Genomic DNA, 287,144 nt, shown 5'->3' on the forward strand with positions numbered 1-287,144 from the left:
TCCCCAAAGGTTTGATGAAGAATGCTACATCGCCAATGATTTAACTGCGGAAATCAACGAACCAGCAAACATCAACGAAGCCTATTCTGGAGAACATGGACATGACTGGAGAAAAGCAACCGACTCCGAATTTCATTCACTTATCGAGAACGATACTTGGGAACTTGTCCCATTACCAGATAATAGGAATATTGTTGGAAGCCGATGGGTTTTCAAGGTGAAGAGAGACGAAAATGGAGAAATACAGAGATATAAAGCTCGCCTAGTTGCACAAGGCTATTCACAAGCTGAAGGTGTCGACTACCATGAAGTATTTTCACCCGTCAAACGAAATACAACTGTTCGATCGTTGTTAGCTTTAGCGAATGCAAAAGACTGGGAAGTTCACCAAATGAACGTCAAAACAGCGTTTTTACAAGGAACTTTGAATGAAGAAATTTATATGCGACAACCTGAAGGTTATATTAGTAAGAAGCATCCTGACTATGTCTGCAAATTGAGAAAAAGCATCTATGGTTTAAAACAGTCAGCCAGATGTTGGAACAACGCCATCGACTCATACCTGAAATCAAAAGGATACAATCAAATGAGCTGTGATCCATGTCTGTACGTGAAATCTATTAAACAGCAAGATGGAAATGTGAATTTCGTGATACTATCTATTCATGTTGATGATATTCTCCTATTTTCCAATTCTACGAAAATGCTGAAGGTAGAGAAGAAAGCCATTGCATCAAAGTTCAAAGTTGAAGATTTAAATGAAGTCAAACATGTCCTTGGTATGCTGATCAAACGAGACAGAAAAAGGGGAAAATTGACAATTAGTCAATCAAAATATTTGGAAGGAATCTTGAAACGATTCAACATGGAACATTGCAAACCTGTTTCAACACCGTTAGAACCTGGAAAACATTTTCAGAATCTGCCCGAAGAAGAGACCGCAACAAATATTCATGAATATCAAATACTTGTCGGATGTTTGACATACGTGACAACGGCAACTCGACCTGACTTGGCATCTGCTGTAGGTATTCTTTCAAAATTTATGTCAAAGCCAGGAAAGGAGCATTGGCAGGGAGCAAAAAGAGTGTTGAGATACCTAAAAGGCACAATCAATTATGGTCTTGTTTTTCAAAGCAAAGATTCAACATGCGAAGTGGTTGGATATTCAGATGCTGATTGGGCAAGTGATGTAAATACAAGAAGATCTACATCAGGATACGTGTTCCAGATAAACGAGTGCACCGTCAGCTGAAGCAGCAAGCGACAATCTTGTGTTGCAAGATCTTCGACTGAAGCTGAGTATGTTGCACTAAGTTATGCAACACAAGAAATCATATGGTTACGACGTTTACTAGCGAATATTGGAATAAATCAAGATCAACCATCTATACTGAACGAAGATAACCAAGGGGCAATTGAACTTTCGAGGAATCCACGATTTCACAATCGCACTAAACATATTGACGTTGCGTATCATTTTGTTAGAGAAAAGGTCAACGATAATTCCATTGAATGTTTTATGCAGTGCGGTGTTTGAAATTAAATGAAGATATGATCTTCGCACTTTGCTGGACAATTTAAGCAATCGTCTCAGGAACCTGAAAAAATCAGGTGACTCAACGGGATTCGAACCCATGACCTCTGCGGTGCCGGTGTAGTGCTCTGACCAACTGAGCTATGAAGTCACACAGTGGTGAGCAGGTCAATATTGTTGGGCTCACGTTTTCTCGTGAAAGGAATGTCGTATGAATGTTTTATGCAGTGCGGTGTTTGAAATTAAATGAAGATATGATCTTCGCACTTTGCTGGACAATTTAAGCAATCGTCTCAGGAACCTGAAAAAATCAGGTGACTCAACGGGATTCGAACCCATGACCTCTGCGGTTCCTGAGACGATTGCTTAAATTGTCCAGCAAAGTGCGAAGATCATATCTTCATTTAATGATAATTCCATTATTGTTCAATACTGTAGTACAGATCAGATGTTAGCGGATGTTATGACGAAAAGTTTACCAAAGCAAACATTCCAAAACTTTCGAGACATGTTAGGTGTCAAAGAAATTTTAGTTTAAGAATTCGTAATTCTTAAAGAACATTTATAGTGCACATTAAGTGGGAGTGTTAGCAATATGAAGTATTATTGATTATGTAATGTTACACTATAATATTATTGCATGAAGTATTAATCTTATCTTAGCACATGTTATGTTATACGGGAAGCCATGAACTATTTTTTCTATTAATTACATTTCTATTCTATGTATTCCTGATTTCTGATTATAATGAATCACTCAAATATCAACATTCTGAACAAGTGGTATGTTTTGCTGCCGTAAAATGGCATATACAACCACAAATACAACCATCCGACTGGTGCAGCTTAACCCTCTAGGGGCCACGGTTGCTCCTGAGCAACATTGAATATATTACCCTGTCTTTGTTCTTACATACAAAATTTTCCCATTCCAAGCCAATGTTGCTGCTGAACAACATCCAAAACTTGTCACCAGCCCTAAAAAATGGTGCTCGGCTAAATACTACGGATTCTATATGTCGTCAAAATGGCTGCATCAACAAGTCAGTGTGAGAGTGTGTGTAAGGTAAGAAAATTTCATCTAGTTCTCTTTTATGTGTAAATTTTATGGGAATTTTATACATAGCAAAGAATGATAAATATCTAAAAATTATTGAGACATATTGAAACTCAGGATGTACTGTAACATACTTGTAGAAACGATCGTGACATAAATGTGCCAGACTGGAAAGTATGTCTTGCGCAACCTAGATCTAGCTTGCGCAATTTCGGGAGAAATGCGCGTCCTGACGCGCAGATTTTAAAAAATTTCTTGTTCGCTGCGCATTTGTGAAATTTGCCGCGCAGCGCGAGAAATTATTGCGCAATATCAGCACATGTGCGCTGCAGCGCTGTTGTTTCCGTTGAAAAATATTGTTGCCTGTTGAATGTCAATCTTACAAGCTGTTTTGACAGGCAAGTTCCGTTAATTGGTTGGTAAGCCAATAAGCGTTTGATGACTAGAAATATGATATCTGAGCAGATTAACTACACATTCTTTGCTTTCGTTTTTCGAGCTTTCTCTTTTTAAGTGACTTCAAGGCAAACCATATCGATTCTTCGGTGTATTCTACGGTGATACGTGATATTTAATTAAACCAACTTGGGGTGTTCAAATTTGTAAGGTGAGTACACGTAATGGTTTAGTAAAATCAAAAGTACTGATACAAAATTACAAATGATAAAAATTCTGAAAGCATTAACGCTTCTAACACTAAACGCCCGGGAAACAAGTTATTATTTAACAGTTATGTTTTTTGTGTAACCTAAAAGTAGTGGTACGAAAGGATTTCTTGTATTACAAACTACAAAGCATGTTTTAATACATTTAAGGCAAATAAAATTCACAATCCTTACATAAAACATATTGATAAATGGAGCAATTTATAATTAAAACCGGTTTGCTAACGAACTAACAGGGCTTAGCTCGCTATTGTTTGGTGATAAAGCGAGATTTTTTGACAAACTTTTTTATCTAATTGTTTATTTATTTTTACTAGATGGCTGAGATTCAAGCAGTTAAATCAGGTAAATTCACGCGTTACAATAGCCGAAAATTTTCCTAACAACAATATACACAATATATATCAGCCATTGGTTGATTGCAGGAGCTGATTCGGTGATTCCTCGACAATATTCACTTCTCACTAAGAGTACCAAACCAACATTTGTGTGTTGCTAAAAACTAGTGCTGCTTGCCTTTGATACCAAAAAAAAACGTTCATTACATTATCTTAACTTATGTTTTCATTGTTGTTGCCTAATTACTAGTTTGCGTTTCATGCAAGAAGGAATGTGGAAGCCATTTTTGCAAAGTTTGCAAAAAAACGTGCCACGCAATTCCGCCTTGCTCAACATCAGCAGGTGATGATGAAGGTTTTGGTGCCCAGGTCTTGTGTAGTGGCTGTGCAAAAAACTGAGACAGCAGCAGTGGCTAAAAATAAGCAGCAAACACTGTCTAAGGAAGGTAACAGAGCAATTATCTAGTGTTAGAATGTTAGTCGTGTGTAAGAGTGATCGTGTTTGCGTCACAAAGAAAAGTGGCATGACATTGTCAGTGGGTTTTATAAAACAATAGTAAACAACCAAGATTGGCTATCGACACATTTGTAACCATAAAATTGTGTGTTATAGAGTTTCAGTTTGCCAACATGTTTAAAAGACATAGCAAGCAGCAGAAAACAGGACCAGAAGCAAAGCGAGCAAAGAGTGGACACGAGAAAACCCCAATGGGCTTTTGCTTACTTTGTTTTAGGCAAGGCAAACGCAAATTTTGGCTTGCTAGAGGAACAAGTCCTCTCTAGCAAACCATTTAAAACTCACAGCGACAAGGGCGAAAAGACCTTAGCAAATGACGCTATTAGAGAAGATTCCCTCTTGCTAAATCTGCGCTACAGGCGTACAAAATGCTTAAATCGGCTAGGTAAATGAAAATCAAGTTCCCAATTCCCAAATTGAGAACTGCACTTACATTGTGTATGTTTTCTATGTTAATTGTATTTTCAGTACAAGCCAAGTGCAACAAAAGTGTGGTGGCGACGGAATGGGAGAACGGATAGAAATTATGGAAGTCGATGAAAGGTAGCTAAATTGCTCATTCCCTGCGTGAACCATAAAATAACCGAATATCACAAACTGCATACATGTTATATAATACATTTCTTTTACATATACAGTGATAGCTTTTTAAAATTATGAATATTAAATTGTTTCAGAGAGCTTGGTAAGGATACGGCTGGACATGCAACTGACGAACTTTCGTGCAAAATCGTTTCTGGTGTCAGTGAATCTGAAAGTTGGGAGGAAACCGATGAAAAGATGAGAGGTTTGTTAGTGAAATACGGCATTTTTCTTGCATTATAGTATCAGATTTTACGACATTTTGTCACGATATTTTGTGAAATTTATGCCATAGTGGTTGAAAGTGTTGACTTTTTAGTTCAAGGCTTCCAATAATTCACTTGTTCGGATAAGTAATTTCTACATTACAAATTTCTTAAGTCGTTTAATATTAACGATGAAATCATTAAGTATTTCAACGTCTTCTGTTGAATTTCTTAGTACATATACTTTTCACACAGTTTGCAAAAAAATTTTAATGTTGGCTTTTTAACACTTTCATTGTTACAGCATAGAGATTGTGAGAGTTAATGCAGTAAGTAAGACGAGTAAGGCTGCCTCTATTTCAAACACCAGCCGTCTTAGCTATCAAAGCTCGCTTGGAAGTTTTCTTCCTTCAATTTTATCAAGTGAGCAAGGCGACCTGCCATTTGATGTGGACGAACTTGCGGAAAAAATTGCTACTAAGGTGGCACAAAAGTTGAGTGGTAACCCTAAATCAGCCCAATCAACAAGTTCAACAACTACATACAATCCCACATCGAGTACCGCACTTCGATCTTCCAATTTGATTGAGCTTGTGGATGAAGTGGAAGATTTTGAAATACTAAAAGAAGAGAACAGCTGGGTGCTGCAGTGTCGAACGTGTGTCGAATTTTTAAACTCTTCCCGTGTTTCCTTTTCGTCATCTTTTAATCGACCTACTGGCAAAGCAGACGGATCTTTGGCATCTGGTTTACATATGTCAGATGCCTTGTATGAACAGCTAATTGCAGGCAAGTGTGAAAAATGGTACAGCCAAAAGCAAGCGTGTCATCGACATCTTCTTTCTTTGACCCACAAAACGCTGATGACCACATGAAGATGGTAAAGCAAGGGAGGTCAAGGGAAGTACTTGTTGCAAAGAATCAACTCCGTGCAGCTCTTGTCTTGTGTTGTGAAAACAAAGTCAGCTGCAGTTCATTATGAAGCACGAATTGCTGAGCTTCAAGCTGCTGGTGCGGATGTTGGTGATTTTTGTCATTCTCGAAAATTGTTTCCAGACATGATCAAAGCAGCATGTGCTTACATCGACATGAGAGCAGCCAATTTTCTTTCTACCCCTCTTCCAAACACAGGAATGCCCCCACATTTTTATGTTACAGCTGATAAATCTACCAATCATCGCATCACTAATCAGGTTACTATCGTTTGTCCAGTTGTAAATGGTAGTCGCCAAGGCATTGTCCTTGACGCAAGGGAGTTTACAGTAACTCTGATGCAACTGGTGGTACAGGTGATGCTCTAGCTGCATCCATTTTTAAAGATCTTGACGTGCATGTTGGTATTAAGGATAATCGGCTACTGCAAGTGCAAGGGCGAGTGATGGATGGACAATACGTCAACAAGCCGTTCATTGCAGGCATGAACGAGCCTGTATTTGAACTTTTGCATGATGATCTGTCCTGCAAAGAAAGATTCTGGTGGCCTGTCCAATGGGACCCTGCCCATTGGTTAGATAAAGTATTTAGTCAGCTCAAGGACTCGCCTTTCGTTGATCGTTTGCTGAGAAGGATTGCACTTTATCATCAACTTTTTAGTCGTGGTAAAATGCACAGCGTAGCGCGTCATACTGCTAAGGACTTGAATCTTCCGTTTCGAGTAACCAACGCATTTGCACATCAGCGGTTTTTGAGCTCCAGCTATCTATCTTTAAAGAATCTTGCAGATAGTTTGGAAGTGTACATCGAGACTTTCAAGGACCACGACAATAGAGAAGAGATGGGTTACAAGTTATGTGGTCAAGACTTTGTCCATGATTTGCTTGGTGTACTCGATTTGTTGTGGCCCTTGGTCGTCCTGATGCTGCAAGCGCAGGCTGAGTGGTATCCTGGTTGGAAGTTGTGCTCTCATGTTCCTTTGGTAAAACGACAGATGCAACGTTACATCGAGGAAGTATCTAAAATTGATCCTGATGACTTTGTTTGCCCAAGATTAAGCCAGCGAGTTCATGAAATTCGAGATTACCGCTTTGGGCAAAGTGAGTTGGAAACTGGTTGGTTTGTCGTTAGAGAAGGCGACGGTAAAGTGCCAGTGGATTGGGTAGCAAGAGAAATGCAGGACAGTGTTCATGATCTAGAGAAGCTGGCTGCGGATGTCATTAGTCAGATTGATGTTCGCTACACCAATAGCTTTTCCGACCTCAACAGAATGCTATCAAAGTGTTTTGACTTTGGACGACTTTTCGTGGTTTATGCGGTTTTCGTTCGGAAGAAAAAAGTCCAGTAAACAACAGGGAGTTTTCTGAACTTGGAGCTAATGAGTTTAGACGATGTGTAAACTTTTCCTCACAGATGCCACATGTTTCTGAAAAGAATTTTGAGCTTTGTAGCGAGCTATCATCCACAGTGTTTTGGCGTCTAAAGAAAACACTCATTGCCGTTGTTTGGGGTGATATGCTACACACTCACTTCCCTAATTTTTTCAAGAAGATCTCTCTCGATGACGAAGGAATTTTTTCCTTGCAGGATGTGGTTTTCGAGGAAGGAGTCTTTGTGACTAGGTTCCAAGAAGGTACACCAAGGCAGTTCACCCTTTCTGAGGTCTTCGAAGTGACGCTCAACAATGGTAAAATGATTGACGTTCTTTTTAAAGAAGAGGCCGTTATTGAATCTTTATATAACGATTCCTCATTTTATTCAGCTGTCGGCCAAGAGTTTTGTCTCGTCTTTGACATATTTTATGCGAAATGCGGAACTGAGGCTGTTGCCGAATCTTTTTACCGGGTGGTGGATAAGCAAGAAATGGATGGTGGGCAAAGCATAAAAGTGCTAATGAATCGTGCTAAAGTTGATTGGAGTTTACCATCTGTACTTCAATGCGACGCAGCACTGAACGAAATGGCAAAACTTTACATCAATGGGGACAAGGAACGTGGTTTGTCCAGACATATGATTCCTGTTTTAGAGACCGACGAGCATGGCAAAAACACGAAGGAGAGATGTCCAAGGTTTTGCAACGCATCATAACATCACGCCCTAAGCTACCTTTCCTCTTGTAACCTTAGTCAAGCGTCAACCAGTATGCTTCGTGCAGTTATAATCAAAAAGTTTTCAATCCAAATCTGGCAGCAGATCGTAATTGTTTATCAATTGAAAAAGCTCCCTTGCTTACCATCTGCCTGCTGATTATAAACAATTATTAACTGAAAACCTTTTCTGTCCACAATCTGGCTGCTGATTATAAACAAAGATTAACTGAAAAATCTTTTTTGTCCACCACCTGGCTGCTGATTATAAACAAAGATTGACTGAAAACCTTTTTGTCCACCACCTGGCTACAGATTATGAACAAAGATTAACTGAAAAACCTTTTTTGTCCACCACCTGGCTACTGATTATAAACAATAATTAACTGAAAAACCTTTTTCGTCTAACACCTGGCTGCTGATGATAAACAATTATTAACTGAAAAACCTTTTTTGTCCACCATCTGCCTGCTGATTATAAACAATTAATTGAAAACCTTTTTGTCCACCATCTGGCTGCAGATTATAAATATTTATCAACTGAAAACCTCCCTTGCTTACCATCTACCTGCTGATTATAAACAATTATTAACTGAAAACCTTTTTGTCCACCATCTGGCTGCAGATTATAAATATTTATCAACTGAAAACCTCCCTGCTTACCATCTGCCTGCTGATTATAAACAATTAATAACTGAAAACCTTTTTGTCCACCATCTGCCTGCTGATTATAAACAATTATTAACTGAAAACCTTCTACTCCACAATCTGGCTGCTGATTATAAACAATTATTAACTGAAAACCTTTTTGTCCACCATCTGCCTGCTGATTATAAACAATTATTAACTGAAAACCTTCTACTCTACCATCTGGCTGCTGATTATAAGCAATTAGTAACTGAAAACCTTTTTGTCCACCATCTGCCTGCTGATTATAAACAGTTATTAACTGAAAACCTTCTACTCCACAATCTGGCTGCTGATTATAAACAATTATTAACTGAAAACCTTTTTGTCCACCATCTGCCTGCTGATAATAAACAATTATTAACTGAAAACCTTCTACTCCACAATCTGGCTGCTGATTATAAACAATTATTAACTGAAAACCTTTTTGTCCACCATCTGCCTGCTGATTATAAACAATTATTAACTGAAAAACCTTCTACTCCACAATCTGGCTGCTGATTATACAAAAGATGGTTCCTGATTGATTTGTTTTTTTTTGTCGACGTATTTGACGACGTCAGTAAATCAAATTTATTTGGTGCCTACCTTTTATCGTATCATACGCTGTGATGAAACGATGAAACAGATGAATGATAAACATACGTGGTACGTTGGTCGTTCGACTCGTTACATAATACCTAAGGTAAAGTGGCATTTTTTTGTGATTACACATGACACATCCTCACGTTGTAAAAGGAGAGTTGCAAGCTCCAACTTAAGGTAAGCTAAAACTATACACATGTATCATCTTTTATGTTATGTTTCATAATTATTTGCAATTGCAAACTATCAAAAATGGAGTGTGATACGGAAAAAATAAAACTGGCATCTCGCGAATATTTTATGGCTTCGCAGCGCAAAGTCGAAAATCCGCCGCGCAAAATTTCTAAAAAAAATTGATCTAGCTTGCGCAGTTTGCATACTTTCCAGTCTGGATGGTGATACAGAAAATTCAGTTTTTGAGGAAGATGGAAATATAGATTGCGAACTTCTTGTAGACCTCGTGCGAAGTTTTCCTATTCTTTGGAACACTAAACTTAAAGGATACAAAGAAACTAACAAAAAAAATCCGCATGGAATGTAGTTGCATCGCAATTAGGAGTCGAAGGTTAGTTTGGGAAAATAATTTCCCTTGTCTGACGATGTATATGTAGTTAACATCTCTCAATTTCACTAGTTGTATATTTATCTTAAGCTTGTAATATAATTGGCGTTTTTAGTGAGTATTTGTCGTGCAAAGTGGAAAAACATTCGAGATACCTACAGAAAGTGTCTTAAAAGGAGGGATCTTGCTACACGGTCAGGTGCAGGGTCTAAACGTTTACCAGAGTGCAGGTTCTTTAAAGAACTGGAATTTTTGAGTGATTCAGTATCCAACAAAACTACTATAAGTAATTTCACCTTACAAAATATTGATGATGGTAACTCAGCTGTTATGGCAACTGGAAATTCTGTATCTAGTGATACATCTGGAGAAGTGCCATCAGAAGTATCTTATTCATCACATAGAGAATCTCCCACCTCATGTAAAGAAAAACCCTCAGTACCAGTTAAAAAGAAATTTCGTGTCAAAGAGCGTGAAGACATAAGTACAGCACTAGACTTACAGTTGTTAAACCATTTAAAGCGACAGGGAGAAACTGGTGGAAATACACCACAATCTGATAATGAATTTTTTTGCAGAAGTCTTGTACGTACTCTTGATCGCCTAGATAACAAAGCAAATCAGATGGCCAAAGCAAAAATCCAACAGCTATTGTTTGATGTGGAGTTTGCAAACAATTAATATATCAACAATAACTAAAGGACTACTCATAGCAATATTAAGAAACTGTCAAAAACAATTATTTTCTGATAAGTTTATTGTTTGTAATTCTTGTTTTTTGATCTTAACTTTATGTTGTTCATTAAAGTTTTAATAAGTACATTAAATGACAGTATCATCAATTCATTATTTGTTGAGCATTATAGTTTGACATTTTCTTGCTATTACTGCAGAAGCTCTTCAATAGTAATCGGTTGTTGATCAAAACTGTTAGATACGCTGTCCACTACATTCCATTGCCATGGTACCTCTCCTTGAGGTGAGTTAAAATATTCCTTAAAGCTATGTCGAACATTTTTGGCATCTCTTGAGTATGTGTTTGTGCAGCAATTACGTATATTTATTGAGTTGTTGTCAGATGCAACTTCTGCCCTCCATTGACCATTTGACTGACCATTGCTATCAGTGTAGCCATGAGGACAATATCGTGTTGCTCTTCCCTTGTTTGTATCCTCCATCAAGTAATTATGCAAAACTACTATAGCTTGTGTAATTGCAATTACCAACTCTGTTTTTGCAATAATAGGTCTTCGCAGTATGCGAAATCGTGATGCAGCAATACCGAATGTATTTTCAATGACCCGCCTAGCTCTCGAAAGTCGATAGTTAAAAATCCTTTCTGATCGTGAATTACCACCACCAGCGTAAGGCTTCATAAGATTTGGCTTCAATGGGAATGCCTCATCGCCAACCAGAACATATGGTAAAACTTTATCACTTCCCTTGAGAATTGTATTTTCTGGAAAAGACAATGAATGTTGATTTATTCCATAACCAATCATACTGTTTTCAAATATTCCCCCGTCACTAATACGACCACTATTGCCAATATAAACGAGTGTAAACTGATACTTGGCATCACATACAGCAAGCAACACAATACTATGTGTTTTTTTGTAATTAAAATATTCTGATCCACATCTGGCAGGGGCTTGCATTACAATATGTTTTCCATCGAGTGCTCCCAGACAATTTGGGAAGTTCCACATTAGTTCAAACTCCCGAGAGATTTCTTTCCATCTCTTAACTGAATTTGGTGCCGTTATATAACCCTTTGAGCTGAGGACTTGCCATAAGACTTGGCACGTTTCCATCACTATTCTGCCAATTGCTGTGGGACTTATTCGATAACTCATGGCAATAGTTTGTTGAGCATCACCCGTTACTAAATACCGCAATGTGGCACTAAGTCTTTCACTTGGTTCAATGGCCTCCCGTCTTTTAGATGATTTTGTTATATGAGGTGCAATTAATGTTAAAAGTTCCTCATACTTTTGAGGAGTCATCCTAAAGTAGGTAAAGAAATATTCGTGATCTGCCAATAACAGATCCTTGACTAAGAGGTGAAATTCGCCTTTTTGTTTACGTTTGGCAAACGTTTTTCTAACCCAAAAACGTTTTTTATACTTATGGCGACGTAAATGCCTCCGACGTCTTTGTCTTACCGCAACAAAAATAAAAAATCCCTTTCTGTGGCATTCGAAAACCAAATGCTCGCCATGTTGTTTTAAAGGGGAACTCCACCCAAAAATAATGTTGGTCTTAAAAGTTCCATTTTTATGCAAAGGTTACTATATTTTTGAAATTTTTACATCAGCTATTTTATTTTTGACAAAATCGCGTCTTCAAGTGCGCTATTTGAGCTGTTTTGAGGCTTAGCAGCGTGGGCACAGAAAGCGTCAGCGGAAATTATTTTGACGTCATATCGTCAAACCGATTTGGAGTTGAGTTTACAACAAAGTAAAATAGTAACGCACAGCCTAGCACAAAAACAAAACAATCGCTTATAATGGCTTTTTTGGAAGAACCTCGGCCTAATTCACCAATCGATAGTGAAATGGAAGACAATCCAACAAACAATATTCGGCCATATCAGTTTGAGCCCGAATGGCCGGCTGATGAACACGAAGAAGCTCACCAGTTTGAGGATAACGAAGAACAGGAATTTTTGTATATTGACGATGAATCTCGGCGCGACAATCTTGAATGGTGGGTAGTAAAATGTTATATTATTCTAGACCATTGTTTCTATCTCAAAAGTACGTTTTCAGTTTTTGAAGTTGACCACGTCCACACACACATAATACTTTAGATTTTAAAGTTTTTATTGTAAGATACAATTTTTATTGAAGTTTTGACATTTACTTTTCAAGATCCTTTCTTTTAACATATTCAGGTGTCAATGTGGTAACTGCCAAATAATGGATAATAACGAGGAATGTTTATGCTGCAAAGAGATTTCCAATATTTGTGACAAAAATTTAGAGGCAGTAGAAAGGAATGAGACCACCGAAGTCCCTTTGTGCATTACACAACATCCTGGTTTTGAGCCTGTTCGTCTTAACAGGTGGGTTTTACAAACAGCTTGGTACCAGTACAAGCAGCAATATGAGGTAGCATATGATGGGCCCGAGGACAAACTGTACCGCCATGTTGCATATAGACAGTTGGCTAGATGGTGCTGGGGTGTCTTGGGTAGAGAAGTGAGAGTCATCTTGCCATCATATGCAGTTACTCACATTAGAGAAACATTTCCTCTACCTGGCCTTGCAGAGGAATTTCAATTTGAAGGCTTTCACTATGTTGATGAATGAAGTATTTTATTATGATATAGGTATATACCCATTACAATTACTTTGTATGTCAATATTAAAGTGGCATAGCCAGCTCATTTATAGGTCATGCTATGCACATTTATTATTATTAATTTATTACAAAAAAAAACCAGATTTACAAAGAAATGATTATAAATGTGGCTTGGCTATTACACTGGTTATAATATAACTATAATTAGTTACATGAATAGTTTGTGTAATGCAGTGGTGAAACTAGCTATAGCAAAAGGTTTTGCTATGTTAATATTTAAGAATGAACATTTTTTAAGTAGTACAAAAGTTGTCTTCACTGATTCAACATCATATTATATGGGTATGGCAAAACCTATTGCCATAGCTAACATCACCACTGACATTTTATGCAAATCTAGACTGATGTTCCTTTACAAGTACTTCTTTCCTGGGTGGACATGATTTAGAAATGTTCTTTGGAAGATTCTCGCCATGATGTACAAGTTCAATCTCCTCAGTTTTGCATGCATTCACAACCTCCGCAAATAGTTTATCAATGTACTGGTACTCTTTCTTTTCTTTCATTGCTTTTACAACCCATTGCTTCTGTGTTTTAGCAAAAAACATTTTGTAACGGTCTTGCCCTTTGTTTGTCCAATGACTGCTTTATCACGTTTATTATTGTTGTTGTGATCTAATGCTGCTAACTGAGTGCGGGCTACCATCCCAGGAAATGAAAAATGCTCTCGCTTTGGGCAGGTCTTTTAGAAGCCTCTTGTCACATATCACCTTCTCTGCAGCGATATATGCTTGTGAAGTAGGAGATAACCACTTCTTCTGCTTTGTTTCTTTTTCTGTTAATTTTTGGTGGCAACATTGATGAAAATATGTGTTCCCCTTCCAGAAATGCTTGTTGGAAATGTGATTAAGGACAGACTTCCATTTTTCCACCAATTCTTCTGCATTCTTGTTACAACTTGCAGAGCACCACCAAAGATGATTAGAAATGGACTTAATCCAATGGGTCAAGTCATCATTTCCCTTAATGTTAGCCTTCTTTGTTAGTTTTTTTTGTGACAGATTTAGACAAATGCCACACATCATATTGGTGATCAATATGAGGGTGTTTGTTTTTTAACCTCTGCATCCACAGTATTCAGCATCGACAGTGTAGTTTGGACTTCCATGGCATGTAAACTCCTCACAACAAATGAACACTGTGTTGATGCATCTTTGGTTTGTGGCTTGCAATAATTAGTTGGCAATGCTTCAGAACTGTCAGACGCACCCAAATCACAACTGTTATTTGCTTCTGGCTCAACCACTGAGAAAACATTTGTACTTGTGGAGGAACATTGTTCTAAAATATTTGAAAGCTGAAAATAGAAAAAATAGAAATATTTAGAATATGCTTTAGGCTATAACTTTTTCTTGATTAAAATTTAACAAGAAATGCTTTTACTAACTTCCTCCTTGTCTTGGTCAGCCTGACGTTTCTCTGTACGATGCTCGCTAGACAGACGCTTTTTACTGGGTTGAGGGCCAAATGAAAAGATCGATGGTACTGCATCCCGCTTCAGTCGCCTTTTTAAAGGTTGCCATGGTGTAAGTTTCTGTCTTAGGTCCGATTCAAAACAATCGAGAGCAAAGTGCTCGCTGCAAACGTAACAGTGTTGGAGGAGGTAGATTTTCTCTCCGTATTCTAGCAATCCATTATTATACAATTATGTACAATAATTAGGAAACTATAAGTTCATACTTTGCGTCAAGGAAACTACAACTTAATTCTATGCACGAAAGGCTATTTTTACAATGGTTTTATGTAGGATTATTTTCTAACCGTAATGAGTTACACAACCATGTTTATTATTATTCAATGTTTATTAAGGGCAATAGATTGGTTTCACATCAGTGGAAACTGTTGTTAAGGTTGAATTCGGAGGACAAGCAAACAGCATTACGCACAGTTTCCACACAAAGAAACCTTCGTATTTTTTAAAAAATAATATTAATCGACATTCAAGTTCTATATGTAGTGCGGAAACTGTGCGTAATGGCCTTTATGGATGTGAAACCGTTCTATTAAAACAGAATACAAATAACCAGCTCAATACTTGCATGTAATCTATAAAAGTTGCTTGTGTATATACCTACGAATAAAAAATTCTGACGTTTCGAAAAGAAACATTTTGTGATTAGGAGAAGCATTTTGACGCAAGTTTATTATGACTGTGCAATGACTTTACATAAAGCTTTGAGGAGCAATTGACGATATGACGTCATACAAGCCGCTGACATATTTCTGCTCCCACGCACCGGATGCCCTAGCTGCAGCATTTCAACTCATTTTTTGTGAAAATATTGAATCAAACAAACAAAAAAATTGCCGCATATTTATTTTCACGGGACAGACAAAGTTTTAAGACCAACATTATTTTTGTGTGGAGTTCCCCTTTAAAGCAGTTGACAATGAAATTTCGCTAAGCAGTGGAGATTGAAATTTTCGCGCGGGAATTTAATTTGCTACGAAATTAATTCGCCAGCGACGAGCGAAATGGTGAGTGGAAAACAGGCTTGATAATGGTTTTGTCGCAGCATTTCGTTGAAAGTGAATGGTGCATGTTGGAATTTCGGGCTGCGTACAGGCGCGTTTTAAAAAGTCGCGTCAATTTCCTGATTATCGTACTTTTCGACGAAGTAAATGTCGACAATCTGGACGATGAACTCAAGTTGTACTTAAAGACGAACACGTACCTGAGTGTCAACAGTGAATGGTTCTGGGAGAAACTGACCTACGCTCTACCTCAAAGGAAATCAACAACAATGCAGGAAAATCACGTGAACGTCAACCTGAGCATGGACGATGACCAGGTGTAGTTTGGATTACGCGAGATTCACACGGGATAGCGTTTCACCCAGTACCTGGGAGTTCGTCACGTGAACTATAATAGGTCAATGCTTTTGAGTTTGCCCGCTTCTTGTGCAGTAATTTTTGCACTTGTGCGAATGGAATGTCAAATAAAGTTCTTGGGTCGACATTCATGACGAATATCACGTCATAAATAATTCATTCATTATAAAACGAAAAATGCAAACGCGTACACACAAATGCGTTAAATCAAAGGTACGTTTGTCAGCTGATGACTCCTTTAGTTCGTCCAACTTCAATGAATGCTTCGATGCATCTCTCGATCTCTTCGGTGCTGTGAGAGGCCGAGATTTGTACTCTTATACGGGATTTACCTGGGTTGAGAACATGAGTGTAGTTAGAACATTGATAAATATAAAAAAGCATCTTATAGGTTGAAATAAACTTGGATATTTGTACGAAAAAAAGGAAAAATAGAATAAACGAAATTATTCGTTTCTTTAAACGATGGCTGTCGGTTGTCAAAAAGCTAAGACAACAAAGGTTAGTTAGCGCTAACAATGGGCTAAAATACACCTCGGGTTGAAATACTTTGTTTAGGAAAATCAAGAGATGTGGCAAAAATAACCCTCGTTCAAATTATCGAAAAAGGTCATAAGGCCGCCAAAACCTTTTCGATTGAAAAATTCGACTGATTGATCAGAGTGAAGCAACTTATCCCGGTAAAATTCCACATCTCGTAATATCCTGTAGGATCTTGGATACGGCTAAATTTTAGATTTCTCACTTCACAGGATCCTTTACACGATCCTGTTAAAATCCTAAGCCGGATGCCATACCGAGATGCTACAAATAGCGAGTTTGAATTTTGATACTAAGCGATAACCTGAGCAAGCAGAACCCAAACTAGATTAAGGTCGAATTTCAAACCCAGGCTGCGCAACCTCAACCCTAGTTGAAGCTTGCTTTCGAATAAGCAGTTATTGGTTAATGAAGGCAACCAATCAAAACCAACTAAAGCAGCGTTTGTTTTAAAGGTAAAATTTAAAATAAGAACAACTTATTCCTTCGATCGGTATTGCAACCATAGTCGAGGTTCGCAAATCACTCTTAGCTTGGGATCGCGTTTTCATCTTGAATATAATGCACCGACTCAACCGTACATACTCCCCCCTTCCCCCCTCCAGTGGCCTACAAAGTGGAAGGGAGGTTCAAAGATTCATATATGAATATTTTCATCCGTAGAAAACAATTGATACGGCAGAAGATGAATATATGAATATGTGCCCCCCTCCCTCCACATTTATGGAGCTTTCTACGCCGCTGCATATCCCAAATTATAAACTAGGACATATACTATCTATAACACTAACCTACGGGTACCACCGGGTATGTAAATCCGATCACGTAGATATCTCTTTCTAAAAAAAAGTTGAACACTTTTGAGTTTCAACTGCACCCAACATTCACCCATAAAGTGCACGAATCATCGTCAGAGGTCATAAATAATAGAGAGTTTTGGTTGAGGTTTGCCGTTTTGAAAAGATTTGAATTTAGCGTGAAGTTTTGCATTTGTATTTCACTATTCGCATTGTCCTGATCCAAATTTCACGTTTTGTTAAAAGTTTGTCGATAAAAAAAGACGTATTCGTGTTTTATACACACATAAAAATACAACATTGAGCCATAAACGTCACTTGAAAGTAGTTATATTGAAAGTAGTTATATTGAAAGTAGTAAAAAACTTGTCGTACATCACAAAGTACCGCAAGAAGGGCCTCTTGCCGTTTAACCGCAAATTACAACGTAACCCGCAAAGCCATGATCACGTGACTTTTGCAGTTTGCCATTAACGCCGAACTAAAACTCTCTAATATCAAAAATACCCACTTAGCATTTCATCAGCAAATTCAACGGCCAAACGTTCGTCGCCCAACATAACGGGACATAATGGATGATCTTCACCCTAAATACATGAAATGAGACCAACCACAGTTAGTGCACAGGAAGTTGACTTCTAAAATAAGAAAATATAACGCGTGCGCTGATTGGTCTTTTTATAGCGGAGTTTGCATTAACCTGTGCAAACAGATCTGAGCTCAATCAATTAAATCAATCTACGAGAATTTGCAAATCAATCATGAATACATGTTAGAGAAAAATTAAAACGTTTATTTTAAATTTATCTGTTTCGCATTATTGTTATTTTCGAAAAGAAATAAAAGATGCTTTTCGTATTCGCACTAGCATGTTGCAAATTATGTTAAAGTTGTGTTGGGTTTAATTGTACATTCGGGTACGTTGGGGACGATAAAGAACAATATAGAAAACATGAGTGGAACGGAAGTAGAGAGAGCAGAGAACGGAAGTGAGAGAAGTGAGACATGCGATACAAGAGAGACGAACGAGACAAGCGAGGGAAGCGAGATACTTTAAGAAGTAATAATAAAATTTGTTTATGAAACCAAGTTGTGATAGTGATTATTCTTCGTGTTCCGAACACATTTGGGACGGAGGTCAATTTTCGGAATAAGCATATGCAAACTTCGGAGACGTTTGTGAGAACTCTTGAGCAGGTGAAAATGAGTTAACATCACTGAAATCACAGTTTTATTTTTTAACCGAAGAGTTGTGAGCATGCAAATAGCTAAGTAAGTTAGCATATAAGACGTCAATCAAGTTTGTTACGTATATTTAGCGACATCAGGGGCAGATCTTCTCAAAAGAACTCAACCCGGCTTCACAATACCGGAGCAGACTCAGATGAGATTATACACCCCTAATTGAGTTTGAAAAAATTGAATATATTGTTCATGAAAATGTTATTGTATTAAGACATTTTCGAATGATGAACAACTCCCTGAATGAAATCCTGCATCTGCCCTTTAATAACAAATCGAATCAATGTATGTCAAGATGCCTTAATCCTAATCCGATGTATTTACGGATTCTTTCTCATCTAAGATAAATAAATCACACTTACGGCAATCGTAAAGCCTGCTTCGGTCATACCATTTCGAAATAATCGAGTATTTTCGGCAACTTTCGACGTCAAATATGTACCATCCATCAGAAGATCAAATACCTAAAATTTCAACCAAGAGGAACTCGAAATCTTGTCGACTCATTACTCATATAACACATTTGTTTCTTACTTTACTCGCGGCGCCGACGACCGGTGGTGGCAGGGTATTGGAAAAAAGATACGGACGGGACTTCTGACGTAGTAAGGAAACCAGTTGCTTGGAGCCTGTCGTGTATCCACCTGGTTGTTGAAGGAGATTATATTCACTCAACCGTAGTTTGCGAAATAGTTTCACGATAAAAGCAAATAGCATGATAAAGCAAGCGACATTTTTGCAACAGGGACAAATACCACCCACCCCACCCCCTCTCACAATGTTGCCCCCCGCAACGTTCCCGTCGCAAATAATCACGCTTGCCTAATCTCGTCCATATTTCTACCGGCAGCACCGCCGAGTGCTTTGCCAAGTGTAGAATTGATGATGTCGACACGGCCAGTCAAACTAAAGAACTCCTCCGTGCCTCTTAGGGAGAAAAAAAGTGTCAAAACATGACAAAACAGTTCGTATCGTGAGAACGATTTGAAAATGAAACGAGATGGCGATTTATCGCCGAAGGTTTAAATCGAAATCAATGTTCTGTCATGCAGATTGAGTGCACTGTGTACCTTCCAGTTTCACCAAAGAATCCCGTGGCATGACATTCGTCAATAAAGATCAAGGCGCCGTACTTATCAGCCAAGAAAGCTATCTCTCTACGGAGAATGAAGAACACAAAAAACGAACATGACATTAATTACACGATTCAGGGCTACACTCAACGGCTACATTTAATCCAATATGATTAACGCCTGAATACTAAAAGCTCGCTCACACTCTTCGAGTGCCGACAAAAATCTTGCCCCTCCCCCCGTGATCATTGATAAACTTATGTCACGATCGATTGAAAGATTTTTGCTAAAATATTTTAAATCAAACAATCGGTGGAGTGAAAACAACGTCTTCGAATAGTTACGATGTGATTTTCAAGCACCACTCAAGAGTCATAATTCAAACCTTAAAGGTGCCACATTTCCATCCATGCTAAAAACACCATCTGTTATGACGAGTTTAACTCGCGCTTCCTCGTTTTCCTTCAACACTCTTTCCAAATCTATGAAAAATCTCGTACTGAATAACGAACGTTTGGCACAGGTACACAGGATTTCCTCTATTTAGCGCCCGGTCTCATTTTGGATCTCCCTTCTTATAATCCCCAACTTAATGGGTGGCAAAACAAGAATAAACCTCCCTCTCTGTTTACCCCACAGTAAATTAAAAAACAAAATTAAGCTTTATTCATTAATCTAAGAGTTTAAATTAAATGAAGATATGATCTTCTTCATAATCTAAGAGTTTCTTCGTTTGAAACTTACGAATGAAAAAAACAAATGCTTTTTGTCAAGAATTACAGACAGAACTATAGTCGCGCGAATAGTCTTTCTTTTCTTTCTTTTTTGGAAAAACATGCACTTACCGGATAGACTATTTCAATAACTAGAAATTAGTATTGAAGCAAATGTTGCGTGAATTATAGTGTGCCCTAGCACTTTTGGGTGAAAATTTATGAAAGATATAAAAAAAAACCCAGCAGGAAGCTAAATAAAGGAAATATGGTTCATTACAATTGCATATTTTGTCTTTATACCATTCATATCCTTGTGTTTGTAACGCAGTTTTTTCGCCTTGCACAACCTCACACCATCGATTATGGAAGCATGGTTCAGCTCATCGCTGAACACCGCGTCGACTGGCTCTAATATCGACTCAAATAATCCAGCGTTCGCATCAAAACAACTTGGATACAATATCGCATCTTCTCTTCCGTGGAATTCTGCGATCTTTCTTTCAAGTTCTTTGTGAATATCCTGGTAATTAATGACTGTGCGTTGGTATAAAAAGCTGCATTGGCAGAAATCTTGCTGAGAGGGGGCTTACAGCTTCGCGAATTTTCGAAAATTTTCTTAGTTTTAATTGTGCAAAAAACTTTTTTTTCATGCCATTTGATGTTTGAAAATTCCTAGGCAAACCTCCAAAATTCCTTGAATTTTATAAAAATTCCACAAATTATCTCAATGACTTGTTTTTAAAGATTGTGTCATTGAAAATTGGGATCGAATGGGGATAGGCTAGGATATACAAGACATCAGGTAACACATAAAAACAAAGTAGATTAAAGAGAATCAGGTTTATGCAAGAATAGCATTTAACATTTTTTATGAATTTCAGTCAGAATATTCAGTTGTTTTCATGTTTGTGATATAAATTAAAATTACAAATAAATCACTGATTTTACAAAAAAAGGGGGGGTGGGCAGCTGCCCCATCATCTCATCAAGATTTCCCCCACTGGTAATAAGAATGAAAGGAGCTAGACCAGGTACATATTATTTCTCAGCATACCTGTGTGCCACATATAAATCTTACAGAACTCAGGCCTGCCCCATATCTATCTAAGGCTTCTTTCCCAGCCTGGATTACTTCAGGATGTGACTACATGTGATGAAATGGACAAATAACAATATAGCAAAGTAAGCTCCGTGTAATAAATGAAGTTTGTTGTTGATTGTGGCTCACTTAGATATTACTTACAGACAAGCCCAAATAGTTATTGGCACAAAAGTTTAAGATATTGTTTGGAGAACCCTTCACGTTTATCTCAGATCCTTGCTTAGACAAGATTATCCTCTCCTCCTTCCACGTGCCGGCATCTCTAATCTCTTCAAGACGATCTTCCAATAACTTAGTAAACTGGCTTGAAGCACCATTGAATGAACCTTTCCTTGTTTTTAAGAGCAAAAATGAAGCTTGGTGACCAACTGATAAAAGGCTTTGCCTTCTTAAACAAGCTAAGGTCAAAAGAAAAAAAAATCAATTTAATTACCATTTGCCTAAGAGCAAAATCCAGTGCTTAAAATTGTTCCATTGGTCAAATTATTATAAAAATCGCTTTCCATACAGAATACATTCCATGACTGACTAAGATTGTCTTCCAAACAATTACTTAAGTTAAAACAGTAATTTTTGGTTAAATCTAGTAATGGCCATGTCAAGTACGGTTATGGCAAATGGCATTTTGAACTACAGCTGTTGCTGTAGTTCTTTCATGTTCTTTCATGTTTCAACAACTTTCATGTTGCTTGAATTATTAGTTTGTGCATGACATTAACGTTGGTTGCAACACTGGTATAGTTCACTGGCACATAAGTAGAAATTATACTTAGCTACTTTATGTTTCCATTATCGGAAATTGGAAATATACGGACATTTATCTTTCATTAAATAACTTTCAAATAACTTTCCTCTCGACGACACTCAGTGCCTAAATTACACGACATTGACGACAACATTAACTCACTCGTGTACCAGTTGAGTAAAAATATATAATGAAATATTTATATTATCCTTGCTATTGTTGTAATTGCTTTTTCTTTGCCAACACGTGTCATTCCTGTAAATGTTATTCATTAAATGTAGCAAAGTTCAAAGAATTCGATTGAGGAAAAACACACGATGAAAACTGAAGAATTTTAGTAATTAAAGAACGATGCTAGTAAAAACTTTTATGACGGGATAAAGTACTAGTATGTAGGAAGTACAAATGTACAAATCAAACTTACCCATGTTTTGTTTAAGGTTCTTCGGAAAAGTAACATCAACACTGAAGATCGTTTGGTTAGACGGGGGACGGTAACACGTGGCCTATCTTTAGCCTCCACGATGACGACGCCACTGCTGAACAGGGGGGAGAGTAACAATATCACAGAATCAGAAAAATTGTCTTCGATGAATTGACCAATATCGATGCAAAAGTTTCTATTCAATCACTTCAGTTAGTTCAATCCATTCCCGGATTGTTCTTTCGAAAAGGTCGTTCATCTCGGACAGATGCGTCGCACCGCAGGTAAATGTTCGTTTTCGCAATGGAGTTTTTGATATCTGGTACGGGGAATCGAAGAGATGTTGGCTACAACGTTTGTCACTTTAAATTGTGTTCGTAGGGGGAGCTCATGATTATGGTGCACCACAAGCGAGGCATATGTTAGAGGAAGAAAATGACCGAATGGTCGACGACTTATCAAATAAAGTTCAGGCTTTGAAATCGGTAAGTCAATTTTATGGTAGACAACACAGTGTATGTAGTAAAATATATGAATACAGTATTACCACAGCCAAAACCAGAGAATATACGTAATATTAATCCTAACACGGTTTTTTATATGCACATGAAAAACATGTGGCTTGGATGAGATTTGAACTCGCACCTTTGGAATACTAGTCTGCAGCTCTACCTGTTGAGCTACCAATGTGTAGATGTACACAGGTAGTGTACCCTGTGGGCTTGGTAGCTCAAAAGGTAGAGCTGCAGACTAGTATCCCAAAAGTGCGAGTTCAAATCTTGTCCAAGTCACATGTTTTTCATGTGCATATAAAAACCGTGTTAGGATTAATATTATGTATATTCTCTGATAATGGCTTTGGAATAAAACCAGAGAAAAGTCACAACAAATTTACTAAACTAAATTTTACCAACAAATTGTTTTACAACAGGCTGTGATGATTATTGGTGTAGCTTAATCCTGTCGATTGTTGCTAGCCCCTCTGGAATTCGATTGATATACAATATTCCATCAATCATTTTTCTGTTTGCATATATAAATTTCTGCATGCAAGCAAATGAGAAACATATTTTCTTCATAATACAGTTGACAATCGACATTGGAAATGAAGTCAGAGCACAAAATCAAATGCTAAGGGGGATGGTAAGTTGAGAAATATTGTCTTAAAATGAAACGAAATGATGTGCAGCACTGTGGCCCAACTTGTGAATGTTATAATTTGTTTTCCACATGTGCATGGGAGCAGTTTTGAATCCAGTTGTTCAAATTAGTGTTGTTTGGATGGTTCTTAGAGCTTGCGAGAAGAAAATTTTGCCTTTGTGTAGCATGTTGGTTCAAATGCTTGTGAAATGGAATCTCTCTTCCCCAGAATATGTACTTGAAAAAGGCTTAACTTCCTATATCTTAGCAAGAAAAACCTTTGAACTATATCTATATCTGGAACATGACCTTTATTGAAACAACCATCCTAATGTTTTGATTCTGATACTTAAATATGCTGTTTTTCATTATGCAGTTAAAAGTTTAGGAGGGACAATGATAACCCTTTTCAGTGAAAAGTAGACTTCCATTATGTCGAAATGACTGTTGGTTAACAGACTAACCAACTTTTATTTGAAATGGTGTATATGGTTAAAGAGGTTTTTCCCCTAGAGGGGTAATTTACTTAGAGAAGTGTCTGCCTTAATAAGGTGTCCACATTCAAGAGGTGTCTACATTAGAGAGGTGTCTACATTAGAGAGGTGTCTACATTAGAGAAGTGTCAACATCTACATTAGAGAAGTGTCTAAATTAGAGAGGTGTCTACATTAGAGAGTTGTCTACATTAGAGAGTTGTCTACATTAGAGAGGTGTCTACATTAGAGAGGTGTCTACAAGAGAGTTGTCTACATCACAAGTTGTCTACATTAGAGGTGTGTACATTAGAGAGGTATCTACATTAGAGAGGCGTCTTCATTAGAGAGGTGTCTACATTAGAGAGGTGTCTACATTAGAGAGGTGTCTACATTAGAGAGGTGTCTACATTAGATACATCTACATTAGAGAAGTGTCTAAATTAGAGAGGTGTCTACATTAGAGAGTTGTCTACATTAGAGAGTTGTCTACATTAGAGAGGTGTCTACATTAGAGAGGTGTCTACAATAGAGAGTTGTCTACATCACAAGTTGTCTACATTAGAGGTGTGTACATTAGAGAGGTATCTACATTAGAGAGGCGTCTTCATTAGAGAGGTGTCTACATTAGAGAGGTGTCTACATTAGAGAGGTGTCTACATTAGATACATCTACATTAGAGAAGTGTCTAAATTAGAGAGGTGTCTACATTAGAGAGTTGTCTACATTAGCGAGGTGTCTACATTAGAGAAGTGTCTACATTAGAGAGGTGTCCACATTTTGAGAGGTGTCTACATTAGAGAGGTGTCTACATCACAGAGTTGTCTACATTAGAGAGTTGTCTACATTAGAGAAGTGTCTACATTAGAGAGGTGTCTACATTAGAGCGGTGTCTACATCACAAGTTGTCTACATTAGAGGTGTGTACATTAGAGAGGTATCTACATTAGAGAGGTGTCTACATTAGAGAGGTGTCTACATCACAGACTTGTCTACATTAGAGAAGTGTCCACATTAGAGAAGTGTTCACATTAGAGAGTTGTCTACATTGGAGAGGTGTCCACATCACAGAGTTGTCCACATTAGAGAGGTGTCCACATCACAGAGTTGTCTACATTAGAGAGGTGTCGCCATTAGAGAGGTGTCTACATTAGAGAGATGTCACACTAGAAAAGTTTCTGTAAAAAGAATTCAATGATTTCATATGATTAAGTCCTGCATTAGTCAGGGTTTGTCAACACATACTGTCAAATTGAAATAAATCACTGATTTAGATACGAATATCAAAAACATATCAAGCTACATTTGCAGGAAAAACTCACCAAAATTGCACAAACAAGTGTGTGCGAGTCACACGTATGTGACATCACGCCAAGTTACCGCAGATCTGGTTTCTGTCTGCGCCTTACTAAGACAAGAGACATACAAAGTTTCATGGGACGAACACGTTTCAGTAGACTACCAAATTAAATCATGATATGTTAGCATAAAATAACAACAATAAAACGCGTGCGTTGATTGGCTAAAGCTGACTTTGCATTAGCCTGTGCAAGCCGATTTGAGCTTGATTAAATCAATGGAGGAGAATTTGCAAAAGGTTTCCTCGACTTGCGTAAAACTGGTGCAAACACACTATTGACATTAAACCACTTTTGAAAAGTTGTTTTCCATTTCGTTTGGTGATTGTGGCAGAACTGCTACACCGCCTCTGAAAGGTTTAAACAGAAGTAGCATGTTTGTCTATTTCTTTAGGATGATGATTTCGACAAAACTGGATCGTTCCTGAGCGCTACGATGGGCAGACTGACAGCACTGACTAACAAAGGACATCAATGGATCATGTGTTATTTGTTACTGTTTTGTGTCTTTGTTTTTTTTGTCGTGTACTATTTAAAGAGAGGTTAGAGCAAACTTTTGTAGATATTATTTACGAATGTAAATACTCAACGAATGTGATTAGTTGAAATTGCTTAGTATTAAAGGCGTCAGTCGACCCTTAAGGACACAGTACGAGTACTATGATAGGGGAAATTTATTAAATGAATTGAAACGTCATTTTGAGATTTATTGTATACGTCACGTCGAATCATAAGTACGTCATTAGTGTCGGAATTCGTACATAACAAGAGTAACGAAATTCTAGCACTCTTCGAGAACTGCCAAGGGCATATTTTGGAAACTTAAAGGCGAGTAAAAGCTTAAAAGCTTTAATTGCATGTCAAACAACAAATTAAAACAAAAAATGGTGTCTTTTCATGTGACTGGAAAGGCCCATGTTTGTAGGCAATTTCCGTTTAAAATTCCAAAACTGAGATTATTCCCATCCAATTCTCAAAACAAAATCAGAATTCGATGACTTTCAAGCAAACCTTGTAAATTCAAGAACTTTCAACTTTCAAGGCCTTGAAGTATTTGTTTTAAATTCTAGGACATTAAAGTTTTCTAGGAATGCTGTAGAAGAGAATATTGTTTGTCGTTTCGATCAAATTTATAACGTATCTGACATTGAAAGGTCTAATTCATGTGAAAGCAAATTGATTCGCAGTGCGGTCAACATATCATACTGCCACAGATATAAGATGTGTAGACTCATAATGCGTTTAAGACTCGGGTCAGCGGTCACCATACATCATGGAAAACCGCTTTACAAGCAAAGCGCTACAAAACGTGCTGTTTTCGTGACTGTTCCTTGATAGTCACCAAACCTTCGGTGCTTTGCTTTTCCTTTCTCATTGTCCGTACATCTCCAGGGTTGAACTTAGCTAAGTCATCGGTATATGTTCTGCAGTTAAAAATATATGTGTAGTTTGTATAACTTGTGTATGATCATTACTGATATCCTAGAGATACTATGCTCTTCTTTCGCTATGACAAATAAGATAAATGATAGCGCAGACAATTCTATACGTATGTGATGAGTAGACCATATGTACACAAGAGTAGAAGAGATAATGCAAATGTTACTATAATAGCTGACGGCTTATACGCAGGTATATAAAACATTTTATCTGTTACTTTTCGCTGCCTCAGTCGCTCAATATGGTTGAAAACGCGGGCGATGCTCGTCATCCGGCTCTTTATTCGTCAAATCTCTTAAAAAGCGAGCAAGAACATTGTGAAATAATGTTTCAGACAAAAAATCCATAATAATTATACCATTCTAAAGAATCGCTCGTGTTCTTTTCTCCTTAATTCGCTCATTCGGCCGATTTCGTCCACTCTTTTTTGAAGTAAAGCTAGTGAAGAAGATTAAAGGCAAGAAATAAATCGAAAATAAGTTGAAATTACTGTAAACATTCGCTGGCGAAAACTTCGTAATAATTTACGAAAGGTTTTAACGTTAACCAAGCTATGGAGCGCAAGAGCTTAAAAGTACATATTTATGCTTACCCGAGTTCTGGTCAATCCAATGCAAAGAGTCCATATGTACGTTGAGAATTTTCGCAATTTGAACAACCTTAACAAGCACAACGAAAAATTAGCATGACCACAAAATACAAAAACACGAAGATCGCAAGTATGGTGATCGAGACAGGTGCAGGGAGGTGCGCCATAACAAAAAGGATTTGACGATCACACGGTACGGCAACAAGTAGACATGGAAATTCAATCTGAACTATGCACTCCCTTTCCCTCATACAAAACCATCGCAGATCCATCCACGGTAGATTGTACATACAGGATTGTCATCTTGATGGCTTGCATTTGTGGAGTTAAGGTAATCAATTATGTCTCTCAAATCTTGAACCATTCCTTTTAATTGACCATCGCATTTCTCTGCCATCGAGTATCTACACCGCATAAGGATAAAAGTTGCAAGAAGACACTCGACGTTTAGCAACATACAAATGCACAACAAAACACAAAAGGAGTGAAGCTTCAAAATTGGATAGCAAGCCGACAACACTATAGCTACAAAAGTTTATAAGAACGCAAGAAAACATAAACATCACTTCATAAAAAGACGCTTAACGGAAATATATAGGCAGCTATGGGCGCAAAACCGGGGGGACATGCCCCCAAATTTTTCAAATTTAAATGACCTCATATTAAGAGCACTACTATTACACCATGAGATATCCAGTTCACCCACCCCCATTAACTTTGTAAAAATAGATTTGCGCCGTCGTAGTAAGCCAATTTCGTACATCAGATAGACAACGAAAAAGACGTGTATCTGAAGTCGACAAAGATCAAAATTCCAAATTTCAAACACATAACTCATAATCATGCACGACCGGCCGTTAAACAAGAACTCACATCTTTTCGCGCTCTCTGTCGGGTTCCTGGAAGTTATCTGGACCGTGTTGTTTCACAGATTCTTCGAGAGGTTTCAATAACTCTTCTAGCTCGATTTGTTGAGAAACCAAAAAATCAAGCTCCTGATCTAATCTGTGACGGAATGAAAAACATAAAATGCGACAAATCACGTTGTAGAAAACTGACAAATATTGTACAGCATACAAGCTTTGCCGCTGCGACAACATCGCCGCTATAAATTCGCCTTATACACGGGAACCTGTATCAAGCGGTTAGCCTTGGGGATTTCCCATGTGACAGCTGAATGCAGGGTTGACTGTTGAATACAGGTCTAAAGGTTCCTATATCACGAGGTTCCTATTGTTTTTAATAAAACATCTCCAAAAACTGCACTGGACTTTCTTTTTCACATTAATGTGTGCATGCCTAGTTTCGGAGATATTGAATTTTTTGTGATGTGGAAATTAGAGAATTTATGTTGCTTTTTTTCCTAATTGACACATTCGATATTTGCAGTTAATTTAGCAAAAATAAACAATGTTGTTTTAAACGAGGTACATAGGTGACCAGTTTACATAACAATAAAAGAATTCTGAGAAAACCAAAGCTGGTTTGCAACAACCAAAGAAAACCAAAGCAACAACGAAATAGAACATGATTTTAAGATATGTAAATTAGGAAACGAAGGAACATAATTCCCTAATTTGATTATCAGGAAAAACTTCGATATCTCCAAAACTAGGCATGCAAACATAATGTGAAAAAGAAAGTCCAATACAGTTTTGGGCGATCTTTCATTTAAGACAACAACCAATTTCGCAACATGGGCACTTAAAAGAAAATAACCTTACGGTTTACATGTAATATTTAGTATATAACAAACTAATATTTAATAGGTAGTAATAAAGTAAATGGTTTGAAGCCGGGAGTATCGTTACATGTTTGTAAATGTAGATCGTCCAGGTTGGTATAGTCCTGAGAAGGACTTTTTTTGTTGTTGTTGACTGACGTTTCGACAACCTTAGCGGTAATCATCTTCAGAGTCAAATGAGGAGTAAACGTCAGGTTAGCCGTATTTGTTATCTGGTTCGTACGTCATTGTATTGTGTGTACAGGAAATGTGTATTGTCATTCTGAATTAGTGTGAAATGAAATATTTTTATTTCATTTAGTTGTGATGTGTGATTTAGGTGTGATGTTTTTAGTTGTAATGTGTGGGTGTCAATTGTGTATTGTCATTGTGAATTAGTGTGAAGTGTAATGTTTTTAGTTGATCGTTTGTTTGTATTGTGAATAAGTCGTTTGTAAGGTGCCGGTAATTGCTGTGATCTGTTCAGGGGGGTTTGTTCCAAGTTGGTATACCAACTTTCTAATGTAAGCCGTTGTCTATTGTCAGTACTGTAAGTAATGCATTTTGCCAAGTCCCAGTCAATGTTGTGCTTTGTGATTAGGTGATGTTCGGCAATGTGATTAGTTTTGTCTTGTTTCTTAGTAGCTCGTTTGTGTTCAGTAAGTCTTATGTTTAAGTTCCTGCCTGTTTCCCCGATATAGGAGGTGTGGCAGCCGGAGCAGTTTATTTTGTAAACTGCACCTTGTCGTTCGTTGGGTTGTTCTTTGTCCTTTATGTTCGTTAGTACTTGTCGTAACGTTGTGATTGGTTTATGTGCGACACGTATGTTGTATGGTCGTAAGATACGCGAGATAGTCTCGGACGTACCTTTGATGTAGGGTATCGTTGCTGTTGTCACTGAGTTGTTCGTTTCGTTGGGTTCGTTGGGTTTGTAAGTGTTGCGTTTGATAAAGTCAGAGTTATAGTTGTTTTTGTCAAAAACACGTTTGAGATAGTTGTTTTCGTTGTGTAGACCGTCCGGTGAATCACAAATGATTTGTGCACGTCTTGTTAATGTTCTGATTGTGGTGGCTTTGTGTGATGTAGGGCTTTAAGATGATTGGTCTAGTAGCCGGTCAGTATGTGTTGGCTTGCATAAACTGTTGTTCGTAGTTTTTGATTGTCATGTTTTACCAAACAGTCGAGAAAAGGAAGAGTTCCGTTTTCTTCGACATCTTTGGTAAATTGTATGTGGCTGTTCTGTTTGTTGATGTGAGTGTGAAAGTCATCAATCTCGTCTGCATGTTGTGCTGTGATTGTGTCATCTACGTAGCGAAACCAAAAAGTTAGTGCATGTTTGTAAGACGTGAGCGCCCCTTGCTCTATAGATTGCATTACAATTTCAGCAACTACAACAGAAACAGGTGAGGCCATTACTCTTCCATTTAATTGTTTGTAGTGTGTACCTTTTGTACTGGAAGTAAGTCGAGGTGAGGCAGAGCTCCAGTAGCTCCATAATGTCCCTCATAGGTAGTAATGTTCCTCAACATGCAAGATAAATGCAATATAAAGACTTCGAAAAGTTCCCAAATAAATATTTAATGTCGTATTATGTGCTGTACGTAGTAAATTTATCCGACCGTTTAGTACAGTTTCAAAACAATCAAAAACGAAGTTCGGTACGTTGAAGAAGTCGACCGCGTCCGCCCAATAATGGCGACCGTATTATATTTATATCATGATATTTTCGGGACGGTGTCTCGTGACCACTTTAACGCAGGGTGACCGCTTAATACGGTACCGCTTATAGTAGGTTCGACTGTATCATAAACTTTAGGATAGTACTATATTTTTATCATAGCTTCAATCATAAAGTTTCAAAAGTGTCATTGCTACAATTTCATGACAGGATACCTTTTTTGTTCGAGTTTAGCTTTTTCAACTTCATGATGGAGTAGTGTGATCTACAAAAGACGATGTCAAAGTTTTTTCCACGTGCAACTCGGAAGGAATAACAAAAACACTATTGCCTAACTTATAACTACTAAAGTTCACTGTTCCTACGGCACGAAACAATCTGTGAAATGATCTAAGATCAACAGAAAGAATAATACGGAAACATTTCAAACCTTTTCGCCATTTTCCATTAGTTCTCTGTCTGCCACGTTTATTTGGGCTGCTTGTTCTAAAAATCCCCTTTCCATATCTTCCAGTTCAATGTTCCACTAATTAAAAAGTGAACAATAGTTAATGAACCCATTGTATTGGTGATGCATCGAAGGAATAGTTCCAGACTTCCAGCATCTCAATGTTATCCCATACCCTCTCCCCCAATTGCAGCCCACTCCCCCATTGCAACTCCCTCCCACCTTCCCAAATTGCACCCCCCTCCCATCATTGCAACCCCCTCCTCCCCATTGCAAATGGTTTGAGCCCGGGAGTATCGTTACATGTTTGTAAATGTAGATCGTCCAGATTGGTATAGTCCTGAGAAGGACTGTTTTTGTTGTTGTTGATTGACGTTTCGACAACCTGTTGTTGATTGACGTAGTCATCTTCAGAGTCAAATGAGGAGTAAACGTCAGCTTAGCCGTATTTGTTATCTGGTTCTTACGTCATTGTATTGTGTGTACAGGAAATGTGTACAGGAAATGTGTATTGTCATTGTGAATTAGTGTGAAGTGAAATATTTTTACTTTTAGTTGTGATGTTTTTTGTTTTAATGTGTGGGTGTCAATTGTGTATTGTCATTGTGAATTAGTGTGAAGTGTAATGTTTTTTAGTTGATCGTTTGTTTGTATTGTGAATAAGTCGTTTGTAAGGTGCCGGTAATTGCTGTGATCTGTTCAGGGGGGTTTGTTCCAAGTTGGTATACCAACTTTCTAATGTGAGCCGTTGTCTATAGTCAGTACTGTAAGTAATGCATTTTGCCGAGTCCCAGTCAATGTTGTGTTTTGTGATTCGGTGATGTTCGGCAATGTGATTAGTTTTGTCTTGTTTCTTAGTAGCTCGTTTGTGTTCAGTAAGTCTTATGTTTAAGTTCCTGCCAGTTTCCCCGATATAGAAGGCGTGGCAATTGGAGCAGTTTATTATGTAAACTGCACCTTGTCTTTCCCCCCAACTGCAACCTTCCTCACCCATTGCAACTCCTTCCCCCCATTGCAAGCCTCCTCCTACCATTGCACCTTCCTCACATTCATAACAGAACATGTCTAACTTACTTTATTCACTAAATCCTCCAATTGTTTGTACGTAAATTTTTCAGAACTAAAAAATTCAAAAAAAGTTAAGTTCACGGACTTAATTGACAAAAGATGCAAAAAACACACCGTTTTTGCCATTCTTTTAATCATCCACACACTTCACTAAGACGTTCTAGGGTATTGTGGTGAATTTAAAAAGTGCGCGGAGTTTGCATAGTCTGCAGTTATCTCATAAACTCAGACGTTTTTCACAGGCACGCGTAATCTGCTTTGACAATTCTTCGAAACAGATCAGATATTTCATCCGTTTTCTCAATTGTTTTTCATCAGGAATGGGACCACAATGGTTTTGTTGAGGTAATGGAAGGGGGGTAGGGTGGGTGGTGAAATAATTTAAGGTGGCTACTTATTGCAGTAGTATGCCAGACATTTTTCGTTAAATTCTGTTAATTTTATAATATGATTGGAAGATTGTTGAAGGCGTGAGTGCTTTAATAAACATAAATCACAAGTGCTTTTCTTAATTGTTTCATACATTAGTATTTTCTAGGAAAATCAGCAACCCTCCGGTGCAACCTCCCCCTCCTGCTACATCCATTCCTTATTTTTCATACATTAATTACCTTGTATTGGCTGTTAGAGATCCAGATGTTGCTAAAAGTGAAGTAAAATAATCATAAATTAAGTAAGAATAAAACAAAAATCATCCATAGATAAAGTATTCCAATAAAATTTCCCAAATACGCGGTAAAATGCAGAGACTGAGGTCGCGGAACAACGACAGCAAAATTTTGCTCTGATTGAAGACTCGAGAGGTTTCAGGGGGGTAGGGTAGCTAACCATGTCAATGTAACGCACCTGACGTAATGGAGGACGTACTTGCCACAGACGTGGTCGCCTGAAAGCCAAACGAGGTGGACGCAGTTGTAGATCCAGATAATTTGAAGCCTTAATGAAAAAACAAGATAATTCTTAGAAAAGAACAAGACTATATCATACAACACGTTAACATTGCTAACAAAAGAACAAGATTATATCATACAACAAGTTAACATTGCTGACTAAAGAATAAGATTATATCACACAACACGTTAACATTGCTGACTAAAGAATAAGATTATATCATAGAGCACGTTAACATTGCTGACTAAAGAACAAGATTATATCATAGAACACGTTAACATTGCTAACTAAAGAACAAGATTATATCATAGAACACGTTACCATTGCCAACAAAAGAACAAGATTATATCATACAACACGTTAACATTACTAACTAAAGAAAAAGATTATATCATACAACACGTTAACATTGCTAACTAAAGAACAAGATTATATCATAGAACACGTTACCATTGCCAACAAAACAACAAGATTATATCATAGAACACGTTAACATTGCTAACTAAAGAACAAGATTATATCATAGAACACGATACCATTGCCAACAAAAGAACAAGGTTATATCATACAACACGTTAACATTGCTAACAAAAGAACAAGGTTATATCATACAACACGTTAACATTGCCAACTAAAGAACAAGATTATATCATACAACACGTTAACATTGCTAACAAAAGAACAAGGTTATATCATACAACACGTTAACATTGCTAACTAAAGAACAAGAATATATCATACAACACGTTAAAATTGACAACAAAAAAGAGCAAAATAATATGGCACAATACAAAAACATCAACAAATTGGTTTGAATGTGTTCACCTGATGTAGTTGCTGTCGTGTGAGGCAGGCTAAAGCCCAGAGATGGTTTAGTAGTCGTAGTTGCTATGACAGACGATCTTTGCCCTGACTGAGTTCCAGTCACACCGTCGCCAAACGTTCCAGTACCAATGGTGCGAGGCTGCGACAACGTTGAAGGTGAACTTGTGGAAGTGGTCGTCTTCAATTGTCCAGCGATCTGTCCGGAAAGGTTGAAACCGGTTGAACTTTGACCAAGAGGAAGATTTATGGAAGTACTTGACTTGCTAACCGTGGACGGTACACCATTTCCTGCACCAAATGAAAATCCCGAGGTTGTTTGCGATGTTGATGAAGTTACTGCATTTGAAGCCAACTGAAGGGTAGGGGCAGTGCTTTTTGCTTGCACAAAGCTTGATGCACCACCAAGTTTGAATCCCGGTGCGAGAGACGTTGCTAAGGTGGTATTGGATGTAGAACCTCCAAATGTGAAATTAGTCTGGCCAGGGGTAGGAGCGGTTGAAGATGTTGCTGACCCAAATGACAGCCCTTGTTTGCCTGTTCCAACATAGCTTTCACTCGCACCAAACTTCAGTCCAGAATTGGTTGACTGAGTAGACGAAAAAGACAGCGCAGATGATGTACTTGTCTGTAATCCCAACCAGCCAGGTTTGGATGCTTGCCCTGAAGAACCAAATAAAGGTGTGGATGATGTGGTTGTCTGTGAGGCTAACCCACCAGGTTGGGTTGGTTGCCCAGAAGAACCAAACAATGGTGTGGATGATGTACTTGTCTGTAAACCGAACCCGCCAGGCTGGATTGGTTGTACAGAAGAACCAAACAATGGTGTAGCTGACGCACTTGTCTGTAATCCTGGTCCGCTAGGTTTGGCTGCTTGAATTGAAGAGCCAAAACTGAATGAAGCATAACTAGCTGTTGTACTTGCTCCAAATAAGCTATTATTTGATGTCAATGTAGAAGCTGCAGTTTTTGGAGCCATAAAACCACTGAACAAGGCAGAAGATGAGCCACTACCTGCATTTTGATTATTTGCTGGTGCGCTGCCAAACATCCCAGTTACGGCAACAGGTTTAGCCAGGTTACCTGCACTTGTACCAAATGTAGGAGGATTGGAAGTTTGGGTTCCAAATAGAGGAGCTGAAGTGCTCGGTGTTGAGAATGATAAAGTAGGTCTGATGGTGGATGCGCCAAAATTAAAACCCTGACTTACTGGGTTGCCCAAAGAAAATGCAGTTGAAGTTGTAGCTGTAAAGGTAATCATTAAGAAAATATTGTAGCTCATATTTTAAAACAAGACTGATTTCTGTTTAAGGTTGCTTTCACATTAAATATTTTAGATAAAAGTAATGCAGATTTTTGGTTTAATTTCATCAATAAAATATTTTTAGCATTGACTCTGTTATTCTTAAGATGCTTTTGCAATCAGCCGAGTTTTGTGTATCCTAAAAAAGATAATATCGTTCCCATCACTAACATGAAGAAATTTTTGTTTCATATACAAGAAAAAATGTGTGCTCACGCAAAATCCTCAGGTGTTTAAGCTGGGAGCCTCTTGGTGTTCAAAGAAAAAAAAGTAAAGCAAAACTTATGTTCAACTTGCTTAACAATGTGGGTTCCAAATCACTTACTAGTTTATTTAGTTTTAAAAGCAAGTCTACTGATTATCAACTTCTTGGTGTTAAAATAGCCCTAAGCTTACCCCAGCCACAAGCAAATAGAATGAAAAAAAGTATTGCATTTAATGATCCACTAATCTGGAACTCATTACCTATAGAACTCAAAGAATCCTGCTCTCTAATGTCTTTTTAAAACAGAGTCACTGCTCACTTTCCAAAATAATTTCGTGATATTTAATTGTAAATACTAACTTTGTAGTCTATAGAATGTAATTTAATGTTTTAGGAACTGTACTTTGTTAATTTAGTATTCTTGTTAAATTCGTTTCTGTAAAATTTGTGCACGCCCCATATCGAAAACAACTCACATGTTGACAATGGTTAGCGTGTTGAAATAAAATTATTCATTTATTCATTGTAACAATAAATTATAAATTGTCTGCTTGTGTCGTGAGGAAGGAAAGGCAGTCTGGCACAACTAAAAACAGAAAGTTTGATATACCGGGTTTCTTGCATGCTTGAAACACATAAAACTTGTCAATTCGTTTCCGGACAAGTGTGAACCAGACATCACACATGATATTGATACATTAAAAACCTTTGAAATTCAATCGCTTCTATGACAGTTAATGCACATATTCGTCATTTCTTATTTCTTATTCAAAATATATTCTTACCTGAAGAAGAACGATTACCAGACCCAACCGGGAGACCACCGAAGGACAAATTATCATTACCAAAACTCATCTTTTTTCACGGTTTTCGACATAAAACAAAATCGAAACTGAAAAAGTTTAACAACATACCTTTGAATAAAGCGCTAGACTATGAGAGCATTTTTAATGTCAACCGCTGGTCAGAGTGAAAAGTGGCAATATTCGTTTCTGCTGCTTCTGCCGGGTAAAGAGTTACTGGTTCGCAGACCAATTCCGATATTCTGATGGTCATAGGTGTGTGTTACAAGAAATTACGATATTTTTTTCTCAATTATTCCACCGGTTTTACGACATCGTAAAGGACGTTGTCGGTAATAACCCAAACGTACAAGCCAGCCAAACAGTACGGGTGGGGATGTGGGGTGAATGTTCAAAGTAATAATTACAAACTGGCTTCTTTTGAAAGTAACTTGGCAATAAAAATCAACGTTCTATCGACAGCCCCGTGTCCAAATTCTAAGACGGCTTTTTTATTACCACTTTCAGGTCAGGTGATCGCTCTCGACTAATGAGATGCATGAAAAAAGAAACACATGAACAATTGCAAAAAGAAAATACAATTTAAAGAAATTAAATAATACAATCATATTTCAATTGCGCCGAATGTCCTCGTAGCGATAAATAACATACAACAAATCTTGAATGATTGAATCAATGAAATCAGCGGCAAAACTAGTTTGAAATAATCTCATGAAACATTTTAAATAAAATCTATGCGAAGTTATTCCTTTCGTTACACATTTCTATGTAGTAGTTTTTATCGTCTGAGCGTCTGTAGAATTTTCACTCAAATTCCACACGACGAGACCAGACGAAATTGCAGCTTCTGAAATCTAAAACCAGAAAAAACAAACAATGGTCTACTCGTCACTTTTAAACATAGACGCAGGAACAAATCTTAATTGGAGGAGGAACACGTATATCAATACGTTCCTCGACTTTGCTACATATATCACTATAAACTACAACGGTAAAAAGCAGCGTGTTCTGGAATGTACGTCACGTTGTGTGAACTAGACCCAGTTACAGCACCTCACGGTCAAACACGAAAAAAGCCAACTTTGAGGCCCAAAAAAGTCACGGAAGATGAAATTTTCGTTTTATATAACACATATTGCAAATTTTCTTAAAATGGTCAATTCTATCTAAATAGACTAATTCCCTGAGGGTGATATAAGCACTTTAAGAGTTCCTGTATTCTTTGCGATGAGTAAATAGAATAGGTGGGGAAAAGGTTACAGCGAGAATGTATTAGATTTTGGCAATGTTAACATGCACTTTAGGGGGGTTAAGCCCCCATTACAAAATTTAGGGGGATAAACCCCCTCCCCGCTTCCAACGCCTATATGCTTTTAAAGATAATATTCGCATACACCGAAATGATTCAATAAGCGCTTGGGGCGTTTATTCTTGCGGCTAAATAGGGACGTTAATAGATAGGAAGCGTTTAATAGAGAGAAGCGGTTTATATCATTTCAGTCACTCTAATGTTCGCCAAAAAACAACAAACTAAGACTGAATGTATGGTTTTTGAGCTCAATTGTTAATCTACTTTAATAACCAGAGACGCAGCGTTTATTAGAGAGGTATCTAATACAAACTCATGCTTTAAAGTTGTCGTGAATTAGATGCGAGGCGTTTACTTGATTATTTGCTGTGTTTCAAAGTGAATGCCTGGAACCCAGAGTATCGTTAGATATTTGTAGATGTAGATCGTCCAGGTTTGTAGAGTCCTAAAAAGGACTGTCGGTGTAGACTGATGTTTCGACAATATTGGCGGTAGTCATCTTCAGAGTCAAGTGAAGAGAAAACGTCACGTTCGCAAGAAGTCAACATCAACACCAAAAACAGTCCTTCTCAGGACTCTACCATCTTGACAATCTATATCTACAAACGTCTTACTGTATTTCAATAACGAGCCATTCTTACGACAGCATTACAAGATCACATGATTACCTGTCTTAAGTAGTCTAAGCAATCCTGTCTTGCAGACAGCAATAAAGCTGCCTGACCCTTGATAACACGAATGTTCCACGCATAATTCTCAACGGCCTAAAGAAAATAACCACTAACTTTTTTTAATTCACGGGCGACAAGTTGAATATAAATCAGCGTTTAATAAGTCCAAAGTTATTCGTTAAGTTATTCGAAAGTACCGGGGGTGGATTTAGAGAAGAGATTCGTACGCATGCTAGCCTTTGTAAAAGGGGGTGCAAGAGGGGTGACAAAACTTTCGTACAAAAGCCTTATAGGATGAATACCATACAAAGCCATTGTAAAAAAAGGTTATTCACCCATTCACAATAAAAAGAATAACAGAATTTAACAAATAAGACCCATATGCTACGGCAATAAGCCTCCCCCTCCGAAATCTAACCCAAACGAGAGCATCCCCCCCCCCCACACAAAACCATTGTGGATCCATCCCTGCTGATACAACAGCCAAAAATATGGTTGACAAGATTTCGCCTGAATAAAGGACGCGTGTCCATCCACACCTTTGCCAATCGTTTCTCCTTCACTCCTTCTTTGAGACAGAAATTTTGAAACTCCTCCTGCATAATGGAGTTGAAAGTCATCAATATACTGTCTTGTAACATACAATGTAGCAAAATTCAAACTTGGTAAATACCAAATTGTAACAGTTTTAGAATATAAAGAAAAACAATAAAAATTATGTTGAGATTAGGTCACATGTCGCGTGCAGCCATTATCCTAACATGACGTTAAAGGAAGTTTTACAGATCTTCAGTTCTACTGCGTGATTATCAATGTAAATAATATAAACGACAACTTTTTTGAAAATAGACATGTTTCGACATCTCATGATGCCATCTTCAGTATGAATGAAATAATAGGTGATACAGGGTTTATAAAAAGGAATATGATACATAAATTAGAACAATAAAAAGGAAATAAGATAATATAATGAGGAGCGTCCGAGCGTATTATAAACTAAATATTGTATTGAATTTAAAAACTTGAACATTGAGGTCAGGGTTAGTTTTGTTAATGTGGAGTGCTTCTTTGATTTTAAGGGTGAATGAGGTGTCGGCAGTGTCGATGATTTTGAAACAAGAGGGTGAATAGTTGGTTTTGCATGAGTGAGATTTAAGAAGGTGTCGGTAGATGTGAGAGTTTTTGTCTGTTGTGGTATGTTCCCTGATTCTGTTGGATAAATGGCGCGAAGTTTCGCCAATGTATCGGGAATTACATCCCGCGCAATTGAATTCATATACCACCATAGATTTAATTGAATCAGGGATTGGGTCTTTGAATGAGAAAATGTTTTTGATTTTGAATGATGTGAAAATTAGTCGAATGTCAATATCTGTACAGAAGCGTTTCATAATGTTTGTAAGTCTGCGTTGTGTGTGTCGTGAGTAATGTCCGATGTATGGTAGTTTGAAGTATAGAAAATTCCAAAATAACAACTCTATACTTCAAACTACCATACATCGGACATACACACAACAAACATATGAAACGCTTCTGATATTGACATTCGACAATTTCATCATTCAAAATCAAAACATTTTCATTTAGATAAATCTATGGTGTATAATTCAATGCGCGGATAATTCCCGATACATGTTCATTTATCCACCAGAATCAGGGAACATACCACAACAGACAAAACTCCATCTACCGACACCTTCTTAAATCTCACTCATGCAAAACCAACTATTCACCCTCTTGTTTCAAAATCATCGACACTGCCGACCCAAAATCAAAGAAGCACCACATTAACAAACTAACCCTGACCTCAATGTTCAAGTTTTAAATTCAATACAATATTTAGTTTATAATACGCTCGGACGCTCTCATTATATTATCTTATTTCCTTTTATTGTTCTAATTTATGTATCATATTACTTTTATATAAACCCTGTATCACCTATTATTTCATTCATACTGAAGATGGCATCATGAGATGTCGAAACATGTCTATTTTCAAAAAAGTTGTCGTTTATATTAAATGTGTATTGGCAATAGTGCTTTTACGAAACAATGTAAATAACCTATTAAACTCGCAGATTATTGTCCAGATACCGAGAATTGTCTGCAAGTATTTCGTTAGTACAATCGAGAGAGCAATGCACTGATAATTCAATAATAATTTGATAGTCGAGTTCACAGCATGCAGCGCTACAGCAGTAGACGAGACTTCCTCTATGCCAGCTCGCTCACAAGGAAGCCCCAATTGCGCTGCAGTGACGTCAAATCGACGTCATAGCCCAAAGGATGATCAAATTCAAATTACACTTCAAGCGAATAAACTTCATTTAGTTGCTTTGATCTAGATACACCATGTGATAGGGTATTTTTGACTATTCTTACATGCCATTCCATGCCAGCTCGTTCGCAATGTGCTATCTACAAAACAAAAAAACAAGCAAAAATAGCACAAAACTTTAATTTAAAAATGCTACCGTGCCGCACTTTTTCGTATACTGAATCGGATTTTTCGACGAGATTCCTCGATTCCTGTGTCACCTTGAAGACAACGAGAAAAACAATTAGCTCGCTCTCGTGAATGATCGTCAAGACAAATGGAAACTACTGACCCGCTTCAGGGCAGATATCGCTTTCTTCAAGATTTCGGGCATCTCTCCGTTGCATTCAAAGTAAGGGTACTATAAGATTAAAATCAGGTAAATAACGACCGCAAATCAACAGCTGTAATGCCGTCCAAAGCCAATCTGGAAGACTGTATGCACATCAATAGGTGACTTGCCTTGTTTACGTTTTGCTGACGGGCAGATTGATCCCAATGGAGGTGAAGCATTGTTGCTATAGTGTTGTCTAAAACCACTAGACCAAATCTGCCTGCCCGCTAAACGTAAACAAGGCAAGTCATCTATACAAACAAGAGATTGCTTTCATGTAAATATACACAGCCACCGCTCGAACCAATGCATCACAATATATGAGAAATCACTGAAATATACACGAACATCATACTCGCAACTAGCAATAGGTCAAATACACACGACCTATCCAAAACAACGATATGCAGCTCAAATATACAAGAGCACCTCTAAGAACGTCACATCAACAATAAGTATGAGAAATTACTTGAATATACTCGACCACCACTCGCCCAACCACACCATCAAAAAAGAAAGAAATTCACGACCTTCGTACATCTTATATGTTTATATGTCCTTACCATATAATAATCAAATATACTTTATCCCAGAGGTAAATCGTCATTCTATTGGATCAGAACTATTTGATTCACTTTTTTTGAGAGTAAATTTCTATTTTGCCACTCTGCTTAACGTCACATCGAGATTTGTTGTGTATATGGGTGGACAAAAATGACCCCCCCACCCCTCATTACAGAAATTGCATTGTAAAGGTTATTCACAATGACTTATGAACTTCTTTAACAGAATTGTGTTATTTTGTTTCTTTTTGGAGAAATGTAACTTTTCTTCAATATGCACATCGTCGTAATGACATCACATTGCATCACTACCATAAGGAAAAACTAGTTTTGTCCAAAGTTAGCAATACAATATCTAACTTATGCATCTTTACAAATATTCATCAATAAATGTATCATGTATACACCAATGTATTCAACAAAAGTGTATTTGTTCATAAAACGTTGCAACGTCGTGGAAAATTGACGATGTTAAAATGTCATAACGCTCTGTGACGTCATTTGCATTTCTTGCAGAAGCATGCACGGCCTAATCATTCCTGCTATTTGTAAAAATTTAATTTTCCTTTCGTTGCTTCCTTTAAAGGAATAGTTGACCATCGTCAACATAAAATTCTGATTCTTCAACAGTAAACTTTTTTTGTTTCTATTCATTTCTCCAAATTCGACAGGCTACGAACCATTAACGATAATTTTCTGATATGGCTTACATTTTTTTGTCCGCACGTTGTATATACTAAAAAAGCCACTCACCTAACCAATATATCGAGGTAAATTCTCAATTTTCATACACTTTTACATACAGCTATGGACACAATAAAACGAAGCGACTGTATGCAGCCTTATAACTGATATAAATTGTTAAATCATCAAACCTTTTCATCCATCGATAAACTCAGATTGAAAGTTTGCGAACTCGCTTCCATTCGAGATGCCAGTTGCCGTAAACATTGTTTGATGTTCGATCGAGCGGGTACACCACATGTTTCCTGGAAATTAGTTAACGCGGATCGTAATAAAGATCGTAGAACACATCGTAGAGTAAACGTTTTAATAATTATTTCCATTTACTGAAACTCAGCGATGGATCCACGATGGTATCGAGAGAAGGGGAGGGAGTGTGCTCTAGTGTTGAGGAGATTTCGGTGGCTAATTTTCGCAGTGGCATGGCTAACGTTTTTGTTCAATTCAGCTACATTTCGTTGTGATCGGGAGATTTTTGGAAAGCTGCTCTGTTAAATATCCTGATGACAAATTGCTTTTGCTTGATTGTTTGGTATGTTAATAGCTACTTTGTGGGGAAATTTCAACTTCTCCTGCACCCAACACCGCTCCCCCCGTTAAAACCGTTCCTGCTGAGACATACAGAGGCGTAACTAGAACGTTAATTGGGGGGTGCATATCCATATATTCCCATAAATTGAATTTCAAAAGAAATCAGTAGGGCACATCTGAATATATGAATATAAATCCCCCAATTAACGTTCTAGTTACGCCTCTGGAGACATAGTATAGGGAATATACAGTAGGTCCACGTCGTGTGAAACTGGCTGCTGTATATTTAATTAGATTACTGGCTGCCATTAGCTATATCATCATTCCCATTGGTCAAAAAAAGCAATTAACTGGCTGCTACTATGATAATCACAAGCGTAATAGATTAAGCGTGTCACGAAAAAATTCCATGGAGTCGATCTACTGTATATTTACTATACTGTGGTATGAGTTTGTGACGAGTTAAACAACAGTACACGCAAGTAACGACTCTTGAAATTAGATCTTGAAATTCAGCACATGCAGCTTACTAAAACCTCACGCTTTTACGTACGTGTAAAAAACGCAGGTTATGATTCATAATACGCGAAATTGATCCTAACCATTATGCCGGCCATAGCCTGGTTCTGTAAGATTAAGGCTGGGGTTAGGATTAGAAATCGATTTCGCGTATTTCTAGGGAAACGGAATGGGCACGGAATGGATTGTGCATTGTGTGTACTTGCGTTTACTTGCGTTCAATGGCATATACGTGCGTGCAAGTACACGTGTCCAAAACGCTACAGTGTAAAACAAGCCTCGCCTTTCACCTTCAATCTGCCTAGGGCATTTTGAACATTTTCGCGAAGATCTGTGGCATCAAGAATCGGTTGTATTGCAGTCTAAATGAAAGCAACAACTACCATAGTCAGAAATACATCGCACAGGATACAACACAAGTTTAATGCTCACTAGAATTTACAAAGACACACAACGTTGTGTTGCATCGATTGAAGATGCAATTCAGACCGCAAAGATGGAGTGATGATTTCGAAAAAAATAATCTTACCTTAAATGTTTCATCGACACCTGCAACTCCAACTGTCCGAAGTCTCGCGTACTTATATGAAGGAAGCATGGAATACATCATTACACAAAGACGCAATGGTATAGTAAAATATCCAAGCTAATGAAATCGTGAACAATTCGTGAGGTATAAATCAAGCTCTCCAACCTACCTCCCTTCCTTTTTTCGAACGTTTCAAAGAAGACCTTTTTATCTTCTAGAAAATAAACTCGCTATGTAAATCCAAACGCCATCAATAAAAACACCTCCAGCAATCATCAAATCGACAATCATTGTGAACTGATGTTAGTTACCGCAGCTTCATCTATTCCTGTTAAGGTCACGTGTATGAACAACTAACTGCCTTCACCTTGCCTCACGTCACTTACCGCAGCTTCATCTTTTCATGTTAAGGTCACGTGTATGAACAACTAACTGACGTCAATTACTTAAGTTGCATTTCGTTCAGTTGGTCACGTGTATAAAACTAATTGACTTCACTTATCGCAGTTTTGTTTTTATCAGTTTTGGTCACGTGTATGAACAACATACCGACGTCACCTTGCCCACGTCACTTACCCCAGTTTCATCTTTCCCCGTGATGGTCACGTGTATGAACAAGGTGACACAATGCATGGGTTCACCAAGACCGTTCAGCAATCGGATATGACGGTAGCCTTGGGAATGAAATTAAATAAAAATTTGAAATAAAAATCTCGATTCTTTGAGATATTCACATCATTGTAAATCCTACAATCGTATTGACATTCACGAGACTATCTATTGCTGCATTCAAGACAAAGATATTTACTTTGCCTCATAATGTCAACAGATAAGGAACTCACCCTGTCTCATGCAGACAACAGGTATTGAATATTGGCCAATGAAGGCGTCCCCAATGAAGTCATCATCCAGAACGACAAATCTCACAAGTGCTAACTCGGGAATGTTGATATGAAACTCGAATGACTCGTCGAATACAGGATTGAAACCTAAAAACACCACAAAATTACAAATGCAGCATTTCATACAGTAATAAACACAAAATTATATAAAGGTGTCCTACCCCAAAAATAACGGAACTCACTTAAATGAATTATGTATTCGCTAAAGTTATTATGCAAAATAATGTAACTAGCTTTCGAAGCTGTTCAATGAACTTAACAGTACGGCGCTTCTGGGGTTTATTAGGGTTTGTAAAGTATTAGCTTAAGGAAAACAAGTTAAAACTTTAAAGTTCTGTCATACACTGATTTTCATTTCAAAATTATTACGCAAATGCTTTGTAAAGGCAAAGCGACATTATTTGAGTTAGAACAGCCACAAAATAAAACGTAACCATATTCTCCATAAATTGCAACGAACATAGACAAGCGTACGACTAAATCTAACCTGGCGGAATAAATAGCTTTTGCCTATCAACTATCCTATGCAGATTTAATTTTAATGCATACATAATTAGTACACAAGTCTCACAAATTGTTACTATTAGGTGTGATTTGAGGGATTTGGTGCAGGATTTTAGTCTTTCAAAATTATTGGTGTTGGTGGTGGGGGTTCGAGCCCCTCCTCCCCTAGTGTCCGTCACTGATTTGTGGTTTTCAAGTGGGGGAATACACAGGAGTTGATTGAAGTAGATGATAGTTTTCCTGAAAAGGAAACGAATTCACAAAGGAAACGAAAGGATGAAATACGGGTGGATGAACGCATAACAAATAGATATTGACTGAAGTATGTAAAATAATGTACAAATGTGAAAAGAATGTGAGCCAGTGAAGAGAAGGCAAAATAAAATAGCGATCAATTCCAAAGAATACTTTACATGAATACACTACACTAATACAGTAAATTTATTTAATGATAAAAATGGTACAACTTTTATAACTACAGCATACAAATATAAAAATGTTAACTAAAATCAATGTTTAAAATATCCATGATAATTTTCAAATTACTAGCTTGAAAAAGAAAAAGAAAGAAAAAAAAGGGACAGTCAGGTGTAAAGACAACTTTCCCAATAACCTAGGTCAATATTTAAAGTGTGTTCGCGAGTTGAGGCAGATCTACTTCCTCGTATCGCAGTAATTGCTGACCTAATCAGTGCGAAAGACAGTTTACAACGCATCCACGCTAGCGTGATGCCATATTGCAGCTTTCTCTTTTGTGCCAGCAGATCAGCTAGCCGTTTATAAGCAATTGCCGTCTCTTTCCCCATACCACCTGATGTTGATACACTACACTAATGAATATTCTACAGCGCTATTGATAAGTCAAAGAGTGTATGTTCGTATATGAATGTTCAATGTACTTTATTCAACCACGGAACTATTTCACAAATATTTAACAAAGAAAATTGAAAGTGACCTTCCAATGGACCGCGCACGCTAAGTATATACAGAAAAAAGGAAATGGAGTAAAAAACATAACTCAAAATGATTTCTAAAATTTACTAAAAACCTAGTTATATCACATAAAATACGTACTATTCGTTTCTGCATTATTTGCAAAACGCTTTAAAGATTTATAGCTTTTTCAATCGGACGATTGAGTATTCCGAGCCACTGCATCTTTATACGAAAAAGACTATTTCATCCGAGTTAAAACCAAACAATAAAATGTCGCATGTATTTGAATAAAATAGTAAAACAATTGGCTGCTTACTAACCGTTACTAGGGATAGTCTTGGTTCTTTCGTGCGCGGTGTCTCCTGGGATACCATAAACAGATACGGATACGAAAGGATCGACAACCTGGAATGGTTACAAAATAAATTCGTTCAGGCACAAGGGAATGAGCTTGTACATCATGCATTAACGGCAACGAGACACAAATACTGGTATTACCTCAGCTTTCGTGCCTGACATTTTAGGTTTAGGAAACTGCTGACCACTGATCACCTACAAGGAATGAATAAATGCATTTTTATAGCTGCAAAAAGCAGGTACCACGAATGACCGATGATTTTTTTTTGAGGGTGGGGGGAGAGGGGATAATATTCATGCATCCATGTTCTTCATTAAATCCTACACACCAGAATTTAACAATGGGTTCGAAAGTAACAGAGAACTATCACTCTTCCATTTTTCAGCTACACATGCAATACATTCGTATTTTCGTACTTACATTTCCTTCCATATGACGTCACTAAGCACATTTAAATATAGCCAAAGTTAACTTGTAAATATATGTAGTCTGATGATGAATTTGTGTTAGATTCAAAAGATTAGCATATGAAAATTGTCTGGTTTGTTTTCTCAAATATTGAGTTCGACACGGATCTTTTTTTTTGGATTAAGCTTAATACAATACTTCATTATTTTCTATCGAAATCAACAGCGAAGACTACAATTTACCTTGTTATTCGACTTTATTCTAAAGACATTGTTAAACCATAATTAAAGCTGTTATTTTGAGTTTGCAAAATGAGTTCTTTGGAAGCATGTTTTTTCATTGTATTTTACGGATTAGAAAATACGAATATGAGTCCTCTCCTTCAAATTATCAATCGATCGCGGTCTTTGAAAAATGAACGAAAAGAAAAACACGTCTAAACTAGGTCGTGTCCGTTTACCTTTATTCTCAATATCTGTGGAGTTATCCCGGCAATAGCGTCTTGTGACGTCGGGTTAAAATACGCTATTTCTACGAAATATTCACGACTTAGAATTCATTCTGGGAACAAAGTTCATCGTATTTAAATCAACCTCACTTTCTCTCATCACCGATGGCTTTAAAATGTAACCACAACGACCGTTGTTGTTGAACATCGCCGTGTTGAGGTCCATTGCAGAGCCGCCTGTCTGATAGTTTAAGGCCACTGTAAACAACATAAGAAACACTCCAAATCAATGACCTAGAACCCAATCTACTAGATACCTCACTCCGCCAAAATTGTATTGTTACGAGTGAGGCGAGCCGCCATCTTGAAAGGTGGCAAAACTGATGACATGATATACAGTCGAAGAAGCGATAGTCCAGTTTGGTTTTAACATGTTTGAAAGGATTGTTTTTTAAACTTTCTGTTAACTTATTTTCGACAGTCTCGCTTTTTTCCACCTTAAAAGATGGCGTCCTCGCCTCATCTTAACACGGTGTAATTATTGGGAGACTTGGTTCTAAACCATCGCTTCGTACCCATCTGACATCCGTAGCTCCACATCTCCACTGGATTGTAGTTACTGGAGTCGAAACGGTCTCCTGACGGATGAACGCGAGAAACAAACATCTTGTTATGCTTTACAAAATCTTCGGGAAACGACGTAATCAGCTTCCTCGCCGTAATTTCATTGACGGAGCTCACTTCCCAGTATCTCTCTAACAACAAAAACGAAATAAATTCGTCCGCCTCCCGATGAAACATTCAGAGATCATAGGGAATAGACAATGGGTCGAATTGAATTCCTCGTTATCTCCCTTTGGTACGACACGATACAAGAGGGGATAAAACGGAGAGACGATTGGTCAAACTAAGGGACTGAGCACATGAAGCATTTTCAAGCCCTGCTAAGTGAACTGAAATTTCAGCCATGCCTGCAGTACACGAATCAAATACTATGCGCTTTAAAATAAAAACTTCCAAACTCGGTGCTAAATTCCATTGAAATACATTCGAACGATTATTCGCTCAAACAAAGCCGTCGAACTATACACCAATGCGATATCTTGAATATGCATTTAGCTAGCAGCAAAACAATATTAAATACTCATGATGCGATTTTTTAAGAGATTTGATAAAAAAGCAATATTGTTTACTGTAAAACAATGTAATAAAAGAAATATCTTTACTGCGCATGTTATCCATTTTACGTCACTTCCGCTGCCGAGTCACCAACTTTTAGGCGCGAAAAGTGCACGAAGATAAATTTTCGTTCGTTTAAATATAGTGCAAATGTTAAAAATCGATTTAACTAAGTAATGATTTAAAAGATTTCAATAAGACTTTAACATACTTCTTTTTCCTCATTTACACTTCTGTTAACACAAATATGCGCTCAGCATGAACGTTCGCCTCTGTCGCGTGATCATGGCTTTGCAATTTACGTTGCGGTTTGTGGTTCAGGTTTTAACGCCAAGAGGTACTTCTTGCGGTAGGTAATGAATTGCAAGATTTTTAGCACTTTTAATAAAACCACGTAAGTTTATGGTTCATTGTAATTATTTTATGTAAGTATACATCATGAATATTTCTAATTATCGACAAACCTTAACACCACATCAAATTTAGCTCATGACAAGGCGAATTGCAAAATACAAATGCAAAACGCCAAACTAAATTTAATTTTTTCAAAACGGCAAACCTCGAAGGCAAGCTGGTAGTTGAGGTTTGCCGTTTGCCGTAGACGCCAACTAAAGCTCTCTATTTAAGATCTCAGGCTCCTAGGTTGAAATACGCCAAGTAATTGCAAAAATTTTTAGCTGACTTAACACGGCCAAATCGAACCCCGGGGATGAAAGTGCTTGATGCAATCAACCTCCACATGTCTTTCTATGTCTCGCGTCGTATTTACCAGTCACCATAGCGAAAGAGAACGCGTACCCTACCTCCCTAATAATCACCCGGCAACCAGAAGTGATTCAAGAAAAGATGGCTGAAAGCATGTTTCATTGAACACCACTGCCTCTCCTGGTTGAACTTACGATTTTCTGCGGAGTTCTCGAAACTTTCAAACGTGAAAGACTTGCTGAACGAGACAAGATCTGAGAGCTGTCTTGCTAGCTTGATCGTCTTTTTCGGACCTTCCTTAAAAAATCACACAAATGCTTTAGCTAGGACAATATAAACAGCACAAAGATTGTAACAGCGCTTCATGCTGCATGCTTTGTACATTTTAGAGTACTCAACGAAATACTCTAACGTACTCGTAGGGAGGAGATTGTGGATGCTAACGTCATTGAAAGTTGCAAGTGCAGACTGAAATACTTTGTTAACGACTTATACTACTATTAAAAGACAAGATTTGCACTATGCCTTTTTTTACCACAATCAATTGCTGAAGTATGTTCTTCGTAAATAATTTGATTTCACCTATATTGTGCTGTATCCAACGCGATTTAAAACAAGTTTTCTGTTATTTCACAAGTTCAAGTCAGTTATTTAAAGGCCCGTTCACACTATCCGATTATGTCGGATCCTAAAAAACGGATCGTGTCAACACATATAAGTAAGTCTTCGACAGTTGCAGCCGTCAGTCTGAAAATCGGATGGAAATAGAACTTGCTCTACTTTGATCTGACAAGATCAAAGGAAAGCCGACTAGCCCCAGACCTCTCAGTCTCCATACTTTCCAAATTTCATACTTTGTCGCGAAATATTAGATTTGAAAAAGACGCGGAAACAAGAACAAAAATACGCAAAATATATCGATAAATGTACTGGATAACACACATGGCTGCTCACACGACTATAAATATCCAAACGAATATAAAGATCAACAAAATTATTGAACAAGTAACCACTGAATAAGTAACCACATTACTGAACAAGTAACCACTGAATAAGTAACCACATTACTGAACAAGTAACCACATTACTGAACAAGTAACCACATTACTGAACAAGTAACCACATTACTGAACAAGTAACCACATTACTGAACAAGTAACCACATTATTGAACAAGTAACCACATAACTGAACAAGTAACCACATTACTGAACAAGTAACCACATTATTGAACAAGTAACCACATTACTGAACAAGTAACCACATTATTGAACAAGTAACCACATTACTGAACAAGTAACCACATTACTGAACAAGTAACCACTGAACAAGTAACCACATTACTGAACAAGTAACCACATTATTGAACAAGTAACCACTGAACAAGTAACCACATTACTGAACAAGTAACCACAAGTCGGAACCGAAACAATCGGATCGTGTGAACGGGCCTTAATAAATACAATTCAACATACTCATCCTTTTCATACGAACATCCTAATACAATAATATCCATCATATACCACATAAATCTCAATCCATCCACATAAAATTATGACGAAAAGAGGCGAGAAAAACTTCGGTTTTTTAAAACAATCTGCTCCTTACTTTTACAAGTAGAGACTTTAAGGATTTCTTTTTAGCAAAGTTCTTCATATTCTGATTGCAATTCACAGTGGTGCTTCCACTTTCAAAATCTTCCTCCTCTTCATCAGCAGTCACATCACCTTCTTCGGTGCCATCTGAAAGTTTCTTGCTCTGAAATTTCCACACATCGCTTTAGTGTAAAACAAACCAGCGCAACAACTGCGAAACACACTTGGCCAAACCTTAATCAGTATTTTTCCTTTTAGTTCTTCCGGAGAAGGCAGCAATCTTTTGTTCTTTTCAGGAGGAAGAACATGCAGTTTACCTAAAAATCACGATGCATCATTTAGGCAATGTTTTCATTACAACGGAAAGTAGTATGATGCATCATTTAGGCCATGTTTTCATTACACCGGAAAGTAATCAACCGGGATGAAAATCGAAATTTTTTGAATGTTTTCATGGGACCGTCACGAAATCACGAAAAATCCTCATCCACGTAACGCCTCTTGAGCAGGCTAGTTTTACACTTATCTGCCATTTTTCAGCCAAAAAATGGCCTTCACGCAGTGATTTGTAAGCGATGCATATTGGTTGACACACATTCTTCAATCTCACGAAAAAGGAGAACGGACCAGGGTGTTAAAATTATAGAATCAGCTAACATTTTTTTACCTTTAAGGATGCCCTTAAGATAGTCAGCCATCTTACTTTGTTGTTTAATACAGCAGTGGTTTTTTAACGACATTATCAAAGGATATCTAAGCAAAGATGAAGACCACAGAAAATGAACGATCAGTGTTGACGTTGTTCGAAACTTTATTTAAGTTACTCACTCCGACGCTTTAAAAGCACAGTCGTTGATGGCTTGTACAACATCTTTGAAATATATTCTACTGGTCAGCGTTTTGCCGTGGCTGATCACGGGCTCATCATCGGGACCATCCCAACAGTCCACTAAATATTAATTTAAAGTTTTAACTGCGGACACAAGTTAGAACAATGCTTAAATGATCAAGCGATTAAGTATTAATTATTAATTACTTAAATATCAATTAAAGAAGAAAAAATACTGCATGCACTGATTTTCATCTCAAAACTATAACGCAAAAGCTTTGTAAATTAATAGCAACTTTAACTGAGTTACAAAAGCGACAAAACCTCATTCATAGTTTCCATAATTTGCAACGAACATGAAAAAAATTGCGTTATCTCATGCAGATTTCATACATTGCACACATATTTTTTGTGCGGGACACTGTATTTAGTTCTATAGCTTCCCTTTTCCAATTTTTGTATTGGTCATGCGCAGATGTAGAAAACCGTAATAAATTTCATCGCTGCAGGGGGGAGGGGTGCAGGCCTACATTACTTGACAGATCAAAAATAAAAGGGCGCGCAACCAACATCACTATAATTGAATTTATGCAATAATTTTCAAGTGAACAAAATTAGTAATAACTCTAGTTTACTGAGAATGCTACACCAAGGTCACATCCATTTCTTTAAAGAAAGAGTATCACGGTAATGCTTTGCGCGCTTGTATTTACTTCTTGTATGGAGTCTCCGCGATATCTAATGTGTAGTTTATAGAAGTTGTATTTCCGCTGACCAAATGTAAAATGACGTCTTTCTTTAACTTAACTCTTGTTTCTTCTTCGATTCCTGGCCAACCGTACTTTGATGTTAATGGGCCAGACTTAGTACAATATTTAGGCACATTGCTGCAGTAACAACCTAATATATGCCGCCATTTTTCTTTTGGGGGCGAAAATTTCTACTAGTGTCTGGCGCTTGCTGAGCGCGCTAAGCATTACAGTGAGACTCATTCTTTAAAAAAGTGCACTGGAAACGAAAATTCACTATGTTTTTAGTGATAAATAAGATCAGTAAAAAGCCTTAACTACTTACATTCAATACAGCGACAGCAGAGCTCGCATAACGCTTTTGTATAGCCTGTCACGCTCGAACGACCAGCCAACTGATCCTCTAATAAATATCTGAAAAGAAAACAACAGACAAAATTTGGTCTGACGAGCTTAGGCTCTCCCATCTCCCACCTGCTTTATATAGTTGCAAAGTTTAAAACAGGGGGGTGTTTAAAATCATGTGTCAGGATTTGGTAAAATATTGCACATATGGTCACAATATGCATTATGTACAACATTGAACTGACCATAATTGGAAGGCTACTTCCCGCCAATATAAGAAGCCAGCAATTTAACATCAGTGTGACAAGACTTGGTAATTTATCTTACCGAATCCGCTTTGGTGAGCTTGGACAGTCCCACACCAGCATTCTGCACAGATCAACGAATTTTTGATGATAAATTATTCATGTATGGTTTTATGTATTGTCACATATTTGTTTGTGACAGTAAGCTAAAATGTGTGACTTAATGATGCTTAAAAATGCGTGACCGTTAAAATTGGCCTCGTGCAAGTACAGGCAGGTTTATCTACTAAAGATAGCCCTCCAGATATATTTTTAGCTCAATGGTATGAACTGACTAGAGCTATACCTCATAAACAGTCTCTTATCTGAACTTACGTGTTGTGAGAGGAAGCGATGAAATAATGCGACAACGGTTGATTCATGTCTTGCGTCACATTTGCACAGTCGGAGTCGAAGAGTTCGTTCGTTGACTTCAGCAAATATTTGGTGAATCCTGCAACGAAAAAATAAAAAAGGTAAAAGTATACTACTCCGGATACATAATTTACTTAACTTTACAACAACTTCTTAAAAAGCTAATAAAACTTTTACTATAAAAGATTAAGTGATCTTTAAGCCTATAAATCTGCAACAGCTCGAGGCCCTAGCAATTTTACCAAGGACAATGATGCATTCCCCCCCTTGAAAAATCTGCACCCCTCCTGTCAAACGAGAATCGATCCGCGCTCGGGGCTGCGTGCTATAGCGGAAAATCCATCTTGTTGTGTTGTAACACATGTCGTAATCTATCGAGCGCTAAAATGTCTTGTTGTTTCTATAGTGACTATATTTTGTGCATGATATTTTAAGGAGTAGGCGCAAACTGTTAGATTTCCTTGTTGTATAGCAAAGTTGAATAAATAAATAAATAATAAAATAAATAAATACTATCTGTAAAAAATGAAAAAACTATGGTTCCCATTTAGAAAATTGGTTCATGTCGAGAAATGTTTGCCTTGATCTCGGAAGAGCGCCGTAACCTTCGCACTAGCCTGCGTGCAGTCTCTACGGGGGAGAGAAAATTAGGGCAGAATGTAGAATATTAGTAAACTTAACACTAAATTAGACTGCTTATACTTAGCTTTATATCACTACATCTCATGTAATCTACGATTAAAAGCTTCAAAGGCCGTCACTGACCATCGATTCCCATGTATTTTTTCTTCCTTCCCTCAACAGTTGGTTCGCAATGATTAATAATCTCGATACAATGGTCTTTACCCACACGACTTAACTAAAATTGAATGAAGATGCCTCGTGAAACATGGCAAGTCTCCATTGTATGAAACTTGACAAGGGGAGTCGACAGTGCCTTGAAATAATGTCTAACTTGCACTTTATTTCCCATTTGAGAAAGTCAAGTTCTTAACAATAAACAAGATTGAAATGAAACCAGCTGAGTTTGAAACGATACAAGCAATATTTAAACAATTCTGTAATTAAATATAATATAAAACAAATTCGGGAGAAGCAAGACATCTTGAGATTGCAAAATATGAATAAAACAAGACGAGAAGTGAACTATAAATTTTCGACTTTATTTCAAAGTCATCCTCATTCTGTCTGAGGATGAGTTTGAAATAAAGTCGAAAATTTACAGTGAACTTCTCGTCTTGTTTTGATTCATATTTTGCAATCTCAAGATCTCTTGCTTCTTCGGGATTTGCTTTATATTATATTTCTTTAAATTGTCGACTGGTCATGGTTTCTGTAATTAAAGGTTTGTGGAAAGTTATTTCATATTGTCTTTTATTATCAACGTTCAACGTGCCATTTCACAAATAAAATCGACTGAACTGAAATTACAACATTAAATACCGAAGTATGACAGGCAAATTGTGATGGTGTGTTGTTCCACATCGCGAAACGTTCATCTTACCATTGACCTGGCATGTAGATATTGTTTCCGTTCTAGTATGAAATTAAACTTAGTAAATTCCTCGGTGTCTCGATCGACGTAATTCGAAAAAATAACTTTCGAATGCCTTACATTAAAGTTGCCCCGTTGCCCTAAAGTTTGTCCGGCGTCCCTGATTGTAAGACTGTGAAAAGTCAAGTTTATGCACAACCACAAAAATACTCAGCAAACAGATACGTCAACTTCACTCTACTATTCATGAGACTCACCCCCTGTTCGGATTCCAGAAATATAAGCAGGTCAGCGGGAGTCAAGTAATCTTTATTGCTGGCATATCTACGGAGAGGTAAGAAATTATTTAACGAACTTAATTACAGGGATCTATCCACGATATTTTGCTGAAGGGGGACTCGACTTGGATTATATTTCTTTGGCTACTTGTAGTAGTAGCATTTCAGACATTTTCTTTAAAATCCCCACTAATTATATTTTCATATAAAGCTCGGACCCTATGTTCATTGAATGCAACATATCTACAGCTCCCAACTCTCAATACCTGGCCATTAAGAAATACACTTCTGGCCTCGTGGTGAGATCTTTGTACAGCTGAAGAAATTCTTCTTTATTTAAACTATTTTTCATTGATCTTGAATTATCAGCAACAACTTCCTGGAAAAATGAAAAAGAGCGATGGTAGGACAGAAAATATGGTCGTGTTCAAATAGCAAGAACGGCACTTCTATGTGTACACAACTTACATCAATAGGATAGGCTCATATTTGTTGCCAACCCCCCCCTTTCTCTCTCAAGCCGTACCTCCACAGAAATGTCAATAATACAAACACCTAAGGACACCATCAATGTAGATAGTCATTAACCTTAAACTTCTGTTTGACAACACGAGCTGGTGCTGTGACGTTGACTTGTTGCAGCAACGAGAGAACCTCGTTCTCGTTAAGAAAACCTTTATTCTTCGTGTCCGCAAGTATGAAAATTTCCTTCAACCAATTGCGGTAGGATTAAGGAAAACACGCAAAATGAACAAATATAGATGGTGCGCATTCAAAACATTCAGTAAAGCCGATGGGAAGGATTGAGAAAACTCAAAGTGGACTTCCTCCGAGTTCAGTTCTTTACAGAGAAATGTTTTCAGCCGATTGATTTCGGACTGATTTCTTTTGATAACGATGATACTTTCAAAGAGATAAGCAAGGCAGAGCTTAATTTATAAATATTCAATTCACCCACCCAACGTTCTAGTTTCGGTCCTGACAATGAACTTCTAAAATGAAGAAAGATGTTGTAAAATTTATCAAAGGGGCTTAAACAAAAGGATGTAATTTACAGGGCTGAAGTTGCTGCTCGTTTCAATACCTCAAAATCATTAACGTGCACACGACATTGATGATCCTATATTATTTAAGAAACGATCCATTGCCGGTACACGTAATTACACTTTTCTACAGTGCAATTACAGCTTCTCGACAATGCAATTACACATTTTTACAGTGCAATTACGGATAAACTGCACAGCAATCAACCAATCACAGTTGAGAAATATCTCGAAGAATAATATTAGTATAGGTAATAGCATTGTTTCGAGTGCAATTTGCGAAAAACATGTATGAGTGCATTGGTCAACTACCAGCAGATAATTCTCGATATCTGCAGTTATGACGCTATACCTACAGATAATAGTTTCTACAAACGTGGACGCCATTAAAAGCCTTTGAGCAAAAAAGAAGTCGAAAACACTGAAAAAGCGACGAAGCTTGTTTTCAACATATTTAAAGCATATTTAAACGAGAACAACTTGAACCGTTTTGTTTCAGCGAGAAATTAGCGAAGGTTTGAAAATGTTTTACATTTATCAGTTTTAATATTTAGTTGAGGCGAATAATAAAACAATTATTGAATTCGTTTTTCGCATGATATCAAGAATTGTTCAGACTTCGGTCAATGTTATCCGTCTCAGCTTCGCTTCGGCAGATAACAATGACATCGGTCTGAAAAATTCTTGATATCATGCTCAACCTCATCCAATAATTGCTTAATAATATACATGAAAAAATTTCTCAATTCTGTTGATTTTTAACTTCAGTGTAAGTACATTTCAGCCGGCAAGTTATTCATATCGACCGGCTGGTATTTTTCAATTCCGTCACTGGTGTGCATGTTTTTCCAAAATTGCACTCGAAACCATGATATTACCTATACAAATTGCACTGTATTTTATTTTTTTTGCACTCTAATCAGATTTGAGAAACTTTTTTCAGTATACTATTAAACAAGCAATCAGACGCACGCTCAAAGGGAGTTTTTTGAACATTCCACTGAGACGTTAGACCAATTATTGAATATTCGCTTTAAAATTTCGTCGACAACTGCACTACTACCATTTGCGTTCCAGCGTTGAGTGCGAGAAATTTTCACGATGTATCCGTGTCTGAAACGCTACATTTCCTTGTCGTTTACTGCATATTTTAGGCGTGGAATTTGTACCTTTTAAAAAAAATATGTCAACGTTCGACAAGTCGTTTAAAGAGGTTTCCTTGAAGAAACAACATCTTTGCATGTTTTCGTAACACCTTTATTTTTTACTTATACATTTTTTGATAACAATGTCCATTCGTATAAAAATTTGTATGGAGTTTGATTAGTTATTATAAAAGAAACACAATGAAACGCGTGCGGTGATTGGTCTAGAGCTGTGTTTGAATTAGCCTGTGCAAAACACATCCAAGCTCAACCAATCAAATCAATAATAACAATCAATCAGACAAAGAGAATTTGCAAATCGATCATGAATACATTTAGAGGTAAAATTAAAACGATTACTTTAAATTTGTCTGTTTCGCATTATTGTTATTTTATAAAAGAAATAAAAGATGTTTTTCGCGTTTGCACTCGTGTTTGTACTCGGAGACGTTTGTGAGAACTCTCGGGCAGGTGCAACCCTCAACCTTCGGTCTCAGGCTTGCACTGATTTCTTCTCGAGTTCTCCCAAACGTCTCCTCGGTTTGCATAAGCCTGTGCAAACACAGTAAGCATCTTTTAGTTCTTAATTGCAACTATAATGAAGATTAATCGTGAAGGTCAAAGATAATCGATGAAATGTTTCTTCGCGTAGCCGACAGAATCACGCAGTTTGGGGTAAGATATTTCTTTTCGGTCTGTTCAATGTGAAATGGAGAGATTTTAGGAGATTCTGACTAGAATGGTATATTTCGATTTGTCAGATTCAAAGAAATCAAGTCGACGTTTACGGGTTGCTTCTGCATGACTGCATTATTGTGAAGAAAAGACGAAGATTTTCTTATCTTTTCTGTTGACGTTACTGATGAACTTCTGAGTTGCTTCCACATTGTTATCGTGAATTCGTACACACATTCTAAAAATCCCATCAGAAATCAGTACTGCTGTTAAACAGCGCATAGCATCTTGTAGGTCGCATTCGTCCTTCATGGTTAGTTGTTACAAAGGTATTTTCATCGTCTTTGTGTTGTAGTCGCGCGTTTTGGGTGTCAACTCCGTCGATAAATTCACCAACTGTCTCAGCGACCATTTGTTTAAATTGATATAAATTTAAACAAGTCAAACTATTTTTTTGGATTCAAATGAACCTGATATCGAGAACAGTTTTCTCCATAATGAATTTTTATATGGTTGGTCATTGTTATCAAAAAAATGTATAAGTAAAAAATAAACGTGTTGCACAAACATGTAAAGATGTTGCTCGTTAACATATTTTCTTTAAAAGATACGAATTCCACACCTAAAACATTCAGTAAACGACAAGGAAACGTAACGTTTCAGACACGGAACATCGTTGAAAATTTCTCGCACTCAACAATTGAACGCAAATGGTACTAAACAGGGAAATAACTAAAAGGATATCGATCCCTCATATGCTGCCCACTATTGAAAGAGTTTTTGCCTGAAAAAAAAAACAAAGAAAGAAATTTTACTTTACAAAAAGTTTTTTGGGGATACATAATGTTAAGCTGTTGACAAAAAAATAAGGGGGGGGAGGGTCAAAATCATAAAACTCCATTCCGCGAGGTAAAAGTGATGTGTACACGCTGTAACTCACTTTTCAAATCCGACTCAAGAAGACAACGCAGACCAGTAATCCAGATGTTGGCGTCATCAGGATTGCTCGCAATCAGATCTAACTCGACAAAATCGTCGCCATATATAATTGTAAAGGCACAATCTTCCGATATATCGTCACGCTCGATAGCACGAAACACGACAGTGTTTTTTCCCGATCTTACTTCTTTTATCATCGACAATGGAACTGTAAGAAAAGGTCGTAATAAGACAATTGGCGAGTGTTGAAACAAAGGATTTGAATTTTCGGCAGCGGTAATCTCATTAAATTAAGATAATATGACGTATTGCCAAATTACAAAAGAAAAATTAAAGCGTTGCACACGAGTTAAAGGGATAAATGCCGATGAGTAATTAACGGTCACTTTAGTCTTGGGACAATTGTTCACAGCGGTTATAGAAATAAGCAAAATAGTGAAATATTTAAATTGCGTCAGATTGATAATTATCTCACCAAGCAATCGGCTAAACACTGACTTCCACATTATAACTAGAGCGTTGTCCTGCCATTCTGATTCTCTTCTAGGAAGCACTTTTCATTTGTGATTATTGAATTTATGTCGAGAGTTATCAAACGAAGTCCAATAGCTGGGAATGGTTTAAATGATAACTCCTTCTCTTGCACATTTCTCCTGGCACTTATGTCCGAGTACATATATTGTTGACTATTACAAAGGCGCAGTGAAAAGAAACAGTTGTCCAGGCAAATTGTTTCAATTTTATAATTGATATTTTGTATTATGTCTTATTATATTATCTCATTCCCCGGATTTGTAGCTTTCTGAAAGCAACTTTCATGGAAAAGAAACGCGCCTCGGCTCGGTTCGAATGTCGCGTCAAATGACATTTTCACGTCGAATATTATAATCGATATATTTGTTTTGACAAGTTCGTATAAGCTTATCATATCGCGAACATCCCTAATAATATGACCTGTTTTTAATAGCTGTTTAATTGTCTAGTTTACATTTGGCCGGGTATATTTGACTTTACTTGTAGAACAGAAAGCGAACATTGCGAATGATATAATTAAAATTTCATACAAACAAAAGCTTTTGAACTTTCAAAGGAACTTAAATAGATCAAAAACTGTATACGGCTCATGGCATAACTGGCAATCATTGAGCTAATTTATCTTTGGCATTAACATTTCACGATGTTCTTGAACGATTAACATTGATAACAAATCGACCGGCATTTGAAGAGCAAAAATGTAAAATATAAAAGAAAATTTGATACATAACAGCGTCGCATACTTTTTGAAACGGCGCATACCAAAAGTTCGAATAAAAGTTGCAACCGTTTTGACTATTCGGTCGACAATTCGGGTAGTAATGAATATCGAGGGTTCAATGTCACCCTTATCATAATAAAATCAACTCATGATAAAAAAGCTCGATTCCGCCAATGAAAATTGGAAAGAAATTGCAGTACATTGTCATCGAAGGAGGCGTTAAATTTAACCACATCATCGATTCCGGTGCGCATTAATGAAAAGAACGTCTCCGAAATTTTTTCGTTAACTCAAAAACATCTGAAACATCTGCAACGTATGGCGATGGCATAAATATTTCATTCGTTCGCCGTTAATAGTAGATAAACACGATGTTGATATTGAACAAGGATACATCAACACACTTCAAACCTACGAACATATGGAAGTTCACAAGCAATCTTCTGGCCATAAATCATAAACTATTTGTTTTGATCCGTACACAGAGACATACATGGAATGAAATTCCCTACTTTTTGCCTTCTCCGGTTTCTTGGTGGAAGGACTCCATCGCAGGCAAGAGAAATCATGTTCCAAGTAAAAAAATCGTAGATACTGTCTCGATGTCGAGCGAACTTTATGTAACTCGGTACCACTTTGCATGCACAATAAACAGTCGGAAGCTGTAAGGATATACAAAAATACATTTGTTTCAAAAACACACCGACACAAACGTATACAATTGGCGAAACCGTTAGCCTGAAGCAAGGCAGCTACGTTACCTTACCATTTGCCACCTTCTTCTCGCTAGGAATCGAGCTGAACGACACAGACTTCGATACAGTTCGAACAGATTTTCTCTTCATAATGCTCGACCGTCTTTGCTGAACAAGTTTTCCAGCAGAATTCTCACCAAACACATCCTCACAATCTTCGAGTGCGTTGTTGGGGGAATTATTCTCCGCGCTCTCTTCCCTCCTCTCCTGCTCTTCCATAACGGTTATGTCCAACAGCAACGTAAAAGATGTGATGTTTAAAAATACAACGTGTTAGAGATGTGTCTGCCAAGTGTTGATAACTGTATGTAAAAGATTACACGGAAATAAACGGCGTGTTTCCACTTTTATGAAACGCAATCACACACGATCACACACCGTAGAAATAAATCATTACTTCTGGAGACATTTCCATGTTCTAGACATACCAATATCGTAGGAAACTAAGGAAAGCGACAACTGTTTTTTACATCGTCATTGTCATCTACTAAACCTATTGTTATCCACTGTCATCCACGATAATCCATCGTTCTTTTTTCACTCCTGAATCCAAATAACTGCGTATATTCAATGGAAGAAATATTTTTTCTTAAGAAAAGAATAGTTTTGACTTTTACCGACAAAAATTGGCATCGTAGTAGCTGGTTGCACAGAGGGTAAATATATCGTCAAAAACTTTACTATAAGTAAAATCGTGGTAGTGAAGGTACTTAGTGTACTTTGTTATACTATTAATATTGCCGAAGTCAGTGCATGACACGCTGTCAACGAAGGTGTGAGTTAAATGTTTTTGTGTTTTACGGAATACTTTGTTGTGATTTTTATGATTTCAAGCTCAAAAATCGGGATTGATAGTAATACTAACAGTACAGACGACGTGTAAGATCGTATTAAATGTAATGCAACCTTGAATTTGAGTAGGTAAATTCTGATTAGGTAAATTTATAAATCAAAAAGTTCAAAACAACAAAGTACCTGGGTACGAGGCTGGTTAAATAAGATATCAATTCCTCTTGCTAGGACCTATAGAAATTGAGGCGCCCACGGAGGATATTCAAGGATATGCTTTATGTTATGCACATGATGGTGCAGTCGCTGACTATGTAAAAGCTATGAAATAAACATATTTTGTGAGTCTATTTTGATCACTGATCAGTCGTTACGATATATAGAAACGAGCGTAATGGACATTGATGGCATTTCGTTTTCTTATTTTTCTTGTAATGGATGTATGGATTAAACACATCAAGTCGACGTAATTGACTGTCTCACTCAAGTTCGAAATCACAGCAATAAACGAAAAACATTTTTCCTGATTATTTTTCTCGAAATTTTATTCGTTCATCTTAACTAAACTCTCTATTTTGGATACCCCCGGAGGTGCATGTTCTTGTTGACAAGAGAAAAGGGGTCTTAGGGGTGTATGGCCTATTGCAGTTTGTCAGTTTCGGAAGTTCACAATATCAACCCGTGACCCTCATAGACAGACAACATCCACAATTATTTCGACCAGAGTTTATGAGCACTGTACGCATTAACCAGTTCTTTTACCAATTTGGGGCAATGATGGGGTTCGCCGCGCTTTCGTAATTCTATGGTTGCCACAAGCCACCCGAAAAAAAGCCACTCGTGCCTCGAAAAAAACCCAGCTAGTGGCCATAATAACATTGATAAAATATTATTTTTTATTTTTTATTTAGCGGTTCAAAGCGATATTTTTTATTTCAAGCAATTTGATTGGCTGCCCTTTTTACGATATCTGCCCGTGGGCAGAAGCGATATTTTTTCGCAATGTAATTGTTTACGAAGTAAAATGTAAATTTGAAAAATAAAATTGATATAAAAGCGTTTTAAATTGGTGAACGAGTAGGCAAGAGTGAATTTTACTGTCTAGACGAAGCGAAGTTTGAAGAAAACAATCCAATTTTAGGCTCAACATTTTTTTCGCGATGTATTTGTTTTCGAGGCGCCAAATTGGACTTTATTCTAAACTTACAATACTACATAACATACTAAAATTATACATGGCAAACTTTATATACTTCGAGACAAATCTAAAAAATATATGCGAAACTTGCTGTAGGACATTCTAAACTTTTCATATACGTTCGAAACTTCTTGTATCGTATCGTCAAAATTTATAGCCTATTCCGAAGTTTCATGAAGCGTTCCAATTTTTATATACTGTATGGCGAACTTTTTACTTTTTACTTTTTACTTTGCGATCCCCACTCTGGATTTCATATGAATTTAAATATATTAGTGCCCAGGTCCCAGGTTTTTAGAGAAGTGTATTATTTTGATTTTGACGCCGCCATATTGACAACATGTTTGCATTCGACATCGTGCTATCTCGACTTTAAACTTAATAATTCAATCAAAATAAACTCTCACTACATGGCTGAAAATACTGGAAACTTTCGGGCTGCTTTATCAAATCTTGCTCAGGAGGCGCGTAATCTTCTGGATAATTTCGATCATAGAAACACTTTGACAATTGAACGTCGTCTGATAGAATCAAATTCTCAGGCAACTTTGACTCAGGAAGATGGGGGAAATATTGGAGGAAACTCTTTGTCCGTAACTTCTCTACCCCTAAATCGACCAAGTCTTCCGTCCAACAGACTGAGTCAATCCGTTTCAAACTGCCCAAATTCAAACACAAATAATATTGCAATAACACGTGGGCAAAGAAGCAGTGCAGATGTACCCGCTGCTCTTCGACGGTCATTTTCAACACTTTCATCAACTACTTCATCAAAGAAAATCAAAAGACCGCCATCAAAAAAGATAAAGAAACATTGTATTGTTCACAAAGATCTTGTCCTACTTCCATCTTCCACATCTCAATTAGTACCAACTCATTAAACAAGATGTCAGCTTGAAAATAGAGGATTTGTAGTACATGGATGCCCAATTGACAAGTCTTGGGAAGAGTTTGAACTCAAAAACAAAATATATGGATGGTTTCCTATGTTAGAAGAAAATAATATTGATATTGACTTTGTCAAATCTTGTTATGGTCAAATTGTCACTCCAAAACTGGCAGGAGGTGTTCAATTCACTTCTGCTCGAGTTTTAAGCCTTTCCGGACAAGAAAGTATTTATATAAGACCAAAAGAGGATCTTCCCGATGATGATGAAGGTACATTTACTCCAGGAACAGAAACATTTTCTGAAACATTTTGCATATGCCAAGCTCTTTAGATTCCAGTCAAGAGCAAGTTTTCAATAACAATGAGCCTTGCTCTTCATCTATAACAAGTAATGATGGGAGTGAAGCTACATTACAAGAAATGTTTCCAAACAAGGATGATGATGTGTTAAATCATGCTTTAGAAGTAAGTGGGACTGTAAATAGAGCAGCTTTGGCACTTTCTGCAAACAGCAATGAGCAATTGTTATCAATTGGTGATGATACTGATGATGAAGTTCGTATTCAAGGTGTCTCTTCTTTGTCTGAAGAGGCATGTCTGCATGCATAAAGAATTTCATTGATCAGGTGATACACTACTATATACCCAATACGTGTCGCACATAAACCAATCACAATGTTACGACAAGTACTAACGAATATAAAGGACAAAGAACAACCCAACAAACGACAAGGTGCAGTTTACAAAATAAACTGCTCCGTCTGCCACGCCTCCTATATCGCCTCCTATAAACATAAGACTTACTGAACACAAACGAGCTACTAAGGAACAAGACAAAACTAATCACGTTGCCGAACATCACCGAATCAGAAAGCGCAACATTGACTGGGACTTGGCAAAATGCATTACTTACAGTACTGACTGTAGACAACGGCTTACATTAGAAAGTTCGTATACCAACTTGGAACAAACCCCCCTGAACAGATCACAGCAATTACCGGCACCTTATAAATGACTTATTCACAATACAAACAAACGATCAACGAAAAACATTACACTTCACACTAATTTGCAATGACAATACACAATTGACACCCACACATTACACTAAAAACATCACACCTAAATCACACTTCACAACTACAAAACATTTCACTTCACACTAAATCACAATGACAGTACACATTTCCTGTACACAAAATACAATAACTTAAGAACCAGATAACAAATATGGCTAACCTGACGTTTACTTCTCATTTGACTCTGAAGATGACTACCGCTAAGGTTGTCGAAACGTCAGTCAACAACAACAAAAACAGTCCTTCTCAGGACTACAGCAGCCTGGATGATCTACATTTACAAACATGTAACGATACTCCCGGGTTCAAACCATTTACTTTATGATGCAATTGGATTTGAAACATAAAATGTGACCATAAGCACAAAGAATCATTGGTGTGTGACACATACATAGTTTATGAATTTTTGTCCTTTATTGCTAATAATCTGCAGCAATTTATTCTTAATGCAGATCATCCATTTCTTGAAAAATTTCTGATTTTTACTACTGCTTCCACCAGACTGCCAAATTTTGGATTCGGTAAGATAAAAGTAAAACTCAATAATGCCACTTCGTTTTTTACGTCTACTTGCCTATTTAGTGTTACTCTTCCAAACGAGCTTATAGGTCAAAAGTCTTTCAATGCATCATTAAAAGCTGTTCTTGAGTCATCTAAGCAGTCTTTTACTTCTCCGTAGGAATGTATAAGTAGACATTCATAGACTGCATAAGAATAACTGTTCTTACAACAAATATAGTTTGATGAAATGTTACGTTTTCGTTTTAAGTATTGTTAGTGTTTAATTGTTAAAGTTTTGGAACATTTTTTAAATGTTATCTTTCGTTAAATTTTTATAGTTCAGTTAAGATATTGGCAATAAAAATAACAACTCTTGGATTTACGTAGTCATTATTTTTAAAAAGCAGACACGAAATTATAAACTTTGCAAAAATAGCCTTGCCATGAAGATGGTCGCTGCTTTAGAAGAATCATATCATTTTACCCTTGTTGTTACGTCATATCTGTTGATGGAAGTACAAATTCAAGATGGCAAAAGCATTTTAGTTGTTGCTTAATATTTTTTTTATTTCAATATATTTACTCGGAAATTGAAAAAGAGTTTGCAATATTTCAAATGTTTTCCCTAACATAGATGGCAAACTTAATTTTTGTTGCCAATTCTTACTGTATTAGTCGACATTGTTTGACGAATTGTTGAAATTTGTCTGGCATATCTACGTATATTATTACATGAATATTACAGAGCAATCTTACACATAGTTACTGTGTGCCTTGATATATACTTCAATTGCATGGACATGCATGATCATCAGGGGCGGATTATCTGGGAGTAGCAGGGGGTGCGCACCTTCCCCAAAAAATTCACCAGCAACCTCCTAAGAAAAATTCAAAATGGGATTACGTAATGTAGATGCTTAATACAACAGTATTAGAGGCTATGAAATTGTACAGTAAGACCTAGTAAAGGTTGAACTTTTCATTTCAAAAGCAATTATATATTTTATACCACCACCATTTTCAATTGAGTATTACCATGTGCGTTTTCATGAAAACATTGAAGTTGAAATAAATCACTAAATGCGCGCTCATTGAAAAAATCATACAAATGTTTTTTTTAAAAAGGTAAGCCTAAAAATCTTCTGTAAGCCTAAAAATCTGCAATAGCCCAAAGCTCTAGCAACTTTAGCTACGATGACTATGCACACCCTCACATTCTCAAGTCTGACGTGAGCGTTACAACGATACCCACAAACGAGCTGCCAAAATCTTATCCAAAACAGAATCGAACAGAGCACACACACCCCCCTTACAAAATCATCCATGTGGGACGCTGAATTTTACCCCTGTTTTTACCCAATTCATTTCTTGTTTATGAAAAAAGTGCATTCCACCTTCCCATGCTTGGCTGGATGACTCAGTAACTTTACCATACTATTTTTGTGGTAAATATATTAGGGAGGGAAGTTAAAATGGAATAAGAATAGAAAGTTCTACAATAAAAGACTACTTCAACCATTATTTGCATAAAATTAGAGTCGACAATACACATAAATGATGGCATTTACATACAGCAAATCGTTTTACGTGGGTTTCCTTGATAGTGTAAAAGATACAACAGCAGTTTCATTACATTCGAGTACTAAATGCAAAAATCTAGTTCCGTGTTGAGATCGTGACCATGTACTCTTTCGGACGGGATGTCATTTGTACGACTGGGTCGTCTAATTTTGGTGCTATCGTATTTTCAGCTAGCTCAATACGATAGCGAGAGAGGAGATGGGCAAGCATCATTACCACCTCAAACTTTCCAAGATCTCGGCCAGGACATGCGCGTCGACCAAGGCCAAAGGGCATGAAGGATGGGATCCCAGACCACCCGACAAATTTACCATTTTCGTCCAGAAAACGTCCCGGTTTGAAAACGCTCGGATTTTTCCATGTATTTGGATTGTGGTTAACGCTGTGCTGGTTCAAGAAGACCAACATATTTTTTGGTATGCTGTACCCCATTACGGATGTTTCGCGCATTGTACGATGCAAGCCAATAAGTGGGCTCAGTGGTGTTGATCGCATCACCTCGCAAACGAAAGCGTGTAGGTAATCGAACTTTTTAACTTCCTCAAACGTTAACACCTTCCCCTTCTCGTAGCTTGTGTCCAATTCTTCTTGAATCTTTGTTTGTATGTCTTCCATAAGAATCAAATGAAGCAAACACCAATTCAAAGCGGAAACACTAGTATCCACTCCTCCGACAATCACGTCCATCATTAAGAACACGATGTCGTCGCTTGTGCCAACTTGTTTCTTACCTTCTTTCTCCTCTTTGAAGTAAGCCGCCAGCATGCCATCGGTGATGTCTCGGAGGTTGTCGCTTTTGAACGTTTTTTTGTGATGTTCCAATAATCCCACAAACAGTTCTTCGCGAGTTTTAAGCACATTATCGAGATTTCTTTTGAATTGACTTGGCAGGAAGCGAAGCAACGGGATAAGCTGAAAAATGCTTCCTTGACGTCCCAAAAAACTAATGCTGTTAATAAAGTTAATTATTGTTTGCACTTTAGGATCGTCATACGCCAACCGTTCAGAAGAAATCCACTCCCACATGTGCTTTATGATTTCAGATCGAATGATGGTCATGATGTTAAGCTTCTGCCCCACACATTTATCCAATCTGGAGCAAAGCAACGAAACCGTCTCGTTTAAACGCTTCTCGAGTTTTTCCGTTTCTTCGCCGAACAGATGGAGCGCCGATTTGAAAACTTTCGAGCGAAAAACGAAAAGTTGCCCGTAATCCGCCGTGACAATATCTTTTTCTTCAAACAAGATATTCATAGGGTAAAATTCCTTTACTGGTCGACCAGCGAAGTCGGTTTTTCTTGTTACCAAGGCTTCCCGAGCGGCTTCAGCGCTGTTTAGAAAAAGACAATAACCGAAGGGAAATTTTACCGTCATGACGTCCCGATACTTCAGACACATCTCCAACATGGTATATGGAGGATTATTGCCCAGCTGATGCAGGTTTCCAATGAGTGGCAACGGAAATGGACCTGGTGGCAATTTTCTGGTTTCGAGCCATGTTTTTGTGATGAAAGCGATGACGTAAAACACAGCCAACGCCAACGATACTTCCAAGAACATTCTAAAGACAAATTTGAATTTGTGTATTTTGTGCGTCAATTCACCGTTAATGAGGGAGATCATGTCCATATATTCTGCCATGTCAGGCATATTTCTTGATCAAAAGAAATTTGCCAGGTACGTCAGAATAAATGAATTTTGTCCTCTCTCAGTCAATGAACGTTTGTTGACGCAAATGAACAAAAGTTTCTTATTTCATGGAGCATCGTGTATTCTGTTCTTTGAAAATAAACAAATAGGCGGCCAATGGTGTATGAGCACAAATTGAACTATATCTACGGCTAAGTCACTAAGCCCAACGATTTAGTGATTTTGCAGATCGTTGCAAATGTTGTCCGTCAAATAAGAATCAGATATAAGTTGTACATACCTTATTGTTAAATGTGATTTACAATGCTTAAGAATGAAATTTACACAATACTTGACAATGCAATGGGAAGAAGCAGTACTTTAGTGATGTCAATCGTAACAAAGATTGCGATAAACTCAGGTTTATATTGGTTTAATGTGCTTCTCCTCAGTTGACCAGTCAGTACTCTGTACTCAGTGCCGGCTGGCACCAGGCATTCAGTGCCTGACAGTGCTAGGAAAAGGTCCAAACATTCATCGGATATTTGAACTTTGCAAAAAGGTTAGGAACTATAGCATGAAGACGAAAGACCTGCATGGGAATGCGTATTTTGTTAAAGCCGCTTGTTCATGTGAAAAAGTATTTTTCACAACACTTTATTTGCTAATATTGTGTATTTTGTAATGAAGTGCTTCGAAACTAACCACTTTGAAGTGGGATGAGTTTGCGCAATAAAGTTGCTATCTTATTTCCAACCACTGAATATTTTATTTTCTGGGTGGTGCAGTGGGAGATGCCACTATCCAAATATCTGATTTCACCCCCAAAATAGATTATTCACAGTCCATGAAACATTTTAACCCCCCGGAAATTTCAGCAAAACAAATCAGAAGTACTGTTGAACTAAGTATTTTGGGCATTGCTTCTACTGTACATACTACTTTCGGTCGCTGCACTGCTCGAGCGCCTTAAAAATATAGACACTTATTGTATCTTAAGGCACTTTCAAGCTCAACCCACAAAAATGTTTCTAGAACTACCCTTGTAAAAAATAAGAAAATCCGTTCACGTTTCGAGCTGAAGTTGTTGTTCTGTAAACTTGGAAAGCTTCCATTTATAAAAACTACTCCTTTGCTAACTTAAGTTGATTTGCTGGGTGGCTGTCCGCCATGTTTATGACAGTTCAATGTTAGATCGTGGGCATGTCTTGGGCTGGAAATTAAACACGACACCATGCACTTGTGTTCTAAAACAGCACTACTATAGCTGTAAGTACATTATGAGAGTTGAACAATTTCCAAGAGCTCAAATAACTCACGATTATTATCATTGTTGTTATTATAGTTTCGTAGGGCATTTAGTTTCGACTTGTTACTTTTAGCAACGGTTAATTTCAAATATCTCAACGTGTTTACAGTTGTGTAAGGTCACAGAATATATACTATACAGAAGGGTGAAGGCCATTGAGTTCTATAATAACTCAATATAAAACTCAATTATAGAACTCAATGGTGAAGGCTATTTCAGATATGGTAGAGCACCTTGTGCCCAGGCCCTTCTTTTCCTGACACGCACGTGAGTAAATGATATTCTCCTTATCATGATAACATTCCTATTTCTTACGTGCTTGCAACTTGCCATGGCGTTTTATACTTTATATGGCTTTACAGAAGATAGTGGGATAGTGAAATATCCTAAATAATAGCGGGTTTTATTCAAACATCATTTCAAAGATAAAGATGACTAAGGTGACTAGGTGAGCAAGTATTGTATACTTTTAATTTATTTACCGATATTTTGTAATTTGTAGTGCTGTACTTGCACTGTGCGAATTATTGCAGCGACGGTTTTTAGCACATTTCTATCAACGATAAATGGTAGTAAATACTCAATTTTCAATTGTGTTATGTTAGTATTCAAATTCAAACATTCTTGATGATGATATTTTCGCCCGAATCATTACACAAGAAGTAATTACAGGGCAAATGCAACAGTTAAAATATAAGACAACAAATACTGCACTGGAAACGTGTAAAGCACAAGCTAAGTTTGTTATTATATAGGCTATACATTGGTTTAGGTGTTGAAGCAATCGCCATATTACTTGGAGTATGCTATACATATGTATATGATACACAAACTAGTATTACTAATTACATAGGCAATGGGTGATGATTGATTTTGGTGGATGTATTTACACATCCCATCCTTTAGACTGTTTTATGGGAATGGTTGTTGTGTGTTAACTTTACCTAGACAATCATTAGCCTATTAGTAATTTTGTGTCAAAACATCAAAATTGACATGAGGGCAGCTTGGGCATATAATTTTACTCTCTATTTGCATGTTTTCTCCATTTCCAATCACCTGTCATTTATTTTAGGAAGAGTCCTTTCAGTTTATGGTGGGCAATAAAAGTGAGGATTCCTTGTTGTAGGATGATTTTCAGAGTCAATACATAATATGTGGTAGGATTGACAGCACCGTATACATTTTAAGTTTTCTTCAAAAACAGGTGCTCCACATAGTGGGCATTTGGAAAGTTCTGGCTGTTGTGAGTGTTGTTTCAGACAAGTTCCTCTTATTTTGTTGTAAATTCTAACCCTCATCTTATATGGATCACAGCCATCACTCATTGACTTTCCTTGCACAAACTGTGATGCATACCAGCAAACAAAAACACCACAACTTGAAGTATCTTGTTGAAGAGTATGCGGCGGTGAGGATCTGAAATTCTGACAGACCAAATTTGTTTTCAATAATTAAGGATGAATTTTGCTATAATCTGCATCTGTGCCTTGTTTTTAATATCATCAGCTGCATTCAATGGATCAACTTAAAAAATATTTCTCTGTTGCAGATCTATGGCAATCAATGTCCAGTGACAGTGAGTTGGGTTCCAAGGTGCTATAATGAGATTTTTTTCATTGCTCTTTTCAGACCAAAGTCTTCCTCCCTGACCACCATTTTGCAAGGAAAGCATTGATGTGGATGCTGCATAAAGAACATATTCATGATCTTCCTGTAGACACCAGAAAAATGAATTGATTACTTCATCATACAACCAGCCAGGTATGAAAGGTTTTTCACTCATGCTACTAAGTAAAATCTGTGTTTCTCTGTGCAAAATGGCTCTAATGATTTAATTTCTAGCAGAGATACAGAATGTGGTCCATTCCTTAATAGTTTTGCGGTGATTGATGAAGATTCTGTAATGAGAGGTGTGAAACCTGTGTGAGGAGTTGGCATGAAAGGAATTGTTTGTGTATCTTTGCTGGATGATTGCGTTTCCATTTTCTCTAGAGATAAGTCTTTATTATAGAATTTTCTCATCATTGCAGCATGTTGGCCAACTCTTCTATTGTATGGGTGTATCTTCTTTAATTTTGCAGATGGTAGATTAGATAATCTGGCTTTTTTTAGGATTGCTGGTTGTTGACTTGCTGATATTTGATGTTCTTTTTTTACGTTTCATTGACGTTTTCCCGGCGTCAGGAGCTGTAAGTGCTAGTCCTGAATCAGTATTGCTGTTATTCTCAAATTCCTGAAGTGCAGACTGAAGACTCTTTTCCAGGCTGGCTAGTGAAGTTGAATTAGTACACTCGTGGACCAAACTCTTTATTCTAGATAACAGATCACAACACCTAGTAATAGCTGTCCATTTTGGGAACACTGGTTTAGGTAGAACAGCTGTCATAGTTTGTTTTATGTCAGCTTCTTCTGTTTCTTTTTCTTGGTCATGAAAACTTTCTGCACCACAAACTTGCTGAGCATCGTCAACTCTTTTCAAAATATGATCAATTGGTTTGAAGAATAGCTATATCGACATCTAAGGTCAGAAATGGAGAATCTTTATATGCTGTTGGTAGGTTTTTCCATCCCCAACTTGTAAATTTTTTATTTTGAATAATCGCTAATAAGTGCTTGCATGGTAAATAGTTTCGTTGCCAGTCAAGACACTCGCAGCAAGGTTTTTCTTTGTCATGAGGTGCCCTAAAATATACATGATAGTTGTGCTTTCCCATTTCACTGGTTACTAAAAATGCACCCATAGAGTCATCCACCAAAGCGATTGAACGTACATCTTCAGCATAAACAAGACGTTTCATGCAATGGTCGATAAGGTAGTTAGGACGATTATGCAGAAATTCTGGAATCTGTTTGTTATAACGCTTATATGCTGTGGAGCATTTTGTATTTTCGTTAATGTAGCTGAAATAAAAAATATAATACACAACTTTTTGGTGCAAGCACACAAAATTTAATACAAAAATTTTGGTTTTAAAACCAGTATGCATGAGATTCATGCAACTTCACTTTACGGTTTACTCTCGGCATTAATATAAATAATATACGTAAGCTAGCCAGGATCTGCCTCTCATTCAGAAAGAAAAACTGTGTCACCTTAGATCATCTATTAATTGAATGCCAGACTTACCTTTCGTATTTGTCAGGAAGAAATTCATTTACAAGAATTGTTAACATTGCGCTGAGAGAATACTTTCGTAAAGTCAGTAAATACTGGTGTTTGAAAGCCCCATTTTGTCTTTCCAACCCATTGTTTGTGCTAACATAAACAAGCAGACGCTCTTTCTGAATGCCCATACCCATCTCTGTAAAAGTTAAATATCAATAAAGTATAAAAATGGTTGTAGGTTTTACTTGTATTGACCTGACGAAGAAGGAAAGTACAATGAAACGTACTTTTCCACGTTTTTCGTGTAAACGCTTGTGGTAGTTATTTGTGCAGTACATTTTGCGGCCGTGCAATTGCTAAGTCTGTATTCTTTTTTTTACCTTTTTGTGTCTTATCCACGTGTTTTCCAGCCACCTTTTAAAGCTGTTATTGGTCTTCCACTCGCAGCAACTTTTTGCAGGGCATTTTCGTATGCATCCTCAGTTCTTGCCCGTGCCAATTGTCTCATCAAAGCCAATATAAATTCACGGTTGTCTGCGATTCCATTATCTTTTTTAGATGTCCAACGTTCCCATGCTTGCTCTCGATGAAAATCGCAAAGCAGCACTTTGCAGTCTGAAAATATACCCACATGTTACACTCCATGATGAATTGCAGAGCTACGTAGCCATGGTATATAGAACTTTTTAAAAGGATGTTTAACTTTGTCAACACGATTACATATATATCGTAAAATAAAATAATCTGCATGTAGAAATTGATCAACCCTTTCTTCCCTTCCCATGTCCAAAGTTTTCTAATATTATTATTATATTTGATTAGCGATGGAAGAAATATAACTTGTGAATTGCTGTTCATTGCTTTTATTATTTAGGTGTTACATGGTTGATTTAGTGCAATAAAGAATGCCAGATGTTTTGGTCAAAACCTCTTGCAGCTCGTGCCTCATACCTGGAAAAACAAACTCAATTGATTTTATTTCTTCTTCACAAAGATCGGTCATCATATGCTGTGGGTTCCATCGTGGATTCCATTGATGTAAAATACTGAGAGCTTCTGTTATACTAGCTGTTGTTTCATCTTGTATTACAAAGGATGAAACGATAGCATAATCAACATTAGTCTTCACAGCAACAAAAAATAATGGCAAGGAATACTTTGTGGTTTTGTATGTGGCATCTAGGAAAGCTAGTTCCTGACCATAACGACAAAGTAACCTTGATTGCCAAGCCGTTTGGTGTATAAACAAAAGTCGCCCTTTTTGCTCCTTTGCAGTCGTCATAACCTCTTCATTTAAACTTATATCGTCATCGCTGTCTTCTTCATTTTGTAAGTCTGTATTTTTGAATTCACCGCTTCCTTCAACGTATGGACGGAAATAAAATCTATCGTTGCTCAAAGCCTTTTCGCATTTCCATTTTTCAACCAGTCGAGTGACGTTGTCTTGGTCCATAAATGAAAGCCTGGGTCTCATTGCCGCGTTGTACATGTGATTTTTTATTGTTTTAGCTCTGGGAAAGTATCGTCGATTGTCACGCAGAGGTTGTTCTTTTCCTCAAAAAAACTCATCCTTCATGTATATTTTCAAATGACGTTTCATCTCATGAACAGTTCGCACTCCTTCACTGACAAGTTCTTCTATCTTTCTAATAACCTTTTCATCTAGTTGTTGTGTCATTCCGCTGTGCTGAAATAGCAAAAGGCAAAACTAGTTAGTGTCATGAATTTTATCATGCACATGCCACAAATGATTGTGATGTTCTTGTCTACAGATTGCAAGACGAGCATGTCAAACAAGAGCATATACCATTCCAAGTCTGTGCGTGGTGTGATCTTCTGGCCGTGGAAATGAAATATAGATTCTGCGTTCAGTTTTTACTGAGGAGCTGGGGTTTATTAAATGGGCTCGCAAATCAGCAGAGGTCGTGTCACGTTTCTTCTTTTTAGCGTCATGTGGCACCTAAAAATATTGCACTCTAATCTTTTAGAAAAAAACCAATTTAACATGTGTATACTTGTCGATTTACTATGAACAAAAATAAAGCCACAGTATAAGCAATTTTCTTTTTTATTAGTAATATACCTTGTATTCTGGAAACTTTATTACTTCTTTCATTTGTATGATGGCTGTGCAATCAAGTTTTTTACTATCTTGCTTCCAGAAACGTCTCTGTTTTATAGTATGATCTCCACGGTCGCCCTGTAATATGAGTAAAACTTTAATTTTAAGTCCAATTTACTTTCATTACCTAAAGAATTTATGAAGAGTAGTGGTGTCATCTAGAATAATTACCATGAGATTTGATTCATGTTTTTTTTTCTGATAAACGTTCCTGTCTACACCGTGTTGGCATTCCAAGACATTCGTTCCAACCAAATAGAACGGTACTCCATCAAAGGGATGGGCTTTTCAGTACCGGATTTAGATTCCCACCAAATACGGTGTGGTTTTAGGTCATTTTGGTCTAACGCACAAAACCATTGTAACAGTAGTTTTCATAGATTATGTTAACATACAGCGAAGCAATATAATATGTTACGTGAAGATGAGGAGATTTTAATTTCGTTAACAAGGTGCACTTTTAATAAATTAAAACAGGCCATGACCATGTACGATTATTATATTGATATTATACAGCAGGAAATGCACAAGATGAATCCTAACAACTTCCGTAAATACTTAGCTGCAGATAAACATTACATTTTAAACCTACTGATTTTATTGATTTATACTTGGTTCAACAAATGTATTCGACATTCTACTAAAATAAATACTTAATAATGTGTGATGATTGCATCATCACGGTAGAGTATTTCAAATATTCGCGCTCAAAACGCATTTTACCGGTGGCTACAAAGCTCTTTGTTTTCGTGAAGACTGTGAATTTTGTCGTGGTCGCGTTTTCAAAATCCCTCACGAGCTCAAGCGCTTTTTCCAAAGAACTTACATAACCGAAAAAAGGATTTTCTTCGTTGACAATATTGTCAATTTTTGGAATATGTAAATCAGATAAAGTATAATCTTCCATGTTGCGAAAGAGTAAGCGCGATGTAATATGTAAATATGCTGAAATTAATTATTAATAGCTTTAAGTAGACAAGTTAAAGCTAAAGGACCTGGGCACAACGTGCTCTACCACATCTGAAATAGCCTTCACCATACAGAAGGGCCACTCTTGAGTTAACTTGTCGCTAATTTTTTATGCGCATGCTCCAATTCCGCCATCTTCCTGGCCAGTCAATAGAGAGTTTACGAAACTTCACATTTTGACGACGACGCCGGGAGTTAATGCTAGTGCGCATGCTTCTTAACATTTTGGCTGCTTCCTTTGGCGACGACGCCGTGAAATCGTCTTCTTTGGACGCGTCCTGCATGTTCAAGATGGCGGATGAACATCAAAACACAAAAAGGTAAGAATCGAACAGTTTTAAGTGTTTAAAGCCTTTTTTAGCAATAAGTTATTGTTATGTTCAGTTTGTACTGAGATAAGGGTAAATTATTTAACACACAGAGTACTAAATCGATTGTTTTTTTCAAATATTACAACTCAACTAATATTTTATTATATTTTTATATGCACGAAATATTATATATTTATAATTAGTTTATTTGTTTGGTTTCCTTTGCATTCTTATTTATTTTTGTAATTTTAGCAAAAAAGCAATGACTTGGACAAATGAACATGATGAAATTCTAGTTCGTGAAATGTATTTATTCCAACCATGGAACTTCAAAAAGGATCACAGCAACGAGGTAATGCATGGAAAATGATCAGTGATTCCTTAAATGTTATGGATCACCCAAAGTTTAACGTGACGCAAAAGTCTGTTCGAGATCACTACACTTTACTTCAAAAACAACAAAAGAAAAGATTAAGAGAGGAGGAAAAAGCTTCTGGGATCTCTCCAGAGCCATCTGCAGTAGAAACTCCATTGAGGAATTTATTCAATTGTTCAGAAATAGAGATGAAGAAGAGAAAATTTGGGAGAAACAAAAACAAAACTCTGTTGCAGAAGTAGAAAAGGCTGTGGAAATGAGACAACAGTCAATGGAAACATTAGCTGAAACTTACAAAAGAAAATTTCAAAGTAACAGGAGTTTCGTTGTTCAAATGATCCAGCTGCTGAAGCTTGTTATATAAACTGGATTGGGCAAGCATTGCGCTGTCATGGCGTCTACCCTCCACAGGACCAAAGAGATTAGCCACAAGACCATTTGGAACAGCAACTGACTGAAATTTTATGGCATGAACTCTTTTATGGCCATTATAAAGAACTCTTTGATTTTGACCAGGTTTAGAAATTGGACGTACTGTCCCATCGACAAAACCAAAACAATTTTGTAAGGCACCACTCTTCTGAAACACTGCATTACAAAATTCTTGAATGTTGCCGGAAGATAACCATGGTTGATCAAATGTTAACAGCAAGCGGTTCCACTCCATGTATAAAAAGTTTATGACAGCATTACTGATCATACAGAGTTGAGGGACTGGTCTACCAAATCTTGGCAACATATCCAGGTATCGACAAGGGTAGGCAAAATGTTTCAAAAATATGCACAATGCCTCAACTCTATCAACCTTAAGGCCGTTATAACATGTAATAAATTGTGGTAGCCTCGAAGCATCCACAAGAATATAAATGTGTGATTTCATAAACCGAAATTCTGCTTTACACTCGTCGTCGCTTAATTTATCTAAATCAAACTCTTCGTATTTCCAATAAGGCAAATCCGGACTTTTAGCAGTATATAAGTTGAAAAGCAAAATAAAATCTTCGTCGTTGATTGATTGATCCGAATAAGACATAAAAAGACGCTCTCGAATTGCTCTCCACTTCGGCATTTTTTGTTTTTGAATTTTTTTGAAAGCAATGTTTTCTGATTTATTTTCCCGCCAATTATTTTTCCGCCGAGGCGACGTTGTAAATTTGCGTAAACTAAAAATACGCTTGCGCCGGCGTTGTGAAACACAAGACGCCGGCGTTGTGAAACACAAGACGTCGCCGTCACGAAAAACAGTGGAACGTAAACTCTCTAATAGCTGGAAGCAGAGCCCTCTATAGTATAAAGCCATAGGTGTCATAAAATAAACCAACTGAGCAGTATGATACAGTTTTTGTCTCGCAAGTCATTAGTTTATGTTAACAATGTGATGCAAATTAGACATTCTTAGTTAAAATTGTATTGGCATTGTAGAAGAAAAACAAATAATAATAGTACCATGATAATAATAAAAATTGCATTTATTTAATAAGGATAACTTCCTCAGTTTTCCTACATCAATTGCCCTAGAGTAACTACGTATATATCACTCCTGGTGATATATGTATCGCATCCATTTTCTGTCATATACAACCACAAATACAACCCAGAGCCACAGAATAGATATATACAGAAGCGCCACTCAGCGAAAAATCTGTCGCCTACTTGTACCAGTCCTTAAGTGCGCATCTTTTGCGTCCGCCATTACTCCAGCCAGATAAACTGGCCAGAATGTATATAGATTAGTATTATGGAGAGTTGTTTTTCATAAAATTGATGGGTTTTGATTCACATATGGACAACAATTTTAATGCCTTTAAGCAGGATATAAAGGAAATAAGGTAAGAAATAATTTTAATACAATATACGTTCGTCATTCGTATTCTACGGGTTTTATAAGTTTCTTTCATTGAATTGTATTGGTTACGAGATCAATGTTTTTACAACGTGTATGATATTGAAAGGTAATTTGTTGAGTCATGCTCATAAACCACAAAAAACATGTTGAGGAAATAGTATATGCGTAGTTTAGTTTATCAATGTATCCGTTCCCACACGGCTAAGAGCCAAGGAACAGTTATTGACGTTAGTTAAATTTCCTTATGTACCATATATAGCTTAAACAGAGGAACTACTTCGACCAATAATAATATTTGTTTTTGGTGAAAAATACTATAAATACTGCTCTGTAAAATAATGAAAATCAGTTCGATCATCAAGTTCACTCGAAGATACTCACCAGAATTACAATCATTAGCTGTCTCTCTATGCCATGCTAGTGGAAAAGCATACAAGCTTCTATCAAAGCTTTTTATTCTGCCATCAATGACATCAATAAGAAGATTTGTTTCAAGAATTCCTATGAAAACAGGCATACCACAAGCAACATTAAACCTATTAAAAGAGAAAGTTCTACATATGAGTGAAATGGAAAAGACATGTACATTATGTGTTGATGAGCTATCTTTAAAGACCCACCTTTACTACAATATCACAGATGACAACATAGTAGGTGTGGAAGACTTTGGTGGTGGGTGCAGAACAAACAAAGTTGCAACATCTGGTCTCGTGCTAATGTTAAGAAGTGTTTCTGGGGGGTGGAAGCAACCATTGGGTTATGTACTTGTCAACGAGTCCTGTCCTGTTGATGTTTTGGAAGAAATAATCAAAGAAGTCATTGATAAATTGAAGGAAATTGGATTGAATGTCCTGGTCATTACATCAGACATGGGGCCCAAATTCTATAGCTTATCTCTTCGCTTAAATGTAAATTGTGACCAACCATGGTTTCTGCACAATAACAAAAAAGTTTACCTCATGTTTGATCCACCACATCTAATAAAGTGCACGAGAAACAATCTGATAAACTACAATTTCCAATTTGGACAACATGTTGCCAGTTGGAAGGACATAGAGAACTTCTATGTAAAAGACAAAATGCTATCAATCAGAAATGCTCCATAGTTGACAGATAAACACATCCATCCAACTAACTTCCAAAAAATGAAAGTCAAATATGCTACACAGATTTTTAGTCATACCGTTGCAGCAGCTATTTGCACATATGTCAGCTTGGGAGGTTTATCATCTTGTGCCAGTGGAACTGCAGAGTTTCTCTTGAAGTTTGATTCCCTCTTTGATTGTGTAAATAGCTCGAACCTAAAAGCAATGAAAGAGTTGAGAAGACCAATCACAACAAAGAGTTCACACATCACATTTTTGCAAGAATCCTTACAATTTATTAAAAAAATTAAAGTTTTCAATGGCAATGAGGATGTAACAGGCAGGATCAAATCTCTAAAAGGTTGGTTGGTTACAATTAGTGCAATTATAAACATCTGGAGTACATTGCAAACATGTCGTCCGTATTCAAGTTCTACTTTGAATGTTTCTACAAACACTTATTTTTCAAATACGATATCGAATTGACTGATATGACATAGAAGACTCGCTGCGATTTACTGTCTCTACTCGAAAAACGCAAAAAACTGCCAATGTGCCGAACTATTTTAGTTTTTGGTTAAAAACTTGTCCTTGGCACTATAAATTACATTGCGATCTGGCTGCATTTATCCTGGCTGGAAACATGGCTGCCGTGTAAAGTTCCCCGGATGCTGCGGACACGAACATCAAAGGTTCCGACATCGAGTGGCGCTTCTGTATATATCTATTCTGTGCCAGAGCCATTGAGTTCTATAATAACTGGAGCGGCTATCTTTACTGGGGCGAGGTCGCCAAAAAAATGGCGGCCAACGGACGTATAAATGATCGCTTTGCAGAAAAATAATATTCTCGACCTCCATGGTGTATATAGTAAATTATAAAGAATTTTCAAAACCAACACGATATCGTTAGTTCCATATTCTGTGACGATATCTTTTGGCATTTCTTTATAATGCCAACACTTCAATCGTTCAATTGTTGGATGTCGTAGTTTCCACAAAAGGAACATATCGCTTCTCAAGATAGTTGCTTAGTTTTTAGTCCGTCAACGATTGAAAACTGAAAAGCAATTATACATGCACTTTAAAGCCATAAAATACATATTAAAGATCGTATTTTTAAGAAAAAATATACTGATGTTTTCCTGTTTTTGTTTATAAAATTCTGCATACTTTTCTAAAGTCTGCATGAAGTCGTAAATTTACCCATCTATTTGCAAAATAGTTTCCTAAAGCAAAAGACCCTGCACACATTTTGCTCTGTGAGTAAGTATCAAAACGAAATGATCAGCCCCAAGAGTACCCATGATTTGGAGCAGAGCTTGTTATGTTCTATTTGCTGACAACATGCAGGGAAGACCAAGGAGTAAAGATGACTGGAAGATGTTATTGACCAGGCAGAGTCTTAAAAAATTATAATGCTGTAAAGATAATTGATTTATCGTCTGCCCTATCCAGAGTTATTTAATTTGATCATGGTCAAATTCTAGGATGGAGACAATGGATTCACTAAGGATGCCTTGAATGCTTTGAAGTTAAAGTTCATGAACCAAAGAAAGATGGCAAGGTTGTGTGTGTTTTGATGCTTAATGAAATGTCAATTCACAAAGATATAAAATGGAAAGCCATAAAGTCTATGTAAACATTTGTACTGAGATTGATGACTTGATGCAGATGTGAAGCATCAAACTGTATAAGCCATTGGTTTTATAACTTATGTTTAAATCAAGTCATATCTTTATCAAAACATTTTAGTTGAGTGTTGTATAAATGTTACTAATATCTAATGCACTACACTGAAGCATTAAAGATTCAGTGATGAAACTTTCAAAGTTACTGTGTATATTTCTTCATTATTACAGTTTTGTTTCAAGAAACAGTTTGAGCTTATTTACCTAGTAAAGTACAGAATGGAGATTTATCATATGCATTATTGCTACTTTTTTAAAGAAAAGTTTTTCACTTTTCAAAGCTTTCCTACAAATTTTTTGCTTCTTATTTCTTTTCATGAGATTGATGATATATGGTTAATATAATCCAATAACTTTATAATTTCTAAAAGCTTTTAAGCTTCTAGAATAACTATAGGTATTTGATTCATTTGGTTATATTGCCTTGCTATGACATATCTACTTGCACTTCATCATTCTTGTATGAACAAAACACCAGATGTGGATACTCAGAGAACAAAATGCACTACCAACTGCTTATGAAATTTATTATTTAGGTGAAAACTGTGTTAATCATTCAAATTGTGTACTTATTTGCAAATATAGGAAAAACAAAACAAAGTGTAGAAGTATTAAAACTACAAATGAATTATAAACACCATTGGAAGCATAAGTGTTTTGATGATTATTTGCATTTTGCCCAATTCATGTATCAATACAACAAAATCAAATGTGCTACAACTTTACAAGTATTTGATGCAGTTGCACTTCAGAACATCACAAAAGGTTACTTAAAGTACTTTCTATACAATATTGTTTGTTTTGATTTACCAAACCTATGCAGACTTGAGTCTTTTGAAATTTAATATGAAACTCAATTACAGAAAATCCGTAAATATCCAGAGATTTAATATTTACTTTTTAAAAACAAGTAAAAATCCAACAATTGTGGCGAAAAGCCATTGCCCATTGCATCATGAAAGAAGCAAAATAGCAATGATAACAAATAAGCTAACTTCTCTCGTGAACCGTGGAGATGAACTATGATATACTTTTTGTATAGACTAAAGAGTTTAATCGATCAAACAAGTTCGACGTTGGTAAAAACGACGCACATCTGCATTCATACATGTAGCCGACATATAGCTCTTTCGTCGATAGTTATAAATGCATCCTCGTAGTAGCACATAACTGACAACCACAGTTGACTCGCTGTTATGAATTTGAGGTTTTTACCTTGATTTTCATCAAAAATTGCTTGACGAATCCCAAATACACACATACATTTTCTCTCTCTTTCCTCAGGAGTGGAAATTGTGAAATTTTCGGAAAAGCGATCAATTTCGGTAAATCTCAGCGGCAACGGACGAAATCCGCCATTTTTTTGGCGTCAGCAGATATCTAAGGCCGCGCTTGAGATAGCCGCTCCAGTTATTATTGAACTCAATGGCCAGAGCCCTCTATTAGTAAGAGTTGGGACAAACGGTCTGGGGCGAGCGCGGAGCCGCCATTTTGGTTCCTACTTGCAAAGTTAAACTATAATAATACTATTGAAAATTGGGTTTATATGCAAAAGAAGAAGGCAATTTAAGCTTATTCCATGGTAGTATCAAATATATTAGGAATAATAGCAAGCTCTTTGCGTTTTTTTAACGATTTGCGGCAGACCTGATTTAATTTCATTGGTTTGAGCTTCCTTTGCGGTTTACTTGTTCTTGCTTCAAATTGATCGTGACCCATTGTAAGAAGTATTTTTCGTACGTGAACGTGTTTTCTCGGCTTATGTTCCGACTCTGTAACAAGTTTTCAAGATCTTTAAGCTTGGTGGCAAGCGGCAATGTTATCCTGGCATCAGTGTTATCAAATACTTGGACAAGACTTTGTTCGAAACTTCGAATCATAGTAATCATGCAGATTTGGTCCGGAGATTTGTGTTCAAGATTTGTAACAATTTAATGGTAGTGAGTGATTTTTCTCCCCAATTTAATCCAAGCATGATATTTTTTATTCTGAAAGATCACAAAATTTTCTTGCTCAGCAGAAAATGACAGACTTTTTTACTTTTTAGTTATTGAAATATGCAATGATTTGACCAAGATGCATTTGACCTTAAACGTTTTATTCCTGTATATGAAGTTATTTCGCCTTTATCACTTTATAAAGTATTAAAGTTTATTTCTAATAAAGTTTGTTAGGGATTCTGCTGAAAATTTTAGTGAAGCATTTCTTTAAAATGAATATATTATTTCCATAATATGAAACATTTCTGTTGTTGTTTGTTTGCTATAAATGCTACTGTTTGTAGTCTTTTATACAGCATATGAGTCTGATCCAATCTTTAGTTTAGCAAAGAGTTAAATTTATTGGTTGAGGAATGACAAAACTTCTATATGTGTTTAATGATCAAACAGGGGTGTGTTGGAGGGAGCTCAGCCCCGTTTGTTCAAATTCTATGCCTTGTATTGCCAGTGAAATATATATATCAAAAGCTAGCAGCACCTAAATATATATCAGAAAGCCGGCAATATTTTAATATATATGAGAAAGGCAGCAACAGTTGTAATATACATTAAAAGCCCAAATAGCTGAAATTATGGAGATATGCCTCTGTGATCTTATAAACCAAAACCTACAATTAAAATATCATCAACAAGTCTAGAAGAGAAGTAATGTTCTACTTTGAGCTACAGAAGTAGGGTACATTTGTACAATTCAATACCAAAAATATATTGTACTCAGCTGTTTCATTGAATATCCTAATTATAAGTACTTCATTTTTAAATGATGAACTAAAAATACAAAATACAACATGGAAAATCATAAGAGTTTCTGTGATTTGGTGTAGTTGTTTTAGTGTGGAAGTGGCTGAGAATTGAGAGGTTTGTAGATTGATCAATTTCAGAACATAATGAGAAATCATCTTTGATTAAAAAACAAGCTTTGGAGTAAGAAAACTATTGAAACTGCATCAGCACAAACTTTGCAATGTTATTTGGCCCAAAAATGTTTCTCTACTTGAGTCAGTTAATTGAACCTTATATCAAAAGCAGTTCAGCACAACAATCACCTTGCGCAATCAAATTTCGTAAGTTCGACGTAAAGGCATTTCTTTCATTTTTTTCGTAATCCTCGATTTATGCGATATGTAATGACATTTAGTAGCCTTCAAAAATCAGTTATTACACACTTATCCATAAAAAAACGCAATATTATCTCAAAATACTGTATTACTAGCAGCAATTGCTATATAAACACAAGCTAAAATTTCAAAACTTGGAACGAAAATGGCGGAAATTGATCAGGTGATCAATATTGCCCAATCAACGTAAGCTGAACGGATAACAATAGATGTCCCAACTCTTATACTATAGAGGGCTTTGGCTGGAAGCGGTATATAAAACTATATGGTAAGATGTGAAGTGAAGACTGGAAAACGTCGATTTTTTTCAATTGAGGCTGTTCAATCTGATGCGTAATTTATAAAGTTATAAAAGCAAGGTATGTTTTAACTTTTCTGAAAGTTTTAAGGAATCTCAGTCGTACTTTATGCCGACTCATCGTCATCGCATGTTCGATTTGGTCAAACGATCACACTATGAATCTTTATGACACCATACGACTGAACTTTGATGATTGAACTACAGAACATTTATTTGGTGTTTCAGGATATTTTTCTGTGTTATTTAAGAAGAAAACATCCAGGAATATCTGCCAATTTAAAGCTGCACTGTTTATACGATACCATTAAGACCAATATATTACTATAAATTCTATATACTTATAGTTTTATTGAACGTGTAATTAACATTTTATCAGTGGTTAGGTAGATAAATATACGATATATTGATCTTGTAAATGATCATATACCATTATAATGTATCTGAGAAATAGTGAATTGCATAAGAGCATACACACTGGCTGAACTGAAGTTTTGTACTGTTGTTTAAATTTTGGTCAATTACAAAGACAGACATGAGCTAATTAAATGATAAGATAATTTATTACATACCTTTGGTATACAAATAAATCTTAGTTGGACTAAAAAACAACTTTGACCATGACGAATGGCATCTATGCTGTGTGTTGTAGCAATAGTTGGTAGTTGAGTAATGTATTCTTGCAGTAAATCTCATAGACCAAATTTCCACTATTTATTTTATTTTAATAGAATCCTTCTGCTGTAGTTTTTACTAGAAATAAATATAAACTGTATGGAACTGTCCTGAGAATTAAAAGCAATGATCTTTAATTTTGTGAATTGTCTTGAAAACCTATGCTCATATTTTATTTTCCTTGTAAACTCAAACAATACTCAACATTGCTCAATTGATGATTGTATATGCTTTATCTGTAATAGTAGTTTGTTCCTACAGATTCAATAAAACATAAAAAATGATTAAATATGATAATTCAAAGTGGAAGTGGTATATGGAAAACACAATTTACAAGTACTTCTTGCAAACTTTACATAACATCAGCTGTGGATTCAAACATTAATGCCAAATACTGGAAAGAAATATAAAGGAAAAGGAGGAGGACGAACATTTTGTTCTGCTGTTAACTGTTCAAACAGCAAGCATTCACATCCACATCTACGTTTTTTAGATTTCCAAGAGATCCCAAAAGGTGAAATTTCAATCACAAATCAAATTTTGCTGTTAGAAATCAAATAAAACAACCTTTTCATACCCTAGTCATTTGTCTTTCCAGATCAAAGGAATGGGTGATTCTCAGCAGAAGAGAGGATCTTATGAACAAGGATGCAAACTACCTTTACAAAAATTGTCGATTATGCACTGACCATTTTGAAGATATGATGTTTGCAAATGATTTGAAAAATCGATTAAAGACTGATGCAAAACCCAATCTATTTACCATTCCAAATGCACCCCTCACTGTTGGCACAAAACGGAGAACAATTAAAAGAGTGGACCAATCACATATACAAGGTAAACACCAAACCTAGTTTCAAGATGAAATTAGACAAATTTATTTTACAGCCAAAAAATCTAAAATGGATAAAGATCAGGAAAAAAGGAAAGGTGGTATGAGAAGTTCTATTGTATGATTTCATTGCATGATTTCATTGATATATGGGAAACTATTTCAGTTCTAATTCTTGACCATTAGTATTGGTGAGATGTAATTATAGCTAAAGTTATTCATTTTGCATTTTATTTTCCATCTCAAGCTTTTGGTCACCACTTTGAATTAGTTATTACTCTTAAGTTTATGTTTAGAGCCACCAGATAAACATTCACCATTGCACGAAGTTGATGAAAGTGGGCCTAGTACAGAAAGCCAAACTTCAGATTTTTCTTGCCAAACAAGTGCTATACTATCCAATAATACACCTAGAAAACAAAAACAACGAAAGTTAATAAAAGCCCAGGCAAGGAAAATAAGTCGTTTTCATGCAAACAAAAATCCATCAACACATAAAAATTTGGAAAAAGCATTGGAAAAGCTGCCTAAAAGATAAAAAGTTGTCAATAAGAGCAGCACCTAAACTGACTGATAAGCACATTGCACCAAACAACTTTGCAAAGATGAAGGTGAAATATGCTACCCAAGTCTTAAGCCACACAGTAGCAGCATCCATATGCACATATGTAAGTGTTGGATGTCTGCCGTCATCAGCTATGGGCACTGCAGAATTCCTTTTGAAGTTTGATTCTCTGTTAGATTCTGTGAACGTTTCAACAGCACATTCACAAAAGTCTTTAAAATGTGCATTGACCAATACCTCTCCACACCTCAACTTTTATGAGCAAGCTATTCACTTCCTATCTAATCTCAAGATTTTTCATGGCAGCCAAGATGTAACAGGCAGAGTAAAGTGCATCAATGGATGGCTAATTACCATAAATGAGATTTGTCAGATTTGGGATAACCTTCACCAAAATTATGGGCTTAAGTTTCTTCTAACAAGATTAAATACTGACCCAATAGTGAACTTTTTTGGAGCAATTCGTCAGCAGGGTGGCAACAGCGACAATCCGACCTCCATCCAGTTCACCCGTGCTTTCAGGAAGCTGTTTTTAATTCATTCTTAAATTCATCACAAGGCAACTGTGAAGATGACATTGATGACTTACTGGCACAATTCTGCAAAGCTGACTCAAGCATTCCTGTTTTGATTTCTCCATCTAAAAACACAAAAACTGACGATGTTGAGACAAGGGATTACTAGGAAAAGGAGGTTGGTGACAATTTAATGAAAGAGAATCCAATTGCTTATGTAGCTGGATACTTACTCCAGAAACATTTTGAAAAGCACAAGTGTTCCATATGTGAGTCAGTTATGGTCACAGACCAACTTGATGATAGCAGAAATCTGCTTTGCTACTTCAAGGCATATGAGTCAGACAAGAGCTTTGGTGGTCTCCTTGCACCAAAAGTATCATTTTATGAATGTATCACCAAAATTGAAGACATATTTGTCACAGAATTCTCCACTTATACAAAAAGTGTAGGTATTTTGAAAAAGATTCTTCAGCAGCTACAAAAAGCTCCAATCCCATTTGAACAGTGCTCGCATTTTTCAATTGATTACCTCCTCAAACTCTTTCTAAGAATGAGGATTTACTATGCCATCAAGTTTACAAATCGTAATCTATCAGCCGCCAAGTTCAAAAAAAATAAAAAGTACGTAAAAGTGACTCACCTTTAGAAGGAAAATAAATGAACCCGCATACACCTCGGATGAATCAAATGAAAGTGACTGTCAAGATTCAATGCTTTTTCAATACATTATGATGCAGGTCATCTGAACTTCTAAACTGCATCAAAGTGCCAAACCACTGTAAGTAAAAAATTCCAAGAGATTTCAAACTTAATGTCATTAACGAGGCAAAATAAGAAAAATTCTATTGACTGCAGTTTACAAAGCTGAGGAGCGGTCAGAGTCACAGAACGAAATGTAAGATTTCGAGCTTTACAACACGTTTAATTACGTTGTAAAAAAAGAAAGACATAGAATATACCTCAAATTTTTTCAAACTCTCGCTAGGAACAAATCTACGACCTTATTGAAGAGATACAGGCAAATATTTGTACTTCTCTTTACAATCCTTATATTGTTTGTCAGAAATTGACTGGCAAGGAAGATGGCGGCCGAGATGCGCGAAGCAGCATGCGCGGCCCCCAAAACATCAAAGGCTCCGACAAGAGTGACCCTTCTGTATAGTATATATTCTGTGTCTTGCCTACTATTAAGTTCACTTCAATTTCATCAATTTTTATGTTCCGTTCGTAGATATACAACTGCTGCAAAGGCAAATTCTGATGCATCGCAAAATCCATGTATCTGATGAATCGGAGATGAATTGTATCCACCATGGAAGTAACAACGCGGTACTCGTATGTCACTTAAAGTGCTACTGAAGTGAAATTTTCATATTTCGTTTTTCGATACAAACGTTTTCTCTGTATTTTACTGATCATTTTGAGCTATCGCCCACTGAATTTAATCGATGGGAACGCATCGAACTTTGTGTTCAAACATGGCATATTTGCTTGTTTTGATGCGAATTTTACTTTGAGTGCGTGACGTCATATAAAGGACGGAAGTTCAATTTTAAAGCTCTTAGTATATAAAAATTATATACGAACAAGCATATTTCCACCTGGAATTTTACATATTTTATAACTTCTCTTCGCAAAAATTGCGTATATTTAGTGACAAATGAGAAACACGCATAGGTAAGCAACATTTACAATCGATTAGAGTTTTATAAACTTCTTGAATTAACTTATATTTCTCAATAAACTGGGTGCCGCATGCTTGACGAAGTCTGCGGTTTTAACACACACGCATTGTTATCAGAAACTAACTGTAACGCGCTTATTTCCAATCATCCAATGTATACTACTTTTATAAACTTCTGGATTAGACTTATCATTCTTATCATATGGGTGTCGCATCCTTGACGTAGTCTGTGGTTTTAAAACCCATGCAATATTATCACAACGCACATAATATAAGGAGAATAATTTTTTATTAAGTTAGTCAAACGTAACGATACACCGCAAGTTAAAATATGGCGAGTAGGCAAAATTCTGCAAAAAATCGTCGAGGAGGACAATATTGTGTTGCTGGTTGGCCCAACGGAAAAAGTTGTACAAACAGTCAACACACAGAGGGTGTCTCAGTACATCGTTTCCCCATGAATGACAAGGAGAGGCTGAATAAATGGACGAAATTTGTTAGGAGACATAGGCCAAAATTCGTTCCTCAGCAGTACTCTGTGCTATGTTCAATGCATTTCGCAGATTCTGCATTCACCGTGAACGCAACAGTTGCAAAATCGCTAAACATGAGACGACGATTGCGAAATGGAAATCCATTGCTAGGCACATTACAAACAAGCATGAAAACCATCCAGATGAGTTGTTTCCTAAATGTGCTCATGGAGAGCTAGATGAACGTCTATGGCTTCAAGTTGGTATGAGCATGCACACATTTAGGCAGCAAGACAGAATTGAGATTGTTAAAATGTCTAAAATGTTATTTACCACTTTTCAGATGGGATTGTATTCTTTTTAAGGAACATATCGGCGACTTTCCTCCATTCTGTTGAAAAAATCTGTTCTCAAAGATGTTAAAAAACTATCTTCAGAAGCACAAACTAGTTGTCTCAAAGGTTTTCATTCAACATTAAATGGTTGGCATCCAAAGATGACCCACTTTTCTTGGCTTGGTACATATTGCAGGTAACTTGTAATCACTGTTCTCTATCTGCCAAGCCTTTTTCACTTGTTCCTAGTCAAGAAAAAAAATTACATAATAAATGGTTTGTTCTGTTTAGGCACGTACTGGCTGTACTTCATTTCAATGAAAACCTTCACAGACAGCCAAAAAAAACAAAAAATGGAACACCATATTATTCTGTGACATACCCAAAATTTAAATCAGGGGATGAAGTAGTAAGAACTGTTTCTTCAGCACCATCATATTGTAAATTTAGCATGTATGCATTGGTACTCTTGACTTACACATCTAACCACTTGTCATTTTTCCAGACTATGTTAATGAAATCAAAAATGTCAAGGTTCTTAGTTGTGAGGAATCCATGGACAACATATTTAAGAAGTATAAGGAAAAAGTCCCAGAAGCCTTAAACAAAACTTTCTTGGATCGAATTTCCAAAACTGAGGCAATCCAACGGCATTTGGATAGGAAACAACTATCTTCAACACCATTGTTTCCCACATGTAAGTTGTTCATGCTACCATGTATAATAGGTATGGCCAGTGCATTCTAAAAGTAAACAAATTAAATTGTTATTTATAGATCAACAGCAAGATGTACTGCAAGCAAAAGGTTTCGACAAAGAAGAACAAGCTGCTTCAACAGGTCCTTCAGATCCAAAAAAAATGTGCTTATGCAAAAATTGTGGACAGCCAATGAAAGGACATCCAAAAGGTCATTGTCCACAAGAATTACTTGACAAATATTCTTAGCAGGCCAACTTTAAAGTTAGGTATAAAATAATATACTATGCTACAAAAAATGTTCTTATTTGATTAATTATTTTGACTTCACACAACAAAATTGTGAAGCATCACAGCACAATAATGAACCACATAAAGGTAAAAAGTAGAGATACATGGCAAGATATTAATCATTCGTTACAAAACAAAATTAGAAATCAAAAATGTACTAACTCATTTTCATGTATTCTTGGTCATATGCTTGTATGACCTTCCATCTTGGTCTCTTAGAAGTGAGCCAACATTCTTCCAACATTCTTCAAGACTGTAGCATGTGTCATAATCGTGTACTCGTCGTGAAGAGTAACACAGCTAATTTTTTCAATGCTAACATCGAATACCAGTTTATGTAAAGTAGGCCCAACCTATTGACAACAACGGTATTCAATGGCATCTGTCAGCAGTTGAGTACGACCCAAGCTACATGCACACCTATAAAAAAGTGGTTTGTTATCATATTTATGCACCACGACATAAGGACAAAAGAACATGTTTAATTCATGGTTTAATTTCTTCTAGAGTTCTAGTAACATTTATCAACTTACCACTTATCTAACTGAAAGGTTCCTTCGAACCTCGCTTCCAATGTTCGAGGTTCTAAGCCATCTGCGTCTTCTTCGACCGACACAAAATTCTCTCCGACTGCGTTCGCAAGAGGTTCATTTTCGTAAGGATTTACCACTGAATTAGCCACAATTGTATCCTCATCGCCGGAATTTGAAAGTAAATTTTCATTTGCCATATCTGAGTTTTCAGTATCCGAACTGCGTTCGCTTTCACTGCTTGAAGAACTCATATTTTATTGTGTATATGTGTTAAAAATCTAACAAAATACTAGTAAATCAATGCTCATACTTCGACTTCCGTCCTTTTTATTACGTCACATCCGTATAATATTTCAGTGGTAAAAATTCGCACGCGTAACCCAACTTTGAGCAAAAATTTATTGATGATCCCGTGCTTCAATATGCATAAAAATTATACCAAAGTGATCAGGAAAGATAGAACTATTTGATTATAGAAAAAAATCGATACCCAAAATTTCACTTCAGTAGCACTTTAAAGCCCTTAAGTCGTGAACGAGAGAATTCCAAAGTGATAAGACCTTGCCAAACAGATCTTCATCCCAATTACTGCCAGAAGAGCAGAGGGTTTAAAACAACATCTTCATAGTGATAGTAAAGGGTGCAAGAAGGCCAATAGGATCGAATATCTTCGCAGATAGCATTAAAACTGACCTCTTAGTTGCAGGAAATGATTTTGCATAATGCACTAGCTCTTCAAGATCATAACAAAGCTCGTCGCTGTTCTCATCCCAACTGATTCCTAAAATTTTGATACAGTTCTCTTGAGATGTGGACTTAGGTTGTGGCTCTGTGTATGAGGCGAAGGAGTTTTTACTAACTTGTCTTCTACCATCGTACTTGGTATATGTTTAACACATGATGACCCCTTTTCATTTCCCACCTTAACAAACTGTCGATCTTCATCATTCGCGATAACATTTCGGACATGTTGGAGTTTGAATGCCATTTTCGAAGCTTCATTAATTTTCGAGATCTATAATAGATGTATAGAGCTTCGTCCTCATTAGAAGCTTCACCAGCAAAATCGTCAACATATAACGACTCGATTAATAAGGAGACTATTTCTGGATCGACATTCTTGTATTTCAATACGTGGTGACGAATAACAGTAGATAATATTGCAGGACTTGGGGTTAGACCAAATGGTAGGCGTCGGAACGTGTATTCCTTTAGAATCGGGTGAACTTTGTTAATATCGTCAATCAAACCAAAGAAACTTCATTATCTTTCTATCTTCGTGGAACAATTTGTATTTGATGAAAAGCCTTTTCGATATCGCCATCAAGCCCAAAGGAGAAGCCTCGAAAGTTTATCATAGTGTCAAATAAACGTGGAACCAAATTTGGTCCCTTTTCGAGGCAATCATTGAATGACTGCTCCTCCTTAGTAGCTCTTGCCGAACCACGCGAAAAGCGAAAACCACGCGAAGTTTTGTAGTTTTCTTATCTTCTCAAAGCACGCCTTGATGGGGTAGGAAATAACCGGTTTCATGTGCAACACGAACTGGGTCAATAAGTCCTCCTTTCACTTGATCTTTGATAATTGTATCGTATTCTTGCAATAAGGGTTTATCTTTATCGAGACGAGATTTCAACTGGTGTAATCGTTTCAAACACATACCGTAACAGTCTGATTTTGGAATACATTCCCCCTTCCAAGGTAAATTCACTTCATATCTCCCTTCATCCTCCAGATATTGTATATTCCTCAGAAACTCCTCATCCTGTGAGTCGCTGGATTCTTTGATTCCCATTGATTCGATCTCCCTAAACCGTTTCAAGCATTCATGTAATTTGGGTTCTCTCTTGTCAAATGGAACTTCTTTGAAAAATAGTAATCTTCCATGATTAAAGTAACGTTGGACAATTTCGAATTAGTTTCATTTGAGTAGGCCATGTTTCACCATCATTCGTCTGTCCAGTGATAATCCAGCCAAATTCACTATTAATCGCAACAGGACCACCTTCACTTCTTACAATCTCGCCTGTCATGATATCGAAATAATAATCTGCTCCAATTAGAATGTCGATGTTGCTGTACGTCTGTCGTCCAGAGAGGATATTGGTATTGGAAAGCTGCAACTCCATCAGATGAGGATAATGATTACGATCAATTGTCGTTGTTAATGGAGAGCAGATATTTGGGAAGAAAAGAGCTGTTATGATTCGATTTCCATTCTTTCCTTTCAGGGACAAATGAACCAAGTTGCATTTTTGCTTTGTAAAATGTTGGTTGCCAAAGGTATTTAAGTTAACAACTTCTCTTCTGATGGGAACTAGTTCAAGCCGTTTTTTTAATGAATTCGTAACGTAAGTGCGCTGACTACCCCTGTCCAAAAGCACGCGAACAGGTATCAAAATGGAAGCATTCCCGTTATTGCAGTATGTAATAGCTGTTTGCAGAAGAAGTTGGTAACGCGTTTTTGCCGTATTCGTCGTAAAGTAATTATTTCCATCAATCATAGTAGCTGTGCGAACGTTGTTTCCTTCCTTGGTTTCTGGCGGGTTGTTTCCAATAGGGGAAAGTTTGAGATCATTTGCATTCTTTTGTTGAAGAGGCGTAAAATTTGACTTAATCACTTCACAAATCGATTGATGATGAGCCCCATGACAACGTCTACAATTCTTCTTTGACTCGCGTGATCACTGTTGAGTCCCCACTGACTTCAAACATCTTCCTACGCCTTTGATCTCTGTGTGTGCTTAAAGGATGAGGAAACAAATTCACAGAGGGTAGAAGTACGCCAACGATCTTTCAACCATTAACTAAAATGAAGCAAAGATTGGGTGCGTTGCTGTTTGGGTGGGTTGCTGTAAAGAAGCCATTTCTTTGCCTCACAAAAAATAAGAACAATCGGTGTGGGCACAAACACCATTAATGTGAAATGTGAAGCAATTGGGTCAAGTTTTAATGTATGATGAGTGAACTTTTCATTTGTTTTGAGTAAATGGACAATTTTTGTATAAATAATGCTAAGTAAATGAGATGCTAAGTTTGAAGTTGTGCCCTTAGTGACACGAAGGGTGGTTCTATGATGGTATGAAGATGCTTAAAATAGGGAGGTCTTTTGATCTGATCGAGGTAAAGGATTTCTAGACAAATAATAGTGACATTCCGTATTGCAACGACATACAACATCATCCACATAAAAATCATTGAAAAGAACTTAGTTCAGTTTCAATGGTCGTAAGGAATCTGTTAAAAATGAACGAAGAATAAAAGTCAATATTTTAATTGATGAAGAGCTAAAATACTGGTTTCTACGAGTCATTAGCATTGAAAGGTTTCCTTAGCAGTAAAAATTAATTAACTTCAATATTAAATGGCCTTCTCATCGGGCAAGTACCCTAGAACTTTATGACCCTCCGAATTAAATGTTCCTCCCACGCCCGAATGCTTAGACTACAATGTCATTTGTCAATGTCAATCAGATTTCATGATGAAAATGCATAAATTTAGAACAATATCTTACTATCAAGTTTGCATTCTTCGAGACTTGCTTGGAAATTAGAACAGTTTAGATTTAGAACACACTCTATCTCGTCTTTCCCAAAGTCATTACTTATTAAAGTTGCAACTGATTTTATACAACAACAAAAATGCCTGCAAACGTTTTATTTAACATAAAATCGAAAAACGCGCCATAAAAACATGTGCTATGATGATATTTTCGAAATTCAATGATCAATAAAAATGATCGAACATTTTACAGCCAATGTACTGCCTTTCGTTTGAAGAAGCAAAAATTGTACCATGATATTGCCTTACACAGCTCAAAGTACCTTGTGTTCGTGTCAGTTTACAATTACAAATCAAATGAGACTGCAACGAATACAATTAGCCAAAGCTTCTCGGAAGAAGACTTCGAAAAAGGATTTTTTCTCTCCGTTTAAACTTTCATCCATTTCACAATGACGCCGGCAAAACGTCTTAAAGAGCTAATTGTACAAGATCGCAATAATTTCGATGCAGCGTTTCCAAAATTAATAGAAACAGCGATGGCTGGATTGCCGAGTGAAACGTCCAGCGCTATCGCACATTTTGAAAAAGTATGCTCTTGAATTCTTGATGTAAATACGTTGTAATTTTTAATGAATGTGTTTGATGATCAAGTCTCCATTGGTTAATTTTTTAGAACATCATGCATAATCTTCGTGGAGGTGAGTTTTAGAACTATTTGTTGTTCGAGCAAAATACTGCACAACTGTAAACTAAAACATTTCCTGACACCCAATTAAGCAAATATTCGTATCAAACATTATATAATGTTGAATATCTATTTACGATAAGTATTATACCAATTATTCGGTAGGCATACTTTGACAAATGCTCCACTCGAAATTCACCGAAATGTGACTTTTAGCCCTACTTCCGGCTTCTGTAGTCTGTTGGTTGCAATTTCCTGTTATACTGACATATTAATTTCCAATCACAAAAACTTTTTCCCAGCTGCGCAAGGGATTATTTAGAGCAACACGTGTCTGCTTCAAAACACACTTTCACCCCGCAATTTTAAAAAGATAGGACGAAGCAGTATTGAAGAAGATGTAATGAAATTCAACATTTGAGCATGAATACGTGAGTGCCTATTTTCTTAACATAATACCTAACGTATACAATATGTACACGGATAAATATGCACATAGGGAAAAAATGATAGATACATATACGTACAGAAAGGGACATTAATAAAGTATGCAAAGTTTCTGCTAAGGCGATGAAATTAGTTGACGGGTTTTACTATCAGTATTAACTTGTGCTCTGTTGTTTTTGATTCGAGAAACTTCAAGAAAATAAAGTCGAAAACTAAAAACCAATTTTTACGTCTCTCACAATTACGAAATTTCTGAGAATTATGGGTTAACGAATTTTGCTTCTTATTTCCAAGGGGAATTTTTTTACGTAGTGCTTATACAGTGGCGGATGTAGGATAAGTCAAAATAAATTACTGCAACATACTTTGAAATATCTTTACATTTTTAAGCACCTTTTAGAGGCAAGTCCATTGGTAAATTAATTTTGACGAACGCGGTGGATCTGCAACTGAGCTTATATACTACGCGACTTTTTTTTACATTTAAACATGTGGAGTGCATGTTTCAGTCTTTCATATTCACCGCGTTTTTGGAATTGCCTTTTGTAGTCAGCATTTATGGAAATCGCAACCGACTAAAGCAGAGGGCACTTGTGGTATTTTGACTATAAATTACTTTTAACCGCTAGTTGTCTTCATTGATGCATTTCTTGATACGTATTGACCGTTAGTCAATCACCTAATTTAGGTAAAATGAATCGAGGAATGACAGTGCTGTCAACTTGGAGACTATTGCTAAGTGATAAAACACCCAGTGATGACGAGTATGACTCAGCTATTGTGCTGGCGTGGTGTATTGAATTAGTAAGGAAAATTGTAAACTAAATGAATGCCGTTGTTTGATACGTAAATTTCATTGGGAGTGTTTAAAACTTCTTTCAAGTTGCAACAAGAAATTAGCGTCAAGTGCAATGTACAAGGAAACAGTGGCAAAGCAAAGTCGATAATTGAAGGGTGGTGTATTTTTGTCTGTTCCTTTGAAATGCAACATGCATATATGAATACTACGGCTCTCCCCCCCCCCTTGCCCAAATATTGAGCTTGCTACAACACTAGTTGAATGAAGCGCCTACGCTAGAAGTTAAGCTTTGCTTTTTTGAGTACTTGGATGATTGATTTGATGAGGTTCTGTGTTGTGATGCAGTAGTACGATTTGATAGTAAGCTTATTTTATTTATATACGTACACCAATTGTATAATGCATGAATGGACTGTTCAAGTCTGCAGCTATCAAGATGATTTTACTCCTTGTGCGTTTAGACAGAAAAAGCATGTCTGTGTTTCGACTTTTTCTTGGCTTATTCTTAGCTTCAAGCGTTCTTCTTGGTGGCAGATGATGTGATGGATCAGTCTTGGACGAGGCGTGGAAAGCCCTGCTGGTTTAGACAGGTCAGTTGTCAAAGTATTTCTTTCAAAAGAAGTTTCAAAAGACTCATTTTCCTGTTGCTGTAATCGCAGGAAGATGTAGGCTACATCGCCATCAACGATTCCTTCATGCTGGAAGCGCTAGTGTATCGATTGATTGATTTTTATTTTCGTGGAAAAAGTTGTTACAAGAATATTACTCGTCTGGTTCACGAGGTACGAAAACTGCTTGTGACAACAGCTCGAACTTGACGGTATGCCAGTCTTCATGCATGGGATTTACACGAAACAAATATTGTTGTAAACACAAATATTGTATTTATTTCAATATTTTTGAAATATAATTGAATGAGTAAGTTACTCAACTATTTTTCTGTAAGAGGCATTTCGGCAGCCAAATCGACGAAATCGAAATTCGAGAAATGATTCTGTATAAATGTTCAACCATATATATAATTTTTGCGTGTACTTCCAATCTTCCAAACCACCAGCCCTCTCTCATCCACCACAACTGAGCTCGCATGTACTTGTTTCTTACATTTTGGAGCTTTTCGGCGGAGGGACGGAGATAATATCAAATACTTTTGACTTTTGAAGATAATTTACGCTTGGCGTGAGCTACATTGATATAATGCATTTTTGGATTGTTCTGAAAACTAATCTAAGCCATTTAGAAATCTTCATTGCTGTTTAGGTAACTTATCAGACAGGAACGGGACAGACATTAGATCTTATAACAAAGCCGGGAGAAAACTTTGTCAACTTTACTTTGGCGAGGTATTGTATGAGAATAGTTTCGCTGAATGATTTCACGGCGTAGGAATATAAAAAAATTCCTGTGAAGTCGATCACAAAATAGTTACCAGCAAAAACCAAGTTTCCTTTACATACATACGAGCTATTGACGTCGACAAGTACACTGTTTTTAAATGGAACTTGAATGGCTATGTGTCTTGCTCAATAATGTTTAGATACAAGGCTATTGTCAAGTGGAAAACGTCATTCTATTCATTCTACTTTCCGGTGGCTCTGGCGTTGTACATGGTGAACAATTTTTGTGTTTTTATGGAATGTTGCCTTCGAATGTATTATTTCCTTCGATTTTTTTATTGTTTGTGTCGGCTTTTTATTCGTTGTTCGTTTTTCTTAGCATAACATAACCGATGCCAAAGTTCATGATATATCAAAGGAAATCCTTCTGGAAATGGGAGAGTTCTTTCAAATACAGGCGGGTTTTTAATTTTGACGATGTTGATTGAGTATTATTCAAAAAAGTCTTGAATTATAATATTGTCTTTTAAAACCACGAACGCTGATTGGCTGAATGCCCGAAAAAGGCGTGTTTCCATAACTCTATGGAAACAAGGGAATTTCAGTCACGTAAAGTGTCGCAGACAGCGTGGCTCGCGCGGAAAGCAAAAATATCAACAATATAGTATTAAGATCAATAAATTTATCTTTTTACCATTGTTTTTTCAAACGCTATTTTATGAAGAAAATGAAAAACATTTTACTTGTTCCAACTGAAATCTAGAAACAGTTATGAAACACTTATGAAAATATGGAAAACTTGGAAATTGCTTTGAGGACATCTGCACTTCGTTCTCGTGCTTGCCACACAATTTTTCGTTTCTTCAAAACTTTCCCCCGTGTTTCTATAACTGCTTAGAAACAAATTTATAACTTTTGCTTGTCCATGTGCACAGGACGACTATCTTGATTGCTACGGCGACCCGGCAATTACGGGAAAAGTTGGAACGGATATTGAAGAAACGAAATGTTCTTGGCTGCTCGTTCAGGCTCTGCAGAAAGTTGACGAACCACAAAGGAAAGTTTTAGAGGTTAGTTTGGTAAAATGTAAAAGCCAATTCTATTATTTCAGAAAGCCGTGCAAAAATATTTTAAACTGACAGCTATAACTGACCTTCTCCCTCCCCCCCCCCATTCTATCGTTTGTAACCCTGCCAGTACCTTCGGAAATTTATTGAAATGAACTGAATTTTTGACATAGGAGAATTACGGTGTGAATGATCCAGCTGCCGTGGCGAAAGTTAAAGAAATTTATTCAAAGTTGGATTTGAAATCTATTTATAAGAAATACGAAGAAGTCAGTTACCAGAAATTAATGAAACTCATTGAGGACGTTCCAAGCGAATTGCCAAAAGAGATCTTTACTCAACTTGCAGCAAAGTTATACAAAAGAGATAAATAATTCTTCAAACGCTCGAGAATAAATTGATGACTATCAGATCATATGATATGTTACAACTTTTCTTTTTTTTCCTTATTCCTACCTGTTGATTATCTGGAAAATTATGAGAAACAAATGTTACAATCTCGACATTTATGTATTCAAGCGACAGTAAAGCTAGATTTCTCCGTACAAAATCTGTCATTTTAGTTACCTCTCAGAAAATTGGCATTCATGTACATTTGTCTCAACTACTGCAACCTTACCACAGAATATATACTGTACAGAATGTCCACTCTTGTCGGAACCTTTGATGTTTTTGGGACTGCGCATGCTGCTTCGCGCATCTCGGCCGCCATCTTCCTAGCCAGTCAATTTCTGACAAACAATATAAGGATTATGAAAGAGTGTTTTATGCAGTGCGGTGTTTGAAATTAAATGTAGAAATGATCTTTGCTGGACAATTTAAGCAATTGTCTCATGAACCTCAAAAAACCACTGCACCGGCACCGCAGAGATCATTGTCCAGCAAAGATCATTTCTACATTTAATTTCAAACACCGCACTGCATAAAACATTCTTTCATATAACATTCCTTTCACGAGAAAACATGAGCCCAACAAAATTGACCTGCTCACCACTGTGTGACTCATTGAGCTCTATAAGACCTGGAGGGGAAAAGGGGCCTGGACCCCGTGGTCAAAAACATGGCGGTAATGGCGGATTTTGGTGGTCAAAATTTCCACTTTAAAAATTTTTTTCAATATTCACTCCCTCCTGATTTCTAATACTGTTTGTATGAACGAAAACAAGTGAGAAAAAAAACAACAATTACGATACCGACAGCATATCATGTGAAAATAATGCTTCAGCATTGCGTGAAAAACACAGTACAGACACACATCAAAATAAAGAAAATCGACGGTAGAGAAACGCATATTTTGGATGTAACATTTAAGTTATTTTATGACATTTTAGCCTTTTAAAAGTGAAAATCAAACGGCATTCTTTACTAGACCTGTCAATTTCGTCAAACCTATACATTATTTCATGCTTTTGTGTGTTTGACTGTTTGTAAACTGTTTGGTGCACCTATTTTTCTTGCTTCAAATGGATAAATCTTTGTAAAAATGCTCCTAAGGAAGCGAGAAAATGTTTGCTTCAGTCCTACGACATAAGTCAACTGAAAATTTATCATGGATAAGTATCATAAGTGTATTGTCATTACCTGATAAATCTACTGAAAACTCATAAAGAAAGTATGTTGAACTAGAAGAGCTACAAAAAAGAAAAAATTCAAAACACCATGATACTGTTGCTTGGTAATTTGTATTTTGTAAACAGCTTGGCAGAATCTTGGATCTATTACTGAACAGAACTACATTAATTTTCCATTGAAATTACAAACTTGGAAACTAAAGTGCATTGGTTTCTCTGACAAAAACACTGTCTATTGCTGCATGAAGGCAAAATAGTTATTTGACAGTGTAGGTGAAGAAATTTATCAAGTACTATAAATATTATTGTGCATTACTTACAGTTTTTTTGGATTGTGTAATATATGTCATGAACAAGATATAATTTTTCAAAAATGCTAACCCCTTCGAGCACTACTACTCTTCTGTTTTGCTTAAACAACTTACAGCTACCAATACTAATTATTTATATGTACAAACTAACATTTGGGAATTAAATGATAAACAACTTGATAAATCTTTGTATTTTACATCAAGCCTTTGAATTAGTTCCTTTTATCTCTTGGTAAAAAAATATTAATGAAAGACTTACAAATCACGTTTCTCGAAAATAGTATTTTGTACAAAGAAACTAATTAATTGGAAAGGTCACATGTTGAATACAGACTTTGCTTCTTTGACTAGGTTGCTTGACCATGAGCAAATTTAAATTTGTTTACAATTTGTTTAAAGAATTCTTTTTATTGATTTCTACTAATTCTTCATAAGACACAAAGAATTTCTTTGCCATGTATTTTGGCTTCTTCTACATTCAACTTCATTGTAAGCAATGCATCCGATGTGAATTTGTGGATCACCTGGAATCATACCAAGTATGGATTTGATGAGATGAGACAATAATGTGTTTAATTTTTCATGCATATTAATGATATAATCATAAGCTACTGTTGAACAAAAATTTCAAGGTAGAAACAAATCTTAGCACATTGTTCAACACACTACTTTTATCTTGGTTTTGAAGTAGTAACCTGTTTACTATAACAATAAATACTTCATTTACAGAAACACTAAGTAGTACTTTAAAATTGTTTGCATAAATCCAACTTTCCAATCCCATTATAATTGTCTACAATGTACAGTCAGTCAAATTGAGCAGGCAAACAGTTTAATAGTTATTTTTATTATACAACATATACCATAGTTCTCATTAATTTTGCATGGCACTGCATTCAATTTCAACACAACTCTGTTGTAAACTTTCCCTTCATCTTTTAAAAAAAAACATGAACAAATTATGCCCCATTTTTGGGATGTAAACTCAATTCAAATCAGTAGAGTTTAGCTTGATGCCTTGATCATGATACAAGATGGATGCAAAACTCGATAAAAATTGACAGCTTCGCCACGTCTGGCGAGTGATTAAGTGAAGAAAAAACAAGACTGGACCAAAATAACTTTAAATTAAAACTTAGTAGTAGAAACACTCTTCAAGTATCGTGTTAAAAACAAAATAGTAAAACTAATACTGTGCTACTTACCGGAGGCAAGAAATGTTCCCTTTTCTGTCGCTATTTCAGCATCCGCAAACCACAGAAGTTGGCAGTTTAATAAATAACGTTTTAAAAAAGTGTTTATGTTAGGAAAATAAATAGTTATGATATTTTCTATACTCGCAATCGTGGTGGTCAAATCAGGGTGGGCGACAAAAATTTTATTTCATGAGCCCGCGTCTCTCCGCTGACTTTGACCACCAAAATCCGCCATGTTTTTGACCACGCGGCCGCGCACTAATAATTTATACTAATTTTGTTGACGTTTCCCCTCCAGTTATTATAGAACTCAATGTATAGATCTCAATGGTGTGACTTCATAGCTCAGGTGGTCAGAGCACTGCACCGGCACCGCAGAGGTCATGGGTTCGAATCCCCTTGAGTCACCTGAATTTTTCAGGTTCATGAGACAATTGCTTAAATTGTCCAGCAAAGTGCGAAGATCATTTCTACATTTAATATAAGGATTGTAAAGAGAAGTACAAATATTTGCCTGTATATCTTCAATAAGGTCGTAGATGTGTTCCTAGCGAGAGTTTGACAAAATTTGAGGTATATTCTATGTCTTTCTTTTTTTACAACGTAATTAAACGTGTTGTAAAGCTCGAAATCTTACATTTCGTTCTGTGACTGTGACCGCTCCTCAGCTTTGTAAACTGCAGTCAATAGAATTTTTCTTATTTTGCCTCGTTAATGACATTAAGTTTGAAATCTCTTGGAATTTTTTACTTACAGTGGTTTGGCACTTTGATGCAGTTTAGAAGTTCAGATGACCTGCATCATAATGTATTGAAAAAGCATTGAATCTTGACAGTCACTTTCATTTGATTCATCCGAGGTGTATGCGGGTTCATTTATTTTCCTTCTAAAGGTGAGTCACTTTTACGTACTTTTTATTTTTTTTGAACTTGGCGGCTGATAGATTACGATTTGTAAACTTGATGGCATAGTAAATCCTCATTCTTAGAAAGAGTTTGAGGAGATAATCAATTGAAAAATGCGAGCACTGTTCAAATGGGATTGGAGCTTTTTGTAGCTGCTGAAGAATCTTTTTCAAAATACCTACACTTTTTGTATAAGTGGAGAATTCTGTGACAAATATGTCTTCAATTTTGGTGATATATTCATAAAATGATACTTTTGGTGCAAGGAGACCGCCAAAGCTTTTGTCTGACTCATATGCCTTGAAGTAGCAAAGCAGATTTCTGCTATCATCAAGTTGGTTTGTGACCATAACTGACTCACATATGGAACACTTGTACTTTTCAAAATGTTTCTGGAGTAAGTATCCAGCTACATAAGCAATTGGATTCTCTTTCATTAAATTGTCACCAACCTCCTTTTCCTTGTAATCCCTTGTCTCAACATCGTCAGTTTTTGTGTTTTTAGATGGAGAAATCAAAACAGGAATGCTTGAGTCAGCTTTGCAGAATTGTGCCAGTAAGTCATCAATGTCATCTTCACAGTTGCCTTGTGATGAATTTAAGAATGAACTAAAAAACAGCTTCCTGAAAGCACGGGTGAACTGGATGGAGGTCGGATTGTCGCTGTTGCCACCCTGCTGACGAATTGCTCCAAAAAAGTTCACTATTGGGTCAGTATTTAATCTTGTTAGAAGAAACTTAAGCCCATAATTTTGGTGAAGGTTATCCCAAATCTGACAAATCTCATTTATGGTAATTAGCCATCCATTGATGCACTTTACTCTGCCTGTTACATCTTGGCTGCCATGAAAATCTTGAGATTAGATAGGAAGTGAATAGCTTGCTCATAAAAGTTGAGGTGTGGAGAGGTATTGGTCAATGCACATTTTAAAGACTTTTGTGAATGTACTGTTGAAACGTTCACAGAATCAAACAGAGAATCAAACTTCAAAAGGAATTCTGCAGTGCCCATAGCTGATGACGGCAGACATCCAACACTTACATATGTGCATATGGATGCTGCTACTGTGTGGCTTAAGACTTGGGTAGCATATTTCACCTTCATCTTTGCAAAGTTGTTTGGTGCAATGTGCTTATCAGTCAGTTTAGGTGCTGCTCTTATTGACAACTTTTTATCTTTTAGGCAGCTTTTCCAATGCTTTTTCCAAATTTTTATGTGTTGATGGATTTTTGTTTGCATGCGTAAAACGACTTATTTTCCTTGCCTGGGCTTTTATTAACTTTCGTTGTTTTTGTTTTCTAGGTGTATTATTGGATAGTATAGCACTTGTTTGGCAAGAAAAATCTGAAGTTTGGCTTTCTGTACTAGGCCCACTTTCATCAACTTCGTGCAATGGTGAATGTTTATCTGGTGGCTCTAAACATAAACTTAAGAGTAATAACTAATTTAAAGTGGTGACCAAAAGCTTGAGATGGAAAATAAAATGCAAAATGAATAACTTTAGCTATAATTACATCTCACCAATACTAATGGTCAAGAATTAGAACTGAAATAGTTTCCCAAGTATTTTTGGACTCAACAATGAAATCATACAATAGAACTTCTCATACCACCTTTCCTTTTTTCCTGATCTTTATCCATTTTAGATTTTTGGCTGTAAAATAAATTTGTTAAAATTTGTCTAATTTCATCTTGAAACTAGGTTTGGTGTTTACCTTGTATATGTGATTGGTCCACTCTTTTAATTGTTCTCCGTTTTGTGCCAACAGTGAGGGGTGCATTTGGAATACTAAATAAAGTGGGTTTTGCATCAGTCTTTAATGGATTTTTCAAATCATTTGCAAACATAATATCTTCAAAATGATCAGTACATAATCGACAATTTTTGTAAAGGTAGTTTGCATCCTTGTTCATAAGATCCTCTCTTCTGCTGAGAATCACCCATTCCTTTGATCTGGAAAGACAAATGACTAGGGTATGAAAAGGTTGTTTTATTTGATTTCTAACAGCAAAATTTGATTTGTGATTGAAGTTTCACCTTTTGGGATCTCTTGGAAATCTAAAAAAACGTAGATGTGGATGTGAATGCTTGCTGTTTGAACAGTTAACAGCAGAACAAAATGTTCGTCCTCCTCCTTTTCCTTTATATTTCTTTCCAGTATTTGGCATTAATGTTTGAATCCACAGCTGATGTTATGTAAAGTTTGCAAGAAGTACTTGTAAATTGTGTTTTCCATATACCACTTCCACTTTGAATTATCATATTTAATCATTTTTTATGTTTTATTGAATCTGTAGGAACAAACTACTATTACAGATAAAGCATATACAATCATCAATTGAGCAATGTTGAGTATTGTTTGAGTTTACAAGGAAAATAAAATATGAGCATAGGTTTTCAAGACAATTCACAAAATTAAAGATCATTGCTTTTAATTCTCAGGACAGTTCCGCCATACAGTTTATATTTATTTCTAGTAAAAAACTACAGCAGAAGGATTCTATTAAAATAAAATAAATAGTGGAAATTTAGTCTATGAGATTTACTGCAAGAATACATTACTCAACTACCAACTATTGCTACAACACACAGCATAGATGCCATTCGTCATGGTCAAAGTTGTTTTTTAGTCCAACTAAGATTTATTTGTATACCAAAGGTAAGTAATAAATTATCTTATCATTTAATTAGCTCATGTCTGTCTTTGTAATTGACCAAAATTCAAACAACAGTACAAAACTTCAGTTCAGCCAGTGTGTATGCTCTTATGCAATTCACTATTTCTCAGATACATTATAATGGTATATGATCATTTACAAGATCAATATATCGCATATTTATCTACCTAACCACTGATAAAATGTTAATTACACGTTCAATAAAACTATAACTACTTAGAATTTATAGTAATATATTGGTCTTAATGGTATCGTATAAACAGTGCAGCTTTAAATTGGCAGATATTCCTGGATGTTTTCTTCTTAAATAACACAGAAAAATATCCTGAAACACCAAATAAATGTTCTGTAGTTCAATCATCAAAGTTCAGTCGTATGGTGTCATAAAGATTCATAGTGTGATCGTTTGACCAAATCGAACATGCGATGACGATGAGTCGGCATAAAGTACGACTGAGATTCCTTAAAACTTTCAGAAAAGTTAAAACATACCTTGCTTTTGCTATTTTATAAACTACGCATCAGATTGAACAGCCTCAATTGAAAAAAATCGACGTTTTCCAGTCTTCACTTCGCATCTTACCATATAGTTTTATATACCGCTGCCAGCTATTGACTGGCCAGGAAGATGGCGGATTTGGAGCATGCGCATGAAAAATTAGCGACAAGTTAACTCAAGAGTGGCCCTTCTGTATAGTACATATTCTGTGGCCAAGACAAGAGTCGCTCCTATCAAACAACAGAACATACCACGACTTGAATTGCTAGGCGCAACTACCTTAGCAAGATTAGTCGATTCGATATTGAAAGCGCTGACTTCAATAAAATGTATCACTGACCTATGGACGGATTAATTTACCACATTTTGTTGGATTCAAAATCATAAACTGTGGAAGTCGTATGTACAGAACCGCGTAAACGAAATCAGAAAGTTAACTAATAGTTATAAATGGAGGCACTGCCCTGGGGTAATAAACTCTGCTGACTTGCCTTCTTGTGAGTGTTCCGGAAGTGAACTTCTGCGATCTGGAATCTGGTGGAATGGTCAGCAGTTTTTCCAAGTTACTGAAGACAAATGCCTCGAAGACCTTCAACCTACAAAATTGGATGAGAGCCATTGCTACACAGAAATAATACAAAATCCTCTTCCAATAACACAATCCTTGACTTTAATATCGCTTCCCGACCGTAATTCCATCCACTTGGAGTAGATTATTGACCAAGACAGATATGGTACGAAGAAGAAACTACTTCGTGTCACAGCACAAATCTTAAAGTGGTTATATCACGAATTTTAGCCCCCCTTTTTTATGAGCTTAATTGAAAATTTGGATTATTTGAAGAACTATGACATGTCGCTGGACTTAGATAAATATAAGTTGCTTAATTTTGCCTCCAAAGTCGGGTACTTTTTGCGAATTTTTTACGACGCCATATTAATACTTGTGACGTAGATAGTTGAACACGTCTGTTTCCGTCAATATAATATTATATTATAGGAGGTGATTTTGTTGTCGTTTTTCTTGTCTCAAAAACAAATAATGACAGTATTTTCAATAAAATATTAAAAAACAAGTTGTCCGGAAAGTATGGCCTCAAATCAGTGCTCAGATAATTCGAATTCGATGTCTGAATGCGTATCTGATTCGAGCTCGGAATCCGTGGGTTATGTCGAGCATTTAAACGACTTCGCATATGACGATGAACCGCTCGCAGGAGATGCTGATGAAGTGCATACTCCAAATGATCCCGATGGAATTCTCCCTGCGACCTAAGAACAACTAAGTGATGGCGTAATTCCACTCGGTGAATGGTAAGTTGTTGTTTTCTCCTGTTTGTAATATACATAAAGTTGCTTTATAAACCACAATGCTCCCACGTTTCAGGTGTAATTGTCAATGCTGTTATACCGATTTGTTAGAAGGCGCATTAGAGTACAGATGCTGTAAGGAAATAGGACCAGCTTTGCAGAAAATGACATTCGATGGCAGCATTGAGAAACTATCATGCATAACACAGCATGCCAAATTTGGGCCTTTAGTTCACGAGGCTGTCCTTGAAAATGTCGGGCCACTATTGAGAGATAGGAATGGACGTGCTTATCGCCGCCAAGCATCACAATCATTAAATATGTAAGATTGTAAATTGTATGAGAAACAATGTTATCATCAACATTGTTTCAAACAAACAAACAAACAACATTTGTATACCGGCCAGTATTAATCCCCGCCGGGGGGGTTGACCGGTCCATGAACTTTTCTACGCCAAACGTCTCTATCTCTCGCCATATCTCTCGTTATACCCATTGCCTTCATATCACTGTTCACAGCATCCATCCATCTCTTTCTCGGTCTACCTCGTCTGCACTCCTTCCCTTCATTGTCCCAACGTTCACTGTGCCTACCCGAAGGGTGACACTTCCACCAACATTCGATCCGGAGATTCTTCGCACCCCCTGCCCACTGAAGGGCTGCCGGGAACTGGGGGCCATGTCTTCTTTTCCAAAGTTCAACAACATCATCAACATTGTTTCATCAACAATAATTAGTCCAACCTTTTTATTTACTTCAGGTACTTGAGAGCTGTGGCATACAGATGGTTGAGAGCTTGTGGCATACAGATGCATTTAACTGAAAAAACTTCAAGTGGACCAGTTGAACATCGCAATCCTTTCTCTATATGGTAAGAATTGTCAAACAATGTAATATCATGAAAGATTTAACAATGTTGAACGTACGTATGTCACTAAACGATAACTTGATTTTACAAATATGCATTGTGTAGCTAATTAAGATTAACAACTAAGATACAGCTTATGTTATGTGGTTTGTTTATCTTATAGGAGGTTGACTCACGTTTACAGATATGTGCGACAGTTTCTATTTTGAATTCGGGCAAATTGCAAGTGAAAGCCTGTGATGCTGTGAAGGCGGTTGTTGAGTACTTTGCAACCAGGGACTCTGAGTGCATCTGTTGAAAAACAAATAAAAGATGAAGTACCTTCATTTGTGCCAGGGTGGATTGCCTACACTTTAAGTAAATATAACTATAGCTTTTTTAAGTAATTAAGCAAGTGAAACAAAATTATTGAAATGTTTTTGCTAGATAACAGCGATATAGCAATAAAAAATTGAGTTTATTGTTTATATAACAGACCTCCGTTGGATGAGCATAGCGTGCGCCTTTACACCGTTATACAGGGACGCCGGAACATCGATAGTTGGGAGGAGGCAAATAGTAAAACATATGTGTTGCCTGCTTACTTTCTTTTGAAATCAATTGTTTTTTACGATCAGTGACTACGAATATACATATGAACATTTGCCCCACCACCAAATTACCGACGCTGCAGCGTCACTGATCGTTATTAGCAAGTATTAAGTCAATATTTAGTAAAATATAAAAACAGTAAAGCAAAAATTATTCTAGATAATTGATTCAACATTGTGGCAACTCAATTGCAACAACAATCTCATTTTGGTTGCCGATACAACCTTAGAAGAATTTGTAAAGCGTGGCTCAAGTAGCCGTCGACTGTGGCAGAGAGGAAGGTTTCAAAACATTGAGAAGTTTTCATTCCTTTGAATATAAATGGAGTGCACTGGACTTTGTTCGTAAGTAACTCATCAAACACAATTTACACTTCATTTTTCGTTTTGCTGAATTTAAAATGTGTAGAATAAGGGCAACCGTAGACAGGGGCGGTCCAGGATTTTTTCCTTGCTAGTCAAAGTGGCCGGAGGCGTTCGTTGCCTAGGGAATGCACCCCCCTGAAAAGGAGTTTTTCCAAAAATAGCTTAAGACTATAGAACTCAGGCCGTTTTGCTCAATATCAGATCTCATCAGCATGCCTAGGATGCAGTTGATTAATGCACTTTATATTCACTGTAACATCCGACATGGACTGCCAGGTCTTTGCAAACCCAACCTTAAAAAAATTCTTTATGATGAGCCACGATAATAAGCAGTTGCGAGCATGCTGATTATTACTGAAGACACACCATCAAAACACAAAACATGCTTAAGTCCATGACAAACGCGAAATGTAGTACACAGATCTTGCAACAATAGAAGAAAAACAATCTACATTTTTAAGCAAAACAAAGTATAGATTTTCCAGTACAATACTTCATATGAAGTAAACTTCGAGTAAAATAGTAAACGCTTATGCTGGTTGAAGCATGTAAGGTAGTAATTTATTTTCAAGCAAGATGTATATTGTTAGAAGTGAGAGCTGTCGATATAAGTTAATGTTTTATGTAATGGAATGAAATGGAGTCAAATAAAAAAAAGGTTTTCTCTTTCAGCTAAAAGCCAATTCAATCTTCCTTTTATCCTTTGCAAACATATTAATAACTTTTTGAATATCCAACTCTATGTCATTCTGAATGCAAAGCAACGCCAAACCATTTAAACGAGTCTCAACCATCCAACTTCGACTATACTCTTTAAGTCTCCTTAAAGCTGAAAACGATCTCTCACACTCACAAGAGGTTACGGGAATGATTCCTAAAATTCTCAACAAAACATTGATATTCTCAAACCCTGGAAAGTTAGTGGCTTTTTGGGTTGAATTAATATTATCAGGAAGACTATCTTGCTCCTTAGATTTCCAATATGTTTCCCGCAATTCAAGCTCACCATCCAAAGCAATAGGATTTGGAAGATCATCAGTAAACATGGTAGCAAATAAAGTGAACTTATCCTGCTAGCGTGCGGATCCAGACTTGGAATGAGAGAGAAAAGAAATTAATTTGGATAGAATTAGATATAAACCATAGTAAACATTAGTAGAAGATTCTTCAAATCTTCTGGCTAACTCCAAATTTAAATGATCGACTAAAGGAATCGTGATAGATCTCTTATAGTAATTTCAAGTGCAGTCAGCAGGGATGTTGCTGCGATTTATCTGACGATGACAAGTACGAGGTTTACCTTCTTCAACATTGACCTTCGCTGCTAAGTCTAAAGCAATTTTATACCATCTAGTATGATAGTTATCGATGTCATTACGCATTGGACGACCTAAGTTTTTTAAAGAATTATCAAATGCAAACCATCTGCAATATCGTTACTAGAAGATTGGAGTAATTGGGTAACAGAAAGAGTAAGGTCGAAGAAGCATCTTGTTATCACGAGGAAAACAATGAACTCAAAACTAGCTAGAAAGTGAAAGAGAGGGCCTGCTTTGCTGGATGTCTCTACATTGCTGTTGCGTTCAAGATTGTAGTACATCTCCCTAAGTGTGAAAACGATTGGCAAAAATAGCTCCTCAAACGTGTCAAGACTTTGAATGCGTTCCACTCACCTAGTTTTGCAAGCACTTTTCAACCTTTTTTTTAAAGAGTGTGGGCAATATTTGGTGATATTGGATTCTAGCAGAAGACGCCTTGTATCAGAAGAATTGAAAAAATTTACGACTTCTTTTACTCTTTCCAAGAGATTTCTATTAGACTGAACAGATGAAGAAATGATGAAGAAATGCTTAAATTAATGGCTATAGCAATGAATGTAGATGGCTTTTTTGTTAAGCGTTTAATATGTGCAACAAGACCATTTATGTGGCCAGAAACAGCACCAGCACCATCGTAACCCTTTCCACGACAATCGTTTATGTCCAAGAAAAGATCCTCGTTAAAGCATTTTAAAATGACAGAGGCAAGATTCTTTCCAGCTAAACCTTCCCTGCAATGAATAAACGAAAGAATTCTTCTGTGATATTGAGCTCAGAATCAATGAAACGAAGCACAAGTGACATTTGTTCTTTATGAGAAATCTCGCAGTCTCATCAGCAATGATCGCATAATACTTGCTTTTCTTACCCTCAGAGAAAACTTGTTCAGTTATGTATTGTCCACAGCATCGGATTCTGAACTCATTTTGAGTGGTTTTGGAAACATAAGAAGCATTCTTAGGGTGGTCTTTTAAGTGAACCTCTAGAGTAACATCGGCACCTCAAACACGGTAGTTAAGCAACCTCACAAAATTTCCTACACCTGGACACGAGTATTTACCTTTTCAGGGTGATATTTGGAATCATCCCGATGACCGCGTAGAGGCAGATTTAATTGATCCGAAAGAATGACCGTGTCAACTACAGGAACCAGTTTACAACGATTAACTAAAATCTTATTTTTTAAATTAGAATCTAACACCATATCAATTGGTTTCATTTTACCTGAAGATTGGTAAAGAAAATCCTTAATCAAAGCATCAGAGCCATAATGCAGCACCGATACTGCTTTTTCATGGCGTTTGAAAGCTGCCTTATCATCAGGCCGATATCTAAGTGGTTCAATAAAAAGCTTTTTGATCTTACCAAGCTTATTTGGAAGTCTGTGTCCAAACAAAACACAAGGAAGACAAAATGCCCAATCTAATTTGGGAGAATAACACAACCAGGAATAATCTTGCAACCAGTCAAACTGAAACCGTCTACCATTAGCAGATTGAGGGAATTCATGATGAATATCTGGAATAAAAGCCAAAGCCATAGGTGTCATAAAATAAACCAACTGAGCAGTATGATACAGTTTTTGTCTCGCAAGTCATTAGTTTATGTTAACAATGTGATGCAAATTAGACATTCTTAGTTAAAATTGTATTGGCATTGTAGAAGAAAAACAAATAATAAGAGTAACATGATAATAATGAAAATTGCATTTATTTAATAAGGATAACTTCTTCAGTTTTCCTACATCAATTGCCCTAGAGTAACTACGTATATATCACTCCTGGTAATATATGTATCGCATCCATTTTCTGTCATATACAACCACAAATACAACCCAGAGCCCTCTATTAGTAAGAGTTGGGACAAACGGTCTGGGGCGAGCGCGGAGCCGCCATTTTGGTTCCTACTTGCAAAGTTAAACTATAATAATACTATTGAAAATTGGGTTTATATGCAAAAGAAGAAGGCAATTTAAGCTTATTCCATGGTAGTATCAAATATATTAGGAATAATAGCAAGCTCTTTGCGTTTTTTTAACGATTTGCGGCAGACCTGATTTAATTTCATTGGTTTGAGCTTCGTTTGCGGTTTACTAGTTCGTGCTTCAAATTGATCGTGACCCATTGTAAGAAGTATTTTTCGTACGTGAACGTGTTTTCTCGGCTTATGTTCCGACTCTGTAACAAGTTTTCAAGATCTTTAAGCTTGGTGGCAAGCGGCAATGTTATCCTGGCATCAGTGTTATCAAATACTTGGACAAGACTTTGTTCGAAACTTCGAATCATAGTAATCATGCAGATTTGGTCCGGAGAGATTTGTGTTCAAGATTTGTAACAATTTAATGCTAGTGAGTGGTTTATGCACCCCAATTTGATCCAAACATGACATTTTTTATTCTGAAAGATCACAAAATTTTCTTGCTCAACAGAAAATGACAGAATTAACTTTTTAGTTATTGAAATATGCAATGATTTGACCAAGATGCATTTGGCCTTAAACGTTTTATTCCTTTATATGAAGTTATTTCACCTTTATCACTTTATAAAGTATTAAAGTTTATTTCTAATAAAGTTTGTTAGGGATTCTGCTGAAAATTTTGGTGAAGCATTTCTTTAAAATGAATATATTATTTCTATAATATGAAACATTTCTGTTGTTGAAGAACAGTCTGTTTGCTATAAATGCTACTGTTTGTAGTCTTTTATACAGCATATGAGTCTGATCCAATCTTTAATTTAGCAAAGAGTTAAATTTATTGGTTGAGGAATGACAAAACTTCTATATGTGTTTAATGATCAAACAGGGGTGTGTTGGAGGGAGCTCAGCCCCGTTTGTTCAAATTCTATGCCTTGTATTGCCAGTGAAATATATATATCAAAAAGCTAGCACCACCTAAATATATATCAGAAAGCCAGCAATATTTTAATATATATGAGAAAGGCAGCAACAGTTGTAATATACACTAAAAAGCCCAAATAGCTGAAATTATAGAGATATGCCTCTGATCTTATAAACCAAAGCCTACAATTAAAATATCATCGACAAGTCTAGAAGAGAAGTAATGTTCTACTTTGAGCTACAGAAGTAGGGTACATTTGTACAATTCATTACCAAAAATATATTGTACTCAGCTGTTTCAGTGAATATCCTAATTATAATTACTTCATTTTTAAATGATGAACTAAAAATAATAAATACAACATGGAAAATCATAAGAGTTTCTGTGATTTGGTATAGTTGTTTCAGTGTGGAAGTGGCTGAGAATTGAGAGGTTTGTAGATTGACCAATTTCAGAACATAATGAGAAATCATCTTCGATTAAAAAACAAGCTTTGGAGTAAGAAAACTATTGAAACTGCATCAGCACAAACTTTTCAATGTTATTTGGCCCAAAAATGTTTCTCTACTTGAGTCAGTTAATTGAACCTTATATCAAAAGCAGTTGAGCACAACAATCACCATATGCAATCAAATTTCGTAAGTTCGACGAAAAGGCATTTCTTTAATTTTTTTCGTAACCCTCGATTCTTGCAATATGTAATGACATTTAGTAGCCTTCAACAATCAGTTATTACACACTTATCCATAAAAAAATGCAATATTATCTCAAAATACTGTATTACTAGCAGCAATTGCTATATAAACACTAACAGGAATTTCAAAACTAAGAACCAAAATGGCGGAAATTGATCAGGTGATCAATATTGCCCAATCAACGTAAGTTAAACGGATAACAATAGATGTCCCAACTCTTACTAATAGAGGGCTCTGATACAACCATCTAAATGAGGGTCTCCGCTGACCAAAAACGTGCCTACCTCTGACCTAACGATAACTGGACTAATCAAGTAGAAAAGACTCCTAGCTATATATTGCGCATTGGTGACACATGACAAATGTGGCGTTTTATATCATTACTATAACCATATAACACCATTGTCGCCAAAAAGGCTTTACAAAGGTACTGTTCGTTTAAGTTTAAACGAGTGATGAGAATGCTAACAGTGTTAGAGTGTTTAGAAGAATGTGGTAGAAATATAAAGTATGCTAGTTTTCGGCATATATAACCATGGTCGTAAAAACGTTTTGTTACAGAGACATTGTTAGTTTAAGTTTAAACGAGTGATGAGAATGCTAACAGTGTTAGAGTGTTTAGAAGAATATGTTAGAAATATTAAGTATGCCAGTTTTCGGCATATATAACCATGGTCGTAAAAACGTTTTTTCAGAGACACTGTTAGTTTAAGTTTAAACGAGTGATGAGAATCCTAAAAGTGTTAAAGTGCTTAGAAGAATGTGGTAGAAATATAAAGTATGCTAGTTTTCGGCATATATAACCATGGTCGTAAAAACGTTTTTTCAGAGACACTGTTAGTTTAAGTTTAAACGAGAGATGAGAATGCTAACAGTGTTAAAGTGTTTAGAAGAATGTGGTAGAAATATAAGTATGCTAGTTTTCGGCATATATAACCATGGTCGTAAAAACGTTTTAGTACAGAGACATTGTTAGTTTAAGTTTAAACGAGTGATGAGAATGCTAACAGTGTTAGAGTGTTTAGAAGAATATGGTAGAAATATTAAGTATGCCAGTTTTCGGCATAGATAACCATGGTCGTAAAAACGTTTTTTCAGAGACACTGTTAGTTTAAGTTTAAACGAGTGATGAGAATGCTAAAAGTGTTAAAGTGCTTAGAAGAATGTGGTAGAAATATAAAGTATGCCAGTTTTCGGCATATATAACCATGGTCGTAAAAACGTTTTAGTACAGAGACATTGTTAGTTTAAGTTTAAACGAGTGATAAGAATGCTAACAGTGTTAGAGTGTTTAGAAGAATGTGGTAGAAATATAAAGTATGCCAGTTTTCGGCATATATAACCATGGTCGTAAAAACGTTTTGATACAGAGACACTGTTAGTTTAAGTTTAAACGAGTGATGAGAATGCTAAAAGTGTTAAAGTGTTTAGAAGAATGCGGTAGAAATATAAAGTATGCCAGTTTTCGGCATATATAACCATGGTCGTAAAAACGTTTTAGTACAGAGACACTGTTAGTTTGAGTTTAAACGAGTGATGAGAATGCTAACAGTGTTAGAGTGTTTAGAAGAATGTGGTAGAAATTTAAAGTATGCCAGTTTTCGGCATATATAACCATTGTCGTAAAAACGGTTTGTTACAGAGACATTGTTAGTTTAAATTTAAACGAGTGATGAGAATGCTAACAGTGTTAGAGTGTTTAGAAGAATGTAGTAGAAATATAAAGTATGCCAGTTTTCGGCATATATAACCATGGTCGTAAAAACGTTTTGATACAGAGACACTGTTAGTTTAAGTTTAAATGAGTGATGAGTATGCTTAACAGTGTTAGAGTGTTTAGAAGAATGTGGTAGAAATATTAAGTAGTAGTAGTATTGCTGCCCGTCGAAACGACGATGGCTGTCTGCAAAAGTCCATTTAGTTCACTGACTTCCACAAGCGCGCTCGTGACTTAACATGCCAATGCGGCTTGCGCAGGTCCTGTTGCAGTGTTGGCAACGAAATTCTCCCGAGTCTGCGACAGTGGAGGCGCTCCTGGTAGCGTGACGTCTTGATCGTTTTACAGCGTTGTTCCGCCGCCTCAAATCATCCTTCTTATTGAGACCGTTACGTGACTTGTATCTCCAGTCGCATCGATCCGCCGCTTCGAGTTGCCAATTATCTATTGAAATTTGACATGTTTTCAAAGTGTATTTGAGAGAGTCTTTCCAACGCAGGAGCGGACAACCAGTACGTCTCTTTCCTTCAGCGAGCTCTCCAAAGAGTAGCTGTTTGGGTAATCGATTGTTTGCCATGCGAGCAACATGACCAGCCCACTTTAGCTGCATTTTGGCGAGGGTAATCTCAATGTCCATGGAGTTGGCTCTCGTCAGAACTTCGTCATTCGTTACTCTTTGTTGATAGGAAATGCGGAGGATTGCGCGTAGGTGACGTTGTTGTAGCTGACGGAGACGTGTGACGTGTCTACGGTATAACGTCCAAGATTCGGCACCATACAAGAGAGTCGACAGTACCACTGCATTATACACGGTGATCTTTGTAGTAACTTTAATGTCATGCGAAGACCACAGACGTTTCCACAGCCTGCCGAATGACGAACTGGCACACTGTATGCGGTTGTCAAGTTCTTTGTCAATGGAGCAGTCGCTGGTGACAGTACTGCCAAGATTCTTGAAGGATTGAACGTTTGTGAGCGGAGTGTCATTGACAGTGATCGGGGATGTTATCGGTGAGTACGAGAGAGACATGACTTCTGTTTTCTTCGTGTTGATGATAACGCCAAAGGATTTGGTAGCAGCCTCGAAGCTATCTATCATGCGCTGAAGGGATTCCTCCGAGTTGGCAACAAAAACGTAATCATCTGCATATTGAAATTCTCTCATCAGTGTCCGCGTGCATTTGGTGCTGGATTGGAGGCAACGAAGGTTGTAGAGCGAGCCATCCATCCTGGATCGTATGTATATGCCTTCTTCAGGTATGTTTTCAAAGGCATATGTGAAGAGAGCAGTCGCAAAGAGGGAGAAGAGGGTGGGAGCAAGTATACAACCTTGCTTCACTCCATTGTTGTATTGAATGTCACGAGTCAACTCGCCGCCTACCGAAATCTTGACGCACATGTTGACATGTAATAACTTTAAGATATTGACAAATTTTGGTGGGCAGCCTATTTTTGCGAGGATGGTCCACAGTGCCTCACGGTTCACAAGATCAAACGCTTTGGTAAAGTCAACAAAAGTCATGTATAGCTTTTGGTTCTGTTCTCTCGATTTCTCCATGAGCTGTCGAAGGGCGAATATCATATCACTCGTTCCACGATTTCGGCGGAATCCACACTGGGTTTCTGGCAGTACTGCTTCGGCAATAGGATCGCGCATTCTGTTTAGCAACATTAGAGCGATTATTTTCCCGGCTACAGCCAACAGACTGATGCCTCGATAATTATTGGGGTTATGGCGGTCATTCTTCTTGAAGATGGTGATAATGTTTGCATCACGGAGTTCAGCAGGAATGGTCTCATCGGACCAGATATTTTCAGTTATGCCATGCAGATGTTTTGCAACCAAGGGTCCTCCGCACACAAATAATTCTGGTGGAATTCCATCAGGGCCCGCACTTTTGTTGCACTTGATATGATGGCATTTTCAACTTCTTCGAGAGTGGGCACATCACCAAGAGTGTCAATCATAGGTCATTGAGGGAGGTTGTTGATGACATCCTCATCATAGATGCTGGTCTCGCTTAGAAGCTGTGTGAAGTGCTCAGTCCACCGTTCTCGGATGTCGTCGGATGTCGTAAGGAGCTTGGTACCGTCCGAGTTGAGCAGCGGGACAACGGAGCTCTTTTTTGGCCCGTAAATGACGTTCAGCGACCGAAACAATTCTTTCGCATTTCCAGTGTCAGCATATCTATGCGTCTCTTCTGCACGTTCTTGCCACCATTTGTCTTTCATAACTCGGAGTCTGTTCGCTATGGTCCTCTTTATTTCCTTTAGTCTGTCACCGATTTCATTCATTCTTGCTTTCATTAGTTCGGCAATTTCTACGTCATTCTCATCAAACCAGTCCTTATGAGAATGCTTTTGGTAGCCAAGGACAGTCTCAGCTGAGTTAAGAAGAACCGTCTTCAGACTATCCCACTCTGGAGCAGCGATATTCTGTAGCTGTTCGTCGATGCAGGTTCTGAGGGATGTTGCGACTTCTTCTGATTTGAGTTTCGAGACGCAGAATTTCTTCGCAATTTTCTGAGCTTTTCTGGGTGCAGGTTTGCTGATCTTGAGACACACCTTTGAAATTAGAAGTCTATGGTCCGTCCAACAATCAGCACCTCGCATGACTCTAGTGACATGGAAGTCTGATATGTCTTTTGACTTTGTAATGATGTAGTCAATTAGGTGCCAGTGACCAGAGCGAGCGTGCTTCCATGTTGTCTTTAATTTGTTTGGTAGTTGGAAGTACGAGTTGGTGATGGTCAGGTTGTTTTCAGCGCACATTGTTAAGAGAAGATTACCATTGCTATTTACATTGCCGATGCGATGGTGACCGAGAACGGATGGCCAGGTGGGGAAATCATTGCCAACTCTAGCGTTGAAATCGCCAAGGACGATACATTTGTCGTGGGCTGGAATAGTGCGAATGATGGCTGACAAATCTTCATAAAATGCATCTTTCATGATGTCAGAATGCTGCATAGTAGGAGCATACACGCTGATGAGATGGAGCGAACGTTGCTTATTCAACAGCAAACGAAGTGACATGATGCGGTCCGAATGTCCAACTGGAAGCTCAGATAATCGGATGGAGGACTTGATAGCAAAGCCAACTCCTGATTCGTGTTTCTCTGAAGAATGTTTGCCTTTCCAGTAGAAAGTGTATCCACCCGCTGCCCCTGTGAGTGATCCCGAATCGTGGAGTCTTGTCTCGCTTAGAGCAGCAACGTCAATATTATAACGATGTAGCTCACGGGCTACAAGAGCGGTAGAACGCTCAGGACGAATGTTTCCTGGATTGTCATTTAGGGTTCTTACGTTCCAGGCCGCAAGTTTTCGAATTTCATTGTTATTTTGACCGCTTTGAATGAGTACCCCCCAGCCGCGGTGTGCTGAGCAGGCGAGTGATGAGAGTGCGATTTACTCCACCTTTTCTAGGAGCTTCCCCGGATTGGGGGAGGGTGCGCATCCCTAAAAAGGACATCCTCGTCGCTTGGTGAAATACCGAAGGATATTATCTCTCATTCTATCCAGCGATTGTTAGAATCCAAGCCGCCAGCAATCGAATTTCGCACTAGAGGCTGCCAGCCTACTAAGCCTGCCCCCGTCATGAGTCATCCGTATTGATGGACTTTTGATGGACTTTTGATTGCAGACTGCATGCACAGTGAGAAGAGCATGGTTGTGCAGGCCATGTTCTATTGGCTTGGCCACGCGGTTCCATCTTCAGTGGCACAAATGATCGCGACGACTGTGAAACTACGCGGTTGCAGGGAGAGGCCATCGACACAGTTAATCCCTGAGCGCCCTTTGCTGGCGTTTTTCCCGTTACGCCGAAAACCATTTACCCATGGCTGGGGACTATTTAATCCATAGCTGGGCAAACCTTGTCAGACCACAGGGCGTGTCCACACGTAGGTGGGCCTGGCCTGTCGTGACTGCGGGGGGTTTGTCCTCCGGAGGTTTCTGTCAGGGTTACCTCACCCTTAGCCTTTGGGCAGTCAAACCCTAACCGCAAGGCAGCGGTTTCCAGTTAATTTAAGGGCGCCGGAAACTCGCCCCTCGCCAGAGCCCCGTTAGCCAAACACAGGCTGCACCACGAGTAGGTGGGGTTGACTTGACTGACAGAAGCTTTATTATTGCTTGGACATTTGCGGCACTTTTAATGCGCGTCTGTATGAGTCCTTACAACCCTAGAAATATTAAGTATGCCAGTTTTCGACATATATAACCATGGTCGTAAAAACGTTTTGTTACAGAGACACTGTTAGTTTAAGTTTAAACGAGAGATGAGAATGCTAAAAGTGTTAAAGTGTTTAGAGGAATGTGGTAGAAATATAAAGTATGCTAGTGTAGTATAGTTATTATTCAAATTATTAGTATTTCGTACGTCATACTACGTATATTATAATTAAGTAATGATCTGTATATAAGTAACATGACTAAGCAATAAAAGGGAGAAATCTCACAATATTACATCTGGCGACAAAGATTATTAAGGGACGAAGAAATACGATTTGATCCCGAGAAAGATACTACATTTCCAACATGACTGCTTTGCCTATCTTCCCGACGTTCAACCTAGAAGAACCCGACCTTAGAAAAGCTTGGGGGAAAATACGTAAGAAGATTGGAGAATTTGTTGTTGGCAATGAACATCACAAACGCCGCAAGAAAGAAGGCGATGCTCCTGCACTATGTCGGTGAAGAAGTTAATGAGATATTCGAAACTTTAGAAATCGACGAGCCAGACAGAGAAGAAGATGTATTTAGAAAAGCGGAGAAAGCGTTACGAAATTACTTCACTCCACAGAAAAATATAGAATTCGAAGTTTATAAGTTTCGTCAAGCGAAACAACTCCCAGGAGAAAACATATCCGCATACTATACGAGATTGAAACAATTAGCCAAATCCTGCGAATTTCATGAAGAAAGCAGAGAGATAAAAACGCAGATCATACAAAATGGTTCATCTTCAAAATTGCGGAGAAAAGCGTTAGCAGACCCAGAAATAACGATGGAGAAATTACTACAAATGGGAAAAACAATGGAGATGTCAAAAACACAAACAGAAGGCATCGAAAGCACGAATCGAATTTGGCATAAAAGAAAGCAAATCAAGACGCCCACGGATAAAACCTCAAATGCTTTCGAATATTCATCGAAGATCAAATGCAAATTTTGTGCTCGTGAGCATCGTCCAGGGAAAACAAATTGCCCGGCATATGGAAAGAAATGTCGACAGTGTTTAAAATGGAACCATTTTCAAGTTTGTTGCCATGAGAATCAAAGAGGCAAAGAGCTGATGCAAGACAATTATCCAAGTTCTCGCGCTGAATCAACAAAGCGAAACGGACAGATAAAACGTAATCAAGTAAGACCTCGACAAGTGAATACGGTGCAAGAAATAACGTCCGAATCAAGTATGGAAGATGAATATGTATTTTCAACGTTGACGGCGCAACAAAAGCTGCCGAAATTTAAAGTTAAGATAAATGGTACTCCTGTGTCAGTCATGGCAGATACCGGTTCCAGCGTAAATCTCTTGGATGAAGTGAATTTTAACAAATTGAAGAAAAAGCCAATATTGCAGCAAGCAAATGAGAAAATCTTCCCTTATGGGTCGGAGAAACAACTATCAATTAAAGGAAAATGTCAGTGTGTGGTCGAAACCGATAAACTATATGGGTTGGAGACATTTTTTGTTGTTAATGGGAATACGGGTTGCTTGATAAGCTGGAAAAGTTCTCAAAAATTGGGCCTGGTACAAATAGTTGCATCCATAGAAGGCACTACAAAGTCTAAACAGGAACCCGAAAAAGAAAAGGCACAAGAAAAAGTGAGAGAAGATACCAAAGTGGAAGAGCTAATTAACAAGTATCAAGAAGTCTTTCAAGGACTGGGAAAATTAAAAGGGTTTCAAGTTCATCTACACGTAGATAAGGACGTACAACCTGTCGCACAACCTCATCGTCGGGTGCCGTTTCATGTGAGAAAAGACTTGGAGAAACAGTTAAAACAAGACGAAGAACGCGGAGTCATAGAGAAACGGATGGACCAACACCTTGGGTTTCACCAGTCGTGGTCGTACCAAAACAAAATGGGAGGTCCGAGTTTGTATAGATATGCGACAAGTAAACAAAGCGATAAAGAGAGAACGACATTTGACTCCGACGATTGGCGAAATTATAAGTGATCTAAATGGTGCTGTATGGTTTAGCAAATTGGACTTAAATCAAGGCTATAACCAGTTAGAGCTCGATGCAGAATCAAGATATTTGACAACCTTCTCAACACACATTGGTCTACGGAGATTTCGACGTTTGAATTTTGGAATAAACTGTGCTGCAGAGATATTCCAAAATGCCATCAGAGAAACGTTGAATGGACTGAGAGGCGTGATTAATATCAGTGATGACATTATGGTGTTTGGCGTAGACGAGAAAGATCACGATGCAAATTTGAACGCGGTATTACAACGAATTAAAGATCGAGGACTAACTCTTAAGAAAGAGAAATGTCAGTTTAAGAAAAGAAATTTAATATTCCAAGGGTATGTGTTCTCAGAGAATGGTATTGTGCCGGATCCCAATAAAGTGAGAGCAATTAAGGAATGCACAAATCCTAAAGATGTAGGAGAAGTACGAAGTTTGTTAGGCATGACCAACTTTTGCTGCCGATTTATTCCACATTATGCCACAATTACGGAGCCGTTACGTCGACTTATCAAGAAAGATGCCCCATTCGTGTGGACAAGAGAACAAGAAGACACAATGAAAGCCCTACGGAAAGCACTAACAGATGGGCCAGAAAGTGCGTATTTTGATCCGGATAGTGATACGGAGGTTTTCACAGATGCTAGTCCAGTTGGTATTGCAGCAGTCTTGGCGCAGAGGAAAAAGGGAGAAGAAAAAAGGAAAATAATTGCTTACGCTAGTAAATCACTAACTACCACAGAGAAAAATTATTCTCACTTGGAAAAAGAAGCTTTAGCTATAGTATGGGCTTGCGAACATTTTCATTTATATTTGTTTGGAGGAAAGTTCACCATCGTCACTGATCACAAGCCGCTGGTGAAAATATACACAAATCCATCATCAAAGCCATCTGCGAGATTAGAACGATGGGCCTTGCGATTGCAACCATATGATTTTGAAATCTGTTTTCAACCTGGAACTGAAAATCCTGCAGATTTTCTCTCACGTCATCCCTTATCTGATGAGAAGCTAAACAACCGTCAAGAGAAAGTAGCAGAAGAATTTGTTAATTACGTTACACAGAACTCGGTTCCAAGAACAATCAGCAGGAAAGATCTGTAAATCTACGAAAACATCAAATAATCATACCAGAAAGTTTACGAGAGAAAGTAGTGAACATTGCTCATGAAGGTCATATGGGAATGTCAAAAACGAAAGCGTTATTACGTGAAAAGGTATGGTTTCCACGTATAGATGAGTTAGTTAATGAAAAAGTTAAATCGTGTTTAGCCTGTCAGATTACAACTCCAGTCAGTGAAAAGGAACCATTGAAAATGTCAGAGTTGCCAAGATCTCCTTGGAAAGAACTAAGTATGGACTTTGGTGTAGCTCCTACAGGCACAGGTGAATATTTGTTTGTTTTGTATGATGATTTTTCCAGATATCCCATTGTAGAAGTAATCCGATCAACGTCCGCAAAGACTGTTATACCCTGTTTGGATAAGATACTTTCGGAGTTCGGGATACCAGATACGATACGTTCAGACAATGGACCGCCATTCAATAGCAAGGAATTTTACGAGTTTTCAAAGTATTTGGGATTTAAACACAGAAAAGTTACTCCTTATTGGCCACGAGCCAACGGGGAAGTGGAAAGATTTATGCGTAATATCAAAAAGACAATAAAGGCTGCGATAATGGAGGGAAAAAATTGGAAGCAAGAAATCCACAGGTTCCTGCGAAATTATCGTGCCACACCTCATAGTTCGACCAAAACCTCTCCATCTATGGCTTTATTCGGTCGGCCAATGAAAGTACGTTTACCTGAAGAACCATTTTATGAAGATACAGAGGAAAAAATTCGAGTACAGGATGAAAGAGCAAAATTGAAGATGAAATTACATGCAGACAATAACAGGAACGTAAAGACAAGTGAGATTAAAGTAGGTGATATGGTGTTAGTAAAGAAAGATACGACCAACAATAAACAACAAACACCCTATGATGGTAAGCCATGTGAAGTCGTGGAAAGAAAAGGTTCAATGGTAACAGCGAAGAAAGATAGAATGTTGCTTACTCGTAATTCGTCATTTTTCAAGAAGATCGAAAATGGGAAAGGTCTAGAAGAACCCATTGAGGAAAGTATAAAGGAAAAAGAACGGCGGTATCCTTTGCGTACAAGAAAAGCCCCTATTCGATACGGACAAGTTGAAAGTTAATATAGAGATAGCTATAAAAGAAACAATTAATATTTTCATATATGAACTTATAGATACAAAATACAAAAAAAATATATTTAATTAGTTTGGGGAGAGGTGTAGTATAGTTATTATTCAAATTATTAGTATTTCGTACGTCATACTACGTATATTATAATTAAGTAATGATCTGTATATAAGTAACATGACTAAGCAATAAAAGGGAGAAATCTCACAATATTACAGCTAGTTTTCGGCATATATAACCATGGTCGTAAAAACGTTTTGTTACAGAGACACTGTTAGTTTAAGTTTAAACGAGAGATGAGAATGCTAACAGTGTTAAAGTGTTTAGAAGAATGTGGTAGAAATATAAGTATGCTAGTTTTCGGCATATATAACCATGGTCGTAAAAACGTTTTAGTACAGAGACATTGTTAGTTTAAGTTTAAACGAGTGATGAGAATGCTAACAGTGTTAGAGGGTTTAGAAGAATATGGTAGAAATATTAAGTATGCCAGTTTTCGGCATATATAACCATGGTCGTAAAAACGTTTTGTTACAGAGACACTGTTAGTTTAAGTTTAAACGAGTGATGAGAATGCTAACAGTGTTAAAGTGTTTAGAAGAATGTGGTAGAAATATAAAGTATGCCAGTTTTCGGCATATATAACCATGGTCGTAAAAACGTTTTAGTAGAGAGACTTTGTTAGTTTAAGTTTAAACGAGTGATGAGAATGCTAACAGTGTTAAAGTGTTTAGAAGAATGTGGTAGAAATATAAAGTATGCCAGTTTTCGGCATATATAACCATGGTCGTAAAAACGTTTTGATACAGAGACACTGTTAGTTTAAGTTTAAAGGAGTGATGAGAATGCTTAACAGTGTTAGAGTGTTTAGAAGAATGTGGTAGAAATACAAAGTATGCCAGTTTTCGGCATATATAACCATGGTCGTAAAAACGTTTTTTCAGAGACACTGTTAGTTTAAGTTTAAACGAGTGATGAGAATGCTAAAAGTGTTAAATTGTTTAGAAGAATGTGGTAGAAATATAAAGTATGCTAGTTTTCGGCATATATAACCATGGTCGTAAAAACGTTTTGTTACAGAGACATTGTTAGTTTAAGTTTAAACGAGTGATGAGAATGCTTAACAGTGTTAGAGTGTTTAGAAGAATGTGGTAGAAATATAAAGTATGCCAGTTTTCGGCATATATAACCATGGTCGTAAAAACGTTTTTTCAGAGACACTGTTAGTTTATGTTTAAACGAGTGATGAGAATGCTAAAAGTGTTAAAGTGTTTAGAAGAATGTAGTAGAAATATAAAGTATGCTAGTTTTCGGCATATATAACCATGGTCGTAAAAACGTTTTGATACAGAGACACTGTTAGTTTAAGTTTAAACGAGTGATGAGAATGCTAAAAGTGTTAAAGTGTTTAGAAGAATGTGGTAGAAATATAAAGTTTGCCAGTTTTCGGCATATATAACCATGGTCGTAAAAACGTTTTTTTAGAGACACTGTTAGTTTAAGTTTAAACGAGTGATGAAAATGCTAAAAGTGTTAAAGTGTTTAGAAGAATGTGGTAGAAATATAAAGTATGCTAGTTTTCGGCATATATAACCATGGTCGTAAAAACGTTTTAGTACAGAGACACTGTTAGTTTAAGTTTAAAGCTGGTGCATATGAATAACATTCTTATATTTATAACAAGTGATGTAAATAATTTTTACAAGTAACGACGTTATATATAATTATTACTTTTGCAGAAACTATATGGGTAACTATGAAGTAACATTTTGTACAGATAAAACTATTCATAAAAACAAGTTTAAATTTTTCGAAAAACGAAACTATAACGCGTTACTAATGAATAACGCGACTAAGAGTGAGAAAATAGTGTTTGTAGGCTATTTCTCTCTCAGGATTGTATTTAACAATGCGTAACATATTCCTGTGCCAAATATGAAGTTTTGTAAAAAGAAAAAGTTATCGTATTCCATGTAAGAAACCACGGAGACAAGAGGCTTAATACACGAATTTTACTGTTCAGCAGCTTGGCTATTGTACATATTGAGCGTGGGGTACAATTTCATGTTGTATCCTTCGCACCATCCTACACATAAAGGACAGTTATAAATCAACAAATTTTGTGAGAACATAAAAACGGCCATTTTTGGATCAATAAGTTCGCCTCAAGTAAAATAGGAAGAGTATGGCAGTTTACCTGAATGATTTTTCCAATGAAACTTATCAACAACAAATTTTGTTTTCTTAAAAAATGCTGGATCTCGGTTCAAACAATACTCGTGCAATCTGCAGGCATTATCGTAAATGACCAACTCTGGCGATAAAGAAATAAAAATACATATGCATATCATCAGGCACATTCGGTTATGTTACTCCACTGAAAACTCTGTCAGGCGACTAAACCGTCATGCAATCTGTCCGATTCACTGATAATACTCTGTTTGTAGCACCATAAAAGGTACACACATACGTAACTTACCATCAGGAAAACGTCTTCGTAAAACGGTAAATGGGATATTTGGTGATTCGTGATCCCTCATTATTTCGAATCCATAACATATACCTGGAAACAAAAACGAAGGCGCAATGTCACTTACTGCAATAGTAAAACAAATTTTCGTTGGCGCTGTTCATCATGTAAATACCGTGGGGACAAAGAATACAAAATATTCCAGGGATCAAAGTGCCATGCTTCTTCTTGGGTCTAGTGACTTTGGCACAATCTCCCTGCTGTGTCTTCCTATTGTCAAGAACATAATTCCCTCGTTGAACCAGTTCTGGCAGACAAGGTATATATCCAATGGATGAATTTTGAGACACCGCAGGTAAGTTGTGTGGAAAACGCCACTGACCGTCCTTGACCTCGAACGGACTTATGGCCTTTTGTACCAATTCCTTTAGCAGCGGTTGAATAGTAATAGGAATTTCTTCGCTAGTCTCAATGGCGTTAAACAGTAGGGGCACTTCTTTATGAAGAAGTTTTAAATCAGTCGAAGGATTGTCTTTTGGATTGGCTCCATCAGACATCCTTATCAAGAGGTCCAAAACTTCTTCTTTGGGGGGCACAATTGCGCATACTGGTTTGTCAGAAGCCAATGCTGCCAATAACCTTCTGCACGAGTTTGGACAACTAGTGATAAATCCTTGTCTCTCTAACCATTCTAGTAGAGTCCTAAGCCCCTATGAAGATATATATAAATACGAGAAATTGTAGTATAAAATGAGCTCTGGAGTGGTCATACAAAATTTTGTACTCGTGGGGTGATAAATTCTTCTTACTTCAGATTTTAATTCTTGAAATTCGTCCCAACTTAGCTTTGAATCACTGTACTTCTTCAATAAAGCTCGCACATTTCTCCTGTTGATGAAATTGCGCATTTCAAACCTAGTATTGGACAAAAGAAAACAGGTTGTTATTTTTATAACTATAAGCTGTGTACAAAAACAAAGTGAGAGAAGTCACAATCATGCATAAAATGCTTTCGGATACGTATATGAACACTCGTATTTACTAATTAGCAGACCTGTATATACTATATATTACAGATAAACTTCAAAAATACTTATCTTCCATCTAGCAATCCAGTATCAGACTCTCTTAAATTATTTGGTAAGAAAGTTTTCTGTATTCCAAGAGTTGTTCCATCCATCACCACCTTTTGGGGAATTCTTCCCCATAATTCACAAAAAAACCCATTGTCAAAACAATATCAAGCAACCTTAATAAGAGAAAATTCAATAACTTAATAAAAGCGATCACTATCTCAATGGAATATTCATATTTTACAGCTGAAAATGAAATGATGCTTACCGTATCATGGCAATGATAGCGAGACGAAACTTGGCGTAAGTTACTTCCTTTGGGAAATTCAAATTACCCGAAGACACTTGCCTTTGTACATATGCAACATAATATTTGTACATAGGTAAACTAATAAAGAAAGAACATTCAAAAGAGATAGGGCAAAAAAAGTGAATAATGGAAAAACGTAGCTACTAATGCTTCGGCAAATTTCCATTAAAAAGTACCTCGACGTTATGAAAAGCCGAATGTAATCTTTTAGAACGGCATGAGATATTGCATATGATCCAAACCATACAATCCTGTTTTCAATGCCATCATAATGCTTTTTCGTAGCACAAGAGGAGCAAGGTCTACAATACACTAAATAATTTATTTAAGTCAAATAGTTATGAAGTGAAGCGTAACCTATAACAAATCAGAACTTACCCTTCACATCATGGATTGAATAAAAGTACGCAACTGAACAAAAGTCTACGTACAACCATTCATCTTGAAAAGAACGTTTATCCCACTCTGCACCACAAGAACAAATACCACTTTCAGATGGCGCCAAAATTTTATGACCATTTTTTTCAGGAAGATCAGTAAAATCGCTTGCATCATTCTAATTACCTAAAATAATTAAATTGTAATACTTACAAAATGCTAGAAAGTACTAAATACCATACCGATAAAGGAAATAGTATATGTAAAGCTAAAAGGATGTTCACCATTGCAGATTATCTTGCATACCTGTTTCAAATAAAGAAACCTTTTCTTTGCTAAGTGTAGCCAATTCAAAATAGTCTCGCATCTCTGGTGTAATTCCAAAGGAAAACTTAAAAAGTGCCAATGGAGAATCCATTTCATCCTCTTCAACGATTTGCATGGCTTTTGCAATGGTTGTCACATGAATGCAATGATATGACGAACAGCTGCAACATTTTAACTCAGGCTGGGGCGGCGTTACTTTTGAACACACAAAAGTACAAACCCCCCATGGACTATTCACTGGTTTTGCAGCAATCCACTGAACCTCCCTGCACACTGCACTAAACAAGTCCTAAAATATGTAAAATCATTTATCTTAAGATTGTATTATGTGTGTGTATGTATGTGTGTGTATGCATGTGTGTGTATATGTATGTATGTGTGTATGTATGTGTGTGTATGTATGTGTGTGTGTATGTATGTGTGTATGTATGTGCGTGTATGTATGTGTGTATGTATGTGTGTGTATGTATGTGTGTGTATGTATGTGTGTGTATGTATGTGTGTGTATGTGTGTGTATGTATGTATGTGTGCAGATTTATAATTATGAATAATTATGACTTCACAAAATCCTTAGAAAGTGCTTAATATATATATCAGGCAGGTAAAGCAAATGGTGAATATGACTTTACTATTTTTATCATACATTTACTTTATACTACGTAATGTATGTACTTAAGGTATGTGGCTATTTATGTATGTGAGCATGAATGTGTGTATACCTCAATAGTCATAAATAAATTCAATTTGCCCTGTTGGTTACCACCCTTATAGCTTTATAGAAGCTCCTGAACTTAGGCACAGGATGTATGGTAACAAATTGTGGGGTATTAGAAGGTTGAGAAACTATATGTGTATTTGTACAAAAAAGTTATTTTCACATAACAAAAAATACTTCTTCAGGTTGCATCTCATGGTAGGAATGATCACTGAAAAGAGACTACATCATGGATGTGGATTCTGCATTCATAAAAGAATTGGATGAGATAAATATATTGTGTAAATAATCATTCACAAGTTTTAACAATATTTTTGCTTGTAAAGCTGTGCTGGTTAACGTCCACATGTTATAAGAACAATGTTGAACAAGGGTCTTGTAAAAACACAGAAGGATGATTTCACAAGGGTTTGAAATGTACAATAAACTGATATTTAAGGATGAAGACATTTCCTCCCATACCACATGAAGAACTTTACATTGAAAAATAAGCCAAATACAAATTTGAGACATTCACTACATGCAATGTCAGATTAATATGCAACAAGTTCTCACATCTTTGACAAGGGTCTTGAAACAAATAGTATGTAAGTGTAAGTCAAAATTTGGTAAAGCTGTTCAGACACCTTATATCCTGAAAGAGTAACACACAACACTTACTTTTTTCAATAAAATCTTTGGCTTCAATACCAAACTTTCTATCATACACAACCAGATATTTTTACATTGCTAATATGTGTATGCAACTGGGATATGGTATATCTGACAAGTACAAAAATGTTGTTTGGCCTGTTTTAATCATTTCATTTCAGTAACATCTATTTTACATACCTTTTTGAGGATCTAATTGTATATTATTAGGTAGGGCTTCAACAAATTGCTTTCTATTTGCATCACATGAGCAGCAAAATATCCAACTGTAGCCATCAAGCAATAGATGGGATATCGATGCACAAATACAAATGAATTATGCTGAAGAGAAAAAATACATGCAGATTATAGCACCAAAAAGAGTATTGAGCAATATCATTTAGTTGGGTATATACCCAATATTGAAATTATGGAAATAAAATTTGACATCACCATAATTGTTCTTTTGTTTGCATTATAATCATGAACAACAAAGGATTTCTGACATGATACATTTGATGCAAAGTCAAAGTGTAACAATAAACAAGTATAGTAGCCAGTGGGTGAAAATGACTCCAAAAGAGCAAGTATTCCATATCAGAAGTCCTGAACATCATCAGTCACGAGAATCCACTGTGGAAACCTAAAAACATAATGGTTGATTTTTCATTAGCTGAAACTGGAGCAATCACAAAGTGTTTTCCAAGTAAGACGAAACAAAGCAATAGCCTTTTTTGAAGAAAATGTTTTTGACGAACTTACTTACTTAATGAATGGGTTTTTTTTGGGTTAGAAACACACATTCATGTTTGCAATTTTCATCGAGAGAAGGCGTGGAACGAATGGATTAATAAGCGCAGTAATGGAACGTATCTTTACAAACATGAGCTATTACAACTGCTGCGAAATATTGCAAATAGCACAAGTCAAATCGCATTACAGAAAAACATTGATGCATTGAAAAACAGCCATCTGTGGAAAGAATCATTGCAACTGCAGAAATACTTTGATGAATTTTGGGAATTACACTTGCAGGTATTAATCTCTTCTATTTTATGCGTTTTAATATCAGTACGCTAAACTGCTCAAAACTGATACTACCTATCTAACCTATGTGTGTCTATATATATATATATATACATTACTTTTCTAGAAATGGGTCCGTTTTTACAGGGATGAATCGTTGCGCGTTGCCATTTATACAAACAACGGAGTGGGAAGGCAAAATAACTGGTTAAAGCATTCATATTTAGAGGACAGACGAAATCATTCAATAAGTGATCTCGTCAATATATTACTAACACAGTTCCTGCCTGATAGCTACAAAAAGTATTGTGCATACTGGTTTTTTTATAAGATGTTCGCAATCAGTGAGCTTTAACGATAATCAAAAAAGTATAAGTGTACTTACAATTTTCTCTTGATAGATATAAGGAACAGAATATCAAATCATCCGATTCATACAAGTCCTACAGCAAACAAATCCCAAAGTTCCTGCACAATAGACCAAAGTATGTTGTTTCTCATATTATTCAACGGATGGAATCTGACATTCCAAGTAAAAACATCAAGATGGAAACGACAAAACATTTCACTGTCACAAGCTCATCATCCACATATCAACGACTATTCCTGCCAATGTCTTGATTACAGGAGTCGGAAGATGCCTTGTAAACACATCTGTGTTGTTGTTCAACAACCAAATGTTGGGTGGGAATCAATTGGAGTGAAGTTTTCCAATCATCCCCTATTTACTTTAGATCCCCATATAATTCAACCAAAAGCCAATATAAGCCCAACTCAGACTGATATCAAACACAAGTCACTGCCAGGAAACTTTGCGCAATGTCCTAATTATGAAAAAGCTCATTCTTCTGACTGTTTTCTTACCACAACAGATTATTGCTCCAACTCAATCCAAAATGTTAGAAATAAGTGTGTTCAAAAAGTCAAACAAATTCAGGATGAGCTTTACATTTTGGATGATGAGAAAGTTTTGGACAAAACCCTGGAGATGTTACAAGAGGTAATACAATACACAAGAAAAAATCATCCTGAGGAAAATGGAATTTCATTGAAAAACAAGTCTTTATCTCCAAAAAAGAAACAAATATCAAAGTGTAGGTCACAATCTGCTTTGCCAAAACGAAAATGCAAGAGGTGTTCAGGTAAACGAGTGGGAAGAGCAGCTGATTAAAAAAGTGAAAAGATTGAAGTATTAGAAGAGAAGCTTGAAAAAGAAGAGAAGCATGAGAAACGCAAATTACAAGTAATTGAAGAGCAACTAGCAAAAAAGATGAAAATGAACAACAATGAGAAAATTGAAAATTTTGAGGAGTGTTGGGTAGATATTCAAGGAATAAAGTTGTCATATGCTCAGAAAGACGTGCTTCTAAATCTAAATGGATGGCTTTCAGATGACCATATTGATGCAGCACAGAAATTAATAGGTGATCTTGGTACCGGAGTGGGAGGTCTGAACACAGTCGTAGCAGTCACATACAGTAACAAACTCATAAATATTCCTGAAAATATCACCCAAGCAATTCAATGTCACAATATTGGTCACCACTGTGTGGTTTCTACATCCATAACTGATGTAATAGTAGTCTTTGAATCTATGAGTACGAGCCTGAATTCATCATTAAAAAGGCAACTCCAGAATGTTTACAAAAACCTTCAAGAACAGGATGGTTCTTTAAACGTCAAAGTGATTCTCCAACAACATCAAAAAAGATCATCAGATTGTGGTCTTTTTGCTGTGGCAAATGCAGTTGCTTTGGCTAATGGTGTGAACCCTTGCTCTGTTACCTGGCTGCAGGAGAAGATGTGAGTGCATCTGGTCAAATGCTTTGAAGAACAAAAAATCGAGATGTTTCCCCACATTGAGAATGCAATGCAAACCTGCCATTCAAAAAATGATATTCTGTGAGAATGTAGTAATTGTAAGCATCTAACATAAAAATAATCATGTATCGCTTCACTTTTGCTTGCAAACATGTACACTGTAATTGCTCAAATTGGAACCCCTTGACAAATCATGTATGTATATATCTGTAAATAATATTAAACAAAATTAACATTTTCTATTTGTGAATCATGGACATGGTATTTATTTTTACAACTAACTGGGGACATATGACTAATACTGTCTAGAAAATGTAGAAATAATAAATTTACCTTAGCGAGCCCGGAAGATAATTTGGTCGTGGTATGTAAATTTGATATTATTATCAATAAACATTTCTTTAGAAATCTGTTGTTTTTACAGTTAGTGAACAAAGAAATAATTGTATAGCAGAGCTAAATAAAACGGGCTGGATACGCCACTGTTACGTTCATTGTATATTGTTCATTGCTTCTTCGAGTATCGTTATGATGATTTAAAATCGTTGAGCATGTGACAATATATGTAAAATACAAAGAATACAAAACAATAGATGTGTAAAAAAGTAAAAATGTCCAAACCTGAAACCGAAAAAAGAATTCTTCTCGTCATTTAGCCGCATATCGGTTAAATACGCATATGAAACTTGTTATTCTCAATGGTTATTCTATATTTTAGTGGTTTGTCACAGCTTATAGGTAATTACCAATGGTAATTTATGGCAAGCCAAACGTGACAAAAGTGTATTGAGAATTCCAACCGCTAGTCGAGAATATCAAGCGATGGTCTATGGGGCGCGAAGTGTTTCTTTATTATTTACGAAATTTTTAATGTTTAATTTCATTATTTATTAAATAACCAAACGTAATAGGTTGGTTATTTCAAATAACCATTTTTTGGACCAGCATAAGTTTGGTTATATCAAATAATCAATTGACAAAATTTGGTTATTTAATAAATAACCATTTTTATTTCGGCGCCGATTTGGTTATATCAAATAACCAAATAATTTTGTTACACTTGGCACACTTGAGATGACGTACGTTCGTGTTCTACTTACCCTCTCCCGCTGTGGAAAGTTATGAAACATGGCTTCCGGTTTAATATTATACACTGATTTAAGGAGAAAGCGCGCAAAACAAGGCATGGCGGATAATAAAAATGATATTTCGAGAAGGCTGACAGAAGCGATAGGAAGGGTAATCATGCAAACTTTGGGTACAAGAGAGGTAAATGAGCGAGTTATTTCGCATTTAGTTTATATCAATCCAACAGTAGTCTGTCTTTGTTTATTTGAAACAAATTTAACAGATAAGCGTTGAGCACGAGACAAATGATCCACTGGTCATTCAAACCTGTGGCTTGCTACATAAAATCAAAGATATTTCGTTGATTCAGATTTTAAGTATTTTTCTCAATCTGCAGGCATCAACGGCTGATGACATCCCCAGCCAAAACAGTTCTAACTCTAGTTCTATTACAGTCCAGCCTGTCCAGGTACGTTGACTTTTTACAGCTGACCCCTGGGTTACTAACTTACTATGTGCCTGGTCACTAGAGATGCTTTCCAGAGACACTCGTTTGTTAACATTTTTTTATTTCTCAAAGTTTTAATTCACATGATTAAAAGGAGCAAAACATAATTGTGATATACACAATGTGTTCTCTGTAGCAAAGAATTCCAGCTCAAGGTATATATTTATAATTTGTTTTGCCATCAAGGTTAGGGTTGATGCTATGCTTGTCAATGTTTCATTTGATTGTTTAGATAGTAATGACTGAAAATATACAAGATTTACATGAAAGGTATCATTGTATTCCTCTAAATCATGTTTTCTTTGAGATATACTTTTTTCTTTATGCACATAAATTTGTGCATTTTAATGTTGGATATCTCAGCATATGAGTTAGTATCCTCAATAGTCAGTTTATTGATAATTATCTTGGTATAGAAAGGACATATAAAATGCAAGTTGTGCTTCTTTTCTTTAAGAGGTGAAAATGATATTAACAGAAGGGCTGGCCGACCTAGGAAGAGAGTTAACAAAGAATATTTGTTGAACTTTCTTCAACTGAAAGTTCCTATATGTGATATTGCAAGACATCTTTCAGTGTCAAGAATTACCATTTATAGATATATGGAGGAATATGGAATATTGACTAAGTGAAACTGTTGAAGTAAAAGATGGAGAAGATGTGGTTACAGCTACGGCTGATTCAACACTTGTTGCTGACAAGGGATGTGTATGATTTAAAACAGTTTCACTAACAGCATCACTCTTTTCATCTTTAGGTTGGTTGCCAATTCCTTTTACACTCTTTCAGTAAAATAAATAATACAGTCATTAAAAAGTTTTGAGAACAGTTATGACCATTTATCTCATATATAATTTTTGATTTCTACTACAAGATAATGCCTAATACCTCAATGAGATCATCACAGTCATCATCATCTGAGATGAAAACAGTCGATACAGGATTGATTTTAGCCATTATGTAAAGACATCCTTGGGATGAATTTGAGATGACTTCTGGCCCATTCCACACAAAAGATCTTGATATTTGTGGGAAAGTCAACTGTTTTGTCCCCTTTGTTACATCAAAACACATCTTTAATAAGTACATGTTTTCATTGTTTTGTTTTCGTTACATATAACTTAACTTAATAGCAAAATTACAACAATGAGCAATGCAAACACCTTATATTCATGAATGACATACCCCAAATAATCATATGACAGAACTTCTCCTGGCTGAAGGTTAAATGCCCTAGAGAATACACTAGAAATTTCTTTTGCAACTTCTTCGGCCCCCCAGGCAGAGTTAATGGAAACTTTCCCTATCAAGCCCATTTCTGCAAGATGTGCTCTTTTATTCCCTCGTGGAATAGGAATGTTGAAGGTTTGATCTGTTGGTGGTAAACAAACAACATCCTTAGTGTAAACTTTTCCTCTTTTAGGAAGGCATGCAGAAGATCGTTTTCTTTTCTTTCCACCAGTTACTCCACCAAAAAGTGAAGGCAGTTGCCTTGTCTAAGAAGTAATTTAAACTTTTAATAGATTGCTTAATCATGTTTGACTTTTAATCCCAAACCATAATATACAAAGTAAATAAGACATTGCTTATGCCTACTGGCATTGACAACAATTCAACTCTGGAAACTCATATTTTGGCACTGCAAATTACTCATTTGGCGACAACATAATATAAACTCCTGATAGCATACATGTGATAAATGTAATGTGGTTATTAACATTGCCAATGTTCATCAATGAATATCTGATTCACATTGATAATTTATTATAAAAAAGCTTACCACACTGAGGTGACAACTTGAATTTGATGTCTCCAAATATGTTTGAGCTGGAATTCTTTGCTACAGAGAACACATTTTGTATATCACAATTATGTTTTGCTCCTTTTAATAATGTGAATTAAAACTTTGAGAAATAAAAAAATGTTAACAAAAGAGTGTCTCTGGAAAGCATCTCTAGTGACCAGGCACATAGTAAGTTAGTAACCCAGGGGTCAGCTGTAAAAAGTCAACGTACCTGGACAGGCTGGACTGTAATAGAACTAGAATTAGAACTGTTTTGGCTGGGGATGTCATCAGCCGTTGATGCCTGCTGATTGAGAAAAATACTTAAAATCTGAATCAACGAAATATCTTTGATTTTATGTAGCAAGCCACAGGTTTGAATGACCAGTGGACATTTGTCTCGTGCTCAACGCTTATCTGTTAAATTTGTTTCAAATAAACAAAGACAGACTACTGTTGGATTGATATAAACTAAATGCGAAATAACTCGCTCATTTACCTCTCTTGTACCCAAAGTTTGCATGATTACCCTTCCTATCGCTTCTGTCAGCCTTCTCGAAATATCATTTTTATTATCCGCCATGCCTTGTTTTGCGCGCTTTCTCCTTAAATCAGTGTATAATATTAAACCGGAAGCCATGTTTCATAACTTTCCACAGCGGGAGAGGGTAAGTAGAACACGAACGTACGTCATCTCAAGTGTGCCAAGTGTAACAAAATTATTTGGTTATTTGATATAACCAAATCGGCGCCGAAATAAAAATGGTTATTTATTAAATAACCAAATTTTGTCAATTGGTTATTTGATATAACCAAATCGGCGCCGAAATAAAAATGGTTATTTATTAAATAACCAATTAGCGTACAATTGGTTATTTGATATAACCAAATCGGCGCCGAAATAAAAATGGTTATTTATTAAATAACCAAATTTTGTCAATTGATTATTTGATATAACCAAACTTATGCTGGTCCAAAAAATGGTTATTTGAAATAACCAACCTATTACGTTTGGTTATTTAATAAATAATGAAATTAAACATTAAAAATTCCGTAAATAATAAAGAAACACTTAAATGAGGATATGATCTTCGCACTTTGCTGGACAATTTAAGCAATCGTCTCAGGACCTGAAAAAATCAGGTGACTCAACGGGATTCGAACCCATGACCTCTGCGGTGCCGGTGCAGTGCTCTGACCAACTGAGCTATGAAGTCACACAGTGGTGAGCAGGTCAATATTGTTGGGCTCTTGTAGAAACACTTCGCGCCCCATAATGGTCGAGAATATTAGGCGATGGTCGAGAATATTAGGCGATAGTCGAGATTTATAACAGTAACAATGGTCAGCGGACTTAGAAGTAAACTTCATGATTTATTTCATATTTATATATCGAATTGATCATTCTGAAATAACTAAAATGGCGGAAAATAGAAATACAAACATTATAGATCGAATTCTGGAAAATTTAAACGAACTTTCTTCAAGAATTTCACCCCAAACAAGTGCTGAAACAGAGGCAGAAGTAAGTCACATTTTCAATTCCAATACAGCTAGACGGCGGTCTACATCAGTTGTACCAACTACGAACACTACCGAACAAAATGTGCCGAGGAGGAGTTTTGTCACGAGGCGAAATTTTAATACACAGCGCCCATCTGCTTCTAATCGAAGACAGATTAGGGAATCTAAAAGAAGGCCTGGTGCTATAGATAATAGACCATTCTTACGCGACCTTATTTTGCTGGGAGGACCGAATGCTTCTGTCGTTCCTCGTCAAGGAGCACGCCTTGCTCTTATGGAACGGGGTCACATGATCTCAGGCTGCAGATTCACCAAGGCAATGAACGCTGCACAAGTGGAAATTGCCATAATGGAAGCTTTTGCTGACAAAATTCCAGCTGGTGTGGATATCGAAATATTAATGTCGATGCACACATCTCTTGTTGTGCCATCTTTGGCTCATGGTCAGATTGGCATTGATGGAGCAATTTTGCAACGGCTCTTTCAGAGTAAACCGGTGTATGTGCGACCAAACAAACAGATCATAATTGAGCATCAGGTATGAGTTTCTGTTGTCCTCTTATCTATGGAACTTGTTCAGTTTATTCATGGTTTAACAGCTGCATCAGCTGTTTTACTTGCACAGGTGTATGTTGATGCACCATTTTCATGCTCTTGATTGGAAAAATGAAATAATTGACGTTATTATACTCATCATATTTAAATTAAATATGCTGTCAATGTAGGAAAATGTGTGCACAAGAAAAAGTCATGATGATAGGTAATTCTCTTTAATGGAGAAATTTAATTAAATACACAACACAGGAATAGTTTGTGAAGTCCCTCTTGTATTTTTAATAAAGATTTACCTGATATTTTTGGTGATGTGCAAATGTCAATAAGCTCTACCGACGCCAATCAAGTGCCATTGGCTTTGCCTCAAGATACAGCACAATCTCCATTTTCACTGCCTCAAGAGACAGCACAAGCTTCTTTACAGTCAACCTCTGATCTTCATGCAGATGTTGTACAGGATACATCAGGTTAGTTACATTAAACATATTGCCACTATGCTTTATCTTATTGCTGAATCATAAAAATTTTTTTACAGCACAATCTCCATTTTCACCGCCTCAAGAGACAGCACAAACTTCTTTACAGTCAACCACTGATCTTCATGCAGTTGGTGTACAGGATACATTAGGTTGGTTGCATTAAACATTATATTGCCACTATGCTTTATCTTATAGCTAAATCATAACAATTTTTTACAGCACAATCTCCATTTTCATTGCCTCAAGAGACAGCACAAACTTCTTTACAGTCAACCACTGATCTTCATGCAGTTGGTGTACAGAATACATCAGGTTAGTTACATTAAACATATTGCCACTATGCTTTATCTTATTGCTGAATCATAACAATTTTTTTACAGCACAATCTCCATTTTCACCGCCTCAAGAGACAGCACAAACTTCTTTACAGTCAACCACTGATCTTCATGCAGTTGGTGTACAGGATACATCAGGTTAGTTACATTAAACATTATGCTGCTACTATTTTTATTGATGAATCACTACAATTTTTTAATAGACAAAAAAGTGCTTGCCATAAAAAATACATGTTTACTTAAAGACACGTGTACTTGATCTGATTGAAAACCGATTTATTTTAGTCTGTGCTTAACTGTTAGATTTAGAAGCAATTTATTCTGTGTGGTAATAAAGGCTAGTTCTCACTTGAGATATTTCATTAGAATTCAGCCACTGCAGTAAATTACTGTAAATCGAATTATGTCATATAAAAACCAGCCTTTAGAGGTCTTTTTAAGATCAGATGAATAAAGCTTCTATGAAATTTAAGGCCATTAAAGGACTGGAAACAATTTTCATAAACTGTATTTTGACAGGGGGTAAAAGAATGTACGAATGAAAGTGATTTTTGCCATAGAACACTAATAGCATCACCTTAACAATTCTTATAAAACAAACAAACAAACAAACAACATTTGTATACCGGCCAGTATTAGACCGGTCCATGAATTTAACAATTCGTATATGCCTAGTATTTTCTTTTTTATTTTTATGTTTATTGTATGATTAAAGCTATAGTTGGCTATTGTAAACATTTCTTTTTTTCTTGGATTCTGCAACAGTAATAATTTCTATAACATTTTTTAAAGAATAATGAGCTAAAAACTTATAACGATGATTTTGTTTGGGGGACTACTTTTTTCTTCATCCCTTGAAGATTATCAGTTTACAAGACAAACTTTAATCTTAAACATGAAAATATTAATTGGCAACTGAAATTACAGTTTCTGCACAACAAAATCTAGCCCCCGAATATAACATTACATATATAATTCACCTGACTTTTGAGAGACCTACAACTATTAAAAATACTGAATTGTTAATGTGTTTAGCAACAAATGTATGACAGGATTTTTTTATTTTTGTCTCTTGCTTCAATATTTATGTTTCTAACTAAATATGTAAGTTTTATAAAGGGCCCACTTTTTGTCCACCTTCTTTACCTATATTTGGGGTTTTTTTACCCATCATAAATATAATTTAAATCTGTAGAAAGTATATATTTTTAAATTAAATAGTAAATCCTTATGTGTTATGAACTCAATTTTCATCTAGTGATGCAAGAAATTCACCTCGTTGACGAAGATGACGATTTCATGTTCCAAAATCATCCCAAATTAAAAGAAGTAATTGTGCACCGCTCAATGATTCGCCATGATATTATTGATGTTTTCAAAGATCCAGAATTCTTAAGCACAGGTTGAACATCACAGTTATAAATGCAAATGGCTACCCAGAAGAAGGAGAAGGTGCAGGTGTGCTGCGTGATGTTCTGACAAATTTTTGGCATGAATTCTTTATATCGCTTAGTGCAGGTGGAACTGAGAAAACGCCACACATTCGACACGATCTTCAAAAACCAGAATGGCAAGCAATTGCCAGAGTTTTAGTGTTTGGATATGAAAAAGCCAAATATTTTCCTGTGCAGCTGTCACAATTCTTCATCCTTTGCTGCTTGTTTGGTGAAGAAAGTCTGGGCAAAGAATCTCTACTGCAAGCATATCGTTGTAACGTGCCAGCAGACGATCGAGAGATTCTAGATAAAGTGCAGAGTCGTGAATTAGATCCTAACGATGAAGACCTATTGGAGTTTTTGTCATCCAATAAGTGCTATAAAGCCCCCACTAAGGAGAACATTGCCTCCATAGTACTTGAACTTGCACATCAGGAACTCATTCAAAAGCCCAGATACATCACAAATTGTTGGTCGCCAATTTTAAAAACTCTTCAGAATGATGCAAACTCCATCTTTTCAACACCACAGCAAGTTGAACAGTTATATGAAGAAAAACAGCCAACAGCCAAAAAGGTTAACAAGCTTTTTATTGCTAGTGTGAATACTGATACTGAACGGCAGAGCTTGGATTTCCTAAAAAGATATGTGAAATCATTGGAAAAGAAGGCTCTTGAAAGATTTCTGCATTTTTTAACTAGTAGTGATGTATTGACATGTGATTCAATTGAAATTACATTTACAACCCTTCATGGTTTTTCACGACGGTCTATTGCCCACACATGTGGGCCAACCCTAGAGCTACCAACAACTTATGAATGCTTTGCAGAACTGGCAGAAGAGTTTACAAGCACAATGAGAGAAAGCACATCATGGTCATTTGACATTGTGTAAAGTTGTTTTTTATTATTTTTCACAATATCAAATAGTTTTGTTTAAACAGAAAGAGAACTGACAGTTTTGAAAAAAATGTTAAATTCTTGATCAATGAGCTTATTTTTGGCTTGCACCATTTTACTAAAATACATTTGTTTCATTTGTTAAACTTCGTCAACATTAATCCTTGCCTCTAAAAACCTCTCAACAATATGAACTGTCTTCAAGTAATGTTCAATGCCATTGTTCCCATCATCTTCAAGAGGGTTAACTTGTTGTTGGAGGTAATCATACTGATTTTCGCTTAGTTACATGCTTGAAACAGGTATAACAACATTGTTTCTTGTGGCAACAGGTAATGGCCCCCCATAATCAATTCCACATACATCATCATTTATTGTTAGAGGCTCATTCGGAGCTAAGTTAAAGTTTGAATGAAATAAAGCCGAGGGAGTTTGATGATTTTCTGTCCTAAGACCATGGTGATTCCACTGTGATTTGAATTCATGCAATGATGCATTTATACGCACTAGATAAACGTAATGCAATGCCAATAGATGAATTTCATTAAGGGAGCTCAATAAACCATTGTTCTCTAAAAATCGAAATATGTCTTTGTAAAGTGCTGACATCACTCTGTTCACTTCAGCCCATAATCGTTCTATTCTTTGATTGTGCACACTTTTCCAGCTATGAAGCTTCCCCTGTCATTGCCTCGATTTTCTATCATAAATCGTGACACATCAATATTCTCACTGCCATGATCACCTCGTACACGAGAGGGTAAGCCAAACTTCTGCACTCCACCTTGAAATAATTCAAGGACAGTGTCGGCTCTGTTATTTGTGCAACAATGCAGGTAAACAATCATTCGGCTGAATCCATCTATGCAACCATGGATTACAAATCTTTGTGCGATCAGTTTATGGTTTGAATCAATGTGCAATAAATAATTAGGACCTTTGACATTATAGACACGCCTGCAGATTGCATAACGTTTCCGAATGCTTCTACCAATTTGATCAACCCTCTGAAGACTTTCTCGAATTCTAGTGCGTTGAACATGAATACTTCTGCCCCTCAAACCACCCCTTATGTACGTTTCACCGCTGTATGGTGTTAACTGAAGAATTTGTCTAACTTCTTCATCCAAGTCGGCATCAGTAATATCTGAGAAGCTTTGCTTAATTCCAAAGTCGATTCTTCTCCTGTGTAATGTTCTGGTAGAAATTCCAAGAAAGCTAGCAATGTTCGTCCAGTTCATTCCCGTATCACGAAGTTTCTCAACTTGTTCTTTTCTGATATTATAAGCTGGTCTACCTCCAGTACTTATAAGCGTATCAATGGCAAGCGAATTTTCATTCGTGGACAATTCCTGCTCGAGACATGTCTCAAAGGCACGCGACAGTTTCTCCAGTTCCTCCTCCATTACAGTGATCAAGTTCTCCAGCAACATGGCAACATCATCAGAAGAGGAATCACGAGATGAGCTTGTTATTGTGTACTCTGAAACAGCTCCGAACATTGCTGCGACAATAGATATGTAGTTTTCAAACTTATTTTTGCAATATTCGATACCATTGCGTCTTTGTTTTGAAATACTTGAAGACTTTGGCCAAACAATCTCTGTAAACCAATAAAAAAATCTCTGAGTTCTTCAATGTCCTCGTCCATGATTGCGAGAAATTCCTGAATTCTTTCAAAGTACATCAAGTATTGCCAGAAACAGGAGTTTACTACTAAGACCGCTGACCATTGTTACTGTTATAAATCTCGACCATCGCCTAATATTCTCGACCATCGCCTAATATTCTCGACCATCGCTTGATATTCTCGACCATCGCTTGATATTCTCGACCATCGCTTAATATTCTCGACTAGCGGTTGGAAGTCTCAATACACTTTTGTCACGTTTGGCTTGCCATAGTAATTACATATATATGAATATTCGTCATTTGTTACTTACCGCTGACATATTAAGAATAATATGTGGGCGCGTACGTTAGTTGACCATGATCTAGTGCCGACCATCTAGACCATAGATATAGTAGGTCTAGATCATACATTTTAACATACATAGGTCTAGATCATACCATTTTGTATTTTTATTACCAGGTCACACTATTATTTTCCCTTATTTTAAAACTTGATATTTTGAAATCTTATAGTGACAATAAAACTCTCTGGTACAAATAACGTTGAATTGCATACAAAATCCCTTTCTTTTCTTTTTTCCCGGGTGGGCCCCCAATTGCATAACATAAAATTGTGGGTCTACTATATCTATGGCTGTCTCACAAATCATGTACTCTGACGTTTCAAATCATAATTGACGTCATTTAAGGGAACCGGATATGTCATAATAATGAAGGGAATATTTTATAAATAACGCCTCTCATCTTCTAAATGCAGTTTCAACACTTACAGCAGCCTTTGAACCTGACCTCTTGTAGTCGTAAATCTCAACCAACCAAGCGATATGGGAGAGCGCGTCGTTGTAATTACAAGCTGTTCAACAGGAATTGGTCTGTCGACTGCAGTTCAACTGGCGAAGAGCGAGGCAAAAAAATACATAGTCTACGCTACGATGCGCAATCTTGCAAAGAAAGGACCCTTGGTTGAGAAGGCTGGCGATACTCTTAACAAGAACTTGTTTATCATTGAGATGGACGTGAAAAGTGAGTCGTCTGTTAAAGCAGCAGTTAAGAAGGTCTTCAATGCTCGTGGAAGAATTGATGTCCTCGGTAAGTGAAATATATTTGCAGATTGGCATTATTATGTCGGTTTTGATCGTTTTACTGTTTCGCATTTATTGTACACGGAGCGAATTTTGGAAAGCTATCATTTCATTTGCGAATGACAAATTGTTAAGTGTACAGGATTGTACGATAAAACCCTAACATGACCTAACATATGGATGTTGAAGTAAGGAAATTGGAGAACTAACCTTATTAGTTTTATTGAATATGTAATCACCTACTTCGATAGCCACTCTTCGCCCTTTATGCTCTAAACGAAATCTCTTCCAACGGAACAGGATTTCATTTGGAGGTATGATTCGGGCTTTGTAGTAAAGCTCTGTCAAACAATAACATAACGGTAATTATATAAAGCCTAATTGTACTCATTCGGATTATGCAAAATAGAAATTGCTTATTATAACGAGGATAAATCCTTGTCATTATTTGGCCATTCGTCTGAGTGTAACAGAATTGGCTCAATGTAAATATTAACAATGTTGATGTCAGTAATTAAAACGGAAATTATTCGTTTTCGCAACGCCATTCTACCAGTGCATTCCAATGGGAGGGAACATGAGAAGGTCAAGTTACTGGTTGAGTGGTAGTTATTATGTAAGGTCAAGTTACTGGTCGAGTGGTAGTCATTATATATGGGGTGCCAAATTGGACTTTATTCTAAACTTACAATACAACATAACATACTAAAATTATACATGGCAAACTTTATATACTTCGAGAGAAATCTAAAAAATATATGCGAAACTTTTCATATACGTTCGAAACTTCTTGTATCGCATCGTCAAAATTTATAGCGTTCCAATTTTCATATACGGTATGGCGAACTTTTTACATCGTATTCCAATTTTCATATACGGTATGGCGAACTTTTTACATCGTGTTGCATAATGCTTAGCGATCCCACTCTGGATTTCATATGAATTTAAATATATTAGTGCCCAGGTCCCAGGTTTTTAGAGAAGTGTATTGTTTTGATTTTGACGCCGCCATATTGACAACATGTTTGCATTCGACATCGTGCTATCTCGACTTTAAACTTAATAATTCAATCAAAATAAACTCTCACTACATGGCTGAAAATACTGGAAACTTTCGGGCTGCTTTATCAAATCTTGCTCAGGAGGCGCGTAATCTTCTGGATAATTTCGATGATAGAAATACTTTGACAATTTCGCTGCTTTAGAAGAATCATATCATTTTACCCTTGTTGTTACGTCATATCTGTTAATGAAAGTACAAATTCAAGATAGCAAAAGCATTTTGATTGTTGCTTAATAAGTTGTTTTTATTTCAATGTATTTACTCGGAAATTGAAAGAGTTTCCAATGTTTCAAATGTATTCCCTAACACAGATGGCAAACTTAATTTTTGTTGCCAATTCTTACTGTAATAGTCGACATTGTTTGACAAATTGTTCAAATTAGTGCGGCATATCTACGTATATTATTACATGAATATTACAGAGCAATCTTACACATAGTTACTGTGTGACTTGATATATACTTCAATTGCATTGACATGCGTGATCATCAGGGGCGGATTATCTGGGGGTGGCAGGGAACTTTTCATTTCAAAAGCAATTATATATTTTATACCACCACCATTTTCAATCGAGTATTACCATGTGCGTTTTCATGAAAACATTAAAGTTGAATTAATTACTAAGTGCATGCTCAGACAAAAATTATACAAATTTTTTTTACAAAGGTAATAACATTTTCTTTATGCAAGTGGTTCACTCTTCTAAAAATTCTTAAAACATTGTGTTAATGGCATTCACAACATGCATGTACGTGTGAACTTTGTCAAATAAGTTGTTGTTTTGACTTGCTAAAGCTGCAATATAGGCAAACTGATCTTCAGTTAAATTTAGTGTTGTTTCAGGTACAACCACACCAGCTACATTTTCAATTTCATCACGTGCTTCTATTTCATATGATTCAACTTCATGGCTTGATAGTACATTGTCTAAAGTTGAGTTGCTTTGTGTTGCACATCTTACAATGCTTTCTGACCAAAGTTGCAAAGGCGATAGCCCTCCTTCAGTACTGATTCCATGGTGATTCCATTGATTAACAAACTCTTGTAAGGACTGATTAATGACTGTGACAAAAACAAGCTGTAGTGCAAGAAGATGTACCTCATTGGCAGGATCAAGAAGACCTGAATGTTCCATCATGTTAAATTGATCAATATAAGCCTTTAGAACACCAGTAGTAACATCTCTATGAAGCCTTTCAACTCGTTGGTTGTGAACTGAAGCACCTGTGATGATACTTCCCCTGTTTGTTCCACGGCACTCCAACATCATTCGAGCAACACCCACGTTTTCAAGTCCATGATCACATCTCACTCTTGAAGGTAATCCATATGAGCGACATGCATCTTGGAATAATTCTAAAACTGTGTTTGCTTTGTTGTTAGTAGCACAGCTTAAATATGGTATCAACCTGGAGTAGCCATCAATGGATGTATGAACCACCATTCGCCAGCGCAGGGGCGGATCTAGGATTTTTCAAACATCAGTCATAAAACATCGGAGGCGCTCCGCATATAGGGGGGGTCCGAGGCATTCTCTCCTGAGAAATTTTGAATTTCAGAGCCTTAAAAATGCCATTTTCAGCGTTTCAGAGCATTACAAAATGTATTTTGTGGGCATCGTTTTGCATAAATACAACACATTTTGGTTACGTTTTTCCAAAAAATGAAGTGAACAATACTTGAATGTTTTGCCAAATATTTAGCCTCATTATAATGCCAAATATATGGCTCATTAGCATGTCTAGGAACGTAAAATTTATTTTACAATAATGCTATATTCAAAACAGATATAGCCTTTAAAAATTTCTACCAAGTTGTCAGGCATAGACCCCTAGAGACCCCATTCAAACCTCTATGTAATGAGTTAAGTTAGAAATTTGGTACTACAAGTGACAGTTCATAGATATAGAAAAGCTCAGACTTCAAACCATGCAAGTTTATTGTAACCCTTTACCCATCTCCACATCAGTATTAGCAAATTCACCTTTTGAGGAAAAACTCAAAATTTTTTTCTGCCAAAGCTTAAGCAAAATTATCAGAGTGAAAATTTGCAGATAAGGACAGCTGAATGCCATAAATGTTTATTAGGCATTTCACTTGACTATTATCTTCTTCAAGGTGTGCTATATAGCAATCACTAGTAGCATTGTATTATCAATTACAAACAGAATGTAACCAACATGTCTTTAATTATATAATTACATGAATGTTAAAATTGGTTCATGTGTTATGCTTACTGGTTATGATAAATATCATTTCATATGATCAAAGCTCGTTTAAATGTAAATCTGAAATAATTTAGTTTAGAAATTATAATGATCATCACAAAAATTACCTAGTGATCATGAAAAATACTTTGCTGTTTTGCCAAATTTCAAGGTTTATCTGCATACATAGGAAGACATTTTTACTTTATAGAAAATGCTTTTCATACATCAATAGCCCTTTGGAATTTATGGCAAACAATCTGGTATGAGCCGTAGATTAACACAACTTTACATCTCTACATGAGGTGTTCAGTTAGAAAAGGGGACAATATGTGACATGGGACAACATTTCATGTATGTGAAATACTCAGGTTTAATACCATTCCAGTCAAATTGTCAAAATAAAAAGCTTCATGGATCAGAAAAGACTCAAAATCACAAATTATAGTAAATAGCTTCTCATGTAATCAATGTTAGTTTTCTCAAATCTTAAACAATGTGTAATATAACAGTCCAATGATTGAATGATGAAAGATCATAAACTGAAAAGCCTCAAACATTTGTTTATGATAAAATAAATAATAGTATGGCGCCTTATGGCTACAAATTTTTTGTCCATTGAAATGTATTTGCGGGAATGTAGGATTTCGCTGCCATATAACGGCCACGATTCCCCAAGCATTAAAGAAATCATAGCTAAAGCAGCGTTGCCAAATTGGCCTTTTGGAGGCCAAAGAACTCAAATTTGGCTTCTTTTTTCCTTGCTTGGCCTCAAAAAATAAATTTGGCCATTTGGCTTTTTTTTGGGTTCTTTTTGCTTCCCACAGATTTTTAATGTCATTACTACTAAGTTTCACAGTTCTTTCACAAAAGATAAACGAAATGGTTCCATTTTGTCACTACTTCTCAGGCTCTTTGCTCCAGTCATAGGCTCATAGCATCATTATAATTTGAACATGGCAGCAAAATGGAAAGCATCATATGAATCTGGAAGAAAATATACCAAAACTTGGGAGAGCAAATTTATCTGGCTTTCGAAAGCATCAGATGGAAGTGAAGATGGGTATTGTAAGCTTTCCATACTCAAATAAAGCCCAAACTATCAAATTTGACAAAGCACGAAAAGAGTGATAAGCACGTGCAACGCGTGAAAGCTTCAACGTCAGTAAGGCCAATTCAAGTTGTGCAAAACCCAACTATCGCCGACGAAGTAAAACGTAAAGAAATTGAGCTAGATGTGACAATGGCGTGTCATTCTTCTATTCTAACCATGGATCATCTTGGGGAGATTATAGCTCGAAGTGCAACGGGAAGTAGACTCGAAAACAAAAAGATACATCGTACGAAATGCACAAAAATTCTTACCAATGTAGTCAGTCCTGCGCTGAAAGAAGAATTAATTTGCTAATGTGAAAGGAAAGAAGTTCTCTTTAATCGTCGAGGAGACTACCGATGTTTCTACAGCCAAACAGCTCTGTGTCATCATTCGGTATTACAGCAGTGTGGAGAAGAATATCGTCACAGCCTTTGTGGACCTGGTCAATGTTGCTCGTGCTTGTGCAGATGACCTTTTTATGCCACCCGAAATTGCCTTCGTGAAATTGACCTTGAATTGGTTGACTGCATTGGGTATGCCAGTGATGGTGCTTCTGTTATGGTCAGCAAACATGACTCACTGTGGACAAGGCTTGAAGCTGTTGCCCCGAATTGCATCAAATTGACGTGTATCTGCCATTCGTTGTCGTTATGCGTCCAACATGCTTTTGAAAAGCTTCCATCTCGCCTTGGATTCCTTCTAGCAGAAATTCCAAAGTGATTTTCCAAAAGCACTATACGACGCGAAGCACACAAGTTACTTTATGAAATAATGAGTCCCGATGACGACCAATTACCACCATGTGAGAAGTATTCAGCAACACCTTGGTTGGTGAGAGGAAAGTTGATCTTCCGTCTTTTGGCTAATTGGAACGAGCTCCAAGCTTATTTTGCTGTATCGAAACCAGCAAGTACACAGAATGCCCGTTACAAAGCACGTACCCTTTTGGACATGCTCAATGATTCAATTGTCTATCTATACTTTCATTTCGTGTCGCCTCTAGTCACTGATTTCGAACGAGTAAATGCATTCTTCCAAGCTATCGATTTCGATCTCGAAGAGATGTTCTCTGAATTGGATACACATCATAAGTCTCTGCGTGGAAGAGTTTTCGACATACAAGGCAAGCAACTCGCCATTGAAAGAGTAGATTTTGGTGGGAAGTTCTTATGTTAAGCAACAAAGTATGGAAGCAACAAAGGTTGTTGCTCAAGCTAAAATTCTTCATTTGAAAAAACGATGCTTAGATTTTCTTATCGAAGCTTTAAATCAAGTTGAAATGCGTCTACCTGCCACAAAAAAACATATTCAAAGGATTAAGCGTCCTTCATCCAAGAAAAGTATTAGATGAAGCAACCAGAGCTCCTTTATGTCAGCTGCCACTTCCACATCTACGATATGAGAAACTCAACGAGATCGAAGAGCAGTACCGGAAGATCGTTCACCGTGACTGGAAAGAAGATTCAACCTTTGATGGAACTATTCCAGATACAGCGGCTGCATTTTGTTCATGCATCGTCGACTTTCAAACTTCACTCGGAGACAAGCCATTTGAACAGTTAGCAACGTATGCTTTGAACTGTCTCACTGCTCCCGTAAGCAATGCTGTGGTGGAGAGGACATTTTCCCTGTTAGCATCAATCAAGACTAAACAGCGCAACAGAATGAAACAAGTGTTGATGAAAGCCATAATTCGCATTCGCTCAAAGCTTCAGTTTGGAGAAAATTGCTGCGTGGACTTCAAGACAACCAGGCGAAGTTATTGTCAGTCATAACTTTATACCTGCATGTCATTATTATTTAATTTACTTCCTATTACGAGCCACATTCATGATTCCTGATTGACCAAACTCTTGTTTGATGATTTTTGCCAAGCTTACAGGGGGGGAGGGCACAAATCCTGCGTTGCTGGTTGTTCTAGAAATTTGGCCTCATTTTCTACCGTGTTTAGCCTCGAGCATGCGCAGGAACCTGACAACCCTGGCTAAAAGTCCTTCGGCAACAACAATTTTAGAAGCATTAATCTGCTTACCATACGCCATATTGACATAAATCGCAGCACACACTCGCATAAATTGACTTTGACATTCATGCATACACTTCAGTTGTCCTTTACTTACGATTTTGGATGTAAATTTCTGCTGATAAAACTCAAAACAATGTTGGCTTTCTTTTGAACATCAATGACTGAAATGTCGCTCGCGAGATCGTCTTTGCCAAGCATTTACAATTTATCCATAAATTTTTCACCCTCTTGAAAAAATTCACAAATTGGACAGCAGCATTCATGTTAATATATGAATTTGTAAAATATTTCGATAAATTCCATCTGATTGTAGTTTAGTTTCTATCATGCTTAAGAAAATTACTATGAAACGATCAAACATTCAATTCAGACAGTGAGTTTGACTATGTTAGTTCAGTTGGCTATCAGTCAAAATCGGTCAAACCAATCACAGTAAGACAAAAATTTAAACGAACCAATTACACGATAGCAATTGGACTCCCTTATAGGTCCGGCCACCCCGCTTATCGGTCAAGATTATTCCAGATCGTCCACTGATATGGCTATTGACCAATGGAATGGCTTGAATAAGCGTTCTTGAACTCCGTTATCAGTGGAACCAGTCGAGCCATCCCGCTTATCACTCAGCCAGTTAATACAATTCTAGATATGTTTTTATCTACTGATCTGTTTACTGAGGTGGTATTTGTATAAGTTTTCATACATAAAACAGAATTTTGACGATGAAATCCAAACGATTACAGAACGAAAATTTAATGATAAAATAAATTGTAATCATTAAATTTGATAAATAATTTATGAACTATAAACATATGTCGCGTGACTGATTTGACATACCCTTGATCCGCCCCTGATACAAACAAAATATTTTTACTGTATAGCGTTGCATGAACTGATAACCCTTCGTAAAAGCTCAGAAACGATATCTCTGACTATTTGAGCTTCGGACGCGACGCTTGACTGTCCTTGAACTATTTCCACGTTCACACACAAAAATAAATCCAACAACACAATAAAACGATGAATAATTTGAAAGTATTTGAAATACTCCAGCTAATAAACTTGTGCACGACCGAAGGAAAACATTTGTCGATTGAGCATGCGTACGACGCAATGCAGCGTTATATATTATAAATAATTCATGTTTTGGTCGTTGTCGACCATTTTGAGAATATATAATTTGGTCGTGCTGGCCTGACTAGAGCACGACATAAAACGGGCGAATGCCGTCCCACGTGGTTTTAGGCAATGATTAGGGTAGATGTCGGGCAAAAAGTCATATAATGTAAGTAATATGAAGTATTTCAAAATGCAAATGAAGCATTAGAAATAGATTTTTTTTCGCTAATAGCTGTCAACATTATAAACAAATATTGAAATTTTAATGTGTTAAGTAAAAAGCCTTAGTTTGAAAAATGGTTGGTTGTGCTCAGCACGACCAGCACGACCTGTAGCTACGCCACTGACTACATGCCACGATCAAATTTGCTGACGGGCGCAAGGGGGTGTGCCACCCCCAAACATCAGATTTCACCTCCCTAAATAAATTGATCACTCCTCTACAAAATATTTTAACCCCCTAAAATTTTAAGCCAAGCAAATCAGTAGTACAGTTCAACTGAGTTTTTCTGGGCGTTGTTTCAACTTTCTTCACTACCCTTGATGGCTGCACCTGACCTCCCCTAAAATTCAGACCCTTAATTTGTCTTATGTTACTTCCTTACCAGCTCACCCCCTAACATTTTTAGCAAATATGAAAATCTGTCCATGCTACATACGCTCTTTTTCTATAGTCAACAATGCTGGTGTTGGTATGGTGGGGGCTCTAGAGTGCCAAAGTATGGACAGCATCAAGAATATTTATGAAACTAATGTTTATGGTGTGATTCACTGCATCAAGGCAGTGTTGCCATCTATGAAAAAGAAGGAAAGTGGCCAAATAATTACAGTCAGTTCTGGGGCCGGAAGATTTGGTGTGCCATTGTGTGCTGCCTATTGTTCATCAAAGCATGCTATCTCTGGTCTGACAGAATCTTTGGCACCTACTCTCAAACAATTCAACATCAAGTAAGATTTATTTGTTATTAATGCCATTCCATTCGACAATACATATTCAATCTTCAAAACTTTAATGTTTAGTAAACAGTTGAACACATTACCAACATTGATTTAAGAAATAAAAGATGTTTACTGTGTGTACACTGGCTTATGCAAATCGAGGAGACCTTCTGGGAGAACTTGAGAGCTGATTAGTGCAATCCAAAGACGGAAGGTTGAGGGTTTGCATCTGCTCAAGAGTTCTCACAAAAGGTTTTTTCACTTTCCATTATGATTTCCATCATAAAATGACAATAGTGTGAAACTGACAAATTTAAAACAAATGTTTTCGTTTTTCGTTTAACATGTATTCAATATTCATGATTAAATTGCAAATTCTCTTTCATTGATTTTTATTGATCGAACCCAGAGGCTAATTCTAACACAGCCCAACCAGCGTGCGCGTGTTGTGTTGTTTCTATTCAAATTTAAGTTAGCGCAAAGTTTAAGCTACAATTTTCCGGTTTTTATTCGTCAGATTCTGTCTAATGATAGCTGAAATTGATATTAAATTGAAATATTTCAAATATTAGTTCCAACTTAAATTTGAGTTTCCTAGATGTCGTTTCGGATGATGTTTTATTGTATATGAAAGCATTAAATACGTACGTACGATCTTATGATGTCTTTAGTATATCAGTGGTTGAGCCTGGCCCTGTGTCTACAGAGTTTACCAACACCGTGAGAAGCATTGGTTTTAGTGGAATTGAAGATGGAGACGAGAAAACAAAAAAGTTAGTGGAGAGCTTCACTTCATCTATGGATAAGATTGTTACAAAGGCTCAAAAAGGTGAAGAAGTTGCCGAGTGTATTCAGAAAGTTGTTGAAACCGAGATTCCTAACGTTTATTACACCACAAGTCCTGCATTGGATGCAATGACTGCGAAAAAATATGTTGATATTACTGGAAACTCTTTCCTTACATCCTTTCCACAATACCTTAAGTAATTTCAACTTTTTCTACGATCTAGAACTCTATGAGAGAGTGATTAAGAAATGGTGTGATTATTTGAAAACTCAATTAATGAAACTGTACGTTTGTACGCTCGGAATTTAAATTGGTAAATCTTTCGGAATAGGTATGTTTTGTGGAGCACTACTATCGTACTATGTGGCAATTTACTCAAAGATTTAGAACTCAATCCTTAGATGGTTAACTAGCGTGTCAATGTGAGGCAAAGGCCGTTGTTTCAAAAGATGCCAAAAAGCAAAACTGAAAACAAATTAAGTTTACATGAAAGTATAAAAGCCGAATCCTATCTCTATCAATTATCCAACATTTAAAAAACCAAATTTAGACCATCAACTCCTCAACTGTATGTCAATTCAGGAAAAGCTAACATTAAGCCGGATTTCAAATTGCGAATTTTTTCTCTCGAAGCGATAATCTTGATACTAATTCCATGTTCTACATACACCAATATACACAGGAAACCCTATGGAATCTCTTTATGAGACGTCATCTACTGATATACCCCGTTATCAACAGTCATACTCTGTAATCAACAGTCATACCACGTAATCAACTGCCATACCCTGTCATATACTGTCATACCACGTAATCTACCGTCATACATAGTGATCTATAGTTATCTATAGTCATCTAAAGTCATCTACAGTCATTTACAGCCGTCTACAATCATCTACTGTCATCTACATTCATCTACTATCATCTACAGTCATCTACTGTCATCTACAGTCATCAACATTCATCTACTGTCATCTACATTCATCTACTGTCATCTACAGTCATCTACTGTCAACTACTGTCATCTACTGTCAACTATAGTCATCTACAGTCATCTACAGTCATTTACAGTCGTCTACATTCATCTACTGTCATCTACATTCATCTACTACTATCTACAGTCATCTACAGTTATCTACAGTCCTCTACATTCGTCTACTGTCATCTACATTCATCTACTGTCATCTACAGTCATCTACTGTCATCTACTGTCATCTACTGTCATCTACAGTCATCTACATTTATCTACTGTCATCTACTGTCATCTACAGTCATGTACAGTCATCTACATTCATCTACTGTCATCAACAGTCATCGTCTGTCATCTACAGTCATCTACTGTCATCTACAGTCAACTACTGTCATCTACAGTTATCTACAGTCATCTACAGTCATGTACAGTCATCTACATTCATCTACTGTCATCTACACATACTGTCATCTACTCATCTACAGTCTACAGTTCATCTACAGTCATCTACAGTCATCTACAGTCAACTACTGTCATCTACAGTTATCTACAGTCTACAGTCATGTACAGTCATCTACATTCATCTACAGTCATCTACAGTCATCTACTAGTCATCTACTGTCATCTACAGTTATCTACAGTCATCTACAGTCATGTACAGTCATCTACATTCATCTACTGTCATCTACTGTCATCTACTAGTGTCATCTACTAGTGTCATCTACTGTCATCTACAGTCATCTACAGTCATCTACAGTCATCTACATGTCATCTACAGTCATCTACAGTCATCTACAGTCATCTACAGTCATCTACAGTCATCTACAGTCATCTTCATCTACTGTCATCTACAGTCATCTACAGTCATCTACTGTCATCTACAGTCATCTACTGTCATCTACAGTATCTACAGTCATCTACAGTCATCTGTAGTCATCTACAGTCATGGGCTCGAGCCACGTTCGCCCAGTGAACCCAAAATTTAAATAACTGTAATGATGACCGAAGCCAAAAATTGAAGCCAAAAAATATATTTGTCGTCATCATTCTTCATCACTCGTGTTTCTCGAGTGTTTATAAACAATTTGCATTTTTTCGAATCCTAGATCTTTAGTTTGACCTCAGTTGATTTCATTTTACTAGTCAGTTTTATCTTCACAAAGAAAGTCTTTTGAATTATACTTATTTCAATTCTACATCATCCTCAGTGCAAAAGTATTATTACGTTTTTCAAATAAACTAAAAGGATTTGTTGGTATGAATTTTTATTCGACAAAATTTACATATAGAATGAAAACATCTTTAATATAGCTACTATATATTTTTGTCATACACAATCCATCTGCTCTTAAGCTGCGGTTTTCCTTTAAAACATATCAAAGTCTTTAAGGATATTCAATTATTGATAACGAGATGACAACCATTTAGTATTTCAAGCACTATCAAAATCGATGAAAATGACAATCGCTCTGTAAAAAGTAGAAATGCGAGTTAAAGACTCAATATTTTTTATGAAACTGGATATTCAAGTTTCTTTTTTCTTCGGAAAGACATATCTTTATACCCACTGAAATGACAAAAAAAGACAAAGACTGTCTGACACCGTTTGAAATTTTACCTTCCGATGTGAGAAAATTTTTGCTTGAATATTTTCTCGTCATATTTTCTTATTGTATTGTCTTTTTAGCATACAGTGTAATTTTCAGTTGGCTTTTCCTCGTTACAAGTTGTAAGTTACAACGAACTCACTGTAGTAAAGTTTCAGCTGTAAAAAAATCCTTTAGCGAAGAGTTGGCCTCGTGTGTTGTTTGTCGTGATGTTGCTTATATGTTTATTCTTTTGTAATTTGTATTCAAATTTATATTGGCCGTGAAAGTTTGGCAATCAGGGGAATGAAACTGACGTACAAACCCCGTGAATATTTGACTTTGAAGGACTGGAACTGATCTACAAACCGCGCAAGAGACTAGGACTTAGGCTTCAATTTTATATCCATAAAATGTATTGTCGTTATCATTCCAGATATATATTATATATATATGGAGTTCACTGCTTTCGCCACGGCCTGGATCCGCGCCTGTTTAGGCTGGCATTTTATTTCCAAGTTAGCAGTTTTTAAAGTAAATGGTTTGAACCTGGGAGTATCGTTATATGTTTGTATATGATGATTGTCCAGGTTAATAAAGTCCTGAGAAGGACTGTTTTTGTTGTTGTTGATTTTTTTTTGACTCTGAAGATGACTACCGCTAAGGTTGTCGAAACGTCAGTTAACAACAACAAAAACAGTCCTTCTCAGGACTTTATTAACCTGGACGATCATCATATAGAAACATATTAGCAGTTTTGCAAAACAATCCGTCACGCAAATAAAACAGTCCACGCGAGATACACGCGAAGCGGCAAATCAGCTTCTAAGTGGCTTCAAACAAGTCTAGGTTTGTTTATAATGAGTTAGCCTTCCATTTGTTGTAGAGTTCATTGTTTGGAACTGAGATTTTTATCACCATGGAAACAGACATCACCGCACTCTATAGATATTTCGAATACATATACATATTATGCATATTATACATATTGCGAATATATATTATACATATTGCGATGGATAATGTCGCCATTTTGAATCGAATGCCGCTTGTTTGGAACTGAGATTTTTATCACCATGGAAACGGACGTCACCGCACTCTATACATACAATACAATGACGTAAGAACCAGATAACAAATACGGCTAACCTGACGTTTACTCCTCATTTGACTCTGAAGATGACTACCCCTAAAGGTTGTCGAAACGTCAGTCAACAACAACAAAAACAGTCCTTCTCAGGACTATACCAACCTGGACGATCGACATTTACAAACATGTAACAATACTCCCGGGTTCAAACCATTACTCTCCGTAGGTTGAGCCATAAAAGTGTCATCTTTCCTCGTAAAAGCATCTTCGACTCGATCAGTGAAAGATGCCATTCTTCTCATTAATATTGTTGGTTTTGAAGCTCAAGATAAAACCTCGGCTATCAACAATCTCAAATCTGTGCTGAATTTTGCACAACACCGCTTAAACATTTCAGCAAAAACGGCGGTTCGTTATTCAACACAACGGCAATAAACCAACCAAGAGACAGATTTTAGTCTCCAAATTCAGCACAATTTTAGGCGTGCTAACTCTGTGCGGGTTAGCTATGGGTATTTCTCCCGCAAGTGAATTATAAGTCTTTTTAGCCACTTGATCCCTTAATCCCATGCTTAATCCAGGTGTTGGAAACAATAACATTGCTCAGTGAATGCACGTTGTTGCACAAATTTCTCATAATACTATCCCTAACCCTGACAATAGTTTATTTTTCTAATGCTTTCGTTGTGAGGACACAAAAAATTTAATTGATTTTAGGATAAAGAATTCATGATCATTATCCACACAACGATACAAACTACACCATACCGAGACGAGATTCGAACCGGCAAATGACGCATAGAAAATTACTCTTGGTCCTTTCGATCAAACGAGCTTCGTTCTACCCCATTGAGCTCTATAATAACTGGAGGGGAAAAGGGGCCTGGGCCTCGTGGTCAAAAACATGGCGGTAATGGCGGATTTTGGTTGTCAAAACTTCCACTTTGAGAAAAATTTTTAACATTCGCTCCCTCCCGAAACAGATCTCTATTACTGCTCATAGTAATGACAACCAGCGAAAACAACCACGATACCGTAAGCATAAAATATTGAAAATAATGCTTCAGGTTTTTGTGAAATAGACACACACATTTAAATGAAGTAAATCTACTGTAAAATAGCGTATATGTTTTCAAGTAATGCTTTAGCTATATTAGAAATAAATATCAAACGGCAATCTTTACACTGTCAATGTGTTGTTAAGCTTTAATGCATAATCCCATGCGCAATACTTGTGTTTTTGACTGTTTGTGAACAGCTTGGTGCAACTGTCTTTCTTGAATAGATGGAAAATCTTAGTTAAAATGTCCAAAAGGAGTTAGAAAAGTTAGCTTACCCTACGACTTAAGTCGACTGGAAATATATTATAAGTAGGTATGTAATTTTTTTGAGTTTTTTTTGGTAGGATTGATTCTGGGTGTCTTATAAAGTATTATGATATTCTGATAAATCTACTGAGAACTTATGAGGAAAATATCTTGAACTAGGAGAGCAAAAGAACGAAATTCAGAAATTCTATAATCATGTTGCTGGTTCTGTTTTGAGCCAAGATATTAGAAACTGGATTGTTATTGACAACCATGGATCTACTACTGAACAGAACTACATTAATTTCCCATTGAAAATACTATTTCTTAAATCAAAGTGCATTGGTTTCTCTGACATAACACTTTTCTTATTGCTGCATGAAGGCAAACCTGTTTAAATAATTATAATGTAGGTGAAGATATTTAGCATGTTGTATAATTGTTATTATACAGACATTATTTATAATATTGTGGCTTTGCGTAATGTATGTCAAGAACTTATTAATTCTCAAAAATGCTAACCTTCTTGCACTACTTTTCTTTTGTGTCCTTACAAATTACAGTTACCTATACTAATTTTTTCTAGGTTCAAACAACTTGACAAATTTTTGAATTTCACATTATGTCTTTGAATTTTTCTTTTTGTCTTTTGGTAAAAATATCAGTGAATGACTTAAAAATCAAGTTTATCTAAAATAGTATTTTGTACAAAGTAACTATACATAATTGGAAAAGTCTCATGTTGAAGACAGATGTCGCTTCTTTTACTAGATTGCTACTCTTATTCTTTTAAATGATATCGTAATTGTTCAAAAGACATAAAAAGTTCTTTGCCATCAATTTTTGCTTCTTCCACATTCAACTTCATTGCAACCAATGCATCTTATGTGAATTTTTAATCACCTGGAATTGAAAAACATATGGACTTTGTCAGATGATGCAGTACTGTATTTAATGTTTCATGCATGTCATGATAAGCTTTTCTTGAGCAAATATTTCAAGGTAGGAGCAAAATTTGGCACATCATTGAACAAAGCAGTTTTTATCTTGATTTTGACGTACTAACCTGTTTACTACACTGTGTAACAAACAATTCATTTACAGAAACACCAGATGGCATTTATAAAACTTTTAGCATAAAGCAAACCTTTACACACCATCATCATGATTATCCATAATCTGTCAAATTGTCCAGGCTAGCTGTTTAATACAGGTATTTTTTATTGTACGACATGTACCAAAGAGCTCATTAATTAATCCTGCACTGCATTTGATTTCAATACAGCTCTGTCCTTAATATTTGCTTAATATTTTCAGAAAAATATCATGAAAAAATCCTCCATTTCAACTCAGTTGAAACAAGGAGTTTTAAGATAGGCATATCTCGATAAGAACTGGTTGCTTTGCCTCGTCTAGCAAGCGACTAAGTAAAGAACAAATAAGACTGGACATACATAACTTAAATTTTAACCTAGGAGGAAAAACATTCACAAAATATATACCATCACACTTCAAGTATTGACTTAAAACAAAATACTGAACACTTTAAATGGTAAACAATCTTACGTTGCTTACCGGTGTCATGAAATGTTTCCTTTTCTGGCATTACTTCAGCATCCGTATACCAAACAAGTTTGCAGCATGTTTTAAAAATAAAATTTCTAAAAGTTTTTGTGCTTGGCATTGATATTTTATATAATCGCAACTGTGGTTGTCAAATCCGGGTGGGCGAAAAAAATTTTATTTTATGAGCCCGCGTCTTTCCGCTGACTTTGACAACCAAAATCCGCCATGTTTTTGACCACGCGGCCGCGCGCTGATAATTTATAGTAATTTTGTTGACGTTTCCCCTCCAGTTATTATAGAACTCAATGTTCTACCCCCTGCAAATTGTTTTTATTTTCCACTAAGGGCATTTAAAATTTGATTAATTCTTTCCGCTGTTGTGCAGAATTTAACTACGTCACGTGCTGAATGTGACGTAGTTTCAATCCGCCCCTGAGCCTAAATGTTTTATTTTTTTCAAAACCGTTAGCAAAATTTGGTTATTAATGTGTTAAGATGCTTTGTGGACGTTCCAAGACATGTTTTGTATACGCTGTATTATATAAAACGCTGTATTATATAAAACATAAAAGGGAGAACTTGCTTCGAAATATGAATTTCTCATTTGTCGTCGAAAGACCAAAAATTTAAGACAAAACTGATAACAGGTAGTCTGTATCTTTGAATGCTGTGCAAAATACACACAATACACTTAATATAACATGTTTCATAACAATTTTATTGCTTTCAAAGTTAGACTTGCTTTGTAAGAATTTCACATGCTCTTTTTATAATGTGTGAAAGTGATGATTTGAAATTTTGAATTGTGGGTGATTGTTGGTTCTTTTCATTTACTTCTCCCACTTCTTAAGAACTGGTGGAAGATGTGACATGCATCTTTATTTGTGTATTGAGCATTTTATCAGCAAGTTCATGCTTATAAATAAATAGCCAAGTGTACAACACGACAAATATTGCTAATATAACCTGCTCTAAATAAATGCTAAAAAGCAACCCTCATCCTCAGTGGTTTGAACCAGGGTTTTAAAATGATTATAAAGCAAGCAAAGCTATATCATGTATCAAAATTTTATAGTATATCATATTGAATATAAAATTAGTTTTTTCTTGTAATACAGATAATGATAAATGTATATGTAATATATTAAATTTTAGGATGTGTGTTTAAAATGTTTGGTCATATATTTGGAAAATATATGATGATTCTATAATATTAGACTAATAATCTTTTTCATACTTGTATTACAGTACAATTTTTACTTAAGTGTTTCAAAAGTTATGAATATGGAGTGTAAATTGTGTTTTTGTCTTTTTTTTAAGGGGGTATTGACCCTTTTGACTCTTTAATGGTGCAATTAATAATAACACAATAACATGGCATAACAGTTTTTTTAAAACGAACTCAAAATATTTTTTTGCTAACTTTTTGAAATATTTTGCAAAGTGTTTTTCTTTTTGTATACGCTCTGAACTTTCAAAAAGGACTGGGGCGAGCTAATTTTGCTCGGAAACACAAAATTACCGAAAAACAGCGTTTTTTGCCCTGACAGCTTCATTTTCAAAGATTCAAACAATATTATAAGGATAGACAAGTGTGTTTTACATCCTTCTAATGAAAAAAATGAGGGGTGTCAGTTTCGTATTCAAGTTATAAGGCATGTTTTCACGTGCCAAAACAAAGTTCGCCTTTCATCCTTCTAAAAATAAGCTTAAACATGCACAAATGTCGTTCAAACTTGTTTTATATTAAAGTCCAAACATTGTTTAAGGTTTTTAGACATTAAGCTGGCTCGAAGACCACTGTTTTTTGCAAAAAAACCGGCAATTTCGAAGCGATTATTTCGCCTCCGTATCCTCAATGGCGGCGATCATGCAGGCTTCAAAGATGGCGTCCAAGTTAGCCTTCCAGTTGTTATGGAGTTCATTGGTTCCAAACAAGCGCCATTCGATTCAAAATGGCGACATTATCCATCGCTTCGCTTTTTTCTTTCTTCTTAGAAAAAAAGAAATCTATAAAAAAGGGGGAAAACCACTTTAAGTCAGATCACATTGAAGCATTTACTTACCAGCAGAGTGTTTTACGAGGAGAAGTACAGGCAAGCATGAAACAAAAGGTTTATAAAGTGACGGTGAATGCCAAATATCAAGATTAAGTTTTAGACTGTTTTTGTTGCCCAAATGAACACGAGGGCGTGACTTTCTCTAGTAGTGAAATAACAAAAGGCTTCTTAATGAACAATTTGTTTTAAAAAATAATGATACTCGTCGGTTTTCAGTCCTCAAATTGACCTACCACTACTAGTTCGGTGTGAGGGAGTTGTGGTAACAGGCTATACATATATTTGCATTTTTATTAATAAACACAAGGATAACATGGTATTATTTAAAAGACATTGAAAAATGGTTCATCATTTAATGTTGTTTTCCCGGGGGGAAGGGAAATTCCCATATAAAAGTGATGGGATGCTCATGGGAAATGTTCAGAAAGACCCCTCAAGGGTAACTGTGGGCAGTACTTGCTTTTATTTTTATCCCCAAAAAGACATTCATTTTAAAACATATGTCAAAACTTTTTTTAACTTCTGTTCTCCTAAACATGATAAATTAATTCTCGCAGTGATCTAATTTGACACCCTATGTACACCCAGGCTGTACCAGATGATAAATATTGTAATCCCTAGGAGGTAAAATCATCCCTTTACTGTTATATTAGAATGCCCCCCCCCCACCCCCACCCCTCTAGTTGTATTTTCTTCTAAGTAAGCCTCAGTCTACAAATTATTTTATTTCTATTTGAACAACAATAATTATTAAAAACTGTCCAATGTAGTTGGATTGTTGACAAACTGCACGGATTATAATTATTTAGCACTAGAGGTTAATTTCTGCATGATTTAATTGACGCGTAATTTGATGCGTAATATTCATTGGGACTCAAAGGATTTTAATATATAAGTGCAGCTTACAGTTACCACATGCTAACCTGAGCGAAAGCTTAATAATTGTATTGCTTTGATTATATCTGCTAACCTGAAGTAAAATCAATGTAGATCGTGAGGACCCGGCAAAGAAGTGAGTTTATGTATTTACGTTTGGTATACTGTTACAGAGCACATTTGTTATTCATACTATATCATTATTTACTAGATCGAATAAAAATTATTTACTTATAATCTATATGATTCCGACTCACGTATCTATCGGACTGCTAAACTGAGAATCCAGTAGTCTTCAAGCATAAAACTACTCAAAAACCATATCTTCACATCACTCTTTGATGAGAGGAAATTGCAAATTTTCAAGTGCCGCCCATAACTGAAACAAAATGTCAGCATAGCAGCACAAATACACAAAGGAATGAAGCCTAAAATTTTGAAGTCTTTCAGCCTAGCATTGGCTCTTTCGACATGAATCCATGTTTAGCTATGGCTTTTGCTTTCTTGACCTCACTCTCTGTGAAAGTTCCATTATTCAGAAAAGGTGGGATATTGACACAGACACCATGTGGTAGAACATCCTAGATAAGGAAACCCTTGTCCGCCAGAATCATATCTCCAGCTGTCAAGTGATTAAGGAGTCTAGACTGTTGCACAATGACCTTGTCTGAAATAGAACATGGATACAGCCGACTGACATAAGTAATGACTCCATTTGGTGCAACACCAACTATTACCTTAAAGGAATTCATTCCTCTGTATGATGAATAGGTCGCATTTTGCTGACTCATCATTCAAGGTGCAGCAACCTCAATATCTGTGCAGTCTATAACAATCCAACAGGATTCAAATTGCCTGAAAGAGGAGGGTGCAGAGATCTTGTTTTTTCCCCGGAATGGAATCGACGTCATTAGATCGTCAACAAAATTTCATGCAAAACATGAGTGAATGTTATAACAATGTTAGAAATTGTGGCCACACTACAATGAAACTATTGGGCTAGGTGAAGCTGTGTGTAGTTCTGTCGTACTTTCATTAAAGTGAAAAAAATTTGATCCTCAAAATTGATGGATTATACCTTCCAAAACACAATGAAGCACTCAGATTTAAGGTTTTGGATACGGAAATACAAAGCGACCGTTAAAAGGACAACTAGCTGAAGCTTTTATAATTCAGTATTCGATGATTCTCCCTCATGTCCTAATGTCAACTCTTCACTTGAATAGAGTCCGTAAATCTCACTTAAAATCACGTAATTCATCAAATTTTCCCGATTAAGGAATTCTTTTTGAATATCAGTTCATGCTTATGAGTCGAATCCATCTCTTGTACTCGTCGTTCTGCTTTGTAGCGCTTGGAAAAGGAAAGAACTTGCAAGTGTTGCCCTCCGACGAATGGCCACATGTAGGAGCAAAACAGTAAGCCATTTTGCCCGTTTGACCCGCGTCCTTTACACTTCTTAAACAAAAGTTGATCCCTTGGATGACCCTTTAACCTTTCCTGTTTTTTTTTACTGTCTTTTGTGGGATTACACTGGATAATTAAAGCTTTAGACATTCAAAACAAAGGAAGCGTGTCGAAGCGCTCGCATAAGCTCTTTTGTTTAGAACTGCATTTTTTAGCGCCGTAACGTGACGTCACACTTAAGGACTCTATTGTCATTGTGAATTAGTGTGAAGTGAAATATTTTTATTTTTAGTTGTGATGTGTGATTTAGGTGTGATGTTTTTAGTTGTAATGTGTGGGTGTCAATTGTGTATTGTCATTGTGAGTTAGTGTGAAGAGTAATGTTCTATGTTGATCATTTGTTTGTATTGTGAATAAGTCGTTTGTAAGGTGCCGATAATTGCTGTGATCTGTTCAGGGGGGTTTGCTCCAAGTTGGTATACCAACTTTCTAATGTGAGCCGTTGTCTATAGTCAGTACTATAAGTAATGCATTTTGCCGAGTCCCAGTCAATGTTGTGCTTTGTGATTCGGTGATGTACGGCAATGTGATTAGTTTTGTCTTGTTTCTTAGTAGCTCGTTTGTGTTCAGTAAGTCTTATATTTAAGTTCCTGCCAGTTTCCCCGATATAGGAGGCGTGGCAGTTGGAGCAGTTTATTTTGTAAACTGCACCTTGTCGCTCGTTGGGTTGTTCTTTGTCCTTTATGTTCGTTAGCACTTTTCGTAACGTTGTGATTGGTTTATGTGCGACACGTATGTTGTATGGTCGTAAGATACGCGAGATAGTCTCAGACGTACCTTTGATGTAAGGTATCGTTGCTGTTTTCACTGAGTTGTTCGTCTCATTGGGTTCGTTGGGTTTGTAAGTGTTGCGTTTGATAAAGTCAGAGTTATAGTTGTTTTTGTCAAAAACACGTTTGAGATAGTTGTTTTCGTTGTGTAGAGCGTCCGGTGAATCACATATGATTTGTGCACGTCTTGTTAATGTTCTGATTGTGGTGGCTTTGTGTGATGTAGGGTTGTAAGATGATTGGTCTAGTAGTCGTTCAATATGTGTTGGCTTGCGATAAACTGTTGTTCGTAAATTTTTATTGTCATGTTTTACCAAACAGTCGAGAAAAGGAAGAGTTTTCTTCGACATCTTTGGTAAATTGTATGTGACTGTTCTGTTTTTTGATGTAAAGCTTCCTCTCATTACTACGAAATATTTTGACTTTGTGAGGCGTGAAAAAAACACAATTTCAACACCCATCGTCAAGGCTGACCATCAATGGGATTTTAAACATGTGAAGCACTTGTGTGGACAGGGCAAACTTTATGTACGTTTAAATGTTGAAAAAGAAATTCTTTTTGATGATAAACAAGGGGAAAGCTCTGATAAAGTTGCTGACAATAAAGGTGGTTGTTATGTCTCAGATCATGTTTTAAATGATAGAATATATAAAGTTTCCTCACCCAACCCACGGCAGCAACCTAACTTATCTCAAGCACCTATTCAAATTCAGCAACCTAATTTATCTAGGCAATCCAAAACATTCCAGCCACCTAGTTTTTCTCAATCATCTCAATCTTGACGGGCATTAAGCTCACTCCAGGCACCTAATCTTTCTGAAACACCTAACCCACTACAGGTATCTAATATATCCCAGGTGTGTAACATGTCACAGCCAGTTGTCATTAATATTGAAGAGAAGAAGCTTCAACCTCAGCTGGACGTGCAGTCTTTGATGAGATGCTATGCAACCTTACAGCAATTCTTTCGGAGGAAGATCCCGATACAATAGGAGAAATGTTTGTGAGGTATGATGATGCATATCTTACAGCACAAGCTCTTACTGACAGGAAAAGCAATAGGACCTTGGAGAGCAATGCTGATGAGTCAGTTGCAGAAGTGCTCACTCATCTTAGGAAAGGAATGGAAAGTGAAGGCCGTGCAGAAAAGTTAAAAGTTTATGAAGAAGATGTAGCTGTTGACTTTTTCCAGCAATATAAGAGCAGCAGTTTTAATCCAAAGATTCCAATAAAAGTCCAGTTAAACTGTCAACCACCCATTGACCCTGGAGGTTTATTGAGGCAAACATTCTCCACTATTTTTGAGATGCTTGCAAGAAATGGTTTTCGTGGGTTAAGGCCATTTACTGGTCCTTCTTATCGACTAACACCAGTTTATAGTAGTGAGTGTATATTAACTGGCATTTTTAAACAATTGGAAGAATGATTAGCCACAGTATGGTTCAAAATGGTCCTGGGTTTCCCTATCTCGCCCTGCATTTTACTTATATATTGCAAGTGGAAAGCTAGAAGATGCTGTCACTTAAGTGTCAGTTGTTGATATTGCAGATCCTGACCTTGTAAGATCATGAAATGGCACCCAACGTGGGGCCGGTAAGTAGGTATACGACGGTTTTCTAGAACAGCTTCATTCGAAAACCAAAGAAATGTCTAAGGATAATATTGAACGACTTCGCGCCAAAAGATGCGGTTATCGTGGCGTGTGTACAAGGCTTGTAAAAGAAGCACTCGAGCTTCTGGATGCCACTGAAGTAGACATCGAACGATGTAATGTCATCGCTGAACAACTCGAGAGCAAGATGAAGATCTTAGACGAAATAAACGATGAAATCATTGGGATATGCGATGTAACGGATATTGAACACGAAATTGAAGGAGCAGCCGCCGTCTCGGATAGAATTCTAAACACCAGACGTAAAATCGAAGCAGCAAGAAAATCGGAGATTTGTCAAGAAACTATAAAAAAAGGCAAAGTCCTACACCACAAGTCGAACAGATTCCTTTAGTGGTAGAAACTGCAAGCACGAGTAACACAACGATAAGCAACGATGAGAATAACACGAATACGAATGCGGTTAATACGAACACGATTGCGGTTAATGCGAACACGAATGCAGTTAATACGAACACGAATACGGTCCATACGAACACGAATGCTATTGATACGATTACGAATGAAGTGATTAATACGAATTCTACGATTTTGAATGCCCCTATCAGAACAACACCAGCTATAATGATGCCAAAGCTTCCCAAACTTCAATTCAGTGGAAGGATCACAGAATGGAACGCCTTTTGGGACTTATACAATGCTACGATTCACAGCAACGAGAGTATGTCTAAGGTAAACAAATTCAATTACCTATTCTCATTACTTGAAGGTAGTGCAGCTAGTTCGATAAAGGGACTTACCTAAACATTCGCAAATTATGACGCAGCAATTGCGATTCTGCAAGATAGATTTGGTCGAACCCAACAGGTCATTGCCGCACATATGGATCAAATCCTACAAATATCTGCATGTTCTGAAAATCGTACTGGGCAATTGAGATATGTTTTCGATCAAATAAGTGTTCAAGTGCGAGGACTTGATTCGCTTGGGGTATCTGCAAACCAGTACGGTAGTCTGCTAATACCAATTATTATGTCCAAACTACCGAGTGAAATAAGAATGTAGGTCGCACGGAAAGCTACTGGTGATGTTTGGCAAATTGAAGAGTTGCTCAAAACCATACAGTTTGAAGTTGAGGCACGTGAAATGAGCGAGTCATCGCGCTCGATTGAAAAACCCCAGAACAAAGATAAGCCCAACAAGCCATCGACATCTGGAACATTTATAGTGACAAAAAATGATAAAGACGGTGCCTGTAGCTTCAAGGTTAAATGTGTATACTGTCAAGGATCACATTATTCAGCATCTTGTGAAGAGGTAAAGGGAAGGGAAGCCCGAGTTAAAATTCTAAGGGACTCCAACCGTTGCTTTATTTGTTTGAAAAAGGGACACCAAGCAAGCAAGTGTATCGTCACAAGAAAATGTTGACATTGTTCCGGAAGGCATCACCAATCTATTTGCAGCAATCCTGCTACCAACAGTAAGGGTGTCCAAAGTGAGAATGCAATTAATAACACCAATCCACAGAAAGTATCAGAAGGTGTAAACTCTCCAACCACAACAGCTGTCACACGAACTGTCAAGGGAAGTGTTCTTTTGCAGACGGCCAGAGCTCTCGTATCAAATGGATCAAAATCGGTTCCAGCACGAATTCTCTTTGACACTGGAAGCCAAAGGTCTTACATTCGAAGGTCACTTCAAGGTCGGTTAAGGTTAAATTCAATTGGTAAGGAGACACTTCAATTAAATACCTTTGGCCAAAGCAAGAGTAAACGAGAAAGCTGCGAAGTGTTCCAGGTGAGCATTGCAAGCAAGAGTGGAGGTGAGGTAGTAGAGATTAAAGCAATCGCATTTCCAACAATGTGTGCACCACTTCCTACAAGGATAAATATAGACGAATATCCACATCTCCATGGTTTAGAACTTGCAGACTTTGATTCTTCCGATAACAATGGTAGCTGTGATTCAATCGACATCTTGATAGGAGCTGATCATTACTGGGACGTAGTCACAGGTGATGTCGTACGAGGAGAAAATGTTCCAACAGCGATAAGCAGCAAATTGGGATGGCTTTTGTCTGGATGGTCATCACAAAAATCAGACGGACATACTCTGAACAGCCTCATTTTAGCAGCCGACTGCCTTGATAATTCTACTGTCGTAACCGATAGGGATGAGTTAAAAATATCATTGAAGCGTTTTGGGGAAACTGAGAGCGTTGGCATTGACTCCTTTGACTTAGAGAACTCACCCGAGGAACAAGATTTTGTGCGAAATATTCGATTCACTGGAGCACGCTACGAAGTTGGTCTGCCGTGGAAAAATGATCATGTGCAAATTGATGACGATTACGAACTCTGTCATAGTAGATTGAGATCATTGCATCGAAAACTGCTTAAGGATCCACAAAATCTTGAAGAATACAATAATGGTATTACTGAACAATTGGCAGCAGGAATAGTCGAAAGGGTTCCGGCATCTGATAAGGATCGTGGTAAAATTCACTATCTTCCCCATCATTGTGTCATACGAAAGGATAAGGTTACTACGAAGCTACGCGTTGTATATGATAGATCTACTACGACGAACTTGCGTAACTTTTCACTAAACGATTGCTTACTGACCGCGCCGAACCTCATTCCACAAATCTTTCATTTGCTCGTCAAATTTCGACAAAACAAGATTGGGCTAGTTTCTGACATTGAGAAAGCATTCTGAATGATTGGAATTGACAAGGAAGATAGAGACATGCTTCGTTTTTTGTGGCTAAGGGATGCTAGGGATTCTCATTTAGAAGTATTAAAGCTAAGGTTTTGTCGATTGGTTTTTGGTCTACGACCTTCGCCAGCAATTCTAGGAGCTTTTATCAACCATCATTTGAAGACACACGAGAAGCAGGAGCCAGAAACTGTTGAACACTTGAAAAATTCTCTGTATGTCGATGATTTTGTGTCCGGTGCTGAAACCGATGAAACCGCTTTGCAAATATACAAGGGAACAAAGCAGTTGATGGCCAAGGTTGGATTCAACTTGCGAAAATGGAACTCGAATACCAGTAACTTAGTGAAGTCTATCGAAGCGTTAGAAGGTAACAAGAATTTGAGCTTGATTAGTGACAAGTCAAGCGTTACTCAAGATGATCAGTCCTTAACAAAGTCGACAATTGCAAACGAGTCACTGCTCACGGAGCCCACTCAAGTCAAAGTACTAGGAATGGTGTGGGATACGGTGGAGGTCACATTTCTATTCAATTTGACTGAAATAATCGAGTACGCCAATTCATTACCTGTCACAAAGCGATCGTTGTTGAAATGGTCATCTAAAATCTTCGATACCTTTGGATTCTTGTCTCCTTTTACGATAAGGCTGAAGATTCTGTTTCAAATCATGTGCTTGGATAGACTGGGGTAGGACTGTGAGCTGCATGGCAATCTACGTGAACAGTGGAACGTTTTATTGTCAGAGTTAAGGTTTCTAAATGATGTTCGTGTACCCAGGTGCTATTATCTACCCCAACCGAAATACTTTACTACACAAGTTCATGGATTCAGTGATGCATCTGAAAGTGCAATTGGTGATGTTGTCTATGTAAGAACAGCCTATGAGAATGGTACCATCGATGTGAAATTAATCGCTTCAAAGACAAAGGTCGCACCAGTGAAAAAGCAAACGATTCCCCAATTAGAGCTGGTGGCAGTGACTGTACTAGCAAAGTTAGTAGAGTCTTTGTTAAAGGCACTCAAGTGGAGTCTGGAAGTTTTTTATTGGGTTGACTCGATGACAGCACTTCACTGGATACGAAGCTGCGGTGCCATGGGAGACTGAAAAATTCATCGCTGAATCTGGAGAGCAAAAATCCTGTATTGCTTCCAAAGGAATCAAGATTTGTGGAGTTATTACTATGCGAGGTTCACCACAATGTGAAGCACAGCGGGATTCGTGGTACACTAACAACCATTAGAGAGCATTTTTGGATAATCCGTGGTCGAGAAGCAGTAAAGAAAATCGTCAGGAATTGTGTCGTTTGTCGTAAAGCCGAAGGTCTTCCTTATGGGGGAACGCTTCCTCCAGATCTTCCTGTTAGAAGAGTGTCGGATGATCCCCCTTTCACAAACGTAGGTTTGGACTTTGCCGGACCGTTGTTCGTACGAGAGAGTTGCGAAAGGAATAATTTGTCGGATAATTCAACAAAGGTGTATATTCTATTGTTTACGTGTGCGTCTACTAGAGCCATTCATCTGGAGCTCACTCCTTCCTTAAGCGTTTCAGCCTTTTTCCGCGCGTTCCGCAGATACGCTAGTCGACGACGAGCACTGCCAGCTCTTCTTATATCCGATAATGCTAAGACTTTTCGAGCTGCATGCTTAGAAATTCGCAAGTTATGTCGTTCTGAGGAAGTGTTACGCTATCTTGCAAACCATCAGATTACATGGCAATTTATCGTCGAAAAGGCCCCTTGGTGGGGAGGCTTCTGAGAACGTTTGATTCGAAGCGTGAAACGTTTGTTGCGAAAGGTAGTTGGTAGAACGAATCTAACCTACGACGAGTTGCATACTATTGTGGTTGAAATCGAGGGCGTAATAAATGCACGACCCCTAACCTACGTGTACGACGATGAAGAAGCTTTATCTCTTCCGCTAAGCCTGTCGCACCTGGTGTATTGAAGGCGAATAACGACCATGCCAAACAGTGAGCACTTTGAAATTCAGAGCACCTATCAATCTTTGACGAGAAAGGCGAAACATCACGAAAATTTGCTGCAACGTTTTACTTTTCAATGGAGAAACGAGTATCTTTTAGCCTTACGAGAGCAATACACTTCAAAATCAAGAGCTAATCAAAATCCCGAAATAGCAGTTGTAGATATCGTCATTATTCGCAACGATCAAACAAAACGTATTATTTGGAAGGTGGCGAAAGTTGAACAATTGTTACAAGGTGGCGATGGAATTACACGAGCTGCACAAGTCAGAGTCCTTCGTGGAGACTCTAGTTGCACTTGTTGCGACGTTCACTCTCATTCACACTTGTTGCGACGTTCTATCAGGCAACTTATTCCAATTGAGGTTCATCAGGAAGAAGACAGTAACGAAAGAGTAGAGAGCGATAAGAACGGCGAAGAAGAACAAGTGCTTCGTCCAACTGATCGACCACAACTCAGCGCGGGAATAGCAGGACAATTGTGAAGATTGCAGAATACAAACAAGTTCTAAACAACTGTGCATTCTTAGATAAAAATAGTTTTGTTTTTTTTGTTTTGTTTGTTGACAACATTTTATTATGTCAACCCTGGGGAGTGTAAGAAACATTAGACTAATAATTATAAATGCACAATAGAAAAGAAAAACATGTCAATCATACTTCAGTAAAATATACATATCGAAGGCGAAGACATCTTGTTTATTCGGTCAAAAAAGATTTGTGAGTATATATTTCGAAAGATCATGAAAATCTACAAATACTATCCATGTCTCTACCTCCCCTTCCGTGTCGTTTTCTGTTTCGCCTTCTATTTCAACATCTTCATCTGTTACTCTTTGTAGCTCTGTTACAACCTCTCTCACAGTTAGTAGCGCTGTTTCGACATTCATTCCTATACGCAAAGATTTTCATCTTAATACGATTTCTGCGACTTTCGAATCTCCCTTCCTCCCTGCTGCTACCAATACCAATACAAATGTCTTCACTGATTCTTTTAGCACTAACACCACTCTGGCCTCTTCCAGTGTATGTACCTCCATCGGCATTTCTTCATCTGTTTCAACCTCTTCTTCCTTTTCCTCAAGCTCCTTCGCCGCTACAACATCTGTGTCAACCATATCTAAAACGATGGCTGCATCTGTCTCTACAGCAACTTCTAGCACAAGTCAGAAATAGGTGTTAGCATTAGAATGGTTGATTTTTTAGGTTCTTAGAAGTTATCAGGTTGTCGCAAAACAAGTTCGATCTTTTGTTTATTAATTTTGTCATCAACGTTGAACACATTCTACAATAATAGACATGATCAAACACACATGACTACTTTCAGCTTTAAAATGTTAAAACTTATTTGGTTCTTTGGCAGCCCGTACATGCCGATGATGCGTATCAATATTTCTTCTGTCATAAATAGTGATTAACGAAGCAAATGGCAATGTCTTGAATTTAAATTGTTTCATGTATAATTAGGAAATGTTGTAGTGTGTGGTTTGGGATGTGTCTTAGGAATGTCGAAGGTGCATAACCGACCCGTGACTCCCGGCTACCTATCTGTCTTTTTTACTAGTGTGGTACCGGGCAAAACAGTTGCTCCACCATTGCCTGGTCCATTCTACGAAGATGTCGTAAGAACTGGCGAGTCTTACATTTGGCCAGTTGACAGAATGTTTGTTGCTGGACCAGATGATTTTATTCACAATATATAACTTCGTAAATCTTCCGCACTTTTTTTCTTTATGGATTTTATTGATTTTGTAAAGAAACTTCCTTGTATATGTATATTATATTAAATTTTCTATTTTTGTGCCTGATCTTCCAGTGGAAATATTTTTGTTTGATATCATTGTATTATAAAAAGAACAGATTTTATATTATGCGCGTAATATCACGTAAGAAGTCCAAATAAAAAATTTCCGAGTCGTGAAATAAGACATTTATAACTACTTTGAACTTCACACTTTTTGTACTGCAGAGGATTTTCTTGTAAGTTATTTCTTAAATTTTTCACACGGTATATCAATGAATGAAAAATAGTGATTTTGATGAAAGAAAAGTGTAGGGTAAGGCAGCGTGCTAAAACGTTTATCCACTGTTTTATAACAGTGGAATGAACATGAGCGGAAAGACTTTACTTTCTTTTACTAAGATGTTTACAAGAATAAAGACGTGGAATTTTTATTCAATTCTTCATATGTTCTTCTTTGAGCTAAATACTTTTTAAGTTTACGTTTATGCCGATGCTTATGTCATGTCCTTTAGAAATCAGCCAATAGTGAAATATTTAATGCCTGATGATATTATTGTGCAGATTTCACTGTTACAATTTACGTTAAATTTCCAAAAACAATAAGTTGAATGCTAGTTGCAACATAGATATATAGTTTATAACCAAATGAAATGAGATGCACTTTCTCACGTAAAAATTGACGTATGAAAAATATCTGTAGTCGCAGCCTAGTGACAGAGCATTGGAAAATACAACAATAGATTAAATGCTAAATATATGTTCTATTTCATAGATCATACACTCATTCTTTCATAAATGCATTAAAAAATATTCCAAAATAAATAGATAAGAAAATAAAATTTGCGATATGCTTAGAACAACTAGAGCTCATTTATTATCTAAAATATTTATGTAATACACGTACGCGGTTTTATTCAAGTGTTGTTCACCTATTAATCCCAAAAATAAGATGATTTAAAATTCTTTCTATGGAGAGGAAAAATAAATTCTGAAAAAAAGCGTCAACTGTTGCGTGAAAAAACACTAAGACGCTAACAGCCAACGAATTATATTCCAGGTGTGTCAAAAAAGTAGACTCTTGGAAAAATTTCTCTAAAATAAGACGCGCATGAGTATTTTAACGTTCTCTGGTACAGCTGGTAATGATTTATTTGCAAATTTGAATAAAGTACAACATGAGATTAAGAAGCCAATTCCAAAGGTAAGTGAAATACGAAAAAGCAAAAAAAATTCAAGTGCTATAAAGATCTTGCGTTGGCCAGCGCTTGCCTCAAATTGCTTGCAATTAAGATAGCTTGCACAACCTCCTCCATATTTTGAATGAAGATAATTAAATTGTCTTTTCAATGAAAATTTTTCGTGCGCAAGGCCTGTTTTAAAGGACTTTTACCAGCAGATATTTCACTGCTATAACATTTTGCAATTTTGAAACTTTCATTTCCAGCTGTATCTCTGTACCGCGCGCGTCTTGTTACGAAGAACTTTTTACCATAATATACTTTTTTTGATACACTCTTACTATACAAACGATATATAGGCAATACACGTTATATAGGCTATGCACACTATACACACTACATACACTGTGTAGGCAATACACGTTAAATAGGCTATGCACACTATACACACTATATACACTGAAGAACTCTTCGGCGGCACCTTTCAACGAAGAAACTCCAATTTGTTGTTCTATATAAACAATAAAAAATATTAATTTATCTACGTAATTACTAAGCACTCCATACAATACTGTATAACTATATATTTTCCGGGGGTAAAATGAATTGTTAAAAATAACAATTGCCAAACATAAAAATTTGAGCCAGGCCAAGAATTATTTAATATAGTTTCGTTTTAAATGATGTTTGAACAAAATCAACCAAAAGTACAGAAATGTACAATACTAAACCATGTTTCTAAAAAATATTTGAAAGTAAACAATGTTACCTCTCGCAAATTGTTGAACTTCTTCTTTCCACTGCATTATCGAGTCGTCCAAGTCTGAATCCTGGACATTAAGTTCGCTTCTTAACTTTACAAAATCGTCCCTGGCAGATGAAAGTTGCCTTTCGGTCTTCGAAATTACCTTGCCTTGCCTTGCGTCATCCAATGGCAGATGGCTCAGGTGAAACATGAACGTATTCCAAGTGCCAGCATTGGCGATCGGTCAACAAGCCAGTTTCTTCCTCAATGATGTTCTTGAGGGTGACAAATGGGCGCCCAATTCTTCTTTTTGCTGAGGGTGTCCATAGGAGTAGCCTACCAGCGGGCTCTTCATGACGACTAACATGGCCCGCAAGAGTCAAACGCCGCTGACGAACCGTTTCAGACACACGAGGAAGCGTACCGTACAGAGATTTGTTGGTAGGACACGCCTATGACATATCTTGGCTTTTCCAAGATATGTCATAGGCGTGTCTAAGCATTCTTGTTTTTGTGCCGTCCTGGCGCTTTTTACGTTTCACATTTAGCGTCCATGAATCTGACCCGTAGAGAAGTATGATTTCAATGCAAGCCTTGAACACTTTAGTCTTTGTTGCCTTCTTGATTGGAGACTTCCAAACTGCCTGAGAAGAATGCAGCGCACTCCATGCCAACGCTATTCTGACAGACATATCATGCTCAGTATCTGAATAACCGCCAAGGTACTTGAAGTCTTCAACACAGTCGTTTTTCGAGCCGTCCGATGCAAACAGGGGACACATTATGAAAAATAGTGAAAGGACACATTATGAAAAACAGTGAAAGGACACATTATGAAAAACAGTGAAAAAGAATTATATTAGCGAAGTAAACGTATTGGGTTCAAACAACACCTATACACAACTATGAACTGTAAATTCATTTCATATTATACACGTACGTAGCACACATTAGAATCATGGACTCACACTACTATAATTTTGAAAATATTGAAGACATATACAACGTGTAACCTTTTTCATTCGAATAACAAGTGATTTTGCCACATTTAAAATTTTTCGCTTGTTCCAACTCAGAAGATGTTCAGTAATGCATTCTTCTTAATACGTACAACCATTAATGTGCACATTAGTTCGTGGACTTAATCGACCAAAAACCCTGAGTGGATATGCAGATCAGAAAATAATACTCACCGGAGGTCGTCATATTTTTAGTAGTCGAGCCAAGTCTTGACAAATACGAATTTATTTGCTCAACTTCTTCGCCAGCAGTTGCTGCCGCACCACTTTGCCATCTTCCGCTCCAAATAACCTAAAAAGTGTGAAAAGAATCATCCATTCAAGACAACCCATTTCAGATTTACGTAACTACGGTTTAGTTACGTGAAATACAGTATTATTACTTCGTCTCATCACATCTTTAATAGGGCATTATTGTCGGCGTATGTGGTATTTAGCTTACGAGTTATTGGGTAAACAATCATATCCTACGTATGTAACGTACCTGACATGACCAACTGTGTGATTTCCCATGCATTATAGACAGTGTTGGTGCAATATTTCTTAAAGCATTTTAATTTTCTTCCGATGTAACATGTAGAGCCCAAGGCCAATATTTGCATATAATATCTTCTCGCATATATTTAACTTTATGTGGTTGTAAAAAATTCATATGCAAGTAGTGAGCATAGCCATAAATCTCTCCTCTGAACATGTTCAAAGTAGCTTGAGCAATCGAGTGCCTGCATCCAGCAACTTCAAGTCCAGTCTCGTCTTGGTTTTTCTTTGATTTGGAGACCATTTTTGCAGCTTTCAAATGGGTGTCACCACAAGAATTATCTTCATTTTATAAAAAATGCTTTAACCTAATAATAGATTACTATCTTTCAATCCTACTTCATAATACATTACCTGAATTGACTTTGAACCAAGACTTTTTAAATGAGAGTCCACAAAACTGTTGTTTGCAATCAATACATCACGATAATAACACTGGACTGGACCCTTGTGGTAAAAGTAAGTTATCAATTTAGAACACAAGCACTCATAAACCCAACAATGCAGGTAAAGAATCAAACATGAGCAGTAGGTCTTTTTCTTGGATTTGTTAAAGTTGGTTCAATTTATTAAAACATAAAAATATCTGAATTGTTTACAAAGGGTAATTCCATTTTTGCAAGTTTGAGAATTTGCCATCCAATATTACAAGCCTTGGTACTTTGCAGAATCTGTACACTTTTTGATTTCCATCAACATGACATGAATGTTGATCAATGTTAAAAGGAGGGCAATTTTTCCATGTCTGCTCATGAAGAAGGTCAATTTCATGTTGGCAATAGCTCCATTCAGCAAACGATTTTCTGAATGTGACTGGATTGATAATATTTTCCTAGTGAAACCAGTTCCACATCAAAGCATAGCACAATTATATACTATTTGTTGATTATGCAAAACCCAACTGTACTAAATATAGTTCTCATACTTCAAACATACACATTATATGAAGCCTACAAAAATTGACATGTGCTTGTTACAAATTTTAAACTAATTTAAAATTCAATAGTATGTACATTGTACTTACCAATGCTGAAAATCTTTCCATCAGATGAAATGGACTGTGTAGGCTTGATATATTGAAAATAACCATCCAACCACACTTCTCAATCACGGAGAGGATTGTTCTCATGGACATCATTATCACATTCTCTACAAATATATCTCAACACACCACATTGTCTGCATCGCAGTACAGCTTCATTTTCATTACATGTACAACACTTCATAGCAGATAAAGGAGGAGCAAATGATGACACAGTGACATTGAATATTTTTCCCCTCATACTTTCCCAATTTTCTTCTTGATTTTCCATTCTTTTTTGCCAAGCAGATGGCCCAGTATCCACTTCTCCAATAACCAACTGAGAGCTTTCAAGAATAGCTTCAAGATCTAAAATGAAAATGAAATGATTTTATGACATAAAGCTTTTTCCTTTTCTATTTTTTTTCTACAATATGATACAAGAGTAGATTGAAGTCTTAAAAGCACAGTCACATGTGTATAAAAATATAAAAAACTATGTATAGATGCAGTGGCTTGGACAGCACAAAAGTTTTGCTTCTGTTATGTAAAGTTGAGATGTAAGAAGTATGATCAACAACCTCTTTTAGTAACAGTCATCACATAACATTTCCTGTGGAACATCATGTAAATCTGACGATGTTGTAGGCATTTCCTCATCTATGATAGTGATAACAACAAGTAACATAAAAATGTAACATACAAGTTACACAAAAATCTAAAATGCTTCTATTTCTTTGATAAAAGTATTATTTCTACAGCACACACCTCTTTGTGTATTTCTATTTCTCGAAGTGCTTTGCTTGGCTTATGAATAATCCGTTCACCACCTTCGCTTCTTTGAAGAACTATATCTCTACTGGCATTTTTCTTCTTAATAGTTTTCTACCACGAACACCTTGATGTGTAATAGCATTAACATTGCTTATTGCAGACAGCAGCTGCTCATCAATCGTTGGTTTACTCAGCCTACTGCGTTTATGAGACATGTGTTTGCATAAATAAGAGGTGAAACCCCGATGTGTTTAATACTTCATACAAAATACTGATACAGCCATACAGGGTAATGTAGAATATCTTCGCTCCTATAACAAAACAAAATGGCGCGCGTTAAGTTTTTTATTTTTAATTTCGGCAACTGGCAAAGGAGCCACTCATGTCACCAGGCCTGTTGTTTGAATAGACGTTTCAAATTGACTTATAGAGTCAATTTGAGGGTATTTTCACAATTAGCGTGTAGAGTTAATTTATAACGAACCAAAGTTTGTCGTCAAAGTTTGGTAACGAACCAAAGTTTGTCGTCAAAGGCAGGGACATTTTAAATATTCGTATTGTTGACAAAACATATCTGGGGTAAAATACAGTCCAATCTTTTTTTGAATCGTCATCCAGCATCCCCCGCACAATAACACGCTAAGGTTGTCCGACCGATGTGAATGATCCTATGAGCTCGTTTTATGGTAATGATGCCTTCCTTAAATTGTTGTGCAAAAAGGAAAGAGATCGCAACACATTTGTGCAGTTTGGTACTGAATTTGAAGATGTTGAAGCTATTCCAGAAAACCTGGATTCACAGACATGCCTGCTTGTGCTATGGATGACAAACAGATGTGCTCTCGATGTACTGCATGCTCAAACATTGAAACTGTAAATGTAAAACAGGTTGTTCAAACTTAAGGTGCTCCCGTAAAAAAACAAACTACCCATGAAGATGACTAGGGATAGCGATATGGAGAAGGAAAATTAAGTCTTAAAACTTTAAAAAATTATTCGTGCGAGTGAGGCATGAGTGATTCGTAGATTTACTTACTATTTATTTTGCTCCAATACCTAGTTTAGTTTAGACAGCTCTTTACCTGATAATATAATCAACTCTATGAACAAAATTTGATACGTTATGCTTCTTTTGAAATTTGATACTATTTCTCGGCAATATTAGTCTTTTTCTGCATACATGCGTTTGCTTATACGCCGACAGTTTTTGAGTACGTCGTGTAACTTCGAGTAAGATTGGTCAAAGATGGTGCTAAACCTAAAAAACAGTAAACTTTGGCCTCACATTATGAAAAAACATCGCGTTTTAGCTTGTGAAAACAAAGATATTTGAAACTAACGCATTCAACTCTACTGATCCCTGATGGAATATTTAAGCATCACGATGGGGCTGATGTAATTTGATTTATATAGCAACATCTTGGCCAAACGGACAACGACCTGTATTTGTTTATTACACTATACCTGAACAGAAGCGATCAAACATGCACCAAAAGTTTTCTTAATATTGGTATTTTTTCACGTGGGTGGAAAAAAGAGTAAAATTTGGTCAAAGTTGCACTTTAATTTATGCCTGTCAGTGTAAGGAGCAAAGGTCGTCAAATGAAAAACGAGACTGCGTTACGCAGTTGTTTTCCCAATACTAGTTCAAACCGGTTTCTTATAAGAAAACCCAATAAAACGGTGCAACCTTGTGCAACGTCACCATACAACGTTTAGTTTAAAGTAGGGATTCTTGTCTACAGAACTGCTTTCTACAACTGTAATTGGCAAACCAAAAGAAAAGTAATTGGTGAGTTAAATGTTTTATTGTTTACTTTACAGCAACATATGTACCAGTGAAAACACTGCCATGCAAAATACTGTATTGAAACAAAGACGAAATGATAAACCAAAAGTCATTTGCATTTTGTCGAATAACCAGTGTTGATGAAAAAAAGTTGTTTAATTCGGGAAAAGGAAATCCTGAGCTATAAATGCTAAATACACAAGTTTTGCCAAATTTGTTTCTTTGATAGGGTAGAAAATCCCATGCACGAAAGAGTAAGATCATTACAAGAAATCATATAAACTAACTTTAACATAAGCTATTTACTAAATCCTGCGGAACAAAAATACAAAACAAAACACAAGAAAACTTTATTTACAGTACGGACAGAAAAATGTCTCGGATATGGAACAATATATTAACTATGGTATTTACTATGTTTACTTTTCTCATTACGAGCGAGCTCCTAGGAGTATCAGCTATGGCCATTGGATCCTGGATGTACATTCAGAAATGAGAAAAGTCAACCAACATCAATGAAAAAAGAACGTAAAACAACGCGTATCGTCATTAAATACGCAAGCGTGCATTTATAAACAAATGCTCAAGTTTGAGTATCGAGTTGCAATAAGAATGTATATTGTTCGATGTTTAGAGCGCACAGCTTATACCTTGCGCGGAACGTTACTAGAAAATAAGACATAGTTTGAAATTTGAATTACCCGCAGAAAACGGTTCGCGTAGTGATTTTCTCCGGAAAATATAACCGGAGACGCTCTCAAATTTGGCACCGAAACATCGGCAACGAATACAACCAATCTCAGGCTCTCGTATAAAAATAAAGTTTCACTTCCACTTTTCTCATTATTAATTTTTGATACTGACTACAACATATCAAGACGAGTAATAAAGCTATACAAAGCTCTGCTCACTACCAAATCCATTGTTAGTCAAAATAAACGCACAGCCATTTTTGATCTTTTACAGTTCATAACAATATAATTTAGGAAATAAAAGATGTTTACTGTGCTTTCACTTATGCAAACCGAGGATACCTTTGGAAGAACTCGGAGCAGATTAGTGCTAGCTCGAGATCTCGTGCACTTGCTCGAGAGTTCTCAAAAACGTCTTTGAGGTTTTCGTAAGCCAGATCAAAAACATTTAAACGATATTTCATAGTTAATAACATATATGATGGTATTTCATAGTTAATATTATAACAATAATGCAAAACCTATCTTTCGTAGATTGTAATTACGGCAACATTTTGAACACAAAATATATTTCCCATGAAATATTAGCATGAAATAGTATATTTGCATTGATGTATAGTCAAAGTTATTTGCATCGTCATAAAGTTACTAACATGAGAAATGCATCGGGAAACATTTCTGTCTGTGCATGTTGTCGTTCAATTTAGTATTACATAAGTTCAACTTTTGCTCTGAAAATGCTTTGATTATCCAAATGACTATCTTGAATGCACATCGTTTTGCCCTCTGAAATGCAATTCCTTGGTATGTATCAAATGAACCGGAAGATATTTTTGTCTCGATTAGTGTACCAGGCGATGCCAAGTACGTTCATATTCATTTTGTAGTGGATTAAAATTTCGACGCAGAAGCTTGCGTGTTTTCTGATTTAGCAAATTAGCTATAAAGCATTAAAAAGGTTTTCTTTGAAAAGACAACATTTGAAAATAACTTTCTGTAGCATTACAAAATTTTCATCGTATAATGCTTGTTTTGAAGCATTCAAACATTTCTGCGACTGAACCTCAAATTTTGGAAAGCTAAATTTGAGCTGGATGCAAACAATCTGAAAACATGTGCTTCCTCTAAAATTTAGATTTAGTAAATTTTAATGAATTTCATTACGAAAGAAGTGTTTGTACAGGCTTATGCAAGCTAAGAGACGTTTGGAAGAAGTCAAGAGCAGATTCGTGGCATTGATGATTGATTTGCATATTCTTTTTATTTGATTTGATAGATTGAGCTCAGATCGGTTTGCACAAGCTAATGTATGCCATCTTAGCTTTAGAGTTTAGATAATTCAAAGCACCAGCCCGATTATTGCAGTTATTTAATAATATCAAATAAAAGTCTTCCAAATAGTTTTCATCAGTCAATTTCTTCAAGGTTATTGAAAAAATTGATTTGTGAGGAATGTGTACAGCTAATACATGTATGGTTGATCTATTTTAACACAAAACATGTCAATTTTTGTTAACTGTAAAAATGTTGGCATTACTCTTGGAAAAAACATATCTTAAATCTTTTTCAGATTTCCCATCAACATGCTGTTGGAAGTGTCTCTCGCTCTGTTTGCAGTATATCTGATATCATTCGTTATTCAGACATGGCTCGAACTCAAAAAATTGCCACACGGTCCGATTCCACTTCCGATCATCGGTAATATGCATCAGTTAGGAACAAGTCCTCCATTTTCTATGTCAGAATTGTGCGATAAGTATCCCAATGTACTTAGGGTGAAAACCCCCCTGGGATACATTGTGTTTCTGAACAGTGTCGAAGCTGCCAGAGAGGCTTTATTGACCAGAAAAACCGACATGGCTGGTCGGCCGAAGGAAATCTTCAGTCCAATAAATGATATTTTACAGCATAGAGATCTCAGTAGTGCAGACTTTGGACCAGCCTTTTCGTTTCGCTCAAATATTTTTAAGAATGCGATACATACTTTTGGAGAAGGAGGGGAAAATATCGAAAAACGCTTACACAGAGCAGTAAGGAATCTGCTCAATAAATTAGACGAACGATTATCGGAGCCTCTTGTTTTGAAAAAAATTTATGGACCGACAATCATGATACAACTGTGGGAGTGGCTTTCATCTGATCAGCTAGTGCACGAAGATGCCAAGACACATAAAATCGCAGAGTTCATCGATCTATGTATGACAATATCACAACAAGGAACGTTCTATCATTTTGTTCCGTTACTTCGTTACTTGCCAACCGAACACCAAAGGAAAATTAACGAAGCAATCAAAATCCGTACTGAGCTGTTTGGAAAAGAATTCGATAATCATAGGAAGACGTATCAAAATGGAGTGGTTCGCGACCTCATTGATGCAATGCTGCTGGCCTTCGATAATAAGGAGAAAAAAGGAGGTAAATTGATTGGCTCAAGTGACGATATTGCATTTCTTTTGCTCGACGTGCTTCTCGGTGGAAGCGATACAACTTCTTCAACTCTTCAATGGTGCATTCTTTATGTTGTTGTTAAGCAAGATGTACAAAGGAAGATTCAGGAAGAGTTGGATAAACACATAGAAAAGGACACTCTGCCGAATGCTGCATGTCTAAAAAATTTAGATTACCTGCACGCTGTTATATGTGAAGTTATGCGTGCCTCGATATTTGTGCCGTTGATACCACACCGCGCAATACGCGACACATCCGTCATGGGTCAGCCTATACCTAGTAACACAATGGTATTTTTGAATATGCTTCGCATCCACCGCGACCCAAAAGCCTGGGATAAGCCAAATGTTTTTGATCCAAGTCGCTTTCTTGATGAAAACGGAAAATTCATTGGATGGAATAAACAACCAGGATTTATGCCATTTGTTTTAGGCAGACGTGCATGTCCCGGACAGGAAATTGGCAAGATTCATGTTTTGACACTTTTATCTAGCTTGCTACACCGTTACAACATAAGGGCTGATGAAAACCAGCCCTGTCCCGATCTTAATGATGTCGTATTTACGGCAACTCGTTGTCCAAGAGACTACAAAGTTGTGCTCACCAGACGAGCGTAGACATTACGACGTTTCTTAAGCTATGGTTTTATGAACGTTAATTCAAATGCACATGAACTCCTAGTTTTAATATCTTTTTTTGATCACTGATCACAGACTTTTTGTATCAACTTTTCCTTCATAATTGTTTTTATCGAAGATAAAAACTGCTAAAAGTGTAAGTAGTAAAATTGAAAAAGAAAAGTTTTTCAAAAAAATTTGTAGTATTCCTGCAAAGATTGCCCAGTCCATAAAAAGACAAACATAAACATTTAACACTTTGTGTAAGTATAGGACATTCATTCGGATAAGCTCATCATTATTTCATACCAGGAAAAAGAACATCCTTTCGAACAAAAAGCGAAGAATGTGTAGATGACGACAGGTAAGCGCAGATTTGCCGAATGTTACATTGAAGCAATAAGCACTTATGATAGTTTTTTCTCTTTACAGAACTTATCTACTAGCAAAGAAAAAAGTCGTACATGTAGACTATAAGACTAACAATACTATTATGTACTGTATTGGCTGAATCGATCATACGCTCATATATAGCTACTGGAAATTATAGACTAGCTATATCAGCATTAAGGTAGAATTGGTATATACCTTTAATGAGACATGCTGTGCTATGTCTTTTTGCAATAAAAGCAATGGTAGAATTTTGTTAGAAAGTTTGGACTAATCTTAGCCATTACAGCCCGCCGAGAAAAGCTCGTAGCACTCTAAACTATCGGACGTCAAAACTTTTGTTATTATCTGAGACGTGAATTGGAAGTGAAGTATTTATTCACATATTGAGCTTTTTTTCTGTCAATTTCTTTTCAAAGGAAATCCGTCAGATGAAACTGAATTATATGGATAGTAGATTCATGGTCATGGTGATATGTTATATACATGAAATTAATGTTTCGTAAATTTCAACATACCTAGAGGGCTGATAGGTTCTAGGCGGTCTAGAGAATGTGACGTCAATACTCAGGCATCTCAACCTGTAGTAAAGCCCGGACGAAGTATAATTACAAGAGAGATGGAGAAAAAGGGGAAATTTCTTGGTATTGTTTGATAAATTGTGGATACATGTTTTGTTTTATGCCTTAGACGACTAACAACTATCAATTTCATCACTCAGATTGAGGTTGATCTTAGTAGAGCCGCTAGCGCAATGATTTGGAGAGGGCCAAATATATATTCATATAGATGCAAGCTTTACTTAATATGGCACATCTAACATATATGAATATTTCCCCTTCCCCGGAATAATCGTTTCGGAGGCGATACTTGTTGGTCTCTATATGTGCAAACATATAGAACCAGCCAGTAACCATATTTAAGTAAACTATATTTAAGTAAACATATTTGTCCAATACATGTATAAATCAGGACTTTGTTCTATTAAAAGTGCACAATGCATAATGATGATGACATTGTTGAAAGTCATGAGAATGTGTTCTTGACCAAAATAAATTTGAGATTAGTGAAAATAAAACATTTAGGTCTATGTGTTGATATGCAAGCATTAATTAACTATTTAATTAGTAATGAATTAGTCTTAATTGAAGATGCAGTGACGTCTCTTAACGATTTTTTAGAGACAAGAGAAGTTAAGCTCACGAAGACTTTTCATGTTTTTCCAAGACAAATTTCTCATGATTTTACGTTACACCTAATTCGTTCGTTTTAGAAAAACAAAATATATAGTTCAATGTTTTTAACGGAGGAATTTAATATCATTTGAATCGAAAAAATATTATATAAACGGGATTTATGCAAACTATTACCAATTGTTGAATTGGATTTAATAATGGATAACATACAAAATGATACATCTATTTGTCACAATACCCTTGGCAATTTCTATGCGTACTTTAGCGATGTTTTTATATCATCTCGTTAAAAAATTTAAAGCATGCATGGTAGATAGTCGTAATTAGGATATTTCCGTATTTTTACAAGTGTCTTTTTTTATCAATCGTAAAGAATCAAAGCCTATTTCAATAATATTTGCTCTTCGTGTCATTTGCGTTTAAGAACAGTAACCAAGTAATCTTTTGGACGTGCAGTTGCTCCCACAACAGGATCATTTAGTTTAGGCACCTCTTGATTTTCAGCTAACGTAAAATGGTAGCGATACAGAAGACAGGCAAGTATCATTGTCACCTGAAGTTTGCCAAGCTCCTTTCCCGGACAGCCACGTCGTCCCATACCAAACGGCATGAACGCCTCGTGCTTATTCCATCCAACAAATTCGCCATTTTCGTCCAGAAAACGCTCAGGACGAAACGTTTTTGGATCATCCCAGTTAAGAGGATCATTGTTGATACAATATTGGTTTACAAACACCGTCATGTGTTTAGGTATGTTGTAGCCCATAACATTAGTATCACGTACGGTACGATGTGGCGGGAAAATAGGAAGATTTGTAGACGAACGAAAGACTTCACAAAGAAAAGCATTCAAATAATGGAATTTTTTTAATTGTAAAGTATTTGGCATGTTCTCGTTTTCCATATATCTATCCAACTCATCATGTATTTTGTTTTGCACATCTTCCTTTAGGACCAGGTGTAAGACACACCATTTTAAAACATTGACACTACTATCAGAGCCTGCAGTCATCACGTCAATCATCAAGAACATTACGTCATCAATTGAACCGGAGATATTTTTGCTTTCATTCTCTTCATTCATGTAAGACAGTATCATTGCATCAGTGAGGTCACGAACCACTCCATCTTGGAATGTAGCTCTATGGTGATCTAAGACCGTTCCGAACAAATCATCCCTGGCTTTAAGCACATCGTTGAGACATTTTTTGAATTTAGTCGGTAAATGACGCATTATGGGGAAAAGCTGATAATAGCTTCCTTGGCGTCCCAAAAAATTACATTTGTCGATGAAATCGAGGATTTTCTTCATTTTATCATCCTCATACGTTATTCGTTCAGAAGAAAGCCATTCCCACATAAGCGCAAAGGTTGAACTTTCAACAACTTTTTTTAAGTTTACGTTTTCTCCGACAAGCTCGTCTAGTCTTGCAAATATCAACGAAACCATGTCGTGGAAACGCTTTTCAAGTATTTTGGTTTGATCACCAAATAAATGCAGAGCGCTTTTAAAAACCTTCGAGCGAAATGTAAAAGTTGGTCCGAAATCCGTAGTAGCGATATCTCTTTCACCTAGAATGACATTTATTGGATAAAACTGCTCAATTGGTCTACCAGCAAAGTCAGTTTTTCTCGTCACGAAGGCCTCTCGAGCAGCTTCTGCACTGTTAAGAAATAGACAGTAACCAAAGGGGAACTTTAGCCTCAGTACGTTCGGATATTTCTTGCAAAGTGCCGCTGTGGAAAATGGAGGATTATTTCCCAGTTGATGCAAATTTCCAATGAATGGGAGTGGTATCGGACCCGGTGGTAGTTTTCTAATTTCTAGCCAAGTTTGAATGACGTAAGATATCAAATAAATGACGACTAGGGACAGCAATAGTTCAAACAGCATCTTGACGGCTGACCTAAAAAATTGATGAATTTTAATTTTCTTTTTCACCATCTATCTAAAATAATAACACTGGAAACATTTTCAGAGGGTGTAAGAGAAGAGCCATTTTAATACTGAATAAATGACAAGTGGTAGCCTGCTTTGTAAATCGAAAATGAAACTCAAAAAAAAAGCGTATGGACTTAAGAATAATACTCTTTCATGATGCATCGAGATTGAGAACGACCTTCTCTTAACGAAGGGTGTATCAAATATTCAGAACTGTAGCCATAAATAATGTGCAGAGCGGAAAGCCAAAAGCGAATTACAAAAAGGAAAGATGCACAAATGACTTTATTAAAGGCATATAAAAGAATGATATCGACCAACAAGATAAAAACAACAAATTGGCAGGAGTAGATTAACATTAGAAGGTGCTATGTTGCACGGGCGAATACGGTATTCATTAGCACATTTCGTACGAAAGTTTTGACTATGACAATCAAGAAATCCACCAAAATGACGTAGCTATTTCGTGCTCGTAGTCCTAGTTGTACTCGTTGCCAAAGCTTGCTAGAACAAACTGTTACAGTCAACACCAGCGAAAAAGGAATGTTTAAACTTATTTTGATTTTTTGACGTAAGGACGTTTGCTTTGTTAGATTACATATAATATATACGTGCAGTCCTTTAGTTTTTATCGACTACGTTCTTTTGCAACTAGTACGCAAAAAGAAACACACAATTGTTACACTTTTGCTAACGTAACATATTAGTAGCGTAGCAAGGATTTTCTGACGAGAGGGGCCAATCCAAAGGGAAGGGGGACATTACTGTATTCTGAACAATTAAATATAAGTAATTTAATTCAACACCCTGTAATATATGCTTCTATTTAAAACCTTGTGTATATAAATTAACTCAAATAATCTGAAGATGTCTTAAGTTAAAGACGAACGTTATTAATAAATCCTTCTCTAATTTTATTATTGTGATGGCTTTTTTAAAAGTCTTATGTAGGACTAATTGCGTTGTTACGGCAACTATGTCTCATTTTCTTTTACACTTTTATCGTTTTTAAGGAATTGACCTAATCTTTGTATGGTATATTGACTTTTTCTGATTTTTCGCCTGATCATTGTTATTCATTCAAAAATGAAGAAGCATTACGTTTAACATTGAAGGAATTGTATAAATAACTTTTTGAGATATACGAGAACTTTGGCTACACAAAAACTTATTTGTAGATTTGTTCTATTTTGCGTATGTTATAATTTTTACATGTTTGTAGATATAGATCGTCCAGGTTAGTATAGTCCTGAGAAGGACTGTTTTTGTTGTTGTTAACTGACGTCTCGACAACCTTACCGGTAGTCATCTCCAGAGTCAAATCACTGATCTGATAATAGACTGGATGTAGCTTCTATAGGTAGCAAAAGTGAAGCCTAATTATATATGCAAAATGCACTTCCGGGTACCACAAGAAATACAAATTACTATAGAAATGTATGGCGGATAACTTTTACATACAAGGATTTTCGAATATTTAAGGCCTTTCGTGACCTTTTACTTATCTCAAACATCTGGCATGGATAAAACAAGCTGTGTTAATCAATTTGACATCAAAATGATACCAATATCTGCAAAATATCGGCGTTCAATTGAAAATTGCGCGTGCAAGAATCGAATTTGCCCTATCGTTGCGAAGGCAAGATAATTCACAGCTCATTTTCCAAGTTCAGAAGCAGTTATTATCTGGAATGAGTTCCGATGCTTAAAAAAATTCTTTTTGTACCTTTCTTTTATCATTTTTTATTATCTAGACATTGTTGTATGTTACTTTTGCCGTGAATTCATTAGCAGGGTACTGTTGTTGTAGGAACAAGACAAATTTACTAAGCTTTCTTCCTCACTTTATTCTTATTTTCATTTCCGTTTTTATTTTACAGAGATAATTTAATCACCACGCTTTGCTAATACATTTGGACATGGCCTTCATCAATGAGTGAGTATAGTTGTTATTGACATAACATGTGCATCAATTGCATTGTATACTAAGATTCAGCAACAGAAATTGTATTCCCGTGAAATAAACTACCATCAGAAGCTGAAAACACCCTCCTGCCTTGTTTCATGTTGATATAACGATAGCTGTTGGTTTGAAACAAATTACTTCTGTAGACAAAATATATACTGTGATGATTATCAAGATTATAGTAGTGCACACTGCTTTTCCATTGTTTCTGAATTTAAAGTGATTGCAATACCATACATGGCTAATTTTATAGGCAGATGCTGCCAAAGAAAACCACCTGCCCTACTTATTAAGAAGCTGTTGGTTGAAAAAAATTATTAAAGTGAATCTGCTTTCCTGTCTTTAAAAGACATGAGTACTTTGATTCAAACCAACAGCTATTGTTATTCAAGTATGCAATAAAACAGAAAGGTGCTTTTAACTTCAGATGGCAGTTTACCACATGGGAATACAATTCCTGATGCTACGGTATAGACTGCAATTGATAAAAATGTTGGATACTTCTGTCAATAACAACCATACTTACTCATGGCTATATACAAATGCTACAGCAAGGTGTGGTGATTGTGTTATTTTTATAAAATAAAAACAGAAATGAAAATAAGAATAAAGAGAGAAAGAAAGCTTAGTAAATTTGTCTTGTTCCTACAACAACAGTACCCAGTTAAAGAAGTCACGGCAAAAGTTACGTAAAACAATGTCTAGATAATAAAGAATGATAAAAGAAAGGTACAAAACGAATTTTTTAAGCATCGAAACTCATTCTAGATCATAACTGCCTCTGAACTTGGAAAATGAGCTGTGAATTATCTTGCCTTTGCAACGATGGGCCAAATTCGATTCTTGCACGCGCAATTTTCAATTGAACACGAGCGCCGATATTTTGCAGATATTGGTATCATTTTGATGTCAAATTGATTAACATAACTTGTTTTATACATGACAGATGTTTGAGATTAGTAAAAGGTCACGAAATGCCTTAAATATTCGAAAATTCTTGTATGTAAACGTTATCCTCCATACATTTCTATAGTAATTTGTATTTCTTGTGGTACCCGGAAGTGCATTTTGCATATATAATTAGGCTTCACTTTTGCTACCTATAGAAGCTATATCCAGTCTATTATCAGATCAGTGAGTCAAATGAGGAGTAAACGTCAGGTTAGCCGTATTTGTTATCTGGTTCTTACGTCATTGTATTGTGTGTACAGGAAGTGTGCGAGTGTCAATTGTGTAATGTCATTGTGAATTTGTGTGAAGTGTAATGTTTTTAGTTGATTGTTTGTTTGTATTGTGAATAAGTCGTTTGTAAGGTGCCGGTAATTGCTGTGATCTGTTAAGGGGGGTTTGTTCCAAGTTGGTATACCAACTTTCTAATGTAAGCCGTTGTCTATAGCCAGTACTGTAAGTAATGCATTTTGCCGAGTCCCAGTCAATGTTGTGCTTTGTGATTCGGTGATGTCCGGCAATGTAATTAGTTTTGTCTTGTTTATTAGTAGCTCGTTTGTGTTCAGTAAGTGTTATGTTTATGTTCCTGCCAGTTTCCCGATATAGGAGGCGTGGCAGTCGGAGCAGTTTATTTTGTAAACTGCACCATGTCGTTCATTGGGTTGTTCTTTGTCCTTTATGTTCGTTAGTACTTGTCGTAACGTTGTGATTGGTTTATGTGCGACACGTATGTTGTATGGTCGTAAGATACGCGAGATAGTTTTAGACGTACCTTTGATGTAAGGAATCTTTGCTGTTGTCACTGAGTTGTTTGTTTCGTTGGGTTCGTTGGGTTTGTAAGTGTTGCGTTTGATAAAGTCAGAGTTATAGTTGTTTTTTTTTGTCAAAAACACGTTTGAGATAGTTGTTTTCGTTGTGTAGAGCGTCCGGTGAATTACATATGATTTGTGCACGTCTTGACGTCTTGTTAATGTTCTGATTGTGATGGCTTTGTGTGATGTAGGGCTTTAAGATGATTGGTCTAGTAGCCGGTCAGTATGTGTTGGCTTGCGATAAACTGTTGTTCGTAGTTTTTGATTGTCATGTTTTACCAAACAGTCGAGAAAAGGAAGAGTTCCGTTTTCTTCGACATCTTTGGTAAATTGTATGTGGCTGTTCTTTTTGTTGATGTGAGTGTGAAAGTCATCAATCTCGTCTGCATGTAGTGCTGTGATTGTGTCATCTACGTAGCGGAACCAAAAAGATAGTGCATGTTTGTAAGTCGTGAGCGCCCGTTCCTCTATAGATTGCATTACAATTTCAGCAACTACAACAGAAACAGGTGAGGCCATTGCTGTTCCATGTAATTGTTGTAGTGTGTACCTTTGTACTGGAAGTAAGTCGAGGTGAGGCAGAGCTCCAGTAGCTCCATAATATCTTCTGTCGGTAATGGCAGTACGTCCGTGGTGTTTGTACCTCGACTTACTTTACACACTACAACTAAAAACATCACACCTAAATCACACATCACAACTAAAAATATTTCACTTCACACTAATTCACAATCACAATACACATTTCCTGTACACACAATACAATGACGTAAGAACCAGATAACAAATACGGCTAACCTGACGTTTACTCCTCATTTGATTCTGAAGATGACTACCGCTAAGTTTGTCGAAACGTCAGTCAACAACAACGAAAACAGTCCTTCTCAGGCTATAACAACCTGGACGATCTACATTTACAAACATGTAATGACCGAAATGTCGCTTGCGAGCTCGTCTTTGCCAAGCATTTATAATTTATCCATAAATTTTTCCCCCTCTTGAAAAAATTCACAGTTTGGACAGCAGCATTCATGTCAATATATGAATTTGTAAAAGATTTCCATAAATTCCATATGATTGTAGTTTAGTTTCTATCATGCTTTAGAAAATTACTATGAAACGATCAAACATTCAATTCAGAGAGTGAGCTTGACTATGATAGTTCAGTTGGCTATCAGTCGAAATCGGTCAAACCAATCATAGTAAGACAAAAATTTAAACGAACGAATTACACGATAGCAGTTGGACTTCCTTATAGGTCCGGCCACCCCGCTTATCAGTCAGGCAGTTAATGTAGTTCTAGATATGTTTTTATCTACTGAGGTGATATTCGTATAAGTTTACTAAGGGTATAAGTTTAAGGGTATAAGCTCTGGTATAAGTTTACTATTCGTTTACTAAGGTGATATTCGTATAAGTTTTCATACATAAAACAGAATTTTGACGATGAAATCGAAACGATTACAGAACGAAAATTTAATGAAAAAAAAATGCAATCTTTAAATTTGATAAATAATTTTTGAACTATAAACATATGTCGCGTAACTGGCTTGACATACCCTAGATCCGCCCCTGGTTGGTATGAGGTATTGTTATAATTTTTGTTGTAATCAGCACCTATACGAACTTTAAACGCAACTCACCGAAGGAAAAAGGAAAAAATTATCAATAAAGTCAGTGCAGACAGGCGTTCATGCGTCGAATAGAATTTAACTCTCGTAGTTTACTCACAACAAAGACTGGAACGAGATAAAGCGAAGACGTCGTGTAATAATTGCATTCGACGCATGCAAAGTTTGACGTTTGGAATGCACTGTCAAATTTTGCTTTTTAGTCGTATTAAATTGCTAATTTTATTCGACACATGCAAAATTCGACGTTTGAAACAAGCCTTAGTAATTGTAGGGAGCCTCCTTAAAATGAGCTTATGTTTTTTATTTTACTGCATTGAATTGTGCGTGACCATGTCTATGCGATCTCGATGGACTCTGGACTTTATAATGACGGTATTGTTTTCTACCTTTCACTACCAGGCTTGAGAAAGCAAAAGCAAATTACGGTAATTAATGGAAATGGTTTATATAAAATTGGGAGATTCTTAGATATTAGCGAATTGTCAAGACTTCAATGTTTGCTCACATTTTCAAAATCAAGCAAAATGGAATAACCACGATGACGACAGTACACATAAGTACTTCTGTGTGAATTGCACAATTTAATTGACGGATCAACCATAAGCCAAGACTTAGCAGCTGTTCGGGGGACTGTATTCAAAATGATCATTGAATTTTGTCATTGTGAAAATGAATGGCCCAAAACCTTTAGAGTGAAGAAAAAGGGGCCTTCACAGACTTAGACCACACATGGCCTCCACTTATTTTAATTAATCGGGCTCTGGTTACGAATGTCGTACAAAGAGTATTATCAAATGTGCAATGTCCCCAGAGCGTAAAACTGTGCCGATAAAATAATCCAAAGTAGTAAAATGTAGTGATATCGAGCAAAATAATTATTATGAAAGCTACTTACTGTTTGTTTGCCACTATACGATTGATTGTGTTACACGGCACTCGACAAATACTTTTAACCAAAGAACTGCAATGGAATAGATTTTATTGTTGTATAGCAATTCTCAGGCATCCATTTTTCCCACTGTTTCATTGGTCGAGAGTGTGTCACGTGCGAGTGGAGAAATTTAGCTGTTTCCGACATTTAGATAAAACATTATCTACGTGTAGATTATAAAAATTCACCTTTATGAACCGTTATGAATACATGAAATTGCACCTTTTCCCGACGTTGGTCAACATCAGATCTCGTTCAAAACAGCGCGGGAATTTTCCAAAATGTTTTTGCTACTATATTTGCTGCCACGCATCAGCGTGGCAGCACACTAATCTTGACAAGTCTCGGCCCATTCCTCTACTCGACCTATATAGAGGTAAAATCTCGATTTGTGTCTGTCTGTTAACATTTCCGGGGGGGATTTTTACGGAATGAGGGGGGAAGAACAATCACAATAAGGTAGAACCTTTCGGAACTCCTGTCAGTTTCTCTTTGATTTTAAATGTCTGGAATCCGAATAGATATGCGGCCTAAACAACGTTATACAGTAGATACCAAAATCGAGTGATTACCGACATCAATTACACATATCTCGTTTGGCGAAAAACACATGAAATCGATTCACCGTGCCGTATTTAGCCAGCTCGGTTCACATTTTTTATCTTGCGCTCTATGGTCAGACGGTGAGCAAAATATAGTGTAAGCATGTATTTATTTTCGTTCGAGCTTTTACTATTACTGGAAATATCGGTGTGGATTTAACAAAACGTCAAAAATAATTTAAATGCATGGTGCGAGTTCAACCATGAAATATGAATTATGAATATGATGAAACGTTTGCTCTTTGCGATAACTATACATCATTTTATCGCAGTCGCACAGAATCATCGGAAAAAAGGTTCTATCAAAATGTTATAAAGGAAATAATGGAAACAAAACTACAGTTTTATAATATAGTCCGTTTCTACGTTTGTAAACATGCGGACGATTGTGTTCGGTTGAGTAAACAACGTATCATACTTTTAATCAAAAAGCATTTTAAAAACTCAAAAGAATCAAAACAATCAAGACATTTAAAAGAATCAAAAAAATGTTTTCATTCAAAATGGCAAGGAATTTATCTTTTAATTTTATGATGAAATCGTATGACTGACGAGAATCGATTGAGCATTGAAGCACTCACCTCCATATAAGGTGAACTATGCGTCGTTTGTGCATGCCGATTGGATAGAAATTGGAATGCTATGATTAAACGATCGTGACTAAAACACCACACGAGTACATACGAGTACATACGAGTAACATACGAGTACATACGAGTGACATACGACTATTTTCTGGTCAACAAATGAGAAACAACACAATTTCTTCAATACATTGATATTTGCGTTTATTTTTCCTTGTATTTGTGTGGACTTTGGGGCAACCATTTGATGGATTTAAATGCTGAAAAGGTATTTTACTTTTATACTACATTCATTTGTATGTTTTAGTTGAATTTGTTATAGATATTTTGTCGATGCGATTTGCCAGTATTTGAGCGCTTTTTGAAACACTTTCACCTAGGAAATACATATTTATGAAAGCGATAAAATAAACAACGTATAAATAATGCTTTCAAAACGTGCTACATGAAATAAATGTACATTATATATATTTGAATTAAATGAGAGTTGCACTGTTACGTATAGTCCTGAGACGGACTGTTTTTGTTGTTGTTGACTGACGTTTCGACAACCTTAGCGGTAGTCATCTTCAGAGTCAAAATGAATGTATAATCTTGTGTCATTGAACCAATGACTTACGAGCGATTAACAAGCTTGAAATCATCAGCCAATTTACAATACAGGATTGAAGAGGAAAACCGCTTAGATAGTTTAGCACAGACTTCTTATAGCAATGCTTTTTAATGAACAAATTTTACAGCTACTTTATTTAATGTGTAATCAGTCCTATACAACAAATCAATTTCATGGCCATAATCACTGTATGTATAATGTATGTAAATAAGATCATCAGCAAATACGATAAAGGTAAGTTATTTTTTCAGGCTTATTACATTGCCTTCTCATATTCCCCTTTTTATGATAATGCAACAGTTTTTAAATATTATCTTTTTTTTGTAGATTTCTACATCTGGGTTATTAATTGAAGAATCAAGAACAGACTTTCAAAATACTACGATTTACGCTTTCAATAATGGAAATGCTATGAATAATGGCTGCAACGACTGTACCATTCAAGTTTGTATATGTATAAAAGTGATTCCTCGCTAAAACAACTGAGTAACATGAATCCAGGTGAAAACATATGATATACTAACAAAGAAGCACAGGGAGACTTAAGAGATACATATATGACACCATATAACGATTTGTATTGATGGATGTGTTGATCTTGTGCTGTTGGCAACCAAGTGAATGAAATTCTGAAAATTTCATTTAAGCTCAGTTAACATGATTTAATTGTTATTGGCGAGTTCTAAATGACAATATGCAAATTTTTGTAAAATGAGCTTTGAAAACTGTTCATCCAATTATTCCATTTTGAAATTAGCATAATTATACATACATACAGTGTTACTTCTTGCATCTACTTCTATAAATTGATTTATATGACAATTTGAAAATAAAAGATGACACAATTAGCTTGTCTTTATGCAATGACAAAGTATACAAGTTGTTGCGGTTTCTTGCTGTATTTTTATTTTTACCATTCATTATTGTATTGTTTATGGCAGATGATAAATGATGGAAAACACGCAATAGCAGTTTCCAAACTGTTTTACCTTACTTGGTGGAGGGGCAGCACTTCCCTTGCGATAGTAACTCCTAGTATAAAGCTACTGTTTTGGAAAAGTAAATATTTCGTTTATTTACGTTGTGGCCAATCTTCTCTTTGCAATGGCGTCACCAGGATTTTGCGAGTGGGGAGGGAGTCACAAGCTAAAAACTAAATTTCCGTGGGAGCACATCAAAACTTTTCCTACTTCAGTGGAAAACGAAATTGTTCTAAAAATTGCTTCAGCAGTGTAAAGTTTTTCAAACATCAACCACAAAGTAAAGACTTTGCATTTTTTATCTTCCCAGTTAAACCTGTTCTGATTTGTACATTCTTCTTGCTGTAAAGTTACGTCTGTTAATTATTGATTCTGATCAAACTTTTTCATATAATTATACACACAGATGTTTCAATTTGTACTCCATATGGCAGCTATGAGGTCAGGTGAAAACGCTCAATAGGTAATGGCATTGTTTTTGAATGCAATTTAGAATAATCATGGTCGTGTCTATTTACTATAGATCGGGAAAAACAAATGTAAATATATTCAGCAAAAATGAGCTCCAGTAATATAATTTGACGTACTCTAGATCGGCCACTGGTGCAACTGGTGCAACTGTGCAACTAATTTATATTGAAATGGCTATTTTGGTCAGATGACTAATAATGGTGGGGTCAGCTTGCAACTTTGGTTCGTGCTTTATATATTTCAGATCATTTGCATTGTTTTTATCTCTTCGGAAATCTATTGCTTATACAGCTAAATATTTACATAACAAGAAGAAACCTGCAGCTGGCTACACCACTAACGACAATGTCTGCAAAACTGTGAAGTATTTCTCTTTATACATTCTTATATTTATGTAATCTGTTGATTGTTTAAGGAATAGAAAACACTTTCTGTGTTTTTATAGAGATTTTGCACAAGCATACTATTATTCTATTACAAATGCTTTAATTTGACTGGCTACTTAATTTACTCGCTGAATAACTATTGATTTTCAAGTGATTATTTTCCATTTCATATTAATATGTTTCGGGTATTCATGGTCAGGGGGTGCTACGACAAGAAGATCATTCTCTTCCTCTTATCTAAATGTTTTATTTCATTTCTTTCATATTTAGCTAATATTTAGCTCATTTGACATGCACTCTGACGATGCAAAATAAGGCCAATACGCTAATAGTAAATAGCAGCATGTATTTCACGTTTAAGATTATAAAAGAATGTGTGTCATCCAAGATGCATTGCGCGTTAATAACAGTGGGACTGCCACTTTGTGAGTCAAAAAATGACGGATTTTGTTATTGTAGTCGAAGCAATAGACAAGCGATAAAAATTAATGTAAAATAGAATTTTCCATCAATGTTTTATTTTTGCTAACTTTTCAGATAAATTAGACGATGTACTGAAAAAATTTAATTCAGTTTGCCGCAAGCTCAAAAACTAACGATTCAAATACAAACAAAAGTGCGCAATGCATCTTGTTTGACACACATTCTTCACCAGTTACGACCCGTTGCGGGCTCAGATCTGTAAACATTAATAGAAGAAATTATGAAGGTGAATTGTCACTATAAAGAACATGACTAAAAATATTCAAAGTAAGGTTTTTCAACATGCAGCATCATCTCGTGCGTGTTGAATGAGCGTTTGCACGGTCTACACCAAATCAGCATCGTTTGGTGACAATGACGTTAAAGTCTTTAGGAGTCGGTGTGCCTTTTCGAACAAATTCGGTTGTCTTTGGTCGTGGTTGATTTTCATCGAGCTTAATACTGTAACGATGGAGGAGACATGCAAGCGTAATGAGGACTTGACACTTACCAAGATCTTTGCCTGGACAAGCACGTCTTCCTAGACCAAATGGCAAAAACGCTGGGTGCGTATTCCATCCAACGAACTTGCCATTTTCATCTTGAAACCGCTCGGGACGAAACACGTCAGGATTTTTCCAAGCAATTGGGTCATGTTTGACGCCATGATTGTTTACAAGTACTGTCGTGTTTTTAGGTATTTTGTAGCCCATTATGCTTGTGTCACGAATTGTGCGATGCGGCGCAAGTAACGGAGCCGTTCCGCTTTTGCGCATAACCTCACAGACAACAGCATTGAAGTAATGGCACTTTGTGATGTCTTCCATACTGGGAAAGCTGTCTTTTTCAAAACATCTATCAAACTCTTCCTGCATTTTTGTTTGTATTTCTTTACTGAGCACTATATGTAGAATAAACCAAGCGATGGCTGCGTTACTTGTATCAACTCCTGCAATCATTACATCCATCATTAGAAACATGATATCTTTGTATTGCCCAATATGCTTCCCATCGTCTTCTTCTTTAAAGAACGCCGACAGCATCGCATCGGTAATATCGCGGACAACACCGCTTTGGTATGTCCTCTTATGATAATCAAGAACTCCTCCGAATAACTCGTCGCGGGCTTTAATTATGGTGTTTATCTTTCTTTTGTATTCCGAGGGTAAAACACGTAGCAACGGAATAAATTGATAAACGCTTCCTACGCTGGTCAACTCAGCAACGTCATCGATAAATTTAACGACTTTACGTGACCTTGCAGCATCGTTTGTTACCTGCTCAGATGAAAGCCACTCCCACAGTTGTGCTACGTTGGTAGTAAATATGAACGTCATCAAATTAAACGGTTTGTTCAGTTTCTTATTTAAATCGGCGAAAAGCATACTAATTGTTTTATGCAATCGCCTCTCGACAATTTTGGGTCCTTCATTAAACAAGTGCATTGATTTGTTGAAAACTCTCGAGCGAAACGTAAAGGTTTTTCCGTAATCAGTTGTCAGAATATCTTTATTATCCAATATAACAGTTAATGGGTAAAGTTGCTCGCTTGGCCTTCCTGCAAAATCAGTCTTTCTAGTCAGTAAAGCCTCTCGCGCAGCTTCTGAGCTGTTCACGAAAACAATTTTGCCTATAGGAGTGCTTACAGTAAGGACATCAGGATACTTTTTGCACAGTTCCAGCATGGTGAAGGGGGGAAATGTTCCTATCTGATGCATGCTCCCAATAATAGGCAACGGAAATGGACCGGGTGGAAATTTTCTTTTGTCGAGAAAAGTTTGAATGATGAAACTCAACAAATATATTACAAACAGAGAGAGGGAAACCTCGAGCAACATCTTGAAATATAACCTGCAAATATAATAATCAAAGTTAACAACAATGCAGCTAATTTCATGAATATGGTATTAAGCAATTACTTAAGGGCTACCGTGTTTGGATGGCCTCATCTTGGAAATAAGCAAGAGTTAGAAAAGCGTGCAAAACACAGGCCGAAGGTGAATGGAATACACCATTTTTTTTATCAACATGGCGAATTCCTTTAGTCCTCCATGAAAGTTTTTTTGTATTGCATGGGTGTATCACTGTCAAGGTTTGTGTGATAAGTTAAACTTAAAATGATGTCATTATGTTAGCGTAATTTTTTTCTTTTCTGCTCCATCTCCTCTTCTTTGTTGCTTTGTCATAATTTTTATCTCTTAAGTGGGCTAGCGATGGAAATTATTTCATTCCACCTTCCTATGATCTCCTCTGCTACTGCCCTGTAGCGTAGCCAGGATTTCTGTCAAATGTGCCAGTCAAAAAAGAAGCGGGCGATGTCTGTCATTTAAAAAATATAATATATATGTGAAACATAGCATTTTGGGGAAGCCAAGAAATTTGCTAGGGGGAGCGACTGGCTCCTAAGCCCTTCTGCTGTCTACGTCCCTACTACTGCCTAGATCTTGGCAAGCGGGCTAGTCCGCTTTCTCATATCAACACAAAGTAAATTTTGATACTAAACTAATAGCAAAGAAAGATCATACATAGGTGAGATGTCTCGCTGACTGGGCTCATGTGAACAAACACAAGATTATCGAATGCAAATTGCTTGAAAGATTTTTCATCAGAGTATATTTGAAATAGTCTTTGTTAACATTTGAAAGCAATTGTCTCTTCAAACTTTTGGCAGGAATGAAAAACCAAGTTAGACCATTTGGCATTTACCACATAAAACGAAGCAATCATGGATAAAAAATAATCAACACTTATAACAAAACAGTAAACATTTAACGAAATGTCAATTTTATTGGCTCAGAAACATTGCACCAAACAAACTTTGTAAAGCAAATACCAAACGTTTTGTAAAACAAAAAAACGACGAAAAAACATGTACTAAGAAGAGTCTAACGAAAAAGATAGAATTTCAAAACCATTGATAAGAATTTCAAATGATAGAATTTCAAACCATTTATTTTTACCGATGAAAACTAAAGGAATGAAGACAAAGCAACAAGGACGGGAAAAGAAAGAAAGGTCCGTTTCAGGTCAAACAATGCCATGCGATAAAACTTTTATCAACCTTGCGCCACGGACTCGGTCTGTACAAAAAGAGTTTGTTCCGGTATTTCTCCTTAAAGTGCTTATATTACGAATTTTAGCCCCCCTTTTTTATGAGCTTAATTGAAAATTTGGATTATTTGAAGAACTATGACATGTCGCTGGACTTAAACAGATAAATATAAGTTCCTTAATTTTGCCTCCAAAGTCGGGTACTATTTGGGAATTTTTTACGACGCCATATTGATACTTGTGACGTAGATAGTTGAACACGTCTGTTTCCGTCAATATAATATTATATTGTTTTTCTTGTCTTAAAACAAATAATGACAGTATTTTCAATAAAATATTAAAAAAAAGTTTTCCGGAAAGTATGGCCTCAAATCAGGGCTCAGATAATTCGAATTCGATGTCTGAATGCGTATCTGATTCGAGCTCGGAATCCGTGGGTTATGTCGAGCATTTAAACGACTTCGCATATGGCGATGAACCGCTCGCAGGAGATGGTGATGAAGTGCATACTCCAGATGATCCCGATGGAATTCTCCCTGCGACATTAGAACAACGAAGTGATGGCGTAATTCCACTCGGTGAATGGTAAGTTGTTGTTTTCTCCTGTTTGTAATATACATAAGGTTACTTTATAAACCACAATGCTCCCACGTTTCAGGAGTAATTGTCAATGCTGTCATACCGATTAGTTAGAAGGCGCATTAGAGTACAGATGCTGTAAGGAAATAGGACCAGCTTTGCAGAAAATGACATTCGATGGCAGCATTGAGAAAATATCATGCATAACACCGCATGCCAAATTTGGGCCTTTAGTTCATGAGGCTGTCCTTGAAAACGTCGGGCCACTATTGAGAGATAGGAATGGACGTGCTTATCGCCGCCAAGCATCACAATCATTAAATATGTAAGATTGTAAATTGTATGAGAAACAATGTTATCATCAACATTGTTTCATCAACAATAATTAGTCCAACCTTTTTATTTACTTCAGCTACTTGAGAGCTGTGGCATACAGATGGTTGATGCGATGGTTTTGTGGGTCTATGGGATGGGAGAATACTCGGCCTTTACCTGCTTGTGTTTATCACTTTATTCGGAAAGCATATCCAAGTGGTAACACAAAAGGTTACATACCATCAGAGGGGCGATGATGGAATAGTCTTTTAACTTGTGCACTGTAGAGACTGTTGACCTTCTTTGCTGAGTTTGGAATGGTCAGGAAATATGCCTAGATGAAAACCAAATAGGAGATACATGGATGCACAATATAAGTTGACAAGCAGTTTAATGGTTTGAAACAAGAGCAAACAATAAAAACAAATTGGTGCAACTAGTGAGAGGTTAAGCTGAAAGAATTAAATGAAAGAAAATCTTTTCTTCAATGTCAGTCTGGGAAAAAAGACAAAAGAAAAAATATATGGAATTAAATCATAGCATAAATGTAAGAATGGAAAATAGCAAGCCGTTCAAATGGCGAATCGTTTGCTTCCCAAGTGTATACTTCAACATGCTCAGCTCCATCACTAGTAGATGATACTTCCTCATTGAGAGAACATGTTTCCTTCAGCGATGGCTTATGTAGAGTATGTCGAATAATCTACAAAACTTATATCGAATTTACATATGACAAAAGAAAAATTAACATAAACAAGCGTAAACTTACTTGTCTTCGCTTTCGATCGGTTATTTCGTCCTGTAATGGTTCAGGAATCCCAGCCACATCAATGGTTGGAATAGCATCTTTCTTCAACCTTCTTTTGAGCTTGACTTGGACGCTCAAATTAAGGTCAAAACAAGAATCTTCAAAATGCGCAGAACACAGACACGAGGTAGAGGAAGCCTCAAAACCCGGTCTATGTTTACGCACAAAATTTACCAATTTTCTATGTCTTTGCGGCTCTGTTTCCTTTTTAGGAAAGAGATGCATCGACATTCCTTCGGTTTTTGAATCATTGGCGCAACTAATTTGATTAGGTCCGCCAGCAACACAGCGTTTTCCTCGGCGTTTCTTATTAAGATTACTAGTAGAATACGCCATGTTCATATATGTGTTCAACTTTCTACGTCACAGGTCATTTGCATACCGATCAAAAAGTTCGCAAAAAAATGCTGAAAATCGTGACTTTGAACGTCCGTAAAATCACTTTCACCAATCCAATTTCAATTATAATTGCAGATTTAAAATCACTGAAACAAGGTGTTTCAATTTAGACTGGATATAGCTTCTACAGGTAGCAAAAGTGAAGCCTAATTATATATGCAAAATTCACTTCCGGGTACCACGGCGAGATACAAATTACTATAGAAATGTATGGCGGATAACGTTTACAAACATGGATTTTCAAATATTTAAGACCTTTCGCGACTCCTTACTAACCTCAAGTATTAGTCATGGATAAAACAGGTTATGCGAATCGATTTGACATCAAAATGATTCCTATAGCTGTAAAATATCGACGTTAGTGTTGATTTAAAAGTTGTACATGCGAGAATGTATTTTGTCCCATCGTTGCCAATGTAAGATAGTTCACTGCTCGCTTTCCAATTTCTGAGGCATTTATGATCTAGTATACGTTTCAGTTCTTTAGAAATGAGGTGAGTTACTTTTTTTATCATTCTTTCTTTATGTTGAGAGATTGTTGACATTTTATTTTTGCTGTAACTTCATTTTTTCATGAGCAAAGTACTACTGATGCTTAAACAAGACAAGTCTATTTAGTTTCTTTCGCACTTTATCTTTAGTTTCCATTTCTGTGGTTGTTTTTCCCAAATGGTATACTCGCACGTTGCGCTTAATTATTTAAAGAAGTATGATTTTCATTGACATTAAAATCTAACAAATGCGTTCTAGACACATTAGGACACTTTAGTAAACTGCTTTTGAAACATCAAGGTAATGTAGCCAGCCAAGTATGAATTTGCAGGCCCTTTACGAGTGCAAAAGCTGGGTGCATTGTTTAATCTTTATAATCATCTTGGTTTTGGTTTGTCCCTTAAGCAGATTTAAATTATTAACAGCAACATAAGACTGTGTCCACAGTTTATAATTATAAGAGTATCCAATTGTATCCAGTATATCAGTTTCACATTGTCTTGTGCTAATTCCTTTACAGCCATAAATACTGCTTCTCAGCAACAGTTTATTGTTTACAGCTGTAAATTGGTCAACTGTTCGATTATTAAAGTCACACTTCACAAGTGGAATAAAGCTCTTGTCTTTCTTATTACTACAAGACTCAAGACTGATGATCAAACTTTTGCTGAAAAGGATTCTAATGTCAACTGCAATTCATATTTATACCATTCCTAACTACATTCATATCTTAAGAATAATTTTAATCTTTTTGGAAAAATATTTAAGGCATTAATATTACATTCATACTGACTATGATCTTCTGGAATTTGCTTAGCACTTAGAAGAGGAAAATGAAATTTACTGAATGTAAAAAGGCAGTAATATCGTACATGGCTGGCTATATTGCCCAGATGGTGCAAAACAAAATAAACTGTCCTATTTGTCATGAAGCAGTCGGTTCAAGAAGCCATAAAAATGAGTCTGCTTTTCTGACTTTAAAATACAGGGGTAAATTTTTTAAGCCAACAGCAAGTCTTATAGTAATATGCAATGAAACAGAGAGGTGCTTTCAGAGAATGTGGGCAGCTACGAATGGAAATTTACCGCAAGGGAAAGGAATTCCTGATGGTATTGCTGTTTAAGTAGTACTTTGCTCATGAAAAAATGAAGTTACTGCAAAAATAAAATGTCAACAATCTCTCAACATAAAGAAAGAATGATAAAAAAAGTAACTCACCTCATTTCTAAAGAACCGAAACGTATACTAGATCATAAATGCCTCAGAAATTGGAAAGCGAGCAGTGAACTATCTTGCATTGGCAACGATGGGACAAAATACATTCTCGCATGTACAACTTTTAAATCAACACTAACGTCGATATTTTACAGCTATAGGAATCATTTTGATGTCAAATCGATTCGCATAACCTGTTTTATCCATGACTAATACTTGAGGTTAGTAAGGAGTCGCGAAAGGTCTTAAATATTCGAAAATCCATGTTTGTATACGTTATCCGCCATACATTTCTATAGTAATTTGTATCTCGCCGTGGTACCCGGAAGTGAATTTTGCATATATAATTAGGCTTCACTTTTGCTACCTGTAGAAGCTATATCCAGTCTATTTCAGATCAGTGTATACGATGCACCAGTATTAAACGCAGTCGCTATAAAGGGGAAAATATACTACCAAAACATTATGTTCTCTGTTGTTAGCATAACTTGAATCTCGAGTTTACAAGATGTTTATGGAGCATATTTTCTATTATGGCAACTAGCTTCCTCATCAACGATAAGGCCCAATGATAACAACAGAACATTGAAGTTTAACATTATGTGCCGTGCAGTGACCTTCTCAGCCAGCAAGTTTGTTCATTTGGGTGTCAAACTTCTCTGTTTATTTTTAAAATATCATAATATACCAGGGGGCGTCCCGAAAAAACGGAACCCGCACTAAATTATGTATTCGCTGGATTTATTATGCACAGTAATGGCACAGAATAATGATTATACAGAAGGGTCACTCAGATGTACAACGCGTCCTCATGTCGGCCATTATTCCAGCCAAATGATAAGGATTTCTCACTTGTTTCCAACCATTAAAATCACATGACGTCAATACTTAATAATGAATTCAAGTATATTTTGACTTAAAATCAAAAAAGTCAAAAACGCTGGGAAAAAGTCAAAAACCCTAATCATCTGGCTGGAATAATGGCGGCCACCATGCGCGGCACGACATGCGCGAGGACAAAAACGTCAAAGGTTCCGACACAAGTGACTCTTCTGTATATTCTTGTTCTGTGGTAATGGATTAGCGTTCAGAAGAGGTTATAAAACAATTGACAATTATGCGCCTCTAGGATTTCATACGGTTTGTAAAGCAAAACGAGTTATTTAATTTCATGGTTAAACCAAAATAAGTTAGAGTACTGTCATACACAGATTTCATCTCAAATTTTATACGCAAAAGCTTTGTAAAATCAAAGCAACATTAATTTAATTGAGTTATAACAGCCACAAAAACGCATTCATGATTTCCATAACAAATAGCTACTGCCCACTAAATTATTTTACGCAGATTTTAATTTTATGCAACATAATTGTTTGTATAGGTTCCGTTATTTTAGGACACGTTGTTTATGCAATGCAAAGGGGAAAAAACTTGTACAACAACGGTGAGTTTGCCATGATATGTACCAGGGGCTTGGCAAGCCGTGGGTGTCCGGGTGCCAGCGCACCCACAACTTTAGAGTGTGGGTGTTCCATATTGGAAGGACACCCACAAATTTAGCTTCTGGCTTGAAAATATGTGATATATTGCATACTAAATTTTTGTAAGCACACTGAATTTTCAAATTAAGAACTGGCACCAGCAAGCAGGAAATTTCAAATGATTTGAGCATTGCCGATGTATGCAAATCATTTGTATGTAATTCATTTTGGATAATTTTTGTAATATATTCCGAAAAAGGAAGAAAAAACTGTCAAAAATAATTAATATGAAACAGTTTCATTACTATTCTAAGTTACTCGCATTGTCAAATTGTGAACATGAAACACCCACAACTTTTGAAATCTTCCAAAGCCTCTGATATGGACAATGCAAGAGCAACCAAAAAGATGTAGCTACAACACCAGCGAGTGTACAATGTGAAGTGACAGCAAGAAATGTTATTATTTCAATGCAGCACATACGCTTATAGCCATCATCTAACTCACCAGTCACAGGAGTTAGAATATCACAACTGCCGGAAGCATGCGTGCCACTCTACAAGATTTGCCATGAGGTGAATCAGCCATAATAGCAAAAATAAACTTTAGGACTGCTCGATCTTGCACATATTTACAGTTCAGAACACTTTAAAGCATTCACAATCAAAAGACATTTATTATGGTATTTGGAGATTGTAAGTAAGCGGCTTTAAATTATTTCGGTGTCATGCACTAGTGCTATACAACACTACATAATTCACAAAATAATATTGGCACTTACCACCGAATCACCACTGAATTACTTTTATCTACTCATGTAGTATATGCCTTGAAATTGCGTTACACTGAATAATGCAACAATAGTCACACTGAAGAAATGGCAAATACTTTAAACAGCTGGCAAATATAAAAGCCGATAAAAACGAGTTTGGCCAATCGGTGAAATTGCTGTAGCACTGTGATCATGATCATATTTCATTCTATCTGTGATAGACGTATCGAACACGGTTCACAGGTTACAAAACAACAATATGCCTGACATTTTGAATAACTCTACTTTGAAATGCACTTTTGTTTCTGTCTGTGTTTGTCAGCGTTTCACATCAACAAGCTGAAACAATAAAATCATATGTGTGATGCAACTTCAAAACCGATAAATGTATCGAATGATTTTACACCGCAGTCTTTACGCTCGGTGTACATAGCTAGCTTTCTGCTAAAGCTTTTCTTTTTCTCGTCAATGTTTTGCTATGTTTCTCGATTCCTGAACTCGAATTTAAAATATGTATATTTTACGAGGGTTCGGTTCTCAGTTGCTTTTTGAGATATAAATGACAACAACTGATTCGACTTGCAATCATGCTTCACAGCATGAGGAAATTCTGAAAATGTGGATTTCGTTCGTGTCAGTTTGTACAACCTACTTTCGCAAAATGTGTCACTCAGGAAGCATGATCAAAGTTCTCCCAACATTGTACAACCTGACACGAGCAGGTCTAACGTGGAGTAGGGTTTCCATACCAGCTAGGCAAGCGACACAATGCTACACTGTAAAAGTAGATTCATAGTCTATTGTTTTGTTATCATAGGTGCACGAAACTGGGTTGCTGGCTGGGTGTACACTAGCACCCCGATTTTGAGCTAAAAAAGTAACGTCGACAGTTTCTACTCATCATTGTTACACTAAAAATCCATTACCAGCAGACAATTTTATGTAGTACAAAATGAAGTATACTTCGAATAAAAAGTTCATGTTTAACTCAATATTTGAGAAGGAAACCAGAAAATTTTATTTCAACATTATATTTCGAATTTTTTAAAAATTCATCATCAGACTGTATGTTTTACACTCAAACAATGAAAAACGTTTGCCTTTATTCCAAAACCAATCTGGGTTAAAATTACTTGTAAATGGTGTTCTTTTTTAATCATTTCCCTGTCACATATTTGATCACTGTGTAAAAATGTTTCTTGACAAAGTCTTTCAACCCAAACCACCTGTTCATACCGTACCCAAGAAAATACTGTATTTCGGCCTTCCATTTACTGGTCTACACTCATCCCACATGTGCACACAAATCAATCGCCTTTGTCGTGCCGCTTTTCCACACTGTGAAATACGATTCTTCTTTCGATCCACCAAACGCCTCTCCAGCCTGTTTTCTTTCAAGGACAAAGTGCCCAAAACTCTGAAATCGAATGTTGTCTATTCTTTTAAGTGTCGATGCTGCTCCGCATCGTACGTGGGTCAAACCACCCGCCATCTACACACTCGAATTTCAGAACATTTGGGCATCACCCCTTTGACTGGTAAACCTTCTAAACATCCCTGTCATTCCTCCATACTATCACACCTTAAATCCACAGGACACACCGCCACCTTCGAGGATTTTAAAATACTTTCTTCATGCTCAGACTCACAAGAACTTCTTATTCACGAAAGCCTCTTAATCAACAAAATGAAACCATCTCTTAACGTCCAAGGAAACTCCATTGTCCTTTAGTTGCTTTAATCTAATTTCGTCCGTCCTCACGTCTGTGTACTTTATGATTGTTTGTGTTTTGTTTGTTTTTTGTTTCTTTTGTGTTTCTACTTATCCCAAGTCATACCATGTTATCCAATATTTACTAACACGTTTTCATCCCACCATGTAATTTAATATTATGTAAATAGCTATTATATATATATCCCTCTATACTTGTAATTCAATATTGTCTGATGATGACTTGAGAGTCAAGACGAAACGTTACACTTTTAAATAAATATTTCTTTTTATGCATTAAAGGGGAACTCCACCCAAAAATAATGTTGGTCTTAAAACTTTGTCTGTCCCGTGAAAATAAATATGCGGCAATTTTTTTGTTTATTTGATTCAATATTTTCACAAAAAATGAGTTGAAATGCTGCAGCTAGGGCATCCGGTGCGTGGGAGCAGAAATATGTCAGCGGCTTGTATTGACGTCATATCGTCAATTGCTTCTCAAAGCTTTATGTAAAGTCATTGCACAGTCATAATAAACTTGCGTCAAAATGCTTCTCCTAATCACAAAATGTTTCTTTTCGAAACGTCAGAATTTTTTATTCGTAGGTATATACACAAGCAACCTTTATAGCTTACATGCAAGTATTGAGCTGGTTATTTGTATTCTGTTTTAATAGAACGGTTTCACATAAAGGCCATTACGCACAGTTTCCGCACTACATATAGAACTTGAATGTCGATTAATATTATTTTTAAAAATACGAAGGTTTCTTTGTGTGGAAACTGTGCGTAATGCCGTTTGCTTGTCCTCCGAATTCAACCTTAACAACAGTTTCCACTGATGTGAAACCAATCTATTGCCCTTAATAAACATTGAATAATAATAAACATGGTTGTGTAACTCATTACGGTTAGAAAATAATCCTACATGAAACCATTGTAAAAATAGCCTTTCGTGGATAGAATTAAGTTGTAGTTTCCTTGACGTAAAGTATGAACTTATAGTTTCCTAATTATTGTACATAATTGTATAATAATGGATTGCTAGAATACGGAGAGAAAATCTACCTCCTCTCCAATACTGTTACGTTTGCAGCGAGCACTTTGCTCCCGATTGTTTTGAATCGGACCTAAGACAGAAACTTACACCATGGCAACCTTTAAAAAGGCGACTGAAACCGGATGCAGTACCATCGATTTTTTCATTTGGCCCTCAACCCAGTAAAAAGCGTCTGTCTAGGGAGCATCGTACAGAAAAACGTCAGACTGATCAAGACAAGGAGGAAGTTAGTAAAAGCATTTCTTGTTAAATTTTAATCAAGAAAAAGTTATAGCCTAAAGTATATTCTAAATATTTCTATTTTTTCTATTTTCAGCTTTCAAATATTTTAGAACAATGTTCCTCCACAAGTACAAATGTTTTCTCATTGTTTGAGCCTGAAGCAAATAACAGTTGTGATTTGGGTGCGTCTGACAGTCCTGAAGCATTGCCAACTAATTATTGCAAGCCAGAAACCAAAGATGCATCAACACAGTGTTCATTTGTTGTGAGGAGTTTACATGCCATGGAAGTCCAAACTACACTGTCGATGCTGAATACTGTGGATGCAGAGGTTGAAAAACAAACACCCTTATATTGATCACCAATATGATGTGTGGCATTTGTCTAAATCTGTCACAAAAAAACTAACAAAGAAGGCTAACATTAAGGGAAATGATGACTTGACCCATTGGATTAAGTCCATTTCTAATCATCTTTGGTGGTGCTCTGCAAGTTGTAACAAGAATGCAGAAGAATTGGTGGGAAAATGGAAGTCTGTCCTTAACCACATTTCCAACAAGCATTTCTGGAAGGGGAACACATATTTTCATCAATGTTGCCACCAACAATTAACAGAAAAAGAAACAAAGCAGAAGAAATGGTTATCTCCTACTTCACAAGCATATATCGCTGCAGAGAAGGTGATATGTGACAAGAGGCTTCTAAAAGACCTGCCCAAAGCGAGAGCATTTTTCATTTCCTGGAATGGTAGCCCGCACTCAGTTAGCAGCATTAGATCACAACAACAATATTAAACATGATAAAGCATTCATTAAGTCAGGGACAAACAAAGGGCAAGACTGTTACAAAATGTTTTTTGCTAAAACACAGAAGCAATGGGTTGTAAAAGCAATGAAAGAAAAGAAAGAGTACCAGTACATTGATAAACTACTTGCGGAGGTTGTGAATGCATGCAAAACTGAGGAGATTGAACTTGTACATCATGGCAAGAATCTTCCAAAGAACATTTCTAAATCATGTCCACCCAGGAAAGAAGTACTTGTAAAGGAACATCAGTCTAGATTTGCATAAAATATCAGTGGTGATGTTAGCTATGGCAATAGGTTTTGCCATACCCATATAATATGACGTTGAATCAGTGAAGACAACTTTTGTACTACTTAAAAAATGTTCATTCTTAAATATTAACATAGCAAAACCTTTTGCTATAGCTAGTTTCACCACTGCATTACTGCATTACACAAACTATTCATGTAATTAATTATAGTTATATTATAACCAGTGTAATAGCCAAGCCACATTTATAATCATTTCTTTGTAAATCTGTTTTTTTTGTAATAAATTAATAATAATAAATGTGCATAGCATGACCTATAAATGAGCTGGCTATGCCACTTTAATATTGACATACAAAGTAATTGTAATGAGTATACCTATATCATAATAAAATACTTCATTCATCAACATAGTGAAAGCCCTCAAATTGAAATTCCTCTGCAAGGCCAGGTGGAGGAAATGTTTCTCTAATGCGAGTAACTGCACATGATGGCAAGATGACTCTCACTTCTCTACCCAAGACACCCCAGCACCATATTGCCAACTGTCTATATGCAATATGGCGGTACAGTTTGTCCTCGGGCCCATCATATGCTACCTCATATTGCTGCTTTTACTGGTACCAAACTGTTTGTAAAACCCACCTGTTAAGACAAACAGGCTCAAAACCAGGATGTGTGTAATGCACAAAGGGACTTCGGTGGTCTCATTCGTTTCTACTGCCTCTAAATTTTTGTCACAAATATTGGAAATCTCTTTGCAGCATAAACATTTCTCGTTATTATCCATTATTTGGCAGTTACCACATTGACACCTGAATATGTTAAAAGAAAGGATCTTGAAAAGTAAATGTCAAAACTTCAATAAAAATTGTATCTTACAATAAAAACTTTAAAATCTAAAGTATTATGTGTGTGTGGACGTGGTCAACTTCAAAAACTGAAAACGTACTTTTAAGGTAGAAACATTGGTCTAGAATAATATAACATTTTACTACCCACCATTCAAGATTGTCGCGCCGAGATTCATCGTCAATATACAAAATTCCTGTTCGTTATCCTCAAACTGGTGAGCTTCTTCGTGTTCATCAGCCGGCCATTCGGGCTCAAACTGATATGGCCGAATATTGTTTGTTGGATTGTCTTCCACCTCACTATCGATTGGTGAATTAGGCCGAGGTTCTTCCAAAAAAGCAATTATAAGCGATTGTTTTGTTTTTTGTGCAAGGCTGTGCGTTATTATTTTACTTTGTTGTAAACTCAACTCCAAATCGGTTTGACGATATGACGTCAAAATAATTTCCGCTGACGCTTTCTGTGCCCACGCTGCTAAGCCTCAAAACAGCTCAAATAGCGCACTTGAAGACGCGATTTTGTCAAAAATAAAATAGCTGATGTAAAAATTTCAAAAATATAGTAACCTTTGCATAAAAATGGAACTTTTAAGACCAACATTATTTTTGGGTGGAGTTCCCCTTTAAATGGCTCTTTTAAAAGCACTTTGCTGGGCTTTGATATTTATATTTAAACTTCGCTTTCCGCCCGGTATATCCCTGGTCACAATTCAGACGAAGTGTAGTCGCAATACTATTACACCAAAATGGTAAGGGATAGACCAAACGTCCATGCTAAAATCTGAAAAAAACTTTATAACAACTAATTCTAGTTGAAAGATTATTTTATTTGATTTTCAATTCAAATGGTTTGAGTTCACTCAACATGCACTGGTTGCATAAAAATGTATAGGAGCTATAGAATCAATGTAATACAAAGTGGTTCGCTAAGATGTGATTTAAAAAGTTATTCGACTTGATTGAAACTTTTTGATAACACTTAAAAAAATACTAAAACTTTAAATTCTACACACTGCATTAAGAAAGGTTTTCGGCAATCGCATACTTCATCGTAACTGGGATCTTCAAAAAACCACCAATAATGAAGCCAACTTCTTCTGTATTAAAACTGAAAATATGCAAAATGACCAATTCACAAATTAGGCACTGCATTATTTTTGATTTTATGAAATTTCTACATCTGAAAATATTTTGTAGCAATTGCTAAAACAATGACTCGGGATTAAGATTTGCTGTTGTTTTTCTCTAAATAATGGTTTTCTCATGGGAAACATACTCAAAAGAACAGGACTGTGTTGAGGTCTCTATTTGAGAAATGAAACAAGAAAGTTTTCAAACAGTATTACTAGCTGTCACTAGTGTATTTCAAAGCTTCTGCAAATTTAACATGGGCATTTTTTTCGGAGTGATGGGGTACGTTTCCTATTTTACAAGTTTTTCTATAAAATAACACACGAAGTATTTAAAAACTCAACACATATTACTCCACTAGAAATCACCTATTGTTGCAGTTCAAGCAGATAATGTAAAAAAGTAGGTGATCTATAGGCCACCTTTAATTTGCTTGACAGTTCGTAAAAAAGGAACCTGTAAAGGAAGGGTAGTATTTTGAATTTTAAATTTACATTTTACTTTGATAAGAATTGTTTTATTTTTCCTTTTACATCTTCTCGAAATTACATTCTGATTATGTTAAAGTAAAAGAAAAAGTAGCATTTTTTAATATTTTCAAATATTTGCCTTTATACTTTTCGATTATCATTAGACGTGAATCTTTTACGTATTCAACTAATATTTATTTTAAGTGTATAACAAATTGTTAAAAATCTCAAAAAAATGAGTGATTAATTCAGAAAACCTATTCGAAGACTTTTTATTTACAAACTATTTTATCCTCTATGCACACATATGAAACAAACCAATTAATCAGGTTGAGACAGAGGTAGACAACAATGGTAGCTAGATAAGCAACAATAGTTGAAACAGAAAAATAAGATGCAAATGAAATATATTGCAAACATATGAAGATAAAACTCTAATTACTTCGCTGACGATAATATTTACAAACTTTTTCTCGTTGGCTATCACTGTAGAAGACTGTTTTCTGTAATTTATGACAACACAAGTTTGATGTCTTTAGCATCTATTGATTAAAAGAAAACAGGAGTTATAAATTATCAAAAAAGATGAAAAAGTACATCGCAAAAGTATGACAAAGTTTTATATTATCTTGCTAACAAAAATATGTGAAAAATACAACGTTTTAGCACTTATTGTTTTGCTTACAAAAATACTTACTGTACTGACTCGTGTTTCGAAGAACAATTGATGGAATTATTTAAAACAATGCTATATTAATTTTTCGTGTATATAATGGTATATTCTGAATATATGAATAGTATATTCTGGGTAAAAGTCGTAAACAGTTTTGTTGCACAAAGTTGCACGTCTTGGATAGGTCTGCAATGGTTTTCAGCAAAATTTTGATTTTGGAAAAAATATCTATAAATAACTTATCAAGCATAAAACAATTCGACCATTTTTGCGTCTAAGTTGGGTAGCAGCCTAGACGTATTGCAGTTACTCGTGAAAATGTGTAAATGGGTTTCACTTAAAGTGACGTCGTCGGCTTTTGCCGGCTAAGCATCGGAAGCATTTTGGAAGCATTGATGTTAGTTAATGTTGATATATTGCTATTTCCACATTCGCATATATTTTCAGAATAACGCTTTATCTTGAGTTTTGCTTATTTCTGTGTTACCAAAGCAAAAACCTACAAAAGAAAACTACAAAACATACCACTAAGGTAAACAACGGCAGCAAAATACCGAAGCAAACTCTGACGTCAACTATCAAAGCAAACAGCATATCAAACTGAACGAAGCCAAAAATGTTGTGTATGTTTTGTGATTTGTGCACTTCAATTTCCTTGAAGTAGAGTATGTGATAAAGCGAAAGGAATATTGTGTTAGTCAGTATGAGTCATTCGTCTGATCAAATTATGTTTGGCGATAGCGTAGGAAAAGCCTTTGACCACAACATTGTTTAAGAACAAGTGAGATTCGACTTTAATAAATATTTAATAATAATGCTAACCTTCTGGATAATCTTATTAGGTAATATGATAAAAACTCTATTAGTCAGCGTAGCCTGGGATAAAGTGAGACACTTTTTAACGTATTTGAAGACATCTTAGCAGAGAAAATTTTGTTTTACTGAAAACTTGGCATAATAAATCTCAAGGTTCTTCTCATACACAAAATGTTCAAAAAATTTTTTAGGTTTTTACTGAGAGTTTTATTTTTCCAGTATATCAGACAAGTCAATGTCTTTACTTTCCCCAGATCCTTAGATAGGAATTTAGGAACCTTTTTTTTAACAGATAATAGGGGACTGAAGAAGTAAAATTTTTAAAGAAAACATTTCTAAAAAATTATCCACTTAACTTTTACCAATAAATCCAGGATTTTTTATTTATTAAGATGTAGAAAATTGGAGTTGAACATAATCCATCAAAATATTAATTAGTAAAGAAAACCAGGGATGAAATTCAATGACCCAAGACATAAATCTTGTCTACTGTTTGGGAAAATACTATTCATTGACCTTATAGAAACTTAAATATAATAACATACACACAAAAATACAAATTAAGGGTCACTAAACACGTATTAACTGTATGATAATTTCTCAATATGGAGATGGTCTCACTTTGCCCATGTGAGTACGGTTTTTAAAATCTCAAATATGAATGTCGTCGAAGACATTTTTTAATAAAACGATGTTTCAGTTCAAGCAACCAGTGGCGGATTTAGGGTACAGCAAAACGGGCAAGCGCTGCACGTAAAATTGTCAAAATTTATGCACATTTTATGTCTCTTTAAAATAATATTTAGCAATGGTTAACTAATGCAAATTTTATATTCATTATGACAGTTACGTTATTTTTTCCAGTTGTAAACTCTGATTCCAGATTTTACAATGAATATTGAATAAAAAGCAGTCGAAACGAGAATTTCAGCGGTTATTACCGTCTTTGCTGCGTTTCGGCCATTTTGCTGCGTTTCCTGCTAATTTTTAGGTGTTTTGCTGCGTTTCCAGGACTCGCAACCCCAAATCGGCTTACATACGAGAGCTATTATTGGTTAGTTCGAATCTAACAAAGAATTTCATTGGTTTGATTGTTTTGCCCCAGCTTAGCGAAATCGTCAAGGCAACAAAGGTATTGAATACAGCATTATTTAGCATCGGTAGGGCATGATACAATGCGCTTCGAGACAATATGTTAAACATTTACATTGCTATACAATCGGCAACATATGGTGGGGAAATTCGTTCAAGCGTAAAAAGTTCGTCAGAACAGCAACAAAGCTGCTTCTCTAAAGCGGACTGCGAATATTTGTAACAGATAATGGACTATTAAAACCAAACAACGAAGCTCCTGTACAGGCTGTACTATATTTTATTATTGCGGATTGCCATGTCGTCCTACATTTATTTCCCTGCAAAGTCGTATTTAACAATTATACTTCAATCATTGGTGTAGTCTTACGGTGGCCCAGAAGGGACATCACTCATTATTAGAAAATTTGACACTTTTATTAGGAAAGCTTGGTCGCTCTCACTAAAACCAGAGCCCAATATTCTTAAGAGTTGGCATCAGTGTTATCAAATAGTTGGACAAGACTTTTTTCAAAACTTCGAATCATAGCAATCATGCAGTTTTGGTCCTGAGAGATTTGTGTTCAAGATTTGTAACAATTTAATGGTAGTGAGTGGTTTATACCCCCCAATTTGATCTAAGCATGATATCTTTTATTCTGCAAGATCACAAAATTTTCTTGCTCAGCAGAAAATGAAACTTTTTTACTTTTTAGTTATTGAAATATGCAATGATTTGACCAAGATGCATTTGGCCCTAAACGTTTTATTCCTTTATACGAAGTTATTTCGCCTTTAACACTTTATAAAGTATTAAAGTTTATTTCTAGTGAAGTTTGTTAAGGATTCTGCTGAAAATTTTGGTGAAGCATTTCTTTAAAATGAAAATATTATTTCTATAACAAAAAACATTTCTGTTGTCGAAGAACAGTCTGTTCTCTATAAATGCTACTCTTTGTAGTCTTTTATACAGCATATATAAGGAATGACACAACTTTTGTATGTGTTTATTAATCATACAGGGGTGTATTGGAGGGGGCTCAGTCCCGTTTTGTTCAAATTCTATGCCTTGTATTGCTAGTGAAATATATATATCAAAAAGCTAGCAGCACTTAAATATACATCAGAAAGCAAGCAATATTTAAATATATATCAGTAAGGCAGCAACAGTTTTTATATACATTAAAGAGCCCAAATGGCTGAAATTATGGAGATATGCCCCTGTGATCTTATAAACCAAAACCTAGAATTAAAATATCATTGACAAGTCTAGTGAAGAGAAGTAATGTTCTACTTTGAGCTACAGAAGTAGGGTACATTTGCACAATTCATTACCAAAAATATATTGTACTCGGCTGTTTCAGTGAATATCCTAATTATAATTACTTCATTTAAATGATGAACTAAAAATACAAAATACAACATGGAAAATCATAAGAGTTTCTGGGATTTGGTGTAGTTGTTTGTTTTAGTGTGGAAGTGGCTGAGAATTGAGAGGTTTGTAAATCGACCCTTTTCTGAACATAATGAGAAATCATCTTCGATTAAAAAACAAGCTTTGGAGTAAGAAAACTATTAAAACTGCATTAGCACGAACTTTGCAATGTTATTTGGCCCAAAAATGATTCTCTACTTGAATGAGTTAATTGAACTTTATATCAAAAGCAGTTCAGTACAACAATCACCATACGGAATCAAATTTTGTAAGTTCGACGTAAAGGCATTTCTTTCATTTTTTTCGTAATCCTCGATTCTGGCGATATGTAATGAGACTTAGTAGCCGTCAACAATCAGTTATTACACATTTATCCATAAAGAAACGCAATATTTTCTCAAAATACTGTAATACTAGCAGTAATTGCTATATAAACACTAGCTCAAATTTCAAAACTAGGAACCAAATTGGCGGAAATTGATCAGGTGATCAATATTGCCCAATCAACGTAAGCTGAACAAATAACAATAGATGTCCCAACTCTTATGAATAGAGGGCTCTGACTAAAACTGTGTACAAAAACGTTCATAATTGCCTTTAAACTATGCGTGCGCATGCTAACAGCTGAGTTAATATCAATACCTGAGCCCGCGTCACATGACAAAATGACGGAAAATGAAAACAACACGAGAGAAGGCTTAAAGTGGTACTAAAACGAAAATTTTGCCTCCCGTTTTTTTTTCATAGATTAATAGTGTATGTAAAAAAATCTCATCTGGCGAAATTTTAGCGCAATGTATTTAATGCTGCTCGAGTTACGTAGCGATAAAACTTGTACTTTAAGAGCCGCCATTAAAATGCGCCATATTTGAATTTTCAAGGAAGGTGCTTGTGACGTCATAGTCTTAACTCGCGGCTGTTTACAATATAACACTATATACAAATAGAGATATAAAAGGTTGTATAACTCAATTTTTTAACATGCCTTCAACACGCTGTGTCGTGCAAGATTGCAGTAATACGTCTGATAGAAGTACAGGCATTTCATTACATAAAAGCCCAAAAGACGAGTCTTTAAGAAGAATTTGGGTTAAATTTGTTGAGGCGAAGCGCGCAAACTTTAATCCGAGTTCGCGCGAAATTCGATTTATGATTTGTTCGAATCACTTCTCGGATGATTGTTTTGTTATTGCAGATGATAAATTTTCACAAATTGAGAGAACCAATAATACATCCAGGCAAACTTTCAATATATAATATACATTTATACTAAGGTTTTAAAGGAAATACAAAATGAAGTGTCTGTATCATGCGATGACCTTTGGTCTTTAAACCTAACGAAGCTGCTTGAAGAACAAATTCGTTCAGGCAAACTTCGTTAAAGCCAGGGTGATCCAAAATGCATTTCCTTTCATCGATTTCGAACTGATACATTTTACCACGGCATTGCTCTATTTCCATGCAGCATCGGCACTCTTGAGGGTTGACAACAAGATCCAACGAACAATGGCCACATTCACACATTTAATATTGGCCAAATTGTATGTTTCCATAAAGTTATCATAGCTAACGGCAGACGATTCAGATCAAAGTAAAACACTAAGAATGACATCTTACCATGAAGAAACATCAACACGGGCATCAAAACGATCCTGCAGCATGTCTTCAACCCGCCGTTCTTCTGCGACTGCAGCTTCGTACTCAGCAATTTCATCGGGCGAAGCAAGCGGTTCAATATTATCGGCAAATGGCAAAATTTCCGAATTAGATTCGTCCGAATTTGCCGTCATGAATTCCGATGAAGAAACCAATGCATTTGTCTCGATCGAAGACTCAGAAAGCGAGCTAGATCTCGATGAATTTGACATTTTTTTGCTCTATTTATGTATTACTTTGTATACTTTCCAATGTGCGCTTCTTGCTGTGTTAAGACTATGACGTCACAGACCTTTGCTGATTGCAAATATTCAAAATGGCCGATTTTAATGGCGGACATGAAAATTAGACATTTCAAATGTTCATAACTCCCTCGTTATACTATTATTTTTGCTTAAATTTTACGAAAGCAATAATTGATATGTGTTTAAACTATTGAATGCTAAAATCGATGATTTTTTAACGTTCAGTTTTCGTCTTAGTACCACTTTAAGAAAACACACTGCGATTGAACGACACGGTTATTGAGTATTAATTCTACAAGGGATTTAAGTACAAGGATATTTTTCTGCTCTTACGAAAGTATCATAGCGTGCATTTATCTGAAAGAACTTCAAAAAGGAAATTAAAAGATTTAGGATTACTCCACCGTAAACCTGTAGACGATGTGACACAGGACAGAGCTAGAGAAATAATAAAGGGAGAATTGTCTGCAGGAACTGATAGATTAAATGGGTATCTCTCTATGTGGTATGTTTTGAGATTACGGCACCACCTAAATATTATAATATAAAAAAAACTTTCATTAAAAAACTTTTCACCATACAAATTTCGGACAACTATATACTATTGTCTTTTGATGTGAAATCACTGTTCACCAGTATTCCACTTAATCTGGCACTTACTTGTACAAAAACACTCATTACAAACACCACGGACGTACTGCCACTACCGACAGAAGACATTATGGAGCTACTGGAGCTCTGTCTCACCTCGACTTACTTCCAGTACAAAGGTACACACTACAACAATTACATGGAACAGCAATGGGCTCACCTGTTTCTGTTGTAGTTGCTGAAATTGTAATGCAATCTATAGAGGAACGGGCGCTCACGACTTACAAACATGCACTACCTTTTTGGTTTCGCTACGTAGATGACACAATCACACAGCACTACATGCAGACGAGATTGATGACTTTCACACTCACATCAACAAAAAGAACAGCCACATACAATTTACCAAAGATTTCGAAGAAAACGGAACTCTTCCTTTTCTCGATTGTTTGGTAAAACATGACAATCAAAAACTACGAACAACAGTTTATCGCAAGCCAACACGTACTGAACGACTACTAGACCAATAATCTTACAACCCTACATCACACAAAGCCACCACAATCAGAATATTAACAAGACGTGCACAAATCATTTGTGAGTCACCGGACGCTCTACACAACGAAAAACAACTATCTCAAACGTGTTTTTGACAAAAACAACTATAAGTCTGACTTTATCAAACGCAACACTTACAAACCCAACGAACCCAACGAAACGAACAACTCAGTGACAACAGCAACGATACCTTACATCAAAGGTACGTCTGAGACTATCTCACGTATCTTACGACCATACAACATATGTGTCACACATAAACCAATCACAACGTTACGACAAGTACTAACAAACATAAAGAGCAAGGAACAACTCAACGAAAGGTGCATTTTAAAAAATAAACTGCTCCGACTGCCACGCCTCCTATATCGGGGAAACTGGCAGGAACTTAAACATAAGACTTACTGAACACAAACGAGCTACTAAGAAACAAGACAAAACTAATCACATTGCTGAACATCACCGAATCACCGGCAATTACCGGCACCTTACAAACGACTTATTTACAATACAAACAAACGATCCTCTAAAAACATTACACTTCACACTAATTCACATTACAATACACAATGGACACCCACACATTACAACTAAAAACATGACACCTGAATCACACATCACAACTAAAAATATTTCACTTCACACTAATTCACAATGACAATACACATTTCCTGTACACACAATACAATGACGTAAGAACCAGATAACAAATACGGCTAAGCTGACGTTTACTCCTCATTTGACTCTGAAGATGTCTACCGCTAAGGTTGTCGAAACGTCAGTCAACAACAACAAAGACAGTCCTTCTCAGGACTATACCAACCTGGACGATCAACTTTTACAAACATGTACCGTACTCCCGGGTTCAAACCATTTACTTTAAATATTTCTCGTCACCTTGTCGCATAAATAATGCGAGAGATTGATCCTGTCGGTGTTGAATTACGAAAAAAGCGTCGTTTGCATAGGCGTACTAATGTTTGCCCTGGACCAATGTTTGCATGGCATGCTGATGTTTATGATAAACTGAAGCCGTATGGCTTTTCTATTCATGGTTGCGTTGATGGCTATAGTCGACGAATATTGTGGCTACAAGTACAACGATCAAACAAAAATCCCCATGTAGTTGTCATAGTTTTTCTGACCATGTTATAGCAACGGGAGGGTGCCCTATACGCCTTTTGATGGATCATTGAACCGAAAATGGGGTGATGGCTGCGTTGCAATGTTACCTGCGTGCGAATCATCATGATGATTTTTCGGGATCTAAAGCTCACACTTTTTTTTCAAGTCCTAGAAACCAAAACATTGAAAGTTTTTAGTCATCGCTCCGAAAACTTCGTTCTAGTTAGTGGATTGATTTTTTTGCAGGCCAAGTGCAGTCAGGAATACTAGAAGTGAAGTGCACAAAGAAGCTTTGTGGTTTTGTTTTGCTGACTTAATTCAAGAGGATCTTGATAATACAAGACAGTACTGAAACTCTCATAGAACAAGAAAATCGCATGAAAATACAGTACCTGGTGTGCCAGATATCCTCTACTTCCTTCCTGAACTAGCAGGGGAAGAATGGCAAGATTGCCTTGTCAGAAAGCCACTCAATAAATTGTATGAAGTGGAGGTAGAAGTATTTTCTGATGAAGCAACGTATGGAATTTCGGAAGAATACTTCCATTATGTAATGGAAAATAATGCATTAACACATCCAACAACAATAGTTGAAGGTGGTGACCTCTTTCTAACACTAGTACGTTTTGCTATTGTGGAGCAAGAAGCAAATTAGTTCCAGTAGGTTGTGTGTAGCCCGATCAAAAAGTTAAAAGCTTAAGTTTCATGGATTTTATTAGCTAAAATTTTAATTTGTTTCACCTCACATAATTTGATTAAGCACGTAAAGTTACTGCCCAGTGTATTCAATTTCAGTATAAGTCTTTAGTATAAACAATGTATTTTATTTTAGTTTAATAAATTTAGTCTATCTCAAACAAAACTAAACAAACACTTACTACATACAGCTATATAAGAGCAATATCAATTATCCATGTCAAGTCAACATCAAGTCATTTATATAAGAGATGTTTATTTAACGTTGACCAAAGCCATAATCGTCAAAGACATCTTGCAAACTGTTAAATGCAAATTTATCTGTGTTGTATTTTGTCTACCATTCATTTACAGGAATAGTGATAGTCAATGCACACGTATTGCCATTTATTCTCTTTTGCCCATCAATGCAATCATGATCAGACTTAAGAAAGACTTTAAACTTAGGGTAACGTGAGCCACTACCAAACTGCAATACATCATTGAGTGATAGTGTTTGAAAAGTCGACGAATCATTAATTGCAATTTCCTCATCAGGGTGATTCCAATCAGGGCATTCTTGCACATTTAATGATAATTTACCAGTTTTTGCTTTTTTTAAAAATTGTTGCCAGTGATAAACTATTTCAGTTTCTCTTGAATGGTTATCTGAGCCAACAGGTGAGAAACAGGGTTTAAAACATTCCTTTACATCACCTGACTTCTACATTGCAATGAACTAACTCTGCTAAACCTTCCTTTTGAAATTTGCATAGTTTATCCATAACACCGAACTCACTAAGGCCTTTCCGGAAACTGAAAATTTCTTCAGCAACACTACTTATTACAATGTGCTTTGCACAAAACTTTATCAAGGAATCCCTATCACTTAAAGTTACTACAGGTTTTGAATAACACATTTCAAAGCGCTCAACAAAATCAGTCAGATTAAAATAAACATTTTCCTCACTTTGGCATTTTTGAATCTCCAACGATTTATTTTTTAACTCTGATTCATCGGATATTTCATTCAAAGTAACCTCATGGGAAGCACCAAAAATATAAGCTGCAAGTGAGGGACAGAAAAAATGTTGTCCTGGGCAACCATTTAATTAGGCAATTGCACTGAGTTTTCCAAAGATTTCGAGCCTATACGGAACTTATACGAAACTCATCTTTTGCGCCAGAAGCTTGCTTGTCATCAATTCGTCTCTTTTTTTCGAAGGCTTGAAATCTTCTTGTCTTCTTGCTTTTCTTATCCGATGAAATTCTTTAAAGCTCATGGTATTTTGAGATTCCGAAGCCTCATTTGACGGACGAGCACCTACACCAGCGTCGGAAGAAGGACTCGAGGATTGAGTTTTTTATTGTAAATTAACCGATGTATTTTGCAGACATTTTGAGATTTCTTCTCTTGCGTCATTTCTGATTTCATCCTTAAATTTTTGAGACATTTCACTACGAATGAAACAGCGATATGAACAGAAATTCTTATGAATTTATTTACTTAACTTCCGTAGTTTCACCATAAATTGTATGGTTTCACTTTAGTAAATTTGTTATTCTGACATAAATAACTATGATTTTTTCGCCTTAGTCTCCTAACCAAACACGCGCGCACGCATAGTTTAAAGGCAATTATGAACGATATTGTGATCAGTTTTGGTGAGAGCGACTAAGCTTTTTTAATAAAAGTGTCTCATTTTCTAATAGAGTGATGTCCCTTCAGGGCCACCGTATATGCTACACTAAGGTAGGAAGTATTAACTCATCACAATATAAATGAAAGTCTTTTAAACAAAATCTCAAATTTTACATTGTTGCTCTATTCGATGGATTCAAAGGAGTTTGTTGTCAATGAACAATAATTGAAAATGGGATTTATTTTGACTTTATATTCATAGATTATTTTGCAGTATGAATTCATACCCGCTGCATATGTATGAATATATTTTAAAAAATTGATATCATTTGGAGATGTGACGTTGAATTACTCAAACAACCAAAACATAGTCATTTATTGTTAATCTCATAAGTTGACTAATATCAAGCTACCATAGCAAATTTATTTTGTGATTAGTAAAACCAAACTATTGAAGCATCAAACAAAACATTAACATATCAAGAAAATTCTTTATTAGAATACTCTACATGGTAATGGCATATGCAACTAAATACTAACAGTTTCAATAAGCTGATGGCAGTTGTCAAAAATAAAAGATAATTTGTGCAATTGTAAAGCAAAGGTAGTTAACGGATTGATACATTATCTTTGTGAGTAATCCCATATGTTTTTGCCCTAAAATTCATTAGAAATGCTACTATTATAATTTTAAAATTTAATTTTATATCTGTTCAATACCCTAATGGAGCATTCTTTTTAAAAGTTTAATTAGTAGAAAACTGTTAATTTCTGGTGAAAAATACAATAGCTGTCTTTCTAACTGTGTTCCACTTCCCTTTCTTATTAATGTGACTGTCAATGAAATTTGAATATAATATGTCAGTTTCTCTGTTAGTCTTCTTGCTTAGATGACAAATCAAATAAAGCTTTTCCAGACAATAAGCCAATTAAGTTTTACTAAAAACACCTAGTTTACAAAAATATGTACAGTAGGTTGGTGTTTAGTAAAATGTTGAGGTGTATTTACTCTAAATGCAAATTTTTGGAATAATAGATTTACGTTACTGTTTGCTGATCATTAAAAGTGAAAGAAAATTTTTTGTAAGACAAAATTTTCTGCAGGTGTTTAGTATAGCTGGATCCCCCCCTGGAAGCAACTACATCTTAACTATATTACTGTGGAGAAATTATCACCATCTTCCATATATTAAACAAAATCTTTCAACATACCTGTCAACTCAATGAAACTTTGTCGAACGCAATTAAAATTCGCTCGTAAAGTGTCTTCATCAGTCTTCATTTGACGGCCGCCATACTTTCTCCATTTACAAAAGTATCATAAATCTTACTTTGCTTACGTGACATACAGAAGACAGGGGGAGCCACTGACTGACTCTTAAGCTAAGGTTTCGTTCAACGGCTCAGATATTTTATACTCAATGGGAAATTGGGGCACTTTCCCTAGGTTACGCTAAGACTTTCTGCTGAAGTGCTAGAAATTGTATCAATCGATTTTAAAATTTACAAATTAGAATACAGCAAATTCTTTTTGAATGATATTGGACAATTAGCCATTTATTCACTGAAAGGTGCCAATATATAGTTTGACAATTGAGAAATATCAACACAGTTAGTGTCAAAAAATCATAAAATAGCATCACAAGTTGCTATTACGAACAGAGAAACACTTCAAAAAAAGATTGCCTAATTTCATTGTGCCGTGTTACAATGGACACCGTAACCTTTATTTAATGTTGTAATCAATTGTTATGTAAACATAGTGTAACTGTAACTTGTGTCGAAAGTATAAGAAACAGATAAAATTAAAGAGAAATTAAAGAGTAAATAGACAATAAAAGAGTTCAACATTGTCTTTAAAAATAAGGCCAAACAAGGTTTTCCAAGCTGCTGTTTGGTTACCCCCAAAATAGTGATCCAATCATAGAAAAGATTTAGAAGAAGCATTCATATTTGATGAATTCTAGTTAGGTGACTTAGATAATAGCTGTCCATGAACATAATTAAGCAAAGGCTGAACTGCATCAGAAAAAATAAATGCCAAACCAAATACCATTCAAAAAAACAAAAATGATAATGAGTATAAAAAGAGTTAAGATCAAGTACCCAGAAATATCTGCAATGCAAATGTTAGTGACAGAAGGCTTCTCAAAAACAGTACACAAGATTGTATTTTCAGTGATCCACCAGCTCGACCTTCATATATCTCGATACTCTATTCAACGTTATTCAGTAATTGTTTAATATTACCTGCAACATAAATAGTTCAAAATGTCATAAAAAAACCTAGACACATGTACGCAATCGCGTACGTATTCTTAGCTCGTGCAAGCAATTTTTTCCCGTAAAATTAAAAAAATAATGCGTGTGAAAGTTCGTTCTGTATTAAAAATAAAAAGCTTACCAAACTCTTTTACAAAGTTATTCATGATTGGGTTGCAGTTGATGACAGATCGTACATGCAATCGATGCAAACTAATAGTAGACTGTGGAGTCTACTAAACTTCCGTGTCGGTCTGTGATATGACACTTGAATTAACCTATGACCACAGAATAGATATATACAGAAGCGCCACTCAGCGAAAAATCTGTCCCCTTCTTGTACCCAGCTCTTAAGTGCGCATCTTTTGCGTCCGCCATTACTCCAGCCAGATAAACTGGCCAGAATGTATATAGATTAATATTATGAAGAGTTGTTTTTCGAAAATTTGACGAATTTAAATTCACTTATGGACAAAATTTTTAATGCCATCGGATAGGATACCAAGCATATGAGGTGAGAAACAGTTTTGTTGTAAAATACGTTCGTCAAATATATTTTTACGGGTTTTATAGTTTCTTGCCTTGAACTGTATGTGAGATCCATGTTTAGAACGTCTCTTATATTGAACGGCAGTGGCCCTAAGAATTTATAATTTAGGACAAAAGTAATAAATACATTTAGTGTGATTCCATTTCTGTATTTTCTAGTAAAGAGTTTCCTATTAGAATGGTCAACGGATTTGATAGAAGCGATAAAACGACCTACTGTGCGTAAAGAACGTTCTTCAGATGAAGACGTTATTAGTATAAAATTTGGACTAAACTAATTTATATTTGATTCTTGAATCGGGGCTTTTTATTTGCAATGTAGCTTGTCTGCATAATTGTAATTGAAAGTTTTTATTTGTAATTGTATATTGAGTTCCTGTGGCTATCATGTCTGTCAAATTTATATTAACTTACAAATAAAGATGTTTTTTGTTGTCTTATTTTTAATAAACAATATATGAAATTACAATTTTTTAAAGAATGAAGTTATTGATAAATTGTTACAATTAAATTAACAACTTTACCATTATGTCAAACATATTGTCAAGCTCCTACAGCTTACCTCTTTGGTTAAACTTCACTTGTGAGTTGTGACCAACAATTATATGTGAAAAATGATTAGAATTATGTTTGATTCACCGCATTGATCAACCAGCAGAGAAAAATTATTGCAACAAAGGGCTCGAAAATTTAATTTTTGCTAAAATCCATAAACTTCATTCAGTAAATTAAAATTTTTATTGTAAGTAATCATGTCACAAACAGAACTTATTCTGACAAAAACCAGTTATAGTTACTCTTAATGCAATCGTAATACTTTACACAGTAAAATGTTTACCAAAAGGTGAAACACAGATACACCAGAAAACTTTTTTAAAACATTTGACAGGGGGGAACTGTTCCAAGCCAACACAAATCCAATTCAGAAAAGCATTCAGGAAGCTTTTTTATGTTCACTTCTCAAATCATCAATAAGCATCCATGTCAAATATATAAATAATCTCCTGATTGAATTTAAAAAGGCAGAAATAAAGTTAAGTCATGTGGACCATATGACAGTATATGTTTTATAAATTGCTATTCAAGCACTTTATTGGTGGAGGCCAACATGCTGCTGCTTATGTTCCAACTTGCTCAAAAAGTCATTCAAGCTTCACAAGTCACAACTGTGATGAATACAAAATATTTTGGCATCAGATGACTTTCATAGTGGCCATGCAGCATCGCTTCTGATAGTTTAAAACACCTGGGTAGACAATTTTGGTGATTCGAATGTCCTGCCAAACGTTGTTTGCAATATATAAACTAACTGGAGGATAATTTGATTTGTCACTTGTTTCAGCCACGACCGAGATTTCAAATGTTAGAACAAATGTCTTCAAGATTCTCTGCAGAATTCTTATATGATAAAATTAAAACTGACGACAAACCATATACCGAGTACGCATCTCGTCAGATACATATCTACTTTGTAAATATTCCGAATAAACCCTCATTTATCAAAACGGACGTCGAATTAATGATAAATTGTTGAGAGCTTGATGTGTTAACTGTATCCACACAAAAAAATATTAAAAATGGCCAATCTATAGAAATATTTGGGTTTATTTGCCAAAACCAGTCAGTAGAACTTTATATTATATTGTGATCTGGCTGGAAACATGGCCGCCGTCAAAAGTTGCCCGGATGCTGGGGACACGAGCATCAAAGGTTCCGACATCGAGTGGCGCTTCTGTATATATCTATTCTTTGCTATGACATTCACAAGTGTAAGTGTAATCTTTCACGCATTTTATTGAGACATTGAACATCGGCAGCGCTGCATAGAGAAATACTTCATTTCGAATATGGCTTTACTAACGGTGTTTAGCAGTTTGTTAATGCAAATTCCTTTACTAATGTGCTGTCTTTTTCTGACCTGGAAGATCCTGAAGTACCTAACTTTAAAAGAACCTGAGATTCGAAACGGTAAAAGCAGACGGCTTGATTTTCTAGAAAATGTGAGTGAACAGTTATCATATTCATTAAATGGTGTTGGAAATATTGCTTGCGTTATATCTCTTAAGTCGAGGGAAAGCCTTCCCGTTCAACATATTCATGATACTTTAGTTGTGTTAGTTAAACGTCAGCCAATGCTACGAGCTGTAATATATACCAAGGCTGACGGCCAACAGTACTTTGACGTCAAAAGCATTGAGGAAACTGTTCCGCTATTTGACATCTCGAAATCTGATGCTAAGATTTCTGAATGGCAAGAATTAATATACAAGCATACTTCAAATGTTCATAAATTTATCTTGCCATTGAAAGCTGTCGTACTTCAGGAAGAATTTGATGCAACATCACAAGAGTATTCAAACATGATATTGTTCTCTCTAAAACATGCGTGTTTGGATGGTGTATCTGCTGTTAAGTTTGTTGAACAGTTTATGAACTGCATGAATGAGATATCGAGTCGTGTCACCAATGCCGACATGCACACGATAAGTTTTCCGTTACTGCCCAGTGGTCACGATCTTGTCACCCAAAAAAAAATTGGTCATTCTATATTTCGATCAATGGTTACTATTTTCGGACTTCGACCGGTATTAGATTTTTTGTTGGGAAAAATGATTTCTTACGTACTCAAAAAGAAGGCTATCAATCCATATTACTTACGATACCCACATCTTCAGTCTGCAGAAATACGCCCAGAATCACAACCATGTCTAAATTTAAAAGCATTTTCTATGGAGGAAACGAAGTCGATTGTTGATGCCTGCAGAGCTAATGGCTGTACGGTTACTGGAGCAATAACAGCTGTTGTACATCTGGCGTTCTACAACTTGATTGGTGAAAAAGATGAAGAGAAAACGAAGTTGGAAACCTTTTATCCGTTAAATAATCGATCGTACGGTGATCCAAAGGCACCAGAAGAGTATCTTGGCTATTTTGTCTATTTTCTCTCCAAATACATGAAGTATCCCCGTTGCTCACAAGGAGACTTTTGGATGATGGCTAAAGAAAGCACGGTTCAATTAAAACAGACTGTGAGTAAGAAAGCATTTATGACAGAAATGTCGTTGATGAGTGTTCTTGATCCAAAACTGCTATCCATAACCAATGTCATTTCAAGTTATGGTGTCTTTAATTCTTACAATTCACAGGCATCTCAAATGACCTACAGCTTAGAAAATTGTTACGTACTGCCCATTGTCCGTGGAAATAACACCATGTTCACACACTTTGTGTACACCATTAATGATAAACTGACTTGGATGATAATATCAGACATACACATTCCAAGTGCCCATGCTGGACAATTCAGTAATTACAGTTTTAACATATTACTCAATAACTGCTCTGTTGTAGAAAAAAGTATGTAGAATCATGTTTCGATTTTGTCAAGTAGAACGTATACACGTGTTTAACAACAGGGGTGTTTACGGGTGAGGGGGAGAGGTGAATGGACACAATTCACTGGAATTTTTAATTCAATCAAAAAAATATTTGATAATATAAAAACTAAACAATAAAAAATGAAGTACTACCGATTCGTCAGCTTAAACAGGAAGTCAGGATGAGACTATAATTGGATTGTTTTCTACAAACTTTGCTTCTTCTGGATAGTAAAATTCACCCTTGCTATGAAAACTTTCATCTGAATACGCTTTGCCTACTCGTTCATCAATCTACATTGCTTTTGAATCAATTTTAAAAATTTACATTTCACTTCGTAAACAAATTCATTGCGAAAAAATGTTGTTTCTGCCCACGGGCAGATATCGTAAAATGCTGCCCGCTCAGGCAGCCAATCAAATTGCTGGAAATCAAAAAACTATCGCCTTGGACAGCTAAATAAAAAAGAAATCAGTATATTTCCATTGTTTTGGGCATAAGCTATTCCATGTCTAGTAGAAAAGTGTCAGGAACGTGCCTTCTGTGAATGACGTATTTAATATTATTGGTTCCGTCTATCGTTATGGTGGTGGTTTTCAACACCTTGCCTGCCATCCCATCTATGCTTAAAGATATGTCTGATGAGGATGAATCAGCTGCGCAGGGACTGCTTGTACGTATGTAAAAACTCAAGTTGATTGCTTCTTTTATTGTCTTGAAAAAGTGCTATTAGTAAAACGATTTTAGAATATCTTAAACAGAAAAACATGGATTTATTTTCAGCAGTGTCAGGTGTACAATCCCTGAAAGAATCTTTGTGTTAGCTTCGAAACGAAGAAAACATCGATAAGTTTTTATAGGAAGCAAGGAAATGTTGCACAGACCAATTATTTGATGTTGAAGATTTCAAACAAGGGGATCAGCAAAATCCAAAGAGACGAAAGCGTCGGCACACCGTACCTTTTTATCAACAATGGTATATTCTTTTTAGATCAAGACGCCTAAGGAATCCAAAAAGAAATGCCTGGTAATGGCCTCCCAAGAGATCTCTTCAAGGGCTTTTTTTTCCCCATTTTTGGACTGGATGCAAAGCGAGCGAGAGAGAAAATTTTCTTCTAAAGCGTGTGAAATATTGTCGCCGGCCAGCGTTTTTCATCACAAATATTTTACGGAAGAAATGTCGCACCAAGCTCAAAGGTTGCCTCAATTCTACGGAATTGATCCAGATATTGTTGTAAATCAGTTTATATTGTTTTCTAAGTTTTGTGAAAAGGTCTGGAAAGAGAAGTACAAAGAATTTCTTAAAATGAAAGAGATAGCAAACAATAAACCCTTGATGAAATCTCCCAATACTTGGCTTTGCTTGCCAACTCTTGTAAAAGTTTCTGGAGAATATTCAATAAGTAACTTGTATCCTAAAGTCTATGGCGTTATAAAAATTGTTGCTACTCATCCTGACATTGTTGCTTCCTGTGAACAGGCACACAGCAAAGTTGTAATTATAAACAGCCACCTTCGAGCGTCCATGTCTGAAGAACGTCTTCAACATATGGTTTACATTAGCAGAGAACGACACACTGCAAAAAAAATTGAGTGATAGCCTCGTTCAAACATTTAAATTGGCTGACAATAGAAAGTTGCCATTGTAAAGGCTGTTCATATTATTGTAAATATCAAAAATCACTGATGCACGGCTTTTAAATTCTTACTAAACTTGCTTTAAATTTTGAAAAATATCAAATACCAATCTATTCTTAACATGTGCAAACTGCCAATTACCTCATGGCCAACATATTGAATAATTTTAACAAAGGATTTTTAACATTTATAATGCAAATATTATCTAACACAGGGGTCTCCAAACTTTACAGCCAGAGGGCCACATGAACATTTATTCAGCATGTTGAGGTCCGACGAACCGTATACCTCTGGTGAAAGAGCGAATATTTTAATAAAACTCTTGCTAGTTGGCTTGCGTCATAACGTGAACTTTCTGCACAAAGTTTATTTTGTTTAATAATATTATTATTTTTTTCTTAATTGTCTCTGCGGGTCGGATTGAGAGGCCTAACGGGCCACATCTGGCCGTAGTTTGGAGACCCCTGATCTAACATGTAAAGCATGCCTACGACCCCCTCTAAGAGAAATCGTTCGAAAAACCAGGCAACGCCACTGCTTGTCACATGTACCATGCAGAATGAATTTAGCATGAATATACTACGGAACAGAAGAAGTTCCATTTAAGATACCAAATTGACTTCAGTAAAGCTCTAACTATTTTAAAAGTCGTCCTTATTAATTTAAGCAAAACGCAAAACGACGGCGTACGTGCACAAAAATCTTCTTGCAACACACAACACGCACGCCAACATACCTGGTGAGGATTGCAGTCAAAGAATAGATATCTTAACAGAAGGTCCACTTGTGTCGGAGCCTTTGATATTTGTGTCCTCACTTTTCTAAAGCAAATTCTAAGCAGACACGTCTCCCAGCAAGATACTTCCACTAGATTGCAATAGAAAATATAAATGTTTTTAAAAAAACATTTAATAAAAACGACAATTTTTTAAAAGCAAACATGTTCCGACATTAACACAATGCCATCTTCAGTGCGAATGATAGTAATACGCAGTGGCGTAGCCAGAAAAAATAGTAACTCCCGCCCGCCCATGTCACGCCTCCGGTGCGACCCCCACTAGGGGCGTCGAGGAGCATGCTCCCTTGTAAAATTTTGAAATCCAGAGCCTTGGAAACAGCATTTCTTGTGATTTCGAGGGCGAATTATTTGTGAATAGATATTTTATACAAAGAGCTAAGCCGACCTTGACTCATTCTATTACTCAAATAGCTTTTTACCCTTTTGAAGCAAGAAAACAACCTCTCTACTGAAGCACTTGCCACTGTCAAGACAACATTCAATTTTAACAAATTTACCGCTTGACGTAAACTCGACTGGAGATTAAATTTGTAGATGTATTTCAGCACCTCATTACTTCACTCTTTGTGAAAGTCCTTGTAGTTGTAAATGAAGGAAAGTTGACTCTCCAATGTTTGGATGTAAAAAAGAGGACTATACTTATCTTTGAGAAGATTGATCTTCTCCTGTGGAACTATGCCCTTCCATGTAGTAAATAGTTTAGGATTGGCAAGTTCTAAAAACTCGAACTGATTAATATCTTGAAATCGTTCACTTAACATGCCTTTAATGCAATTAATAATCTCAAAATAAAGCTGTTTGTAGTTGTATCTACTATCTGCTCTGGTTGCTCTTTGGCCTACTTTTTCTAGTGCAGTTTGGTAAAACTCAGTGAAAACTTGATCTGTGCGAAGTGATACAATAAGCTGCTTGAAATTGTCAATCTTGCTTATGTCATAATTAAAATGGGTTTCCCTATTTTGAAGAACGGAATACAAAATTGTGGACTAAATCCTCTAAAATCCTGTAAAAAGCACACATTAGAAAACAGAAAGAGAAAGCTATCAAGATAATGCAGTAAGCCACCTATTTTACTTAATGACTCTACATCCCACCCTGCTGATTGTTCAAGTACCCTCTCAAAAATATCTAAAAGTTTTTCATAATTTTTGTGCAATACATTGATTAATCTAGAGCAATAATACTATCTTGTTTCACCAGGGGCAGGAAACTCAAGGCTGTTAGATGTGAGAAAAGCTTTTCTTTTTGGGGCATTGCTTGTAAATGTGCTGAATGTACCTATATTAATGAAAAAGATTTTAACAGGAGAAATTGATGAGGCTGACTGGCATAGGACCAGGTTCAATCTATAAGCTGCACAATGAACAAAATGGGCGAAAAGATACTCTTGTCGAACCGATGCTTGAACACCATTGCTATGGCCCGACATGACAGAAGCACCATCATATGTTTGCAAAACCCGTTTTTCTTTTATATCAGAATACTAACCAAGTTTATCTTTGACAACTTGTGATATTGCTGTGGCATTTCTGTTCATACTTACATCCACAAATCATAATTTTACTTGCTTTGTCAAACCGAGCAATAACACTTAGCTGGTGGACACATCAGATGATTCATTAAGCTGAATATTCACAAATGTGCAATCATTTATTTCCTTTCTGAATATATCTTCAATCATCGAATCAAGACAGCTGATGAAATAATTTTGAATTTCTGGGGAGACTCCAGTAAATCTTCTGTCACCAACTATATCAGATTTTGCTAGTCTACTGTGCAGTCGACGCTCAAATACAGAAACAAACTTAGCAAATTATTTGAGCAACTCTCTATAATTACCTTTGTTCAAGCTACCTTCGGACTCATCGTGACCTCTAAATGGCAACTCTTGCTTTAAAAAATACAGCACTGCCTCAGTAATAGTTTTTGACATTTCTCGATTTTGTCCTACCTCCTCATTGTGACGCTGAATCTCATTTCTTCTCGCGAGAGACATAAGACAATCAATTCTTTCATTAGCTCCATACATTTTCCATGTCTTAAAAGCAGTCAAATGCGATTTAGATTTTTCATGCTTCTTAGCATCAGACATAATACTTCGCATATCGTTGTAGCCATTCTTAGTCCATGACGGCGAAGTTTGCGGGAAAACATTAGACATGGCCAACAAAACACTTTCTGCAAGGTTGTACTGCCACACAGCCAGTCCTTCGCCTCATGCCAATCTCTCTGAAATGCTAATCCCTTATTTTGAATTCTTAAATCAGGAGCAGGCCGTTCATGAACGATAACATTCTGTTCGACCGAAGATCGAGCAGAGAACGGTTTAGCTAATAAGCTATTTACTAAATCAACATCGGTTAAGCAAATCGCAGTCGTATACATGACAAATCTTGAGATTTTGCGGTATTACGATTACGAGCCACCGAATTAAAGCGTAAAAAGGAACGAATAAAACATAATATTACAAATTGTTTGTGAACTAATGTATATCTCATCTCCAAATATAATATTTACTATTTTTTGGGAAATTTTTACTCCCGCCGGGCGGTAGTAGCGGGACCGCGAGCTACGCCACTGGAGATATGGAATATAATACAGTATAAGAAGATATGAATAAAGTATTTACATTGAATTGGAGTGTGATCTATTTAAAGGAAGTTTAAAACAAAAATATATATAAATATTCTCTTTGAGTTGGTGAGAGGATAAGTGACAAAAGTGATAAGTGATAAGATGATAAGTAATAAGTGAAAGTGATAAGTGATAAAGAGGATAAGTGACAAATGTGATAAGTGATAACTGATAAAAAACGTTGCTCTGCCGTTTACTCACAAGGAAACCGTCACAAACGTAGGCTCCGTCCACACGTATACGGATATTTTTGAAAACGGAGGTTTTTTCCTCCGTTTTGGCCTTACGTCCACACGTAAACGGCGTTTTCGGTGACCATAAACGGAGGTTTTCGAATACGCTCTCCAGAGTAAAGACTTTCGAAAACGCTGGTTTTGTGTTTACGTGTGGACGGGCGAAAACGGAGGTTTTTTATTAATGAATGGTCTAGGTTTTACCATCAAGCCTCCTAAAGTGAATAAGAGACCATTGGATGCGTTCAAAGGTGGCAAATATGTCGGTTTGAAAGAATAACTATACGACCAGGAAGATTAACCCTGTTGAAGAACGAACTAGCACACATGGGACAAAGTTACATACCATCATACCAACCAACTCCATCCGATCTGAAGAAATACCACATATTTAGAAAGCTACGCATCAATGATTACATAATAGCACTTAAACTAGATAAAGGTAACGGAATAGTAAAAATGAGTAAACTTGCCTCCAAAACGCTTGCCTCTCAATCATTAATGATACCACAAAATTTAAACCTTTAAGTAATGATGTCACCTTACTAAAAGAAGGGAAACTACAGAGATTCCTACGTAAACTTAAATAACAAGGTTCTTTAGACAACATAACGTATTCTAGACTTTTTCCCCCTTGTTCACAACTTTTTAGATTTTATGGTCTACCAAAATTACACAAACTTAGCGACGACACACACACCCCGCCATTACACCCCATTATTTCATTAACTAAAACCTACATTTACGATCTTGCAGAATATCTTTGCACACGTCTTGCTCCACTTCTTCCAAATGACTACACAACTAAGGATTCCTTCTCATTTGTTGGGGAGCTCAATGGTCTATACAACAATAACAAATTCCTCGTTTCATTCGATGTGCAGAATTTATTCACTAACATTCCCCTATTAGAAACTATAGATATCGCTGCTAATCTCATTCACACCAATGACCATAAATTTCCCATTAAGAAAACAGATCTCACTAAACTATTTCTCTTCGCTACAGCAGAAACGCACGTTTTATTTGATGGCTCATATTACGATCAGACAGATGGCGTTGCTATGGGTAGTCCTTTTTCACCGGTTTTATCCAATCTATTTATGTGTCATCATGAACGCACTTGGTCGTCAAAGTATCACGGTTCAAGTGTTCTATTTTACCGTAGATATGTCGATGATATTTTTTGCATGTTTCACACAAAAAGTACGCCGTCTTATATTTCAACTATTTAAACCTTCAACATCCTAATTTCAAATTTACTTCAGAATACGAATCTAACCACCAAATTTCATTTCTTGACATTTTGATCACCAAATTCCCAAACAATTGTCAAACTTCAGTTTATCACAAGAAAGCATACACTGGCTTACTTACTAACTTCCTTAGCCTTTCTCCGTTAAACTATAAAATTGGTTTAGTATGTACTCTTCTTGATAGAACACGCAAAATTAACAACTCCGTCTGATAGTAACATATCCAACTGATTAAAACTCACACATCTTCAAACACCTTCTCTCCTCACATAACTGCAAATCACAATACACCAACAACTGCTTTACAATTATCGACACTGCCAATTATTCTTCCACCCTCAGAATTAAAGCCTTACACATTAACAAACTTAAAACCCGATCTCATTAAGCAAGTTCACAACTTTAATACCATTTTTAATTTGTAAATACTTTTTTTTCCTTTTAATGTATCGTCTAACTTCCATATGTTAATTAACTGTAAATATTTGTAATGCTGTCCTCATCTCAGTTAACTATAAGTCGTCTATCTCTATTTATATATTTAAGTTTCACATTCTGTACCACATTCATTTGCCCTGATGATAGCATAAGTTTGCCGAAACATGTCTGTAATAAAAAAGTTTGTTTTAAATACTTTCTTCATATCTTCCAATACTGTATCATATTTCATATCAGATATCCCTATCATTCGCACTGAAGATGGCATTCTGTTAATGTCGAAACATGTTTGCTTTTAAAAAAATCATCGTTTTTATTAAGTGTTTTTTAAATTTGTTGCAACTCAGAAATTATATAAATGTTTTTACAAATATATTGTTTTGCACTAAAAAAGCTTGGAACCTTATCTTCTTCGCAGGATGATAACTCTATGTAAAAATTTCGGCAAACTTTTGCTTTAAATTTGAATTATTTGTAAAAAAGCATTCTCTTGCAATACTATTCCATATTGATTTTGTGAAAGTATCTTGCTGGGAAGTCACGAATGCGTAGTGAACAAATACGCCACGATTTTAGCCGAATGGGCCTTCTGATGTCTATTCTATGGCTGCAATCTACTACAAATTCAGCCGTGAGCGAGACCTGTTGAATTAACCCATTGTTGCATGGTGTTGCTCGTGGGCAACAATTATAACGAACACGTTAAAGTGTTAAAGTGCACGAACACGAGCAAACCAAGAATTATATCACTGTACACACAATTAACATCTTTTATGAAATTAGCAAATGAAACTGTCGCCGATTATTTAATACGAGCTGAGACAGCTGCAACAGCCTTAAAGAATGCGGGTGAAATTGTGAGCGATGGATTATTGATAGCTATGGTACGAAAGGGACTTCCAGAATCGTTCAAACCTTTCTCTGTGTTTGTTACCCATAGCGAGACTAAACAATCATTTAGTGAATTTAAGCAAGGGTTACGTAGTTTTGAAGAAAGTGAACGAGCCCGAGACGATCATCGTGGTGAAGATTCGATCTTCAAGTTTGATACCAAGAAATTCAGTCATGATAATCACGGAAAAGAGAAGAAAAAGTATTACTCATGTGGAAAACGGGGACATTTCGCTAGACAGTTCCCAAAAAAAGGAAAACCGAAAAAGATGTGGTGCAAAACATGTCAAAGTTCAACCCACGATGAAAGTATATGTCGAAAGAAGAGAATGAAAGAAAAGACAAAGATGAGGTAAAACTGACATCAAATTTTGGTGAAGAGCATTCCTTTGCATTCCAAGTTAAAGTAGAAGAAAATGTTAAAGATAAGAGATTTCAAGATATGTTATTGGTTGATTGTGGAGCAACATCCCACATTATCACTGACGAATCCAAGTTTACAAGCTTCGACGATGCATTCAAACCCAATTCACATTACATTCAGTTGGCAGATGGCACAAAGTCAAACAATGTGGCACTAAAGTGGGGTAATGTAAGCATACACATAATTGATTCCACAGGGAAATGTACAGCTGTATCTTTGAAGAAAGCACTGTACATGCCTTCCTATCCACAAGTTATATTTTCTGTGCAAGCTGCAACCGAGAAAGGAGCAAGTGTTGAATTCCACCCACAGTCAGCAGAATTAAAGAGCACTGATGGCGCTAAGTTTAACATAGAGAAACATGGTAAACTTTGTCATTTACCCACCATACCTAACAAAGACCACGAAAATGAAGATTCTGTAAACTACACTAGTGATCTAAAGAGCTGCCACGACATACTAGTGTTAGGTTTTGTGATGTAGCCATCTACCTTCTTTAGTATATATTGACTTACACCAACAAATAGAGATATTACAGATAACTGTTATGATCACATTTAATGTTCAACGTCAATGTCTTTGGTCTACGATCTATCGTACAATGGTTAAAGTACTTCTATTTATACAAGATATTACGTATAGATATATTTGTTTCTTTACTAAACATGGTTAATTCCCAATCAACGGAAAGCTATTAGGAACTATAAAAAATATTGTGATTATTGCACATAAGTATCTCTTAAAACAATCATTTAGTTAGTTACACTTGACCTAATTATTTACTAATTACAGGAAGAGTATTAGAGCATATCTTAACAACTAGGACATTGTAACTATGAGGACAAATGGAAGTTGCAACATGTCGCTGATGGTATAAAGATCAGTGGTAGCAGAACTGCCAAACCAGATTGTGAAACTTGTCTTCAGGGAAAGATGACTCAAAGTAGAAATAGAAATCCTGACATTCGATCAAAGAACCCTTTGGAACTTATACACACCGATCTTGCTGGTCCTATAGATCCTGCTTTAAAGGAAGGATTCAAATACGCTATATCCTTTACAGATGATTATTAAGGGGCTGTTTTCGTGTATTTTCTTAAGAAAAAGTGTGACACTACTGAAGCAACAAAGAAATTCCTTTCTGACTCTGCCCCATATGGAAACATTAAGAGAATGAGACTCGACAATGGTGGTGAATTTATCTCCAGTGACTTCAAAACACTGATGCGTAGTAACAGTATCAAGCATGAAACCTCTGCCCCACACTCGCCTCATCAAAATGGCACTGCGGAGCGCCATTGGAGGACACTATTTGATATGGGTAGGTGCTTACTCACAGAATCAAAATTGAATAAGATGCTTTGGCCTTATGCAGTTAAGGCAGCTGCATATATAAGGAATAAATGTTTGAATAACCGCTTAAATCAGACACCGTATTTTGCTCTAACAGGTCGTAAACCAAACTTAGCTAACATGAGGGTATTCGGTAGTGAATGTGTTGCTTATGAGCACTGCAAGCAAAAATTAGATCCTAGGTGTTCAAAAGGAATTTTTGTTGGATTTGACAGCGAAAGTCCAGGGTACTTAGTGTATTTCCCAAAAAGCAATAAGGTTTTAAGGTATAGAATTGTGAAGTTCATCCAGAAGAATGTTTGTGAGCGTCAAACACAGACAACTGAGATAGAAGATTTGGGATTGCCAGTTGAAAGCAAGGGCAGTACAAGGGAGTCAAAATCAATGCATGAAAAAACTCCGAATGTACATGATGCAAATGAGGAGATTGATGTAAGTAAAGGTGAGAGTGAGATTGTAGCATGTGAAGAATCAAATAATAGTTCACGATTAGAAAACAATTTAAGGTACCTGCAACGAGTTAGAAAAGCGCCAGACTACCTGAGTGACCATGCAAAAAGTATTCAAAGTGAGCATGAGCCACCTTTAATGTATACTGATTATTGTTATAAGATCAGCAGATTTCCCCAATCATATGCTGAGGCTATGAACTCCGCCGATGCTAAGCACTAGAAAGCAGCTATGTTAGAAGAAATGAGTTTTCTTAAGAATAACGATTCATTCAGCTTAACCACTTTACTAAAAGGTAGAAAAGCAGTGGGAGGCAAATGGGTATACACCATTAAAGATGTCCCAGGAAAAGCTAAGACATATAAAGCTAGATTTGTTGCAAAGGGGTATAGCCAAGTTAAGGGCATAGATTATTATGGTACCTTTGCACCTACAGCAAGTATGACTACTGTAGTGCTAATGCAAGTGTTAATACATACGAGTGTTAATGCAAGTGGCTGCCCAAAATGATTTGATTTTGCAATAAATGGATGTAAAGACAGCATACTTAAATGCACCCATAGACTGTGAGATATTTATTGAACAAGCAGAAGGTTTTGAAACCTCTTCCTTTAACTCAGAAGAGAAATTAGTTTATAAGTTAAACAAGTCCCTGTATGGTTTAAAGCAATCAGGTCGAAATTGGAATGTTGTATTACATACACATCTCGTAGAGAATGGTTTTACTCAGAGCAAAGTAGATCACTGTCTTTATTTTAAGAGTGTTAATGAAAGCTTAGTGATTATTCTTATTTGGGTCGATGATTTGATCATTGCGGCAAACTGTGAAAAATCTATGTCAGAAACTAAACAACTGTTAATACGTCGATTCCAAATGAAAGATCTTGGTAAACTTTCATACTTTCTTGGTATTAGGTTTGATCAAGGAAGAGGGTATGTTAAGTTTAGTCAGAGAGATTACCTTGTAAGGTTGTTAGAGAGGTTTGGCATGGGTGAATGTAAACCTAGACACACACCATCAGAGCAAAAGATGAAATTTACCGGGAATAGCTTTGAATGTGTAAGGCAATATCGTGAGTTGATTGGTAGTTTGATCTATGCAATGACATGTACACGACCAGACATATGTTGGACGATTACCGCCCTATCTCAATATTTGGCTAAACCACTTAAGGAGCATTGGGTTGCCGCCAAGAATATTCTGCCTTACTTGAAATGTTCGTTAGATTATGAGATATGCTATCGAATGGGATATCAGAATTTGAAGTTGATTGGTTATAGTGATGCTGATTGGGCTAGTTGTGATGTTGATAGAAGAAGTGTTTGTGGATATTGTTTTAGTTTGCCAAAAAAAGGACCTCTAATTTCATGGAAGTCAAAGAAGCAGCAAACTATTGCGTTATCCTCTTGTGAATCAGAATATGTTGCGTTATCACTTGCTGTTCAAGAGGCATTGCATTTGGTCCAGTTGTTGGGCAAACTGATTGAGTTGAGTTAAAATTTACGAAGACAACCAAGGAACAATAGTATTATCTAAGGATCTAGTTAGTAGACAAAGAACAAAGCATATTGATGTAAAATACCATTTCATTCGTTCGAATATTAATGCAGGAAATGTTGTGCTAAATTATTGTCCTACTAATGATATGGTAGCTGACATCTTCACTAAGCCAATTACTTGTAAAAAGTTAATGAACTTCAAAGAATTCATCTTTGGAAAATGAACTAATGACATTTATTATTATTTAAAGGAAAGCTATACTAAAGAACACTTATATAAACATTTATATAAAGTTTTATGTTATGTTGATCACGAAGAAAATCCAAGGAAACTTTATGAAATTGTGAGATCAAGTGGGGCTGTTGGAGTCTGATCTCAAACTTCCTGGACTACTATGTAAATTCTGATTAATTATTCCATGTGCTTCTCTTCCACTACTCTGTAACATGGCGTGTATTAAACTGTTGTTGTATTGAATCCGTGTAATTATCCTCCATCATGTCAAGGGACGCACCGTCAACACTCCAAACTTTATGTCGGCGATCTCAATTGGCTTCAATTATGGCGGCGAAGTCATCGTTCCAGTCTCCTCAGAGTTCACTGTCTATGACATGTAATAAGATATATGCAAGCTTTATGGCAATTAATGAGGAATAAAATTTTCATCATTAAAATTGCGATAACATGTCATCTCTCATCCACACGCGTTGTACTATAAAAGTTCTGCTTCGAATAGTATTTGTGATATTGCATTAGTGTTACTAGTTTGTCGTAAATAGAAACCAAAGTTTCTTCAACTTTGCCTATTAAACCCTTTCTAATACAATGTTGAAAGAACACCATGCATCCTCGACTCCTCGTAATATAATCAATATAATAATAATTATGAAATTTAAATTCAGGGTTCAAGTAATTCGACGTACACGAAAATTTTTTGTTCTGCAGGTTTTCCACACAAAACGGCACTGAATTTTGGTAATAACGAAGGATCGATAACATGCAAAATGACGTAAAACATGATTTTGACCAAATCAGAAGCTGAGCTTCAACTTACCGATGCCTTCAACTTAGTCAAAACTTGCAGGCAATGACGTACAGTTAAAGAGGCTCTTTGTATCAATATTTTGACGTGGCTTCTTCTATGACGCAAGCTATAGTTTGACAAACTTAATGCAATTCCATTAAAGTTATAGAACTTACAGCAACCATGCTAATTTTGTGAGAAATCTATAAAACTTATTTGGCTTAACACGTGCAAATTATAATGGATCATTGAAAGAGAATAAGTAATTTTCTAGATTTTTCAGCTACGTCATGCGTCGTACTTGACGCAGCCTGGATCCGCCTCTGATACCACTATGAGAGAAGTCTGATACAACTATGAGATAACTACAGATAAGTGAAGACCAAGATGGCGGAAGGTTGTGTTTTATTGTCTCGCGACCAATGTAATTTTACTTGTGATATAGACAGAATTTATAGTTTTAAAGCTTCTAAATGTATTGCCCATGATGGAAAGCGATTAAAATGGAAAAATTGTTTTAAAACATTGCAAGATTTTTTCGAAAATAGCCTTGATCAACGAGGCACCGGGAGGTAGTTCAAAGAGGTTTGTTGGTTCAAGCAATGATTTTGCTTGGACTTGGTACTGTGGTAGACAGAATACGTTGATGTTTCAAGGAGAAAGCGGTAATCAACTAAGATATTGTCTAATTCAAATGTGTGTATCTGCAACTTTGGAAGAATTTAAAGCAAATACAAAGGTATGTTGTAGATGTTAACATCGTATTCCTTCCCAAGCCTCAGTCGGAATGACACCTCAATCGCCGAATGTTAACATTAATGAGTATGTCGAAGATATTAAACTTGATATAGAAATTCTTCAAAGCCGAGTCGATGCACTTCAAACCTTGGAAAACACCCAATATTTTCTCCCCGAAGCAAAGGTTCAAATTTTCATAGACAACATAAAGGCATTACAGGTACAAAAGGATAAAAATATCAAACTTGAGTTGGCAATTAAAGAGCTTAGAACGGATGTATTAATGTTAAAAACGGATTTGAAAACAAAAAGACCGACTGAGCTATTGAAACTAGAAACAATAGACATGAATCTAAAATTTGCAAAAATTTTGTTCCATCACAATCGCTTAACTCTCTTCATGATCAACTAGAAATATATCGTGCCAAACACAAAAATAATTACACCAAGGCGAAAAACTGTCCGGTTACCCTACAAAATTATGCTACAATTAATAACAAACAGAATTTAAATGACACGTTCTAATTGAAAATGACTAAATATCGTGAAAAACATCGTTTTAAGTATTTTGCAAATCATGCTGGCATGGAACAACTCCAGATAAACAACTCTGTTACTACTGTCCATCTGGAACAGAAGTCATCAAACCCAGTTGATACAAATTATGATCTCCTTTCTGATCAAGAACAAAATTAAGCTTTATTTACAGCAATTAACACCGAGAAATTAAAAAAACCTATCCTATACCCAACCAGAGGAAAAAACGTTTTGGATCAAGTCTTGACGAATATGCAAGATATGTATAAACCAACATAGCATCTACCACCATTGGGACGTTCTGATCACCAATGCCTTCTCTTAGTGCAATAACAGAAAGAAAAAACACCAACAATTCCCAGAAGGGTAAGACTCTCAACACCTGAAAACTTAAATGTCTTATGCAGAAAACTTATTCGTGAAGATTGGTCGGAAGTCATTAGTGTAAAAGATGTAAATGAAAGAGTAAACGCTTTTACCTCGACGATGCTTAGTATTATGGATGAAACTATTCCTGAAAAAACAGTACGAATGTATACTTCAGATAAACCTTGGATGACAAGCTTTATAAAATCAAAGATCAAAGCCATACAACGTGCTTTCTCTTGTAATAATGAAGCACGTTATGAAAAACTATGTTCTGATGTCTCAAAACTTATAAACAACGTCAAAATTTCATATTACAAACGAAAAGCAAAAAACTTTCGTACGACCAACCCCCCAAAATAGTATAAATCAATCTTCTCAATGTTGGGAATTAATAACGGGAATAATGTAAAAAGAAATGTCTATGATGAAAATGGACTGGAACTAGCTGAAAAATTACAAGTCTTTGCAAAATCTTGGAAAAACCAATTACCCAACTACGAAATTGAAGATAACTGGATCAACCAAACGCTCAAGGATATAAAACCTCCTTTCCATCTATTGGACAGGTCAAGAGCTGTCTACAGCACCTAAATTTAGAAAAGCAACAGGAGATGACAAAATTCCGGCATGGATACTTAAACGTTTTTGCGAAGATCTAGCACCAGTCGTACACAATTTAGTAACCACAAGTATAAAACAATGCAAGTACCCCAGCCAATATAAACATGCACTAATAACTCCAGTTGTTAAAGTGAATAATCCAAGCAATGTTTAAAAAGGACTTCAGACCTATATCTTCCCTTCCTCAAATGGCTAAAGTAATAGACAAACTTCAACTCCGTTTGAATAAATCAGATTTCAAAATAAAGAGTAACCAACATGCCTTTACTCATGGCCGATCTACTGTATCTGCTCTAATATCTATGACACAAAATTGGTATAATGCAACAGATAATTCTCAATTAGGAAGAAAGGGAGTTCACGTATTATTTATAGATTTTCGAAAGGGATTTGACATGGTGAATCACAACATATTACAACAAAAATTAGCATCTATGGAAATTAATAAATCTTTCTGGCAACGGATTTGAAGTTTTTTGACAGGAAGAACGCAAAGAAGTCAACCTACAAGGAGCCATGTCATCCATCCAACCTTGCCTTTTGGACGTGCCACAAGGAGCTGTCATATCACCAGTGCTCTTTAATGTATATATAAATGATTTAGAGGACAGTATTCCTAAAGTAATAGATGCTAATACATGTAAATATGCGGATGATTGCGCTCGGGACCAGATTGTCAAAAGAGGTGAATGCAGTCCCATCTTTGTCGCCAGATGTAATATTGTGAGATTTCTCCCTTGTATTGCTTTGTCATATTACTTTTATACAGATCTTTACTTAATTATAATATACGTAATATGACGTACGAAATACTAATAATTTACATAATAACTACACTACACCTCTCCCCAAACTAATTAAAGATATTTTTCTTGTATTTTGTATCTATAAGTTCGTATATGAAAATATTAATTGTTTCTCTTATAGCCATCTCTAAATTAACTTTCAACTTGTCCGTATCAAATAGGGGCTTTTCTTGTACGCAAAGGATACCGCCGTTCCTTTTCCTTTATACTTTCCTCAATGGGTTCTCCTAGACTTTTTCCATTTTCTATCTTCTTGAAAGATGACGAATTACGAGTAAACAACATTCTATCTTTCTTCGCTGTTACCATTGAACCTTTTCTTTCCACGACTTCACATGGCTTACCATCATAGGGTGTTTGTTGTTTATTGGTGGTCGTATCTTTCTTTACTAACACCATATCACCTACTTTAATCTCACTTGTCTTTACGTTCCTGTTATTGTCTGCATGTAATTTCATCTTCAATTTTGCTCTTTCATCCTGTACTCGAATTCTTTCCTCTTTATCTACATGAAATGGTTCTTCAGGTTAACGTACTTTCATTGGTCGACCGAATAAAGCCATAGATGGAGAAATTTTGGTCGAACTATGAGGTGTGGCACGATAATTACGCAGGAACCTGTGGATTTCTTGCTTCCAATTTTTTCCCTCCATTATCGCAGCCTTTATTGTCTTTTTGATAGTACGCATAAATCTTTCCACTTCCCCGTTGGCTCGTGGCCAATAAGGAGTAACTTTTCTGTGTTTAAATCCCAAATACTTTGAAAATTCGTAAAATTCCTTGCCATTGAATGGCGGTCCATTGTCTGAACGTATCGTATCTGGTATCCCGAACTCCGAAAGAATCTTATCCAAACAGGGTATAACAGTCTTTGCGGACGTTGATCGGATTACTTCTACAATGGGATATCTGGAAAAATCATCATACAAAACAAACAAATATTCACCTGTGCCTCTAGGAGCTACACCAAAGTCCATACTTAGCTCTTTCCAAGGAGATCTTGACAACTCTGACATTTTCAATGGTTCCTTTTCACTGACTGGAGTTGTAATCTGACAGGCTAAACACGATTTAACTTTTCCATTAACTAACTCATCTATACGTGGAAACTATACCTTTTCACGTAATAACGCTTTCGTTTTTGACATTCCCATATGACCTTCATGAGCAATGTTCACTACTTTCTCTCGTAAACTTTCTGGTATGATTATTTGATGTTTTCGTAGAATTATACCCGAAGATATGCAAAGTTCATCTTTAATTTTCTCATATGAACTAAATTCTGCTTGATTTACTCCTACCATCTTTGAACTCTCAAACCATCTACCTGTTTCAATGGCTTGAATTACTGCTCGAAGAGTAATGTCTTCTATTGTAGCTTCTTCCAGATCTTTCCTGCTGATTGTTCTTGGAACCGAGTTCTGTGTAACGTAATTAACAAATTCTTCTGCTACTTTCTCTTGACGGTTGTTTAGTTTCTCATCAGATAAGGGATGACGTGAGAGAAAATCTGCAGGATTTTCAGTTCCAGGTTGAAAACAGATTTCAAAATCATATGGTTGCAATCGCAAAGCCCATCGTTCTAATCTCGCAGATGGCTTTGATGATGGATTTGTGTATATTTTCACCAGCGGCTTGTGATCAGCGACGATGGTGAACTTTCCTCCAAACAAATACAAATGAAAGTGTTCGCAGGCCCATACTATAGCTAAAGCTTCTCTTTCCAAATGAGAATAATTTTTCTCTGTGGTAGTTAGTGATTTACTAGCGTAAGCAATTATTTTTCTTTTTTCTTCTCCATTTTTCCTCTGCGTGACCTTTTTTCTTCTCCCTTTTTCCTCTGCGTGAAAAAATAAATATCCAAAGTAATCGACGAATTACGAAAATGGGCTGATAATAACAGAATGGCCCTGAACCCGAAAAAAACAAAGGATATGTGGATATGCTTTACGGACTCAATACAAGAGCCACCCCCCATATTTATTGTTGAAGAAGAAATAGAAAGAGTTAATAGTTTCAAACTTCTCGGCGTAACATGTCAAAATGATCTTAAATGGAATGAACATGTACACCAAATTACATGCAAGGCAAATAAAAGACTATATCATCTTCGACTTTGTAGGAAGTCTCAATTACATTAAGATGTTGGATTATTAACATATACATCAAAAATAAGACCAGTATTAGAGCATGCATCGGCTGTTTGGGCAATACTTCCACATTTCTTACAGCAAGAAATTGAACGTGTACAAAGAAGAAGTTTAAAAATTGTACAACTAGATAAAAACTACTTGTCCTCTTTGAAAAGCAGACTTGAACTTGCAACTACCCAAGAGATCAAAAGGATTATAGTGTAACTTGATCATCCATACAAATTTTTAGTACCTTATCCCAAAAAAAATTTGCACGAGTTGCGTAAAAGTAAAACTTATAGTATTTTATCCATGACCAAATATCATAAACAATCTTTTATTGCTAGATCTTGTAAATATCTATAATAAATTTAACATGTAATTCTTAGTATAATATGGTAAATATATAGAAAATCAATGTAAATTCATCGTACTTTTTAATCTGAAGATGAATAATAAAAAACCTTTCATATTCAAAACCTTTCATAATTCATATTCATATTCAAATTCCAGAAGGGCAGAACTGTCCAGTTCCACGTTCGAATCCATGGGTTCGAATCCCGTTGAGTCACCTGAATTTTTCAGGTTCATGAGACAATTATTTAAATTGTCCAGCAAAGTGCGAAGATCATATCTTCATTTAATTTCAAACACAGCACTGCATGGAAATATAATTGTTAGAAATTCATCACTTTTTAAAAAAATTATGTACTGTTTTCAAGCAAATTTTGAATCAAACGCTTTGCTCAGACAAAATAGTACAATTTAGGAGAAATTCCTCGAAGTTCATATAGAGGCTAGAGCATCAAATGCAGATGACCAAAAGCATTTATAAATTGCAATTTGCCATATGAACTTTAAAAAAATTTAAAAATAGGCACATAATTTCATGATGGCATTGACAACTTATCACAGTATACTTCCTTCACATGTTACAAAGACATCTGATGCTGATTCCCATTGGAATGACAATGACTTGACAAAGAACGACAATTCATTTAAAGCCCAATTTCATCGCTATTCAAAAAATAGGTACACAGTGTGTACATGTGGGTGGTCTTAATAACAGTTACAGTTAAAGTAACAAACAGTAGTCAGTAGTCCCATTTTACTCTGCAACCTGGTGTTGTTTTAAATAGATTACTGGCTGCAGTTAGCCATTTTAACATTCGCACTAGCTGGCTCATGATTAGAACACTTATTTACGTGAAATACTTCGTAGGCAAATTATTTAATCTAAACCTTGCCATTGGTGCAGGTATTGAAACCAAACCTTGCTATTGTGCAGTTAATGAAATCAAGTCTTATTGCTTTTGTGCGTGCATGACGATCAGTACTTAATTCAGGATTGTTTGTTTTTGTATTATCTTGTTGTTTGTTCAAAGTTTTTCAGTTTTTTTGTTTCATTCATGCTTTCTGCATTTTGCATCCTGTATGAAATTATATTGTCGATATCATATAATTGTTCTGCTTGAAAGTTATCATCCAATTTGATACATTATTCTGAATAGTAAATCAATTATGCCGTGTATTTTTTCTCGTAACCAACAAAGATTCCATTTCGACAGCGATTGTCTATGTACATAAGCATAAAAAGTAGATCGAAATACATGCTTGTTTCTTAAGTCTTGGCGCACACTAGAGCTTTCTGCTCGGCAATATGTCATTCGTGGTAGCGTGCTTAAGGAGGCAGCTCCAGTGTGCGGTTGAATTTTGCGAGTTTTTTGTCATTCGTGACAAGTGGCACAAATATTCAACATGTTGAATATTTTCGCCACGAATAACGATCTCCACTGTGTGTGCGTTGAAAGTAAAAGAGTAAGCTTTGAAAAAAATCAAAAAAGCGCTTGCGTAAAAACTCAACAAACTAAAACATAATGGCGCGCCAAATCGAATTACTTAGCGAAGTCATTTTAGAGGACAAGATCACGGACATATTGCCCGAATAACCTTTTTTCTGATGTAAAAACCATATGTCCAGCCGACAATTCAAAAAAATTAAGTGAAAAACAAATTCCTAACAAACAAGACTTCTTGAGATTACAAAATATGAATCAAGACACGACGCAAAGTGAACTGTAAATTTTCGACTATATTTCAAAGTCATCCTCAGACAGAATGATATTCAAAACCAAACATACACATACATATTTACAGTGCGTGGATTAAATAGTACACTGTTTAATTTCTATTGCTTGACCTTCGTACTTCCGTTATTTAATGGTTTTTACATAAGAAAAACACGGGTATTCGGGCCATATACCCGCGACGATCTACATGTCAGTGAGTGTAATAGTGATAACATGTTTGTAAATGTAGATCGTCAAGGTTGGTATAGTCCTGAGAAGGACTTGTTTTTGTTGTTGTTGGACAACCTTAGTGGTAGTCATCTTCAGAGTTAAAAGATAACGAGTCAAAAGATAACGATACTCCCGGGTTCAAACCATTTACTTTATAGTGATAACATCTCAGTGGTGTACTCTTTATAACGGCCGCTATGACGTCACATGCGCGTGACAGACTGCTCCTTGTAATTATCACAACAAATACAGATTGTCGCTGACTGCTGAGCTCAGTGTATAATTGTATTGGCAAAGCAACCGAGGCGAAGATAAGTTGAGAGAAAAATGGCCGAAGAAATTGTTCTTATCACTGGAACATCCGCTGGTCTTGGTCTTTCGACAGTTTATGTGCTTGCAAAGCAAACAGACAAGAAATTTAAAGTGTACGCATCAATGAGAAAGTCAAGCAAGAGAGATGAATTGTTAGAGAAAACTGCTGGTTGTCGCAATGTTGTTGTAATCGAAATGGATGTTTGTTCAGAAGATTCTGTGAACGCTGCTGTAAAAGAAATTCTGGAGAAGGAGGGAAGAATCGATGTTGTTGGTACGATTTCAATTAATGTCATTTTGAATTTTAGCTACTTGTCGGACAATTTGTACCATTTTGATGTTAGATTTAAGTTTACAAAGGAAATTTGTTTTTATTGCATTCATATGACAATAACGTTTTCACATGAGCCAAAAAGGAAGTGTGAGATACGGCATATTTTTAGTGCAGCACAGTTCTGTTGAACAAAATTAAAATGACGACGCGTGCCAAACCCAAACAACAGCATTTCTTTTACGTAAATGCAAATTTTTCAAATTTAAATCCACCAAAGCGTACAGTCATTTATACAAATGACTTCGCTATTATTTTGTTCAAAAGTTTATACTATTTACTACGTTCCTCACTTTACCACCGTGTTGAACTTTTGCAGTCTTATGTCTATTGAAATACAAGAATGAAACGTCTGACTGACTGATCTTAGACAATGTGAATAGACGACTTAGCTTTCGGATGTATCTGCCTGCCCGAGAATGTAAACAAGCTAAGTCATAAGTAAGGTCTTAGGTCACTGTCAGGGGAATGAAATTACGGTGAATGGCAGTAAAAGCTCTGTGCCTGTCTTATGTCCACAGTCGTATCTAGGTTTTTCCATAATTTTAATAAGAGTAAGTACAGCAGTCAATTTTGGTGAAGTTTAAAGTACTGAATAATATTTTGTTTTAGCAAATGGCTTTGTTCCTTTCCCCCGCCCTTCTGCTGCATATATTAAATGACTATATAAAACGCGTCAGTGACCATAGTTAATTATTGCATGTTTGTAAATGTAGATCGTCCAGGTTGGTATATTCCTGAGGACTGTTTTTGTTGTTGTTGACTGACGTTTAGACAACCTTAGCGGTAGTCATCTTCAGAGTCAAAACAGTTCTTCTCAGGACTATACCAACCTGGACGATCTACATTTACAAACATGCAACGATACTCCCGGGTTCAAACCATTTACTTCATAGTTAATTATAATACTTACTCTACACGGTGTCCCAGTGGGGTGTCCCCCAAAAAACGGAACCCCCACAAAAAGTTACGTATGCATTAAAATAAATCTGCGTTAATCGGCAATAGCTATTTGTACCGCCTGGCTATACGCTTGTCCAAGTTCGTTTTTGTGGCTGTTATAACTCAGTTAATGTCGCTTTGCCTTTACTAAGGTTTTTGTTGTGAGATGTGATGTCTGTACGTAACACGTATTTGTGTGATATCAAAAATAATTTAGGCGATGTAAACAGTGGCAGATTATACTAAGGGGCTGTTCACATGAGCCCGATAACCGGGATTCAGCGAGGCGTGAAATGATTTTGAGTCATTGAAAAGTGTACAAACTTTAAGCGCAAAACTTACAACTTTTCCTTAAGCGTCAGAAACCATTTTTGTTGTAATTTTCAAATCAGGCTTTATTATTGGTTTTCATTTTAAAGGTTTTGTGAATTTGCTAAGTCAGAGCATAGAGAAATTGCTCAAATAAGTTTTTTGTTCTAAAGTATTTAATCTTTTTCATTTGCCAAAATGATTTAACGCTTCGCTGAATACCGGCTACCGGGCTCATGTGAACAGCCTCTAATACAGGGCCTATAGGCTAAGACAAAATTGTAGGCTTTTAAGCTGCATCTATTCCTCCCGCTAAGATAAGTTTTCCTTTGATTTGCATTTCCTGTTAGAAACCCCATAGGGTAAAAAATGGGAAAATTTCATTTTAAAGTTAAAACGAAATTTCAAAAATCATTGACATGGTCAGGGAAATCGGAAAAGCCAATACTTCATGAGTTCTGAGCATCGCGCATTTGAACTGTAGATATGTTGAGTAATTACGTCCAGATACAACGGGCCTTTCAAAAGCCCGGGGCTGTAGGCTGAAGATTACTCAGCCTAAAGTAAATGGTTTGAGCCGGGAGTTTCGTTACACTTTTTTAAATGAAGATCGTCCAGGTTGGTATAGTCCTGAGAAGGACTATTGTTGTTGTTGACTGACGTTTCGACAACCTTAGTGGAACCTTAACTGATTACAGATCACCTGAACAGATCAACCTTAACCTGAACAGATCACAGCAATTACCGGCACCTTACAAACGACTTATTCACAATACAAACAAACGATCAACTAAAAACATTACACTTCACACTAATTCATGATTACAATACACAATTGACACCCACACATTACAACTAAAAACATCACACCTAAATCACACATCACAACTAAAAATAAAAATATTCACTTCACACTAATTCAAAATGACAATACATATTTCCTGTACACACAATACAATGACGTAAGAACCAGATACGGCTAACCTCATGTTTACTCCTCATTTGACTCTGAAGATGACTACCGCTAAGGTTGTCGAAACGTCAGTCAACAACAACAAAAACAGTCCTTCTCAGGACTATACCAACCTAGGACGATCTACATTTACAAACATGTTACTCAATGTTTTTGGCTGAAAAGCAAAGAAGTGAACACATGGCTGATTGGTACAAAAGTCTTTAAAAAATGATAAAGCTCACTCCAAAAAACATCTTGTAAACTGAAGAAATGAGTTATGTTGTTTTTGTTTATTTAATCATTTATTTGATACAAGTAAACGCTAGTTCTTTTGGAGCCCAATGAGTGGGCGAGGCATGTAGTAGTGCAAATTGAACTACGGGCTGTGAGAAAGTGATTTTAGAAGAGATCAAGGTCTATAAACTAAGAAAATGTAAACATTACATAATCGAACTAATGCTCCTAACATTTTTTTCTTCAAAGTTCTGGTATAATGCCATTGATGCGCTTTCATTAAACTTGTTGACATATTGTAAAAGGTGTTCAATTATCATAATAATACTCCATATTTAGTGAACAACGCTGCTACTGGCTGGTGTGGTGTACTCGAGGTGCAGCCTTGGGAAACTATCACAGGCACCTATGATACGAACGTATTTGGGGTACTGCGCGTCATCCGTGCTGTTGTTCCCTCTATGAAGAAAAACAAAAAAGGGCGCATCATTAACATCAGCTCAACTGCAGGATTACATTCTACTCCGTTCCTGACCGTGTATGGCTCATCGAAATATGCTTTAGAAGGAATTACGGATTCTTTGGCGCCTGAGCTTGCATCGTTTAATGTTCAGTAAGTAACTATCAGTAGAAAGCTACATGTTATGTACAAAAAGTTTCATTAACATAACATACACGTTTCATGCGGTTTCGGATATTCTCAAAGCAATGTGCCAAGTTAGTTAAAATAAATTAAATATAACTATTTACAAGGTTTATCATCAATTATCATCAAAATGTTTCCATAATTTCGTAGATACACTATTGCTAATGTGCATTTAATATAGACGAAGAGTTTTTTTTCGAATAGTCATGTTTCGGCATCTCATGATGCCATCTTCAGTATAAGTGAGTAATACATAAATAATACAGAGATGGCATCATGAGATGGCGAAATCTGTCTATTCTAAAAAAAAACTCGTCTATATTAAATGCTTTTAATAATTTGTAAGAATTTTATCCTTTTTCTTTTTCTCTTTATGGCTGCTTTACCCATTATATGCTGTGCTATAATATTTGTATTTTCGATTTCGATTCCCACCTCGTTTTTTCTCATTGCATGTTGCAACTCTCAGATATGCAATGAGAAAAAACTTTGACTATGTTATCGCCTATCGGACGGTTTGACTGTTTGAAAAACACAATTTCTTATGCTGATCTTATGTAAATTTGTATAGGCTATAATTAATTTCCCAATTCTTATGCTAACTTTTAACTTTTATAGGGTAGCTTCTTCTAATCAAATTGCAAAGGCAGTGATTGTGCATGACCGGGGGTAAAAGCTATTTAATTTTTTAATTTTTTAAATTTATATATATCATTGGTTTAAACCATTGAGTCCATTGAGTCGAATAATAACTGGAGCGGCTATCTCAAACACGGCTTTATATATCGAAGGTTGTCAAAAAAATGATGGAATGGACCTATTTCCGCTGAGATTTACCGATAATGACTGCCTTTCAGAAAATTTTCAAATTTTTCCCTCCCCCCTGAAGAAAGAGTGAGAAAAAAGTATTAGTGTATTAATGGTTTGACAAGCATTTTATGACGAATATCACGATAAAAACCTACAATTCGTAACAGCGGGTCAACTGCGGTTTCCAGTTATCGGCTCCCTCTAGGAAAGCTATCAACTATGTGCGACAAAACTGTCGTTGGCTAGGCTACGTTTGAACTTTTGTAATACATTGTGTTTAATGTACATGTGTTCTGTTTTCAAGTTAAGGACAAAGACGTAAGGAGTACTCTGTAGTCGTATTTATGCCAATGTGATAATCAGACTCAGTTACACAACACATTTTCAGTAAGAATTTAATTGAATTAATTCGAAAGAAAAAAAACAAAGTATATTCATATTTCAGATTAAGATAAAAAACCAATTATAAAATAACAAAAAAAACAATTATTATATATTTATTTACCTGCAAGGTTTATTGTGCAGTTGCTGCAATTATTTAGAACTTTTTTACGGGCAGGTTTGCTTCCCTACATTGTTTGGCAACATGGCTCATTCTTTTGCATATGTAGCTACGTATTCCTTTTAAATTTTCAAAAGAAAGCTGTATGTTCACAGCACTTTAGTATTTTTGTAGTCAATTAACTTATTTCTGTTAACAATAATGCATGCAGCTTGAAGTCTTGAACTATCTAATGAGGTTGATGTTTTATCACTAGCTTAATCAAACTTACTTCTTCTCACACGATTAAACTCTATATAAAAAAGTACATCATTGTCGATTTCAATGTTCACGAGAGAAATTTTATTTCATTTGCTGTCATTACTTTTTTTCCATTGGTTCATTTTGTGGCCTTTGTGTCCACAATTGTAGCATCTTCCTTCATTAATAAAACAACCGTGGCTATTAGCAGCCTGGCATCAAAGGCAATTAGTGCATGTATACCCTTTACCGCACCTTTAAATGTATTATTTGATTCCACAGTGCTTTCTAAATATAAATAAATGGTTTGTTAGGGGCTGTTTGATTTGTTATGTGTATGATTGATTTGCAGGTGAAAAGGTAAAAGTGTCATTAGAGCAAACTTCTATACAAAACACTGTTTACCTTCTTCATTTTTTTGGTTTTCAGAAGTGGAGCCACTTTAAATAGTAGTAAAGTCTTAACACATTTAGATGGATTGAAATATTGTGTAATAATGCAAAAAACAATCATTAAACAGTATAACCAATTTTGGCTAAATACACACTAGAATTTTGGACATCTTTATCTTCAATTCCCTGACCTGTTTTAAATGCAATTGAACTATTTGCACTTTTCTAAACAAAAACAAATTTTATACACATTTGATACCAGTTTTCAATGCTTTTTCCTCATCTGTATGATTTGGTATCTGGTTTTTTTGTATGCAAAAAACGATTAAGTATTAATAGATCTTTTGCAGTAAGAGATTTAAACCATATGAGTGAATCACTTTTTGTTAACTTACATGCTGGAAATTTCATATAAAGCTTTTCAGAAATTATTAAATTATTAATCTGTAGCTACTAACCTCTTTTTTATCTATGGACCACAAAGGAAATTTTTTCAAATGCAATAAAAACAAGAAATAAGCAAAGAAAAACTTAGATAAGTTTAAAAAATATTTATGTTTTTTTTAAAAAAGCGGGAAAATTACAAACGGCAACTCTGTACTCTGATTGGTTAGATGACGTCAGAGCATTAATACAATCATCACAATGGATCTTCCTTTCCACCATTTTTGTGACATAGCCAGCAACATAAGATATTGCTGCCTCCTTGTACTCTAAAAGCTGAATGTAGTTTAAGGTGTCGCAGTAATCGTGGTCAGTTTGTTCTGGCCCACGCAGTTCTAGATCGTATCTTCTTGTTTGCAGTATTTATATCGGAAATATTTACCGACATTTGTTCACTCTCACACTGATCTTCTAGTTTCGGTTCCATCTTGAGCAACACAATTTCCACGACTTCCTGTACTATTATGTCGCATCAACAGTTGCTTGTGTACGCTGCTTTGAACTGTCGAGATGTCGGATTGTTGTTCCAACCTTCTGTTGCTCGCACAGCTGAAAAAAACAATTCTAAATGATTTTAACTTATCTTATATGTAAGCAAATATTTAAGGTAAGAATTTTCAATTATAACAAGATCCTCAGCAAGCCCTTGTGTACGGCTTCAATGCACAACAGAAGCCCCAGGAATCCTGTTTTTTTCTTGTGGGAAAAGATCGTCTTTCCATTATCACCCTTAAGGCTCAGAATGTACTGCTTTGCATCATCCAAGAACGTTTACATTAACTCATAATTGCTTTTTCTTACTGGTGCTTTGTAATTTTTTGCACTTGGATTCCTGGAATTCAAAACGTCAAGCAGGCGATCAAATACTCGACTGAACTTAACAGTTTGTTCACACCCTTTAAACTGTGGAATTTTGAGCTTACCTTCACAGAAGTCTTAAGCATCTGCAACACTCGAGCTGAGTGCTTGCACTGCTAAATGTACCTTCATTTTCTGCGGCTTCCAGTTTATGTGAGCTTTCTTTAGTCTTTTCGCAAATCGCAAGCCTTCTGAGACTTGCAGTTTCTCGAGCTCAACTAAATATTGCCACCTTACCAAACTATCCTTTTCATTCTTCAGGGTTCGCAATTAAGCAATTGCTCCTCTGACAAGCTTGATCATATGACAAGGATCTAAAAATGCATCAGGTGGATGCAAAAAATATGCTTGGAAATCATTAAGTGAAAGTTTCACTCCAAGCAACTTCATTATTGCATGATGTGTGGATGGACCTTCACAATTAAGACTTGCAACTTTCACATCAAGTTCACACAACTGGACTAAACACTCCTTTGTTAGATTAGCTTTTGCTTCTGCAGTGAGGCCATCTACCTAGAAGTAACAAACTGGTACTTTCCAAGATGAATCTAGAGCAACAGCCATGTAGACTAAAACCTCAGTTGCTTCAGGGAGTAAATCATCATCAATCCCAGTACCAAGATCAACATAGCCACAACTTACTGACCGTCCCATTCTTTTGCTGCTTGAACTTTCACTTTCAAAGTAATCAAGGCGTCCTTGGTGTTTCAGGGTCACCGTCGACAGAATTATACTATAATCAAATCACTCTTGGGTGAGGTAGGGTTAAATTAGACTTCTCTCAAACATAATCATACGCCTTTGGTGAGTAATATTTCAAACTAAGAGCAAAAGCCCGGAATTCTGGGAGATAATGACCCCCTTTTTTACCCTGAGTGTTTGCTACTAAACGACTCATTATATCATTAGAAACCCCAGATAGTAAAGCACTAAGAAGCTCAGCCTAATCAGAGCTGACCATTCTCTCATCTTTCAAGCTATGAATGATTGACTGTAAATCATTTACCTTTTTTTTCAGTTTACCTTTTGTTGCATTAGAGACTTTCAACCTTTTTTTATAAGATTCTGCCTTGTCAATAACTTTATCTAACTGTCTTTTCAGTCTCCTGGGAGACTTAAGACAATATGAGTGATCATGAAGAGAAAAATGATCACTATCACTCACCTCGTTTTCAGTACTCTCCTCAAATTGAACACCCTGCACATTTGTGTCTACCTCACCTTCTTCAGTGTCTGGCATCTGTAGGAATAAGCAAAACAAGCTTCATTCCTTAAAAAGACATGTTCTGTAGAGTGTTGTTGCTTAAATTGTCCATTCAGTTCGTACCAGTGAATGCAATAGTGTCAGTACTTCACAGCATACCAGATACACATTGCCACCAAACATTCTCTTCATGTGTTCAGCAAAATGATCTGAACAGACTCCACTCCACTACGTTGGCTCCGTGAGGGGTAACCATTTCTTAATACTTTCTTCCCAAACAGCAAAAAGTGCAGGGTCTTTTTTTCGTCAAGAAAACTATTGTGCAATAAATTGGTAAATTTATTGTTTGACGTTAACTAATCAAATAAATAGAAAAACATGTTGAATATTGTTGAAGAAAAAAACACATACAAAAAACATCAATATATGCAGTATTCAAGACAATGTTTTTTAATACGGCCTTTTGGATTTTGTGGCTTTCAGTTGCAAGGGCTTTTAAATTTTATGAAAATATCTTAACAGTGAAAAGCGATGTGTTTCTTTTTGTGATTAATACAACATTCAACAATTGAACAACGATTCGGCATTTTTTAAAAAAATATCGAGTTTAACTTTGCAATTATATTTTTTGTTTTGATAACAACTCTGATTGCATTTAAAATTTCTTACTATAGGCAGGAAAATCAATATAACATCAGGCCAGGGGGATGTTGAGAATATTATTTTTCTGCCAAGCGAACATTTCAGCCGAAATAAATCCTTTGGCATTCATTCCTTTGGCATTCATGACCCTAACCCTGACATATTATGTTATAGTACCAGGCTAAGAAAGACTTATTGGAATGGGTATCAATGTCGCCATACAACCCTGTGAGGAAAGCTAGCCAATTTTTCTCTTACATTTTTTTGATTATAGAGCAAGATCAATATTGTAACTACTTATTATTCTAAATTGTATATTGTTTTATCCGTTTATATATGTAGCATAAAATACTTTTGCTAACTGTTCTAGTTCTAGTTCAAAAATATAGTCGTTGTTTTCTTTTATGAAAGAACATTTGTCAAAAACTCCAGATTGAAATTTTACAAGTTGTTAAACACGCCAATATTAGTGTGGCAAGTAACGTATGACGTCGTACGTCCGTCAAAAGAAACCGGAAGAGATTTCAGCGAAACAAAGTTTTCGCAAAATCAATGCATAAAATATACATTTCATTCTTTTTTCTTTGCAGTATTGTAAGCATTCAACCAGGCGCTATAAAAACACGAATGCTAACTCGATTCTCCTTCGACAGTGAGCAACTAGCAGATGATGACCCATCGAAATTGCTTGGAGAAAAGTTTATTCAAACCTCTGCTGCCGAAGTAATAAATCAAGCTCAAACACCTGAAGAAGTGGTCGAATATATTCTAAAAGCGATTACTGACGAAAAGCCACAGCCACGTTACCTCACTTCTAAAGGGTTTGAAGAATTTGCCAAATCAAAATTTTGTGATCTAACTGGTAGAATTCCTTTTGAAATGAGCAATGCATTTTTGGAATAATTTTTGTCACAATTTATACTAATGTAATCATTTTCAAATAAATTTTACATGTAACCTTGCATAACCCTTGCGTCTTATGTTCCTATGAGAGAAAGAGTTTTGGAATAAGCAGTGAAAGTATTTTTAAAAGAAAGAATAAAGGTAAACGATGTTGGAATAAGTTAAGTCCGAATTTATCTGGATTTATCAAGAATTTTTTGGAGGAAGTATTTAAAATTATTGGAACTGTGAAAGGACAAACTAGAACCAAGTCAAAACACAAACCGTCACGTTTATTGTGTAGCACTACCTTTAAAATTGTTCAAAATTGCTAGAAATATCAATATGTACATGTATTTGTCACACTTTATACATTTATCTGCAATCGAAGCAGATAACTAGTTTCATTTACTTTACTTTTCGAAGCTTAGAAATATAACCATGCAAAGTCCTTGGTTAGAGGTTAGGTTCTATCAGGAGAGTCCAAAACTTTTTACACTTGAATTTTTGTTGAAGGCAAATGCTCTTAGCTACGATGTTTTGTTTAGCATTCAAAAAGCAGTCATTGTTCATTGCAAATTTAAGTTGTTTTTTTATGGACTGCTGATTATAGCAATAGCAATAAATCAACTGTATTACAATTTGCAAGACATCTTAGTAGTATAGTACATGGGGGTAGGGGATCACAAAAAGTTTACTTTTTGTTATCCCATACGCCCCATGTACTATACTACATATAACCTTGGGTAAAAACTATCTTTATAATAGCTCAAAATAAGACCATGGTTTAAAGACGTCCCTCTGGCAAAAGGTCATGTAAAAAAGCTGTGTAAAAAATAGTCATTGTTTCAAAGGGGTAAAAATCTCGAGGTTACAATTAATCGTTTAAAAATATGGAATCTATATGTTTTTAAAAACTATCTTTATAAATAAATGTTAAGAAAGCATCAGTTCGGAGGCGCTCGGCAGCGGAAATTTTAGCGTAGCTAAAATTGAGCAGGGGATGGAGCGCCGAGCATTCTGAGCGACGGCGGGGAAAATTTTCACGAAGTGAAAATTCGGAGCGTCCCCGTAGATTCGATGAATATTCGAAGAATATTCGAGAATAACAGAGGCTTAAAAAATGCTCTTTAAAAAACCGTCTTTAAGAATTAATTGTTAAGAAAGCATCGTTTCGGAGAGGCCTCGGCAGCGCAGATCACGAAGTGATCGAGCAGGGGATGGAGGCCTCGAGAATTCTGAGCGACGGTGGGGAAAATTTTCACGAAGTGAAAATTCGGAGCGCCCCCGTAGATTCGATGAATATTCGAAGAATATTCGAGAATAACAGAGGCTTAAAAAATGCTCTTCAAAAAACCGTCTTTAATAATCAAGTGTTAATAATCAAGTGTTATTAAAATATCAGTAGCAGCGCGCTTTATAGTCTACGTGGTAATTTGGTTAACTAGTGGCCTTTAACAATGGTCTTAAAACTCAGCGCTTGGTAGAAATATTCTTTAATAATCAAGTGTTAATAATCAAGTGTTAATAAAGCATCTTTTTAAATCGTTGTTAGGGGCGAGAAATTTCAGGCAACTAAGCCTGAAATTTTGAGCGCAACAATGTCATAGATGCTCTTTAAAAAACCGTCTTTAGAAATCAATTGTTAATCTGTCTGTCAGGCGCGTGTCTTAGTGTATGTTCTTAACAATGGTTGTTTAATGTAGGTAGCACATTTCATCAGCGCATGTATAATAATACAATGTTTTACAAAATATGGGTTCTATATGTTTTTTTAATTTGTCTATAAAGTGCGTGTCACATGTACATGGTTAACAATGTTTTATATAATTTTTGTTAAAAGTGTTTTTACTAATTGTTTCAGGATTTTGAATCTTTTTGTATATAGATTTTGTATTAATTACTTATTACAAACAGTTATGTGATATGTAGTCAAACATGAGGAGCAGGTATGTATGATTTTACTCTAACAGAGGCCTACACTACATGCTTACTACACATTATAACTGTTTGTTAATATTTAGTTATTTGAATTGATAAGATAATGACCATAAGCATAACTTTTACATCCATTAGCTAATATATACCGTTTATCATCAAAACAGCTGAGTGATACTTTATTAATTTCATAACTACTAAGTTGATGGTTTACACTTCTGATAGTTTTCATTGTATGATGTATTTGTTTCTTTTCAAATAGTGTTTGTTTATAGTCTTCATGTTTTATTTCGTTTTTAATAATATTTTTCTTAATTCCTTTAGCTTTTTTATCTCCTTTATTATTATCTTTAATATAACTATACATCTTGCTTCTTAAACCAATGAATTCTTTAACTACTATTCCAGCGGCTTCGTCTTTCATTTTACCAATAACCTTTTTATTAGTCTTATCATGATATTGTGAATTTTCTGGGTAATCACTAAAATCAAATTTATCTTTATCAACCCAAAAATCTTTATAAGCATCTTCAGTTTCTATTTCATAACAGAGAAATCTGTATCAGTGAATAATAATTTAGCTTTATCACCATACCGCTTTTTGATATAATTGTAATGAAAATCATACATCAACGTTTTACTTAAATCTAAGATACACATACCCACATATGCAGGTCTGTTAAGGGTTAGTGTTTCTTTGATCTTATGCACAGCCACAAGGTTCTCATTGAATATTTTACTACTTACATAAGTAGGTTTTGAAGTCAATTTTAATAATTTATTTTTATTAGTTACTAGTCTAACATCTACTCTTTTCGTAAGTTTTCCATAGTTTTACCAAATACCGAATTATTCATTAATTTGAAGAAGTCTTTTCAAAAGAATTTTTGCATTAGTTCTTTTTGAGTATTAAAGTCTATGTATTTTTTCAACCATGGAGATTGATTAAATTCAAGTACTCTATGTACTTTTTAATTTTAACCCGAGATCTAAGTATAATTGAAGATTTCTATAATGTAGCACATACTTCTCTTTATTTTGTAATGTAGGTATTAACTTATTAACTAAACCTGTTGATATATTGTAATTAGAAGCAATTGTCTTACAATATTTTGACAACATTTCACTTCTTACTTTAATTTTTCAGGTGCTAATGGATAATCGTTATGTAAATTATGTAGTTCTTCAGTGTATTCTAAATCAACTTCTAAAATTAGACCTTTTTTATTATCTTCTTTATATGTGGCTAAATTTATGTTGTTAATCTGTTTCTCAGTTAACCATTTAAAACCACCAGTAGGTAGGTATTGTGACATAGCCCATCCATATAAATTATTTGCGTCAAGATACATTATATATTTTGAGGGTTTATTCTTATCAAATGTTTCCATATACTTGTTATTAGCTTTACCATATCGGTTAGAAATATAAGAAATACCTCCTCTCATACCCTTTTCAATGAATTGAAACATATCAATATCTGTCATTAATTCTAATTTAATATCTGTCATTTTAAGCATAGCATCCCACGATAGCCCTGGTGATGTAAAATAATGACATGGGTCTAAGTTATAGTATTCAAGACATGTTTTCGAAAATTTTCGAATACATCAGCTAATAATAAAACGTCTGATTTCAGATACAGGTCGTGATAATCACCCATGTTTTTGAGATTGAATGTATTCCACACTTTTGTGCATGGTTATAAGAATCATCTGAGATATTTTCATTAGTAAGAATACTATAAAAGTCTTTTTTGAAGGCCCCTCATCAAACTTTTCAAAGCTATCCATATAATCATATGGGTATATACCTTTTTGAGTCATTAAATTAAATTTTTCACCTTTAAACTGCTTAGAGGTGTATTTAAACGATTCTTTAGGTAGGTTACTAACAAGCTTTTCTAAACTAGAGCTCATAAATTGAAAACTATCAAGAAATGTTAAATGGTTACCTAACATGAAAGCCATATATTTTTCCATGTTATTAGGTATAGCATTTATATTCATATGCGTTTCCTCACCTTTTTTGTTTTTGTATGTATGCTTATTAACAATAGCTCCGATCTCTTGCATTATGAAGTGACTGTCATACCCACGTAGATTGTGAAATATTACTGGGATCTTTAATTTATCAGAGTCTATTCTAAGTTTTAAGTTACAATCTTGATGTGCCGAGCCTCTGTATTTGCCAGTGATATGACAATGGTCTCGAACTCGAATATCTTTGTTAGTATATTTTTTATTACAGATATGACATTCATCAGCTTTTTAAATTCTTTTTCATCATCAGAGGTCATTTTTAATGGTTTATTAAAGTGAGTTTTCATAATATTTTTACAATATTTAACTTCTTTTAACATAGCTTCCATAAATTTGTAAACAGCCTTTTCACCTCTATATAGTTGAATTTGTTTAGTAAATTGATCATCATAACAACAAACAACTTTATACGCATACCCACAGTCAGTATGCTTCTGATAAGCTTCTGTATATGATTTATCGTTGTCTTGATGGCAACCAGATATCTTTTCTGTAATAGCTTCAAAATCAGCGTATATAACAAACGGAACAGCTTGTTGTTTATGATAGTTGTTGAATTTAACTATGTTGTTATTTTTATCAGGCATTTTTATTGATTGTATACCATTTATTAATATACAGTTTTCTATGTGGTTATTTAATATTTTTTCAGAACTAAAACATTGTAAGCAGCGCATACAAAAATGTTTTCTTTCTTTATGTTTTGTATGATTATACATAAATGCATTAAAATTTTTTATTAGAATATAATGTTTGTTTTCATTATCAGTTATCAATAGTAGTTCCATATGGTTTCAAATTTTTCTTTTGAAATGTATAATGGATATGGTTGTTTATCTTCATATCCGAAAACGTTAATGTTAATTCTATTTTGCTTTTCGATTTTATTATAATGTTTAACAGTCACTGGAAATTCAACCCCAGTGTAGTCTAACTTGTTAATATATTCCTTATCAGATTTTTTAATCCTTTGTGGGTATTTATTTTGTGGGTTAATATGTCTAATATGGCACCACATAAAACATTTATTGTCTTTATTTTTCATATTTATCAAACCCTTTTTAGAGTTTTTAAGTTCTTGGGGTAAGTTAATGTATGAAGACCCTTGTAATGGTTTGTATTTAACAACATTAAGATAATGATTATCTATAGAGCGAATAACCCATCCAGAACCTTCTTGTGTAAATTTACTAATCTTATTTAATATATTTTGTTCTGAAATTTGTAGTGATTCAGTAATATTTTCATTATTAGTAATTGTTAAAGCTTGACTGTTGAAATAAGCTGTTTTTGTTGAATGATCAACATTACCGTTATATTTTATTTTAAATTTTTCAAATGTTACCTTAAGCGTTTCAATAAATTTTAATCCTTTCATTGTTGTTAATATTTCTTTAATATAATATGTAAGATACTTTCTTGTGCTTTGCATTTGTATTAATGGTGCTTTATTGTTAATAATGCTTATTTCATATGATTTAGTGTATCCTTTTATAGCATTGTTTGTTACTCTTATTTTAACTCTAGGTGTTGGTACTGGTTTCTTATTTTTATTCTCATACTCTTTAACCATTTCTTTAACACTCTTTCTTGGTTTGGGGACTGGTGTTAATACTTTGATTAATTCGTTTTTTCTAAGTTTATAATAACCTTTAACCTTTTTTTCTTTAGCAATAGCTTTTAACTGAGATACATTCATTTGTTTGATATTGGATTGTGATAGTACTTTTTGTACTGGTTTGGAAGTATTATTAACTTCAACCTTAGGCTTTTGATTTAATATTAAATTAATTAAATTGTCTTTAGTCAACTTCTGAAGTTCATCTTTATTCATATTAGGCATACTATATAAAATACTCATGTCTTTAAGTACCTTATGTTTTGTTTTATCTTTATTCATATTAGGTATATTATATAATATAGGTTTGTCTTTAAGTACCTTTCGATTTAAATAATCTTTATCCATATATATACTATATGTTTTATTTTATTTTTTTTTTTTAAACGCACTAATTTTAATTATAGAAATAAATCTATATTTAAAACTTTTTATAAAAACTATATTATTTTTAATTTTTTGAATTTAGTACATGTTTTTTAGTTCTAAGATGTAAAGTTTTATAGGCTAAACTATATGTTTTATTACATGAATCACAATGCCATGGTTTTGACAACATATATAATGTCCTATGTTGTTTGATTTGTTCTTTAGTATAAATTTTTGGTCTTCCTCGTATTGGTTTATCTGAACACATATATACTAATACTATATATTTTATTTTTTAAATAGTTATTTAATGCGTTTGAGATATATTTTAATATTACCTTTAGCTGAAATATTATATTCTGTATATTCATATAAACTAAATGATATAAGATAACTATTCTCTGTACTAGTAATTGTATATTTTAAATAACATTTATCCCATTCATAATATTTATTAAATAATATATGAGTAATTTCAACAAATCTTGGGATATAATTATAACCACTACTATTTGTTAAACTTGGTTTAAAACTATCACATAAAATGGGTTCTGTTTCTATATGTATAGAACAGAATATATGTAAAATTTTTATAATATTGTCTATATTACATTTATCTTTAGAAAAAGATAACCAGTCACAAGTATTTAATTCGTATATTTTTTCTCTTGTAATATTATATCTATTATCATCTTTATATTCAAGTTCATATTTTAATGATTTAATATACATGTTTTTATCTTTCATAATTTCATCTAATAAATCTAAATTAATTTCATGTCCTTTAAATTTATATACATCTGTGTTTTTTATAACTTTCACCATTCTATATAATTACTATATATATTATTTTTTTTAAGGTGCGTTTAAATTATCCTTTGTTTTATACAATGTTTTTTCAAAATCATTCAAAACATCTTCTATATTAGAACTAGTTTTTTTACAACATAGAATAAAATTTCTAATCTTTTTTAATAGATCTTTAAGATTCATATATAATAGTAAATTTTTTATTTCAACTGGGCCCAGTTGTTATAATAAGTACAATCAATATCTTTATCCCACTCAAGGATTTTATATACTTCACCAAATAATCTATCATCAAAAACTCTTTTTGTCTTACTATTTTTCATATCTCTAATAGGGTGTTTTAATGGTATACCCCTCCTACTAGCTAAGCGTATTATATAATAGTTATACATGCTAATATTCTTTTTCTGTATCAACTTATGTTTAATCATAGTACTAACAACCTTTATAAAATCATTTGTCAATTTCTCAACATATTCAAAAGTTACACACAATCTAATTTTATTATAAAACCATTTTTTCCTTGAATGAACTGATCGTTGACATTTCCAAATCTCTGGTATCCATTCATTAACAAAATGATTTATGTACAAGTGAACAGAACCACAGTTCTTACAAACATTCATTTTATTGTTATCTGAAATAATTTCTTGATTTCCACAACATAAGTATGTCTTAGAGATCTATTAATATAACTATCACATATCTTTTTTACAAAAGCAACAATTTACATAACCAAAAACTCTTCTAACTCTTTATGAACAATTTATTACAATACATATACTAATACTATATACTTTATTTTTTAAGTAATTTTATATAATAAATATCCAGATATAATACCAATCACAACCATTGTACTAGATTGATAATTTTTCATATTCTTAGATGGTTTGTAAAAGTCATTTAATTGCGGTTCTCTATGAAATGTTAACCCATTGTAATGTATTGTTTTTACTTTTCTAAGCTCATCTAAAGCTTTGTTTGTAAGTTCTATATCATCATCAGCATATTGAAGTTCTTGTCTTAGCTGTTGTATTTTATCATGCTGCTTGACTTCATTTTCATAGAACGCCTCTTTAGCCTTAGATAAGTCCTCTAGAGCCTTGTTATGACGTTTCATTTCCTCAGCGTAACCGTTTTTATCAAGTTTATGAAATAGCCAGCCTGCTAGACTAAATCCTAACCCATTGACAACAGCACCAAAAGCTGTTCCTACCCCACTAGTAATAACACTTGTCATATATATTTATACAGATTTAAATGGATTTTCAGGAACCCATTTTTTATCTTGAGCATATTTAACTAGCATTGTTGATGCTGTAACAGCAATAGCTAGTTTAGCAAAATCTTTTATACTGTTTGTGTCTGTTAATTTTTGATATAGAAGTTTTTTAGACGCCATAGAAAGACCTACAGCAGTTGTTGTCACAAGCACTGCATCAAAAGCTTCATTCATAAATTGTTTCTTATTCATATATAATAGGAAATATTTTATTCAAATGAGTCTAAATTATATTGTTTATTTTTTTGTATCAAAACATGTTTTTCACTAGTTGTTTCTTCTCTAACTTTATCGTTTGTTAATTTTTCCTGCCTTTTATCATTTTTCCTTGTATAATAGAGACTAGCAATAGCAGTTAATACTCCAACTGCTCCAAATAAGAATCCATAATTAATATTCCAACTATTATCCTCAATTTTCTTTTTATTTTCTAATTCAATCTTATTTCTCATTTTTTGTTCTTTAGCAACTTTTGATATAGCAGCCAAGCGTCTCCCAGCTTGAACTCTAATAGGGTCTTTCTCTTTCTTAACTGTAGTTATCTTTACGTTTTCTTCAGACATGTTATATAATACTGTAGATTTTGTTCACAGATAACTCATAGATAATCTTATAGATAACTCACAGATAATCTTATAGATCATTTATATTTTTTGTTATATTTACTCACCATACTATCTATAGTAGTGCAATTGTCTATTATAATATCATCGATAACTTTTATGTCTGATAGAAATATCACTTCATCATAAGGTAATCCCCTTAAATATGACCTTATATTCATAAGTATTTTTTCATATGATGTATAAGCAAATTTACACATTTCTAAGTTATTATTAATCTTACTCTTAACCATATAACCTTGAACTAAAGCACCTAGACCACTCAAGGTGGCTATAACTATCGGGTTTACGGTTATACTACCAACAATACCACCAGTCGAGACTAGAAAAATACTTCCCATGTTTAATGATAGTCTAATTTTCTTTAATTTATTATACTTCCATTTATAACAGGTATACATCTTGTGATAGTATAAATACAATTTTTTCAGCTTTTCAAATTCCTCTTGACTCAACTCGCTCGAAATATGATTAAAATCTAGAACTTGTTTCATATTATATTATAAAACATATTTAACTAATATGAATGATGATAGCGTTGATATACCGAGTAAAGTAATCATATCTGTTTGATGGGGATTATTTACTATCATTTTGTATGTTTATGTACTACTGGTTTTTATGAACTTCATCTAGAGTATCTAGGTGTTGTGATGGTGCATTATCTTGATGTACTTTTTAGGTTCTTCCTTTTAACTCCATAATAATTTATTTTAGAATTAATACCGAATTTCATAGTTTTATTAGCTAATGTTAAAATATTATTATACCCATCAATCTTTTTATTCAATATGATCATACGGCTGGGTATTAAAATCATACCAGGGCTGATTGCCATATTTAAAATAACATTCGTGTCTTTTATACTTTTTCTCATGTTAGATATCAATACAGTCGTATCATTCTGTACTATAGTATCATTTAGTAATTTCCTAAAAACGTTTTGAGTTTGCAAGCTCTTAGCTCCATGATTAACTATTGACCATCTTGTATTTGCTTGAGCTCCAAGAATTGTATAAACAAAACTTTCAATGCTCTCTTGCAAAAGAACTTTTCCGATTTGTGTAATACCTTCAGAATGATATGCAATGAAGCTCTTATAATCAGTAGTCGAATATTGAAAATTAACATAATAACCATCATTGTTTTTATCAAATTTTAAAATACCTTTATAAGGTATATGCTTTTTCAATTCCGTAAAGTCATATTTGTCTAATAACGATGGATGCTTCATAAATTTTTTGATCTGATAATATAAATGATATTTAACAAGGCTTTGTATAATTCTACTTTTATCAAAATTTAAATGATTAAGCGCAATACCACATAAAAAACTGGAAACATAAGCTCCACAAATCATAGCGTAGTACGCTTCTTGTTTATAATTTAAATGATTTTTAATATTGTATCTTATACCAGTCGGTTGTTCTTTTTTACTTTTAATTTCACTTGTCCACGTGGCTGTTATAGGTGGTAAATTACTCATAAAATAATCATTCTCTGTGACATATAATCTGAAGTTACAAATATCAATATTTACCGGTCTTTGAAATGTAGGTTTTACGATAAACTTTGAGGACCATCGATGTAACATATGATCGAAATAGTCCTCAGAATGACCTTCATCCCCATTAACAGCTGCTATGAGATTTGAAAACAAAGGTGTTTTAGTTGTTTCTAAATATATTTTTGGCCATGTTGTATATGATACATGTTTTAAATCATCATCGCCTAATTTTATAGCATTTTCTTCTATTTGCTTGTTTGACATATAATATAAGCTATGTTATATATGAAAAAGTTCACTGTTTTTATAGACGGAGATAGTAAAAAAATTGACTTACAAGAAAGTATAGTAACAACTAACTATTCATATTTATATATCAAAAAAGCTTATGTGTATTGGGAATATAAAAATATAAAATTAAATAATACTTTAGCTTTTACAATAGGCACAACAAAATATAATATAGATGCTGGTTACTGGACTTTTAAAATGCTTAAAACGTTTCTTGAGTCTGTTAACGTAAAGCTTGAGATGGTAGAAAACAATGGAACTTGTAAAATAACTAATAATAATGACGAGGTATTAGTATTGTCTGATACTCTTATTAAAATGTTAGGTTTTAATGATACCATAAAACTATGAAAAAGGTATCGTACAAAATGGTGTTTCTAAAGTGGATATAAACAGAGGATTAAAGTATATTCAAATTTCTTCTAATATTGTAAATTCAAGTTATAATTATAACCCTGAAGGAAAAAAAAGTAATATAGCTTTAACTTTACCAGTAATAACAATTCAGTCGTTATTTGGTACTGTATACGAATACAATGATATTGAATCTAAAGTTACAATTGTAAAAGGAGCCTTTAACGAGCTAAAATTTAATATATTAGATCAAGATGGTAACCCTGTGAATGTAGGTAGTATTCTACTTGAATGTTATCTTGAGTAAGTTAAATGGATGAAGACATTAAAATTGAGCAAAGTTTAAGAGATATTTATTATGATCCGAAAACAGGTTATCAATCAATAGAAAGGTTGTATCAGAAAGCATTAGAAGAAGGTATAGATGTTAGTAGAAAACAAGTTAAAGAATGGTTAATATCTCAAGATACATACACTAGATATAAACCTATTATCAAGAGGCATAAATTCAGACAAACAAGGGTAAACTATCTTGGTGAACAAATACAAATGGATTTAGTTGATATGGGTTCTTATAAGTATAAAAACAATGGTTATTATTGGATATTAACAGCTATTGAAATATTAAGTAGATATGCATTTGCTATCCCTGTTTATAGGAAAGACACAAATAATATGACAAAAGCTGTTGCAAAACTATTAAGTCAATTTAAAGATAGATTTAATGATTACCCGAAACTAGCTCAATTTGATGATGGTAAAGAATTTTATAATGTAGGTGACAAATCATTATTAGAGAAACATGGAATTAAGTACTTCTCTACTAAAATGATAAAAGGCTGCGATTGTCGAACGATTCAACAAAACGCTTAAAACATCTATGTGGAAATATTTTTACAGTAAAGGAACATATAAATCGATTGATATATTGGATGATTTAGTATATAATTATAACAATACAAAACACAGTACAATCTTGATGAAGCCTAAAGATGTTAATAAAAATAATGAAGATGAAGTATGGAATACATTATACGGTCATGAAGTTGCTTATTTACCATTACCTAAGATTAAAATTGGTGATATGGTTAGAATATCAAAGTATAAATCTATATTTACGAAAGGTTATGAAGCAAATTTTACAGAAGAGTTGTTTAGAGTGACTAAAGTTATTAGAGGAGATCCGAATTTATATGAAATAGAAGATTTAGAAGGAGAGCCTATAATTGGTAAATTTTATGAAGAGGAACTATCAGTTGTGAATAAGAAAGATGATGTTTATAGAGTTGAAAAAATATTAAAACGTAAGAAGGTTAAAGGTAAAAAGATGGTTTTAGTTAAATGGTTAGGTTATGATAATTGGCATAACAGTTGGATTTCTGAAAGTGAAATACAAAATATAGAGTAATCTATATAATGGCAGAAGGAGGTTTTGATTATATTGAATTAGAAGATAAAAAGCAAGAAGATAATAACGATGATAATGAAGATGATAACGATGATAATGAAGATTGGCAAAATTTTCAATTTATTGATGAAACATTATTTACTGACGATAATTATGGTGTAACAATAAGAAAAAATATAAATAAAAATAATACTCTTCCTGATATTCCTACTTCAACTCCTATTTATACAAATATTAATAGACCTGAAAATGAAGTTTCTTTTGCTGTTGAACAGTTTATTACAAAAAATTATAAAAAAGAGTTTAGATTTAATCACCTAAAGGGTGTTGCATATGATGAAGGTATAAATTTTAGATTAAATTTAGGTAGAACAGATATAAATAATATTACTTACAAACCATTAAATACAAGAAATAAACGAAGCAAAAAAGGTATAATTGTTTTGACACGTAATAATAATGGAATACTACAATATAATAAAAATAAAATTGCTAAAGAAGCTGTTAAACAATTTAAAAACGAAATTAAAAAAATTATTAATTTGCAAGATGAATTTATAAAAACTGAAGAGAGTATGCCTATGGTTGATTTAAATAATCAATATACAGAGAATTTCAATCAAATAACTAATCAAGAACTTAGAGAACATATAGGTGTAATGACTCCATCTGGAACTATTGATAAAAGAACACGCCCTCAATTTATAGAAGCACAAATAAATCACTTTTCTGAAGAGCTAAACAAAACTATAGCTAGAATAGGTGAAATAGAAAATGAAAATGGTATTGACAACAATATTGATGAATTAACTAATTTGCATGAAAGAGCCGCTGAATTAGAAATTATAATTAGAGAAGAAGAAGAGCAATTAGAGAAAGAGGATGTACGAGATAAACAGGAAGAAGACATTACTAAGTTACAACAGTTTAAAGAATGGGTTAAGGAAAATATCCCAGGATTATCAGCTTTAGCTATATCTGTAGCTGGTATAATTACAACCATTGTCATTGGTGCAAGAAAAGCAATCCTACAAGGTGCTCAAGCTACTAGTAAATTTTCTAAGGCTTTAGCAAATCTAGGTAAAAAATTATGGCCAGTGTTAGGACCATTATTGAATATTATCTCTCAGGCTATATCTTGGGGAGCTAAAGGTCTAGCATGGGTAGCTTCTAATCTTTGGGTTTTAGCTATTGCTGCTGCTTTGTTAATATATGATCAGTATAAACAAAGAAGAAAATAAAATATGTTTTAATATATATGAATAGATTATTACAAGAAGAGCTTTTACCTGGTTATAAAAAGACTGCTATGACAAAAATTAAAGGTAACCGTACTTTTTATAGTATAACCTTTAATCCTAATAGTCTTAAACCGAATGAACAAGTTTATATTAATATTCCGAAATTGAAAGCAAATAGTTGCTTAGTGCCTGGTTCACTTAATCTATCGTTTGATCTTAAAATCAGTAATACAAAAGTCACTTTATAAATAATCTCAGTCAGATTTTACAACATAGACTACAAATTAAAGTGGCTGGGGAAACCCTTTACGATTGTAGTGAACATAATGTTATAAGTGTATACAAAGACTTGTGGTTACCTAAAAGTGATCGACAAGGCCTTATTGAATATGGTATATGTAGTCAAAATCTAAGAAAACTTATTTCTAAGGATGATAGTGGTGCAACAAGTGGAAGTACAGAAAAAGTAGCAGACAAATTAATGTATGATATTTATGGTACAAGGCAGAAAATTAATATTGATAATATTCTTAAAGACCATGGTCTGTATTGCCCTTTCAATATGAATAATAACTTTCAATACATAATAACATTACCAGCAAGTGATCAAGTCCTTATCCCTCAAAGTGGCCAAACTATCGGTGATTATGAATTAGAAAATATTCAGCTGGAATATGAAACTATTGAAAATCAAGAAATTGCAGATGAGGTGACAAATTTATATTCTCAAGGGAGGAGTCTATTTTATGAACATATAACCCTTTTAAAAAAGGAAAAATGGGATAAGTCAAGTACATTACAGAATATAAACGTAAATGTCCCTCGTAAAAGTATGAAAGGCATTGTACTGCTATTCAAAGAAAATGCAGTTAGTGATAGCGAAAAATTTGAATTTCCATTAATTGATGAAGTTAAAGTGACAATAGAAGGCACCCCAAATTGCCTTTTCAACCAGGGCATGAATAAAACACTATTTTATGAAGAAGCAAGAAAATTTTTTGATAGAACTATTCCGATAGATTGCTTCATGACAATTGAAAAATTTTATAAGGATAAATTTGCATTAGTTATCGATCTACGCACCTTTCAAGAAAAAAATATTGCTGGTAACGGAAAAAAAATCGTTAATACTCAAAACGGCATTCTGCTCGAAATTAAAAAAAGAGCATATACAAAAGATTTAAACTGTTATATATATGTTGTCAGTGATGCACTTGTTCAATTTGTTAATAATGATTTACAAAGTATTCAGTATTAAATAACAAGTAATATATAAATGAATACACCTTTTAATATGATTATTTTAGGTATGACAGCTTGTGGTAAAACCTTCTTTCTTTTAAGAATGTTAGAAGAAAACTTTAATAGACATTTTGATTATATTATTTTATTATGTCCAACGCTATCATATAATAAAACCTACCAAGAATGGAAATATATAAATGATTCTGATTTAATTAAGGTAGAATGTGACCAAGATCAGGTAGATATTGTTTTAAAATATGTTAGTGATGTATATAAAGGTACAAATAGTCTTATTATACTTGATGACTGTGCGAGTTGTTTAGATGTTAAAAATAGGACATCGCAATTAATAAAATTAGGGTTTAGTGCTCGCCACTATGGGCTTTCTACTATCGTTATAACACAGCAATTGACTAGTATTTCTAAACCTTATCGCGAAAATATAAGTTATTTAGTTACATTTTATAATACAAACCGCAATGATATGAAAACCATATTTGATGATTATCTTTATGGTGTTGAGAAAGATGATATAGAAGAAATAACCAAAAAATTGAAAAATAATAAGTATGCACATTTAGAAATCCAACTTGTATTCCCATACAAATGGAAAATTGTTATTCCGCAATAAAACATGTGTTATATATATATGCCAAAGCGTAAAGAACCTGAAACAATTGATGATATAATTAATGATATTGATTCCGCAAATGATATTATCAAAGATGCAGTATGTGATGATAATATACAAGATAAACCGCAAGAAAATTTTAATAAAAGAGATCAACTACTTAAACTAGCTGAAGATGGTGATATAGACAAGTCAGTTTCTTACATTAAAAAATGTAGCCAAAAAATTATTGATAAATTATACATTGAATACGAGAAAAAACGATTACAAAAAGCTAATGAGTTTTTAACTGATTTAGTTATATCAAAATTTTCAGATATATTAAAAGGGTTTGATGCTATTGAAGATCCCAAAGAATTAACAAAACAGCTTAAATCAGACGACCTTTTAAAACGAGATGTTTATAGTTTAGTAGAAAAAGTATCCCCCCTATTGCCTTTTTTAGGATTTTTATCTGGTATTGTAATAACCTTTAAACATGTTTACGAACATAAAAATAATAAACCGGATATAAAATCTGAGGAATAATATAAATGAGCTTATTTTATGGGCATGATAAAACAGATATTAATGTAAATATACAAGGGTCTGTAGATAAAACACATCTATCAGATAATTATTATACTAAAACTCAAGTTAATAATAAATTTAATGACCACTATAATAAAACTCAAGTTGATAATAAATTCAATGACCACTACTATAATAAAACTCAAGTTGATAATAAAGTCAATGACCACTTTACTAAAACACAAGTTAATAATAAATTTAATGACTATTATACAAAAAATGAATCAAATTCCAAGTATGCTTTGACTTATGATTTATCCAAATTCTATACAAAAAATGAAACAAATGGTAAGTATGTTTTAATTTCTAATTTATCTAAATATTATACAAAGAGTGAAACAGATGGTAGGTATGCTTTAAATTTAAGATTAGCCAACTATTACACAAAAAATGAAATAGATGATATAGTAAATAGTAAAGTAGTATATCAAAGTAATCAATTAAATTATACCACAAATGTTGATAGCCAACGAAATATTATCAGAATTTTTTTTAATAATATTACATTTATTGAATTTACACTTTTATTAATAAATCCATCTGATAACTCTAAAACAGTTAAATTAGATATTATGGTAGATAAGATTAACAAAAAATTTATCATTAAAATAACAAATGATAATGAAAAAAAGATAGCTAATGCATTACTAGATTTATATTACGTATACTGTGCTGATGATGATCTGAACTATATTTATATTATTATTGCACCAAAAAAATCTTCAGCTTCAATTGATTATGACATATGGAAAAGAAAATGGCTGGCAGCATTTAATGGATTCACTAAAATGCAAGTTTATTCACACCATCAATCTACATTATCTATGAGATATAATGGTTATTCACAAAATTTCGGGGCTACTATAGAAGATAATATTCTATCAACTAAAAAATTTGTAAATGATGAAATCGAAAAATTAAAAAAATTTATTAAAGATAACTATCAAGCTAAACCTAAAGATGAATAATAATCCTCATGTTTTGCCTACATATCACATAACTGTTTGTAATAAGTAATTAATACAAAAGCGATATACAAAAAGATTCAAAATCCTGAAACAATTAGTAAAAACACTTTTAACAAAAATTATATAAAACATTGTTAAACATGTACATGTGACACACGCTTGACAGACAAATTAAAAAAAAACATATAGATTCCATATTTTGTAAAACATTGTATTATTATACATGCGCTGATGAAATGTGCTATCTACATTAAACAACCATTGTTAAGAACATACACTAAGACACGCGCCTGACAGACAGATTAACAATTGATTTCTAAAGACGGTTTTTTAAAGAGCATCTATGACATTGTTGCGCTCAAAATTTCAGGCTTAGTTGCCTGAAATTTCTCGCCCCTAACAACGATTTAAAAAGATGCTTTATTAACACTTGATTATTAACACTTGATTATTAAAGAATATTTCTACCAAGCGCTGAGTTTTAAGACCATTGTTAAAGGCCACTAGTTAACCAAATTACCACGTAGACTATAAAGCGCGCTGCTACTGATATTTTAATAACACTTGATTATTAACACTTGATTATTAAAGACGGTTTTTTGAAGAGCATTTTTTAAGCCTCTGTTATTCTCGAATATTCTTCGAATATTCATCGAATCTACGGGGGCGCTCCGAATTTTCACTTCGTGAAAATTTTCCCCACCGTCGCTCAGAATTCTCGAGGCCTCCATCCCCTGCTCGATCACTTCGTGATCTGCGCTGCCGAGGCCTTTCCGAAACGATGCTTTCTTAACAATTAATTCTTAAAGACGGTTTTTTAAAGAGCATTTTTTAAGCCTCTGTTATTCTCGAATATTCTTCGAATATTCATCGAATCTACGGGGACGCTCCGAATTTTCACTTCGTGAAAATTTTCCCCGCCGTCGCTCAGAATTCTCGGCGCTCCATCCCCTGCTCAATTTTAGCTACGCTAAAATTTCCGCTGCCGAGCGCCTCCGAACTGATGCTTTCTTAACATTTATTTATAAAGATAGTTTTTAAAAACATATAGATTCCATATTTTTAAACGATTAATTGTAACCTCGAAATTTTTACCCCTTTGAAACAATGACTATTTTTTACACAGCTTTTTTACATGACCTTTTGCCAGAGGGACGTCTTTAAACCATGGTCTTATTTTGAGCTATTATAAAGATAGTTTTTACCCAAGGTTATATGTAGTATAGTACATGGGGCGTATGGGATAACAAAAAGTAAACTTTTTGTGATCCCCTACCCCCATGTACTATACTACTCATCTTCACTCGAGCAAGTGATGCTTATTAACAATGCGGAAAAATCCAGAAGTGAGCGGCAGTTGTTTATTACTAGAAGTTACTATCGAAAGTGGAAATGCGGCTCCGATACCCCACCTTGTCAGAAGAAATTGCCATATGTAGTTGTATTGTCGGACACCCTTACTCAACCGTTTCGTGTACAGTACATTAAAGTGATTTCGTGTTCAAGCATATGTTAAAAGTTATCTTAGATAAAATATTTCAAGACAAGTCTGGTCAACTTCAAGTGTTATGATTGCGTTATAAAAGGTTTAGCGCTTTTCCATGGTTACTGCTTTCTTCGATATAATCAACGTGCTCCTGTGCTCTGAGGAAACGAAGTCATCTGCATGGAAGCCTACGGTCAACTTCCGGCATTAATATCTCCCATGCTTTACATCCGATGTTTCCATCTTATTAACATTTTACAAACTTTTAAAATGAATTTATTGCCATTATGAATGAAAGCAATTTTTTGAGATAACAATCATATCTTTAAAAAATTGTCTTTATATTTGCCTTGTTTTGAAGGTGAAAACTATTTCAGATATGGTAGAGCACCTTGTGCCCAGGCTCTTTAGCTTTAACTTGCTATTAAACACTATTAATTTTCGTTATATTTACATATTACATCGCGCTTACTCTTTCGCAACATGGAAGACTGTACTTTATCTGATTTACATATTCCAAAAATTGACAATATTGTCAACGAAGAGAATCCTTTTTTTTGGTTATGTAAGCTCTTTGGAAAAAACGCTTGAGCTAGTGAGGAATTTAGAAATGTGACCACGATCAAATTCACAGTCTTCACGAAAACAAAGAGCCTTGGAGCTACCGCTAAGACGCGTTTTGAGCGCAAATATCGAAATACTCCATCGTCTAAACAAAAAATCTGGTAATGATGCAATCATTAGTAGAATATCGAATACATTTGTTGAAACAAATATAAATCAATAAAATCAGTAGGTTTAAAAATGTAATGTTTAGCTGCAGTAAAGTATTTGCGGAAGTTGTTAGAATTAATCTCGTCCATTTCCTGCTGTATAATATCAATTTAATAATCGTACACGGTCATGGCCTGTTTTAATTTATTGAAAGTACACGCTGGCTAAGTTAGCAAAATTTTATTTAAGATGTTCCACTTTTTGATTACACGCACAAGCGTTAAGCAGTTTAAGAATGTTGTCAAAACTGGGCAGTACGCCTAACAAACCTATGACATTTAAAGTTTGTGTTACAATTTATAAAGAAAAATAAAAATCTCCTCATCTTCACGTAACATATCATATTGCTTCGCTGAATGTCAAACTAATCTATGAAAACTATTGTCACGATGATTTTTGTGCGTTAGACCAAAATGACCTAAAACCACACCGTATTTGGGAATCTAAATTCGCTACTATACCTTTTGATGGAGTACCGTTCTATTTGGCTAGAACGAAAGTCTTGGAATGCCAACACGGTGTAGGCAGAAAAGTTTATCAAGAAAAGAGACATACATCAAATCTCACGGTAATTATAATAGATGACACCACCACTCATCATAAATTCTTTAGGTAAAGTAAATTGGACTTAAAAATTGAAGTTTTACTTATACTGCAGGGCGACCGATTGAGAGGCAGATCCTTGATTGCACAGCCATTATACAAATAAAAGAAGTAATAAAGTTTCCAGAATACAAGATATATTAATAAAAAAAAGAAAACTGTTTATACTATAGTCTGTTTTTCCAAGTAGAGGCACGAGGTACAAGAGCTTTCGACCAACCCACCTAACATTCGTTATTGCACTAAATTAAACATGCAACACCTAAATATCAAAAGCAATGAACAGCAATTCACAAGTTATATTTCTTCCATCATTAATCGAATATAATAATAATATTAGAAAACTTTGTACGTGGGAAGAGAAGAAAGGGTTGATCAGTCTCTAGATGAAGATTATTTTTATTTTACAAGATAGATCTAATCGTGTTAACAAACATAAACATCTTTTAAAAAGTTCTATTTACCATGGCTACGTAGCTCTGCAATTCACCATGGAGTGTAACATGTGAGTTTATTTTCAGACTGCAAAGTGCTGCTTTGCGATTTTTATCGACAGCAAAAATGCCCTGCAAAAAGTTAAAGACACTAGCGAGTGAAAGACCAATAACGGCTTGCAAAAGTGGTTGGAAAACACGTGGATAAGACACAAAAAGGTAAAAAAAATACAGACTTAGCGATTGCACGCCCGCAAAATGTACTGCACAAATAGCTACCACAAGCGTTTACACAAAAAAGTGGAAAAGTACGTTTGATTGTACTTCCCTTCTTCATCAGGTCAATACAACTAAAACCTACAACCAATTTTTATACTTTGGTGATATTTAATTCTTACAGAAATGGGTATGGCCATTCAGAAAAAAGCGTCTCCTTGTCTCTGTTAGCACAAACAATGGGTTGGGAAGACAAAATGGGGTATTTAAACACCAGTATTTACAAACTTACGAAAGTATTCTCTCAGTTCAATGTTAACAATTCTTGTAAATGAATTTCTTCCTGAAAAAGACGAAAGGTAAGTCTGACATTCACTTAATGGATGATCTAAAGTGAAACAGTTTTTCTTGCCGAATGAGAGGCAGATCCTTGCTAGCTTACGTATATTATTTATATTAATGCCGAGGAGGAAACCGCAAAGTGAAGTCGTGTGAATCGAATGCATACTGAAAATCTTGTTTTAAAACCAAAATATTTGTATTATATTTTTTATTTTAGCTACATCAACAAAAATACAAAATGCTCCACAGCATATAAGCGTTTATAACAAACAGATTCCAGAATTTCTGTACAATCGTCCTAACTACATTATCGACCATTGCATGAAACGTCTTGTTCATGCTGGAGATTTAAGTTCAATCGCTTTGGTGGATGACTCTATGGGTGAATATTTAGTAACAGTGAAATGGGAAAGCACAACTATCATGTATATTTTAGCGCACCTCAAGACATAAAAATACCTAGCTGCGAGTGTCTTGACTGGCAACGAAACTATTTACTATGCAAGCACTTGTCAGCGATTATCCAAAATAAAAAGTTTATAAGTTGGGATAGAAAAGCCTACCAACAGCATATAAAGATTCTCCATTTCTGATCATATTTTGAAAAGAGTTTATGATGCTCAACAAGTTTGTTGTCCAGAAAGTTTTCATGACCAAGAAAAAGAAACAGAAGAAGCTAACACAAAACAAACTACGACAGCTGTTCCTCCCAAACCAGTGTTCCTCAAACGGACAGCTTTTACTAGGTGTTGTGATTTGTTGTCTAGAATAAAGAGCTTGGTCCACGAGTGTACTAATTCAACTTTACTAGCCAGCCTGTAAACGAGTCTTCGGTCTGCACTTTAGGACTTTGAGAATAACAGCAATACTGATGCAGGACTAGCAATTACAGCTCCTGACGCAGGGAAAACGTCAATGAAACGTAAAAAAAGAACATCAAATATCAGTAAGTCAACAACCAGCAATCCCAAAATGAAAGCCAGAGTATCTAATCTACCATCTGTGAAATTAAAGAAGATACACCCATACAATGGAAGAGTTGGCCAACATGCTGCAATGATGAAGAAGTTTTTTAATAAAGACTTTTCTCTAGAGAAAATGGAATGCAATCATCCAGCAATATACACAAACAATTCCTTTTATGCCAACTCTTCACACAGGTTTCACACTTCTCATAAAAGAACGTTCAACAATCACAGCAAAACTATAAGAAATGGACCACATGCTGTATCTCTGCTAGAAATTAAATCATTAGAGCCATTTTTGCCCAGAGAAACACAGATTTTACTTAGTAGCATGGATGAAAAACCTTTCATACCTGGCTGGTTGTATGATGAAGTAGTCGATTCATTTTTCTGGTGTTTACAGGAATATAATGAACATGTTCTTTATGCAGCATCCACATCATTGCTTTCTTTGCATAATAGTGGTCAGGCAGGAAGACTTTGGTCTGGAGCAATGAAAAAAATCTCATTATAGCACCTTGGAACTCAACTAATTGTCACTGGATTGATTGCCACAGATCTGCAACAGAAAAATATTTTTTATGTTGATCCATTGAATGCAGCTGATGATATTCAAAACAATGCACAAATGCAGATTATAGCAAAATTCATCCCTTCAATTATTGAAAACAAATTTGGTCTGTCAAGATTTCAAATCTCCTCACCGCTGCATACTCTTCAACCTGATTTCAATTTGTTGTGTTTTTGTTTGCTAGTATGCATTACAGTTTGTGCAAGGAAAGTCAATGAGTGATGGCTGTGATCCATATGAGATGAGGGATAGAACTTACAACAAAGTAACAGGAACTTGTCTAAAACAACACTCACAACAACTTTCCAAATGCGCCCAAAGCAGAGCACCTGTTTTTGAAGAAAACTTAAAATGTATACGGTGCTGTCAATCCAACCACATTTTATGTATTGACTCCGAAAAGCATAATACAACAAGTAATCCTGACTTTTATTGCCCACCATAAGGATTCTTCATAAAACAAATGACAAGGGATTGGAAATAGAGAAAAACATACGAATGGAGAGTAAGAATTATATGCCCCATGCGGCCCTTATGTCAATTTTGATGTTTTGACACAAAAATACTAATAGGGCAATAATTGTCTTGGTAAAATTAACACACAACCATTCCCATAAAACAGTTTACAGGATGTGCATGTGTAAATACATCCACCAAAATCAATCATCACCCTTGCCTATGTAATTAGTAATATTAGTATATGTATCATATACATGTGTACAGTATACTCCAAGTAATATGACGATTGTTTCTACGCATAAACCACTGTATAGCTGATATAATAAAAAAATTAGCTCATGTACAAAGCACAGAGTAAATCAGTAATCAGTAATCCTTGATGCAAGGCATAGTATTGGTACGTACATTTGAGAACATTATCACATTATCAATTTAGTATTATTCATCTTTTACAGATTATTGCTTCACAAAATATACACAAAAAAATGGGCATAGCAATACCATATAAGCAAGCTGGTTGGTTAGGCCACTGGTAATAAAGATAATCAGATCAGGGACGTTTCCCACAACTAAGAGTGAGAAGATTGGGGGGGGGGACGAAAATATATTTTGTGGTATACACGTCTCCAGTGTAATATTTGTTGTCTTATATTTTAAATTTTTCTGCATTTGCCCAGTAATTACTTCTAGAGTAATAATTAGGACGAAAATATCATCATGAAGCATGTTTGAATTTGAATAATAACATAACACAATTGAAGATCGAATATTTACTATCATATATCTTTTATAAAAATGTGCTAAAAAACGTCGCTGCAATAATTCGCGGTGGGCAAGTACGCACTAAAAATTACGAAATATCGGTAAATAAATCCAGGAGCGGGTCTAGGGTATGTTCAATCAGTCACGCGACTGATGATTATAGTTCAAAAATTATTTATCAAATTTAATGATTACAATTTTTGTTTATTTCAAACATCAGTCATAAAACGTCGTAGGCGCTCCGCACCTGGGGGAGTCTGAGGCATTCTCTCCTGAGAAATTTTGAAATTCAGAGTCTTCAAAATGCCATTTCCAGCGTTTTAGAGCAATACAAAATGTATTTTGTGGCCATCGTTTTTACGTAAAAACAACATATTTTGTTTACGTTTTTTTCAAAAAAATAAATGAAGTGAACAATACTTGAATGTTTTGCCAAATATTTAGGCTCATTATCATGCCAAATATATGGCTCATTAGCATGTCTACGAACGTAAAATTTATTTTACATTAATGCTATTCCAAAAAAGACATTGTCTTTAAAAATTTCTACCAGGTTGTCAGGCATAGACTCCCCTAAGAACCCCATTCAAACCTCTATGTAATGAGTTAAGTTAGAAATTTGGTACTACAAGGGACAGTTCATAGATATAGAAAAGCTCAGACTTCAAACCATGCAAGTTTATTGTAACCCATTACCCATTTCCATATACAGTGCCAGCAAATTCACCTTTTGAGAAAAAACTCAAAATTTTTTTCTGCCAAAGATTAAGCAAAAATTGTGAGAGTGGATATTTGCAATTTAGGACAGCTTAATGCCATAATGTTTATTAGGCATTTCACTAGACTATAATCTTCTGTAAGTATATGCAAGGTGTGCTATATAGCAATCACTAGTAGCATTGTATTTGCAAATACAAACAGAATGTAACCAACATGTCTTTAATTATATAATTACATGAATGTTAAAATTAGTTCATGTGTCATGCTTACTGGTTATGATAAATATCTTTTCATATGATCAAAGCTCGTTTAAATGTAAATCTGAAATAATTTAGTTAAGAAATTATAATGATCATCAGAAAAATTACCTAGTGATCATGAAAAATACTTTGCTGTTTTTCCAAATTTCAAGGTTTATCTGCATACATAGAAAGACATTTTTACTTTACAGAAAATGCTTTTCATACATCAATAGCCCTTTGTAATTTATGGCCAACAATCTGGTATGAGCCGTAGATCAACACACCTTGACATCACTAAATGAGGCATTCAGTTAGAAAAGGTGACAATATGTGATATGGGACAACATTTCATGTATGTGAAATACTCAGGTTTAATACCATTCCAGGCAAATTGTCAAAATAAAAAGCTTCATGGATTAGAAGAGACTCAAAATCACAGGTTATGGTAAACAGCTTCTCATGTAATCAATGTTAGTTTTCTCAAATCTTAAACAATGTGTAGTATAACTGTCCAATGATTGAATGATCAATGATCATAAACTGAAAAGCCCCAAACATTTGTTTATGATAAAGTAAATAATAGTATGGCGCCTTATGGCTACAGATTTTTTGTCCATTGAAATATATTTGCAGGATTGTAGGATTTCGCTGCCATATAACAGCTACGATGCCCCAAGCACTAAAGAAATCATAGCTAAAAGTCCTTCAGCAACAAGGAATTCACACTCGGACATCTAGCAGCAGTAGGCGCGTTCCGAAACCTCTTACCAAGATGATTTCCGACATCCGAGGTTTTTTTTTCGTATTGCGTGAGTAGATATCATGCAGCTTTGTCACACTTTTGTCACGGAGCTCTTACCCGTGCCAGTTAGTTTCCAGTCCCCTGAAGTTGATCGGTGCGCGCGCATGTCAACCGGAAATAGGGTTTAATAAACATGGCATGGCATTGGATGGCGTGAAAATCGGAAATACGACAAAGCTGGAAGTTGCATGCTATTGACAAAGTAACATTAGATCCGCCTTATGTTTTATTGGTTAATAAACCGGATCTATGTCATTGTGTATTCATTCTTCAAACTATATAGTCGAACTATCGTCTTAAAAAATGTTATTTGCGTTGTTTATTGTTGCATTGCTTTTGGACGTTTTGAAAAAAAACAAAAAATATGGCACACATGTTTAATCAGATATATGCAGACACTGTTGAGTTTGAAGAAGTTAGTCACAGCGATCTTATCAATTTGATTTTCGTCGATTTTATAAGTAAAAAAGATTCAAGAGCTACGAAGAGCTGAAAAGGATGAAAGTAAAGCAGACCCTTGGACGGAGTATCAAAACGTTTTAGAAATGATGGCTGAGGAAGATCGGTGGTTCAATTTTGCAGCTCGTGCAGTCGAAACAATCAATCGCGAACATGTCTGGAATGGAATATGTGAAGCCTTTAAGTTTCTAAAGTACAGTGGACCTTCGAACTCTCACAAGACATATTTTGACAAACTGTTTAGTGTTACTTGGGTAGAACTAATGTTAATGTACACGGAGACAAAACGTCCTCCTTTTTATCAACATCTCTTTGACTATGCTGATTGTAGTTGTAAACTGAAATACAGATCAACTGTGTAATTGCTTTGACAAAAAAATAAAATATAAATTTCAATGTTATTGCATTTTGTCTTCAGTTGTTTTATGACCATGTCATTGTGAAAATGGGGATCGGTAGCAGCAAACGTGAAAATAGAAATGCAAAAAGGGATAAAAATCATAATCGTCAGAAAATGTTTCGCTTGGGTATAAGTTTCGGACGCAACGATCTCAATCTTGAGGGTCATTTGCAAGCAGGATACACAAGTAAAACTGTTAAAAATTATGGACCCGCCGCAAT

General features: G+C 35.7%; 21 protein-coding genes, 17 long non-coding RNA genes and 2 pseudogenes across 64 annotated transcripts; 23 read left to right on the forward strand and 17 right to left on the reverse strand.

Moving 5' to 3' along the window:
• Positions 1-4,453: 4,453 nt before the first annotated feature.
• Positions 4,454-5,749, forward strand: LOC124452544. The gene is made up of 4 exons (XR_006950797.1): positions 4,454-4,499; positions 4,583-4,657; positions 4,792-4,901; positions 5,207-5,749. It is a non-coding gene; the product is annotated as an uncharacterized LOC124452544 (long non-coding RNA).
• A 4,891-nt stretch (positions 5,750-10,640) lies between these two features.
• On the reverse strand, positions 10,641-11,762 carry LOC124453378 (protein ALP1-like). Its single transcript, XM_047004200.1, has one exon. It carries the CDS (start codon positions 11,760-11,762, stop codon positions 10,641-10,643), a length of 1,122 nt encoding a protein of 373 aa, XP_046860156.1.
• Positions 11,763-12,206: 444 nt separating this feature from the next.
• LOC124453706 (P2X purinoceptor 7-like) lies at positions 12,207-13,203 on the forward strand. Of its 2 annotated transcripts, none has more exons than XM_047004542.1 (2): positions 12,207-12,465; positions 12,653-13,203. In XM_047004542.1, exons 1-2 carry the CDS (start codon positions 12,266-12,268, stop codon positions 13,068-13,070), a joined length of 618 nt encoding a protein of 205 aa, XP_046860498.1. In that variant the 5' UTR covers positions 12,207-12,265; the 3' UTR covers positions 13,071-13,203. The 2 variants fall into 2 exon arrangements, with proteins under 2 accessions (XP_046860498.1, XP_046860499.1); XM_047004543.1 differs by having other exon boundaries at positions 12,210-12,465; positions 12,824-13,203.
• Positions 13,204-16,067: 2,864 nt separating this feature from the next.
• Positions 16,068-22,688, reverse strand: LOC124453705 (2-amino-3-ketobutyrate coenzyme A ligase, mitochondrial-like). The gene is made up of 12 exons (XM_047004541.1): positions 22,594-22,688; positions 21,566-21,822; positions 21,377-21,466; positions 20,623-20,842; positions 19,992-20,088; positions 19,604-19,690; positions 19,378-19,460; positions 19,068-19,177; positions 18,896-18,997; positions 17,803-17,878; positions 17,286-17,333; positions 16,068-16,286 (listed from the first exon to the last, which is right to left on the reverse strand). Exons 1-12 carry the CDS (start codon positions 22,595-22,597, stop codon positions 16,177-16,179), a joined length of 1,284 nt encoding a protein of 427 aa, XP_046860497.1. The 5' UTR covers positions 22,598-22,688; the 3' UTR covers positions 16,068-16,176.
• Positions 22,689-22,716: 28 nt separating this feature from the next.
• Positions 22,717-26,261, forward strand: LOC124453707 (BET1 homolog). The gene is made up of 4 exons (XM_047004544.1): positions 22,717-22,877; positions 22,975-23,078; positions 23,680-23,736; positions 25,959-26,261. Exons 1-4 carry the CDS (start codon positions 22,862-22,864, stop codon positions 26,109-26,111), a joined length of 330 nt encoding a protein of 109 aa, XP_046860500.1. The 5' UTR covers positions 22,717-22,861; the 3' UTR covers positions 26,112-26,261.
• A 394-nt stretch (positions 26,262-26,655) lies between these two features.
• On the reverse strand, positions 26,656-36,701 carry LOC124453704 (nuclear pore glycoprotein p62-like). The gene is made up of 12 exons (XM_047004540.1): positions 36,517-36,701; positions 34,227-35,468; positions 33,357-33,446; positions 33,122-33,152; positions 32,517-32,562; positions 31,425-31,520; positions 31,210-31,259; positions 28,467-28,598; positions 27,886-27,997; positions 27,597-27,663; positions 27,363-27,442; positions 26,656-27,298 (listed from the first exon to the last, which is right to left on the reverse strand). Exons 1-12 carry the CDS (start codon positions 36,584-36,586, stop codon positions 27,284-27,286), a joined length of 2,031 nt encoding a protein of 676 aa, XP_046860496.1. The 5' UTR covers positions 36,587-36,701; the 3' UTR covers positions 26,656-27,283.
• Positions 36,702-37,096: 395 nt separating this feature from the next.
• Positions 37,097-61,547, reverse strand: LOC124453702 (inactive phospholipase C-like protein 2). 5 transcript variants are annotated; one of them, XM_047004536.1, is made up of 32 exons: positions 61,264-61,544; positions 61,010-61,159; positions 59,244-59,450; positions 59,048-59,087; positions 56,029-56,158; positions 55,707-55,819; positions 55,420-55,486; positions 54,433-54,526; positions 53,629-53,746; positions 52,989-53,077; positions 51,914-52,034; positions 51,753-51,838; positions 51,320-51,402; positions 51,099-51,248; positions 49,686-49,788; positions 48,183-48,362; positions 47,758-47,865; positions 47,620-47,690; positions 46,892-46,945; positions 46,714-46,798; positions 44,894-45,040; positions 44,628-44,725; positions 44,221-44,265; positions 44,052-44,102; positions 43,813-43,884; positions 42,604-42,717; positions 41,124-41,192; positions 40,999-41,052; positions 40,897-40,932; positions 39,054-39,110; positions 38,512-38,607; positions 37,097-37,388 (listed from the first exon to the last, which is right to left on the reverse strand). In XM_047004536.1, exons 1-32 carry the CDS (start codon positions 61,469-61,471, stop codon positions 37,299-37,301), a joined length of 3,186 nt encoding a protein of 1,061 aa, XP_046860492.1. In that variant the 5' UTR covers positions 61,472-61,544; the 3' UTR covers positions 37,097-37,298. The 5 variants fall into 5 exon arrangements, 4 of the variants coding, with proteins under 4 accessions (XP_046860492.1, XP_046860493.1, XP_046860495.1 ...); XM_047004537.1 differs by lacking the exon at positions 38,512-38,607 and having other exon boundaries at positions 61,264-61,545; XM_047004539.1 differs by lacking the exon at positions 38,512-38,607 and having other exon boundaries at positions 37,229-37,388; positions 40,820-40,932; positions 61,264-61,547.
• On the forward strand, positions 61,470-62,887 carry LOC124453708. 2 transcript variants are annotated; one of them, XR_006951167.1, is made up of 3 exons: positions 61,470-61,556; positions 61,847-61,908; positions 62,273-62,887. It is a non-coding gene; the product is annotated as an uncharacterized LOC124453708 (long non-coding RNA). The 2 variants fall into 2 exon arrangements; XR_006951166.1 differs by lacking the exon at positions 61,470-61,556 and having other exon boundaries at positions 61,592-61,908.
• Positions 62,888-67,229: 4,342 nt separating this feature from the next.
• On the reverse strand, positions 67,230-69,415 carry LOC124453097 (steroid 17-alpha-hydroxylase/17,20 lyase-like). The gene is made up of 2 exons (XM_047003848.1): positions 69,220-69,415; positions 67,230-68,850 (listed from the first exon to the last, which is right to left on the reverse strand). The coding sequence occupies exon 2, from the start codon at positions 68,847-68,849 to the stop codon at positions 67,365-67,367; it is 1,485 nt and encodes a 494-aa protein (XP_046859804.1). The 5' UTR covers position 68,850; positions 69,220-69,415; the 3' UTR covers positions 67,230-67,364.
• Positions 69,416-70,455: 1,040 nt separating this feature from the next.
• Positions 70,456-75,395, forward strand: LOC124453094. 9 transcript variants are annotated; one of them, XR_006950990.1, is made up of 9 exons: positions 70,457-70,675; positions 71,303-71,473; positions 71,545-71,638; positions 71,860-71,991; positions 72,076-72,140; positions 72,343-72,784; positions 73,895-74,008; positions 74,211-74,665; positions 75,109-75,395. It is a non-coding gene; the product is annotated as an uncharacterized LOC124453094 (long non-coding RNA). The 9 variants fall into 9 exon arrangements; XR_006950987.1 differs by lacking the exon at positions 71,545-71,638 and adding an exon at positions 74,846-75,047 and having other exon boundaries at positions 71,303-71,387; XR_006950992.1 differs by having other exon boundaries at positions 70,458-70,675; positions 71,303-71,387.
• Positions 75,396-76,585: 1,190 nt separating this feature from the next.
• Positions 76,586-77,068, forward strand: LOC124453093. Its single transcript, XR_006950985.1, has 2 exons — positions 76,586-76,747; positions 76,991-77,068. It is a non-coding gene; the product is annotated as an uncharacterized LOC124453093 (long non-coding RNA).
• A 7,998-nt stretch (positions 77,069-85,066) lies between these two features.
• Positions 85,067-85,855, forward strand: LOC124452831. The gene is made up of 2 exons (XR_006950892.1): positions 85,067-85,212; positions 85,380-85,855. It is a non-coding gene; the product is annotated as an uncharacterized LOC124452831 (long non-coding RNA).
• A 78-nt stretch (positions 85,856-85,933) lies between these two features.
• On the forward strand, positions 85,934-87,071 carry LOC124452832. Its single transcript, XR_006950893.1, has 2 exons — positions 85,934-86,340; positions 86,425-87,071. It is a non-coding gene; the product is annotated as an uncharacterized LOC124452832 (long non-coding RNA).
• LOC124452830 lies at positions 86,681-88,976 on the reverse strand. Its single transcript, XR_006950891.1, has 5 exons — positions 88,701-88,976; positions 88,382-88,517; positions 87,813-87,863; positions 87,660-87,749; positions 86,681-87,068 (listed from the first exon to the last, which is right to left on the reverse strand). It is a non-coding gene; the product is annotated as an uncharacterized LOC124452830 (long non-coding RNA).
• Positions 88,977-90,071: 1,095 nt separating this feature from the next.
• On the forward strand, positions 90,072-91,382 carry LOC124452828. Of its 3 annotated transcripts, none has more exons than XR_006950889.1 (4): positions 90,072-90,161; positions 90,264-90,673; positions 90,776-90,930; positions 91,010-91,382. XR_006950889.1 is itself a non-coding variant. In XM_047003458.1 (2 exons), exons 1-2 carry the CDS (start codon positions 90,789-90,791, stop codon positions 91,177-91,179), a joined length of 312 nt encoding a protein of 103 aa, XP_046859414.1. In that variant the 3' UTR covers positions 91,180-91,382. The 3 variants fall into 3 exon arrangements, 1 of the variants encoding a protein (XP_046859414.1); XR_006950888.1 differs by having other exon boundaries at positions 90,074-90,161; positions 90,242-90,673; XM_047003458.1 differs by lacking the exons at positions 90,072-90,161; positions 90,264-90,673 and having other exon boundaries at positions 90,789-90,930.
• Positions 90,780-92,267, reverse strand: LOC124452829. The gene is made up of 3 exons (XR_006950890.1): positions 91,755-92,267; positions 91,384-91,641; positions 90,780-90,976 (listed from the first exon to the last, which is right to left on the reverse strand). It is a non-coding gene; the product is annotated as an uncharacterized LOC124452829 (long non-coding RNA).
• A 3,284-nt stretch (positions 92,268-95,551) lies between these two features.
• LOC124453328 (farnesyl pyrophosphate synthase-like) lies at positions 95,552-100,138 on the forward strand. 2 transcript variants are annotated; one of them, XM_047004127.1, is made up of 10 exons: positions 95,552-95,845; positions 95,932-95,956; positions 97,079-97,194; positions 97,699-97,779; positions 97,849-97,971; positions 98,450-98,532; positions 98,727-98,799; positions 98,906-98,983; positions 99,462-99,596; positions 99,767-100,138. In XM_047004127.1, exons 1-10 carry the CDS (start codon positions 95,708-95,710, stop codon positions 99,965-99,967), a joined length of 1,053 nt encoding a protein of 350 aa, XP_046860083.1. In that variant the 5' UTR covers positions 95,552-95,707; the 3' UTR covers positions 99,968-100,138. The 2 variants fall into 2 exon arrangements, with proteins under 2 accessions (XP_046860083.1, XP_046860084.1); XM_047004128.1 differs by lacking the exons at positions 95,552-95,845; positions 95,932-95,956 and adding an exon at positions 96,714-96,986.
• Positions 100,139-103,201: 3,063 nt separating this feature from the next.
• LOC124453325 lies at positions 103,202-105,275 on the forward strand. Its single transcript, XR_006951046.1, has 4 exons — positions 103,202-103,244; positions 103,428-103,563; positions 104,082-104,286; positions 104,880-105,275. It is a non-coding gene; the product is annotated as an uncharacterized LOC124453325 (long non-coding RNA).
• Positions 104,776-105,365, reverse strand: LOC124453326. The gene is made up of 2 exons (XR_006951047.1): positions 105,293-105,365; positions 104,776-104,993 (listed from the first exon to the last, which is right to left on the reverse strand). It is a non-coding gene; the product is annotated as an uncharacterized LOC124453326 (long non-coding RNA).
• Positions 105,366-105,993: 628 nt separating this feature from the next.
• Positions 105,994-106,886, reverse strand: LOC124453327. The gene is made up of 2 exons (XR_006951048.1): positions 106,749-106,886; positions 105,994-106,581 (listed from the first exon to the last, which is right to left on the reverse strand). It is a non-coding gene; the product is annotated as an uncharacterized LOC124453327 (long non-coding RNA).
• An 11,546-nt stretch (positions 106,887-118,432) lies between these two features.
• LOC124453380 (craniofacial development protein 2-like) lies at positions 118,433-120,301 on the reverse strand. The gene is made up of 2 exons (XM_047004201.1): positions 120,298-120,301; positions 118,433-119,742 (listed from the first exon to the last, which is right to left on the reverse strand). Exons 1-2 carry the CDS (start codon positions 120,299-120,301, stop codon positions 118,433-118,435), a joined length of 1,314 nt encoding a protein of 437 aa, XP_046860157.1.
• Positions 120,302-123,848: 3,547 nt separating this feature from the next.
• LOC124453382 (uncharacterized protein K02A2.6-like) lies at positions 123,849-124,865 on the forward strand. Its single transcript, XM_047004202.1, has one exon. The coding sequence runs from the start codon at positions 123,849-123,851 to the stop codon at positions 124,863-124,865; it is 1,017 nt and encodes a 338-aa protein (XP_046860158.1).
• Positions 124,866-126,526: 1,661 nt separating this feature from the next.
• On the reverse strand, positions 126,527-134,383 carry LOC124453578. Of its 4 annotated transcripts, XM_047004367.1 has the most exons (13): positions 130,978-131,167; positions 130,807-130,908; positions 130,324-130,388; positions 129,410-129,719; positions 129,104-129,289; positions 128,902-129,037; positions 128,684-128,803; positions 128,440-128,591; positions 128,152-128,260; positions 127,518-128,052; positions 127,352-127,435; positions 127,070-127,186; positions 126,527-126,958 (listed from the first exon to the last, which is right to left on the reverse strand). In XM_047004367.1, the coding sequence occupies exons 8-13, from the start codon at positions 128,520-128,522 to the stop codon at positions 126,885-126,887; spliced, it is 1,002 nt and encodes a 333-aa protein (XP_046860323.1). In that variant the 5' UTR covers positions 128,523-128,591; positions 128,684-128,803; positions 128,902-129,037; positions 129,104-129,289; positions 129,410-129,719; positions 130,324-130,388; positions 130,807-130,908; positions 130,978-131,167; the 3' UTR covers positions 126,527-126,884. The 4 variants fall into 4 exon arrangements, 3 of the variants coding, with proteins under 3 accessions (XP_046860323.1, XP_046860324.1, XP_046860325.1); XM_047004368.1 differs by lacking the exon at positions 130,324-130,388; XM_047004369.1 differs by lacking the exons at positions 129,410-129,719; positions 130,324-130,388; positions 130,807-130,908; positions 130,978-131,167 and adding an exon at positions 129,388-129,409.
• On the forward strand, positions 128,393-128,805 carry LOC124453583. Its single transcript, XR_006951146.1, has 2 exons — positions 128,393-128,482; positions 128,662-128,805. It is a non-coding gene; the product is annotated as an uncharacterized LOC124453583 (long non-coding RNA).
• Positions 134,384-134,780: 397 nt separating the features above from the next.
• LOC124453584 lies at positions 134,781-136,031 on the forward strand. The gene is made up of 5 exons (XR_006951147.1): positions 134,781-134,892; positions 135,089-135,160; positions 135,272-135,354; positions 135,432-135,469; positions 135,657-136,031. It is a non-coding gene; the product is annotated as an uncharacterized LOC124453584 (long non-coding RNA).
• On the reverse strand, positions 135,244-137,593 carry LOC124453580. 3 transcript variants are annotated; one of them, XR_006951143.1, is made up of 5 exons: positions 137,482-137,593; positions 137,215-137,289; positions 136,980-137,039; positions 136,088-136,695; positions 135,244-135,691 (listed from the first exon to the last, which is right to left on the reverse strand). XR_006951143.1 is itself a non-coding variant. In XM_047004372.1 (4 exons), exons 1-4 carry the CDS (start codon positions 137,563-137,565, stop codon positions 136,321-136,323), a joined length of 591 nt encoding a protein of 196 aa, XP_046860328.1. In that variant the 5' UTR covers positions 137,566-137,593; the 3' UTR covers positions 136,017-136,320. The 3 variants fall into 3 exon arrangements, 2 of the variants coding, with proteins under 2 accessions (XP_046860328.1, XP_046860327.1); XM_047004372.1 differs by lacking the exon at positions 135,244-135,691 and having other exon boundaries at positions 136,017-136,695; positions 137,215-137,286; XM_047004371.1 differs by lacking the exon at positions 135,244-135,691 and having other exon boundaries at positions 136,017-136,695.
• A 572-nt stretch (positions 137,594-138,165) lies between these two features.
• Positions 138,166-141,341, forward strand: LOC124453576. 3 transcript variants are annotated; one of them, XM_047004362.1, is made up of 7 exons: positions 138,169-139,044; positions 139,232-139,262; positions 139,349-139,528; positions 139,597-139,689; positions 139,760-139,852; positions 139,921-140,013; positions 141,134-141,341. In XM_047004362.1, exons 1-7 carry the CDS (start codon positions 138,352-138,354, stop codon positions 141,280-141,282), a joined length of 1,332 nt encoding a protein of 443 aa, XP_046860318.1. In that variant the 5' UTR covers positions 138,169-138,351; the 3' UTR covers positions 141,283-141,341. The 3 variants fall into 3 exon arrangements, with proteins under 3 accessions (XP_046860320.1, XP_046860319.1, XP_046860318.1); XM_047004364.1 differs by lacking the exon at positions 139,597-139,689 and having other exon boundaries at positions 138,166-139,044; XM_047004363.1 differs by lacking the exon at positions 139,921-140,013 and having other exon boundaries at positions 138,168-139,044.
• Positions 141,342-142,235: 894 nt separating this feature from the next.
• LOC124453577 lies at positions 142,236-144,012 on the reverse strand. The gene is given in 2 exon segments (XM_047004366.1): positions 142,236-142,872; positions 142,875-144,012. Coding segments are annotated over 2 exon segments (1,215 nt in total). The 5' UTR covers positions 143,713-144,012; the 3' UTR covers positions 142,236-142,495.
• A 559-nt stretch (positions 144,013-144,571) lies between these two features.
• LOC124453579 (retinol dehydrogenase 8-like) lies at positions 144,572-154,465 on the forward strand. Its single transcript, XM_047004370.1, has 3 exons — positions 144,572-144,931; positions 153,110-153,383; positions 154,046-154,465. Exons 1-3 carry the CDS (start codon positions 144,667-144,669, stop codon positions 154,359-154,361), a joined length of 855 nt encoding a protein of 284 aa, XP_046860326.1. The 5' UTR covers positions 144,572-144,666; the 3' UTR covers positions 154,362-154,465.
• A 1,183-nt stretch (positions 154,466-155,648) lies between these two features.
• Positions 155,649-156,393, forward strand: LOC124453586. The gene is made up of 2 exons (XR_006951150.1): positions 155,649-155,898; positions 155,996-156,393. It is a non-coding gene; the product is annotated as an uncharacterized LOC124453586 (long non-coding RNA).
• A 7,345-nt stretch (positions 156,394-163,738) lies between these two features.
• LOC124453383 lies at positions 163,739-164,527 on the reverse strand (annotated as a pseudogene).
• Positions 164,528-164,556: 29 nt separating this feature from the next.
• LOC124453384 lies at positions 164,557-167,425 on the forward strand (annotated as a pseudogene).
• Positions 167,426-174,652: 7,227 nt separating this feature from the next.
• On the reverse strand, positions 174,653-179,507 carry LOC124453582. Of its 2 annotated transcripts, XR_006951144.1 has the most exons (7): positions 179,180-179,507; positions 178,993-179,071; positions 178,415-178,780; positions 177,745-177,837; positions 177,338-177,672; positions 175,859-177,145; positions 174,653-175,600 (listed from the first exon to the last, which is right to left on the reverse strand). It is a non-coding gene; the product is annotated as an uncharacterized LOC124453582 (long non-coding RNA). The 2 variants fall into 2 exon arrangements; XR_006951145.1 differs by lacking the exon at positions 178,993-179,071 and having other exon boundaries at positions 174,763-175,600.
• A 1,371-nt stretch (positions 179,508-180,878) lies between these two features.
• On the forward strand, positions 180,879-184,928 carry LOC124453574 (steroid 17-alpha-hydroxylase/17,20 lyase-like). The gene is made up of 2 exons (XM_047004360.1): positions 180,879-180,977; positions 183,237-184,928. Exon 2 carries the CDS (start codon positions 183,250-183,252, stop codon positions 184,729-184,731), a length of 1,482 nt encoding a protein of 493 aa, XP_046860316.1. The 5' UTR covers positions 180,879-180,977; positions 183,237-183,249; the 3' UTR covers positions 184,732-184,928.
• Positions 184,929-186,487: 1,559 nt separating this feature from the next.
• LOC124453573 (cytochrome P450 1A1-like) lies at positions 186,488-194,595 on the reverse strand. The gene is made up of 2 exons (XM_047004359.1): positions 194,515-194,595; positions 186,488-188,224 (listed from the first exon to the last, which is right to left on the reverse strand). The coding sequence occupies exon 2, from the start codon at positions 188,209-188,211 to the stop codon at positions 186,727-186,729; it is 1,485 nt and encodes a 494-aa protein (XP_046860315.1). The 5' UTR covers positions 188,212-188,224; positions 194,515-194,595; the 3' UTR covers positions 186,488-186,726.
• A 1,379-nt stretch (positions 194,596-195,974) lies between these two features.
• LOC124453585 lies at positions 195,975-196,966 on the forward strand. Its single transcript, XR_006951148.1, has 2 exons — positions 195,975-196,004; positions 196,677-196,966. It is a non-coding gene; the product is annotated as an uncharacterized LOC124453585 (long non-coding RNA).
• Positions 196,967-198,018: 1,052 nt separating this feature from the next.
• LOC124453575 (steroid 17-alpha-hydroxylase/17,20 lyase-like) lies at positions 198,019-208,024 on the reverse strand. Its single transcript, XM_047004361.1, has 2 exons — positions 207,771-208,024; positions 198,019-200,499 (listed from the first exon to the last, which is right to left on the reverse strand). Exon 2 carries the CDS (start codon positions 200,484-200,486, stop codon positions 199,005-199,007), a length of 1,482 nt encoding a protein of 493 aa, XP_046860317.1. The 5' UTR covers positions 200,487-200,499; positions 207,771-208,024; the 3' UTR covers positions 198,019-199,004.
• Positions 208,025-227,358: 19,334 nt separating this feature from the next.
• LOC124452968 lies at positions 227,359-228,031 on the forward strand. The gene is made up of 2 exons (XR_006950920.1): positions 227,359-227,527; positions 227,722-228,031. It is a non-coding gene; the product is annotated as an uncharacterized LOC124452968 (long non-coding RNA).
• A 10,572-nt stretch (positions 228,032-238,603) lies between these two features.
• Positions 238,604-240,327, forward strand: LOC124453385. Its single transcript, XM_047004203.1, has 3 exons — positions 238,604-239,138; positions 239,231-239,617; positions 240,077-240,327. Exons 1-3 carry the CDS (start codon positions 238,604-238,606, stop codon positions 240,325-240,327), a joined length of 1,173 nt encoding a protein of 390 aa, XP_046860159.1.
• An 11,010-nt stretch (positions 240,328-251,337) lies between these two features.
• Positions 251,338-260,873, forward strand: LOC124453035 (retinol dehydrogenase 8-like). 2 transcript variants are annotated; one of them, XM_047003727.1, is made up of 3 exons: positions 251,338-251,671; positions 254,508-254,781; positions 260,560-260,873. In XM_047003727.1, exons 1-3 carry the CDS (start codon positions 251,413-251,415, stop codon positions 260,807-260,809), a joined length of 783 nt encoding a protein of 260 aa, XP_046859683.1. In that variant the 5' UTR covers positions 251,338-251,412; the 3' UTR covers positions 260,810-260,873. The 2 variants fall into 2 exon arrangements, with proteins under 2 accessions (XP_046859683.1, XP_046859682.1); XM_047003726.1 differs by having other exon boundaries at positions 251,339-251,671; positions 260,497-260,873.
• Positions 260,874-287,144: the final 26,271 nt, after the last annotated feature.

Source organism: Xenia sp. Carnegie-2017, unplaced genomic scaffold, assembly GCF_021976095.1.
Source record: "Xenia sp. Carnegie-2017 unplaced genomic scaffold, XeniaSp_v1 HiC_scaffold_25, whole genome shotgun sequence".
Taxonomy (NCBI): domain Eukaryota; kingdom Metazoa; phylum Cnidaria; class Anthozoa; order Malacalcyonacea; family Xeniidae; genus Xenia; species Xenia sp. Carnegie-2017.

Excerpts from the sequence above, each read along its gene's own strand:
- LOC124453378 (XM_047004200.1), bottom strand. The coding sequence starts at position 11,762 with ATGACTCCTCAAAAGTATGAGGAACTTTTAACATTAATTGCACCTCAT.
- LOC124453706 (XM_047004542.1), top strand. The coding sequence starts at position 12,266 with ATGGCTTTTTTGGAAGAACCTCGGCCTAATTCACCAATCGATAGTGAA. Across the intron at positions 12,466-12,652 it reads CGGCGCGACAATCTTGAATG|GTGTCAATGTGGTAACTGCC; the intron begins GTGGGTAGTAAA and ends TAACATATTCAG.
- LOC124453705 (XM_047004541.1), bottom strand. Across the intron at positions 17,334-17,802 it reads ATTTGCTGATGAAATGCTAA|AAAGAGATATCTACGTGATC; the intron begins GTGGGTATTTTT and ends ACTTTTTTTTAG. Across the intron at positions 16,287-17,285 it reads ATACCCGGTGGTACCCGTAG|GTAAATCCCGTATAAGAGTA; the intron begins GTTAGTGTTATA and ends TTCTCAACCCAG.
- LOC124453707 (XM_047004544.1), top strand. Across the intron at positions 23,079-23,679 it reads AAGTTCAGGCTTTGAAATCG|TTGACAATCGACATTGGAAA; the intron begins GTAAGTCAATTT and ends TTCATAATACAG. Across the intron at positions 23,737-25,958 it reads ATCAAATGCTAAGGGGGATG|GATGATGATTTCGACAAAAC; the intron begins GTAAGTTGAGAA and ends CTATTTCTTTAG.
- LOC124453704 (XM_047004540.1), bottom strand. The coding sequence starts at position 36,586 with ATGAGTTTTGGTAATGATAATTTGTCCTTCGGTGGTCTCCCGGTTGGG. Across the intron at positions 31,260-31,424 it reads TAATGGAAAATGGCGAAAAG|ATCACACTACTCCATCATGA; the intron begins GTTTGAAATGTT and ends CGTCTTTTGTAG. Across the intron at positions 28,599-31,209 it reads GCTAAACTCGAACAAAAAAG|ATTAGATCAGGAGCTTGATT; the intron begins GTATCCTGTCAT and ends ATTCCGTCACAG.
- LOC124453702 (XM_047004536.1), bottom strand. The coding sequence starts at position 61,471 with ATGGAAGAGCAGGAGAGGAGGGAAGAGAGCGCGGAGAATAATTCCCCC. Across the intron at positions 52,035-52,988 it reads CTGCTGTCGCTGTATTGAAT|TGGACTGTTGGGATGGTCCC; the intron begins GTAAGTAGTTAA and ends ATTAATATTTAG. Across the intron at positions 51,403-51,752 it reads TCTTAAGGGCATCCTTAAAG|GTAAACTGCATGTTCTTCCT; the intron begins GTAAAAAAATGT and ends CGTGATTTTTAG.
- LOC124453097 (XM_047003848.1), bottom strand. The coding sequence starts at position 68,849 with ATGTTCTTGGAAGTATCGTTGGCGTTGGCTGTGTTTTACGTCATCGCT.
- LOC124452828 (XM_047003458.1), top strand. The coding sequence starts at position 90,789 with ATGGACAACATATTTAAGAAGTATAAGGAAAAAGTCCCAGAAGCCTTA. Across the intron at positions 90,931-91,009 it reads AACACCATTGTTTCCCACAT|ATCAACAGCAAGATGTACTG; the intron begins GTAAGTTGTTCA and ends TGTTATTTATAG.
- LOC124453328 (XM_047004127.1), top strand. The coding sequence starts at position 95,708 with ATGACGCCGGCAAAACGTCTTAAAGAGCTAATTGTACAAGATCGCAAT. Across the intron at positions 95,846-95,931 it reads CTATCGCACATTTTGAAAAA|AACATCATGCATAATCTTCG; the intron begins GTATGCTCTTGA and ends TTAATTTTTTAG. Across the intron at positions 95,957-97,078 it reads CATGCATAATCTTCGTGGAG|GTAAAATGAATCGAGGAATG; the intron begins GTGAGTTTTAGA and ends CACCTAATTTAG.
- LOC124453382 (XM_047004202.1), top strand. The coding sequence starts at position 123,849 with ATGTCAAAAACGAAAGCGTTATTACGTGAAAAGGTATGGTTTCCACGT.
- LOC124453578 (XM_047004368.1), bottom strand. The coding sequence starts at position 128,522 with ATGGATGGAACAACTCTTGGAATACAGAAAACTTTCTTACCAAATAAT. Across the intron at positions 128,261-128,439 it reads ACTGGATTGCTAGATGGAAG|TAGGTTTGAAATGCGCAATT; the intron begins ATAAGTATTTTT and ends TTTGTCCAATAC. Across the intron at positions 127,187-127,351 it reads ACGAAGACGTTTTCCTGATG|AGTTGGTCATTTACGATAAT; the intron begins GTAAGTTACGTA and ends CTTTATCGCCAG.
- LOC124453580 (XM_047004371.1), bottom strand. The coding sequence starts at position 137,565 with ATGGCGGATAATAAAAATGATATTTCGAGAAGGCTGACAGAAGCGATA. Across the intron at positions 137,290-137,481 it reads AAACTTTGGGTACAAGAGAG|CAGGCATCAACGGCTGATGA; the intron begins GTAAATGAGCGA and ends TTTCTCAATCAG. Across the intron at positions 136,696-136,979 it reads CAAGTTGTCACCTCAGTGTG|ACAAGGCAACTGCCTTCACT; the intron begins GTAAGCTTTTTT and ends ATTACTTCTTAG.
- LOC124453576 (XM_047004362.1), top strand. The coding sequence starts at position 138,352 with ATGATTTATTTCATATTTATATATCGAATTGATCATTCTGAAATAACT. Across the intron at positions 139,690-139,759 it reads TGGTGTACAGGATACATTAG|CACAATCTCCATTTTCATTG; the intron begins GTTGGTTGCATT and ends AATTTTTTACAG. Across the intron at positions 139,853-139,920 it reads TGGTGTACAGAATACATCAG|CACAATCTCCATTTTCACCG; the intron begins GTTAGTTACATT and ends ATTTTTTTACAG.
- LOC124453579 (XM_047004370.1), top strand. The coding sequence starts at position 144,667 with ATGGGAGAGCGCGTCGTTGTAATTACAAGCTGTTCAACAGGAATTGGT. Across the intron at positions 144,932-153,109 it reads TGGAAGAATTGATGTCCTCG|TCAACAATGCTGGTGTTGGT; the intron begins GTAAGTGAAATA and ends CTTTTTCTATAG. Across the intron at positions 153,384-154,045 it reads CTCAAACAATTCAACATCAA|TATATCAGTGGTTGAGCCTG; the intron begins GTAAGATTTATT and ends TGATGTCTTTAG.
- LOC124453574 (XM_047004360.1), top strand. The coding sequence starts at position 183,250 with ATGCTGTTGGAAGTGTCTCTCGCTCTGTTTGCAGTATATCTGATATCA.
- LOC124453573 (XM_047004359.1), bottom strand. The coding sequence starts at position 188,211 with ATGCTGTTTGAACTATTGCTGTCCCTAGTCGTCATTTATTTGATATCT.
- LOC124453575 (XM_047004361.1), bottom strand. The coding sequence starts at position 200,486 with ATGTTGCTCGAGGTTTCCCTCTCTCTGTTTGTAATATATTTGTTGAGT.
- LOC124453385 (XM_047004203.1), top strand. The coding sequence starts at position 238,604 with ATGGTGTTGCTCGTGGGCAACAATTATAACGAACACGTTAAAGTGTTA. Across the intron at positions 239,139-239,230 it reads AAGTTCAACCCACGATGAAA|TTAAAGTAGAAGAAAATGTT; the intron begins GTATATGTCGAA and ends TTGCATTCCAAG. Across the intron at positions 239,618-240,076 it reads GTTTAACATAGAGAAACATG|GACATTGTAACTATGAGGAC; the intron begins GTAAACTTTGTC and ends CTTAACAACTAG.
- LOC124453035 (XM_047003726.1), top strand. The coding sequence starts at position 251,413 with ATGGCCGAAGAAATTGTTCTTATCACTGGAACATCCGCTGGTCTTGGT. Across the intron at positions 251,672-254,507 it reads GGGAAGAATCGATGTTGTTG|TGAACAACGCTGCTACTGGC; the intron begins GTACGATTTCAA and ends CTCCATATTTAG. Across the intron at positions 254,782-260,496 it reads CTTGCATCGTTTAATGTTCA|TATTGTAAGCATTCAACCAG; the intron begins GTAAGTAACTAT and ends TTTTCTTTGCAG.